Raw genomic sequence first — 288,358 nt, 5'->3', positions numbered from 1 at the left:
CTCTGTGCATGCTGGGTCCGACAGGCCTCAAAGAGGAGGTGGGGGTCGTGTGACCCCTGCCCCACTTGGCCTCTTGCACCCCCTCCTTACCTGGTCGATCCTGCCAGTAGCATATGCTTGTCTCAAAGATTAAACTATGTATGTCTAAGTATGCATGGCCAGTACAGTGAAACTGGGAATGGCTCATTAAATTGGTTATGGTTCCTTTGGTCATTCACTCCTTTCCTACTTGGATAACTGTGGTTATATGAGAGCTAATACATGTCAACGGGCACTGACCCCCATTGGGGGGCAGTGTGTGTATTTATCAGATCAAAACAACCCAGTCAGCCTCCACCCAGCAGGGGTGGGGTGGGTGGACACCAGTGGCTTTGGTAACTCTAGGTAGCCTCCACAGATTGCATGCCCCCCCAGGGTTTAATTCCCAAGAGGGAGCCTGAGAAATGGCTACCACATCTAAGTAAAGCAGCAGGCATGCAAATTACCCAATCCCGACCAGGGGAGGTAGTGACAGAAAATAACAATACAGGACTCTTTCAAGGACCTGTAATTGGAATGAGTCCACTTTAAATCCTTTAATGAAGATCCATTGGAGGGCAAGTCTGGTGCCAGCAGCCATGGTAATTCCAGCTCCAATACTGTATATTAAAGTTGCTGCAGTTAAAAAGCTCATAGTTGGATCTTGAGAGAGGATGGGTGGTCAGACGCGAGGTGAGCCACCATCCGTCCCCACCCCTTCCTCTTGGCTCCCCCTTGATGCTCTTAGCTGAGTGTCCCATGGCCCGAAGTGTTTACTTTGAAAAAATTAAGAGTGTTCAAAGCAGGTCTGAGCTGCCTGGATACTGCAGCTAGGAATAATGGAATAGGATCACAGTTCTATTTTGTTGGTTTTCGGAACTGAGACTATGATTAAGAGAGAGGGCTCAGGGCATTCATATTGCACAGCTAGAGTGAAATTCTTGGACCGGCACAAGACTGACCAGAGAAAAAGCATTTGCAAAGAATGTTTTCATTAATCAAGAGTGAAAGTCGGACGTTCGAAGACGATCAGATACGGTCATAATTCTGACCATAAACAATGCCTACTGGCGGTGTGGTGGCATTATTCCCATGACCCTCTGTCTGGGAAGCTTCCAGGTAACCAAAGTCTGTGTTCTGGGGGGAGTATGGTTGCAAAGCTGAAACTTAAATGAATTGACAGAAGGGCACCACCAGGAGTGGAGCCTGCAGCTTAATTTTACTCAACACGGAAAACCTCACCTGGCCTGGACTTGGACAGGATTGACAGATAGATAGCTTTTTCTAAATTCCATGGGTGGTAGTGCATGACCGTTCTGAGTTGGTGGAGCAATTTGTCTGGTTAATTCTGATAACGAATGAGACTCTTGCATGCTAACTAGTTATGCGACCCCTGAGCGGTTGGCGTCCCCTGACTTCTTAGAGAGACAAGTGGCGTTCAGCCACCCGAGATTGAGCAATAACAGGTCTCTGATGCCCTTAGGTGTCCCGGGCTGCACATGTGCACTACACTGACTGGATCAGTCAGTGGACTGGATCGGTGCCTACCCTAGGCTGGCAGGTGCAGGAAACTCATTGAATCCCATTCTTGATGGGGATTGGGGAGTGCAATTATTCCTCATGAACAAGTAATTCCCAGTAAGTGCAGGTCATAAGCTTGCATTGATTAAATCTCTGCCCTTTGTACACACTCTACTACTGATTGGATAGTTTAGTGAGGCCCTCGGATTGGTCCCACTAGGGTCAGCCCACAGCCCTGGCAGAGCTCTGAGAAGACAGTCAAACTTGACTATCTAGAGGAAGTAAAAGTCCTAACAAGGTTTCCGTAGGTGAACTTGTGGAAAGATCATTAATGTGAGAGAGAGCAAGTGGCCAGGTGTGGGGCTGGGCTCTCGCTCAGGCATACTGGTCTGATGGGACGGACTTCTCGCACACCTTGGGGCCTATGCAGGCACACTGTTGGAGGTATTGGGTTGTGTGGGTGACCTTCTCAGAGGCCAGTGTAGACCAGCTGCTGGTGAGGTACCCAGACCCGCCCTTTCTCCCTCTTGTCCAGTCCATGCGCATGTCCCCTCCCTCGGGGGGAACCTAGAGGAGAGAGACCAATGAGAGGTCTGACTGAACGTGCTGGTGGGCAGGGTCCCTGTGCCATTGGAGACTGCGGTGGCGGTGTTGCGTCTGCACCCCTGGCCTGCCCTTCCCTTGGCCCTCTTTCTGCCCCTTGCTTCTCCACGCCTCACCCCCCTTCGCTCACTTGCTGGCTACTCACACAGGTTCCCACCCAAGGGGCGCATGAGGGGACGGATGGACTGGTAGGTAGTTTGCAGGATTTGTACCCGCACCACTTTCTAGGCTCCTGGATAAGCATCTCCATCGTTGCCCCCTCCCACTCTGCAACCTCTCTCCCAGCCTCCCACAGGCAACCATGTGGCAGCAGCTGGTCAGGTATGGGGGGTCGGCATTGAAGGGAGCTTCCTTGGGGGCCAGTGGTGGTGGGTGAGCCCTGCCCCCATCCCATCTCATCTATCTCTGACTGCCCTTCTGCCTTGCTCCAGGTACCTAGGTCATTTGGATGCAGTGGTTAAAAAACCACCTGTTCTCCCTCCACCACCCATGCTCTGCATGCCCTGCCCCTTGTTTGGAAATTGTGATGATGTGGTTGAGCTTGGCAGGGCTTGATCTGAGTGTCACGTCCATCCTGTAAGTCTCTCTCTCTACTGAGAGGTTGAGTGAGGAGGGACATGACTCCCCATGATTTGCCTCATCTTATCAGACTCCTTGTCTCACAAAACACCCTGTATTCCTGATACTATGGCCCTCTCCCTTATTATCTATATAATCATTGTTTTGCCTGAAAGTTCCCCACCCATTCCATTCCTTTGATCTATCTTCTTTCTACCCTGAAGACCCTCCCTGCCTGCAGGATATTATTAATACTCTATCAACAGTTGCTAAGGAAGTTTCTACCTTTCCCAGTCCCCTTGTGCCTTTCTCTGCCCCTTTCTAAACCATGTCAAGCCATTTCCGTTTCTGACTTGCCACTTCTGGGTCTGACTTTTAAAAGCCTTGGCTCTCTGATTAATAAAGATTTGAATCACCTCACCACCACCAGCTCTGTTCCTGGGTCATCTCTCTCAAGTCACTAAGTGAGTAGCAGCCCAGGATGGCTCTGGTTGCATTCTCTCCAACCTAGAGAGTATGCGCCAGAGAAGAGGCACCCCCACGTTATCCCAGCACCCCCTCACCCACTCCCAGGCTCCATCTGCCTGGACTTCAGCCCTTCTCCATCATTCCTGGGGCCAGTGGCAGGGCTGCGCCCAGCGCCCTAGGGGCAGTCACCAGGTGGGGGCATACCTGGTGGTCCCCCATCCCGGGTAATGTCTCGGTTCTCCATGCCTGCCACCTCCCCAAAGTCCTAGCAGAGGTGTGGGGGACAGGGAAGGGAGGGAACTCCCTCCGGCAAGGAATTACAGGACACATGGATCATCTACACTTCCAACGCACTTGCAGTCCGAGTTCCTCACCCAGCTTTGCCTGTCTGAGAGTTGCTTGATGATAAATTGTCCCCCCCAGGGTTGCCAGCCTCTCGGTGTCCCAGTGGTTGTGCAGCTGGTGGTTCCCATTTGCAGAGCCTTTGCTGGGCCCAGCTCCATGCCAGAAAGCTGGGCTTCTTACCCATTTAAAGTTTGAGAATAAGTTGATATTGACCTGTAATCATTCCCTTTACTGGATAACACTGCATCACTTTGGTGTGGGTGTGCAAGAGTGCCAGCTATCCTGAGGGAAACTTCGGAGGGAACCAGCTACTAGATGGTTCAATTAGTCTTTCACCCCTATACCCAGGTAGGAGGACCGATTTGCATGTCAAGACTGCTATGGACCTGCACCAGAGTTTCCTCTGACTTTGCCCTGCTCAGGCATAGTTCATGCTCTACCTCCCAGATGAGGCAGGCAAGACCGGCCAGATGGTGCCCCCTTGGTGGACTGGAGAGACCTCAGGAGAGAGTGACGATGAGTTTGGCTCCCTCTGCCCAGGGGATTTAGTGACCTGCTGCTGCTGGGGGCTGTAACACCCAAATGGTGGGCAGGAAGGGAACCAAATGCATGGCCAGAAGGACACAGGGATGGGCAACCCCTGGCCCAACCAGATGGCCACCCTTCCACACACCTTTGCCAGAGCGGGTAAGCCACACATGCTTACTTATCTGTGGTATGGGTGGGTTAGGTCCCACATAGGTGTCAGTCCCTGTTTCAGGAGCCATTATGCTGTGCTAGCTTCGAGGGTGTGAGAGAGAGATGACCAGAGACTCATGGCTGAGTGGTACGCAGTTCAGTCTTTATTCATTTGGAACGCAGCACAATCTAAGCTATATCTAATCACAATCCTGTCCTTATATATACTCACCAAGTAGAGTGGAAACAGGATGTGACATAGAGAGGGTGGAGCAAAAAAAGACTGGTGGAAATCAGGGTGTACTAGGAGAAGGGGCAGAGCAAAAAGACATCATGAACCAGTGGGGATTAAACCAATGCGCTGCAGGCAGGGGGGTGCTTAGTTAACAGTGGTTCTGTAAATAGAATACAGTGTTAAGCAGGGGGAACTAAGCCAATGAAACAGAAGGGGTTTTGGAAGCAGAATTAGAAGCATACCAACAATGCCCTAGGCTCCAGAATTCCCAGGCTCAATCTCTGCTCCCCACTCCCTCCCAGGCACCACCATATTCCAGAGCTGCTGATTTCTCTGGAATAAACAAACAAACAAAAAGTCTGGTGGATTTACTGGAACAGTTAATATGCTAAAGCAATCTGAAAACAAAGGATAGCCTCAGTAACTCAAGTTCTGTTGCCCTTGTTCTTTGGGATCAGTAAGGAATCATTAAGAACCATTAAGGGTTTTGTTCTAGGAGGAATTGCCCTGGAAGAAGGAAGCTTGAAGAGTATTTTATCCCTCTCTGACATTCCCAAAATTCAAAATCTGGTTGTCAGGCCTTATTGCAATGACATCTGCAATAAAAGACTTAACTGTTCTTGGAGGGTAGAGGTTGGTCTGAATTAACAGACTCTCACTTTTGATTGCAGGTTTAATTTACAATAGAGCAAATTCTCTTAATCCAAATGTGGGTATGAACGAATTCAGCTTTGATTAGCCTTCACCTGTTTGGGCAACTCAATTTCAGTGGAATTTTTTAGAGAAGAGGACATTTTCATGTTTTTAATTATCTTTATTTATTGGATACAGGCAGTCAGAAATCAAGAGGGAAGGGGGTGATAGAGAAGGAGAGAGAAAGACAGATACCTAGTTCCCTGCTTCACCACTCACAAAGCTTTCCCTCTGCAGGTGGAGACAGGGTTTGAACCCAGGTTCCTGTCCACTGTAATGTGTGTGCTCAACCAGGTGTGCAGCCACCTAGCCTCTAAAGTTTGTCCCCATTTTATTGGCTAGGACAGAGAGAAATTGAAAAAGGAGGGGAAGGTAGAGGGGAGGGGAGAAAGAGACACCATCAGACCTGTTTCACCACTTGTAAAATGACCCCTGTGCAGGTGGGGAGCCCTGAGTTTGAACCAAAATCCTTGTGTGGGTCCTTTCTTTGTTGTTTGGTACCAGGTATTCTGGGAAGTGAAGCTTCTTTTATATCAATTTACACACCTTAATTCTTCTCCTCCTTCGACACCACCTCCTTCTCCTCTTCCTCCTCCTCTTTCTTCTTCTTCTACTTCTACTTCCTCCTCCTCCTCTCCCTCCTTCTCTTCTCTCTTCTTCTTCTACTTCCCCTCTTCCTCCTTTGCCTCTTTCTTCTTCCTTCTCTTCCTCTTCTGCCTTCTCCTTTTCTGCTTCTTCTTCTACTTCCACCTCCTCCTCTTTCTACTTCCTCCTCATACTCTTCCTTCTTCTTCTACTTCCTCCTCCTCCTCTTATTTGTCTTCCTCCATGGTTATTTGTCATGAGCAAAGAAATTTGATCAAAGGACTCACTCAGAGAGCATGTCAGGATAAAACAATAATTTTTACTTATTTTAGATGCCATAGAAAGATCACAAAATTCATACAACACACAACTAAACTGACAGCCCCCTTCTTACTTAATATCTGTAGTCAGGCACAGCTCATGACTTGGTCACCACCTGCTGTGTTTCCAGGAGGAGGTCTTTTGTTCTGCTGATGCAACCAGATAAGAGAGGGGCTCTGGCAGCTGGGAAGCTAAGTTACATGTGTGCTTTAAGTTTAGCCACACCGACAGCATGTCATTCAGTAGTGGTGGAAATTGCTTGCTTTAGCTGATTTCTGAGCTTCTACTTATATTAGTTTGCCTCTGGCTTCCTTGGGTTGACTTCTGATCTTGTGCATACACATGTCTCTGTCTTATCACTCTATGCAGTTATGTCCTTCTGGTTGCTTTAGGGTTCCTTTGTTCCTCTTCCTCTAAGTCCTTGAGGTGTCTAGTAAGTTCGTTCATTTGGGCTTCTTCTTGGTGTTTAATATGTGATTGTATGGCTATAAGTTTCCCTCTCAGTACTGCTTTCGCTGTGTCCCAAATATTTTGATAGGTTGTGTCTTCATTTTCATTAGTTTCCAGGAACATTTGAATTTCCTGTTTGAGTGAGTCTCTGACCCAGTGGTTCTTAAGGAGCATGTTGTTTAGTTTCCAAATTCTATGTCTTTTAATAATTTTCCGTTTGTTGTTAAAAGTTAGTTTTACTCCACTGTGGTCTGAGAAGATACTTGGGATGATTTCAATGCTCTTGAATTTATTGATGCTGTCTTTGTGGCCTAACATGTGGTCTATCCTTGAGTATGTGTTATGTGGATTTGAAAAGAAGGTGTATTCCAGTTTTTTGGGGTGGAGGAGTCTGAAAATGTCCAAGAGGTCTAGTCTGTCAATCTCTTCATTCAATTCTCTTGTATCTTTATTGGTTCTCTGCTTTGTTGATCTGTCTAAGTGTGAGAGTGGGGTATTGAAGTCTCCCACTATTATTGTATTACTATTGATGTATTTTTGAAATTCTTTCAGTAGGTGTTTAATGTGTTTAGATGGTCCCTCATTGGGTGCATAGATGTTAATAATTGTTAAGTCTTCTTGGCTGATTGATCCTCTAATCATTATGTAATGTCCTTGCCTATCTTTTATTACTTTATTTAATTTAAAATCTATCGTGTCTGAGATGAGAATGGCTGTTCCTGCCCTTTTTTGTGGACCGTTAGCCTGTATGATAGTTTTCCATCCTTTCACTTTAAGTCTGTGTTTATCTTGTTGTGACAGATGGGATTCTTGCAAGCAGCATATGGTTGGGTTATGTTTTCTGATCCATCCCCCCACCCTGTGCCTTTTGATGGGTGAGTTTAAGCCATTGACATTTATTGATATTATGGATTTAATGTATTGTAGTGCCATTGTTCTAAAAAACGATTTGTTTACTCTGATATATTACAAGTATTATAGTGATGTTCTTGTTTATAAGAGGTCTTTTAGTACCTCTTTCAGGGCCGGCTTGGTGATAGTTGCCTCCTTTAACTGTTGTTTGTCTAAGAAGGTTTTGATCCCTCCATCTAGCTTGAATGAAAGTCTAGCAGGATATATTATCCTTGGTTGAAACCCTTTTTCATTCAGGGCTCGATAGACATCTTGCCACTCCCTTCTGGCTTTTAGAGTTTGAGTGGAGAAATCTGCAGAAAGTCTTATGGGTTTTCCCCTGTATGTGACCTTTTGTTTCTCTCTTGCAGCCTTTAGGATCCTTTCTTTATCCTTACTTCTTCTCATTGTGACTATGATGTGTCTTGGTGTTTTCAGGTCTGGGTTGATTCTGTTTGGTACTCTCTGGGCCTCTTGCACCTTGATATCCTTTCTGTTATTCTGGTCTGGGAAATTTTCTTGTATTATTTCCTCTAGAATGTTTGCTTCCCCTTCCTCTCTTTCTTCCTCTGGTAGGCCAATTATACGAATGTTACTTCTTTTGAGATCATCCCATATGTCTCTGTTGTTGTTTTCAGTGTCTCTCAATCTCTTTTTAAGCTCTTTCACCTCTTTCTTAGTTTTCTCTAACTCATCCTCTGTCTGACTAATTCTGTTTTCTGCTTCTGTTAGTCTGCTTTCCCTTGCCTCAGCTTCTTTCTTCATTACAGCTATTTCAGCTTTCAGTTCTCTAATTGTCTCAAGATAATCAGTATTTTCCTTGGGTGTCTCAACTGTTGTTTCCCTAATACTGCCATTCCTTTCCTCCAATGTTGTTTTCATTTCTGTGATTAATAAGTTTATTATTGCTTGCATACTTTTCTTATCTATGGTTACTTCTGATTGATTTATGGTTTCTTCTGGGCTCTTGTCTTCATTCATTGGGGTAGCAGTTTTATTTGTTTTTAATCTACCCATATTTTTTTTATTTATGTGTTTCTCTCTCTCTCTTTTTTTTTAATGCTCTGTTGTTCCTCAGTTGTTGTGTTGTGAGCACAAGTAGCACTGTACTAAATACCTTTATGACAATTGCACTCACCAACCTCCGGAATTACAGTAGCAACTGAAGTAAGTATTGAAGGAGTTTAATCATTACCAGTTAGCCAAAAAATTTCTCCAGTCCGTGAAAAAATAGTAACCAAATCCCAGTGAAGAAAGAGAAAAGAAAGAGAGGATAGCAAGAATAGACAGTTATGCAAATCTACTATCCAGTGTATATTCTAGGGGTAACAAGAGTGTAAAGGGAACTAGAGCAGAGATACACACATAGAAAGTCCACTCTGGGTCAGATTTCTTCCCCAAAGTAATTCACAAATTCAGAAAGGCAAAGAAGAAAGAAGTGTATGACAGGATAAAAAAAAATAGTAATAATAAAAAATAAAAAAGAGATAGAGAGAGATAAGAGAGAGAAAAGGGAGAATATAAGAAGAAGGGTTGTAATTAAAGAGCATTGCGAGGAACTTCCCAAATGTGTATCAGTGAGTTTAAAAAAAACAACAACAACAAAAAAAAAAAACCCTGTTTGGTGGTATGGGGTATCCTGCTAGTAGCTGGTCCCAGGCACTGTTTATGGTGGGGCGGGGCGAGCGGCGGGAAGGATGTATGCTTGAAAATTAAAAGGAAGAAAAAAGAATTTTTTTCCCCCTACTCTAATTCTTAACCCAAATTAAGTTATAGACACCTTGGTATGACCGCTGTGGCCCCTTATTGGCTGGCCTGCTAAAGGCAGAAAATCCTATTGTTTACACGAGATGTGTCCGGAGCTCAAAGGCTAGCCGCTTCTCCGTAGTCCGCCATCTTCCGGGAAACCCCCCCCTCCAGAGTTTTTTAAGGGATTTCTCAAAAATGAAAACTAGCTCCAAATCCTTTGATCCAATGAGAGCTATACTCAAGAAGTCTTTGGATCTGCTCTCAGGGTCGCGGTGGACCCTGGATTCTCCCAAGAGGAAGCCCCCGAGCTAAAGTGCTCTCTCCGGGTCCTCTGCCCGCCACGCTCTGCAACCGGTGGAGGAGCCGCCTTCCTGGGCGGGCGGAGGACAATGCCCGGCGCACTCTCCTTGCCCGGCGCCCTGGGAATTCTGGAGCCCCGCTAGTCCGTGTCACCTTTACTCTAATTCTTAACCCAAATTAAATTGTACCCACTCTTTGGTGTCACCCCTTATTAACTGGCCTGCTAAAGGCAGAAAATCCTACCGTTGCCGACGATGCGGTCAGAGCGCTCGCTGTCAGCAACTTCTCAGGCCGCCATCTTCCTCTCCCTCCCTCTATGCAGTTATGGTTACTAAAGTTACACTTGGCTTACACATTCATGTTCACCACATTTATATGTTCACTACATTAGGGTTACATATTCACTACATTTATATATTCACTACATTAGGGTTACATGTTCACTACATTCCATCCCCTGGGCACTGAAGTCTCCTAAGGGTTTAATGTTCATTGTGTGACACAGCACAGAGGTAACAATGGCCATTGGTGTGATGTTCACAGGTGTGGGTTACCCGGGGGTGAAGTATCTATGCTAGGTCGACGGGTGGGCTCCCCTCTAAAATGTGTTTTTCTGTTGTGTGAGCCCTTGTCTAGATATGCTGCCAGCAATTTTATAATGCATGTTGCAGTGTTAGGAATAATACCAGAACCTATGCCAATTCTGCCAGTGAGTTTATGTTTGGTGAGTCTGAGAAGTGCAATATTGTAAATTTATTTTTGCAGTATGGGTACTCCTTTGGGTGTCTGATTTGGCTGATATGAAAGACATAGAAGACATCTTCAGTGTTTGCACTGTGTTTATTGAAGCAGTTATAGAAGAACCAAGGTTTTTTCCTGGGAGAGTCTAGGTCATATTCATGGCCGGGGTCCCAAGGATTCCCAACCCCGATTCTTCTGTGACTTTTTGAAGGCATGATGGAAGCACAGTCTAAAGAAAATAACAAAAACTTTTGCCAGCATTACAAGTACAATAATCAAACACAGAAACAAAAATACTTCCTTTATCCAAAGTCACCAATTAAATATGGGGATTCAAACAAAATCAAGTTGTATAGCTCTTGCAAGGGTGTCCCAAAATGAGCATTTCTGTATGCCTTTGGCCCAGTCTTTGTGTATGAATGTATTAGTCTGTAGTATTCCTACCAATCTATCTACATCCTACAGGTGTGCATTGAGGATGGATTCGTGCTGTGTATGCTGTCAAGCTGTTTTTCATTGTGTGTAGCAATGTTCATTATTTCTTGAGCTATCTTTAAATAATTTTGGTAGTTATCCCATTCAAGGTTAAACATACCAGTAGAGTCAAAGTAGTGTTTTTATTCAGGTATAATGGTGGTTATCCTTGATGTGTTATACATTGAAACCATGGATCAGTTAGATACAACATTAACAACCAGTATCAAGTTCATATAGAGTTGTATTTTCTATAAGGGAGTGTCTATCTAGGAATGAACATGTTAAGATGGTATTTTCTCTAGTACAGGCCAGGAATGAGTAATCACCTAAATCTTTCAACGTACTAGGTATATAGGCTGAAGCTAAGTTTGTAGTAGTCAGTTTTGTTTCAGGGGTATTTGTATGTATGTACATTGTGGATCCAATTCTAATACAATCTTCTAAAGGTATGAACATTGCTGTATCTGTTGAGTTTATGGCAGTCCATAGGAAATGGTCGGTGGGAACTACCCATTGGTTTCCTAATTTTTGTGGCACTGATTGGGTATGGTATGCTATGTAGGTGTTATCTAGGGATATCTGAAATAGATTTAGATTGCAAATGCCTTCTGCACAATTGGAGTCCTTTTCTGGGTTCAAGATGGTCTGGAATTCCTTAGTCAATCTAACAATACCTGTATTAAATACCTGTAGTAAAGTCCGCTAACCAGAGCTCCTGTGGTAAAGGTGCCAGAGCTAATATTCATCCTTCTGTTTCTGACTTATTTCACTTAACATGAATTTTTCAAGGTCCATCCAAGATCGGCTGAAAACAGTGAAGTCACCATTTTTTATAGTATTCCATTGTGTATATATACCACAACTTGCTCAGCCACTCATCTGTTGTTGGACACCTGGGTTGCTTCTAGGTTTTGGCTATTACAAATAGTGCTGCCAACAACATATATGTACACAGATATTTTTATGTGTGTGTTGGGTTCCTTAGGATATATCCCTAGAACAGAAATTGCAGTATCATAGGGTTGGTCCATTTCTAGCTTTCTGAGAGTTCTCCAGACTGTTCTCCACAGAGGTTGGACCAATTTACAATCCCACCAGCAGTGCAGGAGTGTTCTGTAGACCCCACAACCTTTCCAGCATTTGCTGCTGTTACCTTTTCTGATGTATGACATTCTCACAAGAGTTAAGTGGTATCTCATTGTTTTCTTGATTTGCATTTCTCTGACAATCAGAGACTTGGAGCATTTTTTCATGTGTTTCTCGGCATTTTGGATCTCTTCTGTGGTGAATATTCTGTCCACGTCCTCTCCCCATTTTTGGATGGGGTTACTTGTTTTCTTGTTGTTGAGATTTGCAAGTTATTTATATATTCTGGTTATTAGCCTCTTGTCTGATGTATGGCATGTAAAGATCTTCTTCCATTCTGTGAGGGGTCTCTTGGTTTGTGTAGTGGTTTCTTTTGCTGTGCAGAACCTTTTGAATTTGATGTAGTCCCATAGGTTTATGCTTGCCTTGGTATTCTTTGTAATTGGGTTCATTTCATTGAAGATGTCTTTAAAATTTATGTGGAAGAGATCTGCCAATATTTTCCTCTAGGTATCTGTTTTTAGTCTAGCATCCAAGTCATTTATTCACTTAGAATTTAATTTTGTGTTTGGTGAAATATAGTGATGCAACCCATTTTATCCAACACCATTTGTTGAAGAGACTTTGCTTTCTCATTTAATAGTCTGGGCACCTTTGTAAAGATGTCCAAAGGTGTGGGGGCTTACTTCTGGGCTCTCAATTCTATTCCACTCATCAGTGTGTCTATTCATGTTCCTGTATCAAGAAGTTTTGATGGCAATGACTCTATAATACAATTTGAAATCTGGGAGTGTGATGCATCCAGTTATGTTCTTTCTTCTCTAGATTGTTTAGGCAATTCAAGGTCTTTTTCTGGTTCCAGATAAACATTTGTAGCATTTGTTCTATTCTCCTAAAATGTAGTGGGAATCCTGATTGGGATAGCATTAAATTTGTATATGGTTCTGGGTAGTATATTCATTTTGATGATGTCAATTCTTCCAACCCACGAACATGGAATATCTTTCCACTTCTTTGTGTCTTTTTCAATTTCCTTGAGTAGTGACTCATGATGTTCATTATACAAGTCTTTCACTACTTTGGTTAGGTTTACTCCTAAGTATTTTATTGTTTTTGTTGCTATAGTAAAAGTTAAAGTCTTCTTCAGGATCTAATTTACCTCTCTACCTGCCCAGAGCTATGGAGTCCATTAGCACAATGAAATTTCTAATTTGCTCCCATTGCTTAGGCCACTAACTGAGACACAGTAGCAGAGAATGCCAGTCCATTACTAGAATCAATGGTGAGGAGGAACCCTCCACCTGGGCACTATTTTATCTAAAGTTTTTTTTTGATCACCATCCATGCCCCTCAGACTTTATTGGATAAGCCTCTATCTAACCTGAAAATGTGTCTATAAATACCAGCAAGTACCTATACCCACAAGTCTCTGGTTTCACTTCTATAAAATCTACTTCTCAATGTCCTTTTACTTTTTCCCCCCTATTCTTAATCTCCCACCTATCTTATCTTTCTCTTTACTGTATCCAGGGTCCTTTAGAAGCAGGGGGTCTGGTAGAATCAATGCCAAGGCTGGCCCTGCCTGTTGTGTAGCTGCACAAGTGGCTTCATCTGCCCTCCAGTTTCTTTGATGATGTCCAGAACAATGGATCATGGCTGCTTCTTTCAGGGTCCATGCAGCCTCCAGTAAGTTCAGTATCTGGTCCTTGTGCTGGATCTTCTTGCCGGTGGAGGTCAGGAATCCTCTCTACCCATGTGCTCTATGCACATGTCATGTAGTGAAGGCATACCTCTTGGCAGTCATGCTTTTGTTGGGGAAGCCTCAGGATCAACCTCTGACATCAGGGTGGCAGGGTTCAGACTGGTGATGGCACTGAACTTCACTCATGGCTGGTCTAGGAACAGAGCTTGCTAGATTAGGTAGGCATTAGACTTGCCCCAGTGATAGCTTGTCTGTTTTCCATACCATATGTGCCACAGGTGCTATTGTCCTTAGGCATTTTGGCCATCCAGCAGCCACTGGGTCCAATAATTGACAAATAGATGACGGGTTTGTGCCATGGCCCAAGTTTTTGAGTCAACATTCCCCAGCTTATGCCTTTAAGTTCATCCACAAGCAGTCTAAATGGCTTGTTGATAAAACATGTTGGGCACTGCGCCAGCTCCCCCCTGCTTAACACTGTGGTCTGTTTACATAATCACTGTTTTACCTTGGAACTGCCCTGCCTACAGGGCATTGGTTTAATCCCCATTGGTTCCCACTCTCTTTTTGCTCCACCCCCTCTCCTAGTTACACCCTGTTTTCCACCACTAGTTTGCACTCTCTTTTCGCTCCACCCTCTCTACGTCACATCCTGTTTTCCACCCTACTATTTCCTTCTTGGTGAATATAAATACAGCTGCTCTTCTGATTAAACACACATGGGATTGCCTTCCAGCTCTGAGAGTCCCAGAGTTTCTCTCCTGCGACACTAGCCCAGCACGAGTTCCTGATCCCTCTCCCATGCAGCAGCCTAGGTTGGCTCCAGTGGAGTTCGCTCCAACCCAGAGGGCACTTGCTCGGGAAGAAGCACCCACAGGCTATCCCGGCAAAAAACAGTCTTTCTTCCAGTGTCCTTTTTCTTTGCAGTACAATCACTGATCTTTCTCTACACTTAGCCTAATTTTTCTGACTTTTCTCTTCTCTCTGGGCACTTCCCCAACTTTCTTTTTATTTCATCTCAAGGACTAATGTAAAAAAATTTGCCAACTTCTTAACCCTCTGAACAATTTCTACTAATTTACTGGTCAGATTTTTTAAAAAAATATTTCTGTCTTTTATAACTTTCTTCTAATATCTGGGGAGGATTTGATCAACAAAAGGCCAAATTTAGTGCCATTCTATTTACCTTAGAGAGATTTGTGGGGCATTTTAACACCTCTTGGAGACACCCTAGGAGAAACTGATGGTATGATTGAAGGGGTGTCACAGCTGCAGTCACTCATTTGTGACCAGCAAGACATACACAAAACCAAATTAGGAGTTCACTACAATTGATAATCCAATGACTTGAATTGGCTTATGTATCTTTATATAATTTTAGAATGCCTTTTAACAAACAGGTATATGCTGACATGATAAAATGATTACCATTTCTTTGGCATGATTTCAAAACTGCTTAAACAATTTAAGCACAATATTAAAACTTAGTTTTTGCTAGTATCTTTGTTCACCACAAAGCTATCATGAGTAAGGGTGGATATAAAAGTTTATTAATAGATTTTACACTTTAAAACTCTGATATGGCAACTTAAAGGCTAAAATAATCTTTTATTTTGTAGTCTTTCTAAATAAGGGAGTTATATCAGTAACAACTATATCAGAAGTAGCAAGTCACTGTGAAAATTAAATTAACTCATGAGTAAGATCTGAAAAATCTCTTAACAAGTTTCAAAGTGAAAAAGGTTTGAACCGGAACATTTTCTGGTCTCTATGAGACATAAAACTCTCTTAATTTTTTTACCTAATCTTTCTCATATTTTAATAAACTTCTTTTTCATCTCCTTGCTCTGACCTTCTGTATGAGCTAAATCTAACAGCTTTTCTTTTTAACCCATTCTTAACCTACCTAAATAAATCCTCCTCTGCAAAGCATGGGGACTCCTCCCTGGCCAACTCCTGCACATATGAAAGTTTACCAACCCCCAGCCAACGAAATTTTACTTACTATTACCCACACAATCACTTACTCTTACCCACACAATAACTTATTTTTACTCACACATCTTATTTACACTAAAACTTGTTTTTAACCGGGCTGGCTTCACGGGCGGGTAACAGAAATGACCAGAGACACACGGCTGAGCTAAGAACGCAGTTCAATCTTTATTCACTAGCAGGCAAACATGTGCTCTCCTGTCTTTCTCCTCCGGTGGCAGAGAGGGGCTCCTAAACTAATCACTACACAGATCTGTCCTGCATCCTTCTCCTCCAGCGGCTGTGGCAGGAACTCAGGAAGTACTTAGGGTAGGGGGCGGGGAGAAGGGAGTAGCATGAAAACTAGCAAGGGCTATACCAAATCTTCAGGTGGGGGAGAGTGCATAGCAACAAAAAATCGTTTATCAGAGCCTCTTTCTAATTTTACTTTAGTTTCTTTTTTTTACTTTGTCTGATAAGAATGCAGCTTCAAAGCTACTTACATTTTTAACCTTAAAATTAATGTTTCTCAGGCCATAAAACCAAACTTAAAACACACATATAAACATGTAGTCTATAACATACAAGAGGAGAAAACTTTTATTACCAAGGCATATCATAGTCACTTTTTCTTTGTAGTATCTCTTGGATATCTGGGGATGATTGTTTAGGGGAAAAGAACAGCTTTAAACCAGTACAGGCACAACATAGCAACATATCTGGTCGAACACAAATTCAGATCTCTACTGTCTTAGCTGAGCCATTTTCACTCACACAGTTTTTTAAGACAAAACATCTCACATTCATACACGAGGATTTCTTCCTCTGGTCTACAACTTCCGGGACAGACTTAATTAGCCCTAGAAAAAACAGAGGAAGAAACAAATTCCCTCTGCTTCTCTCTATGAGAAGCCTAAGAGGGAGGGTCAAGGACTGAAATAAGAGGAATTTATTTTTAATTTTGAAAGAGTGAAAATAAGGCTATTACTCAGACTTAACACAGAGACAACCTAAAAGACAAGACAAACCTCAGCTGAGTGATCTCAGGATGGTACCAAGTCTAGTCCTGTTGCTCTGAGATAACTAGGCATGAAATTCACCCTCTTTTAAAAGGGGAAGGTGGAGGGGGGGCCTGCATGTCCTTGCTAATTTATTTATTTATTTTTTAACACTTAAACTCAAATTTTGGGCCCTTGATTTAAATTCTTGGAAGTGATTTAAGACCATGGTTAATGGAGTCAAAGGTTTTTGTCCCATGATCCTGGATTCCTGCAGGATAAAAAGTGAAACAAAAAGAGATACACAAATAACAAACAAACACAAAACCAAATGGCCTCTCTTCTCCTTCCAGAGGCACTCCAAATGGGACGACAGTGGCACACCGTCACTAGGTGGGAACGACCCCCTGTCCCAATCCAAATTGACAAGGGGGACCCAGTCCCCTACAATAGGATCCAGGACATCTCCCAGAGTCCTAGGCCTGGTGTCACCCAGTGCATCCACCTTTAACACTCAGGTCACTAGTCTACACATTTAGCAATAGTCAAAGACAAGACAATATGGCACAAAATTTTCCTAATAGTTCTTGGACCAATCCACAAGCTCAGTGATTCAGGCGTTCTCTCTTCCAGGAGGAGGGATCCCAGTCGAGCCCCCAAATGTTATGCCCAGTTTTACCAAACAAAGATATATAATAAGTATTTTACTAACATAAAACCCTGAAATCCTTTAATGCAAACATTAAATCAAAAGAAGAAGAAATACAGAGCTGGGGAAACAACATAATGGTTATATAAAAGACTCTCATGCCTGAGACTGTGAAGTCCCAGGTTCAGTCCCCAGCATCATGATCATCCAGAGATGAGCAGTGCTCTGGTCTTTCTCTCTCTGTGTGTGCATATCTTTCTCATTAAAATAAGTAAATAAAATATGCTTTTTTAAAAAGAGTAAATTCAGATATCAATCTCACTAGATAACAGCAAAACATACATGAACAAATGTAAAAAAAGTGAGAAAGATTTGCATGCTGAGAACTATGAATAGTGATTCAAGAAAATAGAAAAATATTCCATCTTCATGGAATGGAAAACTTAACATCAAAACAAATATTCGACACAGAGCTAAACATAAAGTTAATGCAGTTTTCATCAAGATCCCACCAATTTTAAGAGAAAAGTACAAAAGCTACAAAATTGTATCTGAAACCCCAAAATACCAAGAATTACCAAAACAATCTTGAGAAAAAAGAACAGAACTGGAGTGAGGACACTCCCTGATCTCAAATTATATTAAATGGCCATTTTAATGAAAAGTGTCTGTTACTAGAACAGAATTAGATGGAACTATTCTCAGTATTCTTTTTATCACTGTATTGGGAGAGGGAAGGCTTTAATGATTTACAGTAAAATTGTTGACATATGAGTACAATTTCTTGTCTCCCTCATTATAGATGTCCATAAAACACTCTCACTCCTAACTCAGGTGTATTTTCCACCATCACGCACCAGGATCCCAAACCCCCTCCTCTGGATCCCTTCCCTATGCTCCTTCCCCAGTGTCTTTTCCTCTGGTGCAATATACCAATCTAAATTGAAGTTTTACTTTGTGTTTTCCCTTTCCTCTTCTTGTTTCCTAAACTTGGAAACAACCAGGATGTCCAACAACAGATGAACAGCTTAGAAGTTGTGGTGAGGGAGTCAGCAGTAGCACAATGGGTTCAGTGCACTTGGTGCAAAGCACAAGGACTGGAGTAAGGATCCTGGTCTGAGCACCTGGCTCCCCACCTGCAGGGGAGTCGCTTCACAGGTGATAAAGCAGATCTTCAGGTTTTTCTCTCCCCCTCTCCGTCTTCCCCTCTTTCCATTTTTCTCTGTCCTATCTAACAACAACAACATCAATAACAACAACAATAATAAATACAACAGCAGTTAAAAAACAAGGTAAAAGGGGGAAAATAAATAAATAAGTAGTTGTGATGAACATACAAAACTGAATACTTTTCAGCTGTTAACAATGGTGAAATCATCTCCTTCTCATCTGGAATGGGACTTAAAGGGATAATTTTAACTGGGATAAGGCAAAAGGAGAAGAATAAATACCATATGATCACTCATAGGCGGATTTTAAGAAACAATATTGTTCTTTAGCATACGACTAACCAGTTTCCCCAATACCACTTTCTCCATTGTGTGCTTTTGACTCCTGTTTTGTAAATTAACATCCCATATATGTATGTTTTTATATTTAGATCCTCAATTCCATTCCTTTGATTCATGAATCTTTTTTTTTTATTCCAACAACATATATTGTTAGGTTCAGTAATCCAAGAAATTCACCAAGAGACCAGGGTGATGTAAAGACAAAGAGCTTATTTACTAGCCCAGGATAAGGGATAGGGCCAACACTCCACAGCTGTATTGGGTGCTCGACCCCTTGTCTAAGTCTTACTAGGGTTTATATACAATTCAGAATACGAGGTACATTATAGTGTTTAAACTATCGTTATCCATTACATATGTATGAGGGAAGTGAGGATTCTTTTTACAGCCCTTGTGGTTATCTTCTTTTCATGCCTCCAGATTCTCCAAGGTGTCTTATTTTGTTATGATTTTTCCCTTACCTCAGGGGGCTGCAGCTGCAGCCTGCACTGAATTATTTTCTCTAATTGTTTGTATAGCTTTCAGGGTGCTGGAGTCCAGGCCTGCCTATCTTTTAATTACCAATTTTACATTTAGTTTTCAGCTCATCTCTACAATATGAAGAATTGTTCCTTTTCACCAAGAAAATATTTTCTAGTAGTGAGGAAATGTTAACTTTTTCATTAAAATTTGAGAAATATAGTCTTATTTCTAGCCTCTACTTTGTGCTAGCCAGCACAGAGTGATTACTGGATAGTTCTTATTTTTTATTATTTTTAAAAATTTATTTATAAAATGAAAAACAATGACAAGACCATAGGATAAAAGGGGTATAATTTCACTATTCCCACTATAAGAGTTACATATTTCTTTTAAAGTTTTCCTATTCTTTATCCCTCTGGGAGCATGGGCCAAGGATCATTATGGGGATACAGAAGGTGGAAGGTCTGACTTCTGTATTTCCTTCTCTGCTAAACATGGGCATTGGCAGGTTGATCCATACTCACACTCTGTCCATATATTTCCCTAGTAGGGCAGGGCTCTGGTGGCATTCCAGGATACACTAGTGAGACTCTCTGCCCAGTGAAATCAGGTTGGCATCATAGTAGCATCTGCAACTTGGTGGAATGCTGGAAGACATCTAATACAATATATACTGTATCTTGATATTCTGGACTTATGTATGTTTTAAATTAGCACAAACTATTGTTTGACAACTCCATGGCTTTCAGAAGTCAGTGGGTGTTGTGAGAGGCCAAAGCCTTCCCCTCCACCACAGTGATCACCCAAAAACTGATTGGAAACCATGCGATCTGTTAACCTTCTGATTATTACCTACATCAATATCATATGGGATTAGTTAGTACAATAGAAAAAAATGTACTTATCCTGAGATAAATGATGTACCTGCCATTTAATATTTACCCTGTGTAATCTATATCTTTGCTGTGACCCTTACTCTTTTCCAGATTAAAAAAAAAAAAAAGATGAAGAAGGAGAAACCACACCAGATTTTCTCTCAATCCTTAGTAAATATAACAACATGAATACCAACAAAATCACAGTAACATACTGGTCAAATCAGAGAGAAAAAATGAAAAATCAATAATAAATAGCAAAGAGCAACTCCAAGCCAAAGGCCTCCCCAAAAGAGAACCAATCAATCACTATCCAATACAATAACCACAACAAAGGTGAAAGGAAAAGTTTATCAAACTAGAGAGAAAGAATAAAAAGGAAGAAAAGAAAAAGGGAGATCACTTCCACACAGATGCAAAATCCTACAGGCAAAATCACAAAAAATCCTTCAGTCAATATCCAGCAATGACCTAGCAAGCTAACAGTCTACCCCAATAACAAACAGAGACTGTATGTAAGTCAGACTAGGGGAAGGGAAACCTCGTCCCACCCAAACTGTCCCTTGTTGCTAACTTTAGCGGAAATACAAGGAGGCACCTTTAGATGACTCCCCACTGATTTCTGACAAAAGCTTACCTTTTGGAATGTGGCTTGGTGAGCCACAGATGAGCTGGACTCTTATTCTCTGCCCTATTTCCTCAGGAGGCTGCAGCTGCAAGTTGGGTGACTCACAGTTTTGCTTCCTTTGTCTTTTAAGCTCATTTTTGATGGCTTATAGATGAGTTATGTTTTTCCACTATGGTCCCTTTTTGACCCATAGTTTATTTCCTATAGGTCTGAAAACCCTGTTTCTGTTTAGAATTCCCAGGATATGAATCAGTTTTTTAGGATAGTCTGTGTGGTTTGCAGTTTTCAGGTTCCATCTTGTCTCCACCCTGACAGTTATTATATCTTTTATATTTTTATCATAAGAGTTTTATGAATATATATATATATATATATATATATATATATATATATATTACAAAGCACTGATTGGTTTTGGATTATGGTGGTGCAGGGATTGAACTGGGACTTCAGCCTGTCAAGCCTCAGGCATGACAGTCTGTTTGCATAATCATTATGCTATCTACCCCTGCCCTTAGATACTACTTTTTACCACTAGGGATTTTACCACTAGTGTCTGCTTAGTGTCTGCAAAATTATAACACACTTGGTGATTTGTTTTAACTTTTTATATCTGCCCTTTTTTGGATGATGAAAGACAGAAAGGTAGACTCAGAGATACAAAGAGAAGAGAAATTAAAGACAATTTCAATTGAAATGAAGGAGACATGTCAAGACCTGCCACATGGAAAGAATTTATCTTGCTGAATCTGGCTTGCCTGTGTCTGTGCACCTGTGGGCCAAAAACAGAAGGCTTGTGTTAACATTATGATAGAAGGTCCAGACTAATACCTTCTCTGAGAAACTACTACAGAACCTGTAAATAACCACTAAAACCTGTCAAAAGCAGGAACAGACATAACACTTGGAATTGATATCCTATAAAAGGCATTCCCCTTAATTACACATAGTAGATACTATTTCTCATCCACTCTAGACTGTGAGAGTCACCCCTTCACAGCTAATTAAAGCTTACTTTGCTCCTCACCTGTCTCATTTGTTTCTCACTTTCCTAACAGCAATACTGTTCTACTGCTTGTGAAAATTAACCTTTGTAGGCATGAGCCAAGGACTTGAACCCAGATCATCATGCACGGTAACATGTGGAACCTCCCAGTTGTATGACCATCTGACCACTGAAATAGATGTTATTATTATATTACCCTTACACAACAAAGGATTAACTAACATTTTTACTCTAAAAAATTAGGAAGTGGGAATCCCAGAATTCCCTGACTAAGTCCGTAGATGATTGGGTGGCCTGGTAGTGAGCAAAAAAGCCTCCATTAAAGTATGTCAGTCTTTTACCCTTATCCAGCTTTTGTAGTTTTTACTTTATCTAACAATGTTAGCCTTAGGGTAATTGAGGTAAGTGAAATAGGAAGTAGGCGAGGAGGGTATCTAGATCTAAGTAGAAGTTATATGATTAAGTACTTTCTAGTGACTTTTTAGGTCTTTCTATTAGCTTGCTGCAATTAATGAGTCACTGAAAACTATTGTTCACTTTTACTTTAAAGTATATATTTTCCCCAACTTTTGGATGCATGTGCATATGTGCTCTATCATATGTGCCTTTATCTACATCTAGGTTCTGTAACTTTACTAGGCAGTGCACCATATGAAAAGGAACTAAGGAGATCTATGACAGTTATCATCAAAACAACGAAACTGAAGGGTTGAAATCCCATACCTGACATCTCTGGATGTGAAACATGTTGAGGTGGTAATGGTTACATTGATTTGGTTGATATCAGCAGAGGCAGTATCAAATAGTATGGATCAAGAGAAGCATGAAGGAAAACAAGCCATGCTTCACTTCAGACTCTCCAGAGACATCAGGCATGGAATGTCCACTCTTCAGCATCATTATTTGGGTGAGACCTTTCCTTTCTCATAGGATACTTTAATTCCATTTTGGCTGGCTCACTTCCCAACAAAGCCCCCAAAGCTATATATAGACCAGGTACCATGAACTAGGGCATATATTCACATGTATTCATAAATTAGGGCAAAGTATATACCTGAAAGTAAAAGTGCACAATAGTCTAGAATGAATAAATAAATAAAACAAGCAGTTAGAAAGACCTAAAAATCCAACATAAAGTTCCTAATAAAACAGTTTCTGATTAGAACTAGATAACCTCCTCATCTACTTCCTATTACACTTCCCTCAGTCACTACAAAGCTAACCTTGTTAAAGTAAGGTCTACAAAAGCTGAATAAGGGCAAGAGACTGACATATTTTAATGATTACTCTTTAGTCACTTTCAGGCCACTCCATCTTCTGGGGCCATAGTTGGGGATTTCTGAGATTCCTACACAGATATAATGGGACTAGACCTAAAATAGGTCCCTCTCTCCATTATCACTGATCATCTCCATCAGGAAAAACACAATAGACCCCTTTGTTGGCCCCCAAGTGATCTTTCCCTCAATCTGGATCAACAACGGTAGAGAACATTCCATCCTCTGAAGGGAGGTTGTACAAAATACTTTATCTACAACCTGAGGAATATGGGTCCTGAAATTGGGGAAGATTGGAATGTTTCTACTCATGACCACAGAATGTGAGCTCAGAACTACAAGGATGCAGAGGTTACCTAGGCTCCTAAGCTAAATATGGGCCCCAGATCAGAGCAAATCGATGGGGTCTACAGTCAACAATATTTATACACATTTCCCATATTTGGGAGCTACTCTCTTCCCTGATCCAGCTTTCTAGTACCTTTTCCATGACATGACATCATCTCTCAAGACAAAAAGTTGGGTCCACCTGCATAACAGAGGTCAGGCTCAGAAAAAAAAAGTATAGTCATGGGCTTTTTGGAATATAATTAAAATAAACCTACTAGCTATCTTCAAAATGGAGACCCCAACTTTTCATCTGCAATATTCCAACCTTTAGGTTCATGATTAGACAATATGTCTGGCTTTATATGTTTACTCTTTCTTCAGCCACCAGCTTCCAGATGCTAACATGATGCCAACCAGACCTCCTGGGCAGATGATGCCACCAATGTGTCCTGGAGCTCTGCTTCCCCAGAGCCTTGCTCCACTAGAGAAAGAGAGAGTCTGGGAGTATGGATTGACCTTCTAACATCCATGTTCAGTAAGGAAGAAATTACAAAAGTCAGACTTCCCACATTCTGCACCCCATAATGACCCTGGGTCCATATTCCCAAAGGGTTAAAGAATAGGAAAGCTATCAGGGTAGGGGATGGGATACGGAGTTCTGGTCATGGGAATTGTGTGAAACTGTACCCATATTATCCTATGGTTTTGTTAATGTTCGCTTTTTACAAATAAAAAATAATTAAATAGAAAAAATAGATAGATTGTCATGCTGCGATGTAGAGGAGAGAGAGAGAGAGAAGATCCGGAGCAGAGAGGGAACACAATTCTTTATTCACACAGGCACCTCAGAGTTGGGTGAGAGTGCAGTGGTTCGAGCCAGGTGGAGCTAGCCAAAATGGCTGGCTCACACAGCAACCTTCCCTGCGTTTAATTGCCGAAGTGAAAAGGGGACAAGAAAGAGGGCAAGAGAGCAGGCGAGAGAGAGAGGGGCGGAAGAAGAAGGGATTTATAGGGCAAAAACCAGGAGTGATGAGACAGGACAGGATCGGTTGGGAAGGGCACTTCGAGAATATTGTATTAACTCTTGCAGAAAATGGCACTAGCCTGAGGGGACATCTGCACAGCATCTCCCCCTTTCTTTTTACCTAATGGCCACAGTATAGGAAATTTAGAGTGGAGCAGGTTTAAAAGTTTTTTTTTTTTTTAAGGAATGCCATTCTCAGGTGGGAAGATGTAGGATGTTTTTGTTGGGGAGGGGAGACTTACATGGTCACCAACCTTGTGAGATTTATTTGTCCCCCCTGTGCTCAACCCCTCTTTAGAAAGAGAGACTTACCTGGATGGACTCATCTCATAGGTTAAGCTCTACCAGGCTCCACCATCTCCTCAAAATATTTTTACATCTTTTCCTATCTTTCTATCTAGTCATCACATTAAGATGGTTCAATGTCTGTAAAAGACTCCATCTGTGACAGAGGAATAGTAGTGTAGGGGTGAGCAGAAACCTTTTGGGCATAAACCTGAGTACTATAACAGAACAAGAAGGGACAAGTGTTGGAATGCTTCTGGATTCTGCTTGTGAAGCCTTCTGTTTTTATCACATTGGGTTCGCTTGTATTGCTTCCTATGTGTTCTGTTTGCACTTCCACTGTTGGCTGGGCAGCCCCCTGCCTCTGGGATATTGGTTTGGTCTTCCCCCCTGCCTCTGGAACAAAGGAAATACATATAGTCATCGCTGGTTCACGCTTCTTTCTTCTCCCTGCCCTATTATAAGTATTTCCTTTGTTCCTGAATCTTCTGCTGTAGGAGAGAGATGGAGGACAAAATTGGGTTATGATTAGATTAGTTTGTTGAGCCACATCCCCACTTGTGAATAAAGATTGAACTGTGTTCTCAGCTCAGCCATGAGTCTCTGGTCATCTCTGTCTCCTGCCCACAAAGCCAGCCTGGCAAAAATGACAAAATGGTGCCTGAACAGGGACAAGAATCTCGACTCCACACACATGCTGCAGACCAAAGGAGACCAGATAAGTAAAGCCACCATGATCTGCCTTTCTACTTAAGAAGAGGTTTCCAAAATCTTCTACCCTTTCTTCATGAGACAGTTTCTTTGTCTCTGGAATATTTTGCTATGGGCCACAATTTGGTTTCTGCCACTGCCCACCCACTGCCAGAGCCTGCTCACCACCGCAGGGTGTGGGCTCCCTCCACAGTGCTTGGCTGCCAGGAGCAGGGCGGCAGGCAGGGCTGCAGGCCATCACGGCCCCCCACCCCTGAGAGCCTTGGCCCACACCTTCTATACTGCTGGCCAGCCCGCCCTCCTGCTATGATGTCTGGGAAGATCCCGGACCCCCCCCCCCCAGTGACCGTGAGCTCCCTGCCAGGACTGGGCCCCCTGGCCGAGATCCCCAGCTTGGCTCTGACGGCAGAGGAGCTAGAATATGCAAACATCCATGCAGTGATCACACCCCTGCACTTCCTAGAGGTGAAGGGCAAGAGGCCACCGCCGGACGACGCACCCCCCTGAAACCAATTATGTCACCTGATGTGATCTGAAGAACCTGATTCACAGACTCCAAGGACAGAACTTTCTTACTGCCTGTCTGCCCTTCCTGCTTCTGCTTTGTCTGTCACGTTTTGGCAGTTCCAGCTCACTCTCTACAGAAAAGCGGAATTCCAGTGGCTGACCTTCCCCATAGAGATAGACAAGGAACATTTCATCCCCTGGAATTTCTTCTCCTAGCCATCTACTTTGGACTGGCACTTCTATCGGACCTACTGGTACACAACTCTACAGCAGCTTCTTTTTACGCTGCTGCATTTCTCAAAGACTGACTGCAGCCAGCTGCCTTGGGACTCTATAGGAAACACCCCCCCCACCTCCTTGCTAGGTAATGCCCACAGAGTCAGGAAATGCCCATTGAGGCATGAAATGCCCCCAGAGGCAGGAGATGCCCACAGAGGTAGGAAAGACCCATTGAGGCATGAAGCACCCCCACAGAGGCAGGAAATATTCTTTAGCCTGATAGGCCTTGTCCACAGAGGCAAGAAATGCCCCCCTCAGGACTTCCTTTGGGTTCACACTGGTTCTTGCTGCTCTCTTACTTGTTCCTCCATGTCTTGTGCCAGTTTTTTTTTTTTTTTAATGCCTGTACGATATAGGTTTCTGTTCACCCCACACTCCTGATACTATGGCCATTAGTTAAAAAGAAAAGGGAGAATTGTTGGTATGCTTCTGCATTCTGCTTGTGAAGCCTTCTGTTTTAGTCATCACATTGGGTTTGCTTGTGTTGCTTGCTATGTGTTCTGTTTGTATGTCCACTGTTGGCTGGGAACCCCCCTGCCTCCGGGATATTGGTTTGCTCTCCCCCCCCCCGCCTCTGGGACATTTGGTTTAGTCATAACTGGTTCATGCTTCTTTCTTCTCTCCACCCCCTATCGTACATATTTCCTTTGTTCCTGACTCTTCCACTGGAGGAGAGAGATGGAGGACAAAATTGGGTTGTGATTAGATTAGATTAGATTAGTTTGTTGAACCGCATCCCCACTCATGAATAAAGATTGAACTGCATTCTCAGCTCAGCCATGAGTCTCTGGTAGCCTCTGTCTCCCGCCCATGAAACCAGCCCAGCACAAACGACAGACAAGTAGGGTAGCAGTAAGAGACAGTGTGATGCCAAGGGAAGGCTATTGCGCAAGGGGGCATTTCCTGTCTCTGGGGATGTCCCCCGCCTCTGGGGACAGGGCTTAGTAATGGGGGAAGGGTGTTTCCTGCCTGAAAGGACAGGAACTTCAGGTGGGAGGGCGTGGCCTGCCAAGCCGTGTTGTATAGTCCTCAAGTTGTATTTGGAGTTGTATAGTCCTCAAGGCAATAGTCTGCAAAGTCCATGAACTACTCCGGGTCAGTCTTTGAAAAACCAGCATCATGAAAGGAAATAAGTTGTAAAATTGTGTAAAGTGTCCAAAGGGTATACGAACAAGTCTGATAGAAGTCTCAGTCCAAAGTAAGCAACTAGGGGGAGAAATGCCAGGGGATGAAACACTGCACGTCTATCTCCATGGGGAAGGTCAGCAACCAGAATTCTGCTTTTTTTGTAGAAAGTGAGCTAGAATGAGCAGGAAGGGCAGACAGGCAGTAAGAAAGTTCTGTCCTTGGTGTCTGCGAATCACGTTCTTCAGATCGTGTCAGGTCATATCATGGGTTTGGGGAATTGTGCCACTGTAGTCATGCTGTCTAGTGGGCGATGTCAGAGTGTACAGGGGTCTAGATGGTTTTTCCCAGGATTCCTGTGAAAGAAACACAAACAATATGCTTCCCATGGTTAGCAGGGCATCTGATTCATTTTTTTTTATAGAAAAAGAAATTTGGTGCCTTAGCCAACTGAATATTGGGGGATGTATCTCCCCTTCTTTCTTTCTTTACTTAATTGAGCCTAGGCGTTTGGTGGGCCTTCTCAACAACCATTTGTCTTTGGAGGTATTAAGGGATGTCTGTGGCATGGGTGATGTTATAAAGGGAGACATCTTTAAACTGTTGGCTGACAAAGGCAGGCCTATAGTGACAGGATGAGATACACCAGTTAAGTGTAGAAAAATATGTGAATGTCATTAATTCACATAAGTTGTATATGGAGGAACTTCTTATAGTTTAATACCTTACCATATGAGCAGATGCTTCTTCATGTGAAGGCTTTGACATAGTTGTAGTCAATTACTTGTGAAAAAAAAAACTTTTAACAAGTTAGAAGTTTACTATAATTGATAATTCAATGATTATAATTGGTTTAAGTATCTTTATAATTTTGTTTAAAGGTCATCTAATGTGACCTCTTGTAGTAGTCTCTACAGCAGGATCTTCAGACCAATTTTAGTTAATATATATATATTGATTTTTAACTATTTTTACTTTGTACTATAAACAGAGAGTTAATGCATGTTTGTGACAATGGTTTTAATATTTACAGTGTCAGATTGATTCCAGATATGTTGTGGATTAATTTCCACAAGATAGATTACAGGGCACTTTTGGGGGCCCTCAAAAAGCGTCCTGTATAGAGAATTTGTATTTTAGTTTTGGGAATGTATTGTCACTTTAAATATTTAGACTTTTATCTTAAATAGTTACTTACTTTTAGCAAATTAATTTTACCTTGCCTGGTAATAATGTAGCTTCAAGGTTATACTTTTAACTGTTAATGTTTACCAAACTTGAAACATACCCATAAACTTTTAGTTATAACACACAGGAGGAGAAAAACTTTTGTTATGAAAACATATCATTTTAAAAACAAATTTAGATCTGTCTTTACTCACACAGTTTAAGACTAAGCACTTATACCAAGACTTATATATAAAAAAATCAAAAGAGGAAAAAAATTTTTTGGAATATTTCTGGATGTCTCCAGAAACCTTGGCTGCATCCAGAATTTTTATATAAAATTAAGTTTCAGAATACTCACAGAAAAATGGGTCATACAAAATTTTTGTCATTCAAATCATTCTCTTAAAAACACTACTGAAAGCATAGAGGTTAGACAACAAACAGGCTTAAGATATTTAGAGTGAGGGGGAAGAGAGAAATGGTAGAGAGGTTTTGTTTTTGGGCTCTGTGAACTAATTTTTTTAGATTTTGCCATTTTGTATTATGAGTTCTGGAAGGCATCCTGCCTCCGGCAAAAGTGGCAGGGGAAGGGGCCGCAGAAGCTCTGGCAGCAGCTGAAGGAAAACCTGTCTGCCGAAATAGGGACCTCTGGGAGACAGCCTCATGCTTGGTTAGATTAGGGATGTCTTTCAAGAGAAACCAAGGTGTGACCCAGACCTGAAGATGGCCTTGTAAAATGGACCTGGTCCATGGAGCATGAACTCTATCATTCATAATTGTCTGATGAAGTACGTTAGGATCTGTGGAGGAATCTGGGTACCACCCCTGGGATTTCTGTCTATTGGGGGTAACATTTACCAGGAATGTGTGGACTTGCTCTGGATGAAAAACTCGGTTGCAAAGCCCACAAAGGCATTCTGTGTCTGGTAGTGGTGTATCAGCGGGGGGAGGAGTCATAGAAGTGGAAGTTGCTGGAGGAGCAGCAGCTGGAGAAACAGCTGTAGAGGCCACACGAGAGGCCAGACACGTGTCTGCCAAAATGGCGGTGGCCATAAAAGTGGCTTTGGAGGCCGAAGGAGAATCCGGACATGTGTATGCCAAAACGAGAGCCTCAGAGCAAAATGCAGAGGGCTTAGGGTGGGTAAGCGCAATGACCATCTCCCTTAACTCTTGTATCTCAGCCTCAAGGTCCCTTAATATTTTGGGATGGCACCCTACATATCAGGCCACGTGGAGCTAGCCAAAATGGCCGCCTCATGCAGCAACCTTCCCTGCATCTAATTGCTGAAGTGAAAACTGGGTAAGAGAGAGGGCAAGAGAGAGGGCAAGAGGTAGATGGGCGGAAGAAGAAGGGATTTATAGGGCAAAAACCGGGAGTGACGAGCTTGGACAGGATTGGTAGGGAAGGGCACTTCAAGAATATTGTATTAACTCTCGGGAGTCGGGCTGTAGCACAGCGGGTTAAGCGCAGGTGGCGCAAAGCACAAGGACTGGCATAAGGATCCCGGTTCGAACCCCGGCTCCCCACCTGCAGGGGAGTCGCTTCACAGGAGGTGAAGCAGGTCTGCAGGTGTCTATCTTGCTCTCCTCCTCTCTGTCTTCCCCTCCTGTCTCCATTTCTCTCTGTCCTATCCAACAACAACGACAACAATAATAACTACAACAATAAAAAAACAACAAGGGCAACAAAAGGGAATAAATAAATAAAATAAAATATTTTTAAAAAAGAATATTGTATTAACTCTCATGGGAACTGGCACTAGCCTGAGGGAAAAACATGGTGGAACAGGTGCTCCGAGAATGTCCCAACTCTCACTGGAACTGGCACTAGCCTGAGGGGACACCTGCACAGCAATAGAAGAGTCTATATATAGCAGCACATCCTCAAGGATAGACCACATGTTAGACCACAAAGACAGCATCAACAAATTCAAGAGCATTGAAATCATCCCAAGTATCTTCTCAGACCACACTGGAGTAAAGCTAACATTCAACAACAAACAGAAAATTACTAAAAGTCACAGAATTTGGAAACTCAACAACATGCTGCTTAATAACTGCTTGTTCAGAGAGGCACGCAACAAAGAAATTCAAATGTTCCTGGAAACAAATGAAAATGAAAACACAAGCTACAAACTATTTGGGACACAGCTAAAGCAGTAATGAGAGGGAAACTCATAGCCATACATTAACACATTAGAGAACAAGAAAAAGCTCAAATAAATGACCTTACTTAATGCCTTAGGGATGTAGAGGAAGAGTAACAGAGGAACCCTAAAGCAACCAGAAGGACGAAAATCTGTATTGCCTTCTTAAACTCTAAGAAAGCAGGAGACTTTTTCATTCTCTATAAAATCTATATTTCTCCCCCAGTCCTCAAACCTCCTGGCAAGACTTGTTTTCCAACACACTTCTTTACCATACCAGTTGATACTGTATCTGTTGAGCTCATCCAAATCAATGTTATTAATACCATCTCAACATGTTTCACTTTAGATTTTGTCTAGAGACTCCAGGTGTGGAATGTAAAGCTCCAGTACTCTGGTGAGACCATTCCTAAGTCATAGGACTCCTAATTCCATATAAGTTGGTGCACTTCCTAACAGAGCCACAGAACCTGAATATAGTCCGTGACTTATGAGACAGAACACCTATGCACATGTATTCATAATTTAAGGAACTTTGATGTAAAAGTGCACACTAGTTTGCATTGGCTCAATCAATAAGTGCACTTTTACATCAAAGTTCCCACACAGACATGATAGGCCTAAACCTCTAATAAATTCCTCTCTCCACTGTCTCTGGTTATCTGTCTTCTGAAATTGTGAGGAGCTTCACAAAGCACCCTGCATTCCTTTTATTATATACATATCAATCTTCTGCTTTGTATTACAAATGACTAAAGGTCTCCTTCCTAATCCCCTGCAGGGTATTGCTAATCCTACCAGATGAACCCCTAGCAACAGTTGCTGGGGAGGTCCATACCATTCCCAGCTCCTTTGCCTTTCTCCACCCCTTTCCTAACCATGTATGGTATTGTTGAGTCACTTCTATTTTTGTCTTGTCTTTCTGTGTCCTGAGCTGGAGAAGGGTGGGGTGGCAGACCGAGAGGCTGATGCCAGCCATTGTGGTTTGTGCCACGTGGCTTAACCAGGTGTGCTACCACCTGACTCTGGGGTGTTCAAATCAATAAAGATTTGTATTGATTTGCAGACAAGAGCCTGGTTCTGGGTCATCTCTCTCTCTCTCTCTCACAACACTAGCCTGACACTCTCCATCAGGAACAATATTCTGGATCTTCTTGTGAGTCAACAATGGTAGGAACTGCCCCATTCTCCAAAGGGAGGTGGGGTCAACATACTCTGCCACTTGAGGTAGACAGGTTTAGCCTTGAATGTTCCTCGCTATCACTACAGAATGTGAGCTCAGACCTACAGGGATGCAGGACTACACAGGATCCTGTGGTGAATATGGACCCCAGATCAAATCAGTGGGGCTTAGAGCAAAATTAATATACTATTCCAATATTTGGTACCTACTTTCCTCCTTGATACAGCTTTCTAATCTTATTTCCAACTCTGACAATACCAATTTTCATCTCAGACAATACCTTTAGTCCACCTTCATATCAGCTGTTGGGGTCAGGAAAAATGAGTAAAGTCATGGGGCCCTTGGAATATACCCCTTAGAATAGATTTTTCCAAAATGGAGACCCCAAACCTCATCTGCTCTATTGTTGCTTTTAGGTTCATGATTACTTGACAATTTGTTCTGCTTTATATCTTCATGCATTTTCAGCCACCAAGCTGATTTCACTGGATAGATTACCTTATCAATGTACCCTGGAACCCCACCTCCCCAGACCCCTACCCCACTAGGGGAAGACAGAAACCAGATAGGAGTATGGATAAGCCTGCTAAAGCCCAAGTCCAGAGGAGAACCATTTACAGAAGCCAGAGCAGTCACCTTATGCGTCCCATAATGATCCTGGGTCCATGCTTCCAGAAGGATAAAGAACAGTAAAGCTTCCAATAAAGGGGACTGGATACAGACCTCTGGTAGTGGAAATAGTGTGAAATTGTACCCTCTTACTCTATGGTCTTGTAGGTCACTATTAAATCAATAAATAATATAAAAGAAATGTAGTAACATTTATTTATTTTCCAATTTAACATTACTCTTTTTCTCAAGCCCACTGTCAAAATTCAGTCAGGTTACCAATTTGAAACCTTAAGTACTTGGAGTGCAGAAATATATACTCAGAACTGAGGTCTAGACCTCCAGAAGCAACTTGTCGGCGTTCATGAGGGGCGACACCAGCAGAAAGGCTAATCCGACCGGTTCTCTCTCCCTTGCTTAAGGGACAACACGAAGCAGGGGCACCGGGGAGACAGTTATTATCCATGATGCAAGAAACTTAATTATCCAAAGGTATTTGAGATAAGCATAGGGGTTAAACCAGTAGGGTGAGACAGATAGAAGATGGATATCAAAAGGCCATATAGTTTACAATTTCTCTTGTCTGGGGTCTGAGGTGTATGATGGAGTGTGTGATAAGGTGTGTTCTCCTCTGTGATCAGAATGTGAGCTGAACTTTGAGTAAATGAATCTTAAGGTAGGCAGCCATGTGGCCTGCGGTTAATGGAGAGGGGTAGTGAGGTTTCTGTGGGCTTTAGAGTCAGAAGGGAAGAGCTAAGTCTGAGAGATGTGGTTTCTCCCCTTTGCTCACCTCAGTTGAGAGAGACTAACAAGAGGGTGTCTTCTCAGACCTCCATCCAAGGATGGGGGGAGTTCTCCCTAAGCTTTGCCAAGCTTACACATAGCCCCACATCTTGTCTTGTCAGTATGTATGATATAGTTAATTGTAAATAGCGTTAAACAACATGAATCATGGTAGGATCTTATATGGAATCTCATGAGCTTTGCTCATTTTTGTTTAGGTTTCTCTTGATCCATGCCATTTGATACTGTATCTGCTAATATCAACCTAATCTTTGCAACCAGTTTCACTTTGGACTGTGTCCAGGGGTGCCAAGCCTGGCATGTCAACTCTCCAGCTCCAATACTCAGCTGAGACTTTTCCTAGGTCATAGGACTGATAAGTTCTGTTTCAGGTGGCACATCTCCTAACAAAGTTATAGAATCTATGAATAGAGTATGGCCCATGATTACATGTATTCATAAATCAGAGGAAATATGTATACCTTAAAGTAAAAGGGGGAAATAATCTACAGTGACTCAATAAGTACAACAAACAAGTATAAAGACCTAGAAAAGACAACATAAAGTATTTAAGCAAATATTTTCTACTTAGACCTAGATAACCCCACCACCTAACCCATTTTATATCCTTCACTCTAAGTCTAACCCTGTCAGATAAAGTAAGGACTACAAAAGCTGGATAAAGGCTGGAACACTCTAATGGTGGTCCTTTTGTTCACTACCAGGCTGCCTGGGGCCCTAGTCAGGGCATCCTGGGATTCCCATACAGATCCTTCTCTACACCATCACTGGTCACCTCCAACAGGAACAACATTATACACACTCTTGTAGGCATCTATAGAGCATAGCCCTCAGAGTAGAATAACAGTGGTAGAAACTGCCCCACTATTTGAAGGGAGGCTGGATCAACCTACTCTGCCACTCAAGGAAGACTGGTCCTGAAATGAGTGAAGTTTAGAATGTTCCTAGCTATGACCATGGAATTTAAGCTCAGACTGAAAGGGATGCAGTGGTTACACAGGCTCCAATGCTGAATACAAATAGAAATGGGCCCTAGGTCAAATTATTGGAGTTCACAGTTAACAGTATTTATACACTTGTTCCATATTTGGAACTACTGTCTTCCTTGATCTAGCTTTCTGATCCTATTCCTGACTCTTACATAATCCTCCCCGACAATACTTTTAGCCCACCTACATGTTATCAGGCTCAGGCAAAAATTAGTAAAGTCATGGGCCCCTTGGAATATACCAAGAATAGTCATCATAGTTTTTTTCCAACATGAAGACTCCAAATCTCATCTGCTTACCTTTAGGTTCCTGATTATTAAATTTTTCTTCTGCTTTATATTTAAATGCTTTTTAATCAGCAAGTTGTAGAACTTACCATAATGCCCACCTGAATTCCCTAAGCAGAGGATCTCACCAATGAGTACTGGAACCCCAGCTCCACAGAGCCCCACTAGGGAAAGATAGAAACAAGCTAGGGCTATGGATTGACTTGTCAATACCCATGTCCATTGGAGAAGTAATTTCAGTTGCCAGACCTTCCACTTTATGCATCCCATAAAGATCTTTGCCTCATACTCCTTGAGGGTTAAAGAATAGGGAAGCTACCACGGAGACCATGGGATATAGAACTCTGGTGGTAGGAATTATATGTAGTTGTACCCCTCTTATGCCGCAATCTTGTCAATAATTATTTATTCATTATTAAAAAAAGAAATATGATAGTAACATTGATAAATTTGATTTGACCACACTAATCATCAGATTCCTGGTAATAAATAATAGTCAATATGGAAAAAAATTAAAAAATAAATTAAAATAGATACACTTATTTTTTTTTTGACAGAGAGAAATGGAGAGAGGGTGGGAAGACGGGGGGAGAGAAAGATAGACACCTGCAGACCTGCTTCACCACTTGTGAAATGACTTCCCTGCAGGTGGGGAGTTGGGGGAACCGGGATCCTTATGTTGGTCCTTCTGCTTTGCACCACGTGCACTTAACCCACTATGCTACCGCCCGACTCCCTCTCTCTTTTTCTTTTTAATTTTTTAATTATCTTTATTTATTTATTGGATAGAGACAGCCAGAAATTTAGAGGAGGACAGGAAATAGAGAGGAAAGAGACAGACACCTGCAAACTTGATTCACCTCTTGTAAAACTTTCCCTCTGCAGGTGGGGACTGGGAGCTGGAACCCCGGTCCTTTTGCACTGTAATATGTGTGCTCAACCTGGTGTGCCACCACCCAGCCCCAAGATACACTTATTTTAAAGAAAGAGTCACATTACCAGTCTGCTATACACAATGTTGGAGATTAAATTTGGGACCTCACACTTTAGTTCTGTGCTCTACCCACTCACTTTGTCACTTATCCAACCACTGTACATTAACTTTTATTGGTACATAGAAGTATATTTCCAGTGACAAAATGACCTGCTTTAGTATTTAAAACCAAAGGAGTCTACAAGATCTCTAAAGAAAAATGTTTACTAAATGATCCTTGTTTCTAAATAGTTTAGTAGTTCTTGTTCTATAAGCATTGTAATGGGATAGAATTCTCCACATAGAAATCACTATACTCCACACCAAGTCAGGTGGTTGAGTATGGATTTTATTTAAGCCTACTTAGCTGAGGGTCCAGTCTAGGGAAGACTCACGCAGGAGCTACCCAAGGACTGAATGCTTAAGCACAGTCACAAGCATCTTTTTATACTTTTTGTAGCATATCTCAGCATTTGTTACATACAATATTTTGCACAGCTCCTGGGAGTTGGTTTGTTTACCTGAAATCTAATGACTGGGGGGCTTTTAGGCTTATACTACATCTTGGTACAAAAACATCTTGTTTTCCCAGAAACAAACATCCTACCTTACTAAAAGCGGCAGGGTTTACAGAAGTGAAAAGTTAGCATCATTCCTACTCTAGGTCTGGTAAATTTTTAACTGTTCTATTGTTCTGGTGCCTGACTACCACCCGGTTGGTCTCTAAACTATGGTAGGAATTTCTTGATTTTCTGTACCCATTTTTCCTTGATTATACCTGTACCCATTTTTAACCCTCATAGCATCAAGTAGACTTTTAAAATCTATTCTCTGAGTTTCTCAATAAAAATATACCTAGAATTTGTAGATTAGGTAAGCAACTATGTACATTCTTAGTGAATTCATGAATAACTAATATAAACTCAGAAACCTGACCTATTTGACTTCCTGCAACCTCCACTGTGTTGATTTAACTGTGCCTTTATGATCTGCTTCCTGTTTTCTTTCATGAGTCAGAGCATGGACTTTATCCCTTCCCCTCCCAGTCATAAATGCCTTAAAGCTTGGACTTGGATCCCAGTTTAGTGATTTGCTCCCCATATTCTCCCATTAATGTCAAAGTTCACAGTTATTCCAAATGAGGTAAGAAGCAGATAAGCCCAGAGATGTGGTGGTCAGATACAATTTTCCTTGATGTTTAGCATTTCTTAGCTTAGTTAAGTGGCTCCTTCCTTCTTTATACTAGTGTTTTTACTTGAGTTGACCTAGGGTGCAATTTGTGCAACAGTTCTTATGTGTCTAAACACTAATAAGTATTTCCATTGTTTTATTACCCAGACTTTGCCCCAGTAGATTACTCTTTGAAAATTCTCCTCCCTGTACCCTACTCCAGATGCTTTAAATACAGGAGAGAAAAATACCTATTGAGCCTGCATGGATAGCAGAATCTGCTCCTAAGCAAGATTTCCTCATTACAAAGTAAGAGTGTCTGGTGGTGGAACTGTCTTTGTATCTTCTCCTTTCTTATACCTGGATCTGGTAGGTTGATAGACCTTTCCAAGAGACATGGGGTTCTCTACCTTGTTTCCACAAATTATTCTACACTCATTCATTACTTATTCTTTGTATCTTTGAAACAACTTTTTCTTTCTAATGTCTGGAATATGCCTTTTTCCTGGAGATCTAGTTATGTACATTTATAGAGCTAGAGAGTTTCATGTCTAGTTCAAGGACTTTATTGTACAAATGGTAAACTGAGGACTAGGAAAGGTACATACTTGGGTCAAAGCCACATTTCCTGGACAAACTAAATCTATATCTTAGGTCACTTCACTCAGGCCTGTGATTTTTCATTAGCTTCTCTTTCCAGCAGAAGGAAAGAGGGTTTTGATTTTAAGCTAAAGCAAATACCAGTTTTATCCAGATATTCAAGTATCTATTTTATTCTTTTATTTTTTTAAAATTTAGTATTTCCTATATATATTTTTTGCGGGGGGGTATCTTTGTCTTAAGGCTGTTGGCCAGGGTATATTTTTGTTACATTCAGTATCTTCAGATGAATAATGTTAATACAGCATTGTAGTTTCATTCAAGATGTTTTTAGAAATAACAGAGAGTTAATGTATAATAAAAAATTGTCGATTTATGAGTGACAACAGGCACTCAATAATTATGAAGTCACTTCTATCACCTCTAAGGTATCCATTGCATGTCTCCCATGCAAATGCAGTGTAGCAGAATGGCTGCTAAAAATCTAGACAAACCTATTAAAATTACTTGTCCCTTTCATCTCTAACTGTGGTCTTGAACAATTTACCTTTATTAAGTTGTACACTAATAAAAACTGGAGGATCCATTTCTCTGGATAATCACAATACTTTAATGGAATGAATGTAAAGTGATTCTCTGCCTATTTTGCTACTAGTTTTATTCCCCACTATTACTATTTCAGAGTAAGACAAATTGATAACTGTTTCAAAGAAAGAATAAAAATGGTGAGATTGAGACTCTTCGTATATCTAGTTGACTCTTGTAGAGGGCTTCATTTCTTATGTGAGATTTTTGGAATGTTTAAGCTTTGGTATGCTAACAACTCTTTCTCCTCCCCTTTTGATGAAAACTAGCAAGCTTCTGTAATAATAGAAATGCAACATACCCCCTTGTAATCCCTTCTAAAATCTTAACCGGGATTAAGAAAATACCAGAATATGCTAAAAGATCCATCAGTGTTTTATACAAAACCCCTGACTAAAGAGCAAGAAATTCCAGTAGCTTAGTTTCTTGAAAAGAAGGCAATTAGCACTTCTCCACTTTCCATTCACTCTTCCCAAATAATGCAACTCAAATTGGAGTCCCAGATTTTATTTTTAAGAAAAAAAAATATGTCACCCAAAAATACTGACTGAGCACTACTGTTAGATGACTCAAGCTGGGGTCTGCAGTTCCACAGCAGTAGGCAGCTGACAGGAATGTGGAGGAACTTTTCTAGCAAAAGTAAATTTTTTCCTTCATCTCTTTCAGACTGATTCTATTTGGAGAGAGAGAGAGAGGAAAGAAAGGAAACTATATGCAGTTTAGTTTATGGGAGTTCTGCGCTACCGGGTGAGAAAGTCAATAGCTGAGAAATCAGAGGAAGTTTGCCTGAGTGTTCAAGAAAGTTAAAGAAGACAATAGGCTTCCTTTGTTCCTCTTACCAAAGTAGCTAGGACCACAAAATCATATTGCCTCAGGAAGCTTATGGTGATGACATAGTAATGTGATTGCCAACTTAATATCGTCTTAGTTTCCAGTACTAGATCTCAGGAATTCAGGTAAGTTCCTTTTTCTGTGGGCCTCATTTTCCATATCTGACATGCAAAAACACAGTTATAATTAAAGTATGAAAATGGTATATTCTTAAGTTAAATAACACAATTTTTGGTAAGGAAAACCAAAGTAAAATTTTATTAAAAGTAAAGATTGTATTAAAAAAAGAAAAATAATTGATGATTTGGAGAAAAGGAGTTATGACCCTCAAATCTTTTTCCTCTTCCCTCCCTGTTTCTCTCTCTCTCCATATATATATTTATGTATTATATATGATACCATGGTTATATATAATATTATAATATTATATATTTTTCCCCTCTATGCCCGGAGTTTTCCTCCAACATGTTTTTAAACTGCAGTGAACACCAATAGATATTCAGGAGACTGAGAATCCGGTGGTAGAGCAGCAGGTAAAGGGCAGGTTAAGGATCCTTGTTTGAGCCCACGGTTCCCCACCTGAAGGGAAATTGACTGTAGGTGTCAATTTTTCTCTCCCCTCTCTGAATTTCCCTTCTCTCTCTATTTCTCTCTGTCCTATCCAACAATAACAATAACAATAACTACAACAATAAAACAACAAGGGCAACAAAAGGGAATAAATAAATAAATTAATTAATTAAAAAAAAAAGATATTCAGGAGACCAACGTAGATGTTAACTAATTTCCTCTTCCTGAGCTTGGCTACAGTAGATATTCAGAAACTTAACAAAAGTCATGTTGACCAGTGATCATTACAATAGATATTTTATTATTTTTTTTTCCCAGGTCTGTAAGATTACCAGGGGCCTGAAGTGAAAAATGGCATGTTTCTTGTGATAATTGAAATGTGTAGAAAAGCTGTTGAAAACAAAACCACTGACAGCATTTTCTAGTTCAACACATTCTATAATCATCTGTATCCTGCCGTTTCCTATAAGAAGCTCTGGGACTATCAGGATCTGGATTTTCTAGGGAAGACTATAGACTTATTCTGAATAGGTGTCAGAGTAAATATATGATGACTTCATCTCCATAGGTGAATCTTTATAAGCATTGGTTATTATTTTAATTAATTCAGATATAAAAACAAAGAGGGATGGAGAGAGAGCAGAAAAGAAAGAACAACAATGGAACTACCTTTGCTGTCAGAGAACTTCCTGTACACTGCAAGATGGATTTATATTTTTCATTGATAGCATTTATATTTTTTATTTATATTTGTGAATGATATATCATGTGTTCAGGATGAGAGTTTAGTGAAATAACTTACATAAAGCACTGATAATAGTTTTAGCTTGTAATAATTTATCAATGAATAGCAGCTATCATTATCATCATGACCATTAGTGCAGTTGTTCTCTTTGGTATATATATATATATATATATATATATATATGTGCAAGTAAACATGTCTATTACTTTATTTTTTTCCATTTCTTTGGAAAAGTTTGAGAATTTTTTTATTTATAAAAGAAAATATTGTCAAAAAAATCAAAGGATGAAAGGGGTACAACTTCACACAATTCCCATCCCCAGAACTCCATATCCCATCTCCTCCCTGATAACTTTTCTATTCTTTATCACTCTGGAAGTATAGGTTCATTGTGGGGTGCAGAATGTAAAAGGTGTGGCTTCTGTAATTGCTTCCCCACTGAACATGGGCATTGGCAGGTCAAGTCATACTCCCAGCCTGTCTCTCTCTTTCCCTAATGGGGCAGGGTTCTTGGGAAACAGGGCTACAGGACACATTGGTGAGGTCGTCTGTCCTTGGAAGTCTGGTATTATGTTAGCATCTGGAACCTGGTAGCTGATAAAAGAGTTAACATATAGAGGCAAACAAATTGTTGACTAATTGTGAACATAATGCCTGGAATAGTTCAGATGAAGAGTTGGCAGGGGGGTCTCTATTTTGTAGATAGTAGTCCTATTTTAGTTATATTCCAAAAAGCCCATGACTATAATAGATTTCTTTTATTTTCTTTTTTTTCCCCTGAGCCTGACATCTGATATGCAGGTGGATACAAGTTATTGTCTGGGGAGATGATGTCATGGCTGGAAAAAGTGCTAGAAAGCTGGATCAGGGAAGATAGTAGCTCCCAAATATTGGAAAGATGTATAAATATTGTTGACTGTAAACCCCATCAAGTTGATCTGATCTGGAGCCTATATTTAGCTTAGGAGCCTATGTGACCTCTGCATTCCTGTAGATCTGAGCTTACATTCTGTAGCCATGACTAGGGATGTTCCAAGTTGCCCAATTTCAGGACCTATTTTCCTCATGTGGAACATAGGATATGTTGTCCACCCTCTCTTTGAAGGATAGAACATTTTCTACCTTTGTTGATCCATGTTGAGGGCAAAGTCCTATGGGGGTCTACATAGGGGTCTATTGTATTGTTTCTGATAGGTATGACCAGTTACAATGGATAGAAGGATATATTTGAGGTATAGGCCCATTATATCTGTTTGGGATTCCCAGTACTCTCGGATTAGGGCCCCAGCTGATGGGGTGGCCTGATCGTGACTAAAGAGTCATCATTAGAGTATGGCAGTCTCAGCTTTTGCAATACTTACTTTGATAAGGTTAGCTTTGCAGTGACTGAGGGAAGTATAATATGAAATAGATGAGGAAGGTATCTAAGTCTATGAAAACACTATTTCATTAGGAACTTATGGTGTCTTTTTAGGTCTCTACTTGCTTGATGCATACTGACTCACTGCATACTATTGTGCACTTTTGCCTTAGTTTATGGATACATGTGAACATATGCCCTATTGCATGGGACCTGGTTTACATCTAGGTTTTGGGACTTTGTCAGGAAGTAAACCCTGTGAAATGGAATTAGAGAATCCTATGAAAGGAAAGTAATGAGGCTGAAGAGTTGACATTCCACACTTCATGTCTCTGGACAGAGTCTGAAGTGAAACATGCTGAGGTGGTGCTCATTGTGTTGATTAGGTTGGGATCAGCAGATGCAATATCATTTAGTATGAATTGAGAAGCATGCAGGAAAGTGAAACCCCCATTAGAGGTTCCAGAACTGGAGGAAATAAATATAGGCTCCATAGAGGAAGCGGGAGATTCCTGCTGTCTTTGGGCTTCAGAAAGCAGTAGATAGTTATTGCTGTAAACATATTATTTGGTAATTGGGTTGACTTTGAAAATCTCTTTAAGATTTGATGTATCTTACACAATATCATACCATAATTTATGTCCTTTGACATTATTTGTATATAGCTGTGTCTTTTAGAGTAATGCCGCCAGTTGCTTCTGTTCTCTCTGGTCTAAGCTTTTAACAGAGTCAACATTTTAAAGACTCAGCCTATAGTCTGTGCATTAAATTTTTTTCAATCAATTTTTCCCTCTCATATTAGTTATAGTGATTTGCATGACTACAGGTTAGTAGGAGAGTACATAAACACCATTCCCACCACAAAAAGACTGTGTCCCATCCTATCCTACCCCAGTCCCAGGGAGGCTGAGCATCCACCTTCACCATCCTCCCAGAGATTTTAAATTTTCTGCCCTACTCCAAATTCAGTCAATTCCTGCTTTGAGTTTCCCTTTCTGTTCTTGTTTCTCAACTTATGTTTATGAGTGGAATTATCCCATACTCATCTTTGTCTTTCTAACTTAGCTTACTTAACATAATTCCTTCTAGCTACATCCAAGATAGGTCAGAGAATGTGGGTTCATTGTTCTTAACAGCTGGATAGTATTCCATTGTGTATATATACCACAGCAGTATTCTATTGTGTATATATACCACAGCTTTCTCTCTGACACTCCTCTGTTGTTGGACACCTGGGTTGCTTCCAGGTTTTAGTTATGTGCCACTATGGACATAAGTGTACACATATCTTTGTGGTATATCCCCATGAGAGAAATTACTGGGTCATATGGAAGGTCCATGTCTAACCTTGTGAAAGTTCATCCAGACTGCTCTCCACATAGGCTGGACAATTTACAGTCCCATAAGCAGTGCAGGAAGGTTCCTTTGTCTCCACTACTTTTCCAGCATTTGTTGCTGCTGTCCTTTTTGATGTATATCATCCTCACAGGGGTATGTTGTTATATCAGTGTTGTCTTTATTTGCATTTATCTGACAATCTGACCTGGAACAGTTTTTCATGTGTTTGTTAGCCTTTTGGATCTCTTCTGTAGTGAATGTTCTGTTCATATCTTCTGCCCATTTTTGGATGGGGTCATTTGCTCTTTTGTTGCTAAGTTTGGTGAGCTCTTTATATATTTTGGTTATTACTCTCTCTTTTTTTAAAACATCGCCTTTTTTTAACTATTTATTTATTCCCCTTTGTTGCCTTTGTTTTATTGTTGTAGTTGTTGAGGTCATCGTTGTTGGATAGGACAGAGAGAAATGGAGAGAGGAGGGAAAGACAGAGGGGGAGAGAAAGATAGACACCTCCAGATCTGCTTCACCACTTGTAAAGCGACTCTCCTGCAGGTTGGGAGCCAGGGGTTTGAACTGGGATCCTTATGCCGGTCTTTGTGCTTTGCGCCACCTGCACTTAATCCTCTGAGCTACAGCCCGACTCCCTGGTTATTAATCTCTTGTCTGTTGCATGGCATGTGAAGATCTTCTCCCATTCTGTGAGGAGTCTCTTTATTTGTATGATGGTTTCTTTGGCTGAGTAGAAGATTTTCAATTTGATGTAGTCCCATTGATTTGTTTTTGTTTTAGCCTTCCTTGCATATGGGCTTGCTTCATCAAAGATGTCCTTGAGGTTTAGGAGGGAAAGTGTTCCTCCAATGTTTTACTCTAAGTATTTGATAGTTTATGTTCTTTTTTTTATTATTATCTTTATTTATTGGATAGAAACAGCAAGAAATTGAGAGGGACAGGAGTGATAGAGAGGGAAAGAAACAGACACCTGCATTCCTGCCTCACCACTCATGAAGCTTTCCCCCTGCAGGTGGGAACTGGGGGCTTGAACCTGGGTCCTCGTGCACTGTGACATGTGTGATCAACCAGGTGTGCCACCACCCGGCCCCCCGATAGTTTCTGTTCTAACATCCAGGCCCTTGATCCATTTGGAGTTCACTTTTGTTTGTAGTGAGATAAAGTGGTTCAGTTTCATTCTTCTGCATGTTTCAACCCAGTTTTACAGGCACCATTTATTGAAGAGAACCTCCTTCCTCCATCTAATACTTTGGGCCCACTTATCAAAGATTAGATGCCCATAGGTGTGGGGGGTTAGTTCTCGGCTTTCAATTCTGTTTTACTGGTCTGTGTGCCTATATTTGTTCCAATACCAGGTTGTTTTGATGATGATGTGTTGGTATGCATGAGACCCCTTCTGTTTCATTTGGTTTAAATCCCCCCTGCTTAACACTATTCTATTTACATAACCACTGCATTCTATTTACATAACCACTGTTAACAAGCACCACCCTCCCTCCAGGGCATTGGTGGCTCAGTGATAGGATTCTCGCCTGCTCCGCCCCCTCCTTGTCACACTCTGATTTTCACCGGTCACTTTTCTCTCCACCCTCTCTATGTCACATCCTGTTTCCACACTACTTGGCAAGTATATATAAAGACAGCATTGTGAGTTTTAGGGTACTTGAGTTTAGCTTAGCTTGTCTTAGATTGTGCTGCGTCCTGCATGAATAAAGAGATACTGCCTACAGTTCAACCATGAGTCCCTGGTCGTCTGTTACCCGCTCTTGAAGCCAGCCCAGCGAAAACAACATAACCCATCGAAAACAACAACGATGGCCTTATAATAAAGTTTGAGATCTGGGAATGTGATTCCTTGATTTCTGTTTCTTTTTCTCAAGACTATTTTGGCGATATTAGTTGTTTCCTGGTTCCAGATTGTAATTTTTATTCTATTCCCTTAAAGAAACTTGGTGGAACTTTGATGGATATCACATTTACATTAAATTTGTATATGGCTCTGGGGAGAATATTCATTTTGATGATGTTAATGCTTCCAATCTGTGAGCATGGGATGTCTTTTCATTTTAGGGTATCATTTTCTATTTCTTTGAATAGGGACACAGTTTTCTGTATACAAGTCTCGCTTTAACATTTATTTATTCCTTTTGTTGCCCTTGTTGTTTTATTGTTGTAGTTATTGTTACTATTCATGTTGTCATTGTTGGATAGGACAGAGAGAAATAGAGAGAGGAGCGAAGAACAGAAAGGGGGAGAGAAAGATAGACACTTGTAGACCTTCTTCATTGCGTGTGGAGAGACTCTCCTGAAGGTGGGGAGCCAATGGCTTGAACCGGGATCCTTGCGCCAGTCCTTGTGCATCATCACCTGCTCTTAACCCACTGCTCTACCATCTGACTCCCTCAGTATACAAGTTTTTCACTCCATTGGTCAGGTTTATCCCTAAGTATTTTATTGAGTTTGCTGCAACAATGAATGGGAGTGATTCCTGGATATCCTCTTCTTTGGACTTAGTGTTTGCATAAAGAAATACCAATGGGTTTTGTAAATTGATTTTGTAGCCTGACACATTACAATATTGCCTAATAACTTCCAGTAGCTTTCTTGGATTCTTTAGGTTTTCCTATGTATACTATCATATCATCTGCAAATAGTGAGAGCTTAAATTCTTCCCTTCCAATCTGTATTCCTCTCATTTCTTTCCTTATTTGATTGCTATGGCAAGAACTTCCAATACTATGGTGATAATGGACATACCTGTCTAGTCCCTGATCTGAAGGGGAATGCTTTCAGCTTCTGTGCATTGAATTTGATGTTGACTGTAGGTTATGCTATGGACTCTTGTGTTGTTAAAATTTTGGAGGCTCTTGCCGGGCTGGCTTGCTTCACGGCGGGTAACAGAGACGCGGAGACAATGGCTGGGCAGGGCAGCTGTATTTCTTTATTCAGGAACAACGATTCACAAACTAAGACAAACTAATCACCAAACAGAACTCTGCTGTCTCTTTGCGGCGGCGCAAGCACTCTTTCCTTTTCTGTAACTCGGGAACTCTCCAACTCTCGAACTCAGGAACTCTTTCACTCTCGGACTCAGGAACCCTCTCTCGGGGTTCCTTTGGGCGGGGCCAAGCATGCCCGCGAAATTAACAGGACTCATCCAATTCTCTTGGGGGGGGGAGGGCTAGAACAAACCAATGTAAAGCATACGACAATTCCCCCTTTTCTTTTTAACTAAATGACTATAGTATCAAGGGTGTGGGGTGAACAGAAACATATATAACAAAAACCAGCATGTTGCCAAGGGAAGGCCTGAAGGGGCCATATCTGAAAAAAAAACATTTCTTGTCTCTGGGGGGCTACTTGCCTCGACGGGCAATTGCATGGGGGCGGGGAACGGCCTAGGGTCCCACAGGCAGCTGGCTGCAACTTACTTACTATGAAACAAAACTTGTTATTAGCATATCTACTGCAGGATCCAACGTTTCTAATAGAGAAGGAATTTGAGACTTTTACATATCAACAACGTCTTTTAACCTTTTGTTACACCCATTCAAGATGGAGACACACCCTAGGTGTGCGCTGGAGAGGAAACCTCAGGCATGAGAATAATTAGCATAGCCATTGTGCGATCTACCATTTCTAATAGAGAAGGTAGTGTTTTACATATCAACAAGTCTATTTAACCTTTGGTTTAGATCAACTTAGTTAAAATATATTGATTGTTAACTAATTTTTACCTTAGACTTTAAATGTAAGTTAATTTTATCTTTATGAGAATTATATTGAAAACCTTTTTCATTTAACTTTGACTAGTAAGAATTTAGCCTTAAAGCTACTGTTTATCAAACTTTAAACATACACATAAACATGGTCATTAATACACAAGGAGAGAAACCTTTGTTACGAAGACATGTCATTTTAAACACGAATTTAAGTCTGTACTGTCTTAGTTGTTGGGGGGGGTTCACCATCCGGAGGTGGCTTCCCGTGCAGCTCCATTTCCGAGCAGCTCCACTTCTAGGAATTGCAGGTTGTGATCTCTGCACAAGTCTCTGCGTACTCCAGCTTGTCTGTCTTCAGACCAGACCGGCGGCTGGAGATCTCGTGTGCCCAGTTTTGGCAGGGAGCCCGGGTGTCCGGGAGGCCCGGGATGGTTCCAGAATTCATAGAAAGAGGGCAGGCAGGCCATCTTTGTAGAAGGCGTGGGCCTAGGTGCCCAGGGGTGGCGGCCATGATAGGCTGCCGCGGCCCTGCCCCATGGCCCTGCCATGTCTGCTGCCCTGTTCGCAGTGGCCGAGCAGCGTGAAGGGATCACGCGTCCAGTGCCCTGCGCCACGCGGTGGAGAGCCGGCTCCTGTGGGCTGGCCTCGGGCTCCTACATGTTGGCCTCGGGCTCTTGCGTGTTGGCATAGGGCTCCAGCATGTTGGCATTGGGCTCCTGGGGCTTTTGTGTGCTGGCGTAGGCCTCCTGCGGGCTGCGGGGCTGCGGAGCTGCGGGGCTGCGGAGCTGCGGGGCTGCGGGGCTGCGGGCGCAGTGCGCGGGGTTGTCTGGGCACAGCCGGCTGGCTGGCTGTTCCACCAGGTGGAAACAGCAGCTCCGTGCCTTGCCTCCCTCCCGCTGGCACTTCCCGAGTCTTCTGGCTGTTTTGAGTTCGCCCAAGTGAGTGGGAACCACAGAGTGGTCCAGAGATAAATGTTCCAGAAACAGCAAAACAGTCTCGTGAAGAAAGAGCAGAGGCCTTTGGAGATCTCTTCACAAGCAGAAGAGAAGGCAATCGTGCATAGGTAGCCAAATTGTCTTTACTTATCTGAGAGATGCGCAGGTCAGGTCCACGTGGGCGCCATTTGTTGTTAAAATTTCGGTGGCTCTTGCTGGGTGGGCTAGCTTCACGGCGGGTAACAGAGAACTTCGAATATTATGTAGAAGATTAATAGTGATAAAGGACAGCCATGTATAGGCCCTGATCTGAGGGGGAATATTTTCAGCTTCTCTCCACTAATTATGATGTTGGTTGTAGGTTTGATATATATGGACTCCACTATCTTGAGGAATTTCCCATCTATTCCTAGTGTTTTTGTAGTGTTTTGAGCATGAATGGATGTTGGATTTTGTCAAATGCTTTCTCTGCATCTACTGAGATGCATCTACTGAGATGCATCTACTGAGATGCAGAGATGTGGTGTTTGGTTTTGCTTTTGTTGATGTGGAGAATGTTGTTGATTGACTTACGTATACTAAACCAGCCTTACATTCCTGGGATAAATCCCACTTGGTCGTTTTGAACAATCTTTTTGATATACTGCTGTAACCAGTTGGCCAGGATCTTGTTCAATATTTTGGCATCTATGTTGAACAGGGATATTGGTCTGTAGTTTTCCTTTTTTGTTGTGTCTCTATCTGCTTTTGGTATTAGGGTGATGTTTACTTCACAGAAGATGGAGGGGAGTTTTTCTGTTCCTTTGATATTTTTGCAAGAGCTTTAGAAGTATAGGCATTCACTGTTTCCTGAAGGTTTTGTAGAACTCATTTTTATTATTTTTTAATTTTTATATGTACTTATTTATTTTACCTTTTATTGCCCTTATAATTTTTGTAGTTATTGTTGTTGTTGTCATTGTTAGATAGGAAAGAGAGAAACAGAGAGAGGTGGGGAAAACAGAGAGGGGGAAAGAAAGATAGACACCAGCAGACCTGCTTCACCACCTGTGAAGCAACTCCCCTGCAGGTGGTGAGCCCAGGACTCTAATCGGGTTCCTTACTGGTCTTTTGTGCTTTGTGCCATGTATGCTTAACACACTACACTACCGCCTGACTCCCCAGAATTCATTTTTAAAGCCATCTGGTCTAGGACTGTTGTTGTTGACTCTTAATAACTCTTTAAATTTCTTTGTCTGTGATTGGTTCATTTAGGTTCTGTAGTTCTTCCTGGTTCAGTTTTGGAAGGTTATATGCTTTGATGAATTCCTCCATTTCTTCCAGATTCTCTAGGTTTGTGGCATATGGTTCTTTGTAAAAGTTTCACATGATTTTCTGGATTTCTGTGGTGTCACTTGTGATATCTCCTCTATCATTTACAATTCTATTTATTTGAGCCACCCCCCCTTTTTTAGTGAGTCTGTCTAGTGGTTTTTCAATTTTGTTTAATTTTTTAAAGAACCAACATTTGGCTACATTTGTCTTTTGTCTGGTTCTCTTATTTTCAATGTTGTTTATTTCTGTTTTGATTTTAGTGATTTCAGTTTTTCTGGATCTTTTTGGATTCCTTTATTCCTCTTACTCTTAGTCCTTAAGGCATGCAGTAAAATAGGTTATTTGAGCTTTTATTGTTCTATAATGTTGCATAGCTCTAATTTTTCCTCATAGTACTGCTTTTGCTGTGTCCCAAATATTTTGATAGTTTGTGTCTTCATTTTCATTTTTTTTGCAGGAATATTTGAATTCCTTGCTTAAGTGCCTCTTTGACACAGCAGTTATTAAGCATTATGTTGTTGAATTTATAAAATTTGTGACTTTTAGTAATTTTCTGTTTGTTGTTGAATGTTAGCTTACTCCACTGTGGCCTGAGAAGATGCTTGAAATGATTTCAGTGCTCTTGAATTTGTTGATACTATCTTTGTGGTCTAACATGTGGTCTATCCTTGAGGATATACTTTGTGGATTTGAAAAGAATGTGTATTCCAGTTTCTTGGGGTGAAGAACTCCTCTCACTCTGTGTCTTTTAATAGGTGAGTCTAAGCCATTGACATTTATTGACATTATGGATTTAAGGTATTGCACTTACATTGATCAACTATTTTTTGTTTGCTCTATGTCAATATTTTGGTGATTTTATTTTTTTATAGAGGTCTTTTATAAATTCTTTCAGGGCAGGCTTGGTGATTGTTGCTTCCTTTAAGTGTTGCCTGTCAGAATATTTTAATCCCCCCATCTAGTTTGAATGACAGTCTAGCAGGACATGCTATCCTTGTTTGAAACCCTTTTTCATTGAGGGCTCTATAAATATCTTTCCATTCTCTTCTTTTTTTGAGTTTGAGTGGAGAAGTCTACTGATAGTGGAGAAGTCTTATGGGTTTTCCCCTGTATGTGACATTTTGTTTTTCTCTTGCAGCCTTTAGGATCCTTTATCCTTGCTCCTTTTCATTGTAACTGTAATGTTTCTTGGTGTTTTCAGGTCTGGGTTGATTCTGTTTGAGACTCTCTGGGCCTCTTGAATATTAATGCCCTTTCTGTTGTTTAGGGCTGGGAAGTTTGTTTTTATTATTTCCTTTAGGATGTTTACTTCCCTTTCTTTTATTTCATCCTCTGGTAGGCCAATTATAAGAATGTTACTTCTTTTTTGAGATCATCCCATATACCTCTGTTGTTGTTTTTAGTGTCTCTCAATCTCTTCTTGAGGTCTTTTACATCTGTCTTAGTTTTCCCTAGCTTATCCTCTGTCTGGATAATTCTGTCTTTTGCTTCTGTTAATCTGCATTCTCTTCCCTCAGCTTCCTTCTTTAGTTCAGTTATAGTATTAGCTTGTTCTGCTAATGGACATTTTAGCTCAGCTATTTCAACTTTCAGTTCTCTGATTACCTTGAGGAAGCTAGTATTTTCCTTAAGGGTCTCTCTCTCTCTTTTTTTTCCTATTTCTGATAGCCCTTTCCTCCATAGTTGCCTTCATTTCTGTAATTTTTGTGTTTATTATTGCTTGTATACTTTTCTTATCTATGGTTACTTCTGACTGATCTGGAGTTTCTTTTGGGATCCTGTTATTATTCATTGTAGTAGCAGTTTTATTTGTTCTTGATTTAACCACTATTTTTGTGGTTCTAGTTATTATTGATGTTGTTGTTGCTTGATAGGACAGAGAGAAATGGAGAGAGAAGGGGAAAACAGTGAGGAAGAGAGAATGGTAGACACTGGCAGACCCGATTCACTGCTTGTGAAGCGACTCCCATGCAGGTGGGGAGCTGGGGGTTCCAACCAGGATCCTTATGTGCACTTCATACCATGAGTGATTGACTCGCTGTGCTATTGCCCTACTCCTGGTTTGCATTTTTCTGTTCTATTGTTCTTCAGTTTTTTTTTGTTGTTGTTGTTGAGTATAATGTTTGCTGTACTGAAATCTTTTCACAAATGCAGTCACAAGACTCAGAAATTACATCAGTAGCAACTGACAGAAGGATTGATGTAGTTCACACAATACTAGTTAGCCAAACAACACCTCCAGTGCAAGAAAAACAAACAAACAAAACCAAAATAAAAATTAAAAAAGAGAAATTTAAAAAGGCAAAGCAAGAATAAACAATTATGCAAATATAATGTCCACTATAAACTCTACAGATAGCAAGAGGTAAAAAGAATGTAGAATAGAGATGTATACACACACACACACACACACACACACACACACACACACAGAACACTCCAAGTCAGATTTCTCCCACAAAGTAATTCACAGAAGAGTTTCAGTGAATTCAGAAAGCAATGAAGGAAGACGAAGAAGGAGGAAAAAAAAAAAAAAGAAGTGAAAGGAAAGAGTTTTTTTTTTTTTAATTAGCTAGGAGGAGAGAAAAAGGTGGGTAGAGGGAAGTGGTGAGAGAAACAAGTTCCTCCCACAATGGATAGGATACCCAGTCTCCTGTCAATGCAAAAAGCAACAACAGTTAATTTTTTTCAACCTGAAGAGAAGGGAAAAGGGACACACATGTATAATAATAATAATAATACAGAGTAAAAAACCCTAACAGTCAGTCTGCAGCTTAGACTGCTCCAGCCTGGTCCCCTTCCTAAACCAAGCAAAGACAACCAATTATAATATATATATTCATTCCAGCTAGTCTTTCCCAGGCAGGGCTGAGCCCCTGATTGATCAGATATTCTGTTACTCATATAGAACTCCACCACCCTTCAAAAAGAAAATGAAAAGAAAAAGGAAAAGGCTTGGAATAACACCCCTGCTGAGTCAAGAATGTTGGTAAAGAAATTGCTCCACAGGAAGCCTGCTAGCAAGAGCTGGCCAGCCTATAGGAGCTGGTTGGGGGGGTGGGGGGGGGAAGGGTGAGTTTAGAAATAGTCAAGTCAAAGATTTTCCTTTCTTTGTCTGTTTGGCCTCTGTTTTCCAGCTGAAGAATGGGTTATAGGACTCTTTTTTGGTGTTACCCTGACCACCCTTATTGACCCTTTCTGTGAACAGTCCAGTTATCCTACCCTCTCCAGAGAATCCTAGGTTGTAAGCTGCTTGATCTCTATCGCGAAGGCAAACTCTATCCTGGGTTCTAACAGCATCTATTCAGTTTGCATACCTTTGTACTTTACATAAAAGCAATTCTATATATTCTTTGGTGCCTGGTTTGCTTCTGAAACATTACATTTGTCAGACATTTATATCTTAGAATATAGATGCAGTTCTTACATTATAATCACTATATCTAATTCCATTTTAAGGTGAGATTCATTAATTCTAGGCCATTTCTACTTAGAATTTATGAACACTTTGGTAAATTATCATTTTTAAACATAATTCACAAAGGTTGTAACAGTGAAAACAGGGGCACAGTGAGATCTGTTGACTTCATTCAGGTCCAGAGTGAGTCAGTGACCTAGAATCCTTAGATTCTGTGCTTGTTTCTTGTTTCTTGGGTCAGAGTATATTCTCTCTTCTAAAGGAATAAGATCTACATATACCTTTTGAAGGAAGTTATACAAAATTATCAGTACAAGAGGATATATATTTTAAGCTTTGCCCTCCAGAGTTCAATGTGTAGAAACTTACTGAGTGCTTATTGAACTGATAAGGTATGATTCAGTGTGAATTTGAGTTTGCTTTTCAGTTACTCCATCTGGCTCATGCCTCAAGTTTTCCATCGTTGACCACACACACACACACACACACACACACACACACACACACACAAACACTGTCCCTTTGTTCTTTTTTTTAACTTTTGGTATTTGTTTATTTCTAATCAAAGAGAGAGGAAGTGGGGGAGGGAGTAAACGAGAGAGAGAGAGAGAGAGAGAGAGAGAGAGAGAGAGAGAGGATGAGAATTGTTCAGTTCTAGCTGAACCTGGAACCTCAAAGTATCATCAGGCATGAAAGTCCTTTTCATCACCAGTATGCTATCTCCCCAGTTATGTTCTATTTCTTCCACACCAGCAGCTCTATCCATTTAATTATTTCCTAGAGTGATGTTGGCCATGGAACCAGGCCATCTTCTCTGGACTCTGTTACTCTTGCAAGCCTTGTGTTCTCAGAAATCTGATGGAGCTACTCGGGTCTACTACTTGGGCATCCAGGAAGTACAGTGGAACTATGCTCCAAATGAAAAGAATGTCATCACAAACCAGCCTCTGGACAATGACAAGTAAGCTTATTCTCTAAAACAAGTAGAGGTGGATAGAGATGGAGGTACCCTAGAAGTCAATAGGTAGCTTATTGAAGACATATTCCTAGGATAACAGTCAATTCCTGATGTCTCCGGGCCATATGCCTAATAATACATTTACTGAGAAGACAGCTAGTTGACTGAGCATTCAGAATTCCACATGGAGTTTGATCTTCCTCAGACCTATGTTTGCATTTTTAGGGTCTTATTGGTAAGACCATTGTCTCTCGATTCTAAGATGATATGCACATTGCTGTTATAATTATAGCTGATTATCTTTACAAAAATATGAACTATATTTGTAAGATGTGTGTGGTGGAAATGTGTTGTCACACAGAAAAACTACATTCAGATATAGTATATACAGTAAGGCAGAGTTAGTTACTACTTACAAAACACTCTGTGAAAGACATTGCAATGGAAATTTACGTATTAGCTTCACGAGTCTCAAACTGAAAGGGATCTAACCCTTCTTCTAGCGTTTGCCCTTCTTCTGTAGCCAGTCAACAGTGTCACGTTGAGCCTGATGTAAAGTTTCAAGACCTCCTTTGAATCTGGAGAGGTGGCAGTCATTGACTACCCTAAAAAATTAAAATGAAATCTCACAAAACTGTAGGAGATGAGTGTGAATAAACATATTTTAGAGATGAGAAATTTGAGGCTTAAGTGAATCAAATTAACTTGGCAAAGTCCTCAGCTAATAAATAGAAAAGCTAAAATTTTAGCCTAGTTAGTGTGGATACAGTTACATCCTCACCATTCTGGCACTCATAGAGGCTACATGATTTCTTTTCTACCAATTATAGATTCTACAAGATTTATTGATCTTAACACCCAGGTGCTCAACAAATATCTATCTGAAAATAAAATGAATGCTTTAGAATATCTTTAGTGATCATGAATAATTTCATCTTTCCAAAGTGTCAGTTTTCTCAAGTTGACTGTAACATCTCAATCAAAGCTCTAAAAATAATTAAAGTAATAAAAATGTTTTAATGGAGTCGGGCAGTAATGCAGTGGGTTAAGTGTACGTGGCGCAAAACACAAAAACCAGCCTAAAGATCCCGGTTTGAGCCCCTGGCTCCCCACCTGCAGGAGAGTCGCTTCACAGGTAGTGAGGCAGGTCTGCAGATGTCCTTCTTTTCCCCTCTCTGTCTTCCCCTTCTCTCTTCATTTCTGTCTATCCTATCTAACAATGACAACATCAATAACAACAATAATAACTACAACAATAAAAATAACAAGGAAAACAAAAGGGAAAATAAATATAAAAATAAAATAAATAAAAAAATAAAATGTTTTAAAGTAAAAAAAGCTGTTGTTAGGGCTTCTTGTTGGCACACCTGGTTAAGCACCCCCATTAATAAGCACAAGGACTAGGGTTCAAGCCCCTGCTCCCAACCTGCAATGGAAGGGACACTCACAGTGGTGAAGCAGGTCTGCACGTGTCTGTCTTTCTTTCTCCCCATATTCCTCTATCCTCTCAATTTCTCCCTGTCCTATCACAAATACAATAGAATTAACTTTAAAAAAAAAAAAGCAATAAATGGGTGCTGGGAATGGTGGGATTTTTTTTCTGCTGGTATCAAGCCCCAGTTAAACTTGGGGTCAAGAGTAAATAAATAAATAAACTATTGTATTTTTCACTAAAGCACTTCTTTATTTAGTTTTATAGTCACTGCAGCAATATTTAATATATGTTAAACTTTTGTTGTTTTTCAGGTAGTATCCGAAATTTTCTATGTATTTTCAAACCTTTTACTTCTCAAGAAGAACTATCCGTGTTTAGTATTGTGATTATCTGTATTTTACAGATGGAGAAATTGTCCAGATAATTTTATCAATTTGTTCAAAGCCCAACAACATTAAAAATTTAAAACATATTTATTCATTTATTGGATAGAGACAGAGAGATCGAGAGGGAAGGAGGGATAGAAAGAGACAGAGAGAAATTGAGAGAGGAGAGTCAGAAAGGGAGAGAAAAAGACATCGGTAGCACTTGTTCACTGCTTATGAAGCTTCATCCCTCCAGGTTGAGGCTTGAACCTGGGTCCTTATGTTTAAACAGGTGTGTCACTAACCAGTCCACCACCCCTTAATACTTTACAGTGACAACATCAGCATTAAATTCATTAATCCTTACTTTGAAACAAGTGACCTTAACTACTTTGCTAATTGCAAGTCAAAATACCAGAATATTCATATATTTATTTACTTATTCCCTTTTGTTGCCCTTGTTGTTTTATTGTTGTTGTTATTATTGTTGTTATTGATGTCATTGTTGTATAGGACAGAGAGAAATGGAGAGAGGAGGGGAAGACAAAGAGGGGGAGAAAACGATAGACATGGGCAGACCTGCTTCATCGCCTGTGAAACTACTCCCCTGCAGGCGGGGAGCCAGGGGCTCCAACCAGAATTCTTACGCTGGTCCTTAAGCTTTGTGCCACCTGCACTTAACCTGCTGTGCTACTGCCCAACCCCGGAATTTTCATGTTTTAACTTATTTTTTTTCTTATTTTCCACCAGGGTTATTGCTGGTGTTTGGTACTGGCACTGTAAATTCACCGTTTCCTGCAGCTTTTTTCTTTCTTTCTTTCTTTCTTTCTTTCTTTCTTTCTTTCTTTCTTTCTTTCTTTTTTTTCTTCCTTCCTTCCTTCCTTCCTTTCCTTCCTTCCTTCCTTCCTTCCTTCCTTTCTTTATCTCTCTCTCTTTTTCTCTCTTCCTTTCTCTCTTTCTTTTTATTTTTATTTGACAGATCAGAGATAAATTGAGAGAAGAAGGGGGGATAGAAAGGGGGAGGAAAAGACAGACACCTGCAGACCTGCTTCATTGCTCATAAAGCAGTTCACTTGCAGGTGAAGAGTAGGGGCTCGAATAAGGTCCCTGCCCATGGTGATATGTGCACTTAAACAGGTGCACCACCATGTGACCCCCTTCAACTTAATATTTTCTATTTTCTTATATTCTAACCTGAAGCTATCTTATTTTAGTTAGTATGAAACCAGTTTCTTTTTTCTCCCATAAAAATAGCATTCTATGGAAACTGACACTTCACAGGATTGAAGTTTGGGCGAAATTGTGACTGTTTCTTTCTATCCCAGAATAGCTTTCAATTTCCTAAAATCTGGCAAGAATCGAATAGGGAGCAGCTATAAGAAAACTGTCTACAAGGAATATAGAGATGGCTCATATACAGATGAAATAAGCCAGCCAGCTTGGTTGGGCTTCCTTGGACCAGTGTTGTGGGCTGAGGTGGGTGATGTTATTATTATTCACCTGAAGAATTTTGCCACTCGTCCCTACACCATCCACCCACACGGTGTTTTCTATGAGAAGAACTCAGAAGGTAAATCAATCAATTCTTTTCTAATTCTGTCTGTAAAATTATCACTTCTTCCTATAATGCCAACTAAGAAAAGATAACAGGGAATGAGTGAAGACATTTTTTTCTTTCCTTACTGATAGTGGAAGAGTGCCTTGAAACTGTTATCAGCTCTGCCGTATATACCCTGTGAAACTCTGGGAAATTTTTGCTTATTTATTTTCTTTTATGGGTCTCAAATTTTCATTAGTAATGTGAAAAGCCAATGTAAATTTCATCACAAAGAGTTAATTTAACATTTCTCTAAAATATTTCACCATGCTTTAGAAAGTGAATACAAGGGAAAAGTATTCCAGAGTTACATTTTAAAAAATTTTTAATTACAAGAGCACTGCTCAGCTCTGGTAAGAGGGATCGAACCTGCGACATTGGAGCTTTAGGCATTAGGCATAACAGTTACACTATCTACCCCATTATGAGTCACAGTTTTTTAAAGGTTAAGTTTTTTTTTCTTAAGAGGTATTTAGATTTATTTATCTGTATCTTCCATTATGTCAGGTCTAATGACCTTTCATAATACTGACACAATAATGAGCGAGGGGGATAGAGAAGGAATTCAGAAAGTACTCACTTTCTGTGTGACTCTTGATTTCTTTTTCTTCAGTTTTCTCTTTCATAAAAGGCAAAAATGAACCTTCTGATCATTAAGTTATCTTTAGGCTGCAAATTTGCAATTACCTGTCTACTCATTTTTTTCTCAAGTGAGTACTTGAAAAGAGATTATTTTCTACTCTCTTAAATTTACCTCAATATCTTTGCACTAGATACAATTCTGCAGCAGTATTAATGGCAATATCCCCTTATCCAAAGTCTGCTACTTTTATTTTAGTAATTTTTACTATTGATATTTGTTATAATATTATAAGACTGCAATGTATAGTAACACTCAACCACCAAATTTCTATATTCTCACCCTCCAACGTCCCAAAGATAACCAGATTCCTGTTTTGTTTGAATTTTTTTTCAAGTTCATGTAAATTAGATTTATATATTCCACATATAAGTCAAAGCACCTGATTTGTTTTAGTAACATATCTTTACTTACTTTACTAAGCATAATCACCTCCAGATCTATCCATTTTGTCCCAAAAGACAATATCATCTTTTTGATGGCAGAGTAATATTCCATGCAATATATATCCCCTAACTTCTTTAGCCATCTGTTGAAAGGCATTTAGACTGTTTCTTCTCTTTGGATATTGTAAATAATGCAGCTATGAACACAGGGGGTGCATATGTCTCTTCTAATTAGTGTATCCACTGGATAAATGTCCAATAGTGGCATTGCTGGACAATTAGATAACTTCATTTTTATTTCTTTCACAACTCTCCGTACAGTTTTCTAAAGGGGCCATTCCAGTTTGCATTCCCACTAGCAATGTAGCAGGATGCCCTTTTCTCCACAATCTTTTCAACACGTGTCATTTCCAGCACTGTCGAGCAGGTGTTAGTTTTAATTTGCATTTTCTTTCTTTTTTTTTATTTAAGAAAGGATTAATTAACAAAACCATAGGGTAGGAGGGGTACAACTCCACACAATTCCCACCACCCAATCTCCATATCCCACCCCCTACCCTGATAGCTTTCCCATTCTCTATCCCTCTGGGAGCATGGACCCAGGGTCATTGTGGGTTGCAGAAGGTAGAAGGTCTGGCTTGTGTAATTGCTTCTCCGCTGAACATGGGCGTTGACTGGTCGGTCCATACTCCCAGTCTGCCTCTCTCTTTCCCTAGTAGGGTGCGTCTCTGGGGAAGCTGAGCTCCAGGACACATTGGTGGGGTCTTCAATCCAAGGAAGCCTGGCCAGCTTCCTGATGGCATCTGGAACCTGGTGACTGAAAAGACAGCTAACATAAGAAGCCAAACAAATTGTTGAGCAATCATGGACCCAAAGCTTGGAATAGTGGAGAGGAAGTGTTAGGGAGGTACTCACTGCAAACTCTAGTGTACTTCTGCTTTCAAGTATATATTTTGCAGTAGTTCATGGATACTTGTGAACATATGCTCTCTCTCACAGAAACTGGTGTATATCTAGGTTTTGGGACTTTGTTAGAAAGTGAACCACCTGAGATGAAAGGAAAGGTCTCACCCGAGTAATGAAGCTGAGGGGTTATCATTCCACACGTGAAGTCTCTGGACACAGTCTGAAGTGAAACATGTTGAGGTGGCAATCATTGCGTTGGTTAGGTTGTGATCAGCGGATGCAATATTATTTGATATGGATAGGGAGGGGCATACGGGAAAGTGGGCCCTTATCCAAGGGTTCCATGACTGGGGGAAGTAGGGGCTCTATAGTGGAGATGTGAGGTTCCTGCTGTCTTAGGGTTCAAAAAGACACTCGATAGTTAATGTTATCATCACATTATTTGGTAATTGGGTTAACTTTGAAAAGTCCTTTTGTTAGGGTTTGCTGTACAGTACCCAGTATCTTGTATATAGCTGTGCTATTGGATGCTTCTGATCTACTTGGTCTAGGCTTTTGAGAGAGTCCGCATATCAAATACACACCTTATATATTAAAAAGATTCAGTTTGTGTTTTGAAAAACTTTGAGACATACAATTGATTTCCCCCCTCTCATATTAATGAACTAGTGATTTATATGTCTACATTTTGCTAGGAGTGTACATAAACACCATTCCCACCACCAAAAGACTGTAACCCATCCCTCCCACTCACTCCCACCCCCCACTGGCCCAGGAAGCTGCATGTCTACCTCTCACCACAGGGTTTTTACTTTGATGCCCTAATTTGCATTTTCTAATGATAAATGAAGTGGAGCATTTCTTCATTTATATGTGTGCCATGTGCATTTCTTCTTTAGAAAATATTCTTCAGTTCTTTGGATGACTTTTTGTTTAGTTATTTTTTATTCTTTTGTAGATCTGTAGATGTTTGATATCAGTCACTTGTCTGATGAGTAATGTGCAAATATTTTCTCCCATTTATTTAGGTGCCTGGTTGTCCTTTTGTAGTTTGCTTTTGATGTGCAGAAGCTTTTCAATTTCATGTACTTCCATTTATTTACTCTTGCTTTAATTTCCCATCCCCAGGAAGTTGAGTCTTCAAATATATCATTGATGTGAAAGTCCTGCAATGTTTTACCAGTATTCTTTTCTATAAATTTTAGAGTTTCTGGTCTAATATTTAGATCCTTAATCCATTTTTATTTGATCTTGATGGTGGTCTAGTTTCACTTTTCTAAATGTGGCTCTCCAATTATCCTAGCATCATATGCTGAAGAGACCCTTTTTTAAAATATTTATTTTATTTATTTATTACCTTTTGTTGCCCTTGTTGTTTTATTGTTGTTGTTGTTGGATAGGACAGAGAGAAATGGAGAGAGGAGGGGAAGACAGAGAGGAGGAGAGAAAGATAGACACCTACAGACCTGCTTCACCACCTGTGAAGCGACTCCCCTGCAGGTGGGGAGCCGGGGTTCGAACCGGGATCCTTATGCCGGTCCTTGTGCTTTGCGCCACCTGCGCTTAACCCGCTGCACTACAGCCCGACTCCCTGAAGAGACCTTCTTTATCCCTTTGAATGGTTTTGACCCTTTTGTAATATGTTTCATATGTGTGCACTCATTTCTGGGATTTTACTTCTGCTTCATTGATCAAGTGTTCATGTTTATTCCAGTTCCATGCTCTTTTGATTACTATTGCTTTGTAGTATAAACTGAAGTTGGGAAGATGAATACCTATGTATTTTGTTCCTTTTTGCTCAGAAGTGCTTTGGCAATTTATGGCATTTTGTGGTTCCATGCAAATTTTTGTTCAAATTGTTCCATTTGCTTTATAAATGTCACTGGAATTTTGATAGGTATTACATTAAAATTATATATGGCTTTTGGTAGAATGGCCATTTTAATAATGTTTCTTCTTGTCCACTACTTTTCTACATACTGTTGCTATGAGCGAGACCTGGGGTTATTTGCCTAGATATTATCCTTCTAAGTTTGTGAAGAATACTTTTCTGGACCTTAGAAATACATCATTTAAGTATAGAAGAATACTTCACTGATAGGGTATCTACCTTGCCATGGACATGACTCAGGTTTGAGTCTCTGTACCAAGTGAATGTGCCATAACACTGGGGAAAACAGTAGTGTTTTTTCCTCTATATTTCTTTATTTGAATAAAAAGTGACCCAGGAACAATAAAACTGCACATTCACAAGACCCTTTTTTGTTCAAAAATGTAAATCTAACTTCATTTTTCCTCTTTTCCTCAAGATGGTTTTGGCAATTCTAGGTGTTTTCAGGTTCCAGATAAATGATTGTAGTGTTTGTTCTATATTCTTAAAGAAGCTAGGTGGAAATTTGATGGGTATTGCATTAAATTTGTCTATGGCTCTGGGGAGACTATTCATTTTGATGATATTTATTCTTCCAATCCATGAGCATGGGAAATCTTTCCATTTCTTGGTATCAGTTTCTATATCCTTGAGTAGCAACTCATAGTTTTCAGTATTTAAGTCTTTCACTTCTTTGGTCAACTTTATTCCTAGGTTTTTGATTGATTTTGCTGAAACATTAAATGGGAGTGATTTCTAGATGTCTTCTTCTTCTTCAGATTTAGTGTTTGCATAAAGAAATGCCACTGATTTTTGTACACTGATTTTGTAGCTTGATACCTTGCTATATTGCCGAATAACTTCTAATCCAGCAGTAGTTTTCTGCTGGATTCTTTAGGTTTTTCTATGTATACTATCATATCACCTGCAAATAGTTAGAGCTTGACCTCTTCCCTTCCAATCTGTATTCCTTTGATTTCTTTCTTTTGCCTGATTACTATGGCAAGAACTTCTAATACTATGTTGAAGAGTAATGGTGAATATGGACAGCCCTGTCTAGTCCCTGATCTGAGGGGGAATGCTTTCAGCTTCTGTCCATTGAGTATGGTGTTGGCTCTAGTTTTGCTATATAGACTCCACTATCTTGAGGAATTTCCCATCTATTCCCATTCTTTGTAGAGTTTTGAGCATGAATGGGTGTTGAATTTTGTCAAAGGCTTTCTCTGCATCTATTGAGATAATCATGTGGTTTTTGGCTTTGCTTTTATTGATGTGGTGAATGACATTGATTGACTTATGGATGTTGAAGCAGCCTTGCGTTCCTGGGATGAATCCCACTTGGTCGTGATGAACAATCTTTTTGATATGCTGTTGTATCCGGTTGGCCAAGATCTTGTTTAATATTTTGGCATCTATGTTCATCAGAGATACTGGTCTGTAGTTTTCCTTTTTTGTTGTGTCCCTATCAGCTTTTGTTATCAGGGTGACGTAGGCTTCATAGAAAGAAGGTGGAAGGGAATATTCCTGTTTCTTCAATCTTATGGAAAAACTTAAGAAGTATTGGTACTAACTGTTTCCTGAAAGTTCTGTAGAATTTGTTTGTGAAGCCGTCTGGTCCAGGACTTTTGTTGTTGGGGAGGTTCTTAATAACGGTTTCAATTTCTTTGTCTGTGATTGGTGCATTTAGATCTTGTAGTTCTTCTTGGTTCAGTTTTTGAAGGGCATATGTTTCTAGGAATTGTTCCATTTCTTCCAGATTCTCTAGCTTGGTGGCATATAGTTCGTCATAGAAGTTTCTCATGATTCTCGATTTCTGTGGTGTCAGTTGTGATAACTCCTCCATCGTTTACAATTCTATTAATTTGAGTCTTCTCTCTTTTTTGTTTGGTGAGTCTGGCTAGGGGTTTGTCAATTTTGTTTAATATTTCAAAGAACCAGCATTTGGCTTCATTGATCTTTTGTATGGTTCTCTTATTTTCAATGTTGTTTATTTCTGCTCTAATTTAGTGATTTCTGTCGTTCTGGTTTCTTTAGGGTTCCTTTGTTCCTATTCCTCTAAGTCCTTGAGGTGTGCAGTAAGGTCGTCCATTTGAGCTTCTTCTTGGTGTTTAATATGTATGGCTATAAGTTTCCCTCTCAGTACTGCTTTAGTTGTGTCCCAAATATTTTGATAGGTTGTGTCTTCATTTTCATTTGTTTCCAGGAACATTTGAATTTTCTGCTTGAGTGAATCTCTGATCCAGTGGTTCTTAAGCAACATGTTGTTTAGTTTCCAAGTTCTGTGACTTTTAATAATTGTCTGTTACTTGTCAAATGTTAGTTTTACTCCAATGTGGTCTGAGAAGCTACTCGGGATGATTTCATTGTTCTTGAATTTATTGATGCTGTCTTTGTGGCCTAACGTGGTCTATCCTTGAGTATGTGTTTTGTGGATTTGAAAAAAAGGTGTATGCCAGTTTTTTGGGGTGAAGGACTCTGAAAATGTCCAAGAGGTCTAGTCTGTCAATCTCTTCATTTAATTCTCTTGTATCTTTGTTGTATGCTTTGTTGATCTAAGTGTGAGAGTGAGGTATTGAAGTCTCCCACCTTTATTGTATTACTATTGATGTATTTTTGAAATTCTTTCAGTAGGTGCTTGATATATTTAGATTTTCGCTCATTGGGTGCATAGATGTTAATAATTGTTAAGTCTTCTTGGCTGGTTGATCCTCTAATCATTATGTAATGACCTTGCCTATCTTTTATTACTTTATTTAATTTAAAATCTATTGTGTCTGAGATGAGAATGGCCATTCCTGCCTTTTTTGTGGTCCATTAGCCTGTATGATGGTTTTCCATCCTTTCACTTTAAGTCTGTGTTTATCTTGTTGTGTCAGATGGGATTCTTGCAAGCAGCATATGGTTGGGTTATGTTTTCTGATCCATCCCCCCACTCTGTGCCTTTTGATGGGTGAGTTTAAGCCATTGACATTTATTGATATTATGGATTTAATGTATTATAGTGCCATTGTTCAAAATTTTTTTGTTTGCTGTGATATATTGCAAGTATTATACTGATGTTCTTGTTTATAAAATGTCTTTTAGAACCTCTTTCAGGGCTGATTTGGTGACGGTTGTCTCCTTTAACTGTTGTTTGTCTTAGAAGGTTTTGATCCCTCCATCTAGTTTGAATGAAACTCTAGCAGGATATATTATCCTTGGTTGAAACCCTTTTTCATTCAGGGCTCTATAGATATCTTGCCATTCTCTTCTAGCTTTTAGAGTTTGAGTGGAGAAGTCATCAGATAATCTTATGGGTTTCCCCTGTATGTGATTTTTTGTTTCTCTCTTGCAGCCTTTAGGATCCTTTCTTTATCCTTACTCCTTCTCATTGTTACTATGATGTGTCTTGGTGTCTTCAGGCCTGGGTCGATTCTTTTTGGAACTCTCTATGGCTCTTGAATCTTGATGTCCTTTCTGTTATTCAGGTCTGGGAAGTTTTCTCCTATTATTTCCTCTAGAATGTTTGCTTCCCCTTCCTCTCTTTCTTCCTCTGGAAGGCCAATTATACGAATGTTACTTATTTTGAGATCATCCCATATGTCTCTGTTGTTGTTTTCAGTGTCTCTCAATCTCTTTTTGAACTCTTTCAAACCTTCTTAGTTTTCTCTAACTCATCCTCTGTCTGACTAATTCTGTTTTCTGCTTCTGTTTGTTTTTCTGCTTTCCCTTCCCTCAGCTTCTTTCTTCAGTTCAGCTATTTCAGCTTTCAGTTCTCTAATTGCCTCAAGATAATCAGTATTTTTCTTGGGGTCTCAACTGTTGTTTTCCTAATACTGCCATTCCGTTCCTCCAATGTTGTTTTCATTTCTGTGATTAATAAGTTTATTATTGCTTGCATACTTTTCTTATCCCTGGTTACTTCTGGCTGATTTGTAGTTTCTTCTGGGCTCTTGTCTTCATTCATTGGAGTAGCAGTTTTATTTGTTTTTGATCCACCCATTTTTTGATTTATGTTTTTCTTATTTTTATGTTCTGTTGTTCCTCAGTTGTTGTGTCTTGAGTACAAGCAACACTGTACTAAATACCTTTATGACAAATGGAATATCCAACCTCAGTCATTACAATGGCAACTGAAGCAAGTATTGAAGTAGTTTAATCACTACCAGTTAGCCAAAGAATGTCTCCAGTCCATGAAAAAATAGCAACCAAGTCCAAGTGAAGATGAAAGAGAAAGGAAAGAAGGGGTAGCAAGAATAGACAATTATGCAGATGTACTATCCACTGTATATTCCATGGGTAGCAAGAGGGGAAAGGGAAGTAGAGTAGAGACACACATATAGGGAGTCCACTCTGAGTCAGATTTCTTCCCCAAAATAATTCACAAATTCAGAACGACAAAGAAGGAAGGGAGAAATGTATGACAAGATAAAAAAAAGAGAGAATAACAAGAGAGAGAAAAGAGAAAAGATAAGAAAAAGAGCTGTAATTAAAGAGCAGTGAAAGGAAAGTTTTTTAATTGATTATTTTTTATTTTATTTTTTTTAATTAGCTAGAAGCAGGAAGAAGGGGAGAGTCTGTAGAGGATGTAAGAGTAACAGACAAATTCTTTTCACAATAGATAAGATGCCCCCTACCCTAGCAATGAAAGATACCCTAAGAGTTAATTCTGGTCAACCTAAAGGAGGGGGCAGAAGAGATATGCCTTTATATCATATTAATAATAAGATAGAGCAGGGAAATAAACCGTGTCCCACATTGCCTCAAGCCTCCTGAGCATAGGCAGCTGATTGTTAAGAAAGAAAAAAAAAACCTCAGGACTAGACAATAATAGCAGGAATAGACAGTTATGCAAATCCACTATTCACTGTATATTCTAGGGGTGTCTAAAGGAGAAAGGGAAGTTGAGCAGAGATACACGCAGAGTCTACTCTGAGTCAGATTTCTTCCCCAAAATAATTCCCAAATGTGTATCAGTGATTTCAGAAAGCTGAAGGAGGAAGGAAGAGAGGATGACAAGAATGAGAAAAAGAATAAAAAAGAGAGAGAAAAAAAAGAAAAAATATGAAAAGAACAGTAAAAGAGCAGTGAAAGGAAAGAGTTTTTATTTATCTATTTTTTATTATTTAATTAGCTATGGGGGCATGAGGGAGAGAATGGGTAGGGGCGGTAGGAAAAGTGAGACAAATTTTTTTAGCAGTGAATAAGACACCCGGTCCCCTAGCAATGGAAAATACACTAAGAGTTATTTCTGGTCAACCTGAAGGAGAAGGGGAAAGGGGTACGCATTTATCTTGTATTGATAATAAAATAGAACAGAGTGAAAAACCTGTCCTGAAGCTTGGATGACTTCAGGTTGCCTCAGGCCCTCTGAGCAGAGGCAGCTGGTTGGCTACTTAGAAAGAAAAAAGGCCAAAGGTTTCAGAAGGGAATAGATTTATAATGAATGACACCCCCTGGTGGGACAGGAATCTTGGTAAAGAAAGAAGCTCAGCAGGGGAGCCTGCTCAGAGCAGGTCTCTGGTCCCCAGGGACTGGTTATGGGGTGGAGGGGGAAGGGGGTAGGGGGTGCGCTTTGGGAATAATAATTTAAAAGAAAAAATTTTCCCTTTCTTTTTACTCTATTTTTAACCCACATTAAGTTATAGTCACCTCCTTGGTGTCACTGCTAGGACCTCTTATTGACTGGTCTACTAAAGGCAGAAAATCCTACCGTTTCCAGTCGATGTGGTCGGAGCTCAAGCCACTAGAAGCTTCTCAGTCTGCCATCTTCCAGAAACTCCCCTTAACTTCATTTTTTAAATATTTATTTATTTAATTTTTGTTGCCCTTGTTTTATTGTTGTTGTTGTTGGATAGGACAGAGAAAAATGGAGAGAGGAGGGGAAGACAGAGAGGGGAAGAGAAAGATAGACACCTGCAGACCTGATTCACGGCCTCTGATGCGACTCCCCTGCAGTTGGGGAGCTGGGGGCTTGAACTGGGATACTTAAACTGGTCCTTGCACTTTAAGCCACCTGTGCTTAACTCACTGTGCTACCACCCATCTGTAAATCTAACTTCTATGAGACTGGACCAAGGTATTCCATTATATCCATCTCTGAGATTCTACATCTGATAAATCCTCTCATTCACCATGAAAATTAGAATATGCAATTTCAATTTTTAGGTTCCCTATACCCAGATGGTTCTTCAGGTCATTTGAAAGATGATGACTCTGTTCCTCCGGGAGGCAGTCATATCTACAACTGGACTATCCCAGAAGGTCATGCACCCACTAATGCTGATCCAGCATGCCTCACTTGGATCTACCATTCTCACATTGATGCTCCACGTGACATTGCAACTGGACTTATTGGACCCCTTGTCACTTGTAAAAGAGGTAAATATCACAAGAGTGAGCTGTGAGATGTAATTTGGGATATGTCAGGGAAGTAGTAAAAAACGTATATATCTACTACCAGTCTGAAGGATGTTAGTTTAGCATATTTTGTGATTAGCAGGACTAAACCTTGGTGCAAACTCTCATTCCATTATTTAAAAAAAGTAGCACAGCAAAGATAAAGCAACATTTTCTGGTTTATTATTCTTCTGTTATTTCATTTTTAAGAAGCATAAATAATGGTGATATTGAAGGAAGAAGGAAGGCTTGTTGTAATAATTTTGTATGTGGAGAGAATTAAAAGTTTAACCATTAGAATCTTGGGCCTGATTGTGGCACAATTGGTAGGGTTACATGTGAGTATTTGAATTTAAGGCCCTGATCACCTCCTGCAAGGGAGGTGGGGTGGGGTAGAGTAGAGTAAATTTCAAGATGAGTGGAACAGTATCGGAGCTCTCCCTCTCCTTCTCTCTCTCCCTCTTCTTCTCCCTCTCCCTCTACTTTTCTGTTTATGACAGATGCACAAACCCTCTTAAGTTCTTTTTACTTTCTCTAGGAAGCCTGAATCAGAAATCCCCACCTCAACGACAGGATGTGGATAATGATTTCTTCTTGCTCTTCAGTGTGGTAGATGAGAATCTTAGCTGGCACATAGATGAAAACATTGTCACTCACTGCTCAGACCCTGCTTCAGTGGACAAAGATGATGAGGAATTTCAGGAGAGCAATAAGATGCATGGTGAGCTGTGAAGTCTCCACTGGGACTTACATTTTATGGGTTATTTCACTTACATAGTCCTTTTAAATCATTGTAAAGGCCACAAATTATAGGTACCTTTTCCCATTCCTTCTTTATGAAAAATATGAGCCATCAGGACTACACAGCAAAAAAAAAATATTGCATGGCTATAATTCCAGCTATAATCTTGTTAACTTCATAGGTCAAATGCTCTTTCCATTTAGCTATCCTAACCCTTAATGTTAACAGTCCAGCCTATTAACTCCTGTTGACTCAAAACTGATATATTATATGCCCAGTTATATTTTGGATGAGGTTTCACTAGTATAATTAGCATTTATTCATTTAAAAAATTAAAATAGAAGAATTGCCCACTTTATGGAGGAAAATCGTTGTCTATAAGGGAAATTATGATATTAACAAAAATTTAAAAAGAAAACCAGAGCCACAAATATCCTGCAGGAGAGTCCCACGGGAAGGTAATTCTCAGAAGAAAAATAATAGGGAATAACTTGTATAGCTCATTTTTTCCCCTTGGGTTTTAGTACCAATTGCTTGCTATAACCATAGTTATTAGTTAACTAAGTTAATTTACCTGTGAAAAGTTAAGAAGAAATTTGGCTAAGAAAAAAAAAGAACAATTTGCTGATAATTATCATGTCATGCCTTAAAATTTTTCCACAATTTTTTAGCTTGGATGCTTTGGTCTACTACTTAATAGGCACTTTGACTTTAAAAGATATATAGGCTTGCCTCTCTAATATTGTTTTTACTATTTTCACATGTGATAAACTAAATGTGCACATTGTTAATGACTATTTGTTAGTTTAAAATGAATTGATACATATACTTCTCATAGTGTATTCTTGAAAACATCATATAGAACTTATTTACTGTTTATTGTCCTATGGGATATCTTTATTTGTGCTGTTCTTTTCTGACTTTTTTTTGGTGGTGTTGTGGGGTATTTATTTGCAGCAATCAATGGCTTTGTCTTTGGGAACCTTCCAGACCTGAGCATGTGTTCACGGAAGCCTGTGGCCTGGCACTTGTTTGGTATAGGCAATGAAGTAGATGTCCACACAGCTTTCTTCCATGGACAGATGCTGACCATCCGGGGCCACCGCACCGATGTGGCTCACATCTTTCCAGCTACCTTTGTGACAGCTGAGATGGTCCCTCAGGAGCCTGGTACCTGGTTAATTAGCTGTCAAGTAAATAGTCACTTGCAAGGTGAGATTTAACATCTCTGACTCATGACATATGCTAGGGATGTGGCAATAATGACCACAAGGAATATGAACTTATAGCATGGGTCCATGATATATTTCAGGTAAAACAGCATGATATGATAGGATGAAACATTAGGTTCTTCCTAGTTTACTCATTTAATGGAAAAGTGATCTAGGGCACATATTTTTTTTTTGAGCTTTGTCATCCTCATATCTAAGATGATGGTTTAGGGGTGAATAAGTGGACTTTAAAGTTTTCCTTTTTATTTATTTTATTCCTCCTCCTCCTCTTATTATTATTAATTATTCTTTGTCATCACTGAAACTTATCTATTTCAGATAAACTTTTTTTCCAGATAGAAAGAGAGACAGAGATAGGTAAAGGCACCACAACACTGTAGTTTTCCTCAGTGTGGTGATGGGGGTTGGGTTTGAACCTGCATCTTGTTCATAATAGAGCACACTCCAAGTGAGCTATTGCATAGTACTGTGGAAAAGTGGCGACACTGTAGTTGGAATGAAGCAGTAGTGGGGTAGAAAGGTTGATTTCCAAAAGGAGAATGCTTTAAACAATGATGCAGTGCATATCAGTATCACAGGAGAATTGGAACTTATGAAACAATGGAAAAAGTACCGATAAAGGAAGTAGAAGGTTTGTGCTAAGTGGGATAATGATTCCAGGGTAGAAGTTTTGAGCTTCATTATCCAGGGCTAGCCTTTAATCTCAAATGTGCATAAGTAAGAGAGTATATATATGGATAGACATCAAGCCAAGTATGACAATCCTGGATTCAAATTTGTTTTCATTTTTTAAGGGTTTATATGTATTTATTAAATATTTCTTTATTCATTTATTTTATTTTATTTATATATATTTTTATTTATAAAAAGGAAACACTGACAAACCCATAGGATAAGAGGGGTACAATGTCACACAATTCCTACCACCAGAACTCCGTATCCCATCCCTTCCCCCAATAGCTTTCCTATTCCTTAATTCTCTGGGAGTATGGACCCAAGGTCATTGTGGGATGCAGAAGGTAGAAGGTCTGGCTTCTGTAATTGCTTCCCCTCTGAACATGGGCATTGACGGGTTGATCCATACTCCAGCCTGCCTCTGTCTTTCCCTAGTGGGGTGGGGTTCTGGGGAATCGTTGCTCCAGGACACACTGGTGGGGTTGTCTGTCCAGGGAATTCTGTTTAGCATCATGTTAGCATCTGGAACCTGGTTCCTGAAAAGAGAGTTAACATATAAAGTCAAACAAATTGTTGACTAATCATGGACCTAAAGGCTGGAGTAGTGCAGATGAAGAGTTGGGGGGGTCTCTGTTTCTACCATTTGCTTATTTACCTTTGATAAGTTATATATTCCTACTGAGGATTATTACGATTCCTAACATACTGTAACAAAGTCAGAGACCTAATAGAATTTTGAATCTCAGAGAATAAGGGAAGGTTGAGGCTAAGATACTGGGTAAAAGATAAGAAAATAAACACTCAAGTTTACAATTCAACATGCAATATTAAGTTGTATGTCTACCACTGTGTAATACTGGTTTAGTTACTTAAATTCTATGATCCTTACTTTTCTTCATCAGCAAAAGGAAACATCAAAACTATTTCAAAAGGCAATTATGGAGACTGAAGAAAATAACAATGTAAAAATGTAAAGCAACTGACACCTGATCTGGCCTATATTTCATATTTGAGAAAAATGAATATCTGTCCCTCTCCTTTATTGAAACCTCAGGCTTCTAATTTATAAATTCCAAATATCCTTGTCATATCCCTTGCTGAGTTGCTAAGTAAATATAACATAAAATATTTTTTAAAAATCCTTTGCTATTATTATTTAATGTAACTACATCCATATTTGGAGATATTACTTAGAATCTAGATTTTTGTAACAGTCCCAAACTTGAAGCCTCATTAGCATGTACAGAAAATTATTTGTTATTTTTGAGAACTTTCTAACTCTAAAATAACTTAATCCTGCCCTTAAATGTGATGTTCCCACAACCTTTTAATTGGAAAAATAGGCTGCCTTATTTTTCCAATTTTCAAAATATTGAGTCAAGTTGATGTCTTGGAAATAATTTGCTTTATAATCTATAATATTGAAAAGTTTTGTACTTAAACTCAGTTATTCTACTCTCAACCTCTGTGGTATTACTTCAATGTAAACTTTTTTGCATAGGTGAGAAGGAAGATTTGCTTATTGAGTCAATGATGATAATCAAGTGGAACTACTTGTCTTTTTATTTAGTATCCTTTATCCCAGTCAAACACTTGAGAAATAAGAGAAAGTGACCTATTCAGAGGAAGGGATATTAGTGGAGAGTGAGGGAAGAGACAGTAGGAGCAGGGTAGGTGGATCATCTGGGAAGAAGAGTTATTGGGTGAATAATGATAAATGAACTAGTCAGGCTGAACTGTAATACCAACCATGATGTTTTTCCTTCAGATGGCATGCAAGCACTCTATAAGGTTAAATCTTGCTCCACGGTCTCTCCGAAGAACCTACTCACAGGAAAGCTTCGACAGTACTTCATTGAAGCCCATGAGATTCAATGGGATTATGGTCCAATGGGCCTTGATGGAAGTACTGGGAAGAATTTGAGAGAGCCAGGAAGGTAAGAAGCAGTGAATTCTTTCTTGCTACTCCTGGATATATCCCTATACATGTATTACTCTCCCTAGGAAATATATTCATTTTAAAGTCAAAACTACTATTTGACTGGAGTTACATGACACAGGTGTTAGCAAAATTACTGTGGAACTTAGAGAGCTTGCTTTTAGGAAGCTACAAATCTCCCTAAAGATTATATAGGGGGCTGGGTTGTGGTGTACTTGGTTGAGTGTACATGCTAATTGATCTCTGATTATCTCTATCCAATAAATAAATATAATAAAGTAAAAATTAAAAATATTGACAAGACCATAGCATAAGAGGGGTACAATTCCATATAATTTCCACCACCAGAGATCCATATCCCATCCCCTCCCTTGAAATCTTTCCTATTCTTTACCCCTCTGGGAGGATAGACCCAGGGTCATTTTGGGGTGAAGAAGGAGGAAGGTCTGGATTCTGTAGTTGCTTCTCCACTGAACATGGCCATTGGCCAGTTGATCCATACTCCCAGCCTGTTCCTATCTTTCCCTAGTGGGGCAGGGATCTTGAGAGATGGGGGTCTAGGGTACATTGGTAAGGTCCTCTGTCAGGGGAATTAAGGTTGGCATCATGGTAGCATCTGCAACTTGGTGGCTTAAAAAGCATTAAGATATAAAGCAGAACAAATTGTTTAATAGGTTTTGGGATCTGCATTTTGGAAAAAGCTAGTAGGTCTATTTTAGGTATGTTCCAAGGAACCCACGACTTTACTCATTTTTGCTTGAGGATGACAGCTAACATGCAGGTGGATCAAAGGTATTGTCTGGGGAGATGATGTCAGAGTTGGTCATAGGACTAGAAAGCTGGGACAGGTCAGAGAGTAGCTCCCAAATATAGGAAAATTATATAAGTATCATTTTATCTTCTTTTTTTTAGGTTTTTCTCTTGCTTGCTGTTTTGAGTCACTGCAAACTATTCTTCACTTTGCTTTTAAGATGTATATTTTCCCCTAACTTATGGGTAGATGTGCATATGTGTTCTGTCTCATGGGCCCTGATGTATATCTAGGTTCTATGGCTTTGTTAGGAGGTGCACCACCCAGTATGGAATTGAGGAATCTTACGAGCTAGGAATGGTCTCACCAGAGTGCTGGAGCTGAAAGGTTGACATTACATGCCTGGTGTCCCTGGACACAATCTGAAGTGAAACATGTTGAGGTGGTACTGGTTGCAATGATTTGGTTGAGCTCAGTAGATGCAGTGTCTCCCATCTCCCATATCTCCAAACTCACTGGCCGTCTCCCATCCTCCCGTATCTCCAAACTCAGTGGCCAGTCACCTAACTCAAGTTGGACGTGCTAAGATCGACCCAGTCTGGAAAAGAGAAATTTCCCATGAGTGGTTATCCCACTTCCGGTTATCTTGTCCATCTCCAAAACTCTCTCCCTTTACACTGTCTGAACTGGAAGATGCTTTGAAGAGGGTTAAACCGGGAACAGCTGCTGGCTATGATAACATCACCCCAGAACTCATTCTTAACCTGGGTCTCGTGGCAAAGAAGTGGCTCGCTTCATTCCTGTCCCACATCTTGGAATCTGAGTCTATGCCCAAAGTTTGGCGTCGTGCGAAGATCATAGCGGTTTTGAAACCAAAGAAAGACCCAACACTGGCCGCCAGCTATAGACCAATTTCTCTCCTCTCCATGTGTTACAAACTCCTTGCGAGGCTGCTTCTGTCACGTATTTCTCCTCTTACAGAGAAATTCCTATCACCCGCCCAAGCTGGTTTCCGCCCAGGAAGATCTACCTGTGAACAAGCCCTGGCCCTCTCAACTTACATTGAAAATGGATTCCAGAAGAATTTAAAGATGGGTGCTGTCTTTGTTGATCTCACAGCAGCCTATGACACGGTCTGGCACCGTGGTCTCCTAGTCAAGATCTCAAGATGCCTGCCTCCATGGGTGGCCAACACTATATCGTTTCTTCTCCAAAACAGAATATTCCAGGTGCATCTGGGTGACAAGTCTAACAGATGGAGACTTGTCTCAAGTGGTGTCCTCCAGGGCTCTGTTCTGGCTCCTACGCTATTTAATATTTACATCAGTGACCTCCCAGAAACTTCTTCAAGGAAGTTCATCTACGCTGATGACATCTGCTGTGCAACTCAGGCATCAAAGTTTGACATCCTCGAGGAAACACTCACGAAAGACATGTCTCTGATATCTGATTACTGTAAAAAATGGCGACTAATCCCTAGCACTGAAAAAACGGTATCATCTGTTTTCCACCTACACCATGCCTTGGCCTTGTGTGAGCTTAATGTACAGCTTGGCGATACGAGAATCCGGCATGAAGCCCAGCCAGTCTATCTTGGCGTTACTCTCGATCGCACTCTGTCATTTCACAAACATCTCATAGAAACTGCAGCAAAGGTGGGCGCAAGGAATCACATCATTGCAAGACTGGCCAGCTCCTCATGGGGTGCGAGCGCTTCCACACTACGATCATCATCTCTGGCATTATGCTATTCCACTGCAGAATACTGTGCCCCAGTATGGTTCTGTAGCCCCCATGTCCACTTGGTCGATTCCAAATTATATTCCTCCATGAGGATAATTTCTGGAACCATCCGTTCCACCCCGGTTCCATGGCTGCCAGTTCTTAGCAACATTGCCCCGCCAGATATTCGTCGGGATGCAGCATCATCTAAGTTCATTTCCCACATCTACGCTCGACCGGACCTACCAATATACGTGGATATCTTCGCCCACCCTGTCCAACACTTGACGTCTTGTCACCCAATCTGGTCCCCTATGCCTATACTGAACTTCTCTGTTCCAGTCTCTTGGAAACAGAGTTGGAAGTCATCTGAGGTAAAGAACAAACACCTCATCACAGACCCCTGCAAGCATCAACCCGGCTTTGACTTAGCACGTTATTTTTGGGCCCTCCTCAATCGTTATCGAACAGGCCATGGCTGGTGCGCCGCTATGTTCCATCGCTGGGGAGCCAGAGATGACCCAAACTGCCCCTGCGGCTACAGACAGACTATCACCCACATAGTCAATGACTGCCACCTCTCCAGATTCAAAGGAGGTCTCGAAACTTTATATCAGGCTCAACCTGACGCTGTTGACTGGCTACAGAAGAAGGACAAGTGCTAGAAGAAGAAGAAGTGTCAAATGGTATGGATCAAGGAAAACAAGCCATACCCCAGAGGTTTGAGGACTGGGAAAAATATGGTTTTATAGAGAATGCTGTCTTTGTGTTTAAGAAAGCAATAGATAGTTATTGTAACCAATTTATTTGGGAACTTGGTTTACTTTGAAAATCCCGTGGTTAGGATTTGCTGTATCATGAGACCTTAACAGGATTTACACCATTTAATTCTATTTACATATATAACTGTGTCTTATATAGTGACAGAAGCAGTTGCTTCCGGTCTCCCTTGTCTAAGACTATAGGTGATTTAATATTTCAGTTAAACAGTTATTATTAGAAATGTATTAAAATTTGAGCCCATTGTTAAAATTCAATCAAGTTACCAATTTGAAACCTTAAGTGCTGAGATTGAAGGAATATATACTCAGAAATAGGGTCTATGCATAAAAAAGTTTGAGAGTTTCAATCTTTGTTTCCCCTAACATATTAAATAATGATTTCTAATATTATAAGTTAATAGGATTGTATATTAACAGCCTTCCCACCAACAAAGGTCTGTGTCTCCACCTCCACCCCCCTATAATGAAACTAAAAATTTACACTCCCTCCCCACAGTTTTTACTTTGACGAAATACTCCATATTCAGTCAAATTCTTCTTTGTTTTTCCATGTCTGTTCTTTCTCATCTTCTGTTAATGAGTGGGATCATCCCATACTCATCTCTTTCTTTCTGACTTACCTCATTTAACATTATTCCTTCGCAGTCCATCCAAGATGGGTCAGTGAAGGTGGGTTCATTATTTCTAACAGCTGAATAGTATTCCATTGAGTATATATACCACAAATTTCTTAGCCATTCATATGTTGTTGGGCACCTAGGATTTTTCCAGGTTTTGGTTTTTATGAATTGTGCTGCTATGAACATACGTGTACATGTATCTTTTTGGATAAGTGTAATTGTGCCCTTAGGATATATTCCCAGGAGAGGAATTACTGGGTCATAAGGAAGATCCATTTTAAGCATTGTGAGCATTGTCCAGACTGCTCTCCACAGGGTTTGGACCACTTTACATTCCCACCAGCAGTATAGAACAGTTCCTTTGTCTCCACAACCTCTCCAGCATTTGTTGCTACTGTCATTTTTAATTTTTTTATTTATAAAAGGGAAACATTGACAAAACCATAGGATAAGTGGGGTACAACTTCACAAAATTTCCACCACCAGACTCCTCCCCTGATTGCTTTCCTATTATTTAACCCTATGGGAGTATGGACCCAAGATCATTGTGGGATGCTGAACATTGAAGGTCTGGCTTCTGTAATTGCTTTACGCCTGAACATGAGTGCTGACAGCTTGATCCATACTCCCAGCCTGTCTCTCTCTTTCCCTAGTGGGGAAGGGCTCTGGGGAAGCAAAGCTCCAAGGCACATTGGTGGGGTTATTTGTCCAGGGAAGTCTGGTCACATCGTGCTAGCATCTGGAACCTGGTAGCTGAAAAGAGAGTTAACATACAAAGCCAAACAAATCATTGAACAATCATGGACCTAAAGGCTGGAATAGTGCAGGTGAAGTGTTGGGGGTCCTCCATTCTGTAGCTAGCTAGTAGGCATATTTTAGTTATATTTCAAAGGGCCTGTACTTACACTAGTGGGTTTTTTTGTTTGTTTTGTTTTGTTTTTTGCCTGAGACTGAAATATGATATGCAGATGGATCCAAGTTATTGTCTGGGGAGATGATATCATTGCTGGAAAAAGGACCAGAAAGTAGAATCAGGGAAGAGAGTAGCTCCCTAATATGGGAAAGAGGTAGCATATGGTTCCTTTTTGTTTCTTTTTTATTTCTTTATTGGAGATTAATGTTTTACAGTTGACAGTAAATATAATAGTTTATACATACATAATATTTCTCATTTTTCCACACAACAATACAATCTCCATTAGGTCCTCTCCCATCCTATTCTAGGACATGAACTCCATCCTCGCCCCCCCCCCCCAAGTCTTTTACTTTGGTGCAATACAACAACTCCAGTTGAAGTTCTGCTTAGTGTTGTTTTCTCTTCTGATTTTGTTTTTCAACTTCTGCCTGTGAATGAGGTCATCCCATTTCCATCCTTTTGTTTCTGACTTATTTCACTTAATATGATTTCTTCAAATTCCATGTTTTTTGTTTTCTGATCCATCTTCCTACTCTGTGCCTTTTAATGGATGAATTTAAGCCATTGACATTTACTGATATTATGGATTTAAGGTATTTCAGTGCCATTATTCAACCTTTTTTGTTCTGATATATGGCATGTATTTTGGTGACATTGTTCCCTCTTTTTTTAAAAAAAATTACTTATTTATTTTCCTTTTTGTTGCCCTTTTTATTGTTGTAGATATTATTGTTGCTATTGATATCATCGTTGTTAGATAGGACAGAGAGAAATGGAGAGAGGAGGGGAAGAGAAAGATAGACACATACCAACTTGCTTCACCACCTGTGAAGTCACTGCCCTGCAGGTGGGGAGCCATGGGCTTGAAGCCGGATCCTTCTGCCAGTCCCCTTTCATTTCATGCCATGTGTGCTTAACCTGCTGCACTACCACCCTACTCCTACATTGTTACTTCTTATAGGAGGTCTTTTAGAATCTCTTTCAGAGCAGGGTTGGTGGTAGTAGCCTCCTTTAACTATTGCTTGTCTGAGAACATATTTTATCCCTACATCTATTGTGTATGTCTGTCTAGCTGGATATACTGTTCTTAAGTTGAAACTCTTTTTCATTGAGAGCTTGATAGATGTCTTGCAATTCTCTTCTGGCCTTTTTGGTTTGTGTGGCAACATCTGATGATAGTCTTATGGGTTCGCTTTATATGTACCTTTTGGTTTTCTCTTGCAGCCTTCAGGATCCTTCTTTTTAATCCTTACTTATTTTCATTGCAACTATGATGTGTCTCGTCTTCATGTCTAGGTTGATTCTATTTGGAACTTTATGGGATTCATGAATCTTAATGTCCTTTCTGTTGTTTAGTTTGGGGAAGTTTTCTTCTACTATTTCCTTTAGGATGCTTTCTTTCCCTTCCTCTCTTTCTTCTTCCTTTGTTAGACAAATTGTGCAAATGTTACTTCTTTTGAGGTCATCCCCTTTGTCTCTGTTATTTTCAGTGTCTCTCAATCTCATTTTTTGGCTCAGTTACCTCTTTCTTAGTTTTCTCTGGCTAATTATGTTTTCTTCCTCTCTTAATCTGCTTTCCTTTCCCTCAGTTTTCTTCTTCAGTTCAGTTATTATTATTTTTACCTTGCTCAGTTATAGTATTAGCTTGCACTATTAGCTGGCTCAGCTACTTTAGTTTTAAGTTCTCTAATTACCTTGAAATAACTAGTATTTTCTTTCAGGATATCATTTGTTATTTCTCTGTTTCTGATAGTTTTACCTCAAAAGCTTTCCTCACTCCTGTGATTAAAGTATCAATTAATGTTTGCATATTTTCATCATTTTTAGTTGAGTCTGTCTTACTTGGAATTTCTTCTGGGCTCCTGTTCTGAACCATTGTGGCTGCTGATTTAACTGTTTTTGATTTGATCTTTTTTATTGGTGTGGTTTGTATTTTTCTGACCTGTCTTATCATTTAAGTTCTTGTATGAGCAAATGCCACACCAAACCAATGTCCTTTCACAAATGAAATCACAAACCTCAGAAAGTATGATAACAACAGAAGCAAAGATTAATGCATTTCAACAAAAAACATTTAGCCAAGCATGCCTCCACTCCAAAAACAAAACACACACAAAAAAACAAGAACAAAAAGGAGAAAGAAAACAAAAACAAGACAAAGAAAAAATGAACAATTACGAAAATCAGCAATCAACATTAAACTCTAGAGATAGTGGGAAGAGAAAAGAAAGGAGAAGAGAGAGAGGAAAAAGTTCACTCTAAGTCAGACTTCTTTTCACAAGATAATTCACAAACAAGTGTAAATTAATAAAGAAAATACATCAGCAAAAATAAAAACAATTTTTAAATCAGTGAGGAGGAAAGAAAAAGGAAAGCAGAGAAAAGAGAAAAACAAGATCCTTCCACATTAGAGAGAACACCCAATAACCAGTCAATGGAAAAACAACAACAGCTAACTTTGGTCAACCCAGAAAGAAAGAAAAACAGACAATAGAAAGAAAAATAAAAGAAAAATAGAGAAAAATAAAAAGCCTTAACAATCATTCTGCTGATGAAACTACTCCAGATTGGCTGCAAACAACTTTGCTCCCCTCCTAAACAAAGAAAAAACACACGATTACAAGAAGAAGCTATCAAATAAACTCAAGAGAAACAGATAAATAAATAAAGAGAAACAGATAAATAAATGAAAGAGAAACAGATAAATAAACGAAAGAGAAACAGATAAATTAACCCAGGCAAAACCAAAGGAGACTTTTCTCACAGTGCCAGCAGAGGCAGAGTTTGGTTAGGTGTTCAGCCACTCAGAGCTCCAGCACCCTTCAAAAAGAAAAAAAAAGTGTCTTTGCTTAGGAATAGTTCCCTTCCTGCTGATCTTGGAATCTTGATAAAGAGATTAATTTCACAGGAGAGCCTCTCTGTCTGAAGCTGGCTTCCTCTCCATTCTGGTGTGGGGATTGGTCTTGAGGATGGGTGCAGAGGGGAATATCAAAGCCCACAGGCCCAATGAACTCAATGTTTCCTCTGTCCTTTTCAGACTCAGTTTGCCAGCCTAAGAATGGTTTCTAGGGCTCTTCTTTGGTTCCACCTTGATCCCCCTGGGACTCATTCTTCACCTTTGGCCATGAAATTCTACCCTCACCTGAAATTCCCATGTTAACATCAGACTCCTTGCAGAGCTCATGCCAGGTGTTGTCTCTAAGCTGCCATCTTGGCCCCAACTTTTAATTTCACCACTACCTTTTTCTTCTTTTCCCCCATTAGACATTTAAGCAGGAATGTAAAAAATCACTCTGATAAATGTAGAAGAGGGAAATGAATCCACTTTTTTGTCATCCATGCATTTCATTTTATTATTAATTATTATTATTATCATTATTTTAAACGCTACCAGTATTAATGCTGAAGCATTGTGCCTTCATGTTGAATCCAATACCACTAGCAGTCATAGGCCACATTTTTTCTTTCTTTTATATGAGAAGGTAGGGAGAGGGTGAAAAAGATGGAGAGAGAAAGACACCTTCTGTACTGCTTCACCTCTGCAGGTCAGGACCAGAGATTTGAACCTGGCTCCTTGTGTATGGTAATGTGTGCATTCAACTAGATATACCACTGTTTGTCCCCCATGCATTCTGTTTTTCAAAGTAATTTGTATATTTGAGATAGATAATCAATTAGGGAAGTAGGTAGATAAATAGATGATAGATAGGTAGATGTTATATCATAAAGCATATGGTGATTTCAGGAATATAATATGGCATTTCTTTTTTTTTAACTTTTTATTTAAGAAAGGATTAGTGAACAAAAGCATAAGGTAGGAGGGGTACAACTCCACACAATTCCCACCACCCAATCCCCATAACCCACCCCCTCCCATGGTAGCTTTCCCATTCTCTATCCCTCTGGGAGCATGGACCCAGGGTCGTTGAGGGTTGCAGAAGGTAGAAGGTCTGGCTTCTGTAATTGCTTCCCCGCTGAACATGGGCGTTGACTGCTCAGTCCATACTCCCAGCCTGCCTCTCTCTTTCCCTAGTAGGGTGTGTCTCTGGGGAAGTTGAGCTCCAGGACACGTTGGTGGGGTCTTCAATCCAGGGAAGCCTAGCCAGCATCCTGGTGGCATCTGGAACCTGGTGGTTGAAAAGAGAGTTAACATATGAAGCCAAACAATTTGTTGAGAAATCATGGATCCCAAGCTTGGAATAGTGGAGAGGAAGTGTTAGGGAGGTACTCACTGCAAACTCTAGTGTAATCCTGCTTTCAGGTATATATTTTGCAGTAGTTTATGGATACGTGTGCACATAAGCTCTCTCTCACAGAAACTGGTGTATATCTAGGTTATGGGACTTTGTTAGAAAGTGAACTACCTGAGATGAAATTAGAGTGTACTATTAAAGGAAAGGTCTCACCCGAGTAATGAAGGTGAAGGGTTGTCATTCCACACGTGAAGTCTCTGGATACAGTCTGAGGTGAAGCATGTTGAGATGGCAATCGTTGCTTTGGTTAGGTTGTGATCGGTGGATGCAATATTATTTGGTTTGGATTGGGAGATGCATACGGGAAAGTGGGCCCTATCCAAGGGTTCCAGGACTGGGGGAAGTAGGGGCTCTATAGTGAAGATGTGAGGTTCCTGCTGTCTTAGGGTTCAAAAAGACAATCAATAGTTAATATTATCATCACATTATTTGTTAATTGGGTTAACTTTGAAAAGTCCCTTTGTTATGGTTTGCTGTACAGTACCCAGTATGTTGTATATAGCTGTGCTATTGGAAGCTTCTAATCTACTTGGTCTAGGCTTTTGAGAGAGTCCGCATATCAAATACATAGCCTATATATTAAAAAGATGCAGTTTGTCTTTTGAGAAACTTTGAGACATACAGTTGACTTCCCCCTCTCATATTAATTAACTACTGATTTATATGTCTACATTTTGCTAGGAGTGTACATAAACACCATTCCCACCACCAAAGGACTGTGACCCATCCCTCCCGCCCACTCCCACCCCCCACTGGCCCAGGAAGCTGCATGTCTACCCCTCACCACTGGGTTTTTACTTTGGTGCCCTACTTACAATTTGATCAGGTCCTGCTTTTAGTTTCCCTTTCAGATCTTCTAAGTCAGCTTCTGTTGATGAGTGGGATCATTCCATACTCATCTTTATCTTTCTGACTTAGTTCACTTAACCTAATTCCTTCTAGCTCTGTACAAGATGGGTCAGAGAAGGTGGGTTCATTGTTCTTGATAGCTGCATAGTATTCCATTGTGTATATATACCACAGCTTTCTCAGCCACTCATCTGGTGTTGGGCACCTGGGTTGCTTCCAGGTTTTAGCTATTATGAATTGTGCTGCTATGAACATAGGAGTACACACCTCTTTTTGGTTGGGTGTTATGGAGTCCTTGGGGTATAACCACAGGGGAGGAATTATTGGGTCATATGGAAGGTCCATGTCTAGCCTTCTGAGAGTTTTCCAGACTGCTCTCCACAGAGGCTGTACCAATTTACATTCCCACCAGCAATGTTAAAGGGTTACTCTGTCCCCACATCCTCTCCAGCATTTGTTGCTGCTGTCCTTTTTGATGTATGCCATTCTTACAGGAGTGAGGTGGTATCTTAGTGTTGTCTTAATTTTCATTTCTCTGAGAATCAGTGACCTAGAGCAGTTTTTCATATGTTTGTTAGCCTTTTGGATCTCCTCTGTGGTGAATGTTTTGTTCATATCGTCTGCCCATATTTGAATGGGGTCATTGGCTTTTGGGGGGCTATGTTTGCTAAGCTCTTTATATATTTTGGTGATTAGTTTCTTGTCTGATGTCTGGCATGTGAAGATCTTCTCCCATTCTGTGAGGGGTCTCTCTGTTTGTTTAATAGTTTCTTTGGATGTGCAGAAGCTTTTCAATTTGATGTAGTCCCATTGGTTTGTTTCTGCTTTGGTCTTCCTTGCAATTGGGTTTGATTCATCAAAGATGTTCTTGAGGTGTATGTGAGAAAGTGTTTTACGAATGTTTTCCTCTAAGTATTTGATTGTTTCTGGTCTGACATCTAGGTCTTTGATCCATTTGGAGTTGATTTTTGTTTCTGGTGAGATAAAGTGGTTCAATTGCATTCTTCTGCATGTTTCAACCCAGTTTTCCCAGCAACATTTTTTGAAGGGAGCCTCCTTTTTCCATTTAATCCTTTGGGCCCCCTTATCAAAGATTAGATGCCCATAGGTGTTGGTATTTACTTCTGGGCTTTCAATTCTGTTCCACTGGTCTGTGTGCCTATTTTTGTTCCAGTACCATGCTGCTTTGATGATGATGGCTTTATAATATAGTTTAAGGTCTGGGAGTGTGATGCCTCCATTTCTGTTTCTTTTCCTTAAGATGGTTTTGGCAATTCTAGGTGTTTTCAGGTTCCAGATAAATGATTGTAGTGTTTGTTCTATTCTCTTAAAGAAGCCTGGTGGAACTTTGATGGGTATTGCATTAAATTTGTATATGGCTCTGGGGAGAATATTCATTTTGATGATATTTATTCTTCCAATCAATGAGCATGGGATATCTTTCCATTTCTTGGTATCAGTTTCTATCTCCTTGAGTAGCGACTCATAGTTTTCAGTATACAAGTCTTTCACTTCTTTGGTCAACTTTATTCCTAGGAATTTGATTGATTTTGCTGAAACAGTAAATGGGAGTGATTTCTGGATGTCTTCTTCTTCAGACTTAGTGTTTGCATAAAGAAATGCTACTGATTTTTGTACATTGATTTTGTAGCCTGATACCTTGCTATATTGCCTAACAACTTCCAGTAATTTTCTACTGGATTCTTTAGGTCTTTCTATGTATACTATCATATCATCTGCAAATAGTGAGATCTTGACTTCTTCCCTTCCAATCTGTATCCCTTTGATATCTTTCTCTTGCCTGATTGCTATGGCAAGAACTTCCAATACTATGTTGAAGAGTAACGATGACAGTGGACAGCCCTGTCTAGTCCCCGATCTGAGGGGGAATGCTTTCAGCTTCTGTCCATTGAGTATGATGTTGGCTGTAGGTTTGCTATATATAGACTCCACTATCTTGAGGAATTTCCCATCTATTCCCATTCTTTGTAGAGTTTTGAGCATGAATGGGTGTTGGATTTTGTCAAAGGCTTTCTCTGCATCTATTGAGATAATCATGTGGTTTTTGGATTTGCTTTTATTGATGTGATGAATGACATTGATTGATTTACGGATGTTGAACCAGCCTTACATTCCTGGGATGAATCCCACTTGGTCATGATGAACAATCTTTTTGATGTGTTCTGTATCCGGTTGGCCAAGATCTTGTTTAATATTTTGGTATCTATGTTCATCAGAGATATTTGTCTGTAATTTTCCTTTTTTGTTCTGTCCCTATCAGCTTTTGGTATCAGGGTGATGTTGGCTTCATAAAAGGTGGAAGGGAGTATTCCTGTTTCTTCAATCTTATGGAATAGCTTAAGAAGTATGGGTATTAACTGTTTCCTGAAAGTTTTGTAGAATTCGTTTGTGAAGCCATCTGGTCCAGGACTTTTGTTGTTGGGGAGATTCTTAATAACGGTTTCAATTTCTTTGTCTGTGATTGGTGCATTTAGATTTTGTAGTTCTTGGTTCAGTTTTGGAAGTGCATATGCTTCTAGGAATTGTTCCATTTCTTCCAGATTCTCTAGCTTGGTGGCATATCGTTCTTTATAGAAGTTTCACAGAATTTTCTGGATTTCTGTGGTGTCAGTTGTGATATCTCCTGCAACGTTTACAATTCTATTAATTTGAGTCTTTTCTCTTTTTTTTTTTGGTGAGTCTGGCTAGGGGTTTGTCAATTTTGTTTAATCTTTCAAAGAACCAACATTTGGCTTTTGTATGGTTCTTTTATTTTCGATGTTGTTTATTTCTGCTCTAACTTTAGTGATTTCTGTCCTTCTGGTTGCTTTAGGGTTCCTTTGTTCCTCTTCCTCTAAGTCCTTGAGGTGTGTAGTAAGGTCGTTCATTTGGGCTTCTTCTTGGTGTTTAATATGTGATTGTATGGCTATAAGTTTCCCTCTCAGTACTGCTTTCGCTGTGTCCCAAATATTTTGATAGGTTGTGTCTTCATTTTCATTAGTTTCCAGGAACATTTGAATTTCCTGTTTGAGTGAGTCTCTGACCCAGTGGTTCTTAAGGATCATGTTGTTTAGTTTCCAAATTCTATGTCTTTTAATAATTTTCCGTTTGTTGTTAAAAGTTAGTTTTACTCCACTGTGGTCTGAGAAGATACTTGGGATGATTTCAATGCTCTTGAATTTATTGATGCTGTCTTTGTGGCCTAACATGTGGTCTATCCTTGAGTATGTGTTATGTGGATTTGAAAAGAAGGTGTATTCCAGTTTTTTGGGGTGGAGGAGTCTGAAAATGTCCAAGAGGTCTAGTCTGTCAATCTCTTCATTCAATTCTCTTGTAGATTTATTGGTTCTCTGCTTTGTTGATCTGTCTAAGTGTGAGAGTGGGGTATTGATGTCTCCCACTATTATTGTATTACTATTGATGTATTTTTGAAATTCTTTCAGTAGATGCTTAATGTATTTAGATGGTCCCTCGTTGGGTGTATAGATGTTAATAATTGTTAAGTCTTCTTGGCTGATTTATCCTCTAATCATTATGTAATGTCCTTGCCTATCTTTTATTACTTTATTTAATTTAAAATCTATCGTGTCTGAGATGAGAATGGCTGTTCCTGCCCTTTTTTGTGGACCGTTAGCCTGTATGATAGTTTTCCATCCTTTCACTTTAAGTCTGTGTTTATCATGTTGTGGCAGATGGGATTCTTGCAAGCAGCATATGGTTGGGTTATGTTTTCTGATCCATCCCCCCACCCTGTGCCTTTTGATGGGTGAGTTTAAGCCATTGACATTTACTGATATTATGGATTTAATGTATTGTAGTGCCATTGTTCTAAAAAACAATTTGTTTACTCTGATATATTACAAGTATTATAGTGATGTTCTTGTTTATAAGAGGTCTTTTAGTACCTCTTTCAAGGCCGGCTTGGTGATAGTTGCCTCCTTTAACTGTTGTTTGTCTAAGAAGGTTCTGATCCCTCCATCTAGCTTGAATGAAAGTCTAGCAGGATATATTATCCTTGGTTGAAACCCTTTTTCATTCAGGGCTCGATAGATATCTTGCCACTCCCTTCTGGATTTTAGAGTTTGAGTTGAGAAATCTGCAGATAGTCTTATGGGTTTTCCCCTGTATGTGACTTTTTGTTTCTCTCTTGCAGCCTTTAGGATCCTTTCTTTATCCTTACTTCTTCTCATTGTGACTATGATGTGTCTTGGTGTCTTCAGGTCTGGGTTGATTCTGTTTGGTACTCTCTGGGCCTCTTGAACCTTGATATCCTTTCTGTTATTCAGGTCTGGGAAGTTTTCTTGTATTATTTCCTCTAGAATGTTTGCTTCCCCTTCCTCTCTTTCTTCCTCTGGCAGGCCAATTATACGAATGTTACTTCTTTTGAGATCATCCCATATGTCCCTGTTGTTGTTTTCCGTGTCTCTCAATCTCTTTTTAAGCTCTTTCACCTCTTTCTTAGTTTTCTCTAACTCATCCTCTGTCTGACTAATTCTGTTTTCTGCTTCTGTTAGTCTGCTTTCCCTTGCCTCAGCTTCTTTCTTCATTACAGCTATTTCAGCTTTCAGTTCTCCAATTGTCTCAAGATAATCAGTATTTTCCTTGGGGGTCTCAACTGTTGTTTCCCTAATACTGCCATTCCTTTCCTCCAATGTTGTTTTCATTTCTGTGATTAATAAGTTTATTATTGCTTGCATACTTTTCTTATCTATGGTTACTTCTGACTGATTTGTGGTTTCTTCTGGGCTCTTGTCTTCATTCATTGGGGTAGCAGTTTTATTTGTTTTTAATCTACCCATTTTTTATTTATGTGTTTCTCCCTTTTTTTTATGCTGTTGTTCCTCAGTTGTTGTGTTTTGAACACAAGTAACACTGTACTAAATACCTTTATGACAATTGCACTCACTAACCTCCGGAATTACAGTAGCAACTGAAGTAAATATTGAAGTAGTTTAATCGTTACCAGTTAGCCAATTTCTCCAGTCCGTGAAAAAATAGTAACCAAATCCCAGTGGAGAAAGAGAAAAGAAAGAGAGGATAGCAAGAATAGACAGTTATGCAAATCTACTATCCAGTGTATATTCTAGGGGTAACAAGAGTGTAAAGGGAACTAGAGCAGAGATACACACATAGAGAGTCCACTCTGGGTCAGATTTCTTCCCCAAAGCAATTCACAAATTCAGAAAGGCAAAGAAGAAAGAAGTGTATGACAAGATTAAAGAAAAAAAGAGAGAGAGATAGAGAGAGATAAGAGAGAGAAAAGGGAGAAGATAAGAAGAAGAGTTGTAATTAAAGAGCAGTGCGAGGAACTTCCCAAATGTGTATCAGTGAATTTAAAAAAAGAAAAAAAAACACACCCTGTTTGGTGGTATGGGGTATCCTGCTAGTAGCTGGTCCCAGGCATTGCTTATGGGGGGGGGGCGGCGGGAAGGATGTATGCTTGAAAATTAAAAGGAAGAAAAAAGAATTTTTTCCCCTACTCTAATTCTTAACCCAAATTAAGTTATAGACACCTCCTTGGTGTTACCGCTATGGCCCCTTATTGGCTGGCCTGCTAAAGTCAGAAAATCCTATTGTTTACAGGAGATGTGTCCGGAGCTCAAAGGCTAGCTGCTTCTCAGTCCGCCATCTTCCGGGAAACCCCCCCCCTCCAGACTTTTTTAAAGGATTTCTCAAAAATGAAAACTAGCTCCAAGTCCTTTGAACCAATGAGAGCTATACTCAAGAAGTCTTTGGATCCGCCCTCAGGGTCGCGGTGGACCCTGGAGACTCCTAAGAGGAAGCCCCCGAGCTAAAGTGCTCTCTTTGGGTCCTCTGCCCGCCGCGCTCTGCAACAGGCGGAGGAGCCGTCTTCCTGGGCTGACGGAGGACAATGCCCGGCCCACTTGCCTTGCCCGGCGCCGCCTGGGAATTCTGGAGCCCCGCTAGTCTGTGTCACCTTTACTCTAATTCTTAACCCAAATTAAATTGTAATCACTTCTTTGGTGTCACCCCTTATTGACTGGCCTGCTAAAGGCAGAAAATCCTACCGTTGCCGACGATGCGATCAGAGCACTCGCTGTTAGCGACTTCTCAGTCCGCCATCTTCCTAACTCCTCAATATGACATTTCTAAGCTTTCATGTATGGAAAACAATATTCGTTGTAAAAATACTGTGATATCTCCCCATCTTTCCATGCCTGTTATCTTGGAGTAATTTCTCCAAATTGACCAGGGTCATCCATAACTCAGAAATAGTCTATATAGAGAAAAAATTAATAAAAAGCCTTAAGATGTACTACCTTATTATCCCAGATCTTTCACTGAGTAGGCCCTTTATAGATTACTAGAGTAGTTTGCATGGGAGTATAAATTATTCTAGTAGGAAATAAATGAATTTGAAGCAGACAATAAGTAGGCACTTTGGTCCCAGCATAGCTTCTGGACTCTCTAGATATATTTGCTAAGTTAGTGAGATTTTATTTTGGAAAGGAGGATAGTTTTTAAAAATATTTATTATTTTTTTCCCTTTTGTTACCCTTGTTGTTTTATTGTTGTAGTTATTATTGTTGTCATTATTGTTGGCTAGGACAGAGAGAAATGGAGAGAGGAGGGGAAGACAGGTAGGGAGAGAGAAAGATAGACACCTGCAGACTTGCTTCACTGCTTGTGAAATGACTCCCCTGCAGGTGGAGAGCCGGGGGGCTCAAACTGTGATCCTTATGTTGGTCCTTGTGCTTTGCACCACCTGCACTTAACCCTCTGTGCTACCGCCTGGCTCCCAGAGGTTACTTTTTAAAAGATTTGTGCATTCGGTTCATGAGGGAGGGAAAAGGAGGCCAAAATACGTTAATGATATCTATGACACTGGGAATCAAACCTGAACTTTGTGCATGCAAGAAATGTCCTGTATACACTGAGCCACCTGCCCAGTCACTGAAGGATATTTTTGGCTAAAAGGAGAAAGGATAATGAGTTCCAGAATATGACTAAGGACAGATATAGGTTATGTAACTGTGTAAAGCAGAAAAGTTCTCAGCATCTGGAACTTACAAGAAAGGCATAAGCCTATTCTAAAGACCTCCAGTCGTTAAAACTCTTCAGTATTAAGACACATTGATTTGTCTGAAAATTATTTCCCTAACCCTGGAAAAGGTCAAGCAAAAGACATATTAACACTTATCAATGGTGTCACCAGAGAAGATATACTCACTGGGTAGGAGTTAAACTAAATGATCCTTGAAGTGTTTCCTAACAATTAGAAGCCATACTTAGTGAAGGGTGAGATGGAAGTGTATTTGGTACATAATGAAATTATATACCATTTTTTTCTATTCCAGTGACTCAAATAAGTTCTTCCAGAAGACCTCCAGCCGAATTGGGGGTACTTACTGGAAAGTTCGATATGAAGCCTTCCAAGATGAAACATTCCAGGAAAAGATACAGCTTGAGGAAGATAAGCATCTTGGAATTCTTGGTGAGGAATTGTTAACTTATGAAATTTTCTCACTAGAGCCAAAGAATTGGGAACATTTAGAAATTGGAGCCTGAGGATGACTGAGTTACCAAGATTTCCAAAGTGAGCCCCAAGAAATGAATATTTTATGGAAAGGGAAATGGATTTTAATGGATTTATGAAACACTAGGTTAAATCTAGTCACAAATGTCCCTTGCTGTATAGCTGCTCTTGCTTAATCATATGAATTTATTTAATTTATTTAATCACTATAAATCTCCCAAATAAGACTAGACTATGTAACAATTTTAGCATTATACTACTGAATTTTTTTTTGCGTGAATGTCTTCCACCACCACTGTTATACTAATCTCTTTTAGAATTGCTTTTATAGGTATATTTCTGAAGAAATTTATAAGGCAATAAAACTGTCCATATTCTTGGCAACTTTATGGCCTCAGGAGCTGATTGGCACAAATGTGCTTGCTATAGTGAAGAATGCAGAACAAGGCTTCAGGTCTGACATTAGAAAGTATACTGGGAAGTTAAAACACTAACTTGAGTTGGTATAGCAAGATGAAGTATGTCTTTTTTATTTTTTATTTATTTATTTAAGAAAGGAGACATTAACAAAACCATAGAATAAGAGGGGTACAGTTCTGCACAATTCCCATAACCCGACCTCCACATCCCACCCCCTCCCCTGATAGCCTTCCCATTCTCTATCTCTCTGGGAGTATGTATCCAGGGTTGTTGTGGGTTGCAGAGGGTGGAAGGTCTGGCTTCTGTAATTGCTTCCCCGCTGAACATGGGCCTTGACTGGTCGATGCATACTCCCAGTCTGTCTCTCTCTTTCCCTAGTAGGGTGGGGCTCTGAGGAAGTGGTGCTCCAGTACACACTGATGGGTTCATCTGTCCAGGGAAGTCTAGTCAGCATCCAGAACCTGGTGGTTGAAAAGAGAGTTAACATACAAAGCCAAACAAATTGTTGAACAATAATGGACCTAAATACTGTAATAGTGCAAATGAAGTGTTGGGGGTATTCCCTGCATGCTCTTGTATACTTCTGCTTTCAGGTATATATTTTTCCCCTAGTTTATGGGCATGGGTGAACCTATGCTCTATCTCAGAGCATGCTTCACTTCAGACTGTGACCAGAGACTTCAGGTGTGGAATGACAACCCTTTAGCTTCATCACTCGGGTGAGACCTTTCCTTTCATAGTATTCTCTAATTCTGTTCCAGGTGTTCCACTCCCCAATAAAGTCCCCAAACATAGATATAGTACAGGTCCCCTGAGAAGTATGTCTTAATCACTTGGTGGAGCTAGAGAATAGATAAGATGGGAGAAAATATTGAGAATTCTGGGAAGAGGTATGTGCCATTTGACTCTAGCTCTTAACATTGACAACTGGCCTTACACAATTCAGATAGGGAGATATAAGGATTATAAATCCACTTTGGGAAAGATGGTTTGTGGTATGTATCAAGGAGCTAACATTAAGTGATGCTCAGTATGGACTGTGTGTGTGTGTGTGTGTGTGTGTGTGTGTGTGTGTGTGTGTGTGTTGTATCGGCACAATTCCACTACTACTGGTTCTTTTTTAAGTGAGATAGAGACAGAGTGAAAATGAAAAGCATCACAGCCTCTATGGTGAATGCTATTACCATATAAAGGGCTTAAAGCCAGGTCCTTGTGCATGGCAAAGTATGTGCTGTACTAAGTGAAATATCTCCCAGATCTCCCAACTCCAGTTTTTCTTTCCATTTAATTTCTCCTCTCCTCTCCCCTCCTCTCCTCTCCTCTCCTCTCCTCTCCTCTCCTCTCCTCTCCTCTCCTCTCCTCTCCTCTATCATCTACTTTCCTCTCCTCTCATCTACTTTCCTCTCCTCTCATCTACTTTCCTCTCTCTCTCTCTCTCTTCTCTTCTCTTCTCTTCTCTCTCTCCTCAGGGTTATTGCTGGGGCTCAGTGCTGGAACTATGAATCCACTGCTTCTGGTGATAATTTTTCATTATTTTTTTATTGGATAGAACAGAGAGAAATTGAGGGGGTAGAAGAGTAAAACGAGAGAGGGATAGGGAGATACCTTCAGACCTGCTTCACCACAGCACTTAAGGTCCCTTCAGTGTGATGGGGGCTGAAATCAAATCTAGGTCATGCACATGATAAAACAGCACACTATCTAGTTGAGTTATTTTTCTGGCTCTCATTATCACTGTATATATGGTTTACTATTTACTCTGCAGTGTCTTTAAATGCACACTTAATTTTTTTTTCAAGGGATCTAAGATGTCTAATTTTTATTTTGTTGTCTCTTTGGTCTCATAGCCAAGAAAATTGTAAAGTCCAATGTCATGAAGATTTTTCTCTAACTTGTCTTCTAAGCATCACATTGTTTTAAATCTTACATTTGTAATTTTGATACAGTTTATAATAAGTTTTTAAATATTTATGTATTCCTTTTTTATTGCCCTTTTTATTGTTGTAGTTATTGATGTTGTTGTTGGGCAGGACAGAGAGAAATGGAGAGAGGAGGGGAAAACAGAGAGGGGGAGAGAAATATAAACACCTGCAGACCTGCTTCAGAGCTTGTGAAGCTACTCCCCTGCAGGTGGGGAGCCGAGGGCTCGAACTGGGATCCTTACACTGATCCTTTCGCTTTGCACCAGCTGCACTTAACCACTGCACTACCACTGATTCCTTTGTTTTTATAAGGTTTTTTTTTTTGGAGACCTATGGCTACATTTTCATTGCAATTAATCTTTATTTATTTATTTAAGAAAGGAGACATTAACAAAACCATAGAATAAGAGGGGTACAATTCTGCACAATTCCCATAACCCAATCTCCATATCCCATCCCCTCCCCTGATAGCCTTCCCATTCTCTATCTCTCTGGGAGTATGGATCCAGGGTTGTTGTGGGTTGTAGAGGGTGGAAGGTCTGGTTTCTATAATTGCTTCCCTGTTGTTGAGTGTTGGCTGAAGAGTAGAGAGAGAGGGGATCCAGAGCGAAGAGGAAACATAAATTTTTATTTGCGCTGGCACCTCAGAGTTGGGTGCTAGAGAGGCAGGTTGGGCCACTTGGAGGTAGTGAAAATGGCCGCCTCACACAGTAACCTTTCCTGCGTCTGAACACCAGAGTGAAGTGCTGGCAAAAGAGTGAGGTGCAGAAGAAGGGCTTTTATAGGAGTAGCTTTCGCGAGAATGGGAAGAGGGAGGAGTAACCATAGCACTCCAGGATAGGATAATAACTCTCGTGAGAATGGGAGGGGGGAGGAGTAACCAAAGCACTCCAAATATAGTGGGGATATGGACAATGCCCTGAGGGCACAACTTGGCTGAACAGGCACTCTGAGAATGTCCCAACTCTCGGCAGGAACTAGCAGTAGCCTGAGGGGACAACATGGTAGATGTGACTGCATTGGCACAATTTCCCAGCACTTCCCCGCTGAACATGGGCCTTGACTGGTCAACGCATACTCCCAGTCTGCCTCTCTCTTTCCCTAGTAGGGTGGGGCTCTGAGGAAGTGGCACTCCAGTACACATTGATGGGGTCATCTGTCCAGGGAAGTCTGGTCAGCATCTTGCTGACATCCGGAACCTGATGGCTGAAAAGAGAGTTAATATACTTTTGGGGTGTCTCTCTCCTTCTCCGGCAGGGTGGTCTCCAGGGAAAAGGTAACGGGCTGGTTCTTTCTCGCTCATGACAGGGGTGACACGAAGTAAAAGACACCAGGGGACTCTTAGTGTGAATCTAGAATCTGAGTCCTTGATTCCCAGAATCCTAGAGTCCGTTTACTAGCAAAATTGACATGAGTTAAATAGAAAAGCAATGGAGGTAATTATTGTTGAAATATGACAGAAATTACTGGTTTCTTAACAGTCAGCATGCCCCCAAGGTAGGGGGCTGGTATGACAGGAATTGATGAGATACAAAACGGTTATTTTCCATGACACAAGCAACTTAATTATCCAAAGGTATTTGAGAGAAGCATAGGGGTTAAACCCATAGGGTGAGACAGAAAGAAGATGAATATCAAAAGGCCATATAGTTTGGAATTTCTCTTGTCTGGGGTCTGAGGTGTGTGATGAAGTGTGCGATAAGGTGTGTTCTTCTGTGATCAGAAGGTGACTTTGAATGAGTGAATCTGCGGCCATGTGGCCTGCAGTTAATGGAGGGAAGTACTGTGGTATCTGTGGGCCTGAGAGTCAAGAAGGAAAGAACCAAGTCTGAGTTTCCCCCCTTATGCTCACCTCAGTTGAGAGAGACTTACCAAGAGGTTATCTTCTCAGACCTCCATCCAAAGATGGGGGTGGTTCTCCCTAAGCTCTATCAGGCTTACACATGTTCCCAACACAAAGGCAAACAAATTGTTGAACAATCATGGAGCTAAAGACTGGAATAGTGCAGATGAAGTGTTGGGGGGTATACCCTGCATGCTCTTGCGTACTTCTGCTTTCAGGTATATATTTTTCCCCTAGTTTATGGGCACGGGTGAACCTATGCTCTATCTCAGGGGACCTGGACTATATCTAGGTTTGGGGACTTTATTGGGGAGTGGAACACCTGGAATGGAATTAGAGAATACTATGAAAGGGAAGGTCTCACCCAAGTGATGAAGCTGAAGGGTTGACATTACACACCTGAAGTCTCTGGTCACAGTTTGAAGTGAAGCATGCTGGGGTGGCGTTAGTTGCGTTGATTAGGTTGTGATCTGCAGATGCAATATTATTTGATTTGAACTGAGAGCAGCATGCAGAAAAGTGGGCCCCACCCTAAGGTTCCAGGACTGGGGGAAATATAGGCTCTATAGTGGAAATGTGAGGTTCCTGTTGTCTTAGGGTTCAAGAAGACAATGGATAGTTATTGTTATCATCACATTATTTGGTGATAGGGTTAACTTTGAAAAATCCCTTTGATAGGGTTTGGGGTATAATACCCAGCATCTTGTATATCTGTGCTACTGGTTGCTTCTGTTCTCCCTGGTCTAGGCTTTTGGGAGAGACAACATATCAAAGACTCAGCCTATGTATTAAAAAGACTCAGTCTGTGTTTTAAGAAGTTCTAGACATATGATCAGTTTTTCGCCTCTCATATTAATTAAATAGTGGTTTATATGTTTACACTTTAATAGTATTGTACATAAACACCACTCCCATCACCAAAAGACTGTGTCCCATCCACACCCCCCACCCCGCCCCCCACCCCCCCTGTGTTTTATAAAGTTTTTATAGGTATGTTAGATAAGCATCCATCTTTATTATTTTCTTTGTCTTTTTACTGAAGGTTAATGGTTTATAGTACAATTGTTGACAAATAGGTGCGATTTCTCGTCTCCACTTAACAGGAGTTTGCAAAACATTCTTATCTCCAGCTTAGGATTTTTTCCACCATAATGCACATCTTCATTTTTTAGCTTAAGTTTACATTTGTTACTATCGATAGATATAGTAGTTTATTTCTCAGTTTATATTGTATTTTGAGAACAGGAAGTGTAAGTTTCTGATTTTATTCTTAATTTTCAATTAAGGTTTGTCTACTTGGAGTCCCAGGAAGTTCATATAAATTTTAGGTTAAGTTTATTAATTTCTACAAAATAACCATATTTCTTTAATTTTTTATTTATGTGATAGAAATTTTGACAGGCCATAGTATAAGAGGGGTATAATTCCACACGTTCCCACCACTAGAACTCTGTACATATCCCCTCCCTGTATAGCTTTTCTATTCCTTTTTGTTAAAAAATATATTTATAAAATGGAAACACAGACAAGACCATAGGATAAAAGTAGTACAATTCCACACAATTCCCACCACCAGCACTCCATGTCCCATTCCCTCCAGTGATAGCTTTCCTATTCTTTAACCCTCTGGAAGTACAGACCCAGGGTCATTATGGGATGCAGAAGGTGGAAGTTCTGGCTTCTGTTATTGCTTCCCCAATGAACATGGGCATTGACAGTGATCCATACTCTGCACCTGTCTCTCTCTTTCCTTAGTGGGGCAGAGATCTGGGAAAGTGGGGCTCCAGGACACACTGTTGAGGTTGTCTGCCCAGGGAAGTATGATTGACATTGTGTTAGTGTCTGGAACCTGGTATCTGAAAAAAAGAGTTAAATAAAGCCAAATAAACTATTGACTAATCATGAACCTAAAGGCAAGAATATTGCAGATGAAGATTTGGGGTATTTGTTTTGTAACTACCTAGTAGGTCTATTTTAGGTTTATTCTAAGGGGCCCATGACTTTACTAGCTTTTGCCTGAGCCTGACCTCTGATATGGAGGTGGACCCAAGTTATTTTCTGGGGAGATGATATTATGGCTGGGTAAAGGGCTAGAAAGATGCATCAGGAAAGAGAGTAGCTCCAATGTATGGGAAAAATATATAAATATTGCTGACTATAAACATCATTTATTTGATCTTTCTTATTCTTTATCCCTCTGGGAGTATGGACCCAGGGTCATCATGGGGTGCAGGAGGTGGAAGGTCTGACCTCTGTTGTTACTTCCCCACTGAACATGGTCTTTGGAATGTCTATCCATAGCCCATACTCTCTCTCTCTCTCTCTCTCTCTCTCTCTCTCACACACACACACACACACATACACACATTAGTGGGCATGGTCCTGGGGAGGAGGAGCTCCAGGACACATTGAGGGGTCATATGGCCAGGAAATTCAGGTTGGTATCATGGTAGCATCTGGAACCTGGTGGCTGAAAAGGAGTTAAGATACAAAGCAGAAAAAAATTGTTGACTAATCATGAACAGGCAGATGGGGATTTGGGGTCTCCATTTTGGGAAAAGCTAGTAGGTCTATTTTAGGTATATTCCTGAGGTCCCATGACTTTACTAGTTTTTGCCTGATCCTGACATCTAATATGGAGGTGGACTCAGGGTATTTCTGGGGAGATGGTGTCATAGTTGGAAAAAGGACTAGAAAACTGGATCAGGGAAGAGAGTAGCTCCCAAATATGGGGCAAGTATAAAAATACTGTTAACTGTAAACCAAATAGATTTGATCTGTGGCCCATAGTCAGCACAGGGGCCTATGTAACCTCTGCATCCCTGTGTGTCTGAGCTTGCATTCTGTGGATATGCCTAGGGACATTCCAGGATGCACTAATTTCAGGACCCATCTTCCTCCGGTAGTAGGTAGAGTATGTTGTCTAACCTCCCTATGGAGAATGGAACAGTCCCTATCATTATTGAAGAAAGCATAAATTAACAAAACCATAGGGTATGAGGGGTACAACTCCACACAATTCTCACCACCCAATCTCCATATCCCACCCCCTCCCCTGATAGCTTTCCCATTCTCTATCCCTCTGGGAGCATGGTCATTGTGGATAGCAGAAAGTGGAAGCTCTGGCTTCTGTAATTGCTTCACTGCTAAACATGGGTGTTGGCAGGTCAACCCATACTCCCAGCCTGTATCTCTGTTTATCTAGTGGATCAGGGCTCTGGGGAAGCGGGGCGCCAGAACATATTGTCTGCCCAGGCTGTCATCATCTTAACATCTGGAACTTGGTGGCTAAAAAAAGAATCAACATAAAAAGCCAAACAAATTATTGACTATTCATGAATCTAAAAGCTGAAATGGCTCAAATGAAGATTTGGGGGGGTCACCATTTTGTAGATAGTAGGCCTATTTTAGTTATATTCCAAAGGGCCTATGACTATATTAGTCTTTTTTTTTTTTGATCCTGACATCTGATATGCAGGTGTGTCCAAGTTATTGTCTGGGGATATGATGTCATGGCTGAAAAAGGACCAGAGAGCTGGATAGGGAGGAGAGTAGCTCCCAATTATGGGAAAGTTGTATATTGTTTACTGTAAATCCCATTGACTTGATATGATCTGGGACCCATATTCACCTTAGGAGCCAATGTGACCTCTGAATCCCTGTAAATCTGAGCTCACATTTTGTGGTCATGAGTAGAAACGTTCCAAGCTGCCTCAGTTTCAAATCCCATTTTCCTCAAAGTGGTAGGCAGTTTTTGCTTCTTTCACCTTGAACCAGATTATCCAGATCTCAGCATGTAGCATCATGAGTCCCCGGAGGGCATCCTAGTCCAAAAAGCTCTTTGAAATTCCATTTAGGGTGCTTCTGACAGTTCCTGCTGGATTGCTGCAGGCACCCATTTTTAAAAACATCTTCCCATCAAAGATAGAATCGAATCAGGAGGGTAGAACTAACCACATGTCTCCATTTTGGGGGACTGCCAGGGTACTGGAGGATGCTCGTCAAGTTAGAGTAGTCCTTCTCCACTGGAAACATGGGAGAGGAAGTCCAGAAAGTCCCAGGAGAAATATCCATGCATCTCCCAAACTCTACGATCATGGTAATAAGGAACCAAAGTTCCCGGTCAGGGAACCAAAGTGTGGCCCAGAGCAAAATTTTCCAGAGACAGAGAAACTGTCTCATGAAGAAAGAGTAGAGGCTTTGGGAAACCTCTTCATAAGTAGAAAGGCAGGCCATGGCGGCTTTACTTATCTGGTCTCCTTTGGTCTGCTGCATGTGTGTGGAGCTGAGATTCCTGTCCCTGTTCGGGTACCATTATGTTGCGCTAGCTTCACGGGTGGGAGAGAGAGATGACCAGGGACTCATGGCTGAGTAGTATGCAGTTCAGTCTTTATTCATGTGGAACTCAGTGCAATCTAAGATATCTCTAATCACAATCCTGTCCTTATATATCCTGAGGCAGAAGAGTCAGGTCTGAAGAGGATGTACGTAGGATAATGGGGTGGGGAGAAGGAAAAAGCATGCAAAACAATGAGGATTAAACCAATGCCCTGGAGGTAGGGCGGTGCTTAGTTAACAGTGGTTATGTAAATAGAATACAGTGTTAAGCAGGGGGGATTAAACCAATGAAACAGAAGGGGTCTTAGAAGCAGAATTTAGAAGCATACCAACACTTGCTGCATTTGCTGACTCACTGCAGACAATATGCACTTTTCTTTCAGGTGTATATTTTGCCCTAATTTATGTATACATCTGAACATATGTCCTATCTCATGAGACCTGGTCTATCTCTAGGTTTTGGGACTTTGTTAGGAAGTGAATCACCTGAAATGGAATTAGAGAATCCTATGAAAGGAAAGGTATCACCTCAGTAATGAGGCTGAAAGTTTGACATTCCATGCCTGACATCTCTGGACAGAGTCTGAAGTGAAGCATGATGAGGTGGTACACGTTGTGTTGATTAGGTTGGGATGAGCAGGTGAAATATCATTTGGTATGAATTGAAAAAGACATGCAGGAAACTGAGATCCTCCCTAGAAGTTCCAGGACTGGGGAAAATAAGTATAAGCTCTATAGAGGAAGCGGAAGGATCCTGATATCTTAGGGGTTAGGAAGACAATAGATACTTATTGCTGTAATCAAATTATTAGGCAATATGGTTAACTTTGAAAATCCCTTTGTTAGAATATGCTGTATCATACACAACATCACCATAATGTATGTATTTTGACATTATTTGTACATAGCTGTGTCTTATATAGTAATGCCATTGGTTGCCTCTGTTCTTCTTGGTGTAAACTTTTAAGAGAGTCAATATTTCAAAGACTTAACCTATGTGCATTAGGAAGTTTGGGACATTCAATCAATATTTCCCCTCTCATATTAGTTAAGTAGCGATTTATATGGCTACAGGTTAGTAGGAGAGTACATAAACACCATTCTCACCACAAAAATATTGTGTCCCATCCCATTGTACCTTTCCTACCCCCTGCCCCAGTGAAGCCAAACATCCACCCTCACCATATACCCAGAGATTTTTACTTTGGTGCCCTACTCCAAACTCAGTCAGATCCTGCTTTTAGTTTCCCTTTCTATTCTTCTTCCTCAACTTCTGTTTTTTTGTGGGATCATCCCATATTTGTCTTTATCTTTTTGACTTCTCTCACTGAGCATAATTCCTTCTAATTCAATTCAAGATGGGTTATAGAAGGTGGGTTCATTGTTCCTAATAGCTGTGTAGTATTCATATATATATCACAGCTTTCTCAGTCATTCATCTGTTGTTGGACACCTGGTTTGCTACCAGGTTTTAGCTATTACGATTTGTGCTGCTATGAACATAGGCATACACATGTCTTTTTGGTTGGGTGTTATGGAGTCCTTGGGGTATATCCCTAGGAGGGGAATTACTGGTTTACATGGAAGGTCTATGTATAGCCTTGTGAGAGTTCTCCAGACTGCTCTCTACAGAGGCTGGACCAATTTACATCTCCACCATCACTGCAGGAGGGTTCCTTTGTCCCCACAGCCAATTAAACATTTGTTGCTGCAGTCCTTTTTGATGTATGCCATTCTCACAGGGTTGAGGTGGGATCCTAGTGTTGTCTTTATTTGCATTTCTCTGACAATCAATGATCTGGAACAATTTTTCATGTGTTTGTTAGCCTTTTGAATATCTTCTGTAGTGAATTTTCTGTTCATATCCTCTGCCCATTTTTGGATGGGGTCATTTGCTTTTTTGTTGTTACATTTGCTGAGCTCTTTGTATGTTTTGGTTATTAATCTCTTGTCTGATATATGACATGTGAAGATCTTCTTACATTCTGTGATTGGTCCCTTTGTTTGGGAGATGTTTTTTGGCTGTGCAGAAGCTCTTCAATTTGATGTAGTCCATGGATTTGTTTTTGTTTTGTCTTTTCTGCAGCTATGTTTATATCATCAAACATGTCCTTGAGGTTTAGTAGGGAAGCTGTTCCACTAATGATTTACTTTAATTATTTGATGGTTTCTGGTCTAACATAAAGGTCCTTGATCCATTTGGAGTTGACTTTAGTTTCTTGAGATAAAGTGGTTCACTTTCATTTTTCTCCATGTTTCAACCCAGTTTTCCCATAACCATTTATTGAAGAGAACCTCCTTCCTCCATTTAATACTTTGGGCCCCCTTATCAAAAGATTTGATGTCCATAAGTGTGGAGCTTTATTTCTGGGCTTTACATTCTGTTCTACTGGTCTGTAGGCCTACTTTTGTTCCAGTACCAGGATGTTTTAATAATGATGTCCTTATAATATAGTTTGAGATCTGGGAGTGTGATGCCTCCATTTCTGCTTTTGTTCCTTAAGATTGTTTTGGCAGTTCAAGGTATTTTCTTGTTCCAGATAAGTAACTGTTAACTTTTGTTCTATTCTCTTAAAGAAGCTTAGTCAAAGTTTGATGGGTATCACATTAAATTTGTATAGGGCTCAGAGGAGAATATTCATTTTGATGATATTAATTATTCCAATCCATGAGCATGGTATGTCTTTCCATTTCTTGGTATCATTTTCTATTTCCTTGAGTAGTGACTCATCATTTTCAGTATACAAAGCTTTTAACTATACTCTGTCTGGCTAATTCTGATTTCTACTTTAGTTAATCTGTTTTCCCTTCCCTCAACTTCTTTCTTCAGTTATTTATTTATTTTTTTACCTTGCTTAGTTGCAGTATTAGCTTGTTCTGTTATTTGGCCTTTTAGCTCAGCTATTTCAGTTTTCAGCTCTCTAACTGCCTTGAAGTAGCTAGTATTTTTCTTGGCAGTTTCATCTATTGTTTCCCTGTTTCTGTTATGTTTTTCCGCAATAGCTGTCATAATTTCTGTGGTCAATTAATCGTTGTATATTTTCCTTATTTTCAGTTCTTCTGTCTTACTTGAAATTTCTTCTGGGCTCCTGTCCTGATTCACTGTGGCAGCTGATTAACTGCTTTAAATTTGATCAGTTTTTTCTTTTTGTGTGTGTGTGTGTGCCTTAACTATTTACAGTCAGTTGTTGTATTGAGTAAAGAACAGACTCACTAAACCAAAGGTGTCTTACAACTGAAGTCACAAGCCTCAGCAAATACAACAACAAAAGTGATTATTAATCCTGTTCAACCTGTCAGCTATAAAATGTCTCCCCACCAAAAAGATAACAAACCAAAAGCAAAATCAAAACAGCAGTAATTTTAGAAGAAATACAAAGCAATTACAGACAAATACATAAATCAACTATCAAGCATAAATGTAAGAGATTGTGGGAAGGGAAAGAAAATAAAGGAAGAGAGAGAGTTAGAAAAGCTTTCCTACTTAGATTTCTTACACAAGGTAGATCACAAATAAGCACAAGTGCATACAGCAAATACAGGAGAAAGTGATAAGATTTTTAAAATCAAAGAGAAGGAAAGAAAATGAGAGAGGAAAGAAAAAAAAACAATAGAAACAAAAAATGAAAACAAACATACAAAAACCACTACTACCACAATAGAAAGCAAAACCAATCACCATTAAATGCAATCTACCACCAACAAAGCTAATTTTTGTCAAAGTAACAAGAAGGGCAAATAAATTAACATCTATGACAAAATATGCATACTAGACAAAACAAACAAAAAACTGAGAACGGGGGGGGGGGCGGGAAACACCTTAAGAACAGTCTGCAGTTTACATTTTTCTAAATGCGCTACTCTCACTGCCCCAGAAAAAGCAGAAGATTATTCAAGGATGTTGACTAATAAGAGAGAGTTTCAGCCCTCTTGAGGAGAGAAATGGGGGTGGGGGAAGAAAAAAGTAAAAACGCCTGCTTCTGATGACTCCCTACTGAGCTCAGAATCTTGAGAATGAGTTCATCTCTGCAGGAGGGCCCACCCCTTTGCCTGTATTTTCTTCCCTTACCTCTTTGTAGTGAGGAGGTGGGGTGGGGGTAGGGGTCATTACAGAGGCAGAATTGTAACTCAGATAGCCTTGGCTCAGGATCTGGCATGTGCCTTTGTCCTTTCTGTATCCCATTTCAGCCTATATGTTATCTGTGACTTTCCTCCTTGGTTCCACTTTGATCTGTTCTGTATGCTTCCTCAACCACTGGCCTGGAAATCCTGCCCTCACTCTGTATTCCCAGGATTTAAGCAGCTGCTTTGCAAAAAGAAAGTCAGAACATGTTGTGATGCTGCCATCTTGGCTCCATCCCAAAATAACCATATTTCAATGTAGATATCAGTGAAACTGTAGGTCATTTTTGTGCTTTAGAAATTTTAATGTTGAATTTTCTGGCTTACCAGAAAGCATCATATTTATGCAAGAGACTTTAATGCTTGAGGCTACTGGGTACCAGATACACTTCCCAACATAACCATTAGTCAGTGATGAGAAATGGTCTTGTCTTTCATTCTTTAACTCTTGATCTCTTTCATTAAAATTAATAAATAAAATATTTAATAAACAATATCTAATTTTCTAATTTTTTGAACATGAGCGGTATTTCCATTTATTTTCCTTCTTTTTTGAGCATAACAATTTTGCCTTCTTTAAAAAATTTTACTATCTTTATTTATGTTTTGGATAGAGGCAGCTGGGAGGGAAGGGAGTGATAAAGAAGGAGAGAGACAGCTTTTATTCACCACTTGCAAAGCTTTCCCTTTGCAGGTGGGGACCAAGGGTTTGAACCCAGTCTTTGATCATTGTAGCATGCACATTCAACCAGGTGTGCCACCACCTGGAAACTGATTTTGCCTTCTTTTGTGTCTTATGATATTTATTTATTTTTGCATCAAAGCAGAGAAAAGTGAGCATAATTTCCCACAATATTATTATTGAAGATACTTTTATCATTTCTATTTTATATGTTTGGCTTCCTTGTCGTGCATTAGATTTTCATAATTTGTGTGGGTTTTATAGCCTTTGTATTTTATTCCACTGATCTGAGTGTATATTTTGTTCTAATACCATACTGTTGTAATTATTATTGGTTTGTAGTATAGCTTGAAGCCAGGAAGTGTAGCACCTCTTCTACTTTTCTCTCACCCCCTCCTTTTATTGACACCAGGATTATTTATAGGAATCAGTGCCTGCACAACAAATACCCTGCTCCCAGTAGTTACCTTTTCCTTTTAAAAAGTTATTTGACTGGGGTCGGGTGGAAGCACAGTGGGTTAAGTGCACATGACGTGAAGTACAAGGACCGGCTTAAGTATCCTAGTTCGAGCCCTTAGCTCCCCACCTACAGGGGAGTTGCTTTCTTTCCACCTCTCTGTCTTCCCCTCTTCTCTCCATTTCTCTCTGTCCTATTCAACAACAATGACATAAATAATAACAATACCTAAAACAACAAGGCAACAAAAACAAGATAAAAGCAAAAATTTAAAAAGTGATTTGACAAGATAGGGAAATTTAGAAGGGAGGGAGAAATAGAAATAGAGAGGGAGAGAGTAGGAGAGACACCTACAAAACTGATTCACTGCTCATGAAGGAAGGGAATGAGGGTTTGGACCTGGTTCCTGCACATAATAACATGTGCACTCAACTGAGTGTGTCACCTCCTGGCCTTTTGTTATTTTTTCTCTTCTCTTTCTTTCTTTTTTTTATTTTTGTGGTTCCCTACAGATTCTAGTTTCATTCTAGTTTATTTCCTTGAGAACACTATATGTTTGTTGTTTTTCTTTTTTTGTTTTTAACTAAAGACACACACACACACACACACACACACACACACACACACACACACACACACACACACCATAATTCCTAATACCAAAGCTCTCTTGCACCATGCAAAGCAATGAGTGCATACAGGTGAACTTTTTTGTCACACCACCACAGGGATTTTGTTTGCAATTATACTGAATCTAGAAATTGCTTCAGCTAAGTTGACCATTTTGATAAGACTCAGTCTTTCAAATTATTTTTGTGTTTATAATCTTATAATTTTCATTCTAAGAATCTTTCACTTGCTTCATTATATTTGTACGGTTATTTTATCTTTTTAGTGAAATTGAAAATAGGAATTTTCTTGATTTTCCTCTTTTCCAATTCATTGCCGGTAAACATGTAACAAATTCAGATTCATTGCTTTCATATCCTGCTATTTAGTGGACTTATTGTTTCTAGCAGTTTTTGTGGAGTCTTTATTTATTTATTTTTTCCCAACCAGGGTTATTGCTGGGGCTTGGTGTCAGCACTATGAATCCACTGCTCCCAGTGCCATTTTTTTCCTTTTCCTTTTCTCTTTCTTTCTCTCTCTCTCTTCCTTCCTTCCTTCCTTCCTTCTTTCTTTCTTTCTTTCTTTCTTTCTTTCTTTCTTTCTTTCTTTCTTTATTTTTCCTTTCTTTCTTTCCTCCTTCTTTCTTTCTTCCTCCCTCCCTCTTCCATTCCTTCCTTCTTTCTCCCTCCCTCCCTCCCTCCCTTCCTTCCTTTCCTTCTTTTTATTAGACAGGATAGAGATAGAGGTAAATAGAATAGAGAGAGGGAGAGTAAGAGGGACACCTGCAGATCTGCTTCACAGCTCATGAAGCAGAACCCCTGCAGGTGGGGATCAGGTGCTGGAACCTGGGTTCCTGTGCTTGATAATATGTGCGCTGAACTGGGTGCTCCACCGTCCAGCCCCAAGTCTTTAGGTTTTTGTAGGCTTATTATTCATATTAGTTACAGGGAGTGATAGTTTTATTATTTTTTAAACAGATTTTTAAAAAAATATTTATTTAATTTATTTATTCCCTTTTGTTGCCCTTGTTGTTTTATTGTTGTAGTTATTATTGTTGTTGTTGTTCTTGGATAGGACAGAGAGAAATTGAGAGAGGGAGGGGAAGACAGAGAGGAGGAGAGAAAGATAGACACCTGCAGACCTGCTTCACCGCCTGTGAAGCGACTCCCCTGCAGATGGGGAGCCGGGGTTCGAACCGGGATCGTTATGCTGGTCCTTGTGCTTTGCGCCACCTGCACTTAGCCCGATGCACTACAGCCCAACTCCCGATAGTTTTATTCTTCCAGTTTTGTTTCCTTTTATGTATTTTTCTTGTCCATTTTTTTTTCTGGCTAGGAATCCCAGAAATACATTAAACAGTAGTGTTTAGAGTGGGCATCATTAATTTGTTCCAGATCTTATGATAAAAGCTTTTGGTTCTTCACCATTGACTAATAATAGCTGTGAGTTTGTCATATATGGACTTCACTATGTGTTTTTTCTATTCCTGGTTTACTGAGGGATAATTTTGTCATAAACAGGAGTTGGATCTTGAGTACTTTATTAACATCTATTATGGTGATCATGTGATTTTTATCTTTCTTTTGTTGATGTGGTATACAATGATTTGCACTTGTTGAATCATTACTGCATCTCTGTGAATATCACTTGGTTTTTATAGATTATTATTTTTATGGGTTCTATGTGGATATTGAGGATATTTTTTAATTATAGTCATGAGGGATATAAACTTATAATATTCTTTTTTGTACTGTTCTATTTTACTTTGATGAGAAGAGTTGTACTGATGTTGTAAGTTGTGCTTGGGAGTACTTTAATTTTAAGGATGGTTTACTGGTGGCTCTTAAGTGTATCTACTAAAAATCTACTGTCATACAGTCTTTTTTCTTTTTTTCTCTATTACTTTTCTTTTCCTTCCTTCCTTCCTTAACTCCCTTCTCTCCCTCTGTATCTTTCTTCCTTTCTGCTTCTTTTCTTTTTCTTTCTTTTCATTTTTTATATTTATTTATTCCCTTTGTTGTCCTTGCTGTTTTATTGTTGTAGTTATTATTGATGTTGTTGTTGGATAGGACAGAGAGAAATGGAGAGAGGAGGAGAAGACAGAGAGGGGGAGAGAAAGATAGACACCAGCAGACCTGCTTCACCACCTGTGAATCGACTCCCCTGCAGGTGGGGATCCGGGGGCTCGATCCGGGATACTTACACAGGTGCTTGTGCTTTGTGCCTTGTGTGCTTAACCCGCTGCGCTACCACCCAACTCCCTCTGCTTCTTTTCTTTTCCTTCTTTCTATTTCTATTTTTCTTTGATTCTGCCTTTTTTTCTCTTATTGATAAGCCAGAAAGAAACTGAGAGGAAAGGGGAGAAATAGGGAGAGAGAAAGAGAGAAACCCACACACTGCTTCATTGTTCTTGAAGGGGTCCCCCTACAGGTGATGACCAGGATGTTGAACCTGGATCTTTTCTATGGTATTCTGTGTGCTCTACCAGATACCCCACTGGCCAACCCAAGATGTTACTTCTCATGGATTTTTTGTATAAATTTGTTACTGAAACTGTTTATTAAAATGTACTTGGGAAGACTTTTGATTACAGATTTGATTTCTATATTTGTAATTACTCTGTTCAGACTCTGTTTCTTGGTTAAATTTTGGAGTGTCAAGTGATTCTAATAATGTGCCCCAACTAATATAAATATAGATGCTTATAACAGTCTCTTATAATCCTTTGCTATACATATATATGTATGTATAAGTATTTTTTCAGTTATATTTTTCTCTTTTATTTCTAACTTGTTTCATCACGATTTTCACTTTTTTTTCCTTTTTTTTTTCTTTTCGATTGCCTCCAGTGTTGTAGCTTGGACTGGTACTTGTACAACAAATTCACTACTTTTGGTAGTTTCTCTCTCTCTTCCTTCCTTTCTTCCTTCCTTTCTTTCTATCTTTCTTTCTTCCTTTCTTTCTTTCCTTCATTTTATAGGATTGAGAGAAATAAAGAAGGGGGTCAAGAGAGAAAGTGAGATAGAGATAGAGTGAGAAAGAACAATAACTGAAGACATGATTCACCATGCTTGAAGAGTCCCTCCTGCAGGTGGGGAGCAAGGGCTCTAACCTCATTCATTGTGTATTGTGACATGTACATTCAACCAGATGCTTCACCACCCAGCCTTTCCTCTTTTTTTTTCTTAACCTAACCATAGGTTTGTCCATTGTATTTATCTTTTCAAAGAACCAGCTCTTGGTTTCTTTGATAATTTATATTATTCTTATATAATAAAGTATTATATTTTATTTCTATTCTAAATTTTACTGTTTCAGTCATCAGATTTTGTGCAGTTCAATTCCTCTTCTCTGACTTATAGTTTTTCATATTTGGAAAGACTACATCTGACTGGAGAAGTAGCTTAGTGGATAGGGTGCATGCCTTGTCATGAATGTTACTCAATTTCAAGCTCCAGCAGAACAACTCTGAAATTTGTAATGAAGCACAAATAAAACCTCTAGATTATAAAAATCAAGTATGAGAGAAAATAACAACAATAAACACACAACCATGACGTTATACTTATAATAGACTCCTAGCTTTGGAAAAAAACATATTTGTTAGTACTTTAATATGATGATAAACTGCCCCGACCAGCAGGGCGGTGAACAGGGGTTAGGAACCCAATGAGACCTGAAATAGAGGAACATGAGACACGAAGAATGACAGCAAGACAAGTTTCTGATCAAGCTGTAAATTTTTATTGTGAATACAGGCATTATAAGGCTTTGGGGAAGGAGAGGGAATGCTGGTGGAGGGGAGAGGGGGAGCAAACTTCAAAGCAGAATGTTCCTTGCAACAAATGGTGGAAACCAAGCTGTGTGTTGACTCACTTGTGTTGACTCACTTGATTACTGATAAATGGTTTACCTAAGGGGAAATGGCCTGCCCAGGGGGGAATTAACACTTGTCTTGAGGGGTTCCGTTGTCTCAAAGCTTATCATCTATCAAGCAGAGAAATGGCTCCTGGCATATCCTCCCTTTGTTATAATTTTAAATTGAGGCAGGAAATGGGGGTGAGGAGCAGAGACCCTAACAGCAGGTTTGGTGGGCATAACCAGAGGAGGGAAGTATTGACCTGATTCCTCCCGCGGGGTGGGTGCAAAACCAACCTTCCTGCATCTTATAAGGCTCTCGTTGTCTTTTTGGGGAGGGGAGGCAGAGCCACAGTTTCTAGGGAAACAATTTTTGTTGCTGACACCAACCTCCATGCAAATCAGGTTTGCTTCACGGGGGACTCAGAGGCGGACGATAGGGCACTCCCCCTGCAGTGCTTTGCCTTGCACCCCTTACTGGTGTCCTTGCCCTGCCACGGTTGGATGTCTCAATGCATAATTCTGAGTTTTATGCCATCCGAAAAGGGGGTCTGTCATCCTTAGGTTCAGCCATGCCTCTATCAGCCAAATCAAGTCTATGATAATGTATTTGCAAAGGTTTTAATGCCAAGGAGTCACTCTGCCATTTTATAAAATCAGTAATCTTATTAAAAATAAAGGGTCTTAAGGTAATCATTAACAAAAGACTAATAAGGGTCTCATAAGGGGCTCCGTAGTGACTCAAGACTATTTGTGGTGGAGTCTATAACCTGTTGTAATTTGTCAGAAAATTCATGGGAGAAATATATAGAGTGTCCTAGCATGCCACCAGCAAGTCTAAGGGAAGCAGTCAGTGGATGTGATGTCCAGGGGAAGAAACAGCACGTCTGGTCTGGTCAGCACCAGCTGATGAAATTTTTCTTCTTCATAGAGGGTCAGCTGTAGAACAAGCAAAACTAGGAGGCAAGGACCAGGTAGAGAAGAATTGACATGAAAATATAGGATGGTGTTTACCAAAACACAGAGGAAGTACATACACATTAGAAGTTAAGGTGAGGTTCCTTGAACATTGAGGAATATTTTGAGAAAAGTGAGCAGTCAATAAGCATGCAAAGATGAAGTCAGCAGTGGTAGGTCAGCAGAAAGAGAAGACTTGGATAAGCTGGTGAGGTTAGCTGGAGTATATACTGCCATGGCGTCCTTTGTGGTCCTTACTTGCCAACAGGGACTGTGGATTTTGCAAGAGCAATAATGTCATCCACCATAATAAAAGGAAAACAAACATGGACATCCAGTGTTGAAAAAGAGAAAAAGGAAATATGTCTCTGTGACTGGAAAAGTGGGTGGCTTTGTCAATGAGATATAATAAATGGACAATTCGAATTTTTGTAAATATTAAAAAGGTTTAGTATGTTACTTCATTGACACTTTAGCCAACTGAATACTGGGGGGTGCATTCTCCTTTTTTTATTAATTAAGCTTAAGGGTTTTAGTTTTTCTTGTTTGAGCTGTAGCCCACATAAATTTAGAAAAAATATCAACTGAGAAAAAGTTTTTTTGTTTACTAAACATAGGCAGGTGAACTACATCAATCTGTCAGAGAGCATTGGCTTTTATCAATGGAGATTAATTTTAAAAGTCTTAATAGCAAGATCTTAATTAAACAATGTAGGAGCCAGTAAAGTGCTCTCACTATGGCAGGTCAAGCGTTAAATTTTTTAAAGAGGCTTGTAAAAAATGAGAAAAATTTTAGGATATGAGTGACTTTAGGAGTCATCACACACCCATAAATAAAAAATTTAAAATATTTAGTTTTAAATCTTACCATATGAGCAGTCAGTTCTTCATGTGCAGGTGTACCTGTAATTATTTACTTAGGGAGAGAACTTGTACCAAGTTAATTGATGATCTAATGGTTAGAATTGACTTGTTTTTTTTAATATGATTTTAGAAGGCTCTTTATTAGAATATACCAATATGTTATAGAAAGTCAATACCTAATGTGTTGACATGATAAAATGTTTACCATTTTTAGCATTATTTTAAACTGATTAGACAGTTTACGTACAATATTATAACTTTAGTTTACTAAGATCTTTACTCATCACAAGGCTATCATGAGTAAGCATAGATATAAAACTCTTAATAGATTTTACTCCTTACAACTCTAGTATGGCAACTTAAAAGGCTAAAATAAAACCTCATAGTTTAAATATTCAAAATATTAATTTTGTTAAATCAGGATTTGCCAAAACAAATCTTTTATCAGACCAAAAACACAATGTATTACCTTAATTTATCAAGAATAAACCTCTGGCGGTGTCTTAAAACAAACCAGATAATTTTTAAAAGCAGAAAGATATAAAGAGGAAAACCAGCGCAAGAGCCTCTGGCATGTAAATAATTAACATAACTATTGTGTTATCTTTTACTAACCCAAGCCAGTCTTAAAAACAATTTTAAGTAAAATGTTAAACTTTGTTTGTTAGTATCTTTGTTTATCACAAAGCTATCACACCCTTAGGGCAGCTATGAACAAGGGTGGGTACACAACTTAATTGATCTTTCACTTTGATTTGGATAGGTAACTTAAAAAGCTAAGATAAACCTTATAGCTGAAATGTTAAAAATAAATTTTTACTGTTAACATTTCTTTTAGATGATCATTTTACACTAAATAATTTTGTTGAATCACATCTGTTGAATGAAAAATTTTTTTATCAGGCCAGGAATATGTTTAACCCTTTTTTCCTGGCAAGGCCACTGCTCTACACTGACTGGGTTATTAGAAAGTCAGTTCAAGCATGGAATTAAATTAACAAACAGTGGCAGTTGATATTGAGGTGCTGGTAATATCTACAATTCTCACGAGAGAGAGAGACTACAGAGGCATTTTACCATGCCTAGATATCTCAGAAAATCTTTTTAACTAATGAATTGATGCTGATATTAGCTATCAGAAGGACGAAACTGTCCTATATTTTACTCTGGTAAAGGTGTGCCAACTCTATGAGTCTGGATCTTTAAAACCACATTTAGCTTAACTAAATCTTATTTAAAACTTAAAACAACCTTTAGTTACTTAGGGGTTAACACACATTAATGAAAACAAGGTTAGCACAGACTTAAAACATACATTCTTGGTGAAAGGAAAATTTTCCCTTTGAAAAACCGCTTTGGTTTTTGGATTCCTAACTCACAGACTATCTACCCAGGAGGGGCGTTAGTGGCTAGGGAATGATTGACTGCAGTCTTTGCCAATCTGTGGAGCAGGGGCTCTGTGCCGTGATTGGCTGTGCGGGCGGAACAGGCGGGCTTAGTTTACCGCCACGCACAGAGAAATATCTTTGAAATTTTTTTTCTGGGCTAAGGTACATTTTACAGTTTTAAAGAAAGTGATCTAATCAGTATTATTGGCCAAGTCAAGGACCGGAGCACAAAACGGAGGGGCGGTGGTATAGGGAGGCAGTTTGGACAAGGAAGAGCGTAGGGGTTAGGGCTAGCCAGTTTGAGTAACAGGGAAAGCCAAAACCGGTTTTGATTTGGATGGTTTAGTTTTAGTTTTAGGGATTGGGTTTAGGTTTTTTGGGCTTAGGTTTTTTGGTGAGGCTAAAAATGTAAGCTCTTCTGTAACTGCAGCTATTTCTTTCATTAATTGAAGCTGCTCTCTCCGGTCAGCAAGGACCTTGCGGAGGGTGGAAATTCCTGTAAGGGCTCCTGAGCGTGCCCACCTGACAGAAGGATTGTCAAGGAGAGGGTCAGGCTGGAGAGCAGGGGCATGGATATAGGGAGGGGAATTAAAGGGAGGAGGACACCAATCAGGATTGTAGTATCTGGCAGCCTCTTTTTCTAGCAAAGCCTCATTCTCTGTGGGAAGTGCTTCAGGAGAGGGGGGGGTTGTAAAACTGGATAGAGGCAGGGGAAAGAATGCTGGGTTTCATTCTCATGTGAATTAGCAATAGGAGGGTCAATGGAGGGAACTTTAGTGAGTGAGGTGGAACCTGTAGGGAGGGGAACAGGGCTTTTACTTTCATCAGGTGCTGGGAGGCTTTTATTTTGACTGGGTACTAGCGGATCAAGATCAATAATCACAGAAGGGCATGGGGATGGGGACTTTGTCCTGGACGGCAGACTAGAAAGTTGCCGGAGGACCTTTTCACCCTCTGTAATAAGGTTTTTAATATCAGGGTGATTATTATAAAATTTTAAGATATCATTAATTAAATTCCAGTAACAAAAGGCAGAAACAGGTACACGTTCAGGACCAAAAGACTGATAGTGATCATTAAGACAGTCACCAATTCTCCTCCAACGCTTCTCATCTATAGTGCCCTCCTGGGGGAACCAGGGGCAAATATTTCCAATATAATCTAAAAACTTCTTTAATTCTTTTTTTTTAACCCTATTTCCTCGTGTCTTGAGTGACTCCTTGAGTCCTTTAATAAATAAATAGTTTGCTAAATTCATGTCCCATGGTTTTGCTTACCTCAGCCGCTGTGACACTCTCCTCCAGATGCATCTCACGGTCGGGTATCTCCGTGGCGATCTATGCGAGTCTTTGCGTTACCCCCTCGGGCCGCGGTGACTCAGTCAATTCGGGTATGCCTACCCTCTTGATCAGCGGAGTTTCTAGGTCCAGAAGGCTTCTTCACCCCACGTTCCGGGCGCCAGAATGCCCGACCAGCAGGGCGGTGAACAGGGGCTAGGAACCCAATGAGACCTGAAATGGAGGAACATGAGACATGAAGAATGACAGCAAGACAAGTTTCTGATCAAGCTGTAAATTTTTATTGTGAATACAGGCATTATAAGGCTTTGGGGAAGGAGAGGGAATGCTGGAGGAGGGGAGAGGGGGAGCAAACTTCAAAGCAGAATATTCCTTGCAACAAATGGTGGAAACCAAGCTGTGTGTTGACTCACTTGTGTTGACTCACTTGATTACTGATAAATGGTTTACCTAAGGGGAAATGGCCTGCCCAGGGGGGAATTAAAACTTGTCTTGAGGGGTTCCGTTGTCTCAAAGCTTATCATCTATCAAGCAGAGAAATGGCTCCTGGCAATAAACAGTCAAAATTATATAACATATTTTAAAGTTCTTTTTGACTATAAGTTGCCATGTTTTTAGAAGTGGTTATTCTTATTGTAAAAAAAAAGAGTTAACTATCATTTTTGCTCCATTTTATTTTTTATATCCATCTTACATTTCCATTCCTTAGTCATCTATGCTATTTTTTCAAATATATACTTAATTTAAATTAAATAGGACAGTCATAAATTGAAAAGGGAAAGAGATCTAAAGGGAAAGAGAGAGACTTCTCCAGAACTGCTTCACAACTTTTGAAATGTCCCCTCTACAGATGGGGACTGGGGACTTGAACTTGGATTCTTGTGCATATAAATGTGTACACTCAATTTCTTGTACCACTGCTGAGCTCTGTGGTCATCCATGTTTTTATACTGATTATCTCACTTTTCTACTTTACAGGACCAGTGATCCGAGCTGAGGTGGGTGACACCATTTTGGTGGTCTTCTACAACCGTGCCTCTCAGCCTTTCAGCATACAGCCTCATGGGGTCTTTTATGAGAAAGACTATGAGGGAACTGTGTACAATGATGGTGAGCTGATACATTTTTCAAATACTGTGGACTCCATGTAGTATCTGGTACCTCTCAATGACAGGGAAGATGAGAGAAAAAGGCACAGTTGTCACATGTAGATGTTGAATGAATGTTTGGTATTATTATAAGTTTGATATTATAATAAGTCAGAACTGGACTTAGCAATAAACAACTGTTTTCAAATAAATTAAGCAAAATTTTATTATAATAGTTATATATATGCATTATGGAATTTTGATAAACACTGGAATTTATAAAATAAGCATCACTCAAAGGCAAATCTCTACATTTAATGTATATTTTTAAATTGTGTTTATGACATATAAATTAATGCATTTGTGATGATTGTATTTGTATATTATCTTACTATTTTCACGTCCTATTTTATTGTTTCCCTGTTCCCATGCTATTGCAATTTTGTAAAGGTTTTAATAACTATAACATTCCATCACATGGATTTGCATAAATTCATTTACCTTTTATTCTGTTGTTTAGACATGGAATTTTCCATTGTTCTGAATATTGTAAATCAAAGTTTGTATAAGTATATGTACATTTGATTGTTACTACCACCTAAGGAGAGAATACAAGAAGTAGGATTATTGGCTTTTTTTTTTCCTTCAGGATAATCTTATTTATTTTATGAGTGAGATACAAAAGATAAGACACCAATGTATTGCTCAACCAGCATATGTGATTCTGAGAATAAAATATGGGGTATCAGGCTTAAAAGTTCTCTGTTTTACTGCTGAGTTATTTCTCCATTTCTGATATAGTATCTTATTTTTAAATCTTTATTTATTGGGTAGAAACAGCCAGAAATTGAGTGGAAGAGGGAGGGAGAGAGGGAGAGATTAAGAGACACGCTTGTAGCTTTGCTTCACCACTTATGAAGTTTTCTCCCAGCAGATGGGGACTTTGGGCTTGAACCCAGGTCCTTGTGTATTATAATATGTACAATCAACCAAGTGTGCCTGCACCTGGTAACCAAGTATTTTCGTATGTACTCTAAGGACTGACACATACTATCCCCAAACCAAAAATATAAATTCAATATAAGTCTAAAAGGCAAAGCTGCAGATAAATTCAGAATAAAATAAATGACTAAGAAATTATTGTAGACTTACTGATTTTATTTCTTTTATTTTACTTTTATCTTCACTGAGGTTACAGCAGTTTAAGATGACTTTCAGATACTGGGAGACAGATGTGAATGATGCCACAGCACCAGGACTTAATTTAGTGCAGTGAGGGTTGAACTCTAACCTGGGCTGTTGTATTTATTTTTATATTTTTTGGTAAATATCCAAAGTGAGGTAACTAGATCATATAAAATTTCTATTTTAAATTTTGTGAAGAATCTACATACACTTTTTATGTTTTGTGTCATCAGTTTACATTCCCACTAACATGTAAGTACTCCATTCTTTTCACAACCTCACCAGTACTTGCCATTTCTTATCTTTAGGAATGTGAAGTGATACCCCATTGTTGTTTTGATGTATATTTTCTTAATGATAAGAGATAACAGACATTTTGTATGTTCTGCATTTCATTGTCTTCTTAGATGAACATTCAAGTTTTTAATCAGTTTATGTGTTTTATATTTTTGAGTTTTATGTGTTCTTTGTGTATTTTAGGCATTACCATCTTCTCATATATAAGATGCACAAATATCTTCTCCCATTTGGGAAAATATCTTTATGCTTTAATGGAAGTACCCTTTTTTGTGAAAAAAATTACTTAAAAAATTTCTTTATCGGGGAATTAATGTTTTACATTTGACAGTAAATACAATAGTTTATATATGCATAACATTTCCCAGTTTTCCATATAACAATACAACCCCCACTAGGTCCTCTATAATCTTTTTTGGACCTGTATTCTCCCCCAACCCATCCCAGAGTCTTTTACTTTAGTACAATATGCCAATTCCAGTTCAGGTTCTACTTTTGTTTTCTCTTCTGATCTTCTTTTTCAAAACTTACTTTTTTTTTCAGTTTGATGCAAATCCATTTATTTTGCTCTTATTTACTTTGCTATTGTAATTGACTTCTCAGATGCATCTCTAGGACTGATGTCATGGACCATATTATGTTGTTAAATTTCGGAGGCTCTTGCTGGGCGGGCTAGCTTCATGGGTGGGTGACAGAGATGCGGAGACAATAGCTGGGCAGGGAAGCTGTATTTCTTTATTCAGGAACAACGATTCATAAACTAAGACAAACTAATCACCAAACGGAACTCTGCTGGCTCTTTGCTGCAGCACAAGCACTCCCTCTTACTCTCGAATTCAGGAACCCTCTCCCGGGGTTCCTTGGGGTGGGGCCAAGTGGGCCCGCAAAATTAACTGGACTGATCCAATTCTCTTGGCGGGGGAGGGCTAGAACAAACCAATGTAAAGCATATGACAATTCCCCCTTTTCTTTTTAACTAAATGACTATAGTATCAAGGGTGTGGGGTGAACAGAAACCTATATCGTACAGGCATTTTTATAAAAAGAAACTGGCACAAACATGGAGAAACATGCAAGCGACAAGAACCAGTGTGCTGCTAAGGGAAGGCCTGAGGGGGCCATATCTGCCTCTGTGGGCTAAACTTTATCAGCTTAAAAAAAACATTTCTTGCCTCTGGGGGGCGTACTTTCTTCGATGGGCATTTGCATGGGGGCGGGGAACGGCCTAGAGTCCCAAAGGCAGCTGGCTGCAATTTACTTACTATGAAACAAAACTTGTTATTAGCATATCTACTGCACGATCCAACATTTCTAATAGAGAAGGAATTTGAGACTTTTACATATCAACAACGTCTTTTAACCTTTTGTTACACCCATTCAAGATGGAGACACACCCTAGGTGTGGGCCGGAGAGGAAACCTCAGGCATGAGAATAATTAGCATAGCCATTGTGCGATCTACCATTTCTAATAGAGAAGGTAATGTAGAGTTTTACATATCAACAAGTCTATTCAACCTTTTGTTTAGACCAACTTAGTTAAAATATATTGCTTGTTAACTAATTTTTATCTCAGACTTTAAATGTAAGTTAATTTTATCTTTATGAGAATTACGTTGAAAACCTTTTTCATTTAACTTTGACTAGTAAGAATTTAGCCTGAAAGTTACTGTTTACCAAACTTTAAACATACACATAAACATGGTCATTAATACATGAGAGAAACCTTTGTTAGGAAGACGTCATTTTAAACACGAATTTAAATCTGTACTGTCTTAGTTGTTGGGGGGGGTTCACCATCTGGAGGTGGCTTCCCGCGCAGCTTCACTTTTAGGAATTGCAGGTTGCGATCTCTGCACAAATCTCTGTGTACTCCAGCTTGTCTGCCTTCAGACCGGACTGGCAGCTGGAGATCTCGTGTGCCCAGTTTCGGCAGGGGCCCAGGGGTCCGGGAGGCCCAGGATGGTTCCAAATTCATAGAAAGAGGGCAGGCAGGCCAGTTTTGTAGAAGGCGTGGGCCTAGGTGCCCATGGGTAGTGGCCATGATAGGCCGCCGCGGCCCTGCCCCATGGCCCTGACATGTCTGCTGCCCTGTTCGCAGTGGCCGAGCAGTGTGGAGGGATCACGCTTCCAGTGCCCTGCGCCACGCGGTGGAGAGCCGGCTCCTATGGGCTGGCCTCGGGCTCTTGCGTGTTGGCCTCGGGCTCCAGGGGCTCTTGTGTGCTGGCGTCGGCCTCCTGCGGGCTGCGGGGCTGCGGGGCTGCAGGCACGGTGCGCAGGGTTGTCTGGGCGCAGCCGGCTGGCTGGCTGTTTAACCAGGTGGAAACAGCAGCTCCGCACCTCGCCTCCCGCCCGCTGGCTCTTCCCACTGGCTGTTCTGAGTTCGCCCGTGCGAGTGGAAACCACAGAGTGGTTCAGAGATAAATGTCCCAGAAACAGCAAAACAGTCTCGTGAAGAAAGAGCAGAGGCCTTTGGAGATCTCTTCATAAGCAGAAGAGAAGGCCATAGTGCATAGGTAGCCAAATTGTCTTTACTTATCTGAGAGATGCGCAGGTCAGGTCCACGTGGGCACCATTTGTTGTTAAATTTCGGAGGCTCTTGCCATGCGGGTTGGCTTCACGGGCGGGTAACAGAGACGCGGAGACAACGGCTGGGCAGGGAAGCTGTATTTCTTTATTCAGGAACAACGATTCATAAACTAAGACAAACTAATCACCAAACAGAACTCTGCTGTCTCTTTGCTGCAGCTCAAGCACTCCCTCTTACTCTCGAACTCAGGAACCCTCTCCCGGGGTTCCTTGGGGTGGGGCCAAGCGGGCCCGCAAAATTAACTGGACTGATCCAATTCTTTTGGCGGGGGAGGGCTAGAACAAACCAATGTAAAGCATACAACAATATTATATATGGCTTCTTCCATTCATTTCATGGTTTCAGGTTTTGCACCAAAGTCTTTAATTTTAACTTATTTTATGTTAGATAGAGGCCTAGTTTCATTCTTTCACATGTGGCTCTCCAGTTTTCTCAAAACTAATTATTGAAGAGACTTTTCTTACAGTATTACAAGCTTAGGACTTCTTTGTCATAAATTATATATAGTGTATTTCTAAATTCTCACTTCTTATAACTTGTTCTATTTTTAGTTGAACATTTTGTTTTAATTATTGCTACTTTATAGTATAGTTTGAAATTGTGATAGCTCCATTGTTCGTTTTCTCAAGAGTGTATTTGTTATTTTAAAGGTCATTTGTAAATCTAATTAAATTTCATGTCTTTTTTTCTAATTCTAGTGAAGAATGTCATTGAGAATATGATAGGAATTGCATTGAATCTTTATATTGCTATAAGAGAAGAATTGACACATCATAGGGTTGGTCCATTTTTAGCCTTCTCAGAGTTCTACAATTGCTTTCAAAAGGGGATGGACCAGTTTATATTCCCACCAGCAGTGGCAGACTTCCTTTACTCAGAAGGTGGAAGGTCTGGCTTCTGTAATTGCTTCCCAACTGAACATGGGCGTTGACTGGTCGGTCCATATTCCCAGTCTGCCTCTCGCTTTCCCTAGTAGGGTGGGTCTCTGGGAAAGCTGAGCTCCAGGACACATTGGTGGGGTCTTCAGTCTAGGGAAGCCTGGCTGGCATCCTGATGACATCTGGAACCTGGTGACTGAAAAGAGAGTTAACATACGAAGCCAAACAAATTGTTGAGCAATCATGGACCCAAAGCTTGGAATAGTGGAGAGGAAGTGTTAGGGAGGTACTCACTGCAAACTCTAATGTACTTCTGCTTTCAGGTATATATTGTGCAGTAGTTTATGGATATGTGTGAACATATGCTCTCTCTCACATAAACTGGTGTATATATAGGTTTTGGGACTTTGTTAGAAAGTGAAAAAAAAGAAGGGGAGGGAGAAAGACATGTACAACACTGCCTTACCACTTTCAAAGATGTCCCCCTGAAGATGAGGACTGGGGGCTCGAACCTGGATCCTGGCACATTGTAACATGTGTGCTCAACCAGGTGGGCCACTGCCCAGCCCCTTCAATTTCTCTCTGTTCTATCAAAGAGGGATTACCAATTAAGTAAAATAAAATTTTAAAGGTTACTATTAAAAATAAATAAATTATGTGGAGGGTAGATAGCATAATGGTTATCCAAACAGACTATCATGCCTGAGGCTCCAAAGTCCCAGGTTCAATCCCCCACACCACCATAAACCAGAGCTGGTTAAAAAAAAAGAAAAGAAAAAAAAGAAAGTGAACCACCTGAGATGGAATTAGAGTATACTATGAAAGGAAAGGTTTCACCCGAGTAAAGAAGCTGAAGGGTTGCCATTTCACACGTGGAGTCTCAGGACACAGTCTGAAGTGAAGCATGTTGAGGTGGCAATCATTGTGTTGGTTAGGTTGGTTAGGTTGTGTTCAGCAGATGCAATATTATTTGATATGGATTGGGAGAGGCATAAGGGAAAGTGGACCCTATCCAATGGTTCCAGGACTGGGGGAAGTAGAGGCTCTATAGTGGAGATGTGAGGTTCCTGCTGTCCTAGGGTTCAAAAAGACAATTGATAGTTAATGTTATCATCACATTATCTGGTAACTGGGTTAACTTTGAAAAGTCCTTTTGTTAGGGTTTGCTGTATAGTACCCAGTATCTGGTATATAGCTGTGCTATTGGATGCTTCTGAACTACTTGGTCTAGGCTTTTGAGAGAGTCTGCGTATCAATTAAATAGCCTATATATTAAAAAGATTCAGTTTGTGTTTTGAAAAACTTTAAGAGATACAATTGATTTTCCCCCTCTCATATTAATGAACTAGTGATTTATATGTCTACATTTTGCTAGGAGTGTACATAAACAGCATTCCCACCACTAAAAGACTGTAACCCATCCCTCCCACTCACTCCCACCCCCCACTGGCCCAGGAAGCTGCATGTCTACCCCTCACCACTGGGTTTTTACTTTGGTGCCCTACTTACAATTTGGTCAGGTCCTGCTTTTAGTTTTCCTTTCAGATCTTCTTAGTCAGCTTCTGTTGATGAGTGGGATCATCCCATACTCATCTTTATCTTTCTGACTTAGCTCACTTAACATAATTCCTTCTAGCTCTGTCCAAGATGGGTCAGAGAAGGTGGGTTCATTGTTCTTGATAGCTGCATAGTATTCCATTGTGTATACATACCATAGATTTCTCATCTGTTGTTGGGCACCTGGGTTGCTTCCAGATTTTAGCTATTATGAATTGTGCTGCTATCTTGAGGAATTTCCCATCTATCCCCATTTTTTGTAGTGTTTTGAGCATGAATGGGTGTTGGATTTTGTCAAAGGCTTTCTCTGCATATATTGATATAATCATGTGGGTTTTGGCTTTGCTTTTATTGATGTGGTGAATGACATTGATTAACTTACAGATGTTGAACCAGTCTTACATTCCTGGGATGAATCCCACTTGGTCGTGATGAACAATCTTTCTGATATGTTGCTGTATCCAGTTGGACAAGATCTTGTTTAATATTTTGGCATCTATGTTCATCAGAGATATTGGTCTGTAGTTTTCCTTTTTTGTTGTGTCCCTATCAGCTTTTGGTATCAGGGTGATGTTGGCTTCATAAAAGGTGGAAGGGAGTATTCCTGTTTCTTCAATCTTATGGAAAAGCTTAAGAAGTATGGGTATTAACTGTTTCCTGAAAGTTTTGTAGAATTTATTTGTGAAGCCATCTGGTCCAGGACTTTTGTTGGGGAGGTTCTTAATAACGGTTTCAATTTCTTTGTCTGTGATTGGTGCATTTAGATTTTGTAGTTCTTTTTGGTTCAGTTTTGGAAGGGGATATGCTTCTAGGAATTGTTCCATTTCTTCCAGATTCTCTAGCTTGGTGGTGTATAGTTCTTTATAGAAGTTTCGCATGATTCTCTGGATTTCTGTGGTGTCAGTTGTGATATCTCCTCCATCATTTACAATTCTAATAATTTGAGTCTTCTCTCTTTTTTGTTTGGTGAGTCTGGCTAGGGATTTGTCAATTTTGTGTAATCTTTCAAAGAACCGACATTTAGCTACATTGATCTTTTGTATGGTTTTTTTTTTTTTGATGTTGTTTATTTCTGCTCTAACTTTAGTGATTTCTGTCCTTCTGGATGCTTTAGGTCGTTCATTTGAGCTTCTTGGTGTTTAATATGTGATTGTATGGCTATAAGTTTCCCTCTCAGTACTGCTTTAGCTGTGTCCCAAATATTTTGATAGGTTGTGTCTTCATTTTCATTAGTTTCCAGGAACATTTGAATTTCCTGCTTGAGTGACTCTCTGACCCAGTGCTTCTTAAGGAGTATGTTGTTTAGTTTCCAAATTCTGTGACTTTAATAATTGTCTTCTTCTTGTTAAATGTTAGTTTATTCCACTGTTGTCTGAGAAGATACTTGGGGTGATTTCAATGTTCTTGAATTTATTGATGCTGTCTTTGTGGCCTAACATGTGGTCTATCCTTGAGTATGTGTTATGTGGATTTAAAAAGATGGTGCATTCCAGTTTTTTGGGGTGAAGGACTCTGAAAATGTCCAAGATGTCTAATCTGTCATTCTCTTCATTCAATTCTCTTGTATCTTTGTTGGTTCTCTGCTTTGTTTACATGTCTAAGGGTGAGAGTGGGGTATTGAAGTCTCCCACTATTATTGTATTACTATTGATGTATTTTTGAAATTCTTTCAGTAAGTATTTAGATGGTCCCTCGTTGGGTGCATAGATGTTCATAATTGTTAAGTCTTCTTGGCTGATTGATCCTCTAATCATTTTGTAATGTCCTTGCCTATCTTTTATTACTTTATTTAATTTAAAATCTATCATGTCTGAGATGAGAATGGCTATTCCTGCCCTTTTTTGTGGTCCGTTAGCTTGTATGATAGTTTTCCATCCTTTCACTTTAAGTCTGTGTTTATCTTGTTGTGACAGATGGGATTCTTGCAAGCAGCATATGGTTGGATTATGTTTTCTGATCCATTCCCCACCTCTGTGCCTTTAGATGGGTGAGTTTATGCCACTGACATTTATTGATATTATGGATTTAATGTATTGTAGTTCCATTGTTTAAAAAACAATTTTTGTTTGCTCTCATATGTGCCAGTATTATAGTGATGTTCTTGTTTGTAAGAGGTCTTTTAGAAACTCTTTCCGGGCCAGTTTGGTGATGGTTGCCTCCTTTAACTGTTGTTTGTCTAAGAAGGTTTTGATACCTCCATCCTTTTGAATGAAACTCTAGCAGGATATATTATCCTTGGTTGAAACCCTTTTTCATTCAGGGCTCTGTAGATATCTTGCCATTCTCTTCTGGATTTTAGATTTTGAGTGGAGAAATCTGCAGATAATCTTATGGGTTTTCCCTTGTATGTGACTTTTTGTTTCTCTCTTGCAGCCTTTAGGATCCTTTCTTTATCCTTACTTCTGCTCATTGTGACTATGATGTGTCTTGGTGTCTTCAGGTCTGGGTTGATTCTGTTTGGTACTCTCTGGGCCTCTTGAATCTTGATGTCCTTTCTGTTATTCAGGTCTGGGAAGTTTTCTTGTATTATTTCCTCTAGAATGTTTGCTTCCTCTTTCTCTCTTTCTTCCTCTGGCAGGCCAATTATGCAAAAGTTACTTCTTTTGAGATCATCCCATATGTCTCTGTTGTTTTCAGTGTCTCTCAATGTCTTTTTGAGTTCTTTCCCCTCATTCTTAGTTTTCTATAACTCATCCTCTGTCTGACTAATTCTGTTTTCTGCTTCTGTTATTCTGCTTTCCCTTGCCTCTGCTTCTTTCTTCATTATATCTGTTTCAGCTTTCAATTCTCTAATTGCCTCAAGATTATCAGTATTTTCCTTGGGGGGGTCTCATCTGTTGTTTCCCTAATACTGTGATTCCTTTCCTCCAATGTTGTTTTCATTTCTGCTATTAATAAATTTATTATTGCTTGCATACTCTTCTTATCCCTGGTTACTTCTGCCTGATGTGTAGTTTCTTCTGGGCTCTTGACTTAATTCATTGGAGTAGCAGTTTTATTTGTTTTTGATCTACCCATTTTTTGATTTATGTGTTTCTTTTTATGCTCTGTTGTTCCTCAGTTGTGTCCTAAGTACAAGCAACACTGTACTAAATACCTTTATGTCAATTGCACTCACCAACCTCAGGAATTACAGTAGCAACTGAAGTAAGTATTGAAGCAGTTTAATCACTACCAGTTAGCCAAACAATTTCTCCAGTCCGTGAAAAAATAGTAACCAAATCCCAGTGAAGAAGAAAGAGTAAAGAAAGAAGGGATATCTAGAATATAGTTATGCAAATCTACTATCCACTGTATATTCTAGGGGTAACAAGAGGGGAAAGGGAACTAGAGCAGAGATACACACATAGAGAGTCCACTGTGAGTCAGATTTCTTCCCCAAAATAATTTACAAATTCAGACGGGCAACGAAGAAGGAAGAAGTTTATGATAAGATAAAAAAAAAAAGAAAAAAAAGGAAAAAGAGACAAGAGAGAGAAAAGAGAAAAGATAAGAAAAAGAGCTGTAATTAAAGAGCAGTGAAAGGAAAAGTTTTTTTATTACTTTATTTTTAATTTAATTTAATTTTTTTAATTAGCTAGGAGGAGGAGGGAGGGGAGAGATTCTGTAGAGAAGGTAGGAGTAATGAGACAAGTTCCTCCCACAATAGATAAGATGCCCACTACCCTAGCAATGAAAGATACCCTAAGAGTTAATTCTGATAAACCTAAAGGGGGGGAAGATATATGCCTTTATATAATATTAATCATAAAATAAAGCAGGGTTAAAAAAAACCCTGTCCCAGATTACCTCAAACCTCGTGATCAGAGGCAGCTGATTGTTAAGAAAGAGAAAAAAAATCCTCAGGACTAGACAAGGATAGCTGAAACAGACAGTTATGCAAACCTACTATCCACTGTATATTCTAGTGGTGGCTAAAGGAGGAAGGGAAGTTGAGCAGAGACACTTGCAGTGAGAGTCTACACTGAGTCAGAATTCTTCCCCAAATAATTCCCAAATTATTTTGTGTATCAGTGAAGTTAAAAAAGCACACTGTCTGGTTTTGTGGGGGATGGGGCCTGTGGCTTTGGAAGCTGTAGGATTAAGGAAGAAAGGATGACAAGAATGATAAAAAAGAAAGAAAAAAAAAGAAAGAGAGAAAATAGAAAAAGATAAGAAAAAGAATAGTCATAAAAGAGCGGTGAAAGGAAAGAGTTTTTTTATTTATTTATTTTTTATTATTTAATTAGCTATGTGGGGTGAGGTGGGGGGGTTGGCTACTTAGAAAGAAAAAAGGCCAGAGGTTTCAGAAGGGTATAGACTTAGAATGAACGATACTCCCTGGTGGGACAGGAATCTTGGTAAAGAAAGAGGCTCAGCAGGGGAGCCTGCTAGGAGCTGTTCCCCAGGGACTGGTTATGGGGGGAAGGGGGAGGAGGTGTGCTTAATAATTTAAAAGAAAGAAAAAAAATTCCCCTTTTTTTCTACTCTTTTTTAACCCAAATTAAGTTATAGTCACCTACTTGGTGTCACCGCTAGGACCCCTTATTGACTGGCCTACTAAATGCAGAAAATCCTACCATTTCCAGAAGATGTGTTCAGAGCTCAAGCCACTAGCAGCTTCTCAGTTTGCCATCTTCCGGGAACACTTGGATCTATTTTATGGTGAATATTTTGGTCATATCTTCTCCCCACTTTTGGAAGGTTTTGATTTTGATGTTGTTGCTATTGAGTTTGGTGGGCTTCATATCTATTTTGGTTATGAGCCTTTATTCAGATGTAAGTCATATAAATATATTCTTCCATACTGTAATGAGTCTCTTTCTGTGGTTGGTGGTTTCTTTTACTGTGCAGAAGATTTTCAATTTGATGTAGTATCATTGTTATATTTTTAGTTTTGTCTTCTTTACTATTAGACCTGAGTCACTGACAATGCCTATAAAACTTAGACTGAAAAGTGTTCTTCCTCTAAGTATTTGATAGTTACTGGTTTAACATCTAATTCATTGATTCATTTGAGTTATTATAAAAATTATTTGTGTGTGGTGGAATATAGTGGTTCAGTTTAATTCTTCTGCATAGTCTCAACCCAATTTTCCTAACATTGTTTGTTGAAGAAACTCTTATTTGTTTAATTTTTCAGGCATATTGTCAAAAATTAGATATTTATAGGTGTGGGGACTTATTTCTGGACTCTTATTTTCCTAAACTGATTTAATAACAATTAACAAGACTGTAGGATAAAACAGGTACAACTCCATACAATCCCCACCACCTGAGTTTTGTATACAATCCCATGCATTAGTTGTTTCCTTATTATTTATATAGAGAGGACTATGGACCCAGGATAATGTGCAGAAGGTAGAAGGTCTGGTTTCTATAATTGTTTCTTCACTGTACATGGACATTGGTAGGTTGATACGTACCCCTAGCCTATTTCTATCTTTCTCAAGTGGGGCAGGGCTATGGAGAGGTAGGGTTCCAGGACATTTTGATAAGGTTGTCTGCCCAGGGATGTCAGGTTGGTGTCATGGTAGCATGGACTCTCAATTCCTTTTTGTAAATGTTATTTATTTTTAAAATGGAAACAATGACATAAACCATAGGATAAGAGCGGTAAAATTCCCACTATCAGAGCTCTGTGACCCATCCCCCTCCCCTGATAGCTTTCCTATTCTTTTTTTTTTATTTAAGAAAGGATTAATTAACGAAACCATAGGGTAGGAGGTGTACAACTCCACACAATTCCCACCACCCAATCTCCATATCCCACCCCCTCCCCTGATAGCTTTCCCATTCTCTCTCCTTCTGGGAGCATGGACCCAAGGTAATTGTGGGTTGCAGAAGGTAGAAGGTCAGGCTTGTGTAATTGCTTCTCCGCTGAACATGGGCGTTGACTGGTCGGTCCATACTCCCAGTCTGCCTCTCGCTTTCCCTAGTAGGGTGGGTCTCTGGGGAAACAGAGCTCCAGGACACATTGGTGGGGTCTTCAATCCATGGAAACCTGGCCAGCATCCTGATGGCATCTGGAATCTGGTGACTGAAAAGAGAGTTAACATACGAAGCCAAACAAATTGTTGAGCAATCATGGACCCAAAGCTTGGAATAGTGGAGAGGAAGTGTTAGGGAGGTACTCACTGCAAACTCTAGTGTACTTCTGCTTTCAGGTATATATTTTGCAGTAGTATATAGATACGTGTGAACATATGCTCTCTCTCACAGAAACTGTTGTATATCTAGGTTTTGGGACTTTGTTAGAAAGTGAACCACCTGAGATTAAATTAGAGTATACTATGAAAGGAAAGGTCTCACCCGAGTAATGAAGCTGAAGGGTTGTCATTCCACACGTGAAGTCTCTGGACTTATCCCTCTGGGAGTATGGACCCAGGGTCACTATGGGGTTCAGAAGGTGGAAGTTCTTGTTTCTATAATTGCTTCCCTGTTGAACATGGGCTACCATGTTCATGCTACCAGCCTGTCTTTCTCTTTCCCTAGTGGGGCAGGGCTCTGGGGAAATAGGGCTCCAGGACACGTTGGTGGGGTCGTCTGCCTAGGGAAGTCAGGTTGGTATCATGGAAGCATCTGGAACCTGGTAGCTGAAAAATGATTAACATATAAAGTCATTCAAATTATTGATTATTCATGAACTTAAAGGCTGGAATACTGTAGATGTAGATTTGAAGTCTCCATTTTGGAGATAGCTAGTATGTCTATTTTAGGTATATTCCAAAGGACCTGTGACTTTATTAGTTTTTGTCTGAGCCTGACATCTGATATGCAGGTATACCCAAGCTATTGTATGGGGAGATGATATCATGGCTGGAAAAAGGAATAGAAAGCTGTATCAGGGAAGAGAGTAGCTCCTGAATATGGGAAAGGTGCATAAATATTGTTGACTGTAAACCCCATCAATTTGATCTGAGGTTCATATTCAGCATAGGAGTCTATGTAACCTCTTCATCCCTGTAGGTCTGAGCTTGCATTCTGTGCTCATCAGTTCGGAACATTCCGAATTGCATCAATTTCAGGACCCATATTCATCAGGTGGTGGACATAATATGTCATCCTACCCCCTTTTGTATGATGTAACATTCTCTACCATTGTTGATCCACATTGAGGATAAGGTCCTATGGGGCCCCCAAAGGGGCCCATTATGTTGTTCCTGATGGAGATAACCAGTGACAATGGAGAGAAGGCTCTATTTGAGGTCTAGGCTCCCCGTGTCTATGTGTGAATCCAGGACTCCCTGACTAGATTCCTAGCGGATGGGGTGGCCTGATAGTGACTAAAGAGTCATCATTAAAGTATGCCACTCTATTGTCCTTATTCAGTTTTTGTAGTCCTCACTTTGATAAGGTTAGCTTTGGAGTGACTGAGGGAAGTGTAATAAGTAGGTGAGGAGGGTATCGAGGTCTAAGTAGAAATTATTTGACTAGGTACTTTAAGGTGTCTTTGATGCTGAGGAATTATTCTGATGCAGTCTCTGCCCCCAGGTTTTACCACGCCCCGCGAAATCCTAGCAGTGCCCCCTTCAACCAATTCTGTCCCCACATGTCATCCCTGGTTGTTGCCCAATAAAAGCTCTTTCACTTCCTCCCCTCGTCCTCTCTCTGGGCTCTCTTTCTCTCTCCCTCAGCACCCTCTCTCTCTCTCTCTCTCCTTCTTGCAGGTGGTGAGGTAGTGGGGACAGCCATTGTCGGCTGACCCCACGTAGCCTGAGCCACCCCCCCGATCCAATAATAAAGATTTGTGTACCCCACTTGCTCCGGACCTCCTCTCTCTCTCTCTTCTCCGCGACACAGCCCGACACCTGGCCCCGACTGACACCCCGGCTAGCTCAGTTGGTAGAGCATGAGACTCTTAATCTCAGGGTCGTGGGTTCGTGCCCCACATTGCAGAGCATATGCCAGGTGTTGTCTCAGGCTGCCATCTTGGCTCTTCCCCCATTTTCTTGTCTTCTAAGGTGTGCCTGTATGGCTACAAATTAGTATTAATTATTAAATAACTGTTAGTACTTTCTTAGCTTCACCCCAAATATACTGATATTAATTTTCATCTGGTTCCAGAAGCATTTTAATTTTTCCTTCATTTTATTTTTTTGAATTATTTATTATCTTCATTTATTGGATAGGGCTAGCTAGAATTCAAGAAGGAAGGTGGTCATAAAGAGAGAGAGTCAGAGAGATACCTGAAGCTCTGCTTCATCACTTTACCCCTGCAGGTGGGAATTAGGGGTTCGAACCTGGATCCTTACATACTGTAATATGTGCACTCAACCAGGTGCTCCACTACCCAGCCCTAATTTTTTTCTTAATTTCCCTTTTTACTAGTATTTGGTAAGCATTGTAATGTAACGTTGAGTTTCCACACTTTGAGTCAGGGGTGTTATACACTACTTTCCCATTGGATATGTTCTGTATTATTTGTAGGTCCTGTGGGTCTTATTTTATCTTAAGACCCCATATAGGCACAATCCTGTTAGGTAGCACTTACATAAACTCAACAGAAGACTGCATGCTCTGGGGGTTTTAGTCCCAGGTGCTCCAAGTAGCCACAAGCAGTTCACTGAAATTCACTCCTCAGCCTTGCATACAATTTACTCCCCTAAATGTTTCTAGGTTTCCAAAGTTTATGTCCCTTTCTAGACAGCCTGCTCAAGCAATTTCACAAAGGAGATGCTAGGTACCCATTTATTTGTTTGGTAGGACACTGCTTGTTCTAGGATATCTGTGACCACCTTTTATCTCTTTTTAAACATATTTCTTGAATTCTATTTGATATAACAGAAAGAAATTGAAAAGGAAATGGGATGGTGAGGAAGACAGAGAGACATCTGTATCACTGCTTCACTGTTCATCATACCTTACCCCTGCAGGGGAGGGTGACCACCTTTTCTGATTCTACCAATATAAAATATTTAACAGCAAAAGTTTTCCTTCTACAGTCTGAGGTGCAGTTTACTTCTGTAATGTGGTCAGGCAGATTATCAATTGGAGAGTTTAACTCTGGTGTACTCCTCTCCTAGAACTGCCTTCCTTGAATCAGGGCTTCAAGGTTTGGTGATGTTAGGAAGGGAAAAAAAAAAGAAAAAGAAAAACTACAGGTCGCCTTTATCCTGTTCAGTGGTCTTTGCTGTACTTTTGCTGTTCACATATGTTATACATTTCCTGTGTGATTTCTTTGCATCCCTTTTTCTGAAAGTTCCTAATTATCTCTGTAATGCCCTTTTTGGTTAAGAAGATCAGGATCTGAGCAGATTTTGTGAGCAGAATTTCCTCAGACTTGTTTTTATGTGGCCATTATGACTTTACCCTCTATAATTTTATTTGGGCATGATGGTTTATAGTACAACTGTTGACACATAAGTATAATTTCTCATCTCCTATGACAGGTGTCTGCAAGACATTCTCTTCTCTAATTGAGGTTCTTTCCATGCATTGTACATCAGGAGTCTAAGGTCCTTTTCATTCCCTTCCATACCTTCTCCTCCTGCCTCCCAGGACTCTTTGGTTTGAAGCAATAAACTGTATCAAGTTTTAGTTCCACCCAGTGTTCTATTTTTTCTTTCAGTGTTTCTTAAGTTTCACCTATAAGTAAGGCCATCTGAGATTCATCTTTACCCTTTGAATTTATCTCTACCTATTTATTATTTATAGAGACAGAGAGAAATTGAGAGGGCTGGGGGAGATAGAAGGGGAAGAGACAGAGAGATACCTGCAGACCTGCTTTACCACTTGTAAAATTTCCCCCCTGGAGGGTGTACCAGGGGCTTTAACCTGGGTCCTTGCACTCTGTATGGTGTGCACTTAAGCATGTACACCACTGTCTGCTCCCCTACAATTTCTCATATCCCTACAATAGGTGTCTGCAAAAATTTTTCTTCCAGCATGAACCAGAAGACCATACACCCCCCACCTTATTTTCCTTCTCCAGAGTCCTTAGTTTTGGTGCAATGTACCACACCCAGTTGAATTTTACTTTTTTCTCTTTCTGTTCTTGTTTCATAAGTTTTACCTCTAAGTGAGAACATTTGATATTCACCTTTATCTTTTTCTTTATCTCACCTAATATGATTTCTTTAAAGCCAGGCTATGACACACCTGGTTAAGTACACATGTTCATGCCACTGGACCCATCTTCTGGGGGAAAAGCAGTGCTACAGGTCAATCTCTCTCTCTCTCTCTCTCTCTCTCTCTCTCTCTCTCCAGCTCCCTTCTCACTCGATTTCTCTCTGTTCTACCAAATAAAATATAAAAATTTTAAAAGGGAGTCGGGTGGTGGCACAGCTGGTTAAGCACACATGGCGCCAAATGGAAGGATGGTTGGAGCCCCTGGCTCCCCACCTGTAGGGGAGTCCCTTCACAAGCGGTGAAGTAGGTCTACAGGTCTGTCTTTCTCCCCTCCTCTCTCCATCTCTCTCAGTCCTATCCAACAACAATGACATCAATAAGCACAATAATGTTAAACAACAAGGGCAACAAAAGGGAAAATAAATAAATAAATAAATAAATATGCTTTAAAAAGAACTTTAAAAGTTTAAAATTAATTTTTACAAGTTACATCCAAGATGTTTAACAGCTGAATTAAAATGTTATATGTTATATTGTGTGTATATAACATAAATTCATTAGCCTTTTGTCTGTTGTTGGGCATCTCCTCAGATAGGTGCCTTTGTTTCTTTTGGCAATATTACCAGGAGTCAATTGCCAGGTCATAAGATAAGTCCATTTCTAGAATTCTGACAAATCTCCAGATTGTTTTCTTTTTTAAAATTTTTTATTTAAGAAAGGATTAATGAACAAAAACATAAGGTAGGAGGGGTACAACTCCACACAATTCCCACCACCCAATCCCCATAAGCCACCCCCTCCCATGATAACTTTCCCATTCTCTAGCCCTCTGGGAGCATGGACTCAGGGTCATTGAGGGTTGCAGAAGGTAGAAGGTCTGGCTTCTGTAATTGCTTCCCCGCTGAACATGGGCGTTGACTGGTCGGTCCATACTCCCAGTCTGCCTCTCGCTTTCCCTAGTAAGGTGTGTCTCTGGGGAAGTTGAGCTCCAGGACACATTTGTGGAGTCTTCAATCCAGGGAAGCCTGGCCAGCATCCTGGTGGCATTTGGAACCTGGTGATTGAAAAGAGAGTTAACATATGAAGCCAAACAATTTGTTGAGAAATCATGGATCCCAAGCTTGGAATAGTGGAGAGGAAGTGTAAGGGAGGTACTCACTGCAAACTCTAGTGTACTTCTGCTTTCAGGTATATATTTTGCAGTAGTATATAGATACGTGTGAACATATGCTCTCTCTCACAGAAACTGGTGTATATCTAGGTTTTGGGACTTTGTTAGAAAGTGAACTACCTGAGATGAAATTAGAGTGTACTATAAAAGGAAAGGTCTCACCCGAGTAATGAAGCTGAAGGGCTGTCATTCCACATGTGAAGTCTCTGGATACAGTCTGAGGTGAAGCATGTTGAGGTGGCAATCGTTGCTTTGGTTAGGTTGTGATCGGCGGATGCAATATTATTTGGTTTGGATTGGGAGATGCATACGGGAAAGTGGGCCCTATCCAAGGGTTCCAAGACTGGGGGAAGTAGGGGCTCTATAGTGGAGATGTGAGGTTCCTGCTGTCTTAGGGTTCAAAAAGACAATCGATAGTCAATATTATCATCACATTATTTGTTAATTGGGTTAACTTTGAAAAGGCCCTTTGTTATGGTTTGCTATACAGTATCCAGTATCTTGTATATAGCTCTGCTATTGGATGCTTCTAATCTACTTGGTCTAGGCTTTTGAGAGAGTCCGCATATCAGATACATAGCCTATATATTAAAAAGATTCATTTTGTCTTTTGAGAAACTTTGAGACATACAATTGATTTCCCCCCTCTCATATTAATTAAATACTGATTTATATGTCTACATTTTGCTAGGAGTGTACATAAACACCATTCCCACCACCAAAGGACTGTGACCCATTCCTCCCGCCCAATCCCACCCCCCACTGTCCCAGGAAGCTGCATGTCTACCCCTCACCACTGGGTTTTTACTCTGGTGCCCTACTTACAATTTGATCAGGTCCTGCTTTAAGTTACCCTTTCAGATCTTCTTAGTCAGCTTCTGTTGGTGACTGGTTCATCCCATACTCATCTTTATCTTTCTGACTTAGTTCACTTAACATAATTCCTTCTAGCTCTGTCCAAGATGGGTCAGAGAAGGTGGGTTTATTGTTTTTGATAGCTGCATAGTATTCCATTGTGCATATATACCACAGCTTTCTCAGCCACTCATCAGTTGTTGGGCACCTGGGTTGCTTCCAGGTTTTAGCTATTATGAATTGTGCTGCTATGAACATAGGAGTACACACCTCTTTTTGGTTGGGTGTTATTGAGTCCTTGGGGTATAACCCCAGGAGAGGAATTACTGGATCATATGGAAGGTCCATGTTTAGCCTTCTGAGAGTTTTCCAGACTGCTCCACAGTGGTTGTAACAATTTACATTCCCACCAGCAATGTAAAAGAGTTCCTCTGTCCCCACATCCTCTCCAGCATTTGTTGCTGCTGTCCTTTTTGATGTATGCCATTCTTACAGGAGTGAGGTGGTATCTTAGTGTTGTCTTAATTTGCATTTCTCTGAGAATCAGTGACCTAGAGCAGTTTTTCATATGTTTGTTAGCCTTTTGGATCTCTTCTGTAGTGAATGTTTTGTTCATTTCCTCTGCCCATTTTTGCATGGGGTCATTTGCTTTTTTGGTGCTAAGTTTGTTGAGCTCTTTATATATTTTGGTGATTAGTTTCTTGTCTGATGTCTGGCATGTGAAGATCTTCTCCCATTGGTTGAGGGGGTCTCTTTGTTTGTTTAATAGTTTCTTTGGATGTGCAGAAGCTTTTCAATTTGATGTAGTCCCGTTGGTTTGTTTCTGCTTTAGTCTTCCTTGCAATTGGGTTTGATTCATCAAAGATGTCCTTGAGGTGTATGTGGGAAAGTGTTTTACCAATGTTTTCCTCTAAGTATTTGATTGTTTCTTATCTGACACCTAGGTCTTTGATCCATTTGGAGTTGATTTTTGTTTCTGGTGAGATAAAGTGGTTCAATTGCATTCTTCTGCATGTTTCAACCCAGTTTTCCCAGCAACATTTATTGAAGAGAGCCTCCTTTTTCCATTTAATCCTTTGGGCCCCCTTATCAAAGATTAGATGCCCATATTTATTGGGATTTACTTCTGGGCTTTCAATTCTGTTCCACTGGTCTGTGTGCCTATTTGTGTTCCAGTACCATGCTGTTTTGATGATGATGGCTTGATAATATAGTTTAAGGTCTGGGAGTGTGATGCCTCCATTTCTGTTTCTTTTCCTCAAGATGGTTTTGGCAATTCTAGGTGTTTTCAGGTTCCAGATAAATGATTGTAGTGTTTGTTCTATTCTCTTAAAGAAGCTTGGTGGAACTTTGATGGGTATTGCATTAAATTTGTATATGGCTCTGGGGAGAATATTCATTTTGATGATATTTATTCTTCCAATCCATGAGCATGGGATATCTTTCCATTTCTTGGTATCAGTTTCTATTTCCTTGAGTAGAGACTCATAGTTTTCAGTATACAAGTCTTTCACTTCTTTGGTCAACTTTATTCCTAGGTATTTGATTGATTTTGCTGAAACAGTAAATGGGAGTGATTTATGGATGTCTTCTTCAGATTTAGTGTTTGCATAAAGAAATGCCACCGATTTTTTACATTGATTTTGTAGCCTGATACCTTGCTATATTGCCTAATAACTTCCAGTAATTTTCTACTGGATTCTTTAGGTCTTTCTATGTATACTATCATATCATCTGCAAATAGTGAGAGCTTGACTTCTTCCCTTCCAATCTGTATTCCTTTAATTTCTTTCTCCTGCCTGATTGCTATGGCAAGAACTTCCAATACTATGTTGAAGAGTAATGCTGACAGTGGACAGCCCTGTCTAGTCCCCGATCTGAGGGGGAATGCCTTCAGCTTCTGTCCATTGAGTATGGTGTTGGCTGTAGGTTTGCTATATATAGACTCCACTATCTTGAGGAATTTCCCATCTATTCCCATTTTTGTAGAGTTTTGAGCATGAATGGGTGTTGGATTTTGTCAAAGGCTTTCTCTGCATATATTGATATAATCATATGGTTTTTGGCTTTGCTTTTATTGATGTGGTGAATGACATTGATTGACTTACGGATGTTGAACCAGCCTTGCATTCCTGGGATGAATCCCACTTGGTCATGATGAACAATCTTTTTGATGTGTTGCTGTATCCGGTTGGCCAAGATCTTGTTTAATATTTTGGCATCTATGTTCATCAGAGATATTGGTCTGTAGTTTTCCTTTTTTGTTCTGTCCCTATCAGCTTTTGGTATCAGGGTGATGTTGGCTTCATAGAAGGTGTAAGGGAGTATTCCTGTTTCTTCAATCTTATGGAATAGCTTAAGAAGTATGGGTATTAACTGTTTCCTGAAAGTTTTGTAGAATTCGTTTGTGAAGCCATCTGGTCCAGGACTTTTGTTGTTGGGGAGATTCTTAATAACGGTTTCAATTTCTTCGTCTGTGATTGGTGCATTTAGATTTTGTAGTTCTTCTTGGTTCAGTTTTGGAAGGGCATAGGTTTCTAGGAATTGTTCCATTTCTTCCAGATTGGTGGCATATAGTTCTTTATATAAGTTTCGCAGGATTCTCTGGATTTCTGTGGTGTCAGTTGTGATATTTCCTCCATCGTTTACAATTATATTAATTTGATTCTTCTCTCTTTTTTTAAATTTATTTTTTTTTATTTTTTTGAGAAAGGATTAATTAACAAAACCATAAGGTAGGAGGGGTACAACTCCACACAATTCCCACCACCCAATCTCCATATCCAACCCCCTCCCTAGTAGCTTTCCCATTCTCTATCCCTCTGGGAGCATGGACCCAGGGTCATTGTGGGTTGCAGAAGGTAGAAGGTCCGGCTTCTGTAATTGCTTCCCTGCTGAACATGGGCGTTGACTGGTCGGTCCATACTCCCAGTCTGCCTCTCTCTTTCCCTAGTAGGGTGGGTCTCTGGGGAAGCTGAGCTCCAGGACACATTGGTGGGGTCTTCAATCCAGGGAAGTCTGGCCGGCATCCTGATGACACCTGGAACCTGGTGACTGAAAAGAGAGTTAATATACAAAGCCAAACAAATTGTTGAGCAATCATGGACCCAAAGCTTGCAAAAGTGGAGAGGAAGTGTTAGGGAGGTACTCACTGAAACTCTAGTGTACTTCTGCTTTCTTACTTTGGTGCCATACTCCAAACACAGTCAATTTCTGCTTTCCGTTTCTACTTCTTCTTTTTTTTTACATGCCTAACATTCCCCAGATTCCCATTTAACAATACAACCCCCACTAATTCATTCATCATTTTTCATGAACCTGTATTCTCCCCACCCACCTACCCACCCCAGAGTCTTTTACTTTGGTGTAATACTCCAATTCCATTTCAGGTTCAACTTGTGTTTTCTTTTCTAATCTTGTTTTTCAACTTCGGCCTGAGAGTGAGATCATCCCGTATTCATCCTTCTGTTTCTGACTTATTTCACTCAACATGATTTTTTCAAGGTCCATCCAAGATCGGCTGAAAACGGTGAAGTCACCATTTTTAACAGCTGAGTAGTATTCGATTGTGTATATATACCACAACTTGCTCAGCCACTCATCTGTTGTTGGACACCTGGGTTGCTTCCAGGTTTTGGCTATTCATTCTCAAGGATAGACCATATGTTAGGCTACAAAGACAGCATCAGCCTATTCAAGAGCACTGAAATCATCCCAAGCATCTTCTCAGACCACAGTGGAATTAAACTAACACTTAACAGTCTTCTCTCTTTTTTGTTTGGTGAGTCTGGCTAGGGGTTTGTCAATTTTGTTTAATCTTTCAAAGAACCAACATTTGGCTTCATTGATATTTTGTATTGTTTTTTTATTTTCGATGTTTATTTCTGCTCTAACTTTATTGATTTCTGTCCTTCTGGTTGCTTTAAGGTTCCTTTGTTTCTCTTCCTCTAAGTTCTTGAGGTATGCAGTAAGGTCGTTCATTTGGGCTTCTTCTTGGTGTTTAATATGTGATTGTATGGCTATAAGTTTCCCTCTCAGTACTGCTTTCGCTGTGTCCCAAATATTTTGATAGGTTGTGTCTATACTATACTAAATACCTATACTATACTAAATACCTTTATGACAATTGCACTCACCAACCTCCAGAATTACAGTAGCAACTGAAGTAAGTATTGAAGTAGTTTAATCATTACCAGTTAGCCAAACTATTTCTCCAGTCTGTGAAATATAGTAACCAAATCCCAGTGAAGAAAGAGAAAAGAAAGAGAGGATAGCAAGAATAGACAGTTATGCAAATCTACTATCCACTGTATATTCTAGGGGTAACAAAAGGGGAAAGGGAACTAGAGCAGAGATACACACATAGAGAGTCCACTCTGAGTCAGATTTCTTTCCCAAAGTAATTCACAGATTCAGAAAGGCAAAGAAGAAAGAAGAAGTGTATGACAATATTAAAGAGAGAGAGAGAGAGAGAGAGAGAGAGAGGGAGAGAGACAAGAGAGAGAAAAGGGAGAAGATAAGAAAAAGAGTTGTAATTAAAGAGCAGTGCAAGGAACTTCCCAAATGTGTATCAGTGAATTAAAAAAAAAAACACCCTGTTTGGTGGTATGGGGTATCCTGCTAGGAGCTGGTCCCCAGGGACTGCTTATGGGGTGGGGGCGGCGGGAAGGATGTATGCTTGAAAATTAAAAGGAAGAAAAAATAATTTTTCCCCTACTCTAATTCCTAACCCAAATTAAGTTATAGTCATCTCTTTGTCACCGCTATGACACCTTATTGGCTGGCCTGCTAAAGGCAGAAAATCCTATTGTTTCCAGGGAATGTGTTTGGAGCTCAGCAGCTAGCAGCTTCTCTGTCCACCATCTTCCAGGAAACCCCCCCTCCAGACTTTTTTAAAGGATTTCTCAAAAATGAAAACTAGCTCCAAATCCTTTGATCCAATGAGAGCTATACTCAAGAAGTCTTTGGATCCGCCCTCAGGGTTGCGGTGGTCCCTGGAGACTCCCAAGAGAAAGCCCCTAAGCTAAAGTGCTCTCTCTGGGTCCTCTGCCTGCCGCCCGGCAGCGCTCTGCAACCGGAGGAGGAGCCGCCTTCCCCAGCGGAGGACAATGCCCGGCACACTCACCTTGCCCGGCGCCGCCTGGGAAGTCTGGAGCCCCATTAGTCCGTGTCACATTTACTCTAATTCTTAACCCAAATTAAATTATAATCACCTCTTATTGACAGGCCTGCTAAAGGCAGAAAATCCTACCGTTTCCAGAAGATGTGATCAGGAGCATGCTGTTAGCAGCTTCTCAGTCCGCCATCTTCCCCTCCCTCTCCGGTACTTTTTTTTTTAATGAGACAGTGTTGGTTTACAAGATGGTGTATGTTTTAGACAAACCACTTCACACTCACCACCAAGGTGGGAGTCTCCCTTCCCCAAGTCCATTGAGTGCCCTCTTCCAGATTGTTTTCAACAGGGGTTAGATCAATTTGCACTCCTGCCAACAATGCAGAAATATCCCTTTTTGGGAGTCAGGTAGCTGGTTAAGCGCATGTGGCGCAAAGCACAAGGACAGCATAAGGATGCCAATTCGAGCCCCCACTTCCCCGCCTGCAAGGGAGTCACTTCACAGGTGGTGAAGCAGGTCTGCGGGTATCTATCTTTCTCTCCTCTGTCTTCCCCATTCTCTCCATTTCTCTCTGTCCTATTCAACAATGATGACATCAATCACAACAACAATAACTACAACAATAAAAAAACAAGGGCAGCAAAAGGAAATAAATAAATATTTAAAAAAACAAAAAAAGGAATATTCCTTTTCACTCGCATGTTCACCAACATTTGGTATTTCTGTCATTCCTAATATATGGCAGTCCCACATGTGTAAAGTTGTACCTCATTAATTTTTTGCATTTCTCTGATATTCTCTTATTTTTGAGGATCTTGCTTATCATTTTGGCTGTTTAAATCTCTTCTTTGGTGAATATTCTGTCATTATCCTCTCCTTATTTTTTAATGGAACTGTTTTTTTTTTATCTGCTTGCTTTATTTTGTTTTTCCTTAGTTTGGTGAGTTCTTTCTCTGTCCTTTTTTTAATACATCAAACCCATTTAGTAATTGAATATCTGTAGAAAAATACCAAGGAATTATTATGTTTCATCCTGTTTTTCCTTTGCTTCATTTCCTAAATCTCACATAACAGTGATATTCTAATAATCTGTTTCTCTTTGTCTTCTAACTTATTTTGCTTAGCATGATCTCACCCAGTTCTATTCATGCCAGATCACAAAGCAAGGTTTAATCTTTTCTTAAAGCATATATATAAAAAATTGTTGAATGAAGACAACTCCTAGGCTGGCTCTCTTCAAGAAATATCTTCAGATCACATATCTGAATGAAGACAGGATTTCCAGGCCAGTAGGAGAGAAACTACAGAGAAGGGAACTAGGAGAAACCACAGTAGAAAATTATATTCCATTTATGACTTGGCAAAAGTGTACTGAAAAGAACAAAAGAAAGTTGAGCAACACCAAACTGCAAATACTACTATGATTTCTTCTTTAATTTTTTGTTTACTGATTCAATAATGATAGACAAGATTATTGAATAAGAGAGGTACATTATATACAAGTCCCACCACCAGAGTTTCATATCCCATCCCCTCCACTGGAAATTTCTATTTTTTTATCCCTCTGAGAGTAGGGACCAAAGCAGAAGTGGGAGGTCTGGCTGCTGTAATTTATCCTCTGCTGGACATGGATGTCGACAGGTCAATCCATAACCCCAGTCTGTTTCTATCTTTCCCTAGTTGGGTAGGGTTCTGGTGAGGTGGGATTCCAGGACACATTGGTGAGTTTGGCTGCCCAGGGGGAGTAGGGTTGGTGTCATGGTAGCATCTGCAACTTGGTGGCTGAAAAGCATTAAGATATAAAGAAGAACACATTGTTTAATAATCAGGAACCTAAAGGTAGGAATATAGCAGATGAGATTTCAGGTCTTCATGTTGGAAGAAACTAGGAAGTCTATTTTAGGTATATTCCAAGGGGCCTATGACTTTACTAATTTTCACCTGAGCACGATAATAGTTAACATGCAAGTGGGTTGAAAGTGTTGTCTAGGAAGATGATGCTGTTGGGAACAGGATTAAAAAGTTGTATCAGAAGCCACCTCTCACCATCTGTACCCCATAATGACCCTGGGTCCATACTTTCAGATAGTTAAAGAATAGGAAAATTAACAGGGGAGAGGATGGGACATGGAGCTCTGGTAATATCCTATGGTCTTGTCAGTGTTTTGATTTTATAAATAAATAAATTAAAATTTTAAAAATCTGGATCAGGTCATAGAGTAGGTCCCAAATATGGGGAAATTATACAAATACCTCTGAATGGAAACCCCATTAATGTGACTTAGGAACTATGTCTATCCATACTTAGCACAGGAACCTGTGAAACCTCTGCATTCCCACTGATCTGAACTCAGATTCCATGGTCATGGAACATTGTAAGCAGCACTCATTTCAGGACCAGTTTTACTCAAGTGGTAACAAAATATGTTGACCCAGCCACTCTTCCGAGAGTGAGACAGTTTTTACCGTTGTTATTGAAGACAAGGTCCTGCAGAGGCCCATGAGAGGGTTTGTTATGTTGCTTCTGATGTAGATGACCAGTGATGGTGGAGAGAGGTCTAAGCCCATCATATCTGTGTGGGAATCCCAGGATTCCCTGATCACGGCCTGGTAGTTACCAAAAGGGCCATCATTAGAGTATGCCAGTCTCTTGCCCTTTTCCAGCTTTTATAGCTTTTACGTTATTTGACAAGGATATGGTAGTAACTGAGGAAAGTGAAATAAGAAGGAGGTGAGGAAGGTATCTGGGTCTAATTAGAAAATATTTAATTAAGTACTTTACTTTAAGTATTTTAGTTATTTCTACTTGCTTGCTGCACTTACTGACTCACTGTAGACTATTACACACTTTTACTTTAAGGTATATATTTTCCCCAACTTATGTATACATGAGCACATGTGCCCTATCTCATGTGCCCTGGTCTATATTTAGGTTCTATAGCTCTGCCAGGAAGTGTATCACTTGAAATGGAACTTAGGAGTCCTAAGAAATAAGGAAAGTCTTACCAGATTATTGGAGCTGGTGGACTGACATCTTAGGCCTGGCGTCTCTGCACACAGTCTGAATTGAAACATGTCAAGGAGGCACTGGTTGCATTGACTGAGTTGGATGAAATCAGTATATGCAGTATCAAATAGTATGGATCAAGAGAAGCATGAAGGAAAATGAACAAATCTCCAGATGTTCCATACAAGACCTTACCATGATTTATGCCATTTAATGCTATTTTCAAATAACTATATCTTATATACTGACTAGACTGACTACTTCTGGACTCTAATTGTAGGTTATTTAATATTTCAAAAAAGGATCTTATTAAAATGCATTAAGAATTTGAGTCTAGTGTTGAAGTTCAATCAGTTTACCAATTAGAAAACTTAAGTGCTTAGATTGAAGGAATATATACTCAGAACTGAATTCTATGAATAAAAAAGCTGGAGATATTCAATCTATTTTCCCCTAATATTAGTTAAATAGTGATTTATAAGACTATAAATTAATAGGATTAAAATATTAACACCATTCCTACAACCCAGGGTCTGTGTCTCTACATCTAGCCCCTACAATGAAGCAGAAAATCTACCCTCCATTCCCTAGAGTTTCTTACTTTGGTATAATACTCCCAACTATGTCAATTTCTGTTTTGTGTTTTCCTTTCTGTTCTACTTTCTCAGCTTCTGTTAGTGAGTGGGATGAATGATCCCATACTCATGCTTCTTTTTCTGGCTTATCTCTCATAACATAATTCCTTTTAGTTCCATCCATGATGAGTTGAAGAAGGTAGATTCATCCCCCGGCTCCCCACCTATAGGGAGTCGCTTCACAAGCAGTGAAGCAGGTCTTCAGGTGTCTTTCTCTCCCCTACTATGTCTTCCTGTCTTCTGTCCATTTCTTTCTGTCCTATCCAACAACAACAACATCAATAACAACAACAATAATAAATACAACAATAATAAAAAACAACAAGGGCAACAAAAGGAATAAATATTTGAAAAAGTGTTTTATACAAAAAGAAGGTAGATTCATTATTCTTAGTAGCTGAGTGTGTATGTACCTCAACTTTCTAATCCACTTATCTGTTGTTGGACACTTGGGTTTTTTCCAGGTTTTGGCTATTACAAATTGTGCTGCTATAAACATAGATGCACACATATCTTTTTGTATAGATGTGTTTGACTTTTTAAAGATATATCCCTAGGGGAGGATTTATTGGGTCATAAGGAAAGACCATTTCTAGCCTTGTGGGGGTTCTCCAAACTGCTCTCCACAAGGGTTAGACCAATTTACATTCCCACCAGCAGTGAAGGAGTGTTTCTTTGTCCCCAAAACCTCTCCAGCATTATTTTTGCTGTTGTTTTTGCTGTATGACATTCACACAGGGGTGAGGTGGTATCTCAATGTTGTCTTTATTTGCATTTCTCTAACAGTCTGTTTCTGGGAACATTTATTTTTAAGTCTGTTGGCCTTTTGAATCTCTTGTGTATTGAATATTCTGTTCATATCCTCTCCCTACTTTTGTATTGTGTCTTTTGCTTTTTTGTTGCTAAGTTTGGTGAGCTCTTTATATATTTTGGTTATTAGCCTCTTGTCTGATATATGACATGTAAAGATATTCTCCCATTCTCTGAGGAGTCTCTTTGTTTGGGTGATGGTTTCTTTTGCTGTGTAGAAGCTTTTCGATTTGATGTGGCTTGTTTTTTATTTAATCTTCCTTGCAGTTGGGTTTGTATTATCAAAGATGCCCTTGAAATTTAAATGGGAATATGTTATGCTAATATTTTCCTCCAAGTATTTGATAATTTCTGATCTAATATCCTTTATCAATTTGGAGTTGACTTTTGTTTCTGGTGAGATATAGTGACTCAATCTTGTTCTTCTGCATGTTTCAAACCAATTTTCCAAGTACCATAAATTGAAGAGACCCTCTTTCCTCCATTTAGTAGCTTGAGTCCCTTTTATCAAAAATTAGATGTCTTTAGGTGTAAGGGCTACTATGATTTAATACTGACCTCCATGGGCAGATGACCTCACTAATGTGCCCATTTAATTATTAAACTCTATTAATTTGGAAAACTGAAAATTGGGGAAGCTTAATTTTCTCCAGTTCATATAAGAAATTATGGCAGAAAGATGAACCCAAGTCTTGCCTCTCAACTGTTATCCATAGTCCTTTTAAATATCTAGTATTTTATGTTGCTGATGTCTCCACAAAACTGTTTTATAATTTATGATATTACTGTTAAGAGCTGCCAGTCACTTGCTAATCAATATGAATAGTCAATATGAATAGTGTACTGTTAGAGATACCTCATGCTAGCCATTGTGAGTAATAAGATCCATATATTCCCTGCAGGTTTATCACATGCTGGCTTGGTGGCCAAGCCCTTTGAGAAAGTAACATACCGCTGGAAAGTCCCTCCCAAAGCTGGCCCCACTGTTCAGGATCCCGCCTGTCTCACCTGGATGTATTTCTCAGCTGTGGATCCTATAAGAGATACAAATTCTGGTTTGGTTGGCCCCTTGCTGGTGTGCAAGGCTGGTACCCTGGGTAAAGATGGAAAACAGGTATTGCCAAGATTTATGGCTGAAAAACCTGCTAGGAGGACTCTGAGATTTGATTGCTGAGTAGAAATTAAGCATGGAACTGGAGTGAAGGGTTAGAAGAAAAAAAAACCTAAGCTGTTGAATCAGCAATTAATAGTTGAAAACCTTATACTGTCCTATAGGCTACTCTTTCCCTCACAAACATATGTTGTTGTTTTTATTTTATTATCTTTTTACTTTGTGTTTACTTATCTCTATTTTTATTCCCATCAGCCTCTAACCCTTGTTAGTGATTGTCTGTTTTAATATCTATTTACCTTTTTATGTTATTTGTATCATTTCTAGCTGTACTTCTTTGTTCAAAATACTTATATCTTTGCTGCCTCAGTTTTCTCATATATAGTGAAGGGTCAAAAATGGAAGATCCTAACTTGTTTTATAAGAACTCATTAAAATAATCCTTATAAAATGCTTAACATAGTATATAGTACATAGTAATCATAGTATATTAATTATTATTACATTATAAAAGATTTCCTGATTCCAGCCTGAGTTCTTGTTTTCTTTTCAGGTGACATTAGTTTCTTCTATCACAATCTACAACTCTTCTTTGTCATTTTTGTCTTACTTTTCTTTTCCAATTCTCTTTCATATATTCTTCTATTTAGCCCTATTACTATTACATTTTTGTTTCCCTTGTTTTTATTTTATTGTTGTAGTTATTATTGTTGTCATTGTTGGATAGGACAGAGAGAAATGGAGAGAGGAGGGGAAGACAGAGAGGAGAAGAGGAAGATAGCCACCTGCCGACCTGCTTAACCTCTTGTGAAGTGACTCCCCAGCAGGTAGGGACCCAGGGGCTTGAACTGGGATCCTTACACCTGTCCTTGTATTTTACGCCACCTGCAACTAACTGCAAGTGCCTGACTGCAAGTAGCCTGAATCCCACTATTATTTTTTTTAACCTTCTTCACTTACAGCAGTTGGAGGTTACTTGAGAAAATAACAGCCTAGTAATGAATGAGATTCTAAGTAGATACTATGGGGGTGATTCTTTGTCTGGAAAAATAAATGAAAAATAATCAGAGATCAATGATTCAGTCTGGAACTGCATATTTCACAACTTCTAAAATCATTGTCATTCCTTTCTGTGTTCTTTTCTAATGGGACTACAGAAGGGGGTGGATAAAGAATTCTTTCTCCTTTTCACTGTTCTGGATGAGAATAAGAGCTGGTACAGCAATGCCAATAAAAAAGCTGCCATGTTGGATTCCCGACTGCTTTCAAAGGATGTCAAAGGGTTTCAAGACTCCAATCGTATGCATGGTATGGTTAGTGCTTTTGTTCTGACTTACAATTAAGTTTTTTATTTTATTTTATTTATTTATTCCCTTTTGTTGCCCTTGTTGTTTTATTGTTGTAGTTATTATTGTTGTTGTCGTTGTTGGATAGGACAGAGAGAAATGGAGAGAGGAGGGGAAGACAGAGAGGAGGAGAGAAAGATAGACACCTGGAGACCTGCTTCACCGCCTGTGAAGCAACTCCCATACAGGTGGGGAGCCGGGGTTAGAACCGGGATCCTTATGCTGGTCCTTGTGCTTTGAACCACCTGCGCTTAACCCGCTGCGCTACAGCCCGACTCCCCAATTAAGTTTTTTTTAAGTAAATTTAACATTAATAGAATAATGATATACCCTCAAATGCACTGATCTCAGTAACAGCACTTCCCAAAAGATAAACTAGATTGAGGAATTAAATATAAGGTAAGAGATCTTATACTAAGACTTTTGTGACATGTCTTGTGTTATTCAGTATGGGCATAAATGATAAAAGTGAAATAAGGATTGTACACAAGGAATATACTAGAGATTGAGAAGGGTAAGGTGGTATGATATGTTTCCAGTCTTTTTTACTTACTTCCATTTATTCTTCCTGCTCAACCCCATATTCCAGCCCAGTGAGATTACTTTTCTCCTTGCTTATATACCCTGTGTTATTTTGGATTCATTTTCTGTAGTGATATGTCCTTCACTTGAAATATCCCTTTTTTTTTTCTATCTCTGCCTTCAGATTATGGAAAGTATTTCCACTCACAAACACCTTACTCAAAACTAAATAGTCCGTGTAGTTGTTTCTTATAAACCAAGTCCAGAATGATGATACCTTCATCTGAACTATTACATTTTTACCAGTTTATTTTAATAAGAAGGTCTAAAAAAGCTTCAGTATTCTATAATAGTGATTTGTTACATGATTTCTGAATCAATTTAGGTTGAAGTTTCTGCAAAGGTGAGTATTGTGTTATCTCTATATTTTCTACACTATGTGTATTAACACATTAAATACTGAACAGTTGAAAAACAATGCATAGATAGATGAATAAGTGTGTCCACAAATGAGAAGACACTGTTCACATTTTAAATGAGCTTTGGGAGTTTTTCAATGAGTTGAGACTAAAAAACACCCATGTAATTATTATGTAGCAATGTCAGAAATATATGACTAAATGCTGAATTCTGTGAATCAACTTTAATATGGCATAAAGTTCAGAAAAGGAGGATATTGATGAAGTACTATTTAAAGTACTCATATAAGGAGAGAATTCATAAGCTGGATCTTGAAGGATGATTTTTTTTCCTCCTCAGGACATTACATCCAGGGAACTCATAATTAATAAGTAAAGCAATAATCCCATCAATAACCCCACAATATTATTAAATATGATTTATCATTAAAGTTGATATTGATGGATGAAGGCCATTGAGAAGGGTCCAATTACAAGGAGACTTTTTTTTTAGTGTGTGCAATATATGAAGGAATGAAGAAAATGTATGCTATTTTTTTGTGGCCTACATTAAAAGTTTTTACCATCTGGGAAACAAAAGGATAGTACTATGGACCAAATTCATTTCTATTTGAATGTATGAATTTCCTGACTAGTAGTAGACAACAGGATAGGTTCTTGAACAGTCACACAAGATTCAGGTAAAAGCATATGTTTATTCTAGATCAATCTAGTGCTTGGAATAAATATGTAATTAAGTCAGTTATTTTTGTTGGAATTTTTTTATTTGCCTTCAGTTGCTGGATCTTGGTGCCAGTACTATAAACCCACTGTTCCCAGCAGCACATTTAAAAAAACTTTCTACATTTTATTAGATAGGGCAGAGAGAAATTGAGAGAGGATAGGGAGCTAGAGAGGAGGAGAGACAGAAAAACACCTGTAGACCTGCTTTACTACTCCTGACGTGAACTTCAGGGAAAGTTTTATGGAAACAGAGCCAACGTAAAAACTGTTTTACATTTTCATTGAGACAAGATGAATCAATGAACAAAAAGCTGTTGCAGAGAGAGACCAAAAAGTACATGTATTCCAGATGGAAAGAACAATGTATGCAAGTCAACAATCATATTTAATTTCTTGAGTATGTAAGCACAAATAGATATCACAGAATCAAATTATATGTCTAAGGAGGGAGAGGGTAAACTTCAGACAGTGATACAGAACAAATAGTCCTGTTACTTGGTGCCAAAGAAAGCCAATCTGTCACATTTGTTTTTGCATAAAGGTAAATCGACTTGTTTCACAATTTGATTCTGGATACAATGATGATGATTTATTTGTTTATCTATTTTTCCCACCAGCGTTTTTGCTGGAGTTGCTACATACACAACTAATCACTACTCCCAATAGCCTTTTTTAATTTTAATTAAAAAAATTTTTTTAATTTATTCTCTTTTGTTGCCCTTGTTGTTTTATTGTTGTAGCTATTATTGTTGTTGTCGTTGTTGGATAGGACAGAGAGAAATGGAGAGAGGAGGGGAAGACAGAGAGGAGGAGAGAAAGACAGACACCTGCAGACCTGCTTCACCGCCTGTGAAGCGACTCCCCTGCAGGTGGGGAGCCGGGGTTCGAACCGGGATCCTTATGCCAGTCCTTGTGCTTTGCGCCACCTGCGCTTAACCCGCTGCGCTACAGCCCGACTCCCTCCCAATAGCCTTTTTTTTACTCTTTTTTTAGATACAGAAAAAATGAGAGGGAATGGGGCTGTGATAAGAGAGATAGAGAGCACCTGCAGCTCTGCTTTACCTCATGTGAAGTCTCCCCATTTGAAAATCGGTGATTGGGAGCTTGAACCCCAGTCCTTGTACATGGTAACATGTGCATTCTATAAAAATATATATACATTCTACTAGGCAGTCTACCCTCAATCTGGATACATACCAAAAAAACCCTCCTCCTTCTCCTGGGAGTATCAGTCTTTCATACATCTGTAGGTAAGAGCAGAAGTGAAAGTAAGAAACTAGATTTGAGGCAGTAAGGGAGTGGTTAAAGGTCCCCAAATCTTTCTGACTCTAGGATTATGGTTCCTCCTAGAATAAATTCCTTAATAATTATCAACTACTCTGCATTGTAACAACAAGTATGAAATTTGAGTCTAACCCATTTTTTCAATTTCTTTTTTTAATATTTTATTTTATTTATTTATTCCCTTTTGTTGCCCTTGTTGTTTTATTGTTGTAGTTATTATTGTTGTTGTCGTAGTTGTTGGATAGGACAGAGAGAAATGGAGAGAGGAGGGGAAGACAGAGAGGAGGAGAGAAAGACAGACACCTGCAGACCTGCTTCACCGCCTGTGAAGCGACTCCCCTGCAGGTGGGGAGCCGGGGTTCGAACCAGGATCCTTATGCCGGACCTTGTGCTTTGAGCCACCTGCGCTTAACCCGCTGCGCTATAGCCCGACTCCCAATTTTTTCCATTTATATCTCCTTACCCCAAGGCCATAATAGATAACCAAAACCTGGTCCTTTGGGGGTTCAACTTCAGCAAAAGTAAATGTAAACAGATTTTACAGTTCATGACAGGTTATGAGAGTTGGTCCATGGACAGTGACAATGATGGAGAAGAAGCTATAGATTTAAATTTGAGAAAAGAACCTAGGGAAATCTCAATACTTCCTGGGAGGTATAGGTTATGAGAACATGATCAAGAAGAGTAATCAGAAATAATGTAAAAGAACCAGGAATGAGTGGTGCCTATGCAAGTCAAGGTATGGAAATTTTAAGAGCTGGAATAGGGGAAACATTTTTGTTTTTGCCAATGGAATCATCACTGAAGTTTGGTCCTTACAGTACTCCATCTCTCTCATCACCCAAACCCATTTTCTTTCTCTATCACTTTTCTTTCCTCCTCTCCTCTAGAGCTATAATATGTAACTTTAATATAGAACTATAATGGCTGAAGGACGGAGAGGTTTTGGAGATGACAAAAAGTCTCAATTTGTGGGAAATTATTGCACATAACTGATGTCATGCTGATGAAAAGTATCTAAGTTTTCTAATCTCATCTTTCCATCCTGTCTTTTTTGTTTGTTTGTTTTTCAGCAATTAATGGGTTTCTGTTCTCTAACCTGCCCAGGCTGGACATATGCAAGGGTGAAATAGTGGCATGGCACCTTCTTGGCCTAGGCACTGAGACTGATTTGCATGGGGTCATGTTCCAGGGCAACACTGTGAAGATTCAGGGCATGAGGAAGAGTGGAATCATGCTTTTTCCTCACAGTTTTGTTATGGCCACCATGCAGCCTGATAACCCTGGTAAGTAATTTAGGAAATAGCTTTAGGTTCAGTGACTTCACTGAACATAAGGTTTGGACAAGGGATACTTGTGAAGAGAAAATAATATTCATGCTGTTGATACTTTACCCCCCAAAATACTTTTATTTTCATCCATTTCAATTTATATTTCACATTCTGGTTATTTGATTTTTTTTCCTCAGGTGAGAAAAGAAAATGGAGAAATGTTTGATAGGTTTTTTCCTGAAATAATAGAAGAAAAGTCGGAATTCTGGTTAGCATTAGGGAAATGTTTATGTTATCAGTGGGATGAGTCACTGCACAACCCCTAGACCACATAGATGTTTGACCACATAGAGATTCTAGAGATATAGTTCATGCTTTGGGAGGGTTTATAAAATTACCAGCTCTAATAAACCATGGGAATGTTGGAAAATTTCTGGTGGGAGTTTGGTGGGATAGTCTCTAGCAGTTACTCCCAGCAATAAGAATACAAGAACATCAGCACCACCATCTTTAATTTGCTATGTAATCTGGATTTAATCTCTCCTTTGTCATGTTAATAGATTTATTCATTATCTGTTATAAATTTTCATTGTCTTTATGTATTGGATAGAGACAGCCAGGAATTGAGTGTTAAGGGGAAGAGAAAGAGAGAGAGAAATAAAGAGATAGACCTGGATTTAATTTCTTCCTTGTTATGTGACTAGATTTATCCTTTCTTTGTTATAATTTTTATCATCTTCATTTATTGGATAAAGATAGCCGTGAACTGAGTGTGAAGGGAAAGAGAGAGTGGGGGGGGGGGAGGGAGAGAGAGAGAAAGAGAGACAGAGAGAGCTTCAACACTGCCTCATCACTTGCAAAGGTTTCCTGCTGCAGGTGGTGGGGGGCAGGGACTTGAACCCAGGTACATGTCATTGTAACTCCTGCTCTGAACCGGGTGTGCCACCAGCTCACACCCATTTTTTCTTTCTCTGATCTCCTATTCTCCCTCACTTTCCTCTCTCTCTCTCTCTCTCTCTCTCTCTCCTCTCTCTTTTGTCTCCAGGGTTGTTGTGGGGCTTGGTGCCTGCAATACAAATCCACTGCTCCTGGTGGCCTTCCCCCCCATTTTTGTTGTTATTGTTATTACAACTGTTATTGTTGGACAGTTCAGAAAGATATCGAGAGAGAAGAGGAAGACAGAGGTGGGGAGAGAAGGACAGACACCTGCAGACTTGCTTTACCTCTTGAGAAGCGACACCCCCCCCTGCAGGTGGGGAGCCAGGGGTTCTAACCTAGATCCTTAACAGATCCTTGCTCTTTGCACCATGTGCGCTTAACCTGGTGCACTGCCACCTGATCCCATACTTTCTCTCTCTCTCTCTTTTAATATTTATTTTTTTAATTTATTCCCTTTTGTTGTCCTTGTTGTTTTATTGTTGTAGTTATTATTGTTGTTGTCGTCATTGTTGGATAGGACAGAGAGAAATGGAGAGAGGAGGGGAAGACAGAGAGGAAGAGAGAAAGATAGACACCTGCAGAACTGCTTCACCGCCTATGAAGCGACTCCCCGGCAGGTGGGGAGCCGGGTTCGAACCGGGATCCTTATGCCGGTTGGTCCTTGTGCTTTGAGCCACCTGTGCTTAACCCGCTGCGCTACAGCCCGACTCCCTCTCTTTCTTTTTTTTTTACTCTTCTTTTTATTTATTTAAGAAAGGAGACATTAACAAAATCATAGAATGAGAGGGGTACAATTCCGCACAATTCCCATAACCCGATCTCCATATCCCATCCCCTCCCCTGTTAGCCTTCCCACTCTCTATCTCTCTGGGAGTATGGATCCAGGGTTGTTGTGGGTTGCAGAGGGTGGAAGGTCTGGCTTCTGTAATTGCTTCCCTGCTGAGCATGGGCTTTGACTGGTAGATCCATACTCCCAGTCTCTCTCTCTCTTTCCCTAGTGGGGTGGGGCTCTGAGGAGGTGGCGTTCCAGTACACACTGATGGGGTCCTCTGTCCAGGGAAGTCTGGTTAGCATCCGGAACCTGGTGGCTTTAGGATGCCTGCTTGCTTGTCCTGCTGAAGACCAGGATTTCAAGGCTTTCTAGCAGTTGATGTCAGAGCCCACAGGTGCTGCTACCTTCCAGTCACCATCTTGGCTCTGCCTCCTCATACTTTCTCTTTCTTTTATGAAGAAACTTGACAAAAAATATTCCTTAGATTTTTATGCATGACATCTCACAATTAGCATTATTTTTTCTTTGCATTTACCTGTTCCCATGCACCTGACTCTTATTTCTTCAGACTTTGTAGGCTACAATATGAGGTTTTGAATTTTTCCCCCATTTTATCAAAATTTCCCCACAGGTGTGATCATTTGGTCCTTGTTACTCCATAACTATGTCGCTGGACCCAATTTATTTTTAATTTTGCAGTTTTTAAACACTTTGACCTCTTTTCCCGAAAGTTCCTGAATCATAGGATATTGGAAGTTGTAGAGTTTGTTGGTGGAACTCGGTTCACTTATTTTACTAAAGGGAGAAAGGGGCAGAGAGATTTCTTTTTTCACATTAGAAATATTGCATTCATCTTCTCCTCTTGACCTTTTTTGTTGATTCTAAACTCATACATGAGCTCCAAATCTGAAGTCTCTTCTGGTTTTAGGCATTTGATCTCTATGGCTGAGAGATCTTTGTGATTATTTCTCTAGAGATAGGGCAAAATTGTTAGGCTAATGGAAACATCCAGTATCAGAATTTGACTTTGGGATTCTACAGAAATTAGTAATGGTGGGGATTTTTAATGTTATTTATAATAGTTCAAATTTATATGTAACTGAACAGATGACTTCAAAACACCACGATAGAAATTAAAACTCGTGTGATATGTACATACAAATATATGTAAAATTAAATATAAAAAATGCCCAGAATAAGAGTTCTGGGAATGTCCGTGATTTTTTTTTTAACTTGCTATCTAGGGTTCACTCAGTCTTTATGTCTACTTGATCCTAATTCTCCTGGAAGACTTTATTTTATTTTAATTATTTATTTATTTATCCCACAGAGTGAAAGACAGAGAGGGAGAGATAAATACAGTGAAGAACTAGAAACACCACAGATAAATTTCACTACTTCTGATGCTTCCCATTTGCATGATGTTCCTAGAGATATTGCTGGGGGACTCAAACAGAGGTTGCCATATGTGGTAAAGTGTGTGCATTACTGGGTGAATCATCTTCCAGCTCCTTGTGAGTGACTCTATTAATCATCTGTTGTCTATTTTTTAAAATTTAATAAGTCTATATTACATTTAGCAGAAATGACATGCTAAATTTAAAGATATTTTTCATAATATACATTGATTCTTGTCATATAATGTGTGATACTGATTGCATCTTTATTGTAAGAGAATGTGTCAGTTAAAAAGGTTAAGTTTTTAAAGTGTTAATTTCCAGAAAATTTATGTTAGATTTTCCAGTATCAAATATATATATGGTTTGAATTACCATTTATTGCCTTCAACCTAAAAACAACTGTTTTATTTTTCTATTATCTTTTTATTTATTGGAGGATTATGGTTTACAGTTGACATTAAAATATTATAGTTCTTACTTGTGTAACACTTCTCAGTTTTCTACTAACACTCTAACCTACACCATCTAGGTGTAGGTGCCATCATGTTCCAGGACCTGAACTCTACCCATCAACCCAGAATCCTTTATTTGGTGCAATACACCAAATGTGGTCCAAGTTCTGTTTTGTGTTTCCTGTTCTTTCTCAGTTTCTGTCTATGAGTAAGATTAGCCCATATTTATCATTTTTATACTGACATGATTTTTTCACGCTCCATCCAAGATGAAGTGAATAATGTTAATTCAACTTTTTTAATAGCTGAATGTAAGTATGCAGCAACATTCAGTCTCTCATCTGTTGTTGGAAAACTGAGTTGCTTCCAAGTTTTTACTATTACAAATAGTGATGCTATGGAAATAGATATACACAGATCATTTTGGATGGATCCTTGGTTCCTTTAGATTTATCCTTAGGAAAGGAATATATCCCTAGGTAATATACCCCTAGGAATATATCCCTAGGAAAAGTCATAGGGTAGTTCCATTTCTGTTTTTCTGAGAGTTCTCAGACTGCTCTTCACAGGAGTTGCACCAATTTGTATTCCCACCAGTATTGTAGGAGGGTTCCTTTGCCCTCATAACCTCTGCAGCATTTATTGTTGCAATCATTTATGATGTATGACATTCTCAAGGAGTGAAGTGGTAACTCATTGCTGTCTTTATTTGCATTTCTCTGACAATCAATGGCTTAGAATATTTTTAATTTCTTGGTTGGCCTTGAATCTTTTATTTGTTGAATATTCTGTTCATATTCTCTCCTCATTTTTAGATGGGGTGATTTGGGTTTTTGTTGTTGCTAAGTTTGTTGAGCTCTTTATGTATTTTGGTCATTAGCCCCTCGTCTGATGTATGGCATGTAAAGAATTTCTCCCAATATGTAAGGGGTCTCTTTATTTGGGCTGTGGTGTGTTTTGCTGTGCATAAGCTATATATAATTTTATTATATAATATATATAAATATATTATATGTTATATATATTATATAAATATATGTTATATATTATATAAATATATATTATATAAATACATATCATATACATATATATTATATAATATATTATATATTATATAAATATATTATATATATAAAAGGAAACACTGACAAAAACCATAGGATAAGAGGGGTACAACTCCACACAATTCCCACCACCAAAACTCCCTATCCCATCCCCTCTCCTGACAACTTTCCTATACTTTATCCCTCTGGGAGCATGGTCCAGGAATATTATGGGGTGCAGAAGGTGGAAGGTCTGTCTTCTGTAAGTGCTTCCACTGGGCATTGACAGGTTGATCCATACTAGCAGCCTGACTTTCCTTTCCCTGGAGGGCTGGGACTCCAGGGAAGTGGGGCTCCAGGTGAGGTCTTCTGCCAAGGGAAGTCTGGTTCGAATCATTGTAATATCTGGAACTTGGTAGCTGAAAGAAGAGTTAACATATGAAACCATACAAATTGTTGATTAATCATGAACCTAAAGGCTGGAATAGTGCAGGTAAAGAGTTTGGGGGGGTCTCCGTTTTGTAGATAGCTAGTAGGCCTATCTTAGTTCTATTCCAAAGGGCCCATGACTAGATTAGTGTTTTTTTTTTCTTTTTTTTGTGTGTGTGTGTATTTTTTAATTTTTTTTTATTTTTTTATTTTTTATTTAAGAAGAGATTAATTAACAAAACCATAAGGTAGGAGGGGTACAATTCCACACCATTCCCAACACCCAATCTCCACTTCACACCCCCTCCCCTGATAGCTTTCCCATTCTCTATCCCTCTGGGAGCATGGACCCAGGGTCATTGTGGGTTGCAGAAGGTAGAAGGTCTGGCTTCTGTAATTGCTTCCCCGCTGAACATGGGCATTGACTGGTCGGTCCATACTCCCAGTCTGCCTCTTTCTTTCCCTAGTAGGGTGGGTCTCTGGGGAAGCGGAGATCCAGGACACATTGGCGGGGTCTTCAGTCTAGGGAAGCCTGGCCAGCATCCAGATGACATCTGGAACCTGATGACTGAAAAGAGAGTTAACATACGAAGCCAAACAAATTGTTGAGCAATCATGGACCGAAAGCTTGGAATAGTGGAGAGGAAGTGTTAGGGGGGTACTCACTTCAAACTCTAGTGTACTTCTGCTTTCAGGTATATATTTTGCAGTAGTTTATGGATACGTGTGAACATATGCTCTCTCTCATAGAAACTGGTGTATATCTAGGTTTTGGGACTTTGTTAGAAAGTGAACCACCTGAGATGGAATTAGAGTATACTATGAAAGGAAAGGTCTCACCCGAGTAATTAAGTTGAAGGGTTGTCATTCCACATGTGAAGTCTCTGGACACAGTCTGAAGTGAAGCATGTTGAGGTGGCAATCGTGTTGGTTAGGTTGTGAACAGCAGATACAATATTATTTGATATGGATTGGGAGAGGCATATGGGAAAGTGGGCACTATCCAATGGTTCCAGGACTGGGGGAAGTAGAGGCTCTATAGTAGAGATGTGAGGTTCCTGCTGTCCTCGGGTTCAAAAAGACAATCAATAGTTAATGTTATCATCACATTATTTGGTAATTGGGTTAACTTTGAAAAGTCCTTTTGTTAGGGTTTGCTGTATAGTACCCAGTATCTTGTATATAGCTGTGGTATTGGAAGCTTCTGATCTACTTGGTCTAGGCTATTGAGAGAATCTGCATGTCAATTACACAGCCTATATATTAAAAAGATTCAGTTTGTGTTTTGGAAAACTTTGAGATATACAATTGATTTTCCCCCTCTCATACTAATGAACTAGTGATTTATATGTCTACATTTTGCTAGGAGTGTACATAAACACCATTCCCACCACTAAAAGACTGTGACCCATCCCTCCCACCCACTCCCACCCCCCACTGGCCCAGGAAGCTGCATGTCTACCCCTCACCACAGGGTTTTTACTTTGGTGCCCTACTTACAATTTAGTCGGGTTCTGCTTTTAGTTTCCCTTTCAGATCTTCTTACTCAACTTCTGTTGATGAGTGGGATCATCCCATACTCATCTTTATCTTTCTGACATAGCTCACTTAACATAATTCCTTCTAGCTCTGTCCAAGATGGGTCAGAGAAGGTGGGTTCATTGTTCTTGATAGCTGCATAGTATTCCATTGTGTTTATATACCACAGCTTTCTCAGCCACTTATCTGTTGTTGGGCACCTGGGTTGCTTCCAGGTTTTAGCTATTATGAATTGTGCTGCTATGAACATAGGAGTACACACCTCTTTTTGGTTGGGTGTTATGGAGTCCTTGGGGTATAACCCCAGGAGAGGAATTACTGGATCATATGGAAGGTCCATGTCTAGCCTTCTGAGAGTTTTCCAGGCTGCTCTCCACAGAGGCTGTACCAATTTACATTCCCACCAGCAATGTTAAAGGGTTCCTCTGTCCCCACATCCTCTCCAGCATTTGTGGCTGCTGTCCTTTTTGATGTATGCCATTCTTACAGGAGTGAGGTGGTATCTTAGTGCTGTCTTAATTTGCATTTCTCTGACAATCAGTGACCTAGAGCAGTTTTTCATGTGTTTGTTAGCCTTTTGGATCTCCTCTGTAGTGAATGTTTTGTTCATATCCTCTGCCCATTTGTGGATGCGGTCATTTGGTTTTTTTGGTGCTAAGTTTGCTGAGCTCTTTATATATTTTGGTGATTAGTTTCTTGTCTAATGTATGGCATGTGAAGATCTTCTCCAAATCTGTGAGGGGTCTCTTTCTTTGTTTAATAGTTTCTTTGGATGTGCAGAAGCTTTTCAATTTGATGAAGTCCCATTGGTTTGTTTCTGCTTTAGTCTCCCTTGCAATTGGGTTTGATTCATCAAAGATGTCCTTGAGGTTTAGGTGGGAAAGTGTTTTACCAATGTTTTCCTCTAAGTATTTGATTGTTTCTGTTCTGACATCTAGGTATTTGATCCATTTGGAGTTGATTTTTGTTTCTGGTGAGATAAAGTGGTTCAATTTCATTCTTCTGCATGTTTCAACCCAGTTTCCCCAGCAACATTTATTGAAGAGAGCCTCCTTTTTTCATTTAATCCTTTGGGCCCCCTTATCAAATATTAGATGTCCATAGGTGTGGGGATTTATTTCTAGGCTTTAAATTCTGTTCCACTGGTCTGTGTGCCTGTTTTTGTTCCAGTACCATGCTGTTTTGATGATGATGGCTTGATAATATAGTTTAAGGTCTGGGAGTGTGATGCCTCCATTTCTGTTTCTTTTCCTCAAGATGGTTTTGGCAATTCTAGGTGTTTTCAGGTTCCAGATAAATGATTGTAGTGTTTGTTCTATTCTCTTAAAGAAGCCTGGTGGAACTTTGATGGGTATTGCATTAAATTTGTATATGGCTCTGGGGAGAATATTCATTTTGATGATATTTATTCTTCCAATCCATGAGCATGGGATATCTTTCCATTTCTTGGTATCAGTTTCTATTTCCTTGAGTAGCAACTCATAGTTTTCAGCATACAAGTCTTTCACTTCTTTGGTCAACTTTATTCCTAGGTATTTGATTGATTTTGCTGAAACCGTAAATGGGAGTGATTTCTGGATGTCTTCTTCTTCAGATTTAGTGTTTGCATAAACAAATGCCACTGATTTCTGTACATTGATTTTGTAGCCTGATACCTTGCTATATTGCCTAATAATTTCCATTAGTTTTCTGCTGGATTTTTAGGTTTTTCAATTTACACTATCATATCATCTGCAAATAGTGAGAGCTTGACTTTCTCCCTTCCAATCTGTATTCCTTTGATTTCCTTCTCTTGCCTGATTGCTATGGCAAGAACTTCCAATACTATGTTGAAGAGTAATGGTGACAATGGACAGCCCTGTCTAGTCCCCGATCTGAGGGGGAATGCTTTCAGCTTCTGTCCATTGAGTATGATGTTTTCTGTATGTTTGCTAGATATAGACTCCACTATCTTGAGGAATATCCCATCTATTCTTATTTTTGGACAGTTTTGAGCATGAATCAGTGTTGGATTTTGTCAAAGGCTTTCTCTGCATCTATTGAGACAGTCATGTGGGTTTTGGCTTTGCTTTTTTGATGTGGTGAATAACATTGACTGACTTATGGATGTTGAACCAGCCTTGCATTCCTGGGTTGAATCCCACTTGGTTGTAATGAACAATCTTTTTGATATGTTGATGTATCCGGTTGGACAAGATCTTGTTTAATATTTTGGCATCTATGTTCATCAGAGATATTGGTCTGTAGTTTTCATTTTTTGATCTGTCCCTATCAGCTTTTGGTATCAGGGTGATGTTGGCTTCATAGAACGTGGAAGGGAGTATTCCTTTTTCTTCAATCTTATGGAAAATCTTAAGAAGTATGGGTACTCACTGTTTCCTGAAAGCTTTGTAGAATTCATTTGTGAAGCTATCTGGTCCAGGACTTTTGTTGTTGTGGAGATTCGTAATAATGGTTTCAACTTCTTTGTCTGTGATTGGTGCATTTAGATTTTGTAGTTTTTCTTGGTTCATTTTTGGAAGGGGATATGCTTCTAGGAATTGTTCCATTTCTTCCAGATTCTCTAGCTTGGTGGCGTATAGTTCTTTATAGAAGTTTCACAGGATTCTCTGGATTTCTGTGGTGTCAGTTGTGATATCTCCTCCATCGTTTACAATTCTAATAATTTGAGTCTTCTCTCTTTTTTGTTTGGTGAGTCTGGCTAGGGGTTTGTCAATTTTGTGTAATCTTTCAAAGAACCAACATTTGGCTTCATTGATCTTTTGTATGGTTCTTTTTTTTTTGATGTTGTCTATTTCTGCTCTATCTTTAGTGATTTCTGTCCTTCTGGATGCTTTAGGGTTCCTTTGTTCCTCTTCCTCTAAGTCCTTGAGGTGTGCAGTAAGGTCGTTCATTTAGAGCTGCTTCTTGGTGTTTAATATGTGATTGTATGGCTATAAGTTTTCCTCTCAGTACTGCTTTAGCTGTGTCCCAAATATTTTGATAGGTTGTGTCTTCATTTTCATTAGTTTCCAGGAACATTTGAATATCCTGCTTGAGTGACTCTCTGACCCAGTGCTTCTTAAGGAGTATGTTGTTTAGTTTCCAAATTCTGTGACTTTTAATAATTGTCTATTTGTTGTTAAATGCTAGTTTTACTCCACTGTGGTCTGAGAGGTACTTGGGATGATTTCAATGCTCTTGAATATATTGATGCTGTCTTTGGCCTAACATGTGGTCTATCCTTGATTATGTGTTATGTGGATTTGAAAAGAAGGTGTATGCCAGTTTTTTGGGGTGAAGGACTCTGAAAATGTCCAAGAGGTATAGTCTGTCAATCTCTTCATTCAATTCTCTTATATCTTTGTTGGTTCTCTGCTTTGTTGATCTGTCTAAGTGTGAGAGTGGGTATTGAAGTCTCCCACTATTATTGTATTACTATTGATGTATTTTTGAAATTCTTTCAGTATTTAGATGGTCCCTCATTGGGTGCATAGATGTTCGTAATTGTTAAGTCTTCTTGGCTGATTGATCCTCTAATCATTTTGTAATGTCCTTGCCTATCTTTTATTACTTTATTTAGTTTAAAATCTATCGTGTCTGAGAGGAGAATGGCTGTTCCTGCCCTTTTTTGTGGTCCATTAACCTGTATGATAATTTTCCATCCTTTCACTTTAAGTCTGTGTTTATCTTGTGACAGATGGGATTCTTGCAAGCAGCATATGGTTGGATTATGTTTTCTCATCCATCCCCCAACTCTGTGCCTTTTGATGGGTGAGTTTAAGCCATTGACATTTATTGATATTATGGATTTAATGTATTGTAGTGCCATTATTTAAATTTTTTTTGTTTGCTCTCATATATTGCCAGTATTATAGTGATGTTCTTGTTTATAAGAGGTCTTTTAGAACCTCTTTCAGGGCCAGTTTGGTGATGGTTGCCTCCTTTAACTGTTGTTTGTCTAAGAAGGTTTTGATCCCTCCATCTAGTTTGAATGAAACTCTAGCAGGATATATTATCCTTGGTTGAAACCCTTTTTCATTCATTGCTCTATAGATATCTTGCCACTCCCTTCTGGCTTTTAGAGTTTGAGTGGAGAAGTCTGCAGATAATCTTATGGGTTTTCCCTTGTATGTGACTTTTTGTTTCTCTCTTGCAGCCTTTAGGATCCTTTCTTTATCCTTACTTCTGCTCATTGTGACTATGATGTGTCTTGGTGTCTTCAGGTCTGGGTTGATTCTGTTTGGTACTCTCGGGGCCTCTTGAATCTTGATGTCCTTTCTGTTATTCAGGTCTGGGAAGTTTTCTTGTATTATTTCCTCTAGAATGTTTGCTTCCCCTTCCTCTCTTTCTTCCTCTGGCAGGCCAATTATACGAATGTTACTTCTTCTGAGATCATCCCATATGTCTCTGTTGTTGTTTTCAGTGTCTCTCAATGTATTTTTAAGCTCTTTCACCTCATTCTTAGTTTTTTCTAACTCATCCTCTGTCTGACTAATTCTGTTTTCTGCTTCTGTTAGTCTGCTTTCCCTTGCCTCAGCTTCTTTCTTCATTACAGCTATTTCAGCTTTCAGTTCTCTATTTGCTTCAAGATAATCGGTATTTTCCTTGGGGTCTCAACTGTTGTTTCCCTAATACTGTGATTCCTTTCCTCCAATGTTGTTTTCATTTCTGTGATTAATAAGTTTATTATTGCTTGCATAATTTTCTTATCCCTAGTTATGTCTGGCTGATTTGTAGTTTCTTCTGGGCTCTTGTCTTCATTCATTGGAGTAGCAGTTTTATTTGTTTTTGATCTACCCATTTTTTTATTTATGTGTTTCTTTTTTATGCTCTGTTGTTCCTCAGTTGTTGTGTCTTGAGGTCAAGCAACACTGTATTAAATACCTTTATGACAATTGCTCTCACCAACCTCAGTCATTACAGTAGCAACTGAAGCAAGTATTGAAGCAGTTTAATCACTACCCATTAGCCAAAAAATTTCTCCAGTCCATGAAAAAATAGTAACCAAATCCTAGTGAAGAAGAAAGAGAAAAGAAAGAAGGGATAGCAAGAATAGGGAGTTATGTAAATCCAGTATCCACTGTATATTCTAGGGGTAACAAGAGGGGAAAGGGAACTAGAGCATAGATACGCACATAGAGAGTCCACTCTGGGTCGGATTTCTTCCCCAAAATAATTCACAAATTCAGAAAGGCAAAGAAACAGGAAGGATGAAGTGTATGACCAGATAAAAAAATGGAAGAAAATAAAAAAGGGACAAGTGAGAGAAAAGAGAAAAGATAAGAAAAAGCTGTAATTAAAGAGCAGTGAAAGGAAAGTTTTTTATTACTTCATTTTTAATTTAATTTAATTTAATTTAATTTTTTTAATTATCTAGGAGGAGGTAGGAGGGGAGAGTCTGTAGAGGAGGTAGGAGTAACGAGACAAGTTCCCCCCACAATAGATAAGATGCCCACTTCCCTAGCAATGAAAGATACCCTAAGAGTTAATTCTGATCAACTTAAAGGGGGGAAGATATATGCCTTTATATAATTTCAATAATAAAATAGAGCCGGGTGAAAAAAAACCCTGTCCCAGATTACCTCAAACCTCGTGATCAAATGCAGCTGATTGTTAAGAAAGAGAAAAAAAAAAACATCTCAGGACTAGACAAGGATAGCTGAAATAGACAGAATAGACAGTTATGCAAATCTACTATCCACTGTATATTCTTGGGGTAGCTAAAGGAGGAAGGGAAGTTGAGTAGAGATACTCGCAGTGAGAGTCCACTCTGAGTCAGAATTCTACCCCAAAATAATTCCCAAATGTGTATCAGTGAACTCAAAAAAGCACACTGTTTGGTGGTGTGGGGGCTGGGGCCTGTGACTTTGGAAGCTGTAGGATTAAGGAAGAAAGGATGACAAGAATGAGAAAAAGAAAGAAAAAAGAAAGAGAGAGAGAAAAAAGAAAAAGATAAGAAAAAGAACAGTCATAAAAGTGGTGAAAGGATAGTTTATTTATTTATTTATTTTAATTATTTAATTAGCTATGCAGGGTGAGGTGGGGGTGTTGGCTACTTAGAAAGAAAAAAGACCAGAAGTTTCAGAAGGGTATAGACTTAGAATGAATGATACTCCCTGGTGGGACAGGAATCTTGGTAAAGAAAGAAGCTCAGAAGGCGAGCCTGCTAGGAGCTGGTTCCCAGGGACTCGTTATGGGGTGGGGGGTAGGAGGTGTGCTTAATAATTTAAAAGAAAAAGAATTCCCTTTTTTTCTACTCTATTTTTTAACCCAAATTAAGTTATAGTCACTTCCTTGGTGTCACCACTTGACCCCCTTATTGACTGGCCTACTAAAGGCAGAAAATCCTATCGTTTCCAGAAGATGTGGTCAGAGCTCAAGCCACTAGCTGCTTCTCAGTCCGCCATATTACGGGAACCGCAGCACACTATTTCATTAGCCCACTTATTCATCATTTTTATAATGACAGAGAGAAACTGAGAGGGAAGGGAGAGGTAGAGAGGGAAAAAAGAAAGAAACCTGGAGCTCTGCTTCACTTCTCTTGAAGTTTTCCTCATGTATGTGCGGACCAAGTCTTGAACATAGGTTCTTGTACATGAACATAGGTTCTTGTACTAGCAAGTATGCCACTGGCAGAACATTCTGTCTTTCTCTACTTATCTACCTATACTTTTTTACCCATAACTTTTAAAAATTATTATTTATTTTCCCTTTTGTTGCCCTTGTTGTTTTTCTGTTGTAGTTATTATTGATGTCATCATTGTTGGATAGGACAGAGATAAATGGAGAGAGGAGGAGAAGAAATAGAGGGAGAGAGAAAGACAGACACCTGCAGACCTGCTTCACTGCAGGTGGGGAGCTGGGACTCAAACTGGGATCCTTATGCTGGTCCTTGCACTTTGCGCCACCTGTGCTTAACCTGCTGCCCTACCGGCTGACTCCCTACCCCTAACTTCTTTTTATTTTTCCATTATCTTACAATTTTACGCCCCTCCCCAAAATAATAAATATCTGTTCTCTTCCACTTGGTATATTCCGTAGCTATGTGTGCCTGAATTAAATTGGTTATGGTTAACATGTAAGAGAGGTATGTATATTAATAATATTCAGATACCTATGATGATGATCTGTCAAGAGCTATGATTATTCCCATGAGTCTATAACAAATGTGGTTTCATGTATGGAATAAAGCTTTTTAAAAAAAATTAGATATTCAAACTGAACTTTCTTTCTTTATTTATTTTGTACATAGGAAAGAGAATTGAGAGGAATGAGGGAGGTAGAGAGGGAGACAGGAAAAAAGAGAGAGAGAGAAAGAGAGATACCCGTAGCATTGCTTCTTTGCTTGTGAAACTTGCCCCCTGCACTAACCCTCTAATTAAATTATAATAAATAAATGAATAAATAAATAAAATCACAGATACTTCACAAAATAAGTAAAAAATAAATGTATAATCAAAAACTTCTTTTTAGTTTTTTATTTAGTCTTCAATTTTTTAATTTGATAGACAAAGTAATTGAGAGGAGTGGGAGAGATACAGAGAGAGAGAGAAAGAGAGAGAGACCTGGAGGTTAAGGAGCTGAGGCTTGAATCCAGATCATGGTAGTGCTGTGTGCTCTACCAGGTATACATGCCCACCAAAATATTTTTAAATTTAATTTTGTTCATTTTTAATAGCTAATTCAGCCAACTTTTAATAGAAGGAAAGGATAGTCCCATGTTTGGAATATTTACAACAGTTTAATTTACTTACTGAGAATTTATTTGTTTTTGTTTTTAATTTTATTTATTTTCTTTTTTGTTGCCCTTGTTGATTTATTGTTATAGTTATTATGGTTGTTGTTATTGTTGTTGTTGTTGGGTAGGACAGAGAGAAATGGAGAGAGGAGGGGAAGACAGAGAGGGGGAGAGAAAGACAGACACCTGCAGACATGCTTCACTGCCTGTGAAGTGACTCCCCTGCAGGTGGGGAGCCAGGGGCTCGAACCAGGATCCTTACTCCCATCCTTGCACTTTGCACCACATGCGCTTAACCCACTGCGCTACCTCCAGACTCCCACTTACTGAGAATTTATTATATTTATTATTATTATATGCTGTGCTAATTAATGTATACATATTCTTCATACACATTCATTTTGATTCCAATATTTTTATTAATTTATCTGATAGAGACAAAGAGAAATCGAAAAAGGAAGGGGAGATAGAGGTAGAGGGAGACAACTGCATTCTTGCTTCACCTCCTGTTAAACTTTCCTCATGCAGGTGGGGACCAGGAGCTTGAACCTGGATTTTTGAATACTGAAACATTTGTGTTTAACCATGTGCAGTACTACCCAGCTCTTATTTTTTAAAATATATTTTTATTTCCGTTTTGATTATTAAACTAATGGCGTGGTCCGGAAGGTGGCACAGTGGTAAAGCTTTGGACTCTCAAACATGAAGTACTGAGTTCTACCCCCAGCAGCACATGTGCCAGAGTGATGTCTGGTTCTTTCTCTCTCATCCTATCTTTCTCATAAATAAATAAAATCTTAAAAAAAAAACTATCTAATGGCATAAATGCCTCATCACTTTCTAGCTGGGAAATATTACATATGTTGACCAACCATCTCAGTTTGTTCAGAAATGAGGAATATCCAGAGATTTTATACTTTCAATAATGAAAGAAGACAATCCCTGGATAAACAGGGAGGGATCATCATCCTATTGGGATTTTTCTTTTAAACCTTGATTCCATCATTACAGAGTTCATAATCCTCATCCTTATAACATTCAATGAGCTTATACTAATCTTTATGTAATATGTAGAGGAATATGATCTAATAGATTTTTTTTTTTTGCCTCCAGGGTTATTGCTGGGACTAGGTGTCTGCACTACTAATCCACTGTTCCTAGCATTCATTTATTCAATTTTTTAAAACCAGAGTGCTGTTCAGCTCTGGCTTATGGGGATTAAACTGGGACTTTGGCATCTCAGGCATGATACTCTTTTTGCATACCATTATGCTATCTATCTCCGCCCACATTTGTTCCGTTTTATTGGATAGGACATAGATAAACTGAGAGAGAAAGGAGAGTAGTGAGAGGGAAAGATAGACACCTGCATACCTGCTTTGCTGCTTGTGAAGTGTCTCTACCACAGGTGGGAAGCCAGGGATTTGAACCGAGATTATTGAGCAAGTCTTTGCACTTGGTTCTATATGCATTTAGCCGGATGTGTCACCATCTGGTTCGTGAATTTTTAAAAATATTCACTATGACTTGAATGTGACTGATTGAAGTAGTTTGATTATAGTATGAGTAAATGGAGGTATGGAATATATCAGAAACAACTTAGCAGTGTTCTTATTGTGCCTTGCTCTGTTCTTTCCTCAGGAATATTTGAGATTTACTGTCAGGAAGGTGTCCATAGAGAAGCAGGGATGAGGGCAATCTATAATGTCTCTCAGTGTCCTGGCCACCAAACCATGTCTCATCAACACTACCAAGCTTCAAGAATCTATTATATCATGGCAGAAGAAGTGGAGTGGGACTACTGCCCTGACAGGAGCTGGGAACTGGAATGGCACAACAAATCTGAAAAGAGTAGGTAAGTTTTCAGAAAAATAGAGTCACACATTCAGGGACTATAGACCATTTTACAGATAAAGATAATATTATAACTCTAAGATGATGAGACATCTATCTAGATATGACAATATGATGCCTACAAATCTGGACCAAAAAAACAGATTAAGGGCTTGTGAGACAGCATAGTGACTATACAGAAGACTTTTATGCCTGAACCTCTGGGGTCCCAGGTTTAATCCCCAGCAACTCTGTATTCAAGAGCTGAGCAGTTTTCTAGATCTCTCTCTCTCTCACTCTCTCATATAAATAAATAAATAAATAAATAAATAAATAATTTTGTTAAATTTTAAAATATTTTATTAGGAGTTTAATCATTTTATGGTAAATACAGTTGTTGGTACATGTGTAAGATTTCTCAGTTTTCTGCAGAACTCTCACACCCTCAACCTAGGTCCTCCCTGGCCATTATTCACCAGGACTTGAACATCCCCGGCCCCTTCAGAGTCCTATACTCCTATACTTTGGTGAAATATACTGAGCCCAGCCCAAATTCTACTTTGTTTCCCCTTTCTGTTCTTGTTTCTCAACTTCTGTCTATGAGTGACGCAATAACATATTCATCCTTCTCTTTCTGGTTTATCTCACTTAACATGATTCCTTGAAGCTCTATTCAAGATGAGGTGAAAGAGGTATCTTTATCATGCCTAATAGCTGAGTAGTAGTCCATTGTGTATATATAACACAACTTTCTCAACCACTCATCTATTGTTGGACACTCGGGTTGCTTTCAAGTTTTGGCTTTTGTGAGAGGATTCCTTTAATTCTGCAGCCTTTCCAGAATTTCTTATTATAATACTTTCTGATGTATGACATTCTCATTGTTGTCTTTATTGGCATTTCTATGACAATCAATGACTTAGAAAATTTTTTCACTTGTCTGTTGACCTTTTGGGTCTCTTTTTGGTGAATATTCTATTCAAATTATCTCCTCATTTTTAGATAGGGCTAGGTGTTTTTTTGTGCTGAATTTAGGGAGATCTTATAATTTGGTTATTAGCTGTTTTTCTGATGTATAGCATGTAAAAAAATCTCCCATTCTGTAAGGAGTCTTTGGTAGTTTTTTTTTTCCTGTGCAGAAGCTTTTTAATTTGATGTAATTGCATTGGAATGGTTTTGTTTTAGTCATAGTCTTCCTTGCAGTTAAATATTTATATTTGGATGCACACATATTGGAAGGATGTATATCAGTGGCTATGTCTAAGTCTTATCACCTTCTTTGCCTGAAAGCCATATATGTATATGGTTGTTCTCCCTCCTGCACTGCTATTGGGAATGTAAATTGGTTTAGCCCCTGTGGAAAACAGTCTGGAATATTCTCAGAAGAAATGGATCTACCCTATGAATTGGCAATTCCTCTTCTAGGGAAATATGCTAAGGTGTCGGGTCTCTGGAGGGGTGATCTCCAGGGGAAAGGTCATGGATCGGTTCTTTCTAGAGTAAAGACACCGGGGAGCCCTTCAGCATGCTCAGAACTCATTTATTAGCAAGGTGGACATGAGTTAAATAGAAAATCAAACAAAGGGAATTATTATTGAAATATGTCATAAATTACAGGTTTCTTATTTTTTAAATTTTTTATTTAAGAAAGGATTAATGAACAAAAACATAAGGTAGGAGGGGTACAACTCCACACAATTCCCACCACCCAATCTCCATAACCCACCCCCTCCCATGATAGCTTTCCCATTCTCTAGCCCTCTAGGAGCATGGACCCAGGGTCGTTGAGGGTTGCAGAAGGTAGAAGGTCTGGCTTCTGTAATTGCTTCCCCGCTGAACATGGGCGTTGACTGGTCCGTCCATACTCCCAGTCTGCCTCTCGCTTTCCCTAGTAAGGTGTGTCTCTGGGGAAGCTGAGCTCCAGGACACATTGGTGGGGTCTTCAATCCAGGGAAGCCTGGCCAGCACCCTGGTGGCATCTGGAACCTGGTGATTGAAAAGAGAGTTAACATACGAAGCCAAACAAATTGTTGAGCAATCATGGATCCCAAGCTTGGAATAGTGGAGAGGAAGTGTTAGGGAGGTACTCACTGCAAACTCTAGTGTACTACTGCTTTCAGGTATATATTTTGCAGTAGTTTATGGATACATGTGCACATAAGCTCTCTCTCACAGAAACTGGTGTATATCTAGGTTATGGGACTTTGCTAGAAAGTGAACTACCTGAGATGAAATTAGAGTGTACTATAAAAGGAAAGGTCTCACCCGAGTAATGAAGCTGAAGGGTTGTCATTCCACACGTGAAGTCTCTGGACACAGTCTGAGGTGAAGCATGTTGAGGTGGCAATCGTTGCGTTGGTTAGGTTGTGATTGGCGGATGCAATATTATTTGGTTTGGATTGGGAGATGCATACGGGAAAGTGGGCCCTATCCAAGGGTTCCAGGACTGGGGGAAGTGGGGGCTCTATAGTGGAGATGTGAGGTTCCTGCTGTCTTAGGGTTCAAAAAGACAATCGATAGTTAATGTTATCATCACATTATTTGGTAATTGGGTTAACTTTGAAAAGTCCTTTTGTTATGGTTTGCTGTACAAAATTACAGGTTTCTTAAAGGTCGGCTTGCCCCTATGGTAGGGGGCTGGTATGACAGGAATTGATGCAGATACATAAAGGTCAAGATAATTAGTCTCCTGATGCAGGCATTTAATTATCCAAAGGCGTTTTAGGGGAGGAGAGGAGTTGAGCCAGTTAAGGCAAAATAGAAGATAAGCAAGGTTTGATGCAAATTTAGGACATCAATTTGCTAGGAGTGTGTGATAAGGTGTGTTCTTCTGTGATCAGAAGGCGACTTTGAATAAGTGAATATGCGCCCATGTGGACTGCAGTAAATAGAGGGAAGTATTGGGGTTTCTGTGTGCCTGAGAGTCAAGAAGGAAAGAACTAATCTGAGTTCCCCCCCTTTTGCTCACCTCGGTTGAGAAAGACTCACCATGAGGTTATCTTCTCAGACCTCCATCCAAGGATGGGGATAGTTCTCCCTAAGCTCTATCAGGCTTACACATAGTCCCAACACTAAGGAATCAAATACACCCATCCAAAAATATCTATGTATACCTATGTTCATAGCAGAGAAATTTGTAATAGTCAAAACCTGAAGCAACCCAGGTGTCCAACAACAGATGAGTGTCTGAGAAAATTCTGGTATATATACACAGTGGAATACTACTCAGCTACTAAGAATGATGAAGGCACCTTGAAGCAATTGTATTAAGTGAGATAAGCCAGAATAAGGATAAATATGGGGTGATCTCACTCATAGACAGAAGCTGAGAAATAATAACAGAAGGTGAAATACAAAGTAGAACTTGGACTGGGTTTAGTGTATCACAACAAAGTAAAGTACTCTGGGGGTGGGGTTGGATGTGGGGGTTCAGGCCCTTGTGCATAATGATGGAAGAAAACCTGGAGTGTGTAGAGTATTCTGCAGAAAATTGAGAAATTTTACACATGTACCAGTACATGTATTTACTGTTGACTATAAACCATTAATCTCCCCAATTAAAAAAAATTAAAGTTTAAAAGTGAACTCTGGTTTGAAAGTCTTTCACTCAGCCAAAATACATGTTGTTTTTGTCTGTTTGCTTATTTGGGTTTTTGTTTGTCTGCACTGCTCAGCTTTCATTATTGTTAATGCAGGCAATTACACATCTGAAACCTATTCCTTGCAAGTCTCTTTAGCTACTGCTATGCTACCTCTCAACCTTAAAACCCAGGTTATTTCATTATTTAAAAGGAAGGAGAGAATTAGTCTAAAATATCAGTTTAGCAGTATTGTTCAGTTTTTTTTTCATTATGCCATTACCTTTTACCAATTCATGTTCCTTTTTTTAATTTAAGAAAGGAGACATTAACAAAACCATAGGATAAGAGTTCCACACAATTCCCACCACCCAATCTCCATATCCCATCCCCTCCCCTGATAGCTTTACCAATTCATATTCTTTTTGCAGTTTGTTGAAGGCTAGAGCCTTTTGCTATCTTCCTCTGTGCCCTAGAATAAATACTACACTAACAAAAAGTAAATAATAAATAAATAAATAAATAAATAAATAAATATTTTCTCTAGGCTTTGACTTAGTACTTTTTGTTTTGTTTTCTGGAACTAGATTCTCTAGCATGGACAATCTTACTGATTTTAGGCTTTTTTTTATTTAGACAAGAGACAGAAACAACATGACAGTGAAATCTCTGCTTTCATAATACCTCCCATGTTATTTGGGGGCTTGAATTTGGACTTTACATGGCAAGACATGGACCCTACACAGCAAGCTGCTTTTCAGGCCTTGTTAATATAATACACTTAAAAGAACTTCACAGTTTGGCTGGGCTAGGTGGTGGCACACCTGGATGAGCTTACATATTACCACCTGAAATTATTCAGTTTCCCTGCTCCCAAATGCAGGGTTGAAGCCTTATGAGCAATGAGGTAGTGCTGCTGGTGTTACTCTTTCTCCTCCTTGCCTCTAAATTTCTTTCTGGTTTATCAAATAAATAAGGGGAGGGGGAATAAGGGAATAAATGGTCACCAGGAGCAGTAGATTCCAAATGCAGACACTGAGAGCCAACAATAACCCTGGTGGCAACAACAACAAAATGAACTTCACAGGTTTAATCTATTGTGGTTGTCATGTATTGCATCAAAACAAAGGACTCTAGTGAAGGAGAGGCAAAAAAGGGGCTGTAGATTTTGACATCCTGGGGCATGATGATGGAAAAGGACTTAACTTGGGGATGAGAGTGTTTTGCAGACTTCTATGATGGGAAGATGAGAAATTTTGCCCATGTGCCAACAACTATACTGTAATACGTTAATACTCAAATGATTAAAAGAAATAGAAAAAAAAAACTTCATTAAAAAGAGGTAGTGGAAGAACAGCAGGACTAAAGCTAAACCCTGATGCCTTTTGTGACTGACAGAATTAATGTAGATAACTGGACCTTTGGAACACAGCTATTTAATTGGCTTATTGAGAATATCAAATAATGAAATCAATTATATGCTTCTATGTATATAAAAATAGCATATGTCTATAAGATAGCATATTAAAAAGTCTTTCTTGTCTCTCCATATCCCTTACCCTCCATCAGCAGAAGCAGTTAATACTTTTAGTACTTTTCTGACACCTTGTACTTTGTCCTTTTGTCAAATTAGCCTTAGACCTTGGGGGTTCTGATTCATATTCTAGTGTTACTGTCACATACATTATACCACAAATTTCTATCTGGATAATATTAAACAATATATTGAAACTAGTATTATATTTATATATTTGTATTATTTATTTATTTTATTTTTATTTATAAAATGGAAATATTTACAAGACCATAGGCTAAGAGGGGCATTACTCCACACAATTCCCATCACCAGAACTCCAGATAGAAAGGCAGACAGGTAAAGAGAGTTAGTATGTGCCAGATTCCAGAGCAGTTCTGGTTTACAGGGATAGTGAACATGAGATTTTGTATCCTCACGCTTGACAGTCTTTTTACATATTAATTATGCTATTTCCACCCCAAAACCTGTTATAATTAACTACATTTATTCACTCATTATGGAAGACAGTCTGATATCAGAAGGAATAGAGCCTTTCCTATTTGTAAGGTTGAATTTGAATTAGTTTCCTATATCTAAAAATGAAGAGTTAGGACATTAGGTGTTGAAATATTCTATTCTATTTTTGTTTTCTTAATTCATTTAGTTATGGTCACATCTTCCTGAGTAACATGGATGGACTCCTGGGTTCCAAATATAAAAAAGCTGTATTCAGGGAATATACTGATGGTACATTCAGGATTCTTCAACCAAGAACTGAATCAGAGGAGCACTTGGGAATATTAGGTAAGGAAAATTTTTTTTTCTAATGTCTAATAGTTTGTGATGCTCCCAGGGAGGGCTTCTTATTCTCCATCATCAGTTTTTATTTATGGCATACTGAAACTGTAGTCTTAGTTTATAGATGAGGTAGGAAAATAAACTGAAATGAAAGATTAATTAATTTTGTTGCAACTTTGATTATAATGGCAGTTTCTTCATTTTCTTTTTTTTTTTGGTAATTTTTAAAATATTTTTTTAGTTTACTTTGGATAGACACAGAGAGAAACTGAGAGGAATTGTAGGGGTGGGAGAAAGGCAGACACTTGCAGCACTGCTTGTAAAACATCCCCTTTGCAAGTGGGGACCAAGAGTTAAACCTGTGTCCTTTTGTACTGTAATATGTGCATTCTATCAAATGTGCCCATTTTCTTCATTTTCTTTTTTTTAATGTTTATTTAAAAGAAAACACTGACAAAAACCATAGGATAAGAGGGGTAGAACTCCACACAACTCCCACCACCAGAAGTCCGTATCCCATCACCTCCCCTGATAGTGTTCTTATTCTTTATCCCTCTGAAAGCATGGGCCCAGGGTCATTATGGGGTGCAGAAAGTGTAAGGTTTGTCTTCTGTAACTGCTTACCCTCTGAACATGGGCATTGACAGGTCAACCCATATTCCCAGCCTGTCTCTCTCTCTCCCCCCATTAGAGAACCTCACCAATGTGCTCTTCATTTGTCTAATAGCCAAAATTTTACAGAAAGCCTATCAGTTCCACAGTCTGTATTAAACTCTTATTGTCTATCACAACTGATTATAGAGTAAGCTAATTCTATAGAAATAATATGGGTTGAGGGTGGGAAAATGTGGTGATACTCAGAAGCATAATTCCTGTGATAAGATACCCTTATTCTGTGGCTAATAGCATAAATTTAAGACCTTTTGAGTTTTTTTCAGATTATCACTGAGACACAGTACCTGCATGACTCAATTTTCAGTGAGCATTTTTTCTTTTCATTTTTTCTTTCCTTAATTGTTGGTAGGAAACAGCTTGACAGCAACCTCATTGCAACAGGGAGCCATAGACTGAACCTGGATCCTCATTTATGGTATAGTGTATGCTCTTACTGGATGAGTCACCACTGTTTACCAAGGTTGTCTGAATTTTAAAATGAGGTCATTGGTGATTTTTAATCTCAGAAAAAAATTATGATGATTTTTTTCCTTCCAGGAGTTTCTGTTTATTTTCCTTAATGTAATGTCCTCTGCTTCACAATACCACTAATGCAGATTTTCCTTCTTTTCTGTATATTAGGTCCACTTCTCAGAGGAGAGGTTGGTGATATTGTAACTGTGGTGTTTAAGAACAATGCCAGCCGTCCTTATTCTGTCCATGCTAGTGGAGTGCTAGAATCTAGCATTGGATGGCCACAGGCTGCTGAACCTGGTGAGTGGGAAGACTTGATGAAGGGACAAATGTGTACAGTATCTCTCAGCCTTCTGGCTTGTTCCTTTAAAAAGTTATGGTCTTTGAAAACACAAATAGGAATTTCAGTCAAGATTAAGTATGATACTTATTTCTCAAACACAGTTCAATACCATAGCCCTTTTGTTTCATTAAATACATTCTTAATACAATGGATATGTAATCTTTTTTTTCAAGTTTTTAAAACTTTTTTGTGTGTGGGTTAATGGTTTACAGTACAGTTGTTAGCATATGGGTACAGAATATCATCTCCCTGTTAATGGTGTATGAAGGACACTTTCACTCCTGACTTATGTTCTCTTCCATCTTCATGCACCTTTATCCCCCTTCTTTTCCCTTTCATACCCAGAGTCCCTTTGTTGCACCCAGTCTAGGTTTCACTTTGTGTTTTTGCTTTCTGTCTTTGTTTCTTAATTTTTATCTATAACTGAAATCATCCTGTATTTGTATTTCAATTCTGGCTGATCTCATTTAACATTGATGCCTTCTATTTCTAAGATGAGACAAAGGTGGTAACATCTTTACTTTTAACAACTGTGTAGTTTTCCACTGTGTGATATCACACTGTGCCAGATGCACTACTTCCAGCTCCAGCATTCCCTTATGAGTATGTATATGCACATATAAAATTCTACCTTTACTAGTAGTAGTCAACCTTACTTGATAAACATAAAATACAAATTAACAAATAATATGATGCTTTGAAACAACTGTGATGAAAATCTTATTAAAAATACAAATAGAGGGAGTCAGGCAGTAATGCAGTGGGTTAAGTGCATGTGTCACAAAGCAAAGGACTGGCATAACAATCCCGGTTTGAGCCCCTGGCTCCCCACCTGCAGGGGGGTCGCTTCATAGGCGGTGAAGCAGGTCTACAGGTGTTTATCTTTCTCTCCTCCTCTCTGTCTTCCCCTCCTCTCTCCATTTCTCTATGTCCTATCTAACAATGATGATATCAATAACAATAACTATAGCAACAATAAAAATACAAGTAGAGTGCATGCTTCATTCAGCAGCATACATAATAATGCTGGGACAGGATACAGGATTAGCATGGCTCATGCACAAGCAGAACATACAAATTAATAAAGTGTTCCATATTATAGATATACACAATATATATCTCCATAAGTATACATTTATAGCTCAGTTGTTCTTAGGCACAGGTTCTTATCTCCTCATGATAGGTGTCTGTACACCCCCATCACCAAATGCAGTTTCTCTACCATAATTCATTATTTTTGTATGAACTGTAATTATTATTATTTAATTGTACTAGTGATTTAATAGTGATTGTAGGATAATAGGGGTATAGTTCCACACACTTACCTCCCACATTGTTCCATATCCCATCCCATCCATAGGAAGGTTCCCTATTCTTTATCCCTCTGGGTGTATGGATCAAAATTATTTATGAGGTGCAGAAGGTGGAACGTCTGGCTTTGGACATGGATGTTAGCAGGTCGATTCATACCCCAGTGCATATGTAACTGGCTATTTCCATGAATATAAACTCTAGATTCTGAAGTTGGCTTTGCCTATAGTATGAGCTCCAAATTATGTTACATGACCCAGACAACATACTGATACTTAAATTCAACTGTAGTTAGAAGTTTTTGTACTCTTAGTACAAATAAAATCCTAATCCTTACAATTCACTAAAATTCTAATACTAAATTTAGGGTGATCACAACCCTAGCTAAGATTTTATTCTCATTTATTCATATACTTATTGAATTTCTACTAGAAATTTATTTTTTATAAAAGCAATACCAAATTATAGATTATTATGTTTTTATTTTTATTACCATCAGGATTATTACTGGGACTCGGTTGCCTGCATGGCAAATCCACCCCTATAGGTGGTCATTTTCCATTTTTTAAATCCACTAATTAATCTCATATAAGAGAGAGGAATTGAGAGGGAAAGGAGAGATGGAAAGGAGAGATAGAGAAGAAAGAAAAAGAGACATCTGCTGCACTGCTTCATTACTGATAAAGCTTCCTCCCTTTAGGTGGGTACTGTGGGGGCTTAAAATTGGGTCCTTGATCATGTTAATGTGAGCACATAACTAGGTGTACGACTGCCCAGTCACCTTAAACAGGGATTTCTAAATTGTACAAGATATATATATGTGTGTGTGTGTGTGTGTGTGTGTGTGTGTGTGTGTGTGTGTGTACTTAATCCAGTGTTTGCACAGACAATGATAGTTTCTTAGAGTAGTTGAAAGGTTATCTGAGATCTAACTTGGTACTTCTAAATTTTGTAAATCCATCAAATTTAAATGACTAATTAAAATAGTAACTTTTAGAATTCAGCAGTCAATCATAATTTAAGGCTAAGATCACCGATCCATGTTTTTAAATGGTTAAGAATCTTCTAGTGAAGGCCAGGTGGTGGCTCACCTGGTTAAGCGTATATAGTACTAGGCACAAGGACCCGTAAGTATTAAGGTTGGACCTCCCACTCCACCCGCTGCTGCGGTGGGGCTTTCAGGGGTGATGAAGCATCTCTCTTAGTCTCCCCTTCTGCCTCCTCCCCTCTCAATTTCTATCTGTCTTATCCAATAAAACAGAAAGAAAAAAGTCATATAGCATCAGGGCTGGAGAGATAGCATTGTTTTCTTTACAAAACCTTTTCTGCCTGAGGCTCTGAGACTCTAGGTTCAATCTCCAGCACCACCATAAGTGGGAGCAAAGAAGTGCAAGTGCTATGGTGTGTGTGTATGTGTGTGCATGTGCACACTTGTCTGTAATCTATCTATAAATCTTTATGCATCTCTCTAATTAAAATAAATTGATAAAAGATGCTTCTTAGATTTTTTATTTGATGTGGTGTATCACATTTATTAATTTATGTACATTGAATTAGCCTTGCATCCCTGGATAAATTCTGTCCTTGTTTATTAAGATGCAAATATAAGTGAGAAAATCCAGTATTTTTCCTTTATCATGTGTATTTGTTTTCAGTAAATTTATTTCACCTTTATTATTTCATTCCATCCAATTTCTTTTAAATTTGTTTACTCTTTTTCTTTTTTATTATCTTTATTTATTTATTGAACAGAGACAGCTAGAATTGAGAGGAAGGGTGTAACAGAGAGGGAGAGAAACAAGAGAGAGACACCTGCAGCACTGCTTCACCACTTGTGAAGCTTTCCCCCTGCAGGTGGGTCTGGGGGTTTTATTGTGGGTCTTTGTGCATTGTAATGTGTGTGCAACCAGGTGTGCCACCACCCAGCCCCTTATTTATTTATTTTTAATTTTATTAGTGACTTGGTTTGAAAAATTATAAAAACAATAAATCTGCACCATTCTCACCACCAGAGTTCTATATTCCTATTCCTCTATTGGAAGCTACAGTAGTTCTCCCAAGGCTGCAGACATGGGTTTGACTGTTATTTCTACATCTGTCTATATTTGCTCTTGTTTTTTTTTTTCCTTTTGTCCTGCCCTCCCTTACATTGTAAGTCACACCTACACCTATTATTGCTTCCAAATGTCCTTCCTCTTTTCATCTTTTCTATCCAGGTACTGATGAAGTTGGAATGCAGAGCCCTCTGGTTATTTTCTCTTATCATCCCCCCCCCCCGGGACTATGAATCAAAACTCTTTTTAGGGCACTGAAGGTGGGAGTTCTGGCTTCTGTAATTGCTTCTTTGCTAGACATGGGCATTGAATGTTCGACCTATACCCCCAGCCTGTTTTTAACTTTCCCTAGTGGGACACATTGGTGATGTCATCTTCCAAGGGAAGTCAGGATGGAATCAAGATAGAACCTGCAACCTGGTGGCTGAAAGGCAGTAAGATACAAAGCAGAACAAAATGCTTAATGTGTTTATTATTTTAGTTCTAGATTATTCAGGTGTGAAGTCAGGTTAGATATTTGTTATGTATTTTTATTTCCTGATGTGTGTTATAACTTTCCTTCTAAGTACGGCTTTAGATATGTCCTAAAGATTCTGCTAATTTGTTCTTATATTTTCATTTTTTCCCATAAAATTTATAATTTATTCTTTGGTTTTATCTTTCACCCAGTAGTTGTTAAGTAACATGCTGTCAAGTCTTCACATTTTATTGACCTTTCTTATGGTGGTTGATTATTGTTACTAGTTTAATTCCACTGTGATCAGAAAATGAACTTCTGCTGATCTCAGTGCTGAATTGATACTATCTTTATGGCCTAGTCTGTGATCTGTCCTTGAGAATCTTCCATGTAAACTTAAGAAGCATGTGTATTACATTTTCTTTTTTTTATTTAAGAAAGTATTAATTAACAAAACCATAGGGTAGGAGAGATACAGTTCCACACAATTCCCACCACCCATTCTCCATATCCCACCTCCTCCCCTGATAGCTTTCTCATTCTCTATCTCTCTGGGAGTATGGACCCAGGGTCATTGTGGGTTGCAGAAGGTAGAAGGTCTGGCTTCTGTAATTGCTTCCCCGCTGAACATGGGCGTTGACTGACCGACCAGTGTATTACATTTTCATGGAGTCAAGAGCTCTGAATTTGTCTAAAAGGTTGAAACTATCTTCTCATACAAGGTGTTTTCTTTATTTATTTATAAAATAGAAGTATTGACAAGACCATAGGTTAGGAGGGATATAGTTCCATGTAATTTCCACCACCAAAACTCCGTATCCAGTTCCCTCCTTTGAAAGTTTTCCTATTCTTTTTCACTCAGCGAGTATGGACCCAGGATCATTATAGGGTGCAGAATGTGGGTGGTTTGGTTTCTATAATTTCTTCCCCACTAAACATGGGTGTTAGCACATCGACCCATACTCCCTGCCTGTCTCTCTTTTTTCCTAGTGGGGTAGGTGAGATTCCAGGACACATCTGGCAGGGAAGTCTGACCAGGGAATTCTGGTTGGTGTCATGATAGCGTCTGTTACCTGATGGCTGAAAAAGAGTTTAGATATAAAACAGAACAAATTGTTGGCTAATCATGAACCTAAAGAAAAGAATATTGCAGATGAAGATTTGGGTTCTCAATTTTGGAAATAGCTAGTAGGTTTATTTTAGGTATATTCCAAAGGGCCCAAGACTTTACTAGTTTTTGTCTGAGCTTAACATCTAGCATTCAGGGGACCTAAGTTGTTGTCTGGGAAGATGATGTCATAGTTGGAAAAAAGGACTAGAAAGCTGTATCAGGGAAGAGAGTAGCTCCCACATATGGGGAAAGTATATACATATTGTTAACTGTAAACTCCATAGATTTGATCTGAGGCCCATAGTCAGTACAGGAGCCTATGTAACCTTTATATGCTTGTAGGTATGAGTTTGCATTCTGTGGTCATGGTTAGGAACATTCTAGGCTGCACTAAATTCAAGACCCATCATCCTTGGGTGATAGGTAGAGTAATTTATCCAACACTGAGGTCAATGTCCTAAATGGGGCCACAAAGGGACTCCTTTATTTTGTTTCTCCTGATGGAGATGACCAGTGACAGTGGTGGGACAGATCCACTAGAGGTCTAGACCCTTCATTTCTGTGTGAGAATCCCCTGACCCCAGCTGACATGAAGGCCTGATAGTGAAGAAAGAATCATCACTCAAGTATGCCAGTCTCTTGCCCTTATTCAGCTTTTGTAGTCCTTGCTTTGATGAGGTTAGCTTTGGAGTGACTGAGGGAAGTGTGATAGGAAGTAGGTGAGGAGGGTATCTAAGTCAAGAAAACACTATTTCAGTAGGAACTTTATAGTGTCTTTTTAGGTCTTTCTACTTGCTTGATGCATATATTGACTCGCTGCAGACTATTGTGCACTTTTGCTTTCAGGTATATATTTTGCCCTAATTTATGGATACATGCATACATATGCCCAATTTCGTGGGACCTGGTCTATATCTAGATTTTTGGACTTTGTTAGGAAGTGAATCACAGGAATTGGAATTAAGGAATCTTATGAGAGAGGAAAGGTCTGAACAGAGTAATGGGGCTGAAGAGTTGACATTCCATGCCTGATCTCTCTGAACACAGTCTGAAGTGAAGCATGCCATGGTGGTACTTGCTGCACTTATTAGGTTGGGATTAGCAGATGCAATATCATTTGGTGTGAATTGAGAGAAACATAAAGGAAAGTGATCAGTACTCTAGAGATTCCAGGACTGGGGCAGGAAGCGGGAGGTTCCTGCTGTCTTAGGGTTTAAGAAGGCAATAGATAGTTATTGTTATAATCAAGTTATTTGGCAATTGGGTTAACTTTGAAAATCCCATTCCACTGGTTTATTTACCTATTTTTTTTTCCAGTACCAGGCTGTTTTGACTGTAATCACTGTATAGTAGTTTGAGATCTGCGAGTTTGATGTTGGTATGCTTCTAGTTTTGCTTCTGGGATCCCTTCTGTTACATTGCTTGACGTTGTGGTCTATTTACATGGTCATTCTGTTACATTGGTTTGGTCTCACTCCTCCTGCCTCCAGGAGATTTTAGGTTAGTCCTTGCTAGTTTCACGGTTTTTCCTTCTCCCTGCCCCCTATCCGACATACTTCCTTGGTTCCTGACTCTGCCGCTGGAGGAGAAAGATGGAAGACAGAATTGTGTGGTGATTAGATTAAATTGGTTTTTTGAACTGTTGTCTCGTGAATAAAGAAATACAGCTTCTCCACTCAGCCTTGTGTCTCTGGTCATCTCTGTCACCCGCCTGTGAAGCCAGCCCGGCTAAAACAACAGTTTGATTCCTTTATTTCTGTTTCTTTTGTTTTGGTGTTTTCTGGTTACAGATAAATGATTGTAATTTTTTCTGTGTTCTCTTAAAGGAACTGGGTTGCACTTTGAAGGGTATCACACTGAGTTTGTATATGGCTATGGGAAGTATATTCATTTTTATTATATTAGATCTTCTAATCCATGATCAGGGGATATCTTTCCATTTCTTGGTATCATTTTCTATTTCTTTGAATAGCAACTCATAGTTTTCAATATACAAGTCTTTCACTTCTTTTATCTTGTTTATTCCTAGGTATTTTATTGATTTTGCTGCCACAGTGAATGGGAGTGATTTCTGGATGCCCTCTTCTTAGGATTTAGTGTTTTCATAAAGAAATTCCACTGATTTTATATTTTGATTTTGCAGCCTGACAACTTGCTATGTTGCCTAACAACTTCCAGTAGCTTTTTGCTGGATTCTTTAGGTTTTTCTATGCATACTATCATATCCTGTGCAAATAGTGAGCTTGACTTCTTCCCTTCAAATCTGTATTCCTTTGATTCCTTTCTCTTTCCTTATTGCTATGACAACAACTTCCAATACTATGTTGAAGAGTAATGGTGATAATGAATAGTCATGTATAGTCCCTGATCTGAGGGGGAATGCTCTCAGCTTCTGTCCGTTCAATCTGATGTTGGTTGTAGTTTTGCTGTATATGGACTCCTCTATATTGAGGAATTTCCCATTTATTCCCATATTGTAGTTCTTTGAGCATGAAGGGGGGGAGGGTTTTGTCTCTCTGTCTCTTTCCCTTTCTATATTCCTCTCACCTCTAAATTTCTCTTTGTCTTTATCTAATAATAAATAAATAAAATTATTTTAAAAGATATTTCAGGACATTTTATGTGTTCTTTTTTCTCCTTTCTTATAAAAAATCTTTTGGCACTTTCTGGAGAGCATATTCTTCTTTCCTTGTCAGAGGAAATCTTTATCTCTCTGTCCAGTCTAAGTCAAATTCTTCATTTTTCTCTATCTCAAATGTTTCTCATGTTTCTTTCAGTGTCTCTTACTCTCTTTTCTTGTTCTATTTGCTTATTCTTAGTTTCCACTGCTTCATTCTGAGACTCATTGATGCAGTCTTCTGCTATGATCATTCACTCTGATCTTAAGTCTTTCAATGTCAATTCAGGTAACTATATTTTTTTATTGCCACCATGTTTATTGATGGGACTCAGTGCTGGCACTATAATCCCACTGCTCTTAGAAACATTTTTTTTCCTTTTTATGTATTTCCCCCTTTATATTTTGTGTGATAGGGCAGAGATTAAATTGAGAGAAGAGTGGGATACAAAGAGACAGAGAGAAAGATAGACACCTACGACCTGCTTTCCCACTGTGACATCACCCCTATAGGATGGGGGAGTAGGGGCTTGAACGTATGCCCTTGTACATGGTACTATGCACACTCAACCATGTACACCATCACATGGACCCCCTCCCCCAATTTTTTGTTTGTTTTTGCTGAACTGCTTTTGTCTGTAGCTTAGCCACTTTGGCCTTTAGCTTTTCCACTATATTTGTAGCTTTTTATTTTTCCTCCAAGGTTATCGCTGGGGCTCAGTGCCTACACCATGAATCCACTGCTCATGGAAGGCATTTTTCCCATTTTTGTTGCCCTTGTTGTTGTTATTGTTGCCTTTGACTTTGCTGGGTAGGACAGAGAATAATTGAGAAAGGAGGGGAGAACAAGAATGGGAGAAAAGACACATGCAGACCTGCTTCACCACTTGTGAAGTGATCCCCCTGCAGGTGGGGAGCTGAGGGATCAAACTGGGATCCTTTCACTGATCTTTGAGCTTTGCACTGTGTGCACTTAACCTGCTGCACTACCACCCGACCTGTGTATTTCTAACTTTTTCAGGGCTTTTGTTTTGACCTCTAAGTGAAGATAGTAATGAAAGTGTAGGTTATTTTTATTGTCTACCCATTTTGAGTACTGTACAATGCTCTTTAGTTTAGAACTTAACTTGGTTATACCTGGGCCAGAACTAGCTTATTCAGGGATGAATTTTGTTCTGTTAGCAGTCAGTTTGGTCTGGGCATTTCTAGATTTGCAGTATGTGGTAACGGAAGAGAGTTGCCTTTGTTCCTTCCTGGTGGTTTATGGAAAGTCTGGATGTATCACACTGGTGTGGAAGTGAGGATATGATTGTAACAACTGGCAGGTACTGACTTATTCAATAAAAATAAATTAGATAAAATGTTGAGAGATTAAGGCTTGGGGGTCATATAACTTGAGATGTCAATGCTGAACAGCTAAGACACCTTGAGAACTGTGAATAAGTCAACCATAGGTGGTGTGGCCTACCAGAATGAACTTTACTGTTAATTGCAAAGATACGGAGGATCAAAGATCTCAGCAATGGGCAGAAATATTGCTCAGGAGTAATGTTGGTTTGCTTCTAAATTCTTCTTCTAAGACCCTTCTGTTTCATTGGTTTAATCCCCCCTGCTTAACACTGTATTCTATTTACATAACCACTGTTAACTAAGCACCACCCTGCCTCCAGGGCATTGGTTTAATCCTCACTGTTTTGCATGATTTTTCCTTCTCCCTACCCCCTATCCTACGTACATCCTCTTCAAACCTGACACTGCCACCTCAGGATATATAAGAACAGGATTGTGATTGAAGATAGCTTAGATTGTGCTGCCTTCCACATGAATAAAGACTGAACTGCATACCACTCAGCCATGAGTACCTGGTCATCTCTCTCTCCCACCTGTGAAGCTAGACCAGCAAATGGCACCTGAACAGGGACTGGCATATGGCGCCCAACCAACGTGGGACCTAACCTGCCCATCCCCCAGATAAGTAAATTTGGCTACCTATCCGCTATGGGCTCCTTTCTACTTATGAAGAGGTTTTACAAAGCCTCTACTCTTTCTTCATGAGACAGTTTCTCTGTCTCTGGAACATTTTGCTCTGGGCCACACTTTGGTTCCCTGACCAGGAACTTTGGTTCCTTATAACTGTGATCATAGAGCTTGGAAGATGAACGGAGAAATCCCCTGGTACTTTCTGGACTCCCTCTTGTATGTTTCCCGTGGAGAAGGACTACTCTAACTTGAAGAGCATTCTCCAGTACCCTGGAAGTCCCCAAGAATGGAGACACATAGTTAGTTCTACACTCCTGATTCGATTCTTTCTTTGATGGGAAGACACTTTTAAAAATGGATGCCTGCAATCACGTAGGAACCGTCAGAAGCACCCTAAATGGAATTTTGAGGAGATTTTTGGACTAGGACACCCTCCAGGGACTCATGATGCTACATGGTGAGATCTGGATAATCTGGTTCAAGATGAAAGAAGCAAAAACTGCCTACTGCTTTTCTCTAGATTACCCCCCTCATTGTTCTCTCTGACTATCTTAAATTTGCTGTCTACTTTCAATTGCATTTCGTAAGAGAGTGATTTGAATAACTGAATTTTTGTATGACATTGACTTAAAAAATGCTGGATGCAGCCATGATTTCTAGAGACATCCAGAAACAGTCCAAAATATTGTTTTTTTCTCTTTTGATTTTTTACTTCTTGGAAACGTTTAATCCTGAAAACTGTATGAGTTTGGGCGGGGTAGAAAAAGTGCAATGGTTATGTTAATGATTCTCATTCCTGAGGCTTCTAACCATGGTTCTTTTATTGAGTTTAAACTGTTTAAACAACCTTAAAATCATACTAGAAAGGACTTCCAATTATAATGGAGTTGTCAATTGTAGTAAACTTCTAATCTGCTACAAGTTTTGTTTGACAAGTAAGTGAATTTCAGCTGTCAAGTCTTCACATGAAAAAGCATCTGCTCAAATGAAATACCCAGAAATCCATTTGGACCCCTGTTCTCTGACATCACCCACAAGATGACATGACTACAACAGCCCCCCCAAAACCAATGAATGATGTGACCTGGCATGACCTGAAGAAACAGATCCACAGACTCCAAAGCTCACTCTCTACAGAAAAGTGCAATTACAGTTGCTGACCTTCCCCATTGAGACAGACGCGCAGGATTTCATTCCCTGGCATTTCTTCCGTGGTCATTTGCTTTGGACTGACACTTCTATTGGACTTACTGGTACACCTCTTGGACACTTTACAACTTTACAGCGATTTCCCTTTATGCTGCTGGGTTTCTCAAAGACTGACAGCAGCAGTCCATGGACTTTGCAGCCAGCAGCCTTGGGGACTCTATAGGCCATGTCCCCTCACCTAAAGGCTCTGCCCCCAGAGGAAGGAACCCCCCTCCTTCTTAGGTCCTGTCCACAGAGGCAGGAAATGCCCTGTGAGGTACGAAGCGCCCCCAGAGGCAAGAGATGTCCCCAAAGTCAGGAAATGCCCTTTGAGGCATGAAACACCCCCAGAGGAAAGAGATAACCCCAGAGGCAAGAAATTCCCTTTTGCCTGATAGGCCTTGCCCTTTGAGTCAGGAAACGACCCCCTCAGGCCTCCCCTTGGCATCACACTGTTTCTTGCTGCTCTCTTACTTGTTTCTCCATGTCTTGTGCCAGTTCTTTTGAAAATGCCTGTACGATATAGGTTTCTGTTCACCCCACACTATGGCCATTAGTTAAAAAAAGGGGGAAATGTTGGTCTGCTTCTAAATTCTACTTCTAAGACCCCTTCTGTTTCATTGATTTAATCTCCCCCTGCTGAACACTGTATTCTATTTATATAACCACTGTTATAAGCACTGCCCTGCCTCCAGGGCATTTATTTAATCCTCACTGTTTTGCACACTTTTTCCTTTTCCCCACTCCCTATCCTACGTACATCTTTGAACCTGACACTTCCGCCTAGGATATATAAGGACAGGATTGTGATTAGAGATAGCTTAGATTGCACTGCATTCCACATGAATAAAGAATGAACTGCGTACCACTCAGCCATGAGTCCCTGGTCGTCTCTCTCTCCCACCCACGAAGCTAGACCAGCAAATGGCACCTGAACAGGGACTGGCAGCTTATTCAGGGATGAATTTTGTTCTGTTAGCAGTCAGTTTGGTCTGGGCATTTCTAGATTTCTAGTATGTGGTAACGGAAGAGAGTTGCCTTTGTTCTTTCCTGCTGGTTTCTGGAAAATCTGGATGTATCACACTGGTGTGGAAGTGAGGATATGACTGTAATAACTGGCAGGTAATGACTGATTCAATAAAAAAGTAATTAGGTAAAATGTTGAGAAGGTTGACGCTTGGGGGTCATATAACTTGAGATGTCAATGCTGAACAGCTAAGACACCTTGAGAACTGTGAATAAGTCAACCATAGGTGGTGTGGCCCACCATAATGAACTTTAGTGTTAATTGCAAAGATACAGAGGATCAAAGATCTCAGAAGTGGGCAGAAATATTGCTCAGGAGTTGACATCTCAACCTCAAGTGAAGGAAGATCAAAGTGATTGTAGCTGCTGCAGAGTTGGATGAGTTTTCTATCTTAATTTTTAATTTTTAAAATTCATTTTAAAAAGGAGACTAACAAAACCATAGCATAGGAGGGGTACAACTCCAGGGAATTCCCACCACCAGATCTCTCTAATCCTTTCCCTCCCCTGATAACTTTCCTATTCTTTATCCCTCTAGGAGTATGGACTCAAGGTCATTGTGGGATGAGGAAGATTGAAGGTCTAGATTTTGTAATTGCTTCCTTGCTGAACATGGGCATTGACTGGTCAATCCATACTCTCAGCATGCCTCTCTCTTTCCCTAGTAGGGTGGAGCTCTGTGGAAGTGGAGTTCCAGGACACATTAGTGGGGTCATCTGTCCAGGGAAATCTGGTCGGCATCATGCTGGCATCTGCAACCTGGTGGTTGAAAAGAGAGTTAACATACAAAGCTAAACAAATTGTTGACTAATCATGGACCTTAAGGCTGGAATAGTGCAGATGAAGTGTTGGGGGGTACTCACTACAGACTATTGTGTACTTTTGCTTTCAGGTATATATTTTGCCCTAATTTATGGATACGTGTGAAGATATGCTCTATCTCAGGGGACCTAGTCTATATCTAGGTTTTGGGACTTTGTTAGGAAGTGAACCACCTGGAATGGAATTAGAGAATCCTATGAAAGAAAGGGTCTCACCTGGGTAATGAAGTTGAAGGGTTGTCATTCCACACCTGAAGTCTCTGGACACAGTCTCATGTGAAGCATGCTAAGGTGGTACTCATTGCATTGATTAGGTTGGGATCAGCAGATACAATATCATTTGGCATGAATTAAGAGAAGCATGCAGCAAAGTGAGCCCACCCGAAGGTTCCATGACTGGGGGAAATATAGACTCTATAGTGGAAATGTGAGGTTCCTGCTGTCTTAGGGCTCAAGAAGACAATAGATGGTTATTGTTGTAATCACATTATTTGGTAATTGAGTTAACGTTGAAAAACCCCTTTGTTAGGGTTTTCTGTATAATACCCAACATCACCGTAACTTATGCCCTTTGACATTATTTGCATATGGCTGTGCCACTGGTTGCTTCTGTTCTCCCTGGACTAGGCTTTTGAGACAGTCAACATATAAAAGACAGCCTATGTATTGAAAAGACTCAGGCTGTGCTTTTAAAAGTTTGAGATGTACAATCAAATTTCCATTTTCATATTAATTAAATAGTGATTTATAGTACTACAAATTAATAGGACTGTACATAAACACCATTCCTGCTGTCAAAAGACTGTGTCCCATCCCACCCACCCACCCCACCCCCCGCCGCCCCAGGAAAACCAAATATGCACCCTTCCCATCACCACAGTTTTTCACTTTGGTGCCCTACTCCAGATTTAGTCAAATGTTGCTTTTAGTTTCCCTTTCTGTTCTTTCTCAACTTCTGTTTATGAGTGGGATCATCCTATACTCATCTTTATCTTTCTGACTTAGCTCACTTAACATAATTCCTTCTAGCTCTGTCCAAGATGGGTCAGAGAATATGGGTTCATTGTTCTTAATAGTTGTATAGTTGTATAGTATGCTATACCACAGCTTTGTCAGCCACTCATCTTGTTGGGCATCTCGGTTGCTACCAGGTTTTAGCTACTATGAGTTTAGCTGATATGAACATAGGTGCACAAATATCTTTTGGGTTGGATGTTATGGAGTCCTTGGGGTATATCCCCAAGAGAGGAATTACTGGGTCATATGGAAGGTCCATATTTAGCCTTGTAAGAGTTCTCCAGACTGCTCTCCACAGAGCTTGAGCCAATTTACATTCCCACAAGCAGTGCACAAGAGTTCCTATGTCCCCACAGCCCCTCCATCATTTGTTGCTGCTGTGGTTTTTGATGTATGCCATTCTCACAGGGGTGAGATAGTATTTCAATGTTGTTTTTATTTGTATTTCTCTCACAATCAGTGACCTAGAGCAATTTTTCATGCGTTTGTTAGCTTTTTGGATCTCTTCTGTAGTGAATGTTCTGTTCATATCCTCTGCCCAGTTGTGGATGGGGTCATTTGCTTTTTTGTTGCTAAGTTTGCTGAGCTCTTTGTATATTTTGGTGATTAGTCTCTTGTCTGATGTATGGTATGAGAAGATCTCTCATTCTGTTATGGGTCTCTTTGTTTGTGTGATAGTTTCTTTGGCTGTGCAGATGTTTTTCAATTTGATGTAGTCACATTGATTTGTTCCTGCTTTAGTCTTCTTTGCAGTTGGGTTTGTTTCATTAAAGATGTCCTTGAGGTTCGGGTGGGAAAGTGTTCCACCAATTTTTTCCTGTAACTATTTGATAGTTTCTGGTCTAACATCCAGGGCTTTGATCCATTTGGAGTTTATTTTTGTTTCCCGTGAGATAAGGTGGTTCAGTTTTATTCCCAGTTTTCACATCACCATTTATAGAAGAGAGGTTCCTTTCTCCCTTTAATGTTTTGGGGCCCCTTATCAAAGATTAGATGTTCATAGGTGTGGGGGGTTAGTTCTGTGCTTTCAATTCTGTTCCACTTGTCTGTGTGCCTATTTTTGTCCCAGTTCAGGCTGTTTTGATGATGATGTTCTTATAATATAGTTTGAGATCTGGGAGTGTGATGCCTCCATTTCTGTTTCTTTTCTTCAAGGTGGTTTTGGCAATTCTTGGTGTCTTCTGGTTCCAGATAAATGATTGCAGTTTTTTTTCTAGTCTCTTAAAGAAGCTTGATGGAACTTTGATGGGTATTGCATTAAATTTATATATGGCTCTGGGGAAAATACTCATTTTGATGATATTTATTCATCCAATCCATGAGAATGGGATGTCTTTTCATTTCTTGGTATCATTTTCTATTTCCTTGAGTAGTGACTCATAGTTTTCATTATACAAGTATTTCACTTATTTGGCCAAGTTTATTTCTAGGTACTTTATTTATTTTGCTGCACAGTGAATGGGAGTGATTTCTGGCTGTCTTCTTCAGATTAAGTTTTTTCACAAATAAATGCCACTGATTTTTGTACATTGATTTTGTAGCCTGACACCTTGCTATATTTCCTATGTACTTCCAGTAGTTTTCTGCTGGATTCTTTAGATTTTTCTATGTATTCTGTCATATCATCTACAAATAGTGAGAGATTGAATTATTCCCTTCCAATCTGTATTCCTTTGATTTCTTTCTCTTGCTTGATTGCTATGGCAAGAACTTTCAATACTATATTAAAGAGTAATGGTGATAGTGGACAGCCCTGTCTAGTCTCTGATCTGAGGGGGAATACTTTACTTCTGTCTATTGAGTATGATGTTGGCTGTAGTTTTGCTATATATGGATTCCACTGTCTTGCATAATCTCCCATATTTTCCAATTTTTTTAGTGTTTTGAGCATGAACAGGTGTTGGATTTTGTCAAAAATTTTCTCTGCATCTATTGAGATTATCATGTGGCATTCGGTTTTGCTTTTGTTGATGTGGTGAATGACACTGACTGACTTACATATGTTGAATCAGCTTTGCAATCCTGGGATAAATCCCACCTGGTCCTGATGAACAATCTTTTTGATATACTACTGTGTCCGGTTGGCCAATATCTTGTTTAATATTTTGGCATCTATGTTCATCAAAGATATTGGTCTGTAGTTTTCCTTTTTTGTTGTGTCTCTATTTGCTTTTGATATCAGGGTGATGTTGGCTTCATAGAAGGTGGAAGGGAGTGTTCCTGTTTCTTCAATCTTGTGGAAGAGCTTTAGAAGTATAGGTATTAACTGTTTCTTGAAGGATTTCTAGAATTCATTTGTAATGCCATCTGATCCAGGACTTTTGTTGTTGGGGAGATTCTTAATAACTGTTTCAATTTCTTTGTCTGTGATGGGTGCATTAAGGTTTTGTATTTCTTCTTGGGTTCAGTTTTGGAAGGGTATATGTTTCCAGGAATTCTTCCATTTCTTCCAGATTGTCTATTTTGGTGACATATAGTTCTTCATAGAAGTTACACATGATTTTCTGGATTTCTTTTGTGTCAGTTGTGATATATCCTCTATTGTTTACAATTCTATTTATTTGGGTCTTTTTTTTTTGTGAGTCTGGATAGGGGTTTGCTAATCTTGTTTAATTTTTTAAAGGACCAGTATTTGGCTTCATTGATATTTTGTATGGTTGTCTTATTTTCTATGTTGTTTATTTCTACTCTAATTTAATGATTTCCATCCTTCTGGTTGCTTAGGGTCCCACTGTTTTCTTCCTCTAAGTTCTTAGATGTGCCTTTGTGTTGGTAGCTTTGCATTCATGTACCAGGTTGTATGCTCTGACTCTTGAATGACTATGTTTTGAGGATTGCCAAAGTGAGTGAAATTCTCAGCTATATTTTCCTGAATATGATTTCTGTTCCCTTCACTGTGTTCTCTTTTTTAGGAATTCCTGTTACTCTTACATTCAACCTTTTGATGGAATCTGACATTCACAGAGTTGCTTCATTCTTTCTAAATCTTTCCCTCATTCAACTTTAAATTGCAAGAGTGGACTATTTTTATCTTATAGCTTAGATATTATTTCTTCTGCATGAGTGAGTCTACCTCCTAAGTCTTCTGAGTTTGTACTGCACTCAAAGTGTATTTCACTCCTTGCAATTCTGTTTGAAGTTTTTTTTTCATGATTTCTAACTGTTTAGTGTTTCATGTTTTCTAATTTCTTAGAGAATTATGTTTGAAGCTCTTCTCTTGTGTTTCCCAGCTCTTTAGTGAAACATCCTTTCAACTTTTAAATATGCTTTTGCTGGTATGGTGAATGAAATGAATTTCTGAATTTATTTACCTGGTTTAGTGTATAAATAAAGGAATGCTAATAATTTTTGTATATAGATTTTATAGACTGCCACCTTAATATACTGCCTGATAATTTTCCAGACCTTCTTACTTAACTTAAAATATATATTAAATATATACATATATTTAAATCTTGTGTGAATAGTGACAGTTTGACTAATTTTTAATTTTTTCCTTATCTTTATCAGACAGAGACAGGAGTCAAGAGAGAAAGGGGAGGCATAGAGGGAGAGAGACAGAGAGAGACATATACAGCCCTGATTCACCACTCACGAAGCTTTCCTCTTTCAGGTGGAGACCAGGGCCTAGAACCTGGGTCCTTGTGCATTAGAATATATGTGCTCAACCAGGTGCTCCACTACCTGGCCCTGATTATTATTATTATTAATTCTGTTTAAAATTTTTTATTATCTTTATTTATTTATTGGATAGAGACCATCAGAAATTGAGAGGGTAGGAGAGATAGAGAAGGAGAGAGACAACCGTACTTCACTACTTGCAGAGTTTTCCCCCTGTAGGTGGGGACTGGAGTCTTGAACCTTGGTCCTTGAGCACTGTATTATTCTTTTTTAATTTTTATTTATAAGAAGGAAACACTGACAAAAACCATAGGATAAGAGGGTTACAGTTCCATATAATTCCCACCACTAGAACTCCATACTCCATCTCCTCTCCTGATATTGAACTCCTTATTCTTTATCCCTCTGTGAGTATGGACCCAGGGTCAATATGGGGTGCAGAAGGTGGAAGGTCTGGCTTCTATAGTTGCTTCCCCACTGAAAGCAGTTTGACTTCTTTTTTCCCAAACTTTAATTTGTAAATATGAAGGATATTAGATCTTGTCAAAGGCTTTCTTTGCATCTATTAAAATAATTATGTGGTTTTGGGGTTTACATTTATAGATGTAGTAAATCACACTTATTGACTCAGATATATTAAACCTGATTTGCATCTCTCATAAAATACCACTCAGTTGGGGTGTATAACATGGTAAGTGTTTTTAAAAAATATCATAAAGACATATAAGAAAATTCTCAAAGATTCTATGACAAGGGGAAATATGGATTTTAAAGATAATGGTAAGATTCCTTATACTCTTAAAATGATAATATTTAATTATTATTATTATAATTAAGTCAATTTGGTCCTAGTTTTTCTTTAATAACCCAATTTTTAGAATTATCATAACGTATTTGACCTTACTACGATGTATGCAATTTTAGATCCAAATATTTCTGTGGCTATTCTCTCCCAGCCACTGGCAGAGGCACATAGGGATCCTCTCCCCAGCTGCTTCATATCTTTGAAAAGATGAAAATAATGTTTTTTTTTTTCATCCAAGTAGTGTAGATCTACTCACCAGCAGATTTGTTTATGTAGGTATCTGTGAGGGGACTTCTTCTAATTGTGGGGATCCATCATCTCTGGACTCAGTTTTACTTCCCTCCAAGTAACTTTCTTTCTGTTTGGCACCTGCTGATGTAAAGTAGTGCTGGTTATTTGTTTATGCTCCCAGCCTTTGTTGGAGGTTAAGGGAGGTTCAGTATAAGGGGTTTACCTCCAGTTGTGCCCTTGCAGGTGCTCCCTAATTCTCCTTTTTTATGGAAAACTTGCTAGGTTGTACATTTTAAGATAGGTTGGCACCCTTTTACATTCTGATGCTTGTTCAGAACTTCCAGTCATATAGTAAAGGTATGTGACAATCTTCCTTTTTCACCCAGACTTTACCTTAGTATCTCAGAAAATCTGTCTGTTTTTCTTAGGTGTTATTATGTCATACAATTAATTTGTTGTCCCGGTGATTCTAGACCAGTCCTCTATTCAGCCTCTTCCTTTTTTTTTTTTTTTTTTAATATGGTTCTGAGAATGGAAACCAAGGTCTCATGAATTTACTATACTACCTCCCTGCTCAGTTTTTAAAAATGATTTAGCCACCATGTAACATTTATCTATTATCTTTTTATTGACTTTCTAGATAGACAGCCAGAAATTAAGAGGAAGGGGAGAGACAAAGAAGCTTCATTACTTGTGAAACTTTCCCCCTACAGGGGACTGGTGGCTTGGACCCAGATCCTTTCACATTCTAGCATATGCCCTCACCCAGGTGCACCACCACCAGGATCCCTAATATTTATTTAAATAATGAGTCATATTGGCAGTCGGGCGGTAGTGCAGCAGGTTAAGCACACATAGCATGAAGCACAAGGACCTACATAAGGATCCCAGGTCGAGCCCCTGGCTCCCCACCTGCAGGGGTATCACTTCACAGGCAGTAAAGCAGGTCTGCAGGTGTCTTTCTCTCCCCCTCTCTGTCTTCCCCTCCTCTGTCCATTTCTCTCTGTCTTATCTAACAATGATGGCATCAATAACAACAACAATAATAACTACAAAAATTAAAAAAACAAGGGCAACAAAAGGGAAAATTAATAAATATTAAAAATTAAAATAATGAGTCATATTAATTACATATATAAAATATATGTGTCAACATTAGATATCTAATACTCACATATTATATCATATTAGTATGAAAGATATAACAAAACTTTTACCCCCTTTAAAAACATTTTATTAGTGATTTGATAATGATTAACAAGACTGTAATATAGAGTTCCCACCACAAGAGTTCTGTGTCCCATCCTCTCCACTGTAAGTTTCCCTATTTTTTCAGCATATAAAATGATACTATATTATTATTTTTTACTATGTAACATTCGTGGATAAACCAGATAACATCTTCTCAAATGGCAAATGAGACATAAATTAAGATTCCTCTTTGATTACCAAGAATCTCAACATTATCTGTCTTTTGGAGGGTTCAATTTCTTTTAATGTTTATGATACTGTTTCTGAAGATACCAACAGTGCTTTGTAGTAAATAACATTCTGCTAAGTTACTCTATTATGGTTCCTTTGCTTCAGGTTTTCACTGTTTTCTTCTAATCTAGTTTTTAGCACTTGATCATGTGTCTCTTCACTATTATATACAGGATATAGTCAAGGGATAGGTTTTGTGTGTTCCTATGGAATGTCCACAGAAGGGTGGTACAAACTATTGTCATTCCACCAGATGTCAAAGCAGGATATACTTGGCCATTATAGTCATCTGGAAATGAGGGATATGTGTATGTATTTATGACAAGCACAATATAGTTTCATTTTGAAGTGGAAAAATGTGTTTCAAATAGTTATGCTTGATATCACCTACTTTACTGGTGCTAGTGCCATGGTGATTCAAGAAGTTATCTTCATCCCCACTACCCCATGGTTTAGCAGAGCATCGGCAGCCCAGGAACATTTCATGAGTGCTCACAGCAAGCCAGCCATGTTGCCTCCATTAGCTTCCCTATTCTTCATCCCTCTCTGGGAATATAGACCCATGATCCATGGGGTTCAGAAGTTGGAAAGTCTGGCTTCTGTAATTTCTTCCCTATTGGACATGGATGTTAGAAGTTGTATCCATACCCTCAGCCTGTTTCTATCTTTCCCAAGTGGGGTAGGGATATGGAGAGGTGAGTTTCTGGCATAGATTGGTGAAATTGTCTGCCTAGGGATGTCAGGAAGGCATAATGGTAGCCTATCCAAGGTGAAGGTGGTAAGTTATAAAGCAAGTTTTTCAATAAACAGAAACACAAAGGCAAGAATAGATCAGATGGGGGCTCAGACACACCTGGAGAAGCTTACATAGTAAGAAGTGTATGGACCTGTACAAGGACTCACGTTCCATCCCCCATTCCCTACCATTAGGGGGGAATACATCACAAGTGGTTAAGCAGACCTTCAAACCTTTCCCTCTCCCTCTTTATCTCCCCTCCCCTCTCAATTTCTCTCTGTCCTATCCAATAAAATGGGAAAAAATGACTGCCAGGATCTGTGAATTTGTACTGCCAGCACAGAGCCCCAGTGGACTAGAGAAAATTAAACTTGGAGTCTTCATGTGGGAAGAAGCTAGGAAGACTGTTTTAGGTATGTTCCATGTAGCCCATGACTTTAGTAATTTTTTTTCCTGAGCTTGATAACTAACATGCAGGTTAACTACAAATATTGTCTGGGAAGATGGTGTCAGAGTTGAGAATAGGGCTAGAAAGCTGGATTATGACATAGAATACACCAAAATGTGAGGACAGTATATATATATATATATATATATATATATATATATATATATATATATATATATATCATAGTATGTAAATATAAAAATGCCAGGCTGCGACGCAGAGGAGAGAGAGAGGAGATCCGGAGTGGAGAGGGAACACAAATCTTTATTCACACGGGCACCTCAGAGTTGGGTGAGAGCGCAGCAGTTTGGGTCACATGGAGCTAGCCAAAATGGCTGACTCCCACTACGCACAGCCTCCTTCCCTTGCATCCAGTCACCGAGGTGAAAATTGGGCAAGAAAACGAGGGGCAGAAGAAGAAGGGCTTTTATGGGAGAAAGTCCAGAAGTGATTGGCTAGGAAATAAGACACTCGGGGATAGGATAATGGGAAGGTGAAGGAGTAAACAAAGCACTCCAGGATAAGATAATAGCTCTTGCGGGGATAGGAAGGGGGAGGAATAAACAAAGCACTCCAGGATAGGATAATAGCTCTCTCAGGGATGGGAAGGGGGATGAGTAAACAAAGCACTCCAACTATCTCGGGGAATTGTCAATGCCCTGAGGGGACAACATGGCAGCTGAGACTGCATCAGCACAATTTCCCAGCATAAAAATATATAAATACCATTGGCTTTACTCTATTCACTCTCCTCACTGCAATCCACCACAGTTCCCCTAAAGTTGAAGACATGGGTCAACCATCTTTTCTACAACTATCTGTCCACACTTACACATAGTTGCCCCTTCTTTTTCTGTGTCAATCCTCTCTTCCCCTCTAAGCCACTCATGACATCATAAATATCTCCATATGTCCCTCTAAGCCACTCATAGAATTATAGCTACATACATATGTCCCTCTCCTTTTCCTTCTCTCTCTGGGTGCTGATGGAGCTTGAGTACAGAGTCTTCTTATCTTCATCCAATCGCATCTCCCCTGCAGGAAGTATGGATCAAGGTTGTTTATGGGGAGCAGAAGCTAGGATTTCTGGCTTCTGTAACTGCTTCTCTGCTGAACATGGGTGTTAATAGGTCTATCCATACCCCCAGCCTGTTTCTATCTTTCCCTAGATGACCAGAGCTCTAAAGATGCAAGGGAACAGGACATGTTGGTGAGGTTGTCTTCCCAGAGAAGTCGGGGTAGTGTCATGGTAGCATTTGTAGCTTGGTGTCTGGAAGGTGGCATGATGTAAGTTGAGTAATGAACAATGAACAGGAACCAAAAAGTATGATCAGAGCAGATGAGATCAAGGATTTTAGGGTAGGAGAAATCGAGGAGAACCATTTTAGGCATGTTCCTGAAGGCATACAACTATAATAGTTTCATTTGAGTTTGGAAGCTAGCTGAGGTTGCGTGAGAATATTGTCTGAGAGAATGGTGTCAGTGTAGAGAAAAGGGCTAGAAATAGAAAGTTGTATTATGGCAGGGAGTAGCTTCCATTCTTATAAAAATAAATTATGTGGCTAAAATTAACTATTTACCTCCATCTACCTGCTGCAGGGCTCATACGTAAATGCATATTTATATTTAGTGCCAGAGCCTGCGTAACCTCAAAGTCCCTATTGGTCTGAGCTTATAGCTCATAGTCACTTCTGAGGAACATTGCAGGCTGTACTCATTTCAAGATCAGTCTTTTTTGAGTGGCAGGGCAAGATACCCCAAACTCCCTTCAGAGACTGGGGCCATCCCTAATGTCATTATTTTATTGTAGATACAAGGTCCTGAGAGGGTCCACAAAATGCTGTTCCTTATGGAAGCAGTCAGTGGTAGTGGAGAGAGGGACCCTTTAGAGGTGAAGGCCCATCAAATGTGTGTGGGAATCCAAGGATTCCCTAACTAGGGCCCCAGATGATCAGATGGTGTGATATTGACCAAACAGGCCATTATTAAGTGGGCCAGTCTCTTGCCCTTATCCAACTTTTGTAGTCCTTTCTTTATTTGATTATCTTAGATTTTATCTCAGTTGTTTAGTCATTGAGTATCATTTGTTGAGCCCAACCAGAGTTAGGTTTTGGGGATATGTCTTCTTTGGGACATTCTGCTAGGCTGTCCTGCTGATTTGGTCTAAATTCATTCAATTACAGAGTTTATGATGCCTTCTTTAAAAACTTCAGCCATTATTCAACACTTTAGCTTTGAGTTACATGATTGCCCCTTGTTTATGGCTACATGTACACCTGTATCAAGTACCCTAAACCCTAGCCAAATCTGTTATTTATTTAAATGACATGCCATATAATTTGAATGAGAATATTAGTAGTAGTCCTCTGTGTTAGGAAAGGTCTTTCCAGATTTGAAGAGTTGTGAGGTTGACTTCTCAGGCTGGTATCTCTGGTTACATACCTGAGTAAGATTTCAATAGCAGCATTATGTGGGATGGCAGCAACAAGCACTTTGGTTGAAGTTGACAAAGTTGGTATAGCAGTAAAGAATCATAGAGAAGGAATTTCAAGAAGTATGGGCATATACTAGAGGGGCCAAGACTAGGAGAAATGTGGGTCTTATAATTTGGGAGAGTTAAAATATTAATAATTAGTTATTATAGCAGGTAAGTTAGGGTAGTTAGTATCTTCTATATTAATATATTTGACTTCACTATGGCTCGAACCCTTTTAGTGGTATTTGAACATCTTTGTATTTTTTAAAAAATATTCATTTATTTATTCTCTTTTGTTGCCCTTGTTGTATTACTGTTATTATTGTTGTTGTCATTGTTGGATAGGACAGAGAGAAATGGAGAGAGGAAGGGAAGACAAAGAGGGGGAGAAAAAGACACCTGCAGACCTGCTTCACCACTTGTGAAGCGACTCCCCTGTAGGAGGAGAGCCAGGGGCTCGGACTGGGATCCTTACGCCTGTCCTTGTGATTTGTGCCATGTATGCTTAACCTGTTGTATTACTGCCTGACACCCCACATATTTGTATTTTAAATGCTTACAAGGTCAAAAGGTCTTGACCTGTCTGGCCTAACACTACAATTGATTTGTATGTTTGCAGAGCTATATTTTCAGATACAGTTTTAGAGATCCATGAGCAATTAGTCCCCTTATCAGAGTTTGATCATTTTGCATATCTAAGATAAATATTAGCAAAAGCTAATATTTGTGCTTAGGGCTACAGTCTAGGCAGTTGGGGAACATGAGATATTAAATCTCTCCACCCACCCTCCACATGTCCTATTACTACTGATAGGACTAGTGATAGGACTAGAGTTTTACATCTTCACCACCAAAAGTCTGTGCCCTCCCCTATAGGTAAGCACTATAGTTTTCCCAATTTAAATATGGGTTGTGTTGTGTCTATCTGTTTATTTTAAGTATGTGTTCAGTTCTCTAAATTCCACATATGAGTGAGACCATCTTGTAGTTTTCCTTTACCTCCTTGCTTATTTCATTAAGCATAATGTTCTCAACTTTCATCCATTTTATCCCAAAGGATGTAAAATCATCTTTTCCATTGCAGAGTAGTACTCCATTAAGTATATGTCCCTATAACATTTTTAACCAATCATCTGTGGAGGGACATTTTCACTGCTTCCAAATTTTTGCTATTGTAAATAATGTGGCTATGAACTTGGGGGTGCATATATCCTTTCAAACTAGTGATATTATCTCTTTTGGATAAATGCCTATTGGTGGGATTGCTGCGTAGTAAGGTGTTTTTATCTATATTTGCTTAAGGATTCTCCATACTGTTATCCATAATGGTTGTACCATTTTGCATTCCAACCAGCAGTGTATTAAAGTTCTTTTCTCTCCACATCCTTTCCAACACTTATCTTCTCCTGTTTCATTGATGAAGGCCATTCTTACAGATGTGAGGTGGTATCTCAATGTGGTTTTAATTTGCATTTCTCTGGTGATGGCTGAGTTAGAGCATTTCTGCGTATGTCTGTGGGCCATGCATATCTCTTAGTTGGAGAACTGTCTATGCAAGTCTTCTACCCACGTTTTTATTGGGTTCATTTTCTTTTTGTTGAGCTAAATGAGTTCATTATAGATGTTTGATATCAAGTGCTTCTCTGAAGTGTGATGTGAGAATATGTTCTTCCATTTGCTGGGTTTCATGTTTATTTGTATGGAGTTTTCTTTTGATGGATGAAAGCTTTTTAATTTTATATCGTCCCACTTGCTCAATCTTGCTTTTGTTTTCCTTGTCCAAGGGGTGAAGTCTCCAAATATGTCTTTAGTGTTAATGTCATGAAATGTTTCACCAATATGTTCTTCTATATATTTTATACTCTCAGGTCTGATATCTAGATCTTTGATTCATTTTGAGTTAATTTTGGTGTATGGAGTTAATTGGTGGTCTAGTTTCATTTTTCTGCAAGTGACTGTCAAATTTGGTCAACACCGTTTCTTTAAGAGACTTTCTTGTCTCCAATGGGTAGATTTTGCCATTTTGTAATATAAAAGATGTCTATACATATGTGGATTGAGTTATGAGCTATTTATCCTATTCTATTGGTTCGTGTGACCATTTTTGTTCCAGTACCACACTGTTTTTTGTTTGTTTATAATTTATTTTTAATTTAAGAAAGGATAAATTAACAAAACCATAGGGTATGAGGGGTACAACTCCACACAATTCTCACCACCCAATCTCCATATCCCACCCCCTCCCCTGATAGCTTTCCCATTCTCTATCCCTCTGGGAGCATGGTCGTTGTGGATAGCAGAAGGTGGAAGGTCTGGCTTCTGTAATTGCTTCCCCGCTGAACATGGACGTTGACTGGTCAGTCCATACTCCCAGTCTGCCTCTCGCTTTCCCTAGTAGGGTGGGTCTCTGGGGAATCAGAGCTCCAGGGCACATTGGTGGGGTCTTCAGTCCAGGGAAGCCTGGCCAGCATTCTGATGGCATCTGGAACCTGGTGGGTAAAAAGAGAGTTAACATACAAAGCCAAACAAATTGTTGAGCAATCATGGACCCAAAGGTTGGAATAGTGGAGAGGAAGTGTTAGGGGGGTACTCACTGCAAACTCTAGTGTACTTCTGTTTTCAGGTATATATTTTGCACTAGTTTATGGATAAGTGTGAACATATGCTCTCTCTCTCACAGAAACAGGTGTATATCTAGGTTTGGGACTTTGTTAGAAAGTGAACCACCAGGGATGGGATTAGAGAATACTATGAAAGGAAAGGTCTCACCCGAGTCATGAAGCTGAAGGGTTGTCATTCCACATGTGAAGTATCTGGACAGTCTGAAGTGAAGCATTTGAGGTGGTAATCGTTGGTTAGGTTGCGATTGGCATATGCAATATTATATGATATGGATTGGGAGAGGCATGCTGGAAAGTGTGCCCTATCCTAAGGTTCCAGGACTGGGGGAAATATAGGCTCTATAGTGGAGATGTGAGGTTCCTGTTGTTTTAGCGTTCAAAAAGACAATGGATAGTTAATGTTATCATCACATTATTTGGTAATTGGGTTAACTTTGAATAGTCCTTTTGTTAGAGTTCGCTGTATAGAACCCAGTATCTTGAATGTAGCTGTGCCATTGGTTGCTTCTGATATACTTGGTCTAGGATTTTGAGAGATTCTACATATCAAATACACAGCCTATATATTAAAAAGACTCAGTCTGTGTTTTAAAAACTTTGAGACATACAATTACTTTCCCCCCTCATATTAATTAACTAGTGATTTATATGACTACACTTTACTAGGAGTGTACATAAACACCATTTCCAACACCAGAAGACTGTGTCCCATCCCACCCACCCCCACCGCCCACTGGAGCAGGAAGCTGCATGTCTATCCCTCACCACGGGGTTTTTACTTTGGTGCCCTACATTCAATTTAGTCAGATCCTGCTTTTAGTTTCCCTTTCAGATCTTCTTTCTCAACTTCTGTTGATGAGTGGGATCATCCCATACTCATCTTTATCTTTCTGACTTAGCTCACTTAACATAATTCCTTCTAGCTCTGTCCAAGAAGGATCAGAGAAGATGGGTTCTTTGTTCTTGATAGCTGCATAGTATTCCATTGTGTATATATACCACAGCTTTCTCAGCCACTCATCTGTTGTTGGGCACCTGGGTTGCTTCCATGTTTTAGCTATTATGAATTGTGCTGCTATGAACATAGGAGGAAAAACCTCTTTTTGGTTGGATGTTATGGTGTCCTTGGGGTATAACCCCAGGAGAGGAATTACTGGATCATATGGAAGATCCATGTCTAGCCTTGTGAGGGTTTTACAGACTGCTCTCCACAGAGACTGGACCAATTTACATTCCCACCAGCAATGAAAAAGGGTTCCACTGTCCCCACAGCATCTCCAACATTTGTGGCTGCTGTCCTTTTTGATGTATGCCATTCTTACAGGAGTGAGGTGGTATCTCAATGTTGTCTTAATTTGCATTTCTCTGACAATCAGTGACCTAGAGGAGTTTTTCATATGTTTGTAGCCTTTTGGATCTCCTCTGAGGTGAATGTTTTGTTCATATCATCTGCCTATATTTGAATGGGGTCATTGGCTTTTGGGGGGCTATGTTTGCTGAGCTCTTTATATATTTTGGTGATTAGTTTCTTGTCTGATGTATGGCATGTGAAGATCTTCTCCCATTCTGTGAGGGGTCTCTTTGTTTTTTTAATAGTTTCTTTGGATGTGCAGAAGCTTTTCAATTTGATGTAGTCCCATTGGTTTGTTTCTGCTTTAGTCTTTCTTGCAATTGGGTTTATTTCATCAAAGATGTCCCTGAGGTGTAGGTAGGAAAGTGTTTTACCAATGTTTTCCTCTAAGTATTTGATTTTTTCTGGTCTAACATCCAGGTCTTTGATCCATTTGGAGTTGATTTTTGTTTCTGGTGAGATAAAGTGGTTCAATTTCATTCTTTGGCATGTTACAATCCAGTATTCCCAGCACCATTTATTGAAGAGAGCGTCCTTCTTCCATTTAATCCTTTGGGCCACCTTATCAAAGATTAGATGTCCATAGGTGTGGGGATTTATTTCAGGGCTTTCAGTTCTATTCCACTGGTCTGTGTGCCTATTTTTTGTTCCAGTACCAGGCTGTTTTGATGATGATGGTTTCATAATATAGTTTGAGATCTGGGAGTGGGATGCCTCCATTTCTGTTTCTTTTCTTCAAGATGAGTTTGGCAATCCTAGGTGTTTTCAGGTTCCAGATAAATGATTGTAGTGTTTGTTCTATTCTCTTAAAGAAGCTTGGTGGAACTTTGATGGGTATTGCATTAAATTTGTATATGGCTCAGGGGAGAATATTCATTTTGATGATATTTATTCTTCCAATCCATGAGCATGGGATATCTTTCAATTTCTTGGTATCAATTTCTATTTCCTTGAGTAGTGACTCATAGTTTTCAGTATACAAGTGTTTCACTTCTTTGGTCAACTTTATTCCTATGTATTTTATTGATTCTGCTGAGACAGTAAATGGGAGTGATTTCTGGATGTCTTCTTCAGATTTACTGTTTTCATAAAGAAATGCCACTGATTTTTATACATTGATTTTGTAGCTTGACAACTTGCTATATTGCCTAATAACTTCCAGTAGTTTTCTGCTGGATTCTTTAGGTTTTTCTATATATACTATCATATCATATGCAAATAATGAGAGCTTGTCTTCTTCCCTTCCAATCTGTATTCCTTTGATTTCTTTCTCTTGCCAGATTGCTACGGCAAGAACTTCCAATACCATGTTGAAGAATAATGGTGACAGTGGACAGCCCTGTCTAGTCCCCGATCTGAGGGGGAATGCTTTCAGCTTCTGTCCATTGAGTATGCTATTGGCTGTAGGTTTGCTATATATAGACACCACTATCTTGAGGAATTTCCCATTTATTCCTATGTTTTGTAGAGTTTTGAGCATGAATGGGTGTTGGATTTTGTCAAAGGCTTTCTCTGCTTCTATTGAGATAATCATGTGGTTTTTGGCTTTGCTTTTTTGATGTGGTGAATGACATTGATTGACTTACGGATGTTGAACCAGCCTTGCAATCCTGGGATAAATCCCACCTGGTCCTGATGAACAATCTTTTTGATATGCTGCTGTATCCGGTTGGCCAAGATCTTGTTTAATATTTTGGCATCTATGTTCATCAGAGATATTGGTTTGTAGTTTTCCTTTTTTGTTATGTCCCTATCAGCTTTTGGTATCAGGGTGATGTTGGCTTCATAGAAGGTGGAAGGGAGTATTCCTGTTTCTTCAAATTTATGGAAAAATTTATCTCTGATGAACTCTCTAACTTTGGAACCCTCTCTCGGGGTTCCTCGGGGCTGGCTAAGCGTGCCCACAAAACTAACAGGACTGATCCAATTCTCTTGGCGGGGGAGAACTAGAACCCAATGTAAAGCATACAACAATTCCCCCTTTTCTTTTTAACTAAATGACTATAGTATCAAGGGTGTGGGGTGAACAGAAACCTACATCGTACATTATTTTTTTAAAAAAGAAACTGGCACAAACATGGAGAAACATGTAAGCAAGTAACAAGAACCAGTGTGCTGCCAAGGGAAGGCCTGAGGGGGCCATTTCTGCCTCTGTGGGCAAAACTTTATCAGCTTAACAATACATTTCTTGCCTCTGGGGGGCGTACTTTCTTGCCTCTGGGGGGCGTACTTGTCTCGACAGACATTTGCATGGGGGTGGGGAATGGCCTAGAGTCCCAAAGGCAGCTGGCTGCAATTTACTTACTATGAAACAAAACTTGTTATTAGCATATTTCTAATAGAGAAGGAATTTGAGACTTCTACATATCAACAACGTCTTTTAACCTTTTGTCACACCCATTCAAGATGGAGTCATGTTGTACTGAGGAAAGGAAACCTCAGGCATGAGAATAATTAGCATAGCCATTGTGCGATCTACCATTTCTAATAGAGAAGGTAATGGAGAGTTTTACATATCAACAAGTCTATTTAACCTTTTGTTTAGACCAACTTAGTTAAAATATATTGATTGTTAACTAATTTTTACCTCAGACTTTAAATGTAAGTTAATTTTATCTTTATGAGAATTACGTTGGAAACCTTTTTCATATAACTTTGTCTAGTAAGAATTTAGCCTGAAAGTTACAGTTTACCAAACTTTAAACATACACATAAACATGGTCATTAATACACAAGGAGAGAAACCTTTGTTACGAAGACATGTCATTTTAAACACGAATTTAGATATGTACTGTCTTAGTTGTTGGGGGGGGTTCACCATCCGGAGGTGGCTTCCCACGCAGCTTCACTTCTAGAAATTGCAGGTTGCGATCTCTGCACAAATCTCTGTGTACTCCAGCTTGTCTGCCTTCAGACTGGACCGGCAGCTGGAGATCTCGTGTGCCCAGTTTCAGCAGGGAGCCCGGGGGTCCAGGAGGTCCGGGATCATTCCAGAATTCATAGCAAGAGGGTGGGCGGGCCAGCATTGTAAAAGGCGTGGGCCTAGGTGCCCAGGGGTGGCGGCCATGATAGGCCGCCGCAGCCCTGCCCCATGGCCCGGCCATGTGTGCTACCCTGCTCACAGTGGCCGAGCAGCGTGGAGGGATCACGCGTCCAGTGCCCTGTGCCACGAGGTGGAGAGCTGGCTCCTGTGGGCTGTCCTGCGTGCTGGCATCGGGCTCATGCGTGGTGGCATCGGGCTCCTGTGTGGTGGCATCAGGCTCCTGCGCGGTGGCGTCAGCCTCCTCATGCTGGCGTTGGGCTCCTGTGTGGTGGCATCGGGCTCCAGCGTGTTGGCATCGGGCTCCTGCGTGGTGGCATCGGGCTCCTGCGTGCTGGTGTCATCCTCCTGCGGGCTGTGGGGCTGCAGGGCTGCAGGCGCGGTGCACGGGGTTGTCTGGGCACAGCCGGCTGGCTGGCTGTTTAACCAGGTGGAAACAGCAGCTCCGCACCTCGCCTCCCGCCCGCTGGCTCTTCCCGCTGGCTGTTCTGAGTTCGCACGAGCAGGTGGAAACCACAGAGTGGTCCAGAGATAAATGTTCCAGAAACAGCGAAACAGTCTCGTGAAGAAAGAGCAGAGGCCTTTGGAGATCTCTTCACAAGCAGAAGTGAAGGCCATAGTGCATAAGTAGCCAAATTGTCTTTACTTATCTGAGAGATACGCAGGTCAGGTCCACGTGGGCGCCATTTGTTGTTAAAATTCGGAAGGCTCTTGCTGGGCGGGTTAGCTTCACTGGCGGGTAACAGAGATGACCAGAGACATATGGCTGGGCAGGGAAGCAGTATTTCTGTATTCAGGAACAACGATTCATAAACTAAACCAAACTAATCACCAAACAGAACTCTGCTGTCTCTTTGCGGCGGCGCAAGCACTCTCTCTTACTCTGGAGCTCAGGAACACTGGAACTCTCATGGGGTTCCTCGGGGCAGGGCTAAGTGGGACCGTGAAACGAACAGGACTGATGCAATTCTCTTGGCGGGGGAGAACTAGAACCCAATGTAAAGCATACAACACTTTCTTAAATAAAAAAAGAAAGAAAATGCAAATTAAAACTAACACCTGCTCGACAGTGCTGGAAATGACACTTGTCAAAAGATTGTGGAGAAAAGGGCATCCTGCTACATTGCTAGTGGGAATGCAAACTGGAATGGTCCCTTTAGAAAACTGTATGGGAGAGTTGTGAAAGAAATAAAAATGAACTTATCTAATTGTCCAGCAATGCCACTATTGGACATTTATCCAGTGGATACACTAATTAGAAGAGTCATATGCACCCCCTCTGTTCATAGCTGCATTATTCACAATATCCAAAGAGAAGAAACAGTCTAAATGCCTTTCAACAGATGGCTAAAGAAGTTAGGGGATATATATTGCATGGAATATTACTCTGCCATCCAAAAGATGATATTGTCTTTTGGGACAAAGTGGATAGATCTGGAGGTGATTATGCTTAGTAAAGTAAGTAAAGATATGTTACCAAAACAAATCAGGTGCTTTGACTTATATGTGGAATATAGAAATCTAATTTACATGAACTTGAAAAAAATTCAAACAAAATAGGAATCTGGTTATCTTTGGGACATTGGAGGGTGAGAATATAGAAATTTGGTGGTTGAGTGTTACTATATATTGCAATCTTATAATATTATAACAAATATCAATAGTAAAAATACTAAAATAAAAATAGCAGACATTGGATAAGGGGATATTGCCATTAATACTGCTGCAGAATTGTATCTAGTGCAAAGATATTGAGGTAAATTTAAGAGAGCAGAAAATAATCTCTTTTCAAGTACTCACTTGAGAAAAAAATGAGTAGACAGGTAATTGCAAATTTGCAGCCTAAAGATAACTTAATGATCAGAAGGTTCATTTTTGCCTTTTATGAAAGAGAAAACTGAAGAAAAAGAAATCAAGAGTCACACAGAAAGTGAGTGCTTTCTGAATTCCTTCTCTATCCCCCTCGCTCACTATTGTGTCAGTATTATGAAAGGTCATTAGACCTGACATAATGGAAGATACAGATAAATAAATCTAAATACATCTTAATAAAAAAAACTTAACCTTTAAAAAACTGTGACTCATAATGGGGTAGATAGCATAACTGTTATGCCTAATGCCTAAAGCTCCAATGTCCCAGGTTCGATCCCTCTTACCAGAGCTGAGCACTGATCTTGTAATTAAAAATTTTTTAAAAATGTAACTCTGGAATACTTTTCCCTTGTATTCACTTTCTAAAGCATGGTGAAATATTTTAGAGAAATTTTAAATTAACTCTTTGTGATGAAATTTACATTGGCTTTTCACATTACTAATGAAAATTTGAGACCGTTAAAAGAAAATAAATAAGCAAAAAATTTCCCAGAGTTTCACAGGGTATATACGGCAGAGCTGATAACAGTTTCAAGGCACTCTTCCACTATCAGTAAGGAAAGAAAAAAAATGTCTTCACTCATTCCCTGTTATCCTTTCTTAGGTGGCATTATAGGAAGAAGTGATAATTTTACAGACAGAATTAGAAAAGAATTGATTGATTTACCTTCTGAGTTCGAGTTCTTCTCATAGAAAGCACCGTGTGGGTGGATGGTGTAGGGACGAGTGGCAAAATTCTTCAGGTGAATAATAATAACATCACCCACCTCAGCCCACAACACTGGTCCAAGGAAGCCCAACCAAACCGGCTAGCTTATTTCATCTGTATATAAGTCATCTCTATATTCCTTGTAGACAGTTTTCTTATAGCTGCTCCCTATTCGATTCTTGCCAGATTTTAGGAAATTGAAAGCTATTCTGGGATAGAAAGAAATAGTCACAATTTTGCCAAAACTTCAATCCTGTGAAGTGTCAGTTTCCATAGAATGCTATTTTTATGGGAGATAAAAGAAACTGTGGTTTCATACTAACTAAAATAAGATAGCTTCAGGTTAGAATATAAGAAAATAGAAAATATTAAGTTGAAGGGGGTCACATGGTGGTGCACCTGTTTAAGTGCACATATCACCATGGGCAAGGACCTTATTCGAGTCCCTACTCTTCACCTGCAAGTGAACTGCTTTATGAGCAATGAAGCAAGTCTGCAGGTGTCTGTCTTTTCCTCCCCCTTTCTATCCCCCCTTCTTCTCTCAATTTATCTGTGATCTGTCAAATAAAAATAAAAAGAAAGAGAGAAAGAAAGGAAGAGAGAGAGAGAGAGGAAGGAAGGAAGGAAAGAAAGAAAGAAAGAAAGAAAGATAGAAAGAAAGGAAGAAAGAAAGAAAGAAAAACGATAGCTGCAGGGAATGGTGAATTTACAGTGCCAGTACCAAACACCAGCAATAACCCTGGTGGAAAATAAGAAAAAAAAAAGTTAAAACATGAAAATTCCATTGTTGTGCAGTAGCACAGCGGGTTAAGTGCAGGTGGCACAAACCTTAAGGACCAGCATAAGAATTCTGGTTGGAGCCCCTGGCTCCCCGCCTGCAGGAGAGTAGTTTCACAGGCGGTGAAGCAGGTCTGCCCATGTCTATCATTTTCTCCCCCTCTTTGTCTTCCCCTCCTCTCTCCATTTCTCTCTGTCCTATACAACAATGACATCAATAACAACAACGATAACAACAACAATAAAACAACAAGGGCAACAAAAGGGAATAAGTAAATAAATACATGAATATTCTGGTATTTTGACTTGCAATTAGAAATGTATTTAAGGTCACTTGTTTCAAAGTAAGGATTAATGAATTTAATGCTGATGTTGTCACTGTAAAGTATTAAGGGGTGGTGGACTGGTTAGTGACACAACTGTTAAAACATAAGGACCCAGGTTCAAGCCTCAACGTGGAGGGATGAAGCTTCATAAGCAGTGAACAAGTGCTACCAATGTCTATCTTTTTCCCTCTGTTTCTGACTCTCCTCCTATCTCAATTTCTCTCTGTCTCTTTCTATCCCTCCTTCCCTCTCGATCTCTCTGTCTATATCCAATAAATGAATAAATATTTTTTTAATTTTTAATGTTGTTGGGCTTTGAACAAATTGATAAAATTATCTGGACAATTTCTCCATCTGTAAAATACAGATAATCACAATACTAAACACGGATAGTTCTTCTTGAGAAGTAAAAAGTTTAAAAATACATAGAAAATTTCGGATACTACCTGAAAAACAACAAAAGTTTAACATATATTAAATATTGCTGCAGTGACTATAAAACTAAATAAAGAAGTGCTTTAGTGAAAAATACAATAGTTTATTTATTTATTTATTTATTTATTTACTCTTGACCCCAAGTTTAACTGGGGCTTGATACCAGCAGAAAAAAAATCCCACCATTCCCAGCACCCATTTATTGCTTTTTTTTAACTTAATTCTATTGTATTTGTGATAGGACAGGGAGAAATTGAGAGGAGAGAGGAATATGGGGAGAAAGAAAGACCGACACATGCAGACCTGCTTCACCACTGTGAGTGTCCCTTCCACTGCAGGTAGGGAGCAGAGGCTTGAACCCTAGTCCTTGTGCTTATTAATGGGGGTGCTTAACCAGGTGTGCCAACAAGAAGCCCTAACAACAGCTTTTTTACTTTAAAACATTTTATTTTTTATTTATTTTATTTTTTATATTTATTTTCCCTTTTGTTTTCCTTGTTATTTTTATTGTTGTAGTTATTATTGTTGTTATTGATGTTGTCATTGTTAGATAGGACAGACAGAAATGAAGAGAGAAGGGGAATACAGAGAGGGGAAAAGAAGGACATCTGCAGACCTGCCTCACTACCTGTGAAGCGACTCCCCTGCAGGTGGGGAGCCAGGGGCTCAAACCGGGATCCTTAGGCTGGTTTTTGTGTTTTGCGCCACGTACACTTAACCCACTGCATTACTGCCCAACTCCATTAAAACATTTTTATTACTTTAATTTTTAGAGCTTTGATTGAGATGTTATAGTCAACTTGAGAAAACTGACACTTTGAAAAGATGAAATTATTCATGATCACTAAAGATATTCTAAAGCATTCATTTTATTTTCAAATAGATATTTGTTGAGCACCTGGGTGTTAAGATCAATAAATCTTGTAGAATCTGTAAGTGGTAAAAAAGAAATCGTGTAGCCTCTATGAGTGCCAGAATGGTGAGGGTGTAACTGTATCCACACTAACTAGGCTAAAATTTTAATTTTTCTATTTATTAGCTGAGGACTTTGCCAAGTTAATTTGATTCACTTAAGCCTCAAATTTCTCATCTATAAAATATGTTTATTCACACTCATCTCCTACAGTTTTGTGAGATTTCATTTTAATTTTTTAGGGTTAGGTCCCTTTCAGTTTGAGACTCGTGAAGCTAATATGTAAATTTCCATTGCAATGTCTTTCACAGAGTGTTTTGTAAGTAGTAATTAACTCTGCCTTACTGTATATACTATATCTGAATGTAGTTTTTCTGTGTGACAACACATTTCCACCACACACATCTTACAACTATAGCTCATATTTTTGTAAAGATAATCAGCTATAATTATAACAGCAATGTGCATATCATCTTAGAATCGAGAGACAATGGTCTTACCAATAAGACCCCAAAAATGCAAACATAGGTCTGAGGAAGATCAAACTCCATGTGGAATTCTGAATGCTCAGTCAACTAGCTGTCTTCTCAGGAAATGTATTATTAGGCATATGGCCTGGAGACATTAGGAATTGACTGTTATCCTAGGAATATGTCTTCAATAAGCTACCTATTGACTTCTAGGGTACCTCCATCTCTATCCACCTCTACTTGTTTTAGAGAATAAGCTTACTTGTCATTGTCCAGAGGCTGGTTTGTGATGACATTCTTTTCATTTGGAGCATAGTTCCACTGTACTTCCTGGATGCCCAAGTAGTAGACCCGAGTAGCTCCATCAGTTTTCTGAGAACACAAGACTTGCAAGAGTAGCAGAGTCTAGAGAAGATGGCCTGGCTCCATGGCCAACATCACTGTAGGAAATAATTAAATGGATAGAGCTGCTGATGTGGAAGAAATAGAACATAACTGGGGAGATAGCATACTGGTGATGAAAAGGACTTTCATGCCTGATGATACTTTGAGGTTCCAGGTTCAGCTAGAACTGAATAATTTTCATCCTCTCTCTCTCTCTCTCTCTCTCTCTCTCTCTCTCTCTCTCTCTCTCATTTACTCCCTCCCCCACTTCCTCTCTCTTTGATTAGAAATAAACAAATACCAAAAGTTAAAAAAAAAAGAACAAAGGGACAGTGTGTGTGTGTGTGTGTGTGTGTGTGTGTGTGTGTGTGTGTTCAACGATGGAAAACTTGAGGCATGAGCCAGATGGAGTAACTGAAAAGCAAACTCAAATTCACACTGAATCATACCTTATCAGTTCAATAAGCACTCAGTAAGTTTCTACACATTGAACTCTGGAGAGCAAAGCTTAAAATATATATCCTCTTGTACTGATAATTTTGTATAACTTCCTTCAAAAGGTATATGTAGATCTTATTCCTTTAGAAGAGAGAACATACTCTGACCCAAGAAACAAGAAACAAGCACAGAATCTAAGGATTCTAGGTCACTGACTCACTCTGGACCTGAATGAAGTCAACAGATCTCACTGTGCCTCTGTTTTCACTGTTACAACCTCTGTGAATTATGTTTAAAAATGATAATTTACCAAAGTGTTCATAAATTCTAAGTAGAAATGGCCTAGAATTAATGAATCTCACCTTAAAATGGAATTAGATATAGTGATTATAATGTAAGAACTGCATCTATATTCTAAGATATAAATGTCTGACAAATGTAATGTTTCAGAAGCAAACCAGGCACAAAAGAATATATAGAATTGCTTTTATGTAAAGTACAAAGGTATGCAAACTGAATAGATGCTGTTAGAACCCAGGATAGAGTTTGCTTTTGCGATAGAGATCAAGCAGCTTACAACCTAGGATTCTCTGGAGAGGGTAGGATAACTGGACTGTTCACAGAAAGGGTCAATAAGGGTGGTCAGGGTAACACCAAAAAAGAGTCCTATAACCCATTCTTCAGCTGGAAAACAGAGGCCAAACAGACAAATAAAGGAAAATCTTTGGCTTGACTATTTCTAAACTCACCCTTCCCTGCCACACACACACCCCAGAACCAGCTCCTATAGGCTGGCCAGCTCTTGCTAGCAGGCTTCCTATGGAACAATTTCTTTACCAAGATTCTTGAGTCAGCAGGGGTGTCATTCCAAGCCTTTTCCTTTTTCTTTTCATTTTCTTTTTGAAGGGTGGTGGAGTTCTATATGAGTAACCGAATATCTGATCAATCAGGGGCTCAGCCCTACCTGGGAAAGACTAGCTGGAATGAATATATATATAATTGGTTGTCTTTGCTTGGTTTAGGAAGGGGACCAGGCTGGAGCAGTCTAAGCTGCAGACTGACTGTTAGGGTTTTTTACTCTGTATTGTTGTTATTATTATTATACATGTGTGTCCCTTTTCCCTTCTCTTCAGGTTGACCAAACTTAACTGTTGTTGCTTTTTCCATTGACAGGTGACTGGGTATCCTATCCATTGTGGGAGGAACTTGTTTCTCTCACCACTTCCCTCTACCCACCTTTTTCTCTCCTCCTAGCTAATTAAAAAAAAAAAAAAAACTCTTTCCTTTCACTTCTTTTTTTTTCCTTCTTCTTCTTCCTTCGTTTGCTTTCTGAATTCACTGAAACTCTTCTGTGAATTACTTTGTGGGAGAAATCTGACTTGGAGTGTTCTGTGTGTGTGTGTGTGTGTGTGTGTGTGTGTGTGTATACATCTCTATTCTACTTTCTTTTTACCTCTTTCTATCTGTAGAGTTTATAGTGGACATTATATTTGCATAATTGTTTATTCTTGCTTTGCCTTTTTTAATTTCTCTTTTTTACTTTTTATTTTGGTTTTGTTTGTTTGTTTTTCTTGGACTGGAGGTGTTGTTTGGCTAACTAGTATTGTTTGAACTGCATCAATCCTTCCTTCAGTTGATACTGATGTAATTTCTGAGTCTTGTGACTGCATTTGTGAAAAGATTTCAGTACAGCAAGGATTATACTCAACAACAACAACAAAAAAACCTGAATAACTGCAATAGAACAGAAAAATGCAAACCAGGAGTAGGGCGAGTTAATCGCACATGGTGCACGTAAGGATCCTGGTTGGAACCCCCAGCTCCCCTCCTGCAGAGGAGTTGCTTCAAAGGTGGCAAAGCAGGTCTGAAAGTGTCTTTCTTTCTCTCCCACACTCTGTCTTCCCCTCCTCTCTCCATTTCTCTCTGTCTTATACAACACCGACACTCTCTTGTCTTATACAACAATAACTACAACAATAAAACAACAAGGGCAACAAAAAGCTAATACATAAATAAATATATTTTAAAACTTAAAAAATTATTATATCTATCTATTGGATAGAGATAGTCATAAATTGAGAGGGAAGGGGGTGATGTATAGGAAGAGAAGCAGAGAGACACCTGCAGCTCTGCTTCACCACTTGCAAAGCTTTCCCCCTGCAGGTGGGGACTGGGGGCTTGAACCTGGGTCTTTGAACATTCTAACATGTGCGCTCAACCAAATGCACCACTACCTAGCCCCATAAATAAATAAATATTTAAAAAAGAAAAATACAAACCACATCAATAAGAAATATGGTTAAGGAAGTCAGGCAGTAACACAGTGGGTTAAACACAGGTGGTGCAAAGTGCAAGGAATGGCATAAGGATCCTGATTCGAGACCCCAGCTCCCCACCTGCGTGGGAGTCACTTCACAAGCAGTGAATCAGGTCTGCCAGTGTCTACCATTCTCTCTTCCTCACTGTTTTCCCCTTCTCTCTCCATTTCTCTCTGTCCTATCCAGCAACAACAACATCAATAATAACTAGAACCACAAAAATAATGGTTAAATCAAGAACAAATAAAACTGCTACTACAATGAATAATAACAGGATCCCAAAAGAAACTCCAGATCAGTCAGAAGTAACCATAGATAAGAAAAGTATACAAGCAATAATAAACACAAAAATTACAGAAATGAAGGCAAATATGGAGGAAAGGGCTATCAGAAATAGGGGGGAAAAAAACAAAACAAAAGAGACCCGTAAGGAAAATACTAGCTTCCTCAAGGTAATCAGAGAACTGAAAGTTGAAATAGCTGAGCTAAAATGTCCATTAGCAGAACAAGCTAATACTATAACTGAACTAAAGAAGGAAGCTGAGGGAAGAGAACACAGATTAACAGAAGCAAAAGACAGAATTATCCAGACAGAGGATAAGCTATAGAAAACTAAGACAGATGCAAAAGACCTCAACAAGAGATTGAGAGACACTAAAAACAACAACAGAGGCATATGGAATGATCTCAAAAAAGAAGTAACATTCGTATAATTGGCCTACCAGAGGATGAAATAAAAGAAAGGGAAGTAAACATCCTAAAGGAAATAATAATAATAAAAAAAAATTCCCAGCCCTAAACAACAGAAAGGGCATTAATATTCAAGAGGCCCAGAGAGTCTCAAACAGAATCAACCCAGACCTGAAAACACCAAGAAACATTACAGTTACAATGAAAAGGAGCAAGGATAAAGGATCCTAAAGGCTGCAAGAGAAAAACAAAATGTCACATACAGGGGAAAACCCATAAGACTTCTCCACTATCAGTAGACTTCTCCACTCAAACTCAAAACAACAAGAAGAGAATGGAAAGATATTTATAGAGCCCTCAATGAAAAAGGGTTTCAAACAAGCATAGCATATCCTGCTAGACTGTCATTCAAACTAGATGGGGGGATTAAAATATTCTGACAGGCAACACTTAAAGGAAGCAACAATCACCAAGCCTGCCCTGAAAGAGTTTCTAAAAGACCTCTATAAAAAAATAAAATCACCAAAATATTGACATAGAGCAAAAAAAAAAAAGTTGGTCAATGTAAGTGCAATACCTTAAATCCATAATGTCAATAAATGTCAATGGCTTAGACTCACCTATTAAAAGACACAGAGTGAGAGTAGTTCTTCACCCCAAGAAACTGGAATACACATTCTTTTCAAATCCACAAAGTACATCCTCAAGGATAGACCACATGTTAGACCACAAAGACAGTATCAACAAATTCAAGAGCACTGAAATCATTTCAAGCATCTTCTCAGGCCACAGTGGAGTAAGCTAACATTCAACAACAAACAGAAAATTACTAAAAGTCACAAAAATTAGAAATTCAACAACATAATGCTTAATAACTGCTGTGTCAAAGAGGCACTTAAGCAAGGAATTCAAATATTCCTGCAAACAAATGAAAATGAAGACACAAACTATCAAAATATTTGGGACACAGCGAAAGCAATACTATGAAGAAAAATTAGAGCTATGCAACATTATAGAACAATAAAAGCTCAAATAACCTACTTTACTGCATGCCTTAAGGACTAAGAGTAAGAGGAATAAAGGAATCCAAAAAGATCCAGAAGAACTGAAATCACTAAAATCAAAACAGAAATAAACAACATTGAAAATAAGAGAACCAGACAAAAGACAAATGTATCCAACTGTTGGTTCTTTAAAAAATTAAACAAAATTGAAAAACCACTAGACAGACTCACTAAAAAAGGGGGGCTCAAATAAATAGAATTGTAAATGATAGAGGAGATATCACAAGCGACACCACAGAAATCCAGAAAATCATGTGAAACTTTTACAAAGAACCATATGCCACAAACCTAGAGAATCTGGAAGAAATGGAGGAATTCATCAAAGCATATAACCTTCCAAAACTGAACCAGGAAGAACTACAGAACCTAAATGAACCAATCACAGACAAAGAAATTTAAAGAGTTATTAAGAGTCAACAACAACAGTCCTAGACCAGATGGCTTTAAAAATGAATTCTGGGGAGTCAGGCGGTAGTGTAGTGTGTTAAGCATACATGGCACAAAGCACAAAAGACGAGTAAGGAACCCGATTAGAGTCCTGGGCTCACCACCTGCAGGGGAGTTGCTTCACAGGTGGTGAAGCAGGTCTGCTGGTGTCTATCTTTCTTTCCCCCTCTCCGTTTTCCCCACCTCTCTCCGTCTCTCTCTTTCCTATCTAACAATGACAACAACAACAATAACTACAAAAACAATAAGGGCAATAAAAGGTAAAATAAATAAGTACATATAAAAATTAAAAAATAATAAAAATGAGTTCTACAAAACCTTCAGGAAACAGTGAATGCCTATACTTCTAAAGCTCTTGCAAAAATATCAAAGGAACAGAAAAACTCCCCTCCATCTTCTGTGAAGTAAACATCACCCTAATACCAAAAGCAGACAGAGACACAACAAAAAAGGAAAACTACAGACCAATATCCCTGTTCAACATAGATGCCAAAATATTGAACAAGATCCTGGCCAACTGGTTACAGCAGTATATCAAAAAGATTGTTCAAAACGACCAAGTGGGATTTATCCCAGGAATGTAAGGCTGGTTTAGTATATGTAAGTCAATCAACAACATTCTCCACATCAACAAAAGCAAAACCAAACACCACATCTCTGCATCTCAGTAGATGCATCTCAGTAGATGCATCTCAGTAGATGCATAGAAAGCATTTGACAAAATCCAACACCCATTCATGCTCAAAACACTACAAAAAAATAGGAATAGATGGGAAATTCCTCAAGATACCGGAGTCCATATATATCAGACCTACAACCAACATCATAATTAGTGGAGAGAAGCTTAAAATATTCCCCCTCAGATCAGGGCCTATACATGGCTGTCCTTTATCACTATTAATCTTCTACATAATATTCGAAGTTCTTGCCATAGCAAGAGTCCATTGCATAACCTACAGTCAACATCATATTCAATGCACAGAAGCTGAAAGCATTCCCCTTCAGATCAGGGACTAGACAGGTATGTCCATTATCACCATTACTCTTCAACATGACCCTGGGTCCATGCTCCCAGAAGGATGGAGAATGGGAGAGCTATCAGGGGAGGGGGTGGGATATGGAGATTGGTTGGTGGGAATTGTGTGGAGTTGTACCCCTCCTACCCTATGGTTTTGTTAATTAATCCTTTCTTAAATAAAAAAAGGAGAAAAAAAAGAGAAAAGAAAGAAGGGATAGTAAGAATAGACAGTTATGCAAATTTACTATCCACTGTATATTCTAGGGGTAACAAGAGGGGAAAAGGAACTAGAGCAGAGATACACACATAGAGAGTCCACTCTGAGTCAGATTTCTTCCCCAAAATAATTCACAAATTCAGAAAGGCAAAGAAGACGGAAGGAAGAAGTGTATGACAAGATAAAAAGAAAAGAAAAAGAAGGGACAAGAGAGAGAAAAGGGAAAAGATAAGAAAAAGAGTTGTAATTAAAGAGCAGTGAAAGGAAAGGTTTTTTATTATTACTTTACTTTTAATTTAATTTAATTTTTTTGATTAGCTAGGAGGGGGAGGGAGGGGAGAGTCTGTAGAGGAGGTAGGATTAAGGAGACAAGTTCCTCCTACAATAGATAAGATGCCCACTACCCTAGCACTGAAATATATGCTAAGAGTTAATTCTGATGAACCTATAGGGGGGAAGATATATGCCTTTATATAATATTAATAGTAAAATAGAGCAGGGTAAAAAATAATAAAATAAAATAAAATAAAAACCCTGTCCCAGATTACCTCAAACCTTGTGATCAGAGGCAGCTGATTGTTAAGAATGAGAAAAAAAAAAACACCTCAGGACTAGACAAGGATAGCTGAAATAGACAGTTATGCAAATCTACTATCCACTGTATATTCTAGGGGTGGCTAAAGGAGGAAGGGAAGTTGAGCAGAGACACTCACAGTGAGAGTCCACTAGAAGCTGCTAGTGGCTTGATCTCTGACCACATCTCCTGGAAACGGTAGGATTTTCTGCCTTTAGTAGGCCAGTCAATAAGGGGTCCTAGTGGTGACACCAAGGAGGTGACTATAACTTAATTTGGGTTAAGAATTAGAGTAGGAAAAAAGGGGAAAATTTTTTTCCTTTTAATTTTTAAGCATACCTCCTCCCCCTCCCCCCCCATAACCAGTCCCTGGGGACCAGCTCCTAGCTGTGATTATTTCCTTAACTAGTGTTTGGATGTTGACGTCATGATTTTGTGCTTCAACCTTTCTGGGGCTTTTAGCTAGACTCTTGTGCTGGTTCATTTCTCCAGTATTTCTTCTTGTTGGTTTTACCATTCTATATAGTATATTATGAGGTCCCTCTCTCAGTACTTTTCAAATTACTGATCACTCTTGCCTGGATTGACTTGTGTCTAATTAAGGTAATTAAAGGTTCACCGTTATGGAAGTTGACAGTTGTTTCAATAGTATTTTAATCCCTGAGTTGGAGATCCGTGGCTTAAAAGAATCTTTTGTGTGTTTTATTCCCCATAGGCTATGGGAGCCTGAAGGCTTTTAAACTATAAGTAGGATTCTTAGCTTAATCCCTCACTCCTGACCAAGAGATAAAGCATGGTGGGGCAGAGATATTCCAGGCCCACTGCTAGGCCACGGAGGTATAGTTCTTATTCTCAGTTTCCTGGTTAATTCTCTGTTCCCTGGTGTCAGCACAGGGTCTCCCTGCCACAGCTACAGATTATGAGAGCAGTAGCAATGGAGACTCACAGTTCCATTTGGTGAATCTCAGGGGAGTCCTCTCCTCCCTTCAGCCATCCCCTTGTTGGTGAAACACTGGAGGTTGTGTCTCAACTCTTACCAACCACTAAATCTCTCCCTAGGCTCCTCTCTGTCCACGAGCCAGTGATTTGGTGGGTTCCTGAAGTCATTGTCTTGTCTTGTTGTGGTCCCAGGTGGTCTCTTTTGGTATTCTTAGTTGACCTGGTAGAGGAGAGGAAATACAGCTGCTGCTGCTCTGCAGCCCTACCTCCGGAAGTCCTCTCAGAAATAAATTGCCCATTTGTTTCTATCTAACCTATTGTTGGATGTGTTTCTGTATTGACTTCCTAACAGATTTTTCTTGTGTTTTCTGTAAATCTCTGTTGTTTTGTTTTGTGGTTACCATGTGTATAATAACTATCATTTTGTGTCTAGAAGAAGTGTACTTTTTTATTTTATCAATTTATTAGATAGAGACCGAGAGAAATTGAGAAGGGAATATAGAGAGGGTGAGAAACAGAGAGACACCTACATCCCTACTTCACCAACGTGAAGCTTTACTCCTGCAGGTGGGTACCAGGGGCTTGATTATGGGTCCTCGCACACTGTAATGTGTACACTTAACCAGGTACACCACCACCTGGTCCCAAGTGTATTTTTAAGTTGACATTGATTAACAAACATTTGATAGGGTTTCTATGCCTTTTAATTCCCTTCACTATTTGCTGGTTGTTCTTTCCAATTTTATTCTGTTTTTGTTTCTAGTCTACTGATGTTCACCTAGCTGAGAACATGTATACCTTTGTTTCCTCCTTTTCTGTAAGACTCCATTCAGTATTTCTTGCAAGGTGGGGTTGATTGTGGCAAATTCCTTTAGTTTTTCAGCATTTGGGAATAACTTTATTTCTCCCTCATACTTGAAGGATAATTTTGTAGGTTATGAAATTATTGGCTGAAATTCCCTCTCCTTTAGGGACTTTAATATGTCATTTCACTCTCTCCTTGCCTCTAGGGTTTCTAAAGAAAAATTTGATAATAATCTGATATTTCTTCCTTTGATTGTAACTTCTTTCCTTTCCTGAGCAGTCTGATAAATTTTCTTCTTGTCATTGAGTCTTGATAATTTTACAGTAATGTGCCTTGGTGTTGGCCTTTTTGGGTTTATGAACATAGGTGATCGATCTGCCTCTAAAATATTTTCTGAGGATTTCCTAGGTGAGGGAAATGTTCATCTAAAATTTCTCTGAAAATTATCTGTGGATCTTTGACCCAGCCTACCTCCTCAGGTAGCCCAATAACTTGTATATTTGACCTTTTTATGGAGTCTGCAATTTCACAGAGATCCTTTCACTTCATTCTTTCTAAACCTTTCTTCTACCTCATATTTGAATTGAAAGATTCAGCTAACTGTGTCTTCTAGATTGGAAATGCTTTCTTCTGCATGTGTAAGTCTATTTCCTTAGACTTCTACCAGAGTTTGAACTGTCTTTCAGTCCTGAAGTTCTGTTTGAAAAATTTCTTCCATGATGCTTAAGTGCTTAGTAAACTCTACTTGGAGTTTATCTCTCATGGTTTGTAGATTCTTATCAAATTTTGAATTAAAATGCTCTTTCAACTCTTGCTTAAGTTCTTGTAGAGTTCTCATAAGCTTTCTATAGTTTGTCTCTCATAGACTTTCTGCATATGGAATTTCTTGGATTTTGTCTGATTTGTTTCTTTCTGTTTGATGTGGCATATTGTTTAACTGTCTACCTCTTTGCTTTCATCTGGGTCATCCCAGGCTCTTTGCCTCCCTGGCCTCTGTCAGCAGAGACTAGGGTAGCCCCTGGGGTCCTTCAGATCCCTGGCAATGAGGTAGAGTGTATAGAGAAGGACACACACAACCTCCTCCAGGAGAAGCTTCAGAGAGACAACTGTCAGGCTAGCTTCACGGGTGGGAGAGAGAGATGACCAGGGACTCATGGATGAGTGGTACGCAGTTCAGTCTTAATTCATGTGGAATGTAGTGCAATCTAAACTATCTCTAATCACAATCTTGTCCTTATATATCCTGAGGCGGAAGAGTCAGGTCCGAAGAGGATGTATGTAGGATAAGGGGTGGGGAGAAGGAAAAAGCTTGCAAAACAGTGAGGATGGTATGCCCTGGAGGCAGGGCGGTGCTTAGTTAACAGTGGCTATGTAAATAGAATACAATGTTAAGTAGGGGTGATTAAACCAATGAAACAGAAGGGGTCTTAGAAGCAGAATTTAGAAGCATACCAAAAGACAACTCGTTTGTTGTGGGGTACAAGCGAGTAGATATACCCAAAGGTTTGAGAAATGTTAAGATAATCATTAATCCATACATACTATAGAGTTAAATCTTGACCTATCAAGTATTTGATCACAACTGGAAAGTTACCATATAAGGTCTGGTCATGAGCTCACAATACATAGGTAGGATTTTTTCTCTAAGGTTGAATTACAAGCACATCAAGGCAGGGGGGAAGGGGGCAGTTGAGGAAATCCATGATATTTGTGGTGGGTTTCAGTTGTCCATACACAGTAATTCTTGGCTTTTGTTCAAAGGGAATGAGGAAGCATGTGCAAGAAGGTACCCAGTCTGAAAAAGTTCATAAGTTCATGAGGTCAGGAGAGACCTGCCTAGTGTCCCTCTGGGAAGGGGCTCGGAGTCAACCTGCTCAGACTGTCATAGAAATAATGGCTTGGACTTCCCAGACAGTGGGCCCTTTCCCCACACTTTCACATGTATGGTGTTGGTTACTGTTGGCCAGCAGGTGGTGGTGTAGTGGTCTTTGACTTCCACTTATTTGTAAAATCTACAGTGGTTGGTGTGGAAAGGGTTGTTTTGAGCTATCTTGTGGGATGAGTTTTGCCTTTGTCTTAAACTCAGACTGATAAAAAACAAAAGCACACACTCAAAATTAATTAATTAAAACCCTGAGTCAAAGATTGAGAGGTTTTAATCTCCAGTTTCTTTTCTTCTGGGAAGTCTGATAACTGCATTACTGTCCAAGATGGTTCGGGTCGGTACCAAGTACTGTCCACTCAGAACTCTCATTTCCATAAACTACAACTCCCCTTGAGACCTTTCTTAACACATGGGACTCCCTAGTTTCATTTCAAATGATGCAATCCCTAACAAAGTTACAGAACCTAGATGTAGAACAGAAACTATGGGCTAGAATACATGTGCACATATACATAAGGTGAGGGAAAATATACCTCAGAGTAAAAGTGCTAAATAATCTGCTGTGAGTAGACTTAGACCCAATGTTTTTACTTGAATTAAAAGTTATTCACTAATATATATATACATATACATGGATTATCCTTATGATATTTTTTGGTTTGTGAAGATTTTATGTGAATTTAACAAATACTTTTCTTTATTTTTCTAAAAGACTTTATTAATTTATTAATGAGAAAGATAGGAGGAGAGGAGAAAAAGCCAGACATCACTCTGGTAAATGTGCTGCCAGGGATTGAACTCAGGACCTCATGCTTGAGAGTCTAGTTCCTAAACCACTGCGACACCTTCTGGACCACCAAATACTTTTCACAAGTGAAATTTTATTACTAGACTACATTCAACAATACAAGATAAGGTGCCATAGTATTTTAATTAGGGTATTCTTGAAATAACAGTGTTTTTTCAACATTTACAAAATCACAGTAGCAACTCTTTTCCATTTGATTTCAAGAATGCTTTTCATAACAGAGTGCAGCAAATATTTACAAACAGATGTACTGCCACAAGGTTCAGCAATTAGGTTGTGGTGACTTTATTAAAACAGTTCAGGTGGCCAAGGAACTTCAGTTTCGGGAACTGAAAGTGGTTGGTTTTCTGAGTGTGGAAGGCAACATTTGACTTCTAAACAAGAATCATGTCTTTGGAATTCCAGCTTAAAGATGCACTACTTGGAATTTTCAGTGGATTAGCTACTATTTCTTTAAATACAGTCTTAATTCAACTAAATGTTTTTCAGTTCTTTGACATGTTTTATTTTTTTATTCTGTAAATGATGCAGGTGCCACCATGTGAGCTGCCTGACACAGTAACAGCTTTTCAGGAAGTTCAGCATGGCTGGACTCTCCAGGCCAAACTGAAACCATCTTGGCTTTTGCCATGTATAGGGCTTGGGATTAAGCTCTGTGTGGTATTAATCATCCTTACCTATGGCCAGGCTCAGAGCCTGACCAATAACAAAAGTAATGAAAAAACCTGCACTGCACTTTGTAAGAATGATCATAATGGAACAAGCAATAAGAGTAATGTGGAATTTTTCAGGAGTCTCCAAGAGGAAGAATTGTTTTCCCCTTTGTTTAAATGTACAAAGCTATAAAATTTTACTAAAGAGGTTCAGAATATGACAATTGACCAATTATGGAAGAGTTACTTGCCCCTTTTGTCACCGACACCATGAGTAGAAAAGGTTAGAGTAAAATATAAAGAACTGTGGTTTTTCCCAAAGTATATGGGCCCTTACCAACTGCCCCCACCTACCTACCTCCCTCTTCCATTTACAGGTATCTATGATGAATACCATAGTCATTTGCTTAACATTAAGGACAAATGAGTTGAGGTTAATAAATTTCCATTTATAAATAGATAGGTAAGGTTCCATCCCCCTTGGTGTTTTCTTTCCCAGAACAAAAAAAAAATGCTATCATTAGGCAGGTTAAGAAATACTATGAAACACAGGCATGTGATATCTATCACTTAACAGAAACAGAAGAGTTCATAAAGAGACAGAGATATTAATCAAGATCCTATAGACAAGATAATTTGCTTTGTAGAAACAATAGATGTTTTACAGAAAACTCCTGATATTCCAATAATCTTGCTCAAGAAAAATAGGCTATAATTTGTGGATTAATAGGTAACAATAAGTTTATATTATTATCTGATAAAATAATGATTTTTTTGTCTTCATGGTTACTGCAGGGGCTTAGTTCCTGTGCTACTAAATCACTGCTCCTGGAGGCTATGTTTTTCCTTTTGTTGTCCTTATTGTTTATTATTGTTGTTATTATTGTTGTTGTCATTGTTGGATAGGACAGAGAGAAATGGGACTAGAAGGGAAAGACAGAGAGAAAAGTAGACACCTGCAGACCTGCTTTACCGCTTGTGAAGCGACCCCCCTGCAGGTGGGAAGCCAGGGCTGGAACCAGGGTCCTTAAGCCGGTCTTTGTGCTTTGTGTCATGTGTGCTTAAGCTCTGTGCTACCGTACAGCTCCCAAAGTAATTAATTTTATGGTCAACAGTTGTGCAAAGAATTCTGCAAAAATAATGAACTGACACATCTTGTATCTGGGTGAAAAACATATAAAAAGAAAGCTCTGCATAGAGAAAGCAGAGATACCTCTCTCCTGCTTTTGATGCAGTTGATGTGTCTCTTACCTCATTCACACTGACACCCCTTATCCTTCTGGGACCCTATTAACCTGCAGAGGCTTGCCTCTGCCATGTAACTTTTTTGATAAGGAGAATTATGAGCAGCAAGACACCTCCTTAGAACTGTGTCTTGGAATCCAGGCTCTTCTGATAGAAGTGCTTTTTGGGTGGAGGGAGGGACCCATTTATGAATATCAGTTTCAAAGTACTCATTAGTAGGAAGATTGGTCATAACTTTTGGTTATGTAGAACCGAACATAATAGCAATTTTTGGTTTCTGCTTGATTGTATTAATACTTGTTGGCTTATGATTGTTAATAAGGATTTGCCAGTGACTCCTTTTTTAAAGGTATTTATTGATTAATTGATTTGCTGTCTCAAATTAATTACTTCAGTATAATTTAAATTAATGAAGTTATTTTCTTCTACTACCATTTCTTTATCCTATCTCCACCCCTCTACTCTATATATGTATATCATTAAATTCCGAGAAGATACTTTCATGTGTTAGCTACTTCTGGTCCAGTTGTTCTCACAATAAAATTTAGATACTGTTAATTTTACATATTTTAGTAAGGGGTATTAGTGCCTATTTTTTTTTTATTCGTGACTTAATAATGATTGACAGAATTGTGGTATAGGAGTGTTGGTATGCTTCTAATTCTATTTACATAACCACTTCATTCTATTTACATAACTGCTGTTAACAAGCACCACCCTCCCTCCAGGGCATTGGTGGTTCAGTGGTAGAATTCTTGCCTGCTCCACCCCCTCTCCTTGTCACACCCTGATTTTCACCAGTCACTTTTCTCTCCACCCTGTGTCGCATCCTGTTCCCACCCTACTGGGCTAGTATATTTATAAGGACAAGATTGTAGTTTTTAGTTTAGTTTAGCTTAGCTTGGTATAGATTGCGCTGCATCCTGCATGAATAAAGAGATACTGTGTACAACCCAGCCATGAGTCCCTGGTCGTCTGTTACCTGCCCGTGAAGCCAGCCCGGCGAAAACAACATATGGTGCCTACAACTTGGGACCGGACCTGCACAACTCCCAAATAAGTGAAGACTTTGCCTACCTATGCACTATGGTCTTCTCTTCTACTTATGAAGAGGTTTGCCAAAGCCTCTACTGTTTCATCATGAGACAGTTACTCTGTCTCTGGAACATTTTGCTCTGAGCCACACTTTGTTTCCCTCACCGGGAACTTTGGTTTCTTGTGACCCTAATCATAGAGCTTGGGAGATGCACTGAGATTTATCCTTGGACTTTCTGGATTCCCTCTCCCATGTTTCCTGAGGAAAAGGACTACATTTTGCTCCGGGCCACAATTTGGTTCTTTATGACCATGATCGTAGACCTTGGGATATGCATGGGGATTTCCATTGGGACTTTCTGGATTTCTTCTCGCATTTTTCCCATGGAGAAGGACTACTCTAATTTGAGGAGTGTCCTCCAGTACCCTGGCAGTCCCCAAGAATGGAGACACATGGTTAGTTCTACTCTCCTGATTGGATTATTTCTTCGATGGGAAGACGCTTTTAAAAGTAGATGCCTGAAGCAATACAGTAGGAACAGTCAGAAGCACCCTAAATGGAATTTTGAAGAGCTTTTTGGACTAGGACGCCCTCCGGGGACTCATGATAGTACATGGTGAGATCTGCATAACCTGGTTCAAGTTGCATTTCATAAGAGAGTGATTTGAATGACTGAATTTTTGTATGACATTGACTTAAAAAAAAATGCTGGACGCAGCCATGATTTCTAGAGACATCCAGAAACAATTAAAAAAAACTGTTTTTTTCCCTCCTTTGATTTCTTTTTTTATGTCTTGGCATAAATCTGAAATGTTTAATCCTGAAACAATATGAGTTATGGGCGGGGCAGATAGTGCAATGATTATGTTAATTATTCTCATGCCTGAGGCTTCTACCATGGTTCTTCTGTTTACCTTTCCACATTTTATTGAGTTCAAACTGTTTAAACAACCTTAAAATCATACTAGAAAGGAATTCCAATTATAATGGAGTTATCAATTATAGTAAACTTCTAATCTGCTACTAGTTTTGTTTGACAAGTAAGTGAATTTCAGCTATCAAGTCTTCACATGAAAAAGCATCTACTCAAATGGAATTCCTAGAAATCCATTTGGATCCTGTTCTCTGACATCGCCCACAAGATGGAATGACTACAACACACCCATGGAAACCAATGATGTGACCTGGCATGACCTGAAGAAACAGATTCACAGACTCCAAAGCTCACTCTCTACAGAAAAGCAGAATTCTGGTGGCCGACATTCCCCATTGAGACAGACATGCAGCGTTTCATCCCCTGGCATTTTCTTCCATGGTAATCTACTTTGGACTGACACCTCCATTGGACTTACTGGTACACGCTGCTGTGTTTCTCAAAGACTAACTTCAGCCAGCTGCCTTGAGACTTTATAAACCATGTCCCCTCGCCTGCAGGCTCTGTTCCCAGATACAGAAAACTCTCCTTCCTTACTAGGTTATGCCCACAGAGGTAGGAAATGCCCCAAGAGGCAAGAGATGCCCACAGAGGCATGAAACGCCCTTTGAGGCAAGAGATGCCCCCAGAGGCATGAAGTGCTCCCAGAGGCAAGAAATGCCCTTTCACCTGCTAGGCCTTGCCCTTTGAGGCAAGAAACATGGCATCACACTGGTTATTGCTGCTCGCCTATTTTGTTTTCCATGTCTTATGCCAGTTCTTTTGAAAACGCCTGTACGATACAGGTTTCTGTTCACCCCACAATCCTGATACTATGGCCATTAGTTAAAAAGAAAGGGGGAATTGTTGGTATGCTTCTAATTCTATTTACATAACCACTTCATTCTATTTACATAACCGCTGTTAACAAGCACCACCCTCCCTCCAGGGCATTGGTGGTTCAGTGGTAGAATTCTTGCCTGCTCCGCCCCCTCTCCTTGTCACACCCTGATTTTCACCAGTCACTTTTCTCTCCACCCTATCTGTGTCGCATCCTGTTCCCACCCTACTGGGCTAGTATATTTATAAGGACAAGATTGTAGTTTTTAGTTTAGTTTATCTTAGCTTGGTATAGATTTGTACCTCTCCAGCTGGCTTCACGGGCGGGTAACAGACGACCTGGGACTCATGGCTGGGTTGTACACAGTATCTCTTTATTCATGCAGGACGCAGCACAATCTATACCAACATAGGAGAGGTACAAATCCATACAATATGCACCACCAGGGTTCCATATCCCATCCCCTCTATTGGAAGCTTCCCCATTCTTTGGGATAAAGAAGGTGGAAGGTATGGTTTCTCTGTTGTGCATGCTTCTCTGTTGAACATGTATGTTGGCAGGTTGATTCATAGCCCCAGCCTGTTTCTATCTTTCCCTAGTGAGATAGGGCTCTGGGAAGGTAAGGTTCCAGAACATCTTGGTGAGGTCATCTGTCTGGTACCCATTCTTAAGCTAGCCATCTCTATATATTATTGCATGCAATGGTGCATACGTATGTCAAACAAATTGGAATAAAGACGTAACATGGAATTTTAAATGGGCTAGTAAGTTACATGGATATTATTTATTATGTTAAACTAGTGATATGTCCTTTAAGACTTTAATATGGAATGAGACTATAAATCAGCAAATAGTGTAAGTGAAAATTTTTTAAAAATGTGTGACGGAATCCTCTTGAGCAATCAGAATGTTAGAAATGTGAGTCTGTGAGAAAATTATCTTTATATACTGCTACCTATAGAATTTATTTAATTATTCTAAAGTGACATGTATATTATAGTATGAATTCCAGTCTTTTAAGTTATCCCACTCTGGGACATACTCTATAAATAACACATTTTTGATAATTCATCTCAGTTCCAAATCTCAAACCGAAAAAATATATAAGTAAATAGTTTACTTGAGCCATTCTACATTATTGAAACTTTTTGTCTTGTTTATAAAGCTTCATTTTAGATTCACACAGGAATAAAAATTGGGATAGTGTTAGATTCTGGATTTGTGTAAAGACAAAATCAAAGTGTCATTGTCTTAACTAGTATCTCAACTGCAAGTATTTTGGCAATAATGATACCAAAACAGACTAAGTTGAGATTTTATAAAGTTTGTACTAAAAATGGCCATTTTGTAAATAGAGCTCTAAAAATCAATAAAAAGGTTATTTATATTAAATGTATTTGAAATCAATACTTTCATGATTGCAAGAGAATATATTACTTTGAAAATACTTCTATTTTAAAATTTGTACTATTACATTATTTTTCATATTTTCATACCTGTACTAGGGAACTATTTAACTCATATATATATTTTTTCTTAGAACACGTGTTTATGATTACTCAAAGAATATGGAGGTCCTGAGATTCTTCTTAATCAATGATGTGAAATAAGACAATTCAAACCAGTAGTAAATTTACAAATGTGCTCAGAAAATGAGGTAGCAGCATTGTAAAAATTATATGTCTATAATATTTCTTAGTCCATCAAGATTCGACTGCAACTGAATGTAACTCCTTAATATTCATAATTTTAAAATATCAGTTTCATGTTAGAGTTTTCATGTGACAAAGTGAGAAAGAAATGAGAGAGAATAATTAATACCTACCACTTCACCATGAGTTGCCTGCTGCCTATAAATTGCTTGTTTTTCAAGTTAAGCTTTCTTCCAGACCTTCAAGTAATTTTATTAACATTTCAAATGCAATAGCAAACCCCATGTTTGTCCATATTTACATTATCTAATACAACCTTAGCATAATATGTACAGTCAACACTATTTTTGTAGTGTAGTGGTAGTAAACACATGATAGGTTGCAACTTCACTATAACCACACTATAAAATTTCAAGTAAAATATGGTCTAAGATGTTAAATAATGTAGAGGTTAAAATAATGCTTGAATCCTATTCTCACATCTGTCCTCACTATCTGACAGTCAGTCTGTCTTCCATGTGGCTAATCATGTGGCTTGAAAGTTATACTGATATGGTAAGACTAGAAGTAAGAAGATGGAAGCTTAACCCAAGATAATCCAGAGGCAGTGAATTTGACAGCACACATTGTTGGCACTGTTCAATTTTTTATAGGTAAATAAAACTAGAATGGTTGATAAGAAAGGCTTACTGAGGCAATTCAGTGTGAACTATGCCAGAATGCATATGTAATTGAATTTACTTACATTAACTTTAAAATATTTTATTAATTTATTTATTAGATAGAGACAGACATGGAAAAATTAGTAGCAGAATGGGAGTAAGAAAGAGAAAACAGCAGCACTGCTTCAACACTCATGAAACTGACCCCTGCATGTCTGTACCACCAGGTGCTTGAATATGGGTCCTTGTGCACTGTAGTATATGTGCTCTACCAGGTTACACCACAAGACCACTTTAATTAATATTTATTCTTCATATAACAAATATAAATTATTTAATCTACAAGCAGACAAATCTTCAATCAGTATAAAAATTCAACCTGACCCATAATGTCTCATTGATATATATGGAAAATTAGAAGATAATTAGTGATAAAGCCATAAAGAAGCAGCTGAAGAGGCCAGGTGGTGGTGCATCTGGTTAAGCGACCACATTATGGTGTATAAGGACCCAAGTTCAAGTTACTGGCCCCCAACTGCAGGGGGAAAGCTTCATGAATGGTGAAACAGGGCTTCAGATGTCTCTCTGTCTCTTTACTTCTCTACCTTCCCTCCCTACCCTCTCAATTTTTGTCTGTATCTCTCCAATAATAAATAAAAATATTTTTAAAAGAAGCAACTGAATATAAGTAGAAGCATGAGGGGAAGGAGAAAAAGAGTCAAAGAAGGGAAGCCCTTCTTTGGAACATAGTAACAGTCATAGAACTGCTTTAGAGAATTGGAGCAACAGAGTATCTAAGGATGATGTATGTAGAAGAGAAGCCTAGGCTATTCTAAGAGTAAAAAGAGTAAACTCAAAAAGTAAAATGGAGACTAATGTGGAAATGGGAGATGGTTAAATAGCTCTCATGGATAATGTGCTACTTTGCCATACACACTACCGCACTAGATTGAAACAAACTTTAGTGTTGTGGTGTCTTTATCATCTATCTATCTATCTATCTATCTATCTATCTATCTATCTATCTATCTATCTATCTATCTATCTAGTCATATATCTATAAAACAAAATAGTGAAAGAAATGATAGAGAAATATTTTGTGTCCCAATGTTTATCAACCATGTTCTATAAATTTGGAGGAATATCTGATGTGATCTGATTATAATTCCTTTTTTAGGTGAGGTGGTCACTTACAAATGGAACATTCCAGAGAGATCTGGCCCTGGGCCAAATGATTCTTCTTGTGTTTCCTGGATCTATCATTCTGCAGTGGATCCCATCAAGGTAAAAGGAATATTGATTGCCTAGGAGTGAATCTCAGAAATGTATGGAGTTTCTAGCAAAGGACATGCTTTTGATGTTTTAAATGATACAAATGTAAAATGTGATTCTATATTTAAACAATAATCTATTTTGGCATATTGATGAATATAAATAAATTGTTAAGTATCTGCTCCATAAGGTTCTTATAATGGACAATTTGTGTAGAAGTCCATTAAGGTAAATATTTCTGCTACAAGAGGGACAATTGAGAAGTCATCACAGTAGAAGGTACACATATTTTGAGTCTCAAAAGTTGAATAGTGTAATATAATATAAAGAATGTGTAGAAGGGATTGACATTGCAGGTGGAAGAAACTGTATAAGATACTAACTAGACTGTGAAAGTGCTTGTTGAAGAATAATAATAATACAACTAAAGCATATGTTAGGCAGTGCATCTTACATCCAAAGATGCAAAAAAAAAGTTTTCAGATGAAATTGTGTACTACTAATAAATGTAAAAGCTGAAATTTTCATGTATTGAAGGTCAAGTATATTGTAAATGTATGTCAAATTTGCTTCCTGTAGAGAGCTGACATCAAGGGTTGACTCAGTACATTTTACTCTATCCTCAGGATATATACAGTGGACTAGTGGGACCTTTGATAATTTGCCAAAAGGGCATCTTGAAGCCCCATAGAGGACGAAATGACATGGACCGTGAATTTGCTTTGTTATTCTTGATCTTTGATGAGAACCAGTCTTGGTATTTGGAAGAGAATTTGGCAATCCATGGATCTCAGAAGCTTAGCCATATCAACCTACAGGATGAAACTTTCTTGGAGAGCAATAAAATGCACGGTCTGTAGAAAATTATGATTCCTCATACAAATAACTCTCTATTATTGTCTAAGTGTATATCATCTCTAAACAACTTGGCAGAAAGGAATGGAAATTGTGAACAAATCAGAAGTAAGATTTCCTACTAGTTTATATATGTATATAAAAAGCAGATGTGTGGTCCACATTACATCAGGATACCAGAAAACAGGAAGCACATTCTGTAAATTTGTTGCCTATTTGCCAGTATTTGGTCAGTTGACTCTTATAGGGACCCTTTGCTCCAAAGTCCCAAGTTTACCTCTTAGTATTATCTTATTTATTTACCACTCTGGAACAGATATATATCTTTATCCATAGATTCTAATATAGACAGATCAGAAACTATTTATGTTCTTATTTTAAAATAAAAATTAAATTTAAAGATGGACAAATTAAAGAGGTAAGCCTCAGAGAGTAGCATACAGGGTTTGTATTACATACAACGAATAACTTATTAATGCTTAGTATTTTTGAGATAAGTGTACTTCCAAGTTAGACAATTAGTACTGTATTATAGTTTATAAGTAATCACTATTTTGACTACCATTAGGTTAGAAAATTCCCCATCCTTGAATTTAAATAAATTAAATTATACTGTGTATACTCTTTGAGTCTGACTGCTTTTGGTCAACAAAATAGCTAAAAATGTCACCTTGTGTGATTTCAACTTATAGAAATTTATTATTTTTAATGACTGCATATGAGTATATTTTGATTTATTTATTCACTCAAAAATTAAAAAATAATTCACAAGTTAGAGGCAGAACGTAAGTATAGTGGGATGTATGACATGATATTTCACTCACTTTTATACAAAATGTATTTGTTATGAGGACAACATACAGCTTTATGTTGTTATGCTTCTGGATTCTGCTTGTGAAGCCTTCTGTTTTGATCATCACATTGGGTTCGCTTGTGTTGCCTGTTATGTGTTCTGTTTGCACGTACACTGTTGGCTGGATACACCCTGCCTTCGGGATATTGGTTTGGTCTTCGCCCCCTGCCTCTGGGACATTTGGTTTAGTCATCGCTGGTTCATGCTTCTTTCTTCTCCCCACCCCATATAGTACGTATTTCCTTTGTTCCTAACTCGCCGGAGGAGAGAGATGTAGGACAGAATTGTGTTGTGCTTAGATTAGATTAGTTTGTTGAACCGCATCCCTGCTCGTGAATAAAGATTGAACTGCATTCTCAGCTCAGCCATGAGTCTCTGGTTGTCTCTGTCTCACGCCCATGAAGCCAGCACAGCAAAAACAACTAAATGGCGCCCAAACAGGGACGAACACCAACACCATCATGGTACATAACCTGCCCATCCACCAGATAAGTAAAGCCATTTTACTACCTATCCACTATGGGCTGCAGTTGGCGAGGTGGGTGCGGCACACAGTCCGGTCCTGCCACTCTCTCATTCTCCACGTCTTTCCGCTTCACTGCTGGAACTGCCGCCTGACCCGCAGGCCGTGAAGGGCTGCAGAGTCCATGAGAATGCGGATCCCTCCACCACCTCCAAGGAGTCACTCTGGGCCACACTTTGGTTCCCTGACCGGGAAACTTTGGTTCCTTATGGCCGTGATTGTGGAGCTTGGGGGATGCACAGAGATGTTCCCTGGGACTTTCTGGACTACCTATTGCATGTTTCCCACAAAGAGAGACTACTCTGACTTGGGGAGCATTCTCCATTGCCCTGGTGGTCCCCAAAAGTGGAGACATGTGGTTGGTTCTGCCCTCCTGATTTGTTTTTTTCTTCTATGGGAAGACATTTTTAAAAATGGGTGCTTGCAGCAATCCAGCAAAAACCGCCAAAAGCACCCTAAATCAATTTCAAAGAGCTTTTTGGACTAGGAAGCCCTCTGGGTACTCATGATGCTACATGGTGAGATCTCGATAATCTGGTTCAAGAAATCCATTTGGACCCCTGTTCTCTGACATCACCCACAAGATGGCTTGACTACAATGCACCCCCCGAAACCAATTACATGACTTGGCACAACCTAAAGAAACAGATTCACAGACCCCAAAGCTCACTCTACAGATAAGCAGAATTCCGGTGGCTGACCTTCCCCATGGAGACAGATGCGAAACATTTCATCCCCTGGCATTTCTTCCCCTAGCCATCTACATTGACCGAGACTTCTATCGGTCTTACTGGTACACAACTCTACAGCAGCTTCTCTTTACACTGCTGGGTTTCTCAAAGACTGACAGCGGCCAGCTCCCTTGGAACTCTATAAGCCACACACCCCCCCTTGCTAAGTAATTCCCAGAGTCAAGAAATGCCTATTGAGACATGAAATGCCCCTAGAGGCAAGAGATGCCCACAGAGGCAGGAAACGCCTGTTGAGGCATAAAGTGCTCCCAGGGGCAAGAGATGCCCACAGAGGCAGGAAATGTTCTTTAGCCTGATAGGCCTTGCCCACAGAGGCAAGAAACGGCCCCCTCAGGGCTTCCCTTGGCATCACACTGGTTCTTGCTGCTCTCTTACCTGTTCCTCCATGTCTTGTGCCAGTTTTTTTTAATGCCTGTATGATATAGGTTTCTGTTCACCCCACACTCCTGATACTATAGCCATTAGTTAAAAAGAAAAGGGGGAATTGTTGGTATGCTTCTGCATTCTGTTTGTGAAGCCTTCTGTTTTGATCATCACATTGAGTTCACTTGTGTTGCTTGCTATGTGTTCTCTTTGCAAGTCAACTGTTGTCTGGGTACCCCCTGCCTCAGGGATATTGGTTTGGTCTTCACCCCTGCCTCTGGGACATTTGGTTTAGTCATCGCTGGTTCATGCTTCTTTCTTCTCCCCACCCCATATAGTACGTATTTCCTTTGTTCCTGACTCTTCCGCTGGAGGAGAGAGATGAAGGACATAATTGTGTTGTGATTAGATTAGATTAGTTTGTTGAACTGCATCCCCACTTGTCAATAAAGAAATAGTGATTCCCAGCTCAGCCATGAGTCTCTGGTCATCTCTCTCTCCTGCCTGCGAAGCCAGCACAGCAAAAATGACTAAAAAGAAAAGGGGAAATTGTTGGTATGCTTCTGGATTCTGCTTGTTAAACCTTCTTATTTTATCATCACATTGGGCTTGCTTGTGGTGCTTGCTATGTGTTCTGTTTGCACATCCACTGTTGGCTGGGCACCCCCTTGCCTCTGGGATATTGGTTTGGTCTTCCCCCCTTGCCTCTGTGATATTTGGTTTAGTTGTTTTTGCTGTGCTGGCTTTGCAGGCAGGAGACAGAGATGACCAGAGACTCATGGCTGAGCTGGGAAGCAGTATCTCTTTATTGACAAGCGGGGATGCGGTTCAACAAACTAATCTAATCTAATCTAATCACAATACAATTCTGTCCTGCATTACTGTCCTCCGGCAGAAGAGTCAGGATCAAAGGAAATATGTACGATAGGGTGCGGGGAGAAGAAAGAAGTGTGAACCAGTGATGACTAAATCAAATGTCCCAGGGGGGGGGGGCCAAACCAATATCCTGGAGGCAGGGGGGTGCCCAGCCAACAGTGGACCTGCAAACAGAACACATAGCAAGAAACACAAGCGAACCCAATGTGATGATCAAAACAGAAGGCTTCACAAGCAGAATCCAGAAGCATACCAAAAGCTTTACAATGACACTAATGGAACCTAGAAATATGGATATAATCATATTGTCACACAGATTCTAGTCCTTGATTGACACATGGATGATATTATTATCACAGACTTCTGAAGGTGAACATTTTAGTTCCTTGTAAAATCAGAGAAACAATTGACCCTAGGAAAAAATACAATCAGATACAATTAGGTATTCTTTTTAAAAAAAAAAAAACTTATAGAAAGGAAACACTGACAAAAGCCATAGGATAAGAGGGGTACAACTCCACACAATTCCCACCACCAGAACTCCATATCCCATCCCCTCCCCTGTTAGCTTTCCTATTCTTTATCCCTCTGGGAGTATGGATCCAGGGTCATTATGGGATGCAGAAGGTGTAATGTCTGGTTTATGTAATTGCTTCCCCCACTTAACATGGGTGTTGACAGGTCGATCCATACTCTCAGGCTCTATCTCTCTTTCCCTAGTGGGGAGGGGCTCTGAGGAAGCAGGGTTCCAGGACATATTGGTGGGGTGTGTCCCAGGGAAGTCCAGTTGGCATAATGGTAGTGTCTGGAACCTGGTGGCTGAAAAAAAAACATATAATGCCAAACAAATTGTTGATTAATCATGAACCTAAAGGTGGAAAATAGAAGATTAAATGATGACTACTTCCAACTGTTTGTCAATCCAAGGGCAATTTATTTTTAGATGTTACAAGACTGTAGGACTACAGGTTATAGTTCCACACCACAACCACCACCAAAATTCTGTGTTCTTGCCCTCTCACCTACCAAAGATAACCACCATAGTTTTCATAATTCTCAGAGAAAGTTTGTTTGCTTTTTTTGCATGTTCATTTGTATCAGTTCTTTGTACTCCACATATGAGTGAAACCTCATCTCTGATTATTTGCTAAGCATAATCACCAATTAAGTCTCCTTAAAACAGAAGTTTGAGCAATGACTATTTTCATTTATTTGTTTATATTTACTCAGAATTTTCATGTATCAATCAATATAAGAAGCTATATGCTTAATATTGAGTCAGGGGAAACTATTATATCTATGTCTTCAGATATTGCTAATATGACAAGATCAGATAAATTATTTAGAAAGAGCATTCTGATAACACAAATATTGAAGATAGACTGCAAGGGGATAGGTCAACAAGAGATGCAATTAAGGGGCTATCTGAAATTAAGAAAAGGACTAGTATTAATTCACTGGCAATGGATAGACAAACTGAGAGATGTGAGAGATATTTATTCTTTTACAGCCATTAATGGAAAACTCTATGCCAACCTTAGAGGCCTTACTATGTATCAGGGAGAACGAGTGGCCTGGTACATGATGGGCTTGGGACAAGATATTGACATACACACTGTACACTTCCATGCAGAGAGCTTCCTCTATCAGGTAAGCTGAAAAGTAAATAATCAATTAGGCTGAGTCCCTAAGTGTTTGTTTTGTAGTATGCCAGCTCCCCCTGGCTTCTGCTTAACCAAGCACTGGTATGCCTGTATAGGGATTGATTTGATCCCATTCAAAGCTTTGGTCTATTTACATAAATCACTTTTACATTTACATAAAGCACCACCTTCCCTCCAGGGCATTGGTGGTTTAGTGGTAAAATTCTCACCTGCTCCGCCCCCTCTCCTTGTCACACCCTGATCTTCCACCAGTCACTTTTCGCTCCACCCTCTCTATGTCACATCCTATTTCCACCCTACTTGGAGAGTATAAAAACAGCTGCTCTTCTGATTAAAGACACTTGGAAATTGCTTTCCAGCTCCGAGGGCTCCAGAGTATATCTCCTGCAAAGTTAGTGTGGCACAAGTTCCTGATCCCTCTCCCATGCAGCAGCCAAAATCTGCTCCAGTTCTCTCCAACCCAAAGAGCACTAGCTCGGGAAGAAGCACCCACAGGCTATCCCGGCAAGTGATTATTAGAGAAGTTTCTGGAAAGATAGCATAAAGGTTACAGAAAAGTATTTTCATGCCTGAGTCTTTGAAGTCCCAAATTAAATCCATAGAATCACCATAAGCTGAACAGTACTCTGGAGTCTCTATATGTCTCTCTGTCTCTTATATGTCTGTTTGTCTTACTCTATATGAATACATAGCATATTAAAAATATGATTAAAGACATTGTGTAAGAAGGGATTAAAAAAGCAAGATGAGGGTTCTTGTACAGGGGAATCTGAGTTGAACATTCTATTTTTACTGGATAACACATTAGTCTTTTTCCTCTAGTCCTTACCTTTACCCTTTGATTTAGAAGAAAAATGACTCATTTATGCAGTGGTAAATTTATAGTCAATGTAACTGAATCTAATTCAAGGATTAAAATACAGTAAACAATGATCTTAAAGAATTTCAGAGTGGTTTGTCTCAGCAACTCATATACTAAAATTGGATCAACAGAGAGAATATTAGCATGGGCCCTGCACAAGGATTATATTTAAATTATTGAAAGTTCCATGAGAAAAGATCTAGAAGTGTTGATATAGGTGTGGTCTTGGAAAAATAATTAAATTTAATTTGCTTAGAAAGGGACTCTGTGGTTTCTTACAAAGGTCTAAGGCTTAATCCAAATTCCACAGAAATTATGCTGAAATGTATGAAAATACTGGTTTCCAGACTCATGAAACAAACTGTATTTTTTTTAACATCAGGACACTGATACAAAATAGGAATAGAGTCTCTTCTCTATAGATTTAACTTTTTGGAGGATTTAATGAGGAAGAAGGATAAAGTGGACTGCTCAGAGTTATTATGTGGTCTTTGAATCTCGGAGTTCCATGTCCCTGATGTGGCCATCTAAACTTTTTAGATTCTACCAAGTCTGAGATAGTCTTTATGCCTTCTTCTTTCTTACACTTAACTCTCCTTTACAGAATGGAGAGAGATACCGAGCAGATGTGGTGGACCTGTTCCCAGGGACCTTTGAGGTTTTGGAGATGGTGGCCAGCAACCCTGGAACGTGGTTGATGCATTGCCATGTTACTGACCATGTACATGCTGGCATGGAAACCCTTTTTACTGTCTTATCCCAAGGAGGTAAGTTCTAACTGTCCAAAAAGGACTATCTTCCAGAACTTTATTTAACCTATAGAAATCAGATAATCCAACAAAGTCTCTTACACCTATAATTCTGATCCTACAAGAACAAGGTATTAAGACAGAACACTTTCAACAACTCTACCTATTCCTCCAATAGATATTTATCACTTTCTATTGTCCCTCCTCTTCTTGATCTATTGTAAAAACACATAGGCCCATTTAAGATTAAACCTACAAAGTGATTTATTTAGAAAGTCACAATAATAATGAGGAAACGATTCTAGTTAAGAGAGTAGGCAAAGTCTAAAATCTGCAAGCAAACCACCCAAGACTAACATGTGTAAGTATAAGTCTGAAATCCAAACCAACAGGAGTATATTGCAGTGAAGGTGACGTGACCAAGAGCCCATGGTACTCTGAGTCCTTCCTTTTATGTATTCCCCTCTGTGTCTCCTCCTCTAGCTGATGTCATAATTCCTATGCTAATAGTCCCAAACTCCTGTTGGGGTCACAATAATTTCCCACTTCTTTTTTTTTTTAATTTTTTATTTAAGAAAGGATTAATGAACAAAAACATAAGGTAGGAGGGGTACAACTCCACACAATTCCCACCACCCAATCTCCATAACCCACCCCCTCCCATGATAGCTTTCCCATTCTCTAGCCCTCTGGGAGCATGGACCCAGGGTCGTTGAGGGTTGCAGAAGGTAGAAGGTCTGGCTTCTGTAATTGCTTCCCCGCTGAACATGGGCGTTGACTGGTCGGTCCATACTCCCAGTCTGCCTCTCGCTTTCCCTAGTAAGGTGTGTCTCTGGGGAAGCTGAGCTCCAGGACACATTGGTGGGGTCTTCAATCCAGGGAAGCCTGGCCAGCATCCTGGTGGCATCTGGAACCTGGTGATTGAAAAGAGAGTTAACATACGAAGCCAAACAATTTGTTGAGCAATCCTGGATCCCAAGCTTGGAATAGTGGAGAGGAAGTGTTAGGGAGGTACTCACTGCAAACTCTAGTGTAGTTCTGCTTTCACGTATATATTTTGCAGTAGTTTATAGGTACTTGTGCACATAAGCTCTCTCTCACAGAAACTGGTGTATATCTAGGTTATGGGACTTTGTTAGAAAGTGAACTACCTGAGATGAAATTAGAGTGTACTATAAAAGGAAATGTCTCATCCGAGAAATGAAGCTGAAGGGTTGTCATTCCACACGTGAAGTCTCTGGACACAGTCTGAGGTGAAGCATGTTGAGGTGGCAATCGTTGTGTTGGTTAGGTTGTGATTGGCGGATGCAATATTATTTGGTTTGGATTGGGACATGCATACGGGAAAGTGGGCCCTATCCAAGGGTTCCAGGACTGGGGGAAGTAGGGGCTCTATAGTGGAGATGTGAGGTTCCTGCTGTCTTAGGGTTCAAAAACACAATCGATAGTTAATGTTATCATCACATAATTTGGTAATTGGGTTAACTTTGAAAAGTCATTTGTTATGGTTTTTTGTACAGTATCCAGTATCTTGTATATATCTGTGCTATTGGATGCTTCTAATCTACTTGGTCTAGGCTTTTGAGAGAGTCCACATATCAAATATACAGCCTATATATTAAAAAGATTCAGTTTGTGTTTTGAGAAACTTTGAGGCATACAATTGATTTTCCCCCTCTCATATTAATTAACTAGTGATTTATATGTCTACATTTTGCTAGGAGTGTACATAAACACCATTCCCACCACCAAAGGACTGTGACCCATCCCTCCTGCCCACTCCCACCCCCCACTGGCCCAGGAAGCTGCGTGTCTACCCCTCACCACTGGGTTTTTACTTTGGTGCCCTACTTACAATTTGATCAGGTCCACCTTTTAGTTTCCCTTTCAGATCTTCTTAGTAAACTTCTTTTGATGAGTGGGATCATCCCATACTCATCTTTATCTTTCTGACTAAGCTCACATAACATAATTATTTCTAGCTCTGTCCAAGATGGGTCAGAGAAGGTGGGTTCATTGTTCTTGATAGCTGCATAGTATTCCATTGTGTATATATATACCACAGCTTTCTCAGCCACTCATCTGTTGTTGGGCACCTGGGTTGCTTCCAGGTTTTAGCTATTATGAATTGTGCTGCTATGAACATAGGAGTACACACCTCTCTTTGGTTGGGAGTTATGGAGTCCTTGGGGTATAACCCCAGGAGAGGAATTACTGGATCATATGGAAAGTCCATGTCTAGCCTTCTGAGAGTTTTCCAGACTGCTCTCCACAGAGGCTAGACCAATTTACATTCCCACCAGCAATGTTAAAGGGTTCCTCAGTCCCCACATCCTCTCCAGCATTTGCTGCTGCTGTCCTTTTTGATGTATGCCATTCTTACAGGAGTGAGGTGGCATCTTAGTGTTGTCTTAATTTGCATTTCTCTGACAATCAGAGACCTAGAGGAGTTTTTCATATGTTTATTAGCCTTTTGGATCTCCTCTGAGGTGAATGTTTTGTTCATATCCTCTGCCCATATTTTGATGGGGTCATTTGCTTTTTTGGTGCTAAGTTTGCTGAGCTCTTTATATATTTTGGTGATTAGTTTCTTGTCTGATGTCTGGCATCTGAAGATCTTCTCCCATTCTGTGAGGGGTCTCTCTGTTGGTTTAATAGTTTCTTTGGATGTGCAGAAGCTTTTCAATTTGATGTAGTACCATTGGTTTCTTTCTGCTTTAATCTTCCTTGCGTGTGGTTTGATTCATCAAAGATGTCCTTGAGGTGTATGTGGGAAAGTGTTTTACCAATGTTTTCCTCTAAGTATTTGATTGTTTCTGGTCTGACATCTAGGTCTTTGATCCATTTGGAGTTGATTTTTGTTTCTGGTGAGATAAAGTGGTTCAGTTTCATTCTTCTGCATGTTTCAACCCAGTTTTCCCAGCAACATTTATTGAAGAGAGCCTCCTTTTTCCATTTAATCCTTTGGGCCCCCTTATCAAAGAGTAGATGACCATAGTCGTTGGGATTTACTTCTGGGCTTTCAATTCTGTTCCACTGGTTTGTGTGCTTATTTTTGTTCCAGTACCATGCTGTTTTGATAATGATGGCTTTATAATATAGTTTAAGGTCTGGTAGTGTGATGCCTCCATTTCTGTTCCTTTTCCTTAAGATGGTTTTGGCAATTCTAGGTGTTTTCAGGTTCCAGATAAATGATTGTAGTGTTTGTTCTATTCTCTTAAAGAAGCTTGGTGGAAATTTGATGGGTATTGCATTAAATTTGTATATGGCTCTGGGGAGAATATTCATTTTGATGATATTTATTCTTCCAATCCATGAGCATGGGATATCTTTCTATTTCTTGGTATCAGTTTCTATTTCCTTGAGTAGTGACTCATAGTTTTCAGCATACAAGTCTTTCACTTCTTTGGTCAACTTTATTCCTAGGTATTTGATTGATTTTGCTGAAACAGTAAATGGGAGTGATTTCTGGATGTCCTCTTCTTCAGATTTAGTGTTTGCATAAAGAAATGCCACTGATTTTTGTACATTGATTTTGTAGCCTGATACCTTGCTATATTGCCTAATAACTTCCAGTAATTGTCTACTGGATTCTTTAGGTCTTTCTATGTATACTATCATATCATCTGCAATAGTGAGAGCTTGACTTATTCCCTTCCAATCTGTATTCCTTTGATTTCTTTCTCTTGCCTGATTGCTATGGCAAGAACTTCTAATACTATGTTGAAGAGTAACGGTGACAGTGGACATCCCTGTCTAATCCCCGATCTCAGGGGGAATGCTTTCAGCTTCTGTCCATTGAGTATGGTGTTGGCTGTATGTTTTTAGATATAGACTCCACTATCTTGAGGAATTTCCCATCTATTCCCATTTTTTGTAGAGTTTAGAGCATTAACGGGTGTTGGATTTTGTCAAAGGCTTTCTCTGCATCTATTGAGATAATCATGTGGTTTTTGGCTTTGCTTTTATTGATGTGGTGAATGACATTGATTGACTTACTAATGTTGAACCAGCCTTGCATTCCTGGGATGAATCCCACTTGTTCATGATGAATAATCTTTTTGATGTGTTGCTGTATCTGGTTGGCCAAGATCTTGTTTAATATTTTGGCATCTATGTTCATCAGAGATATTGGTCTGTAGTTTTCCTTTTTTGTTCTGTCCCTATCAGCCTTTGGTATCAGGGTGATGTTGGCTTCATAAAAGGTGGAAGGGATTACTCCTGTTTCTTCAATTTTATGGAATAGCTTAAGAAGTATGGGTATTAACTGTTTCCTGAAAGTTTTGTAGAATTCGTTTGTGAAACCATCTGGTCCAGGACTTTTGTTGTTAGGGAGATTCTTAATAACGGTTTCAATTTCTTTGTCTGTGATTGGTGCATTTAGATTTTGTAGTTCTTCTTGGTTCAGTTTTGGAAGTGCATAGGTTTCTAGGAATTGTTCCATTTCTTCCAGATTCTCTAGCTTGGTGGCATATAGTTCTTCATAGAAGTTTCGCAGGATTCTCTGGTTTTCTGTGGTGTCAGTTGTGATATCTACTGCATCGTTTAAATTTCTATTAATTTGAGTCTTCTCTTTTTTTTGTTTGGTGAGTCTGGCTAGGGGTTTGTCAATTTTGTTTAATCTTTCAAAGAACCAACATTTGGCTTCATTGATCTTTTGTATGGTTCTTTTATTTTCGATGCTGTTTATTTCTGCTCGAACTTTAGTGATTTCTGTCGTTTTGGTTGCTTTAGCATTCCTTTGTTCCTCTTCCTCTAAGTCCTTAATGTGTGCAGTAATGTCGTTCATTTGAGCTTCTTCTTGATGTTTAATATGTGATTGTATGGCTATAAGTTTCCCTCTCAGTACTGCTTTAGCTGTGTCCCAAATATTTTGATAGGTTGTGTCTTCATTTTCATTAGTTTCCAGGAACATTTGAATTTCCTGTTTTAGTAAGTCTCTGACCCAGTGGTTCTTAAGGAGCATGTTGTTTAGTTTCTAAATTCTGTGTCTTTTAATAATTTTCTGTTTGTTGTTAAATGTTAGTTTTACTCCACTATGGTCTGAGAAGATACTTGGGATGATTTCAATGCTCTTGAATTTATTGATGCTGTCTTTGTGGCCTAACATGTGGTCTATCCTTGAGAATGTGTTATGTGGATTTGAAAAGAAGGTGTATTCCAGTTTTTTGGGGTGGAGGAGTCTGAAAATGTCCAAGAGGTCTAGTCTGTCGACCTCTTCATTCAATTCTCTTGTATCATTATTGGTTCTCTGCTTTGTTGATCTGTCTAAGTGTGAGAGTGGGGTATTGAAGTCTCCCACTATTATTGTATTACTATTGATGTATTTTTGAAATTCTTTCAAAAAATACATCAGCATAGATGCTTAATGTATTTAGATGGTCCCTCGTTGGGTGCATAGATGTTAATAATTGTTAAACTTCTTGGCTGATTGATCCTCTAATCATTATGTAATGTCCTTGCCTATCTTTTATTACTTTATTTAATTTAAAATCTATCGTGTCTGAGATGAGAATGGCTGTTCCTGCCCTTTTTTTGTGGACCGTTAGCCTGTATGATAGTTTTCCATCCTTTCACTTTAAGTCTGTTTATCTTGTTGTGACAGATGGGATTCTTGCAAGCAGCATACGGTTGGGTTATGTTTTCTGATCCATCCCCCCACCCTGTGCCTTTTGATGGGTGAGTTTAAGCCATTGACATTTATTGATATTATGGATTTAATGTATTGTAGTGCCATTGTTCTAAAAAAATTTGTTTGCTCTGATATATTGTAAGTATTATAGCGATGTTCTTGTTTATAAGAGGTCTTTTAGTACCTCTTTCAGGGCCAGCTTGGTGATGGTTGCCTCCTTTAACTGTTGTTTATCTAAGAAGGTTTTGATCCCTCCATCTAGCTTGAATAAGAGTCTAGCAGGATATATTATCCTTGGTTGAAACCCTTTTTCATTCAGGGCTTGATAGATATCTTGCCACTCCCTTCTGGCTTTTAGAGTTTGAGTGGAGAAGTCTCCAGATAATCTTATGGGTTTTCCCTTGTATGTGACTTTTTGTTTTTCTCTTGCAGCCTTTAGGATCCTTTCTTTATCCTTACTTCTTCTCATTGTGACTATGATGTGTCTTGGTGTTTTCAGGTCTGGGTTGATTCTGTTTGGTACTCTCTGGGCCTCTTGAATCTTGATAGCCTTTCTGTTATTCAGATCTGGGAATTTTCTTCTATTATTTCCTCTAGAATGTTTGCTTCCCCTTCCTCTCTTTCATCCTCTGGAAGGCCAATTATACGAATGTTACTTCTTTTGAGATCATCCCATATGTCTCTGTTGTTGTTTTCAGTGTCTCTCAATCTCTTTTTAAGCTCTTTCACCTCTTTCTTTGTTTTCTCTAACTCATCCTCTGTCTGACTAATTCTGTTTTCTGCGTCTGTTAGTCTGCTTTCCCTTGCCTCAGCTTCTTTCTTCATTACAGCTATTTCAGCTTTCAGTTCTCTAATTGCCTCAAGATAATCAGTATTTTCCTTGGGGGTCTCAACTGTTGTTTCCCTAATACTGCCATTCCTTTCCTCCAATGCTGTTTTCATTTCTGTGATTAATAAGTTTATTCTTGCTTGGATAATTTTCTTATCCCTAGTTATGTCTGGCTGATTTGTAGTTTCTTCTGGACTCTTGTCTTCATTCATTGGAGTAGCAGTTTTATTTGTTTTTGATCTACCCATTTTTTTAATTTATGTGTTTCTTTTTTTTATGCTCTGTTGTTCCTCAGTTGTTGTGTCTTGAGTACAAGTAGCACTGTACTAAATACCTTTATGACAATTTCACTCACCAACCTCCGGAATTACAGTAGCAACTGAAGTAAGTATTGAAGTAGTTTAATCATTACCAGTTAGCCAAACAATTTCTCCAGTCTGTGAAAAAATAGTAACCAAATCCCAGTGAAGAAAGAGAAAAGAAAGAGAGGATAGCAAGAATAGACAGTTATGCAAATCTACTATCCACTGTATATTCTAGGGGTAACAAGAGGGGAAAGGGAACTAGAGCAGAGATACAGAAATAGAGAGTCCACTCTGAGTCAGATTTCTTGCCCAAAATAATTCACAAATTCAGAAAGGCAAAGAAGAAGGAAGAAGTGTATGACAAGATTAAAATAAAATAAAAGAGAGAGAGAGAGAGAGAGACAATAGAGAGAAAAGATAAGAAAAAGAGTTGTAATTAAAGAGCAGTGCAAGGAAATTCCCAAATTTGTATCAGTGAATTCAAAAAAGCACCCTCTTTGGTGGTGTGGGGGTATTCTGCTAGGAGCTGGTCCCCAGGGACTGCTTATGGGGGGGGGAAGGAGGTATGCTTGAAAATTAAAAGGAAGAAAAAAGAATTTTTTCCCCCTACTCTAATTCTTAACCCAAATTAAGTTATAGTCACCTCCTTGGTGTCACCGCTATGGCCCCTTATTGGCTGGCCTGCTAAAGGCAGAAAATCCTACTGTTTCCAGAGGATGTGTTCGGAGCTCAGCGGCTAGCAGATTCTCATTCCGCCATCTTCTGGGAAACCCCCCCCCCTCCAGACTTTTTTAAAGGATTTCTTGAAAATGAAAACTAGCTCCAAGTCCTTTGATCCAATGAGAGCTATACTTAAGAAGTCTTTGGATCCGCCCTCAGGGTCGCGGTGGTCCCTGGAGACTCCCAATAGAATGCCCCCGAGCTATAGTGCTCCCTCCGGGTCCTCTGCCGGTCGCCCAGCAGCGCTCTGCAACCGGCGGAGGAGCTGCCTTTCCGGGCGGAGGACAATGCCCGGTGCACCCGCCTTGCCTGCCGCTGCCTGGGAAGTCTGGAGCAGCCTGCCCGCTAGTCTGTGCTTCCTTTACTCTAATTCTTAACCCAAATTAAATTATAGTCACCTCTTTGGTGTCACCACTAGGACCCCTTATTGACTGGCCTGCTAAAGGCAGAAAATCCTACCATTTCCAGAAGATGTGATCAGAGCACACGCTGCTAGCAGCTTCTCAGTCTGCCATCTTCCAGTTTCCCACTTCTGATTAGAGACATGGACAAGATGTCAGTCAGTATGAGCATAGGAGAAATAAGCAAATCTTCAGTGATTCTGAAAGCAAGCTGTGCCTTCACCCCCGCCCCCAGAGTGTGGGCACAATAACTGGGTATCAGTTATTACAGGTACCCTGTTAGCCTGAAGACCTGTGGTCTAGTATCTGTCTAACCCAGAGACAGTCCATCATTCAGGGAAGTCGAGAACAGAGACTTACAGAGGGGTCCCCAAGTTCAAGTAGCTCCTGGGTGGCAATAAAGGCATATCCAGGGTGTTGGATTGCTGTAATCCATGCTTCAGCTCATTGTGTTCTTGAAAGGAGTTTACATAGGAATTGTAAAACTATTTTAAAAAGCAGAAAGAGTAGTAAACCTGCTCTGAAAAACACTCATGCAGAGGTTGAGTCCAGTAAAGCAGTTTTTGGGGTTTAGCCAATATGCCAGATCATCTTAACTACTGAGTGTCATATTCCTAGCATCAGACTTGAGTTTGTCCAATTGTGATTTTAGCTGTTTACTTAAATAATTTATATCTCATCCAAAATAGTCGTGGAAGGCCCCATGAAGGTGCCTCTGAACATCTTCCCAAGACTGGGAGTAATCAAAAGGTACTTAGGTAATACACATAGACTGATATTCTGTGTCACATGTTAATTTACTGTGCATCCACAATGCCTGCTGGTGTTCTCCCCATCAGGAGACTGCAGCATCAAGGGTGTCAAGTCTCTCCAGGATTTCTTGATCAGTTGTCATTTGAACTAACATCTCAGAGGTCGTGTTTTGAAAGTATTTGTTCATCTGATGTGCTATTTGAACAGAATGGGACAATGCTACAATAGCAGTTGAAGCCGTAGCAGCAATTACTGTAGTGGCAATTATAGATGCTATTAATAATCCTAAAAATATCTTATTCCTATGAATGTATTCTAAATCTATAACAAGCTGAGTCAGGGCAGAGTCACCTGTCCACTCTCGGGTTAGATTGAGAGGTAGCCAGGCTTCAGCTCTCTGTTTGAGTATAAATAAGTGGGATATGTGATGTGTAATATTTTGGTGAGTGATACAAGGAGTAAGCCAGGTTTGTTTAGCTGGAAGTATGACATTGAATGTAGAATGCTCTTTTTTGTAGAAATAATGAGGATTAAAAAGAGATGTTTCATCAAACTTATGAATCATAGCAAAGATATAGGGTCGAGAGGTACAGATCATAATTTTTTTTAATGGAATCCTTAGGAACCCATGATATCTTTCCAGTTTGGCTATGATAAATTTGTCTAAGAATTCTTGGAAAAAAGGTAAGTCCAGCTCTCCAGATATGCTTTTTGGTTGAGGATAAGAGACCATATTTGTTTAAATGGAGTAAAGTTCCAGCCAATCCAGAGTTCCACTTAATATCTAACCCAGAATAGTTAAAAGGAAGGGGATGATCCCAAATTTTGGAGTCTTGGATGAATAACCCTTGGAGACCCAGGTTCTGGATAGTCCAGTTATTTTTTAGGGTCTGTATAGTATAATTAAAGATCTTTATCAATAGGGAACAATTTTATTGTACAGAAAGAAGCATTAGGTTTAGATCACCCAATACCTATCTCTCTTTTTCCCATGACTCCAGTAGCTTTGATAAAAGCTTGATGTTTGATTATGCTAACATGGCCTGATTTGTCTACACCTTGATAAATGTGGTTCATATACCATTTATGAGTTAATTTAGCACAGGCGTCTGGCTTTTCATTAGTAGTAAAACAAAATGGAAGATCTTCCATCAGAAAATACCAATCTGTTTGTAAAAGATGCCACCCCTGGTGATAGACTTTACCAGCACAGAAGTTTGTACATTCTAACAATCTATCTTGTGGTGGGAGCCATTCACCTCCTGTAATGGAGGAGTGATTGGAAGAGATTGAAGGCTCCCCTCCAGGTGTGTAATGTAAACAGGGGGGGGGGGGTTAGCACATGAGCCCAGTAAACAAATCCAGCACCAGGAGAGAGTAACGAGAGAAAGAGAACAATGAGGAAATAATAGCTTACCTGTTTCATCTCGGAATTAATGGCTATCTGAGTCATGACTGCTATTATCATGTTTTCTGATGTGTGTGGCTTCTTATCTTCATCCAGGATTTTTGTAGCATCTTCATTCAGACGTTTCACACTTCCCCATGTGATGAGAGAGGCTGTCAGGGTTTGAAGTGGTGGGCAAGGTTGGTTGTTTTGGGAGTTTTATGGGGGCATTTCTTTGGTCTTCGATATTTTGTCTTCATCTTCAGAGGAGATTCTATCCTCAACAAGGACATCTCCAGGATGGGGTTGGGGTTTGCCTTTGGCCAGCTCATGGAAACGTTTCACTAGATGTGGGTGCTTGAGGGGTTGGGGGTGGAGGCACCAAAGAGGATGGAGGTGGATAAACCAGAGGGAGTGAAGGTGGGAGCACCAGAGGGGGTATGGAGGAAGCAGATGGAGATGGGCTGAGGAAAGGATTTCCATGGGTCAGGGGTTGTGGTGGTGGGGTGGTATTTGGAATAACGAGACAGTATAGATAAGGTTGTCCATATAGAGGCAGGTTAGGTTAACTGGTTTGAGCTCAGTAGAAAAATGTGAGAATGTTTGGGTTTTATAATCATGAAAGTTACTACCAGAAGTAGTCTCTGTCTTGGAATCGGGGAGTGTGTGAGAAGATGTAGATTGGGAAGACATAGATTTGGGGTGGGAGGAAGTAGATTTGGAAACAGCAGAGGGATAATTTACAGAGCTGTATTGTAGAGAAGCCTGACATTGCTTGAATGCTAGCATACACAATCTATAAATTTGATAGTGACTGGCTGTAAATGCCCCAATGTCTTTGCCTAAGTCACAATCGATTTTCCTCCATAACTCAATGGATAAATTTCTGTTTGGAAAGCAAGGTAGAAACATACTCAATTACTTCTAACAATTTATGCAAGTCCCAGGTAGAATACTGGATACTACATATCCATAAGGCTTCTTTCAGCTGTTTAAAGTGAGAATTCTTTTTCTTTGAATGTGAAACTCCCATAGCCAATGTGTAATTTGATTAAACTAGATCACTTACAAGACCTTGGTGTGGAGCAGTCTAGTCCTTCTTAGGCTCCTAGAACTGAGAGCATGAATCTACTGTTGAGGCAGAAAAGACTCAGGGTAAAAAAATAAAGTTAAGAAGGAAAAATTAAAAGAGGAAAAGGAAAATATGATAGAAGGTAAATAAGTAAATAGAAGTGAATTAACAAAGCACAAGGAACAAAATGTGCCATGTGGTCAAAAGAGTGTGTCCAGACTTCCTTATTTACTTAATTACCTCCTTATTTGCTTATTTACTATATCCACCTCAATTTCCATCTATTTTGCCCTGAACATGTTAGAATATATATTCTAATTTAATAGTAATATTTCATTAACTATAGATCTTATAATTTCTTTTCTAATCATGTATCAGTTGACATTCAGGCTGTTTCCATAGCTTGGATATTGCTAATAAGGCAGATATGAATGTAGGGGTGCAGATGTCCCTCATAAATAGTGTTTTCATGTAATTTGGATATATGCCTAGGTAGTCATAAGGCATTTCCTTTTTTGTTGTTTGTTTAAGCGTTCTCCAAACTTTTTTCTAGGGACTTCTACAGTTTGCACACCCATTAATAATGTAACATAATTTGTTTGTCTACTCATCATTAACATTTGTCATTTCCTGTTTTGTTGCTATAACTCATTCTCACAGATATGAGATGGAATCTCAATTTGGTTTTAATTGACATTTATCTAATGATAAATAAAGTGAGTATTTTTCATATGTTTGCGGACCACCAGTATGCCTTCTGCAAAAATCTGTCGACTGAGATTTTTTTCCAGCTTTTTATTGAGTTTTTTCTATGTTTTATTTGTTTTGTTGTTGTTTAACTATATGATTTATTTAAATATGTTTGGTGACAATCCTTTTTCAGATGTGTGATGTGCAAATATCTTCTCCTGGTTGCTGGGTTGATTATGTCATTAAACTTTCTTTATTTTAACTTGCACGTGGAGTGAAGTCTACAGATACATCATTGATAAGGTCCTGAAATGTCTCAGCAATGTTTTCTATTATGTATTTTCTAGGTTCAGGTCTAATATTCAGGTTTATGATCCATTTTAAATTAGCTTTTGTGTACAGTGTTAAGTGGTTGTCTAGTTTCAGTTTTCTTCATGTACTACCTAATTTTATTAGCACAATGTATTGACAAGTTATTTTCATTATTGAATGCTTATTGCTCTTTTGCCATTCATTAGATATACGTGTGTGTGTGTGTGAATATTGTGTTCCATTGGTCCAAGTGCCTGCTTTTATGCCAATACAAATCTCTTTTTGTAGAATAAAATGAAATTATAAAGCATGAGACCTCAATTTCCCCTCATTTTTTCAGTAGTGTTTTTGTCATTCACCTTTCTTTCTTTCTCCCTCCCTTCTTTGCTTCCTTCCTTTATTTTTTCCTGGTTTTATATGAATATTGAATAATTTGCTTAATTTCCTTGAGGAATGTCTGGGATCTTGATAGAGATTTCATTGAAACATTAGATGGTTTTTATTTTTCCAAGTTTTAAATATGCAGTTAATAGTGTTTTTCAATATACTTTAAGACTATATAGTATAATTCCACAAAGAACCCACTGACAAATTTCTGTACCCTCACCTTACCAATGATGAGTACTTCTCTCAATGTGTTAGAGACAGTTTTCCTCTGTTTATTTTTTCTTTATTCTGCAAGTTCCTGTGTATCAGATCTCTAGATTTCACATATGAGGAAAGCCAATCTTTTCATCTCTTTTCTTAAATTCTTTTATTATATTTATTTAATTATTGGATAGAGACAGCCAGAAATAGAGAGGAAAAGGGGAGATATGGAAAGAGACAGAGAGACACCTGCAGCTCTGCAGAAATCTGCAGCTCATGAAGATTTCCCCCTGCAGGTGGGGACCAGGGTTCAAACCTGGGTGCACTGTAACATGTGTGCTCAACCAGATGCACCACCACCAGGCCCCTCTTTTCATCTCTTATTTCACTAGATGTGATCACTTCCAGTTCCATCCTTTTTGTCTAAAAGAACACAATATCATCTTTTTTTTATTGCATAATAGTAGCCCATAAATTATTCACTCAGTCATCGGTTGATTGGAATTTAGGCTGCTCCACACTTTAGGTATTGTGAATAATGGAGCTATGAACAAAATGTTTTATATGTCCCTTTAAATTAGTGTTAGAGTATCTTTTGGATAAATACTTGAGTGGCATCACTGGATCATAAGATAATTCCATTTCTACTTAATTATTTGATTAGTCTCTTTTCAGTGTCCCAAAGGAGACAGATGCAGCAGTTTGAATTCTCACCAACAAGGGAGAAAAGTCCTTTTTTCTCTACACCCTTGTCAACACCTGTAATTTCATATTTTGTTGAAGTCATTTCATATTTTGCTGATGTCATTTCATATTTTGTTGATACAGGTGTGAGATGAAATCTCAGTTTAGTTTTAATTTGTACTTCTCTAATGATAAATGAAATGGAACATTTCATCATATGACCATGGACCATGTGTATCTCTTTTTTTGATAACTGTCTATTCAGTTCTTTGGCCCACATTTTTACTGAATTTTTCCCCTTTTTGTTGAACTCTACAGGTTCTTTATAGATGCTTGATTTTAGTAGCTTGTCAGATGTTTTATGTGCAAATATCTCCTCCCATTTATACTGGGATGTCTGGTTGTCCTTGTATAGTTTGCTTTCAGTGTGTGGAAGCTCCTTAATTTGTTGTAATCCCATTTATTTACTCTTATTTTTTATGTTATATGCCCATGTGGATAAGTATCTAAACAACTTTGATTGTAAGGTCCTGCAGTGTTTCATGTATGTTTTCTTCTATATATTTTAATGTCTTTGGTCAAATATCCAGGTACATGTTCCATTTTGATCTGATTTTGATGCAAGATATTAAATGATAATCTGATTTACTTATTTACATAAGATTGTCTAACTTTTCCAGCATCATTTATTGAAGAGACATTTTTACTATTATTTCTTTATCTATATTTTTATATATTTACTTTTTTAATTGTCAGGCCCTCTCTTTCCTTTTTTGTTATTAATTACTTACCATTGATATACAAAATTATGAATTAATAAGTGTATAATTTCACATCATTCACACCAACACAGTTCTGTGTCCCCATTCCCTCCACTGGAAACTACAGTAGTTCTACCAAGGTCACAGATATCAGTTGAATATTATTTATATATGTATTTATATTTGTATACATTTGCTTTTTTTCCTGTATGATCATTCCTTCTCTTTTTTTCTAAGTTTCATCTACACCAGTTGCTATTTCTGAATGTTCTTCCTCCTTTCTTCTTCTCTCTGGGTCTTGATGGAATTAGAGTTCATAGATTACATTGCTCAGTTACAGTATTGTCTTGTTCTAGTTGGCCTTTTGGCTCAGCTATTTCAGCTTTCAGTTCTCTAATTACCTTGAGGTAACTATTTTTTCCTTAATAGTCTCATCTGTTGTTTCCCTATTTCTGACAGACTTTTCCTCAATAGCTGCCCTCACTTCTTTGATTAATAGGTCTATTAATGTTTGGATATTTTCGTTATTTATAGTTGCTTCTGGTTTATTTGGATTTTTTTCTGGGCTTGTGTCTTTATTTATTGCCTTAGTTGATTTTGATTTGACCATATTTTTTTCTTGATGTGTTTTATATTTTTGTGTCTTGACTATTTATGTTTCATTTATTGTGCTGAGTGAGGAAAAGCCCCAATAATCCAAAGGCCTCAGTTGTAACTGAGGTCACAAACCTCAGCAAATACAACAATAACAAATGTGATGATTAGTGCAGTTCAACCAACACCTGTTAGCAATAAAAACTCTCACCTGTAAAAGTAAAACAAAACAACAACAATAGCAGAAAAAAATACAACTACAAAAATCCAGTGTCAAGCATAAACTTAAGAGATTGTGGGAAGGGAGAGAAAATAAAGAAGAGAGAGAGAGAGAGAGTTAAAGAAAGAAAAACCTTTCTATATCAGACTTCTTACACAATATAGATCACAGGTAAGTACAAGTGAATACAGAAAATACAGGAGCAAAAGCTAAGATTTTTCAAATCAAAGAAAAGTAAAGAAAAAGAGAGATGAAAGGAGAAAAAAACAAAAGAAACAAAACAAAAAACACCACTACTACCACAATAAAGAGTACAGCCATCACCAGTAAATGCAATGTACCACCAGCAAGGTCTTATTTTGGCCAAAGTAATAAGAAGGGGAAATAAACTACTATCAATGACAAAACAAACAAACTATCAAAAAAAAATCCAAACGAAAACAATAAATAAATAAATAAATAAATAAGAAAGAAAAAGAAAATGGAGGAAAAAAAAACACCTAAAGACCAGTCTTCAGTTTAAACTATTCCAAATTGACTATCCAAAACCTCCCCCTTCCTCAAGAATTACCAAAAGCAACATAAACTAAAGAGCTAGAGGGAAGGAAAAAAAAGAAAGTTAGGATGGTATATTCTCACCACCCCAGAATAGGCAGAAGATTGATCAAGTTGAGAAATAATAGAGTTCCAGCCCTCCTTAGGAGAGAAATAGAAACAAACAAACAAACTCCTTCTGATGACTCCCTATTGAGTCATCCCACTGCCATCTTGGCTTCTCCCTTTTTTATTTATTTGAATTTTACATATTTTTTATTTTATATTTATTTATTTTCCATTTTGTTGCCTTTGTTTTTTATTGTTGTAGTTATTATTGTTGTTGTTATTGATGTTGTCGATGTTAGATAGGACAGAGAAATGGAGAGAGGAGGGGAAGACAGAGAGGGGGAGAGAAAGTTAAGACACCTAGAGACCTGCTTCACCGCCTATGATGCTACTCCTCTGCAGGTGGGGAGCTGAGAACTCTAACCGGGATCCTTATGCCGGTCCTTGAGCTTGGCGCCACATGTGCTTAACCCACTGCGCTACCACTCGACTACCAAATTTTACATATTTTTAAGTATCTTTTAATTGTCTGAGGTGAAAATTGCCTTCCTTGGAATTAATGTGTACACAGTGAGAGTTTCAGAAAGGGTCAAAGTAGTAGGAAGCTTAAAATTAAATGTACATCACTGACTAGGAATTAGCATAAACTGCTTGGGCCCCTGACAAGCTTATGGAGTCTAGGTTTAAATTCAAGAGGAAAAAAAAAACAGCCTGCAGAATAGGGTAAAAAAAAGGTTCAACAGGTATTAAAGTTGAACTACATCTGCAAAAATGATGGGGTAAAAATTTGACATGTTTGAAAACCACAGCAGGCAAAATCAAAGTGGGCTAACATAGTGAATTGACACATGGGAGATACACAGTCAAACCACATAGGTCTAAAAGGTGTGGGTAAAAATGGCAACATGGTTGGGTGCCATATATAGTAATTAAAAATAAAAAGACTTAGGGAGCATGGGTTTAAATAATCGAGAGTTTTATTATATCTCAGTGCAGTGGTACAGAATGGTATTATTTGGGTACAGCAAGACAGACAAAGTGGTAAATATTGGCTAGTTATTTGGCCATAGAGGCATGGGTTTTTAAGCTAGTTTTACCAGAGATGAGCTCCACTTGTACAGCTCCCAGGAGAAGCAGCCATGGTGGTCCTTGGGAGGAGAGCAGGCACTTGAGAGCATGCAGGAAGAGAGCTGTCAGGAAAAATAATGACTTCTGCCTGACTCTCACTTAAATCCATCAGCCTGATGTCATCCATATGCTGATTACATTTGTCAACCTCAGCCTTATGCTAATTGTGTCCCAAAATCCTATTCACATGCTGTGTCTGAACAATATGTAAATAAAATTAACTCTTTACCTAGTCTATTTGACCCAGGGCCCATATATATTCATATATTGCATCAGAGCAGGTTTAACCTCTAAGTCTCTATCTGTCTGTGTTTGCAGACTATGGCCACAGCTATGAACATTCTAGTCTTCACTCATTTCAGGACCAGTTTTCCTTGAATGACAGAATAAGATGACCAAACCTCTCTTTAGATATTGGAGGAGTCCCTATAATTGCTAGTTCATAGTGAGGGTACAGTCCAGAAAAAAACTCACAAGAGGGTTGATAATGTTGCTTATGGAAGTGGTGGTGGAGACAGGTGTCTATTAGAGGTGAAGGCCCATTGCATCTGTGGTGGAATTCAAGGATTTCCTGACTAAAGCTCCAAGTGATGGAGTAGCCTGGCAGTGACCAAAAAGGCTATCATTAAGTGAACCAGTTTCTGGCCTTTTTCCAACATTGTACTACTTCTTTACCTAACAAGTTTAGGCTTTTTCCCAGTCATTTAAAGCACTGAGTATCATTTATTTTACCCAAACCAGGTTTATGTGGTCAGGCCTCAAGTTAGAGAGGAAATACAATTAGGATTCCAGTGGGGTCTAAGTTAAACTTAATTTTTACTGCATTTACTTGTTTGGTGATTCTAATAAAGGTTGTTATAGAGACAATAATTGTCCTTTAGTTGATGAATGTTTTTTACAGTATATCTCATTTCAAATTATATGCAGTGTTTCTTCTAAATATTATAAAGAGGTGACAATAATGCTGATCTTATCAGAAGAGATTAGGAGATGCATCTTAGTTACTTTCTTTTAATAGTTGATCAGATAAAGTGATTGAGGGAAGTGAAGGGCTAGAAGAGGAGGGTGTCTAGCTGTATGTAGTAAATACTTGATTAGGCAATTTATGGTTGCCACTAACTTATGAATACCTGTTTGCATACATGTGCACAGTCCCATACACCCTAGCCTATATCTAGGATGTGAAACCTTGCTAGAAAAAGCCCCATCTTAAGTGGAACTAGGTAGTCCCATGTGTCAGGTTCCTCTGACCCCACAACCTCTCCAGCATTTGTTGTTACTATTGTTTCTGAATTATGAAATTCTTGCAGGTGCTAAATTGCCACTCTCATTGTTGTCTTTATTCGCATTTCTCTGACAATAAGTGACTTAGAGAATTTTTGTTATGTTTGTTGGCTTTTTGGATCTTTTTAAAAAAAAAAATATCTATTTATAAAAAGGAAACAGTAACAAAACCATAGGATAAGAGAGGTACAACTCCACACAATTCCCACCACCAGAACTCCGTATCCCATCCCCTCCACTGATAGCTTTCCTACTTTTTATTTCTCTGGGAGTATGGACCCAAGGTCATTATGGGGTGCAGAAGGTGGAACGTCTGGCTTCTGTAATTGCTTCCCCACTGAACATGGGTATTGGCAGGTCGATCCATACTCCAAGCCTCTCTCTAGTGGGGTGGGGTTCTATGGAAATAGGGCTCCAGGACACACTGGTACGGTCATCTGCCAAGGGAAGTCTGGTTGGCATCAGGTTAGCGTCTAGAACCTGGTGGCTGAAAAAAGAACCAAACAAATTGTTGACTAATGTTGAACCTAAAGGCTGGAATAGTTCAGATGAAGAGTTGGGAGGTCTGTTTTGTAGATAGTTAGTAGTCCTATTTTAGTTATATTCCAAAGAGCCCATGACTATACTGTTTTTTCGCCTTTGATGAATATTCTGTTCATATCCCCTCCCCATTTGTGGATGGATCATTTTTATGTTTGCTGAGTTTGGTGAGCTCTTTATATATATTGGTGATTAGTCTTCTGTCTAATGTATGGCATGTAAAGATCTTCTCCCATTCTATAAGGAACCTATTCGTTGGTTAATAGTTTCCTTTGCTGAACAGATGCTTTTTGATGTAGTCCCATGAGTTTATTTTTTTACTTTGTTTTCCTTACAGTTGAATTTGTCTCACTGAAGAAATCTATAACATTTAGATGAAAAAAGAGTGTTGTTTCTTGAAAATACATTTAATATTAGAATAGTCATTCCTACATTTTTCCTGGAATTATTGACTTGGGACTTTTTTTGTGCTCATTTCTGGCTTTTGGTGGTGCGAGGGATTGAACCTGGGACTTTGCAGCCTCACGCATGACATTCTTTTTTGCATAACCTTTATGCTATCTATCCCCACCCATTTAAGACATCTTGCTCTGGCCTTTCACTTTTTTTCTCTATTTTTGTCCTTTATATGTATGTTTTCTGCAGGCATATATTGCATTTATCTTTCTTTTTCTACCCATTCAGTTGCTTTGATTAATGAGTTTAGACTATTCACATTTAGGATGATTATTGATATACACTTTTTATTAATGACATTCTATTTTTTATTTTCAGATACATAATATTTATTAACATAAGTTAGCATAGAAAAGGAGCATGGGAGAGCATCACTCTGGTACATGAGATGTCAGTGGGGCCCTCATGCTTCAGAGTTTGACTTCCTATGCACTATGACACCTGCTGGGCCACTTTTTTCTATTTTTGTTGTTTCTATTCTTTCTGTCATTTCATGTGGGTGGCTTTCTGTAATGATTCTTTCACTGTGTTCTTTTGTACCACTTATGGATCTCTCTACATATTTTCTTTTGTTGTTAGTATGAGTTTTGTGCCTCACTTACTCTATCTAAAGGAGTCCTTCTAAAATTAGTATTGTCTCATCAGCATCTGCTGTCTTCTGCCCAATTAATTTCAATTTCATATATCATTGTTCTTTACTCTTAAGAATGTTTGTATTTCTGGTCCTGTTTTATATTTTCCCAACTTGCTCAGAATTTGCTTTCCTTTGTTTCTTCTTTTCCTGTGGAATACATTTCAATATAATTCTTCAAAATAAGATCAGGTTATGACAAGTTGGTTTACCATTTGTGTGCCTGAAAAGACCTTTATTTTACTCTCATATCTGTGTGGTATTTTGATGTGAAGAGTGTAAGTGGCTGCCAGTTCTTTGAGTATGTCATTCTCTCTCCTCATTTTTATTTTTTAATTTATTTTATTAGTGCCTTAATAATATATAACATTGGGAATCCAGTGGTAGCACAGCAGGTTAAGTGCACATGGTGCAAAGTGCAAGGACCGGCATAAGGATCCTGGTTCGAGTCTCCAGCTCCCCACCTTCAGGGGAGTTACTTCACAAGCAGTAAAGCAGGTCTGCAGGTGTCTATCTTTCTCTCCCCCTCTCTGTCTTCTCCTCTCTCCATTTCTCTCTGTCCTATGCAACAATAACGGCATCAATAACAACAATAAAGCAACAAGGCAAACAAAAGGAAATAAATATTTAAATAATAATAATATATAACATTGTATATAATGTATAGGGGGCAGGGTGGTGATGCAGAAGGTTAAGGGCACATGGCACAAAGTGCAAGGACTGGTGTAAGGATCCCAGTTTGAGCCCTAGGTTCCCCACCTGCAGGGGGTTTCTTCACAGACGGTGAAGCATGTCTGAAGATGTCTATCCTTCTCTCCCCCTCTCTGTCTTCCCTTCCTCTCTTGATTTCTCTCTGTCCTATCTGGCAAGAACAATAGCAATAACAACAATAACAAAAACATCAAGGACAGCAAGGGCTACAAAATGGGAAAATGGCTTCTAGAAGCAGTGGACTCGTAGTTCAGGCACCAAGCTCCAACGGTAGATAACCCTGCAGGCAAAAAGAAAAAAAAAAAAAAAGGAAAAGAAAAGAAAAGAATAAACATATAATATCTTAAAAATAAAAATATAGCATTACATTATACAGGTATAGTTCCATACCACACTCAACACCATAGTTCTATGTCCTGCTCTCTTCCAGTTCTCCTTCTTTACCTCCCACAACTAAAAACACCATAATTTTTACAAAGTTTTAGCGACATTTTGATTACTTCTACTTTTACTTATAACAAATTCATGTGTTTCAGTTCTTATATTGCACTAACAAGTGAAACCATCTAGTAATTATCTCACAGTAATGCAAATTATTTGATAACAGATATAAACTATATCACAAAGAGTTCCTGAACACAAATACAAAATTCACGAACTTAAACTTCTAATAGATCCCTCTTTCCACCATTACTGGCCATTTCCATCAGAACCATCATCACAAGCCCTCTCATGAGCATTTCCAGGGGAACTTGCTCTCACTATATAAAGTAGCAATGGTAGGGTCTGTCCCACTTCCAGAAGGGAGGCTGGGCCATCCTGCTCTGCCTCTTGAAGAAGATAGGTCCTGAACTTATATATTCTCTTCAAGTTTGGGAGGTACCCTCTGCCATAGTTTAGCTTTCTAGTTCTATTCTCAACTCTAACACCATCTTCCAAGATTATATATCCAGCCCTCATCCATGTTAGCTATCAAGCAAAGATTACTGAAGTCATGGGCCCCTAGGAACGTCTAAAATAGACGTTCTGTCCTCTTCCTGCCCCTAGTATATGGTCCTCATTTTGAATTTCCAAAACCACTGTTTTCCTAATTTTATCCATCTACTTTAATTTCTGTTGTTGATCAGCAGGTGGTGCTTTGTTCTGCTTTGTATGTAAGTTGTAGAGGAATAGAAAAGAGTTTTGAAGAAGTTACATGGTGTTGCTGTGCCTGATGTTCATTAAACAAATATATTTTCAGGGAGGAAAACCCAGTGTCCCCTTTGCTCTTCCCAGACTGTTCCCTTAAACTGGGAACCCTCCTATGAGTTCAAATCCACTTTTGTGACTGAAGGTCAGTCTGACACTGTTCACTAGGGCATGTATGGCAGCTAGGACACCTGAGAGTTTGAGTTACCTGGGGCTCCACAAATAGAATAATTAGTTCCTTGGGCCCTCTGGATGGCTTCCTGTTTTTTTTTTTTTCCCTATGAACCTGTGCTTTCTGCAGTTCTAAACAACAATGTTGAGATCCCCTTTTAAGCCATTCTGTTCTTTATGGGCCATTGAATTTTGTTGCACAGATTTGAAGCAGTTGCAAATATGGTACTCACCAGCAAAATGGTGCCATATTACTGTTGGAGTCTTTATCTCCTCCTCTTGTTCTGCTGTCCATGGACTATCACCAACCTTCAGATCATGATGTTTGTTTCCTTCTTTTCTTAAATATTTTTTTAAATTATTTATGTTGGATAGAAACAGAGAAATTGAGAGGGGAGGGAAGGATATTGACACGTGCAGCACAGCTTCACCTCTTGTGAGCTTCCTCCTACAGATGTAGACCAAGGTTTGCATCCAGGTCCTAGTATACCATATAATTCTCCTGGGTGTGCCACCATTCAGTCCCATGATCTTTCTTTACTAGAAATTCTTTATTTGATGAAACTTATTGAGATGTTTTGTTGTAATATTTTGTTATTTGCTGTGGAAAAGCCAACATCTCAATACTGATCACAAGATACATTTATGTCATATAGGAGTAAAAGACCAGTTCTGTTTAAAATACCTGCAAAACTTTTTTTATTATTTCATTTTGAAAACTGGATTTAATGCATTTTTTGGTAAAATTTTATTTATTTATTATTGGATAGAGACAGAGAAAAATTGAAAGGGGAGCGGGAGATAGAGACACAGAGAGATACTTGCAGTCCTACTTCACCACTCATGAAGTTTTCCCCCTGCAAGTGGGGACCAGGGGCTTGAATCTATATACTGTAATATGTGTGCTTAACCAGGTCCCCCACTACCTGGTCCCGTAATTCATTTTCAAAAAGAAATGGGCCAAATATATACGTTTAGGTAAGGGACTTGACAGAAAGATATATAATTCCTATTTTTATCATTGTTATGTTCTTTGTGATTATGGAAATGGTGTTATCTTCTGAAATTAAATGTTAACTGATAGAGTAAAGAACCTGAAGAAGACAAGCTTGAAATATCAACTCTTGGAGATAAAGAAACTGTTTACCCTAAACTATGGAAAATAACTAATTTGGGATAGCATTGAAACATTACATAATGTTAGAATAAATAAAACCTATCTTTACAGGTCTATCTGTGTGTGTGTGTGTGTGTGTGTGTGTGTGTGTGTGTGTATGTGTGTGTGTGTGTGTTTCTTCAGCTAGACATCATGATGGACAAAATTCAGGGAAGATACAGGTACTTGGGTGTCACTGTATGATTTTAATACTCTCAAACATACAGTAATTGAAGTAATAAACACTAAAATCTCACCTTATTAGAAATGGGAGAAAATACAAAATGAATTTGTTTTTTTGATTAAAAAGATTCATTAAAGATGAATTATAGATTAAATTGAATAGGTGGCATGGGAACAATGAAAATATATCAGACTATTGTTAGATTGTGATTTTCTTCACTAGAAAAATCTTCACTGTAAAAACTTAAAATGACCATTAGAGTAGCCAGTAGAATTGAAGTAGATATAAATGTTTTTGGACTTAAAGTGTTAAGGATTTGTGGCACTTGATAGTTATCTGAGTTAATATTGATGATAAGTTGAGGAACAAGAAAATTTAGTCAATAAACAAATCTTTGCATTAATAAAGATGCTCTCTCTCTCCCCCCTATCTGCCTTCTCTATCCATAAGGAAAGAATAGTTGTAGTTTATCTAACCTGATAATATGAACTTCAATGAGATATATCATTACAAAAGAGCAATGAATAGCAATCTAAAAATTGTATTGAGAGAGCTAGGCAAAGCATTGTCCTCAGAGAGAGATCAAATTTGTTTCAGAAGAAGAAGAAGAAGAAGAAGAAGAAGAAGAAGAAGAAGAAGAAGAAGAAGAAGAAGAAGAAGAAGAAGAAGAAGAAGATGGAGGAGGAGGAGGAGGAGGAGGAGGAGGAGGAGGAGGAGGAGGAGAAGAAAGAAAGAAAGAAAGAAAGAAAGAAAGAAAGAAAGAAAGAAAGAAAGAAAGAAAGAAAGAAAAAGAAAGAACAAGGAGAAGGAAAAGGAGAAAAAGAAGCGGTGGCAGCAGCAAAAAAATAAAAATGAAGTTCAGGGTATGGAATGGAAATGAGACAAAGAAAGATGAACACAGATGAGTAGGAAGAGGATGAAGAGAGGAAGATAAGGGTAGATGATGCGAAAGATCATTCTAAGAAGGGGTTAAATATGTACTGAGGTAAGTTTAAGAAGAATACGAGTTTCTTGATGGGAGCACAGAAAAGGATAACAAAAAGATCAGTGATGCCAATAAATATGTAAACAATGATAAAGAAATGATTTACACTGAATTTATTTTTTAATATTTTTATTTACAAAAAGGAAATACTGACAAAAACCACAGCATAGTTCCCAACACCAGAACTCCATATCCCATCCCATCCCCTGATAGATTCCCTATTCTTTATCCCTCTGAAGGTATGGATCTAGGGTCATTATGGGGTGCAGAAGGTAGAAGGTCTGGCTTCTGTAATTGCTTCCCTCCTGAACATGGGCGTTGACTGGTCGATCCTTACTCCCAGCCTGTCTCTCTCTTTCCATAGTGGGGTGGAGTTCTGGGGAGTAGGGCTCCAGGACACTTTGGTGGGGTCATTTGTCCAGGGAAGTCTGGTTGGTATCATGCTAGCATCTGGAACCTGGTGGCTGAAAAGAGAGTTAATATACAAAGCCAAAAAAATTGTTGAACAATCATGAACCTAAAGGCTGGAATAGTTCAGATGAAGAGTTGAGGGGGGTCTCCGTTTTGTAGATAGTTAGTAGTCCTATTTTAGTTATATTCCAAAGGGCCCATGACTATAGTTTTTCTTTCTTTCTTTCTTTCTTTCTTTCTTTCTTTCTTTCTTTCTTTCTTTCTTTCTTTCTTTCTTTCTTTCTTTTTTTTGAGCCTGACATCTGATATGCAGGTGAGTCCAAGTTATTGTTTGGGGAGATGTTGTATAAGCTGAATATGGGCCCCAGATCAGATCAAATCAATGGTGTTTACAGTCAACAACATTTATACTCCTTTCCCATATTGGGAGCTATTCTCTTTCCTGATCCAACTTTCTGGTCCTTTTTCCAGCCATGATATCATCTCCCCAGACACTCTGAATTTCTAAACCTATGCTTTTGTTTGTATTACTAAAAATAAAATCCAAGTACCAATATTGACTTTAGCCATAGTGTGCCTAACTCCAGGAAACTTCATTTGATTAACAATACTACATAAGTTACACCAATCAATGTCAGTCTCCCACAATAATAGAGACTGATAAATTAGGAAGAATAACAGGTCTTTCTGTATTTTGTTTCTTTATTTTATAGACCACTTAAGCACTATCTCCACCATCATAAAGGAGACTGGAAAAGGTATGGAGAATGATTCATATATAAGGTGTGTGTTTGATGTGGGGGAACTTCAGTGTCAATAGAAGATGGGGCTCCCATGACCAAAAGGTGGGCTGCAATACTAAAAGGAAGCATCTTCAGATTTTTGTAACACTTCAGAATCTAGAAAACTATGAGGAAGTTTACATGAACGTTTTTTTTTTATCTTTACACTAACCTCCTGAGTTGTTGAAAGGAGACTAATCCCCAATCAAAATAATCTACCATAATCCCCTGTGTGTGGAGGAATTTAGCATGAAGGGACTACAAAAAATAGATGAATTCCCTGCAGAAGCAGTGTGAAACTAGGATACAACAGGAACTTCATAATCTATTGTATTGATTGTATTCATAATCTTTGTATTGATAATAACAAATAATTAACTTTATATCCAGAAATTTCTGTTTTACACTATTATATGTATTATAATTTTATATTTATTTTATATATTATACATTTGTATAATATATACAAATTTATAAATTTATTTATAAATTTATTTTTGTGTTGCTTTAATCTTCACCCCATCTGAACCTGAATTGAGACTAATCATGATATTATGAGATCAATAGATACATTATAGAGATTTTAGTTTAGGCTGGAGAATTTTTCAGCTGTATTAAGAAAAGTTCAAACGGCCTGCCTAAGTATCTTATAAACTTCAAATCAGTGGAGTTGGTTATGTCATGAAGGGTATATATGTATACACACATACACATATGCCTACACTTATAGAATATATGTATATGCACATTTTGTCAGTGTATTTGTGTAAACAAGTACACAATCCCCCATCTGCCAAAACTTTCTTTGTTAAAGGTTATAGAGTGGAAAAATATTTAAAACTATTAATCTAATAAAAGCCAGTAGGGTTCTGCAAAAAATAGATAAGCTTTTCAGCTAAAATGGAGAAAAATGTGATAAGTCTGTGACATTTAAGCTGTATATAGAAATGTGAGGAAGAAAGGGTGTTCAGGGAAAGGGAGAAAATCTTGAAGGCCTGAAAATGACCATTTATTAGAGGTAACAAAGAATGAATGATTATAGGTTATGACCAATAAATAAAATTCAAAAGGGGGGTGGGCTGTGGGGCACCAGGTTAAGCTTACAAAGCACAAGGACCTAGGCAAGGATTCCGGTTTGAGCTCCCAACTCCCCGGCAGGTGGGCGGGGGTTCACTTAACAAGTGGTGAAGCAAATCTCAAGTATCTTTCTCCCTCTATCTCCCCTCCCATCTCAGTTTCTCTGTATCCTATTCCCTGTCATGACCTCCTGAAAAAAAAAAAAAAAACACAGCCACAGGAGCAGTGGAGTCCTAGTGCCAGCACTGAACCCCAGTGATAACCCTGGAGGAAAAAAAAAAAAAAGAAAAAGATTCAAAGGTAGGATAGAACCCCATTTTGTTAAAATGGTTCTTCCTGACTTGAGTCTGGCCTTTAACTCACAGGCTAATTGAAGAAAACCTAAAGTTTGTGTGCTAATAATCAGATATTTTAGCTGTAAATATCCATATCACATTAGTGTTATCTAGACCCAAATAGTAAAGAGACAAGATAGCACAGTGGCAGGTTATCTTGGTCCAGTCATCAAAACGATCAATGATGAGCTATGTGATTGATTGAAATTGCCTCCCTGGAGTTTCTTTTGTTGTTTCCAATTTGATGCTCTGAACTGTGAAAATCAAATTCACTTCTGTGGGATAGAGCTAGGACAACAGATAGATTGTATGCCATGCCATACAGTATGTCCCAGGTCATAGTACCAGCATCATATGGGAGTTGTCAGAACACCAGGGGTATCTTTTTCTTCTTCTTTTTTTAACTTATATTTTTCCTTTTTATTTTAATTGCTTGTTATTTTTATTTGTGTATTGGATAGAGACACTCATAAATCAAGAGGGAAGGGGGAGATATGGAGGAAGAGAGACAGAGAGATAACTGCTCCACTGCTTCACTACTTCCAAAGCTTTCCCCCTGAAGGTAGGGACCGGGGTCTCAAGCCTGCCAGATCCTTGCAAATTGTAGCATGTGCACTCAACCAGGTATGCTTGTTTCCTACTTTTTCTCATTGCCCCCTCCATTTTTGCCTCCGATGTTATTGCTGGGGCTTGGTACCAGCACTAAAAATCCACTGCTCCTAGCAACCATTTTTTTAATCAAATAGGACAGAGAAAAATTGAGAGAGGAGGGGGAATAGAAAAGGAGAGATAAAGATAGACACCTGCAGAATTGCTTCACCTCTTCTGAAGCAAGTAGAGACTCAAATCAGGATCCTTGCCCTTTGTATTATGTGCGCTTAAGCCAGTGCTTCACCATCAGGCCCCCTCCCCTATTTTTTCTATGTCTCTCTGTATGTAGAAGAAAAGGTCAGCATGGGGTGGTAAAAATAGAACTGTATTTTTCTACGTTATATTTTAAGAAATATATCAACAAACAAACAGAAAAAACACTCCACTTTTAAGTTTTAGTTAATTCCAATTGGAGTTTGGGGTTTCATTGATTCCTAGTAACTTTCTCATCTGGGTTATCTCTGAAATTGTCTTCATTAACCAATCTGTAAATGTGTATGAGAGTTCTTATATCCCATTTGCATGGATTTATTTCTCCCCTTCTAGGAAATTGCTACAGAATGTATCATTTTTTTTTAAAAAAAGTACTTCACATTCCTGGGTTCCCATGTACTGTTATTCTATTTCAGCAGAGTTGACCGAAGATTTTGGAGAAGGCAGTGTGAATATGCTGGGCATGTGGATCCCTCTAAAGAGTATTGAGATACTAGCTTCTTTTTTAATTATTATAAGTATCATTCTCCTTTTCACTTCTCTGGCTCTTAGTGCCTTGGTCTGTTACCAACATCGGCAGAGAAAGCTACGGCGCAACAGGAGGTCCATTCTGGATGACAGCTTCAAACTTCTATCCCTCAAGCAGTAACAACTGGATCTTTGAACAATATTTACTGAGTATGCACCAAATAGGCCTTGAACTAGTTGATTCCACTGTCTTTAGGAAGTAGAAATGCAAAGAAAGGAATGAAATATATCTGGAAAATTTTTCACTTATGTATTCACATATACAGATGGTGGTGCATCTGGTTGAGTACATGTTACAATGTGCAAGGACCCGGGTTTGAGCCTCCAGTACCTACCTGCAGGGGGAAATCTTTGCAAATGGTGAAGCATTGTTGCAAGTGTCTCTCTGTCTCCCTCCCTCTCTAGGTCACCTTCCCTCTTGATTTCTAGCTTTCTTTATCAAGAAATAAATATAATAAAAAATAAAATAGAAAACTCACCTCTAACCTTTAAAAATTAAAAACAATGAGATATAACCTCACACAAGTGTGACTAAACTATTATCAATAAGAAAAGAGATAATGATATCTGTTTCAAGAATAAGGAGAAAAGGAACCCCTTGAACATTGATAGTGGGAATATAAATTGAAATAACCTTATGAAAGAAACTATAAAGATTCATTATAAAAGTTATAAATAGGGCTGCTGTGTGATTCAACAACCCTACTTCTGAGCATATAACTAAAATAAACCAATCTAACACCCCCATGTTCCTTGCAGCAAAATGTGGAAACAAGTACTCATCAATGAAGTTTGGCAACAGAGGTGAGAGAGATAGATGTAAATTAAAGAATATAGCATTTTACTTATAAGGCAGACATGCTTTCAGTATCTAATATTAATTAACATGGTGACTGTGGTTAATTATGCAATACTCTTTACTTAAAATTTGTTGATTATAGGTGTTAAGTATACTCACAAAATAAAGAAGCATTAACAGTGTGGGGTAAATGTACTAATTGACCATAGAAATGCTTTTTTTTCAATATATATAGATGTCAAATCATCACATTGCACAATTTATCTATCTATCTATCTATCTATCTATCTATCTATCTATAACTATGTGTCAATCATTTCTTAATAAAAATGTTTTCTAGATTGAATGTTATACCATAGATTGTGACTATTACAACATAACATAATAAAAACACTATAAATGAATGGATATCAAGATGACTGAATAGATAGTTGGTGCTCAAATCCTATAAAGGCAGTAGCTGATAAATGAAATCTAGTCTGAACTCCACATAATGTTGAAATGCAGTTGGAAAAGAGTATTCACAGAAAACAGAAATGCAAGAAATATAGGGGAAGAGGGCATGGAAATCACCTGAGAGTAAGGATGATACCATTCAGAGGAACAGACTATAAACAAACACTGATTTAAGAGGTGAGGTTTAAAGCCAATAATCAGGGAATATTGAGGTGTTCACCAATTCCCTGGTGCCTTGTTCCTACAACCCCACACATCAACAATGAAAGGGTGGCAGAAATCAATCTAATAGAAATCAATGAAGAATAATTCTGACCAGGTGCTTCCTGGGGACCAAAACAGCATAAACCACACTGGAATTTTGTGTTGATTACAATAGAATTTGGATTAGTCTTTACTACAATTCTCAAGACCTAGTACCTGGATCCTACTGTCCACTACCTGGGGTCCTTTAAGAGAATTTCTCAACCTTGTGTCTCCAAACAACAAAACTGATCAGATTCAATCTCAGAGCACTCTTAGCCTTCTGTCCTTCACACTCTTCATGATCCTGTGTGACACTTAATGGTGCCAAGCACTGACACATTGAACTCACCACGATAACAACCTATTTACAGTCACATATTATTATTTATTATTATTTCATAGCTTGTGCATACCTTTACTCTATAAACAATTCTCTGGAGCATTTTCCCACTTCTCTAGTGCCCCCATTGATCTTTCCTGTCTTGTGTCCCATATGCCTTTTCAAGATTGTACCCCAATGCTAGTCACCTTCAGACTTTTATATGATGTTCCAGTGTTCCATGTATCTCCACTGCCTTATGTCCTGCACATATCCATGGACTTTTGCCCCATGATCCAAGGTTTGAGTCCCACACAGCAGTTTCCTGAGAACTTCCACTGTTTTATTTCCCACACACTTCAACAGACTTGCATTCAGAGCTCCAGAGCAGCCTATGAACTTTTGAAGTGTGTTCTAAAGCCTCAGTACCTTCAATCTTGTGTTGTCCAGAGGACCTAGCATGAATTGTACTCTGTAATCCTGTGATCCACAAGTCTGTACCTCCTCTTCCTTCTCTTCTTTTCTTCTCCTCCTCCTCCTCTTCTTTTCCTTCTCTCTAGCTTGATCAAGCTTTTGCATTTGCGTGGACATTAAATAGTGACCATAGGATCAATCAACTAAGAAGATTTAACAATTATTAGCATATATGCACCAAATAAAGTTTTATCTGAATATATCAAACCCATTGAAAAAGCTAAAAAATAAATCAATATACATCAAAATAACCAGTAGTAGAAGAAGACTTCAACATCCCACTCTCACACTTAGATCTTATAGACAGAAAATCAACAAAGAAACAAGAAAAAAGAAAACGAATTGAACAAAATAATTAAATTAAAGAAAATGAATCGAAGAGTTGGAAAGACTAGATCTTCTGATCATTTTCAGAGGTCTACACTCCAAAAAACTGGAATAGACATTATTTTCAAATCTGCATAGGACATCTTCAAGGATAGACCATATGTTAAGCCACAAAGACAGTATCAACAAATTAAAGAGCACTGAAATCACCCCACTCATCTTCTCAGACCACAGTGAAATTAAGTTAACATTTAATAACAAACAAGTTTAGTAAAAATTCCAAAATATAGAAACTCACTAACACACTGTTTAACAAACACAGGGTCAAAGAGCAACTCAAGGAAGAAATTCAAATGTTCCTAGTATCAAATAAAAATAATGACATAAGCTAGCAAAATATTTGTGGCATAGCTAAAGCAATACTCAGAGAGAAACTCATAGTTATATAAGCACACATTCAGGATAAAAAAAAATTCAAGTAAACAACCTGACTGTTTGCCTTAAAGACTTAAAATAAGAGGAAAAAAGGGACCCTAAAGCAACTAAAAGGACTAAAATTACTAAAGCTATGGCTGAAATAAATAACATAGAAAATAAGATAACCATAAAAAGATCAATGAAGAAAAATGTTGATTCTTTGAAAAAATATACAAAATTTACAAATCTTTTAACCAGCTACATTTAAAAAAAGGGAGGGGAGAGGAGGAGCCAAGACGACAGCTTGAAGACAACACCTGGTGTGAGCTCTGCAAAGAAGCTTCTTTAACCTGGGAATCTTGGATCAAGGATTTGGGGCCCAATGGTGGAGGGGAAGAGAAGGGTTGGTCAGGGTGACACCAAAGAAGAGTCATATAACTCACGCTTGGGAGGGCAAACAGAGGCCTAAAAGGACAAAAGAAACACGTATTTTTGGCTCAGCTATCTATACACTTACCCTCCACCCCAAAACCAGCCCCATGCCCTTTGGCCATCTGCTCCTGTTAGGATTCCTGTGGAGCTAATTTATCAAGATCACTTGTTCAGCAAGAGTGTCATCCAATGAGGGGGGATATCTTCCCAAGCAAAGACTTTTATTTTTTGGAGGAGGAGGCTGAAGCTCTATCAGCATGAAAAATACCCGATCAGAGGCAGAGCCAAGATGGAGACTTGGAGGCAGCTGCTCCCCTGAGCTCTGACAACAGTGGCCAGATAGGTGACTGTCTGTCCTGTCCATTGTGAGAGGAACTTGTATGACTCAATCCACTCTCCCCTTTTTTCCTCCTCCTAGCTAATTAAAAAAAAAACTCTTTCCTTTCCCTGCTCTTTTTTCTTGTTCTTATATTCTTTTCTTCCCTTCTCCTACTTCTGCTATCTGAATTCACTGATAACTCACTTGTTAATTATTTTGTGGAAGAAATCTGACTCAGAGTGGACTCTCTGTGTGTCTCTCTTCTCTACTTCCCTCTCTCCTCTTTCTATACCTAGAATTTACACTGGACAGTAGATTTGCATAATTGTCTATTCTTGCTTTCCCCTTTTTCCTTTCTCATTAATTTAGATTTGGTTGCTATTTTTTCTTGGACCTGAGGTGTTGTTTGGCTAACTGATATTGGTTAAACTGCATCATTCCTTGCTTCAATTACTATTGTTGTAACTTCTGAGGTTGGTGACTGCATTTGTCATAAAGGTGTTTAGCATAGTGTGGTGTATACTCAAAACACAACAGCTGAAGAAAAACAGAACAAAAAAATAAGAAACACATAAAAATGATTATATCAAGAGCAAATAAAACTGCAACCACAATAAATCAGTAAATCACAGGATCCCAGAAGAAACTCAAAATAAGCCAAAAGTAACCATAGATAAGAAAAGAATGCAAGCAACAGTAAACTTAATAATCGCAGAAATGTAGACAATTATGGAGGAAAGGGCTATCAGAATTAGGGAAACAACAGATGAGACCCTCAAGGAAAATACTAGCTACCTTGAGGCAATCAGAGAACTGAAAACTGAAATAGCTGAATTAAAAGGTCAATTAGCAGAACAAGCTAATACTATAACTGAACTGAAGAAAGAAGCTGAGGGAAGGGAAATCAGGCTAACAGATGCAGAAAACAGAATTAGTCAGACAGAGGATGAGCTAGAGAAAACTAAGAAAGAGGGAGAAGAGTCCAAAAAGAGATTGAGAGACACTGAAAACAACAAAAGAGACATATGGGATGATCTCAAAAGAAGTAATATTTTCATAACTGGCCTGCCAGAGGAAGAGAGGAAGGGTAAATAAACATTCTACAGGAAATAACAAAGAAAACTTCCCAGATGAAAACAACAGAAAAGACATTAAGATTCAAGAGCCCTAGAGAGTCCCAAATAGAATCAATCCAGACCTGAAGACATCAAGACACATCATAGTTACCATGAAAAGAAGTAAGGATAAAGAAAGGATATTACAGGCTGCAAGAGAAAAACAAAAAGTCACATACAGGGAAAAACCCATAAGATTATCAGCAGACTTCTCCACTCAAAATCTAAAAGCCAGAAGAGAATGGCAAGATATTTATTGAGCCCTGAATGAAAAAGGGTTTCAAACAAGGATAATATATCCTGCTAGACTTTCATTCAAGCTAGATGGAGTCAAAAAACCTTCTCAGACAAACAACAGTTAAAGGAAGCAACCATGACCAAACCTGTCCTGAAAGAGGTTCTAAAAGACCTCTTATAAACAGGAATATCACCATAATACTTAGCATGTATCAGAGCAAATAAAATAATTGTTGAATAATGGCACTACAATATATTAAATTCATAATATCAACACATGTCAATGACGGAAACTCACCCATTAAATAGCACAGAGTGAGAGGATGCATCAGAAAACACAACCCAACCATTTGCTGCTTGCAAGAATCCCACTTGACACAACAAGACAAACAGACTTAAAGTGAAAGGATGGGAAACTATCATACAGGCTAATGGACCACAAAAAAGACAGGAACAGCCATTATCATCTCTGATACAATAGACTTTAAATTAAAGTAAAGAATAATAGGCAAGGCCATTACATAATAATTAGAGTATCAATCAACCAAGAATACTTAACAATTATTCACATCAATGCACCCAATGAGGGACCATCTAAATATATCAAACACCTCCTGAAAAAACTACAAAAATACATCAATATAAACACAATAATAGTGGGAAACTTTAACACCCCACTCTCACACTTAGACAGATCAATGAAGCAAAGAATCAACAAAGAAACAAGAGAATTTAATGAAGAGATGGACAAAGTAGACCTCCTGGACATTTTCAGAGCGCTTCACCCCAAAAAACTCAAATACATATTATTTTTAAGTCCACACAACAAATGCTCAAGAATAGACCACATGTTAGGCCACAAATACAGTGTCAACATCACAACAGCATTGAAATCATCCCAAGTACTTTCTCAGACCACAGTGGAGTAAAGCTAACATTTAACAACAAACAGAATATTACTAAAAGTCACAGAATTTGGAAACTAAACAACATACTGCTTAAAAGCAACTGGGTCAGAGAGACACCCAAGCAAGAAATTCAAATTTTCCTGAAAACAAACGAAAATGAAGGCAGAGGCTATTAAAATATTTGGGACACAGCTAAAGCAGTACTGAGAGGGAAACTCATAGCCATAGAGTCACATATTAAAAAAACAAGAAAAAGCTCAAATAAATGACCTGACTGCACACCTTAAGGACTTAGAGGAAGAGGAACAAAGGAACCCTAAAGCAACCAGAAGAAGATAAATCACTAAAATTAGAGCAGAAATAAACAACAACGAAAATAAGAGAACCATACAAAAGATCAATGAAGCCAAATGTTGGTTCTTTGAAAAATTAAACAAGATTGACAAACCCCTAGCCAGACACACTAAAAAAGGGGAGAAGATTCAAATTAATAGAATTGTAAATGATACAGGAGATACCACAACTGACACCACAGAAATCCAGAAAACCATGTGAAACATCTATGGAAAACTATTTGCCACAATGCTAGAGAATTTGGAAGAAATGGGAGAATTCCTAGGAACATATGCCCTTCCAAAACTGAACCAAGAAGAACTACAAAACCTAAATGTACCAATCACAGACAAAGAAATCAAAACAGTTATTAAGAATCCAACAACAAAAGTCCTGGACCAGATGGCTTCACAAACAAATTCTACAAAACTTTCAGGAAAAAGTTAATACCTATATTTCTAGAGCTCTTCCACAAGATTTAAGAAATCAGGAATACTCTCCTCCACCTTTTATGAAGCCAACATCACCTTGATACTAAAAGCAGAAAGGGACATAACAAAAATGGAAAACTATAGACCAATATCTTTGATGAATATAGATGCCAAAATAGTAAACAAGATCCTGGCCAAACGGATACAGTAGTATATTAAAAAGATTGTTCATCACGACCAGGATTTATCTCAGGAATGCAAGGCTGGTTTAACATACATAAGTCAATCAATGTCATTCACCACATCAATAAAAGCAAAGGCAAAAACCACATGATTATCTCAATACATACAGAGAAAGCCTTTGACAAAATTCAACACCCATTCAGGCTGAAAACACTACAAAAAAGGGAATAGATGGGAAATTTCTCAAGATAGTGGAGTCTCTAGCCAACATCATACTCAATGGACAGAATCTGAAAGCATTCCCCCTCATATCGGAGACTAGACATGGCTGTCCACTATTGTAGGACTATGTGAAAGCTTGGTAGAGCTTAGGGAAGCTCTCCCATCCTGGGCTGGAGGTATGGAAAGATACCACTCTTGTTAGCCTCCCTCCTCATAGAGACAAGGCAAGAGGAAAAAGTCTCACAGACTCAGTTTTTCCTTGTTAATCTCTCAAGCTCACAGAAATCCTACAAGCCTCTCATACTTAGTTTCTCCCTGATACAGGCCAAATGGTTGCCTGCTTTAAGGTTCACTCAAAGTTCATGTTAGTCACTCAAAGTTCACACATCCACTTCAGCTTTTGATCACAGGGGAGAACACACTGTATCATACACCTCCCCAACACGAGACAGAGAAACCCCAAAATCTTATTTTCTTGTGGATTTGATATCTGTGATTTACATCAAGCCTTGTTTTGCTTCTCTCTATCTCACCTTACTGGTTTAACCCCTATGATTCTCTCAAATGCCTTTGGATAATTAAAATGCCTGCATCATGGAGAATAATTGTCTTGACCTTTATGTATCTCATCCATTTTAAACACGAGTTTAGATCTGCACTGTCCCAGCCATTCGGGGGGTGTGCCATCTGGAGGTGGCCTCCCACGCAACTCCACTTCCAGGAATTTTAGGTTGCCATCACTGCACGGATCTCTGTGTATTCTAGCTCCTCTGCTTTCAGAGCTGAGCTGGGGATCTCGGCCAGAGGGCCCAGTCCCAGCAGGGAGCCTGTGATTTCCGGGTGGTCTGGGATCTGCCCAGACTTCATAGCAAGAAAGCGGGCAGGTCTGCCATACATAAGGCATGGACCAAGTTGCTCTGGGGCGGGGGCCAGGATGAGCTGCAGCTCTGCCTGCCATGCCCACTGCCCAGCTCCTGGTGGTCGAGCAGCCTGGAAGGACCCCTTGGCAAATGTCCTGTGTCCTGCAGTGGTGAACCGGCTCCTGCCATGCCTGCTGCCCTGCTCCCAGTGGCCAAGCAGCATGGAGGGAGCCCACACCGAATGCTTTGTGCCACGCAGCTGCAAGCTGGCTCCTGTGGGCGGACAGCAGGCAGAAATCAGAGTGTGGCCCAGAGCAAAATGTTCCAGAAACAGAGAAACAGTCTCATGAAGGAAGGGCAGAGGCCTTTGGAACCTCTTCACAAGCAGAAAAGCAGCCCATAGTGGATAGGTAGCAAAACGTTTTCACTTATCTGGGGGTTGGGCAGGTCAGGCCCCACGTTGTGGGGCCATATGTTGTTTATTATGTTGTCAAAGTTCATGGCACCAGTATGCCAGGCTAGCTTCACGGCGGTAGACAGATGACCAGGGACACAAGGCTGACCGGAGAAGCTGTATTTCTTTATTCATGAGCCAACGGTACAAAAAATAATCTAATCTAATCACCACACAGTTCTCTAGTGCATCTTTCTCCTCCGGCGGCAGAGTCAGGAACTCAGGAAGTATCCAGGATAGGGGGAGAGGAGAAGCAAGAAGCGTGAAAAGACCAGGACTAAACCAAATCTCCTGGAGGTAGAGGGAGTGAGACCAAACCAATGTAACAGAATGACCATGTAAATAGACCAGAATGTCAAGCAATGTAACAGAAGGGATCCCAGCAGCAGAACTAGAAGCATACCAACACCGGGTGGTCTTGGATCTGCCCAGACTTCATAGCAGGAGGGCAGGCGGGCCAGCTGTGCAAAAGGCGCTGGCTGAGGTGCTCCGGGGTGGGGGCCAGGATAGACTGCAGCTCTTCCTGCCATGCCTGCTGCCGTGCTTCCGGATGCCTAGCAGTGTGGAGGGATCCCATGGCAAACGTCCTGCATCCCATGGTGGCAAGTAGGCTCCAGTGGCCCGGTGGTGGACAGAAACCAAAGTGTGGCCCAGAACGAAATGTTCCAGAAACAGACAGAGAGTTTCATGAAGAAAGGGCAGAGGCCTTTGGAAACCTCTTCACAAGCAGAAAAGCAGCCCATAGTGGATAGGTAGCCAAACATCTTTACTTATCTTGGGAATGGGCAGGTCAGCTCCCACGTTGTTGCGCCATATGTCCTTTAAGTTCAGCATGCCAGTATACCAGGCAAGCTTTGCAGTGGGAGACAGATGACCAGGGACATATGGCTGAGTGAAGAATCAGTATTTCTGTTTTTTTCTTTCTTTCTTTTTTTTTATTTAAGAAAGGATTAATTAACAAAACCATAGGGTACAATTCCACACAATTCCCACCACCCAATCTCCATATCCCACCAACTCCCCTGATAGCTTTCCCATTCTCTAGCCCTCTGGGAGCATGGACCCAGGGTCACTGTGGGTTGCAGAAGGTAGAAGGTCTGGCTTCTGTAATTGCTTCCCCGCTGAACATGGGCATTGACTGGTCCGTCCATACTCCCTGTCTGCCTCTCTCTTTCCCTAGTAGAATGGGTCTCTGGGGAAGTGGAGCTCCAGGACACATTAGTGGGGTCTTCAGTCCAGGGAAGCCTGGCTGGCATCCTGATAATATCTGGAACCTGGTGACTGAAAAGAGAGTTAACATACGAAGCCAAACAAATTGTTGAGCAATCATATACCCAAAGCTTGGAATAGTGGAGATGAAGTGTTAGGGGGGTACTCACTGCAAACTCTAGTGTACTTCTGCTTTCAGGTATATATTTTGCAGTAGTTTACGGATACGTGGGAACATATGCTCTCTCTCACAGAAACTGGTGTATATCTAGGTTTTGGGACTTTGTTAGAAAGTGAACCACCTGAGATGGAATTAGAGTATACTATGAAAGGAAAGGTCTCACCCGAGTAATGAAGCTGAAGGGTTGTCATTCCACACGTGAAGTCTCTGCACACAGCCTGAAGTGAAGCATGTTGAGGTGGCCATCGTGTTGGTTAGATTGTGATCAGCAGATGCAATATTATTTGATATGGACTGGGAGAGGCATACGGGAAAGTGGGCCCTATCCAATGGTTCCAGGACTGGGGGAAGTAGAGGCTCTAGAGTGGAGATGTGAGGTTACTGCTGTCTTAGGGTTCAAAAAGACAATTGAAAGTTAATGTTATCATCACATTATTTGGTAATTGGGTCAACTTTGAAAAGTCCTTTTGTTAGGGTATGCTGTACAGTACCCAGTATCTTGTATATAGCTATGCTATTGGTTGCTTCTGATCTACTTGATCTAGGCTTTTTAGAGTCTGCATATCAATTACACAGCCTATATATTGAAAAGATTCAGTTTGTGTTTTGAAAAACTTCGAGACATACAATTAATTTTCCCCCTCTCGTATTAATTAGTGATTTATACTACTGCATTTTACTAGGAGTGTACATAAACACCATTCCCACCACCAAAAGACTATGGCCCATCCCTCCCACCCCTCACTGTCTCAGGAAACTGCATGTCTACCCCTCACCAGAGGGTTTTTACTTTGGTGCCCTACTTTGAATTTTGTCAGATCCTGCTTTTAGTTTCCCTTTCAGAACTTCTTACTCAACTTCTGTTGATAAGTGGGATCATCCCATACTCATATTTATCTTTCTGACTAAGCTCACTTAACATAATTCCTTCTAGCTCTGTCCAAGATGGGTCAGAGATGTTGGGTTCATTGTTCTTGACAGCTGCATAGTATTCCATTGTGTATATATACCACAGCATTCTCAGCCACTCATCTGGTGTTGGGCACCTGGGTTGCTTCCAGGTTTTAGCTATTATGAATTGTGCTGCTATGATCATAGGAGTACACACCTCTTTTTGGTTGGGTGTTATGGAGTCCTTGGGGTATAACCCCAGCAGAGGATCATATGGAAGGTCCATGTCTAGCCTTCTGAGAGTTTCCCAGACTGCTCTCCACAGAGGCTGTACCAATTTACATTCCCACCAGCAATGTAAAAGAGTCCCTCTGTCCCCACAACCTTTCCAGCATTTGTTGCTGCTGTCCTTTTTGATGTATGCCATTCTTACAGGAGTGAGGTGGTATCTTAGTGTTGTCTTAATTTGCATTTCTCTGACAATCAGTGACCTAGAGCAGTTTTTCATATGTTTGTTAGCCTTTTGGATATCCTCTGTGGTGAATGTTTTATTCTTATCCTCTTCCCATTTTTGGATGGGGTCATTTGCTTTTTTGATGCTAAGTTTGCTGAGCTCTTTATATATTTTGGTGATTAGTTTCTTGTCTGATGTCTGGCATGTGAACATCTTCTCCCATTCTGTGAGGGGTCTCTTTGTTTGTTTAATAGTTTCTTTGGATGTGCAGAAGCTTTTCAATTTCATGTCGTCCCATTGGTTTGTTTCTGCTTTGGTCTTCCTTGCAACTGGATTTGATTCATCAAAGATGTTCTTGAGGTGTAGGTGGGAAACTGTTTTACCAATGTTTTCCTCTAAGTATTTGATTGTTATTGGTCTGACATCTAGGTCTTTGATCCATTTGATTTTTGTTTCTGATGAGATAAGGTGGTTCAATTTCATTCTTCTGCATGTTACAACCCAGTTTTCCCAGCACCATTTATTGAAGAGAGCTTACTTTTTCCATTTAATCCTTAGGGCCCCCTTATCAAAGATTAGATATCCATAGGTGTGAGGATTTATTTCTGGTCTTTCAGTTCTGGTCCACTGGTCTGTGTGCCTATTTTTGTTCCAGTACCATGCTGTTTTGATGATGATGGCTTTATAGTATATTTTAAGGTCTCAGAGTGTGATGCCTCCATTTCTGTTTCTTTTCCTCAAGATGGTTTTTGGCAATTCTAGGTGTTTTCAGGTTCCAGATAAATGATTGTAGTGTTTGTTCTATTCTCTTAAAGAAGCTTGGTGGAACTATGATAGGTATTACATTAAATTTGTATATGGCTCTGGGGAGAATATTCATTTTGATGAAATTTATTCTTCCAATCCATGAGCATGGGATATCTTTCCATTTCTTGGTATCAGTTTCTATTTCCTTGAGTAGCGACTCATAGTTTTCAGCATACAAGTCTTTCACTTCTTTGGTCAACTCTATTCCTAGGTATTTGATTGATTTTGCTGAAACAGTAAATGGAAGTGATTTCTGGATGTCTTCTTCTTCAGATTTAATGTTTGCATAAATAAATGCCACTTATTTTTGTACATAAATTTTGTAGCCTGATACCTTGCTATATTGCCTAATAACTTCCAGTAGTTTTCTGCTGGATTCTTTAGGTTTTTCTATGTATACTATCATATCATCTGCAAATAGTGAGAGTTTGACTTCTTCCCTTCCAATCTGTATCCCTTTGATTTCTTTCTTTTGTCTGATTGCTATGGCAAGAACTTCAAATACTATGTTGAAGAGTAATGGTGACAGTGGTTAACCCTGTCTAGTCCCCCATCTGAGGGGGAATGCTTTCAACTTCTGTCCATTGAGTATGATGTTGGCTGTAGGTTTGCTATATATAGACTCCACTATCTTGAGGAATTTCCCATCTATTCTCATTTTTTGTATAGTTTTGAGCATGAAAGGGTGTTGGATTTTGTCAAAGACGTTCTCTGCATCTATTGAGATAATCATGTGGTTTTGGCTTTGCTTTTATTGATGTGGTGAATGACATTGATTGACTTATGGATGTTGAACCAGCCTTTCATTCCTGGGATGAATCCCACTTGGTCGTGATGAACAATCTTTTTGATGTGTTGCTGTATCCGGTTGGCCAAGATCTTGTTTAATATTTTGGCATCTATGTTCATCAGAGATATTGGTCTGTAGTTTTCCTTTTTTGTTCTGTTCCTATCAGCCTTTGGTATCAGGGTGATGTTGGCTTCATAAAAGGTGGATGGAAGTATTCCTGTTTCTTCAATCTTATGGAAAAGCTTAAGAAGTATGGGTACTAACTGTTTCCTGAAAGTATTGTAGAATTCATTTGTGCAGCCATCTGGTCCAGGACTTTTGTTGTTGGGGAGATTCTTAATAACGGTTTCAACTTCTTTGTCTGTGATTGGTGCATCTAGATTTTGTAGTTCTTCTTGGTTAAGTTTTGGAAGGGAATATGCTTCTAGGAATTGTTCCATTTCTTCCAGATTCTCTAGCTTGGTGGTGTATAGTGATTCCTGTCCTTCTGGATGCTTTAGGGTTCCTTTGTTCCTCTTCCTCTAAGTCCTTGAGGTGTGCAGTATGGTCGTTCATTTGAGCTTTTTCTTGTTGTTTAATATGTGATTGTATGGCTGTAAGTTTCCCTCTCAGTACTGCTTTAGCTGTGTCCCAAATATTTTGATAGGTTGTGTCTTCATTTTCATTTGTTTCCAGGAACATTTTAATTTCCTGCTTGAGTGACTCTCTGACCCAGTGGTTCTTAAGGAGTATGTTGTTTAGTTTCCAAATTCTGTGACTTTTAATAATTTTCTGTTTGTTGTTAAATGTTAGTTTTACTCCACTGTGGTCTGAGAATGTACTTGGGATGATTTCAATGTTCTTGAATTTATTGATGCTCTCTCTTTGGCCTAACATGTGGCCTATTTTTGAGTATCTGTTATGTGGATTTGAAAAGAAGGTGTATGCCAGTTTTTTGGGGTAAAGGACTCTGAAAATGTCCAAGAGGTCTAGTCTGTCAATCTCTTCATTCAATTCTCTTGTATCTTTGTTGGTTCTCTTTTGTTGATCTGTCTAAGTGTGAAAGTGGGGTATTGAAGTCTCCCACCTTTATTGTATTACTATTGATGTATTTTTGAAATTCTTTCAGTAAGTGCTTGACATATTTAGATGGTCGCGCATTGGGTGCATAGATGTTCATGATTGTTAAGTCTTCTTGGCTGATTGATCCTCTAATTATTATGTAATGTCCTTGCCTATTTTTTATTACTTTATTTAAAATCTATCCTGTCTGAGATGAGAATGGCTATTCCTGCCCTTTTTTGTGGTCCTTTAGCCTGTATGATAGTTTTCCATCCTTTCACTTTAAGTCTGTGTTTATCTTGTTGTGTCAGATGTGTTTCTTGAAAGCAACGTATGGTTGGGTTGTGTTTTCTGATCCATCCCCCCACTCTGTGCCTTTTGATGGGTGAGTTTAAGCCATTGACATTTATTGATATTATGGATTTAAAGTATTGTAGTGCCATTGTTCAAAAAATTTTTTTTTGTTTGTTCTGAGTATTATGGTGATGTTCTTTTTTATAAGAGGTCTTTTATAACCTCTTTCAGGGCTGGTTTGGTGATGGTTTCCTCTTTTAACTGTTGTTTGTCTAAGAAGGTTTTGATGCCTCCATCTAGTTTGAATGAAAGTCTAGCAGGATATATTATCCTTGGTTTAAACTCTTTTTCATTCAGGGCTCGATAGATATCTTGCCATTCTCTTCTGGATTTTAGACTTTAAGTGGAGAAGTCTCCAGATAATCTTATGGGTTTTCCTTTGTATGTGACTTTTTGTTTCTCTCTTGCAGCCTTTAGGATCCTTTCTTTATCCTTACTTCTCATTATGACTATGATGTATCTTGGTGTCTTCAGGTCTGGGTTGATTCTGTTTGGTACTCTCTGGGCCTCTTGAATCTTGATGCCCTTTCTGTTATTCAGGTCTGGGACGTTTTCTTCTATTATTTCCTCTAGAATGTTTGCTTCCCCTTCCTCTCTTTCTTCCTCTGGAAGGCCAATTATACGAATGTTACTTCTTTTGAGATCATCCCATATGTCTCTGTTGTTGTTTTGAGTGTCTCTCAGTCTCTTTTTTTAATATTTTATTTTATTTATTCCCTTTTGTTTCCCTTTTTGTTTATTGTTGTAGTTATTATTGTTGTTGTCGTCATTGTTGGATAGGACAGAAAGAAATGGAGAGAGGAGGGGAAGACAGAGAGGGGGAGAGAAAGATAGACACCTGCAGACCTGCTTCACCGCCTGTGAAGCGATTCCCCTGCAGGTGGGGATCCGGGGTTCGAACCGGGACCCTTATGCCGGTCCTTGTGCTTTGCGCCACCTGTGCTTAACCCACTGCACTACAGCCCGACTCCCCTCTCAATCTCTTTTTAAGCTCTTTCACCTTTCTTCGTTTTCTCTAACTCATCCTCTGTCTGACTAATTCTGTTTTCTGCTTCTGTTATTCTGCTTTCCCTTGCCTCAGCTCCTTTCTTCATTACAGCTATTTCAGCTTTCAGTTCTCTAATTGCCTCAAGATAACCAGTATTTTCCTTGGGGGTCTCAACTGTTGTTTCCCTAATACTGCCATTCCTTTCCTCCAATGTTCTTTTCATTTCTGTGATTAATAAGTTTATTCTTGCTTGCATACTTTTCTTATCTATGGTTACTTCTGGCTGATTTGTAGTTTCTTCTGGGCTCTTGTCTTCATTCATTGGAGTAGCAGTTTTATTTGTTTTTGATCTACCCATTTTTTTGATTTATGTGTTTCTTTTTTTATGCTCTGTTGTTCCTCAGCTGTTGTGTCTTGAGTACAAGCAACACTGTGCTAAGTACCTTTATGACAATTGCACTCATCAAACTCAGGAATTACAGTAGCAACTGAAGCAAGTATTGAAGCAGTTTAATCATTACCAGTTAGCCAAACAATTTCTCCAGTCCGTGAAAAAATAGTAACCAACTACCAGTGAAGAATAAAGAGAGATAAAGAAGGGATAGCAAGAATAGACAGTTATGCAAATCTACTATCCACTTTATATTCTAGGGGTAACAAGAAGGGAAAGGGAACTAGAGCAGAGATACACACATAGAGAGTCCACTATGAGTCAGATTTCTTCCCCAAAATAATTCAAAAATTCAGAAAGGCAAAGAAGAAGGAAGGAAGAAGTGTATGTCAAGATAAAAAAAGAAAAGAAAAGAAAAAGAAAAAAGAGACAAGTGAGACAAGGAGAAAAGATAAGAAAAAGAGCTGTAGTTAAAGAGTAGTTTAAGGAAAGGTTTTTTTTATTACTTTATTTTTAATTTAATTTTTTTAATTAGCTAGGAGGTGGAGGTATGGGAGAACCCTAGCAATGATGCCCACTACCCTAGCAATGAAAGATACCCTAAGAGTTAATTCTGATCAACCTAAAGGGGGGGAGATATATGTCTTTATATAATATTAATAATAAAATAAATCAGGGTAATAAAAAAAACCCTGTCCCAGATTACCTCAAACCTCATGATTAGAGGCAGCAGATTGTTAAGAATGAGAAAAAAAACCTCAGGACTAGACAAGGATAGCTGAAATAGACAGTTATGCAAATTTACTATCCACAGCATATTCTAGGGGTGGCTAAAGGAGGAAGGGAAGTTGAGCAGAGACACTCGCAGTGAGAGTCCACACTGAGTCAGAATTGTTCCCCAAAATAATCCCCAAATGTGTATCAGTGAATTCAAAAAAGCACACTGTTTGGTGGTGTGGGGCTGGTGCCTGTGGCTTTGGAAGCTGTAGGATTAAGGAAGAAAGGATGACAAGAATGAAAAAAGGAAAAAAAAGAAAGAGAGAGAGAAAAAAGAAAAAGATAAGAAAAAGAACAGTCATAAAAGAGCAGTGAAAGGAAAGAGTTTTTTTTTATTTATTTTTAATTATTTAATTAGCTATGCAGGGTGAGGTGGGGGGTTGGCTACTTAGAAAGAAAAAAGGCCAGAGGTTTCAGAAGGGTATAGACTTAGAATGAATGATACTCCCTGGTGGGACAGGAATTTGGTAAAGACAGAAGCTCAGCAGGGGAGCCTGCTAGGAGCTGGTCCCCAGGGACTGGTTATGGGGGGGTAAAGGGAGGAGATGTGCTTTATAATTAAATGGAAAAAAATTTCCCCCTTTTTTTCTACTCTAACTTTTAACCCAAATTAAGTTATAGTCACCTCCTTGGTGTCACCGCTAGGTCTCCTTATTGACTGGCCTACTAAAGGCAGAAAATCCTACCATTTCCAGAAGATGTGGTCAGAGCTCAAGCCACTAGCAGCTTCTCAGTCCGTCATCTTCCGGGAACCCCCATAGTATTTCTTTATTCACAAGCGAACGGTTCAAGAAACTAAGCCAATCTAATCACCATACAATTTTTTTCCTTCATTTTCTCTTCTGGTGGCAGAGTCAGGAACCCAGTAAGTATATATGATGGTGGGGGGGAGTAAGAACCTTGAAAAGGCCAGGACTAAACCAAAATCCCCCAGAGGGATTACAAATGTAACAGAATGACCATGTAAATAAACCACAGTGTCAAGCAATGTAACAGAAGAGATCCCAGCAACAGAACTAGAACTAGAAGCATACCAACAGGAGTTTTTTTTTTTTTTTTTGATACTTCTTATAGTTGTCTGTCTTTACTCAGGCTGCTTAAGCCAATCCAGAACCCTCCAGGCTGCAGATTGACTGCTAGGGTTTTTTACTCTATTTTATTTTATTATTACTTTTATATATATGCATGTCCCCTTTCCTCCCTTCTTCTTCAAGTTGATCAAAATTTGTTCACTATAGAAGAGATCCAAAAGGCTAACAAACACATGAAAAATTGTTCCAGATCACTTATTGTCAGAGAAATACAAATAAAGACAACATTGAGAGATCATCTCACCCCTGTGAAAATGGCATACATCAAAAAGGACAGCAGTAACAAATGCTGCAAGGGCTGTGGGAACAGAGGAACCCTTCTGCACTGCTGGTGGGAATGTAAATTTGCCCAGACTCTCTGGAGAGCAATCTGGAGAACTCTCACAAGGCTAGAGATGGACTTTCCATATGACCCAGTAATTCCTTTCCTGGGCATATACACCAAGGACTCCATAAACCCCACCAAAAAGATATGGGTTTACCTATCTTCATAGCAACACAATTCATAATAGTTAAACCTGGAAGGAACCCAGGTGCCCAACAACATATGAGTGGCAGAGAAAACTATGGTATATATACACAATGGAATACTACTCAGCTATTAAGAACAATGACCCCACCTTCTCTGACTCATCTTGGATGGAGCTAGAAGAAATTATGTTAAGTGAGCTAAGTCAGAAAGATAAAGATGAGTATGGGATGATCCCACTCATCAACAGAAGTTGGGAAAGATCAGAAAGGGAAACTAAAGGCAGGATCTGACTAAACTGAAAGTAGCACACCAAAGTAAAAACATTCTTACATGAAGCCTAGCTTTTCCTCCACCATCATTAACCAGAATCTGAAATGTATTCTTCCTTAAGATTGTTTCATTGAAGTATGCTTTAAAAATGTAAATGTTGTAGGCAACTAAACTGTTCTTATGATTAAAAAAATAGAAACACATTGATAGCTTAGAATATTTAGTAGAGAAATGAGAGTCTTTTTAATAAGTAGTATTAGGAAAATTGAGTTGCAACCTAGGCAATATTGAAATAGGATAGCAATGTTGTACTGTGCAAAAAACTCATCTCAAAATGGATCAGTGGATCACCAAGTATGTATTAGACTGAAAACATAGTACAACTACAATAGAGCATTGGAAGAACACTCTGTGATGTCTGATTCAGAAATGCCTTCAGAGATTTGAGGCCAACAACAACAATAACAAAAATAAAATAATGGCAACTTTCTAATTCTCAACAGTGCATTGATTGCAATTTTAACACATCTTGAGTTGAATTGTTTTGTACTTTTTGATTTCTTTGTATACTCCTCGTTCAGCTTTTATCCAAAGTTATTCTTTTCTTTTTCCTTTTTTATTTTCAGAATATTTTATTGTGTGGTTAATAGTTTACAGTATAGTTGTTCACACATGAATATAATTTCTTTTTATTTTTTATTTATTTATGCCTCCAGGGTTATTGCTAGGGCTCTGTGCCTGAACTACGAATCTATTGCTCCTGGAGGTAATTTTTCCCATTTTCTTGCCCTTGTTGCTGTTATTGTTACTGCTGTCACTGTTGTTGGATAGGACAGAGCGAAATTGAGAGAGGAGGGGAGGACAGAGAGGTGGAGATAAAGACAGACACCTGCAGACATGCTTCACCGCTTGTGAAACTACACCCCTGCAGATGGGGAGCCAGGAGCTTGAACCAAGATCCTTGCACTGGTCCTTGAGCTTTGTGCCATGTGTTCTTTTTAAAATTAATTTAATTTAATTTATTTACTTAAGAAAAGAGACATTAACAGAACCATAGAATAGGAGAGGTACAACTCCAAACAATTCCCACCACCTGGTCTCCATATCCCATCCCCTCCCCTGAAATAGCTTTCCCATTCTCTATCCCTCTGTGAGTATGGACCCAGGGTCCTTGTGGGCTGCAGAAGGTGGAAGGTCTGGCTTCTGTAATTACTTCCCGGCTGAACATGGGCATTGACTGTTCAATCCATATTCCCAGTCTACCTCTGTCTTTCCCTAGTAGGGTGGGTCTCTAGGGAAGCAGAGCTCCAGGACACATTGGTGGGGTCCTCAGTCCAGGGAAGTCTGGTTGGCATCATGCTGGTATCTGGAACCTGGTGGCTGAAAAGAGAGTTAACATACAAAGCCAAACAAATTGTTGAACAATCATGGACCTAAAGACTGTAATAGTGCAGATGAAGACTTTTGTGTACTTCTGCTTTCAGGTATATATTTTCTTTGGTTTATGGACATGTGTAAATATATGCTCTATCTCAGGGGAACTGGTCTGTATCTAGGTTTGGGGACTTTATTGGGGAGTTGAATACCTGGAATGGAATTAGAGAATATTGTGAAAGGAAAGGTCTCACCTGAGTGATGGAGCTGAAGAGTTGTCATTCTACATCTGAAGTTTCTGGACACAGTCTGAAGTGAAGCATGCTGGGGTGGCACTCATTGCGTTGATTAGGTTGTGATCCGTGGATGCAATATTATTTGATATGAATTGAGAAGCATGCAGGAAAATGATTATTCTCATACCACATATAATACAAAAAGACTAGTAACAAAAATATCAAAAACTCAACTACAGTAAAACAAACAAAAAAGCTAAAATAGTAAAAAGTGATCTGAACAATGAATATATTCAGATGACCAAAAGACATATAAAGTGTTCTATGTCACTGGATACAAGAAAAATTCCCATCAGGACAACAAGATGTCACTTCACCCTTGTGAATATAGCCTATATTTAAAACAAAAGAAACACTTGGTAGACATGATATTATTAAGAATAATATTTCTACTCCATTAGTGGTACAATAAATCTATCCATCCTATATAGAAAACAATCTGTATCTTTTAAAATATTCAAAATGTGGCAGAGGACCTAGTGGGGGTTGTATTGTTAAGTGGAAAACTGGGAAATATTATTCATGTACAAACTACTGTATTTTACTTTTGATTGTAAAACATTAATACCCCACTAAAGAAAGAAAAAAAGAGAAGACCAACCTAAAAAATATTCAAAATGGATAATCCATATGATACAGAAATTCCTTTTATTGAGATCTATCAAAAATGTTTATTGCATTGCAACCTGTAACAGCCAAAAGATGGGAATGAGCCAAATGTCCAACAATAAATATATAAGGAATTGTGAGTGAGTGAGTGTGTGTGTGTATGTGTGTGTGTGGGTGAGAGAGAGAGAGAGAGAGAGAGAGAGAGAGAGAGAGAGAGATCTGCTCATCTGTACAAAATGATAGTTTTCTTTTATGATATATCATGAATAGAACTTAAGAGTCACATTATCAACTGAAATAAGCCAGATGAAGAAGAATATTGGATTATCTTATGTCTGGTGAAATTTAAGTAATAAATAGAAAATATAATGTGAAACTTCACAGAGCACATAGCTATAACATATTAAGACAGGTTTAAGGACTCTGAAGTTGAGGGATGAGAGGGGCTTGAAAGTGATGTTGTGGTAAATACCCAATATACAGTTGTAGAAGGTGATTACAAGATGGAGGAGAAGGTGGTGTGCTGATACATATTTTGGAGACTTAAGAACAGACACATGTGAAAACAACAATCTTGTAAATTCTCAGATGGAGGTCATTTTAAATCACAATACTTAAATCACAATAGAGGTATTTAATAAAAAAAAAAGCGTTTACAAGGTAATATCCATTCTATGTGTATATATTAATTAATCAACTAGTGACTTATTAGTTACTTTGGGCCAGTAGTTATGCTAGCCTGTGGGAGCAAATGCTTAAAAACATAGCTTAAATGGTAAAGAGATTAATGTAATTGAAAGAAAAGTGGCTAAGGAAAGTGACTCAGTAGTTGAGTGTAAGATTTGCAAGCATGAGGTCTTAAATTCAATGCCGAGCCCCACATATGCCAAGGGATTCTTTGGTTAATTTTTCTCTCTCACCACATTCCACTAATAAAAACAATAAAATTATTTTTTAAATAAGTTAAAAAGAAAAGAGTATGGATTTTCTATACGTGCACATCATTTTTGTTGTTCCTCAACATACACAATTTTATTTAGGAACAGTTTCAGTTTAATGACAAACTTATTGCAGGTACTTTCTTGAATATTAATTATTTGTAACCTATTTTAGTTTAAAGTTAATTGAATAGTGTTCTTAATTAGCTATAGATGTGCTTTGTGTCCTTAAGTATGCTATTTCATTTGTTTTGTCTTGCACTGCTCCTCTTGAGAGTGGTTTTCCCTAACTCAGTGAACTACTGGGTGATTAAAGAAAATGAAAAACTGAATATAAATATAATATTTAGTCTTTTATTCAAGATAAGAGTATTCTTTTAGTCATTTTTTATCTTATATGTGTGTTCATTCTCATAGCACCATTTTTACAGAACAAAGGTCTGAGATTTTGGGGCACTGAGACAAGGGCATAATAGATGTCCTCTCAGTTCCTCAATGAGAGGCTCCTAGATTTATCATTTATCTCACCCTAGAGATTCATAATTTCTTGTTTTTGATGAATGCAATTAGACATTTATGCTTCAGTATTTGTGAATCTTGAGCTAGACACATTTTTTTAGGATGGAAATCCATTTACTTTTGGCAAAGTCACAACATCTTGTTTCAAGAAAAAGGAGAATACAATATATCTTAACTCACAAAGACAGGGAATTTCATGAGAACAGTTTATAAGACTTCTTTGGGTCTTAGTCCACTATTAAAGAAGACTACTTGGATGATTTAAGTATAAATTAAAACGTGTCCAGATAAAATTTCACTTCAACTATACAAAGCTTAGAAATGAAAGAAGAGGCTTTTCCAAGTGAATCTCTGGTGAAACCAACAGAATGTCTGGGAGCACACATTATTTGCAGATATTTCCAACTAACACTCAGAAGTAGATCCTAAAGTATTGGACCATTGGGTAGAAGAAGAATCTAGACATTTCCCTCAGTCTTTGTATTTATGTCAAAAACACTCAAGAACCATGGTGACTCCTAGCTAGAGGATCATAAAACTTCTATAAATAATAAGCTTAACATATAATGGATATATATATATATATATATATATATATCCAGTATAAATCCTATTATAAAGTATAATAATATAGACAAACAGGTCAGGCAGGATATTCCAGTGGATGAACTGACTCCTGGTTCATTAGTAAATAAGTTAATTGCATAGAAAAAATAGTAAAGGGGCCGGGTCGTAGCACACCTGGTTGAGCACACATGTTAAAATGACCAAGGAGCTGGGTTTGAACCCCTGGTAGCCACTGGGAGGGGGAAAGCTTTAAGAATGGTGAAGCAATGCTGCAGGTGTCTCTCTGTCATTCTCTCTCTATCACACCTTACCTCCTGATTTCTGGCTGTGTCTATCCAATAAATAAAGATAATACAAAACATTTTAATAAAGGAAAAAAATAGAAAAATAGCTGAACCAGTCTAGAAACTTCTATATCTGATTCCCTTCACTCTATTTGATACTTTCCAACTCCATGTTTGCCAAATCAAAATATTCCTTCATAAAAATATCTTCTCTTTGACATGCTAACTACAAGTACTAAGATTAAATTAATCTCCTTACAGGATTTATTTAATACTTGTATTTATATTTAACTATATTTATAATAGTTATTTTTAATAACTTACTTGATATAATTTTTCCTCTCTTTTATCTAGGGGTTAATCATTAACAGCATGGTTGTTGACATATGGGTGAATCAAGACCTCAAGGACATTTTTTTACATTTCTTTATTGGGTTATTAATTGTTTACAGTTGATAGCATTATACAATAGTTTGTACATGCATAATGTTTCTCAGTTTTCCTTATAACAATTCCTATTAGGTCCTCCTCTGCCATGATGTTTCAGGAACTGAACCCCCTCCCCTATCCCAGAGTCTCCTCAATGACCTTTTAACCCAAAGTGAATACCTCCACTGCCAGTCTTTTTCTGGTGCAGTAAACCCCAATTTGTTCAAGTTTTACTTTTTTTCTAAATATATTTTAATTATTATTGGACAGAGACAGAGAGAAATTGAGAGGGGAGGGGAGATAAAGAGGGGCACAACAGAGAGACACCTGCTGACCTGCCTCATCACTCATGAAACTTTCCCCTGAAGGTAGGGACCAAGTTTTACCTGTGATTTCCTCTTTTGTCCTTATTTTTATTTTAGTTTTTGCCCCTTAAACTATCCCCATTACCTCCTTCCCCAGAGTCCATTATTTTGGTGCAACATGCCATACCTAGTACAAGTTTCACCTTAAATTTCCCTTATTGTCTTTTATTTCTTTTAAAAATATTTATTTATTTATTTTTATTGGATGGAGACATAGAGAAATAGGCAAGGGAAGGAGGGAAGGGAAGATAGAGGGAAAAATAAACAGTGAAACTTCACTCCTGCATGTAGGGACTGGGCCCTTGCATATTGTAACATGTGCACTCAACCACATATGAGTGAGACTACTCAATATTTGGCCTTCTCATTCTGGATTATCTCACTAAACAACCTACTTTCAAAGTTAATAGTGAAAGAGATTATTTTAACATTTTTAACAGCTACATAGTGTTCCATTGTGTATATGCAGCACAACTTTTTTTAGCCACTATCTGGAATTGAGGATCTGGGTTGTTTCCATAATTTGGCTGTTAAAAGTTGTGTATTTTAAACATTTGGTGCACATATACATCTTTAGACAAGTCTCTTTGTATCCTTTGGGTAAATCCCTAGGAAAGGGATTTATTCCAGGGTTATAAGGTACATCCATTTCTAGAGTTCTGATAAATCTCATTATAAGGTACATCCATTTCTAGAGTTCTGATAAATCTGCATTGGACCAATTTACATTCTCACCAGCAATAGAGGTGGGCTCCTTTTTACCACAGCCTTTCCAACAGCTAGTTCTGCTTTATTCTCTAATGTATAAGACTCTCAAAGTTGTGAAACAGTTTGTCATTTTTATTAGTATTTCCCTGATTATCAGTGACATGATCATTTTTTCATATGTCTGTTGGACCCCAGGGTCTCTTTATTTGAGAAGTTTCTGATCATGTCTTCCCTTCATGTTTCAGTGGGCTTGTTTGTCTTTTTACTGAATTTTTCATGAATTATTTGTGTATTTTGGATATCAGTTCTTGGTCTATGTATGATTCATAAAGATTTTCTTTCACTTTGTAGGGGATCCTATTTATGATGGTGATTCCATTTGCTTCAGTTTGATGTAGTCTCATTGGTTTGTTTATTTTTATTTATTTGCAATTGTATTTGAATTCGTGAACATATGGCAAAAACTATAGGAGAGAGTTCTACCTACATTTTCACCTAACTATTTGATATTTTCTAGGCTAAATTCTAAAAATATGATTTAGAGTTAATTTTTATGTATGATAAAATATGGTTCCATTATCCAGCATGTTATCAGCCCAATTTTATCAGCACCATTTAAAAATTATCTTTATGGGAGTCAGGCAGTAGAGCAGTGGGTTAAGCACTTGTGGCACAAAGCACAAGGCCCAGCATAAGGATCCAGTTCAAGCTCCGGTTCCCCACCTGCAGGGGAGTTGCTTCACAGGTGGTGAAGCAGGTCTGCATGTGTCTATCTTACTCTGCCACTCTCTGTCTTCCCCTCCTCTCTCCATTTCTCTCTGTCCTATCTAACAATGACGACATCAGTAACAACAATAACTACAAAAACAATAAAAAACAAGGGCAAATAAATATATTTAAAAATTATCTTTATTTTAAAAATGTTCTTTATTTGAGAGTTAATGGTTTACACTCAACAATAAAGTACAATAACTTGTATATGCATAAAATTTCCATGTAATAATACAACCCCCACTAGATACTCCTCTGCCGTCATGCTCTGAACCCAACCCCTACCTCATAATCTTTTACTTTGGTTAAATACACCATCTCTAGTCTAAGGTCTGTTCAGTGTTTTCCTTTCTTGTCTTGTATTTCAACTTTTGCTTATGAGTGAGGTTATCACATATTCATCCTTCTGTTTCTGAGGTTTCTCACTTAACATGATTCCCTCAAGCTCCATCCAAGATGGGTTGAAGAAGGTGAAATCATCATTTTTTATACCTCAGTAGTATTCCATTGTGTATATCTACCACAAATTACTTAGCCACTCATTTCTTGTTGGACACCTGGGTTGCTTATAGGTTTTAGCTATTACAAATTGTGCTGCTGGTCTCTGTACTCTCCCCAGTAAACTAAGAATAACAAAGGACATCACCTGATAAAACAAAAATACAAGACTAAGAATACTTTAGGAACCCACCAAGTCATGGGTGAGTGCAAACACATGTGGCTCATGGACAGAGAGGGGCCTAAGGAGAGATTCCTATGGATAAAATACTATATCTGCTTAGGAGTGACTGGTAATGGTAGTTTGCCAATTAAGACATACATCCTGTCTGAGTTTTATCAACAAATATACTGCTGACCAGAGGAGAGGATCCTCTAAGGCTCAACAAATTCAACTGTGAGATTCTATTGTTATTGTCCCTTGGAGGCTGAAGGAGCAGCAGCAAGGCCCTGTGCTGACATCAGAGAAAGAAACCTGATCAGATAACTCAGGAGAAAACATACACTCCCAGTTTTCTGGAAATAGGCTGTATAGTAGCAGCCTTTCCACATTGTTCTCCTAATGAATTCAGAGACATGGTGAATAATTGTCTTTGAACCCATGGAGAACAAACAGGATAGAGACCGTCAGAAAGCAAGAGGGAAGGTGGGGATACAGAAGGAGAGAGAGAAAAACACCTGCAGTCCTGATTCACCACTCACAAAGCTTTCTCCTTGCAGGCGAGGACCAGGGGTTCAAACCTGTGTCCTTGTGCTTTGTAACATGTGCACTCAACCAGGTGCATCCCCACCTGGCCCCTGAAATTCACTTGAAAAACAACTTCATAGTTGAAACCTATAAGATATATAATGAATGATATACCAGATAAATAATTTAAAAGATTCAATATAAAGTCATTTAAATAAATTAGAAACTCAATACAGACAAAAAGGCCCATGTTCTAAAGAAAGAAAAAAACATGACTTAAGGATTCTTCACCAAACAGATAGAAGGAACAAAAGATAAACTCCAAGCAGAGATAT

At 39.1% G+C, this 288,358-nt stretch overlaps 1 protein-coding gene and 1 non-coding gene across 2 annotated transcripts; both read left to right on the top strand.

The window, feature by feature from the left end:
* The first annotated feature begins 52,585 nt into the window (after positions 1-52,585).
* HEPH (hephaestin) lies at positions 52,586-261,908 on the top strand. The gene is made up of 20 exons (XM_007535595.2): positions 52,586-52,782; positions 55,905-56,149; positions 66,126-66,338; positions 66,895-67,077; positions 68,056-68,310; positions 70,774-70,942; positions 88,157-88,293; positions 112,072-112,203; positions 141,231-141,442; positions 142,597-142,747; positions 146,807-147,019; positions 162,940-163,153; positions 168,890-169,029; positions 170,320-170,451; positions 226,156-226,262; positions 226,877-227,102; positions 231,983-232,122; positions 233,603-233,765; positions 258,857-258,901; positions 261,618-261,908. The coding sequence occupies exons 1-20, from the start codon at positions 52,607-52,609 to the stop codon at positions 261,848-261,850; spliced, it is 3,486 nt and encodes a 1,161-aa protein (XP_007535657.2). The 5' UTR covers positions 52,586-52,606; the 3' UTR covers positions 261,851-261,908.
* On the top strand, positions 233,089-233,194 carry LOC132536028 (U6 spliceosomal RNA). Its single transcript, XR_009547726.1, has one exon. It is a non-coding gene; the product is annotated as a U6 spliceosomal RNA (small nuclear RNA).
* Positions 261,909-288,358: the final 26,450 nt, after the last annotated feature.

This window comes from Erinaceus europaeus, chromosome X (assembly GCF_950295315.1).
Source record: "Erinaceus europaeus chromosome X, mEriEur2.1, whole genome shotgun sequence".
Classification (NCBI taxonomy): domain Eukaryota; kingdom Metazoa; phylum Chordata; class Mammalia; order Eulipotyphla; family Erinaceidae; genus Erinaceus; species Erinaceus europaeus.
This window is presented reverse-complemented; position numbering and strand designations above follow the sequence as displayed.

What these genes read in the sequence shown, in the direction of transcription:
- HEPH (XM_007535595.2), top strand. Translation starts at nt 52,607, where the DNA reads ATGTTGGCCATGGAACCAGGCCATCTTCTCTGGACTCTGTTACTCTTG. An exon ending in GGAGAGCAATAAGATGCATG is followed by an intron (nt 67,078 to 68,055) that starts GTGAGCTGTGAA and finishes ATTTATTTGCAG; the next exon opens with CAATCAATGGCTTTGTCTTT. An exon ending in CAGAGAGCTTCCTCTATCAG is followed by an intron (nt 232,123 to 233,602) that starts GTAAGCTGAAAA and finishes TCTCCTTTACAG; the next exon opens with AATGGAGAGAGATACCGAGC.